Raw genomic sequence first — 279,202 nt, 5'->3', positions numbered from 1 at the left:
CCATCATGGAATCTCCCCAACACGGAATTTAAGTGGTACAGCCAGCCCCCACTGCCTGAGAAGACATTTCCGTTTGGAAACTATATTGCCTCCCAGGATACTTTGGCCTCCCATTGAAACATGGCGCTGAACGGGCAAAAGTGGAACAGCTATATTCAAGTCCAGTTGCTCCCTTGAGTCCAGCAAGATTTTGAGTGTGTGTGCATTCAAAAGTCAACACTCCCTTCATCAGACAGCAGGGTCAAAGTCAGGGGCGTAACGAGGCAAACTGGAGCCCTGGGCAAAACCTGAGTTGGATGCCCCCCACCAGGTCATTAGTGCCTGAAGGGGGTGCATTTTTAGACATATCACCACCAGAATTTCAGCGTATCATCAGGAGACTGTCCTTATGCTATCCCCCAAGTTTGGTGCAGTTTGGTTCAGAGGGGACAAAGTTATGGACCCTCAAAAGGGTAGCCCCCATCTCCTTAGCTCCCATTGGAAAGAATGGGGGATAGGGCACCCCCTTTGAGGGTCCATAACCTTGGCCCCCCTGAACCAAACTGCACCAAACTTGGGGGTGCCATCAGGACAGTCTCCAGATGATACCCTGAAAGTTTGGTGCCGATACGTCCAAAAATGCGCCCCCTGCAGGAACATCCCAGAAATTTGTCCAAGAATCTTTGTTCTGCATTGAGTTTTCTGCATTGCTGTCAATGGGGGTTGCAGGCTGCGGGCACAGTCTCAAAACTTTCAGGGTCTCATCAGGAGACTGCCCTAATGATACTCCCCAGGTTTGGTGAAGTTTGGTTCAGGGAGGCCAAAGTTATGGACCCTCAAAGGTGTAGCCCCCATCTCTTATTAGCTCCCATTGGAAACAATGGGGGATGGGGGCACCCCTTTTGGGAGTCCATAACTTTGGACTCCCTGAATCAAACTGCATCAAACTTGGGGGGTGGCATAAGGACAGTCTCCTGCTGATACGCTAAAATTTTGGTGCCACTAGCCTAAGAACTGCGCCCCCTGCAGGCCAAAAACAGAAAACCACTAAAAATACCCCAAAACAAACCCTCATTTTTGGTGCCCTCCACAAGGTGATGCCCTGGGCAGCTGCCCACCTTGCCCAATTGGCATTACGCCCCTGGTCAAAGTCCTTAGCTGTGGGCATTTCCATTCAGCCTGTATCTCGTTGAAACTGGGCTGCCACCAGTGCAATGCCAGCTGTGCATCTCTGGTTGAAATACCAGCCCCGTGTCCATTCATGGGACCCGTAGACATGCCACATAAGTAAGTCCTTTTGTCTCACCAGCATCATGATTTCAATCAGGCCCGAAGTGGCAAGGGGCAACGATCTCAGCCAAAGCTCAAGATGGAGATACGGGTTGTTTTAAAATGGGATGTGGGCCAGACCCAGCTGGGGTTCACGTTCCCTTCATACCCTGAAGGTCCCCAAGGCTGCTCCCGTCTTCCATCATGGGAGCAAAGAAGAAAATGTGATCTTCCATAAAGTTTATTTTGCCATAAGGTGAGTGTCTGAGTGACTTTATAGCTTGTGGCGGCGAAAAGAAGAAGAGTCTGGATTTATACCCCACCTTTCTCTCCTGTAAGGAGACTCAAGGTGGCCTACAAGTTCCTTTCCCCTCCTCTCCCCTCAACCCCGACACCTTGTGAGGTAGTTGGGCCTGAGAGAGTTCCAAAGAACTGTGACTAGCCCAAGGTCACCCAGCAGGAATGTAGGAGTGCGGAAACACATCTGGTTCACCAGATCAGCCTCTGCCACTCAGGTGGAGGAGGGGAATCAAACCCGGTCCTCCAGATTAGAATCCACCTGCTCTTAACCACTACACCACGCTGTAAGATAGGAGTCTGCAATCTGCGGATCTCCAGTTCGTGAACATCTGGAGAGCCGCAGGTTGCAGACCCCTCCTGTAGGAGAAGACAAGAGGGTCTCTACTTATGAGGGACATGACAGTCAACGGGATGGAAATTTCTGTGGGTTTTCCCTTTGCAAGGGCTAATTTGGCCAATTAGCTACCAGTGGCGAGCAGCCCCTGGAGTCTTCAACCCGAAGGCTCTTATATTGCCAAAAGCAACCAATCAGGCATTTAATCCAACCAACCAGAATGAAGGGGCGGGCTCTCAGTAGTCCCATGGAAGCAACCCTTGTGCTTATCAGAGTTGGTTCAGCTCTCTACAGCCTGAAGGAGAAAGTCCCAAAAATGGTTAATTGTGGAACTATTTTTTTATTTACAAATGAAGGCTACATTACCAAAAAAAAAAAATATCAGAATACTGTTAAAATAACAAATTAGCTAAAGAGAAGGGTGAAATGCTATATATACCCCATTCTACCCCCATCCTGTGGTGTCCCTTAACAGTTCCACCATCTCAAGCATTCGAGATGATAGGCATCCATTCGAACATGTCTAACTTGTACAAGTGGGGGCATCTGCCACGGTGGCCCCTTCCGCACATGCAGAACAAGGCATTTTCAACGCACTTTTCAGCTGGATTTTACTGTGCGGAATAGCCAAATCCACTTGCAAACCGTTGTGAAAGTGGATTGAAAGTGCATTATTCCGCCTGTGTGGAAGAGGCCAGTGTGGATACTGGTTATCAGAGATGGAGGATGGAAACCTGTCAAGCAATTGTTCACTGCAGCTTGGAACTGAGCAGAGGTAGGCCACACAAATGACCAAGAACCAGATATGAGTACCTGGCCCCATCAGAGTGTCTCCGAAAGCATCGCTCCGCGCACAGCCGGCACGAGCAAAGACTTCCCCCTCTATTGTCCAGTTCACAGTCTGATGTCTGGGGAATGTGGGTGGTTCTCCACTCCTGCTGTAGAACAACAGGCAGACACCTTTGGTTGCATTGCGGCCGACTGTATGCCCTGGAGGTTCCTTCACGCACAAGGAGCTGCGAGAGGGTGTGTGCATGGAGGCAAAGGGCTATGACAGAACAAAAACACGATGGAAAGCTTTTTTTGTTTTGCGAGAAATCCCAACAACCTTCCTACGTACAACAGTAATTACAAAAGGAAAAAAAGAGAGAGGAAGAATTGGGGAGGCAAAAACTAATCTTGGCGCGAGGAACGTTTAAAGAAGGGTGTAAGGAAGACGGCCAAATTTGGGTCGGGGCACTAACAGCATTTTTTTACAGGTGCGGGTCAAGTCAGGCTAAGGTCGAGACGTCATGCGTTGTTGTGGTGTTTAGGGAAGATGCTCACAATGTACTTGCCCCAGATTGGGATACATTTGCAAGACTTTGGGTAAACCTTTAAAGCACAACACAGATATCGGGGTTTGGGGGGCAGAGGCACAGTGAACAGGCTCTGGTCCCTATTTGCCCATTCAAAAGCAAGGCTCGCCGCTGTGTTTTACTACCTCTCAATGGAATATCGCCTAGTTAAAATCTAGTTTTAAAATCAGATTCATCTCAATACCAAAACAAACGTAAGGAAGGTTACAGGCTCCAGCTTGACAGAGACGGGGAATAGTCATAGTAGGTTATTGGTCAAAAGACTACGGGAGTCAATAGACAACGCTGATCTGACTGACCCCAAACATTTTAAAATACTCGTACATTTATATTGCTTTGAGACATTCCACTCAGTTGCTTCCCAGTTTAAGTCGGGTAAACCATCAGGTACCAGCAGCTAAAACAGACAAGTTTTCTCCACGCTGAAACTGGCTCCGCCTCAGGAGAACGTTCAAATGGGAAACAGCATTGACTTCGGAAACGGTACGTTATGGAGGGGAAAGGGTTTTGCTGGTGAATCCGGCGGCGTCTTATGTTGCTGTATGAAGAGATTGGGAGACGCTCCGTTTCTCCTTGGGGCCGGCAGTCCTCAAAGGTTTAAGTTTCGTTGACCAAGATGAGGTTAGAATTGAAACTCACTTTGTACCAGGATGGAAATATGACCAGGCAGGGAAACCCATTCGAGGGGCCTCGCAGCCCCGCGTTAAGCCCCTGTGACAAAATGTTTGAATTTGAAGAAGAGACTTCTGAGGCAGCCCTCAAAAGATGAGGGATCCAGGAAGCGGAGAGGCGTCTCCTAGGAATAGCGGGCAAGCTTGTCGTAGTTGGGCCCGATGGTCTTACACAGAAACATCGATAGCGTCATCAGGAAGAGCTGTGGACAGAGAGAGAAAAAGCGCACAGAGAGAGAAAACGTGTTAAGGGGTTTCGGTGCCGTCTCTGCATCTCTTCTGATATCAGCAATAACAATGTAATTGATGTCATCCAATAGGGAATTCACCAGTGGAATAGTAGATGATTTATCTCGCCATTTTGCAAATGGCGGTGGCTTTTTTAAGTCACAGAAGAGGGGTGGGGAGTCTCTTTCCCTTTTCCCGTCACCTCCTTTCACTGTTTTTTTTGGGGGGGGGGGAAGAAGAATCTGGATTTAAACTACCCCCATCATCTCCTATAAGGAGACTCAAAGGGTCTTACAAACTCCTTTCCCTTCCTCTTCCCAAAACAGACATTTTGTGAGGTAAGGTGGGGTTGGGAGAGTTCTAAGAGAACTGGGACTAGCCCAAAGTCACCCAGCGGGAATATAGGAGTGAGTAAACAAATCCACCACACATGGGCAGGAGTGGGGAATCAAACCCGGTTCTCCAAATTAGAGTCCACCTGCTCTTTACTGCTACACCACACTGGACACATCCAATGCTGTGTAAATCCAAGGCAAAACAGAGAAGATATCCATGTGCGGAAGGTGGTCAAAACCTCTCATTTTTCATACAGCATCCCCGATGAAGCAAGCTGCCTAATACCACCACTACCTTCTTTTTCCAGATGAAGAAACAGGCTGAGAGAAAGCGTGTGGTGCAGGAGGTTCATGGAAGTATCACGCCTTGAATCCAGATCTCCTGGATAAAAGGCTGCCCAGCTGATTACCTGAGAGCCCCATTTGGCCCGGGCTTGACAGCCAGCGTGGCGTAGTGACTAAGAGCAGGTGGATTCTAATCTGGAGAACTGGGTTTGATTCTCTGCTTTGCCGCTTGAGCTGTTGAGGCTCATCTGGTGAACCAGATGTGTTTCCGCACTCCTACATCCCTGCTGGGTGACCTTGGGCTAGTCCAGTGATGGCGAACCTTTTTGAGACCAAGTGCCCAAATTGCAACCCAAAACCCACTTATTTATCGCAAAGTGCCAACATGGCAATTTAACCTGAATACTGAGGTTTTAGTTTAGAAAAAACGGTTGGCTCCGAGGTGTGCGTTACTCGGAAGTAAGCTTGGTGGTAGTCATTGGCTTTGCTTTGAAGCAACCGTGCAACTCTTCGAACGGGTGAATCACGACCCTAGGAGGGTTTACTCAGAAGCAAGCCACATTGCCAGCAACTGAGCTCACTCCCAGGTAAAGGATCGCACTTTAGTTCTTTGCATGAAAATCAGTGGGGTTTAACAGCGCTTAACAGGGTTACCTACACTGCTTCCCCAAAACTAGGTCTTGGGTTTAATGCAAATAATCGAGCCCAGCAGTCCAGGCCAGCCTAGATGTGTGTGTGGGGGGGGGGGGGAATCGCACATGATGAACTCTGTCTGTGCGTGCCCACAGAGAGGGCTCTGAGTGCCACCTCTGGCACCCGTGCCATAGGTTCGCCATCACTGGGCTAGTCACAGTTCTCTATGAAATCTCTCAGCCCCTCCTACCTCACAAGGCGTCTGTTGAGGGGAGAGGAAGGGAAAGGAGCTTGTAAGCCACTTTGAGTCTCCTTACAGGAGAGAAGTATAAATCCAAACTCTTCTTCTTGAGAGCTCAGTAGGGTTGGCCTGGATCAGTCCTTGGATCAGAGACCGACAAGGAACAGTGGGGTTGCTATGCAGAGGCAGGCAATAGCAAACTGCTTCAGCTTGTCTCTTGGATTGCAAACCCCACAGTCCTGCGGTGCCATGAGTTGGTTGCAACTTGACTGCACACAGTTATTATATTAGCTGACTGTAATATCAGCATGTTTCCCATCCCCCCCCCCAGCTCCATTCCCTCCTTCTATCTTGCACTGAAGCACATCAACACACGTGTCCAGGGAGAGGGGGTTGGTTGGTACAAGCACCTAGTGCCCACAAGTCCACACCACGCAGATTGGCAGCCCACAATATTCTTTGCGCAGGCCTGTCTGGACTTCAGCTGTGGAAGCCGCAGGATCTACATAACCCAGGGTTTACCTGACTTGCATTGTTGCCACAGTGATTCAGAAGGGTGTGACCGTGCACCTGCAGGGGCTGTTTTGGGCATGCCCAGTCCTGGCTGCCGTGTCTCTTTATGTTCCACTCCGTGCACAGTGTGATAAGAAAACATGGCCGCCAGGCCAGGGGCGCTGGTAGCCACCATGAGTGGCTAAGAAAGATGTCAGGTCACTCACTGTGGTGGGGAGGGTGGTATAGTGGTTAAGAGTAGGTGCACTCTGATCTGGAGAACCGGGTTTGATTCCCCGCTCTGCACTGGAAGCTTATCTGGTGAACCAGATTAGCTTGTGCACTCCAACACATGCCAGCTGGGTGACCTCGGGCAAGTCACAGTTCTTCAGAACTTTCTCAGCCCCACCCCCCTCACAGGGTGTTTGTTGGGGGGGGGGGGGGAAGGAGATTGTAAGACCCTTTGAGTCTCCTACAGGAGAGAAAGGGGAGATATAAATCCAAACGACTACCCTGCTTCCCCGAAAATAAGATTCCCTGAAAATATGATGTAGTAGAGGTTTTGCTGAAGTGCTAAATATAAAGCATCCCCCCGAAAGTAAGACGTAGCAAAGTTTTTGTTTGGAATCATGCCTGTCGACCAGAGCATGCAGCTGTGGAGCAGAAAAATAAGACATCCCCTGAAAATAAGACACAGCGTATCTTTGGGAGCAAAAATTAATATAAGACACTGTCTTATTTTCGGAGAAACAGGGTATTACTCCTCCTCAGCGGGCATTTAGAAGGTTGGATTGAGAGACTAAGGCCCCTTCTGCACATGCAGAATACTGCATTTTCAATCCACTTTCACAGTTGCTTGAAAGTGGACTTTGCTTTTCATTTGTTTAAGCCGCCCAGTAAAAACCATCTGCAAAGTGCATTGAAAGTGCATTATTCTGAATGTGCGGAAGGGGCCTGAGAGGGAACCCCAAGGCTTACAAGCCAAGGACAGGGTATCAAAGGATTTTATGGATCCTGCTCCGGCATGCAAAAGATAGTCTGAAAGCTTGGAAACAATACTGGGCGTTAGCTAGCTGTATACCCAGATCCAGACAGTCTAGGCTAGCCCAGTCGCATCCAACCTTGGAAGCTATGCAGTGTCAGTACCAGTCAGCACTTGGATGGAAGACCACCAAGGAAGCCTAGGGTTACTATGCCGAGGCAGGCAATGGCAAAGCCCCTGTGAACTCTCTTGCCTTGAAAACCCTCCATGCTTGCCATAAGCTGGGTGCTACTTGACAGCAGTTTCCTCCAATGGTTAGCTGTACGGAACCACTCCATCTGCTGCCCCAATGTATAAAGGGAAGGGGTTTCAGGATTGGGGGGGGGGCATACTGTTTGTTTGTGTCAAAGCAAAGTCATTGCAGGGTCCCAAAACTCAAGGTCCCAAAGCTCAACATTAATGCCTTAGCAGACCAGGTGCTCAGGAGCAGCAGCAGCAGAAGGCCCTTGCTTTCACATCCTGCATGTGAGCTCCCAAAGGCACTTGGTGGGCCACTGCGAGCTGGACTAGATGGACTCTGGTCTGATCCAGCAGGCTAGTTCAGTGGTGGCGAACCTTTGGCACTCCAAATGTTATGGACTACAATTCCCATCAGCCCCTGCCAGCATGGCCAATTGACCATGCTGGCAGGGGCTGATGGGAATTGTAGTCCATAACATGTGGAGTGCCAAAGGTTCGCCACCACGGGGCTAGTTCTTATGTTCTTAACTTAGACCAGGGATCTGCAACCTGCTCACCAGATGTTCATGGACTACAATTCCCATCAGCCCCTGCCAGCATGGCTACTTCGACCCTTCGACCTACAAGCCCTTCCCAGATGTGAACAGGCAAGCAGGAATTATTAAGCAAGGGCAAGGCAGATGCACTCTAAGTGTGGGCAGAGGTTCTTCGCCTCGGTTTTACTAGCAGCCAGCTGTAAGAGATGGCCCCCCCACTTGTTTAAGCTCTTCAGCAGATAAGGAAGGAGAGGGGAAAACAGGAGACAAGGGGGCTGAATAGGGTTGATGCATCTAAGGGAAGGTGGTTCTCAATCATACGTCCTTAACTAAAAGCCCTCTTCTTTGCTTATTCCTCCAGTGAAATAACCTCGCTGCGAACTCCCTGTCGTCTTTGAGACTTCTCAAAACGCCCTTTATTGCTCTTTGCTCTGTGCGTTCTTTTCTCTTTCTCTCTCCCTCTCGCTAGTCCTCCAAGCCGGTCGATTAGATATCTGCCACACCCTGCTATCCGATCCAAGGCCAGGTCAGATCCTGAGTCCAGGACGCCTGAACACTTCCTTTTCTAGCCCTTCGGGGGTGTCAGAGCTGTCTTCGCCAAGCGCAACAGATGCTAGGTACAGGCCATTCATCTGCAGGGAGGAAACGGGGGTAGCAGAGGGGGGGGTGCAGATTTAGTTCACAGCCACTCACTCCCCCACCAGACCCTGGAGAGAAACCGTTGATCTCGCCTCCAGCTCCCGTAACTGCCTGGAATAGTTACCTTGCCAGAACTCCAAGTAGATGTCCCTGTGCCACAGGAAGCAAGGGGTTAAAACAGACAGGGAGGGGGAGCGTTACTATGCGGAGGGGCCAGGAAGCAGCTCGCGGCAGACATGCATGCACTGGTTCTGAAGCGTATCCCTTTGTTCAGCCGACAACGCCAAACGTAACAGCCATGCACAGTCGGGAGACGTGTCTGAAAGGGAGGGCGGAGGGAGAATCCACCCATCGAGCAAAGCAGACAATGCACAAAGCCCGTGAATGCTCAACAGTTGGCTGTGGCCCAGGGAGCCCGATCAAACTGGAAGTCCCGGTGGGATGATTTACACTCAACCTTTTTTGGGCATGTTCAGCGCAGGAGATAAAGGGGCTCGAACAGACAAGAGAGGAGGCAGCTGAAGTCGCCGGCAGGAGGACAGAGTGGGGAGAGCAGGAAGGATGGGGGAAGGAAGTTCTAGTCCCCCCCCCCTCTCCCCACCCCTCGCTCATGCACCACATAGCCAAGAGACGAAGGAGCATGAACCGTGGAGGCGACAGCCAGGGACCCAGGGCAGAGCTCAGGCTGAAAGTCCTGGGTTTGTGAGCTGGCGTCTCCAGCACGAGGATCTCCAAAGTTGGGACAATCTCTGCTTGGGACCACGGACAGCCCCCCGCCTGTCAGAGGCCCCCTTCCGCACCTGCAGAATAATGCTCTTTCAATCCACTTCCACAATTGTTTGCAAGTGGATTTTGCTCTTCCGCACAGTCAAATCCAGCTGGAAAGTGCATTGGAAGTCCATTATTGTGCATGTGCGGAAGGGGCCAGAGTAAAATAGCCAGCACTAGGCTAGAGGGATCAAACGTCTGACCCAGAAGGCAGTAGTAGAATCTTCGTCTCAACCATCTCCTGTTTGGACTTTGATCCATCAGAAAACATTGCTATTTAGGTCTTCCGGATGACCCTTCTCTCCAATAATTTAATCTTCGCTGAGTTTGGGCTTGCTTCCTCTCTCCCCCCGTCTCTTAATCTGTAGTTGAGGAAACGGTGAGCTCCTCCATTTAGATCCACCTGGGATTAGCGGCCAAGTATTACGGGTTTCAGGCTTAACAGCTCTCCTCGCAGGTGTTGGTTGTTTTCCCAGAAGATCAGGGGAAAGCACAGAGCTTAAGAGCTGTCCTCTAAAACATAGGTGTCAAACTCGCGGCCCTCCAGATGTTATGGACTACAGTTCCCATTATCCCCTGGGAACTGTAGTCCATAACATCTGGAGGGCCGCGAGTTTGACACCTGTGCTCTAAAACAACCTGCCCCAAATCCTGCCTCCCCATAAAACCGACAGAGACAACCTCCACGCGTGGCCCAATTACACCTCCAAAATCAGCAACAGAAAGCACAGACCTTGATAGTAACACACCTTTTAAGCACATCAGTACTGAATAAGGATTTGGGGATTGTTGTTGGTTTCCTAGCCGCCGTGCACCTGACAAAGCCAGCGCTTTCCCATACATGTATGGATCACAAAATGGTCATAGATGCCCCACCCACAGAACATGTATGGGGGGACCCTGCACATACACTCTAGATATAAAGCTAACATCACGGCATGCCAGAAAGCAAAACACATCCATGCATCTAGAATACAGCCACATGCCCGTGTGCCACCTGCTGGGGAAGTAGAGAATCTCCTGGGAGCCACCACTATGTAAGTCCCTGTGCTCCAGCACGCAGGTCAGCGTCCTGCACCAGAGCTGCAGGAACTACAAGAAAGGATTAAAACAGGAGAAGCACCCTGTAGATGCACACACACTAAAGCAGGGGTCCCCAATGCCTCCCCCCATGGGCACCATGGCACCTACCAACACATTTTGTGGTGACTGCAGGGATGTACCGCCCAGGAGGACATATGGAGGCAAATGTCCCCGGGGAGGCACCCATTTAGTCACATGGGGTGAGGATGGGAAAGAGTTTGTAAACCACCATGGGTCTCCTTATAGGAGAGAAAGAAGGGTTTAAATCCAAATTCTTCTTCTTAGCAGGCAGAAAGCATGCAGGTAGATAGGAAGGGAGAGAGTTATAAGTGGAGGGCTGGTGGTAGACAGAGGGAATAGGCACTCTTTCCCCCAAGGCCTCCCAGACCTGGAACTTGCCCTGCCAAGTAGGATTAGTAGGACTGAAGGCCTAGTCCTCTGGTCCTTACTTAGAACCTAGCGCCCCCTACTGGAGGTAGAGGGCCAACCTTCAGGTGGTAGCTGGAGATCTTCCCTTATTACAACTGATCTCCAGGTAACAGAGATCAGTTCACCAGGAGCAAATGGCTACTTTGGAAGGTGAATTCTACGGCATTAAACCTCACTGAAGCCCCAACTCTCCTCAAACCCCGCCTCCTTCTGACTCCTCCCCCAAAATATCCAGATGTTTCCCAACCCAGAGCTGGCGACCCTATCTGGAAGGATGGGAATTACCCAGTGGTGGGATTTAGCCAGTTCGCACCGGTTCGGCTGAACCATTAGCTAATTTTTTCCTTAGTTTGCCGAACTGGCCGAATCCCACCACCCCAGGGGAGGCCGAGCAACGGGGCTTTCTGAGGAAAAGGCCCCGGCTGGGCCAGACACGTTCCTCCGCAGCAGCCAGGTAAGTGGGCAGTAGGGGGGCACGGCCGGGGGGGGGGAGAGGCGGGAGGTGAACCATTAGATAAATTAATAGAATCCCACCACTGGAATTACCAGATTATTATTATTATTATTATTATTATTATTATTATTATTATTATTATTATTATTATTATTATTATTAATTGTATTTATAAACCGCCCTCCCCCAAAGGGCTCAGGGCGGTGAACAAAACAAATAGATAGAGCACAGATAAAATCAGTAAATAATCATTAAATATGGCTCTATATGTTAAAATCAACCCCATTAAAATGCAGCATCCTAATCAAATATACTGATGGCGTCCTACTAGAAATCCCCTAACAAAAAGGGGGGGAGGGGAAGGGGAGAGAGGGAACAGCAGGGTCCACAGATGTTATGAAAAGGACGGGGGCATCAGCGGCCGGACTCCCCAAAAGCCCGGTGGAACAGCTCCGTCTTGCAGGCCCTGCGAAATTCATTAAGATCCCGCAGGGCCCGCGTAGCTGGAGGTAGAGTGTTCCACCAGGCAGGGGCCAGAGCTGTAAAAGCTCTGGCGGTTATATGAGCGCAGAGGCCGATTTGGGAGATGTGGGGCAAGATGGTTTTAACATATTCATAGACACAGGCACAGTATTGTTTCCTCGACCGCAGGTCCCTAGAGCGAATCCACATCTCTTACCTCTATGAGAGCAATTCCAAGACAGAGTCCCACAATGGTGATTATGTTGTTGGCTAGCCAGTTCTGGATGCTGGCCATGCAGCCCTATGGCAGAGACAAGAGTGTGTCAAAAACAAGGGGCTGGGTGGAGGGAGAAAGAGACAGTTACACGTTTCCCCTGAAGTCTTATGCTTACGCAGCTTACCTCTTTGTAGACAGGCCACTCTCCCTGGGAAACACAGAAACCTTTGGTGCGCTCTGGAGACTTGGGGGTCTCTGTGTTGTTAGCAAGTGGCTGGCCAGCCTGCGACGTGTCTCGGCAGGAGCAAGGGTAGAAGGAAGAGCCATTGGCGGCCACAGCCTGGTTCCCTTCCCAGTCTGTATAGGAATTCCAACCACAGCAGCGGAACTGGAAAAAAAGAAATTGGGGAGGAGGGCTCATAAGAAGCAGAAGTCGGGGAAGGTCTGAACTGCAAACCACAAACAAGGTCGCTGCTTCCAGGACATACCAGAGGGCAAACGTAAAAGCTGCCTTTTGCTGAATCAATTTAGTTCAGGCAGTGGTGTAGCAAAGGGGGACACGGGGTGGCTGGAGCCCGGGCACCACTTCCTCGGGGGCGCATTGCAGGGCCATGACCCTGGTGAGCCCCGGGTGCCGTTTTATAAATCTATGCCTCTTGAGTTCAGGGGTCTCCAGCATAGTACTCACCCCATCCTTTTGTGGCCCCTGCCAACTGTTTTTAGAAAATGGACGGGGCTACGCAAGGCTTTCACCCAGCAAAGCTTTTGATTGGCTGTTGGAGGTTTGCTTAGGTCCCTTCTGCACATGCAGAATAATGCACTTTCAATCCACTTTCAATCCACTTTGAAGCTAGATTTTACTGTGTGGAATAGCAAAATCCACTTGAAAAAAATTGTGAAGGTAGACTGAAAGTGCATTATTCTGCATGTGCGGAAGGGGCCTTAGCTGTGCAGACTTTGAAAAACATTCCGTTACCTGCAACCACCACTAAATCCACAGGAGTATTTAGCTCTTTCCCTCACCTGCTACCCAGCATTAATTGCACCAAGGTCTCCTCCCCCAAAAGTGCAGAGAAACCCGAGGTGTGCTCCAGTCCTTGAGTATCTTACCTGCTCCTGAATGACATCCCAGCTCTCCTCCCTATCTGTGAGTGACCCATTCAACTTGTAATTCTGAATTATGTCGCCAGCACAGTCTCTGACAGTCGCCTGGATCTGCAAGGTAGCCAAAAGCACGGGATGAAGGAGAGCATCTCACAGAAGCATCTTTTCCCACCTCCCAGGCAAAATGAACAATGCTCTTACGATCTTTGTGCCAATATCCCAATTCCCAAATGGACTTGACCAAAAATGCGGCTTTGCAGTGTGAACTCTCTTGCATACCAGAGAGTCTAGCAGAAATTTGAGTTCCTCCCTGGGCAGAATTCGTGGATTTCCAGGAATTTCTCAAGACCCTACTTGCCTTCCCCTTGTTGCCACACACTTTTCCCCATCTCTAAAGCTCAAGGATAGGGACACTGTGATGAACAACTCCTGCATGTTTTATTTATTCTCTCACTCAATAATTCCCTGAGCTGTAAACGAGACTAGAAATACAAAAATGTAGGGAAAGAAGAAGAGTTTGGATTTATATTCCCCTTTCTCTCCTGTAAGGAGACTCAAAGGGGCTTACAATCTCCTTTCCCTCCCCACACCCCCACAACAAGCACCCTGTGAGGTGGGTGGGGCTGAGAGAGCTGCGAAAAACTGTGACTAGCCCAAGGTCACCCAGCTGGCGTACGCTGGAATGCACAAGCTAAGTTGGTTCCCCAGATAAGCCTCCACAGCTCAAGTGGCAGAGCGGGGAATCAAACCCGGTTCTCCAGATTAGAGTGCATCTGCTCTTTACCACTACACCCCATCATTTTTTGGTGCATGTAGATTGGCTTCAAAAAGAGTGTTTCCCTTTGTGTGGAAACCAGGCTCCCTCATTTCATTTTTTTAACTGATCAGGGCAAAATCCTTTAGAAAGCCATGAAGCGTAGTGGTTAAGACTGTCAGGCTAGGATGTGGACTCAAATCCCCACTCTGCCACGAACGTGGCCCAGTCATTCTCTCTCAGCCTGACCCAGCCTCGCAGAGTTGTCGTGAAGATGAAACTGCATAGGGGAAAACAATGTACACTGCTGCCCTGAGCTTCCCATGGAGAAGAGCGGGCTGAAAATGCACTAAATAAATAAATAAGGATGTCCTTCCTATAGGACATAAGCTCACGCAATTGGCAAGTTTCATCAGAGTATGACTCACCGTTTCGCGCTGTGTGTATACCACTATTACGATGGTGACTTGGGCAACGAAGAGGAGAAACAGGAAGGCAAAGTACTGTTGGCAGAGAAAGGCAGGTCAGCGAACATCACACACTTTGGGAGGAAAGAGGGGACGGCGCTTGTTTTCTTTTATTTTAACTACCGCGGGTTGTTGTTTTTTTAAAGGAGTCACAAGAGCAACAGTTTTTAAAGGCGGAAAGTCATAATTTAAGATGCTGCAACGCATGCTTCAAAATACAGACCTTACACAGAAATTGCTTCAACAAAACCCTAAATGTGCCAATCCGTGCAAGGAAATGAACTACGGGAAGAATTCCTGAGACTGTGCAAATGCAGTAAGGGGGTAGCTTGCAAATTCTCTCCCCTTATGAAAACCTCTGGGAAAGAGTTCTGATGTAAACTGCCTGTTTTCTACAAACAGTGATTATCTCCTTCTTCAGGACAGCATCTTCGGGCTGAAATAAGACAGTGCCAAAGAACTCTGTGTCACATGATTTTCTGCTCGTGTGGACCGGCTTGATGAACATTTTCAGTACAGCAGGGCAATTATGAGGCACTTCCCTGACCCACTCCCACCAGCATGGCATAATGGTGACAAGGAGCTGGGGGACCCAGGTTTGAATCCTGACACAACTGCCATGGAAGTTGGCTGACTGATTTTGGGCTCTCTTGAGCCTCATATCCTCCACAGACTGTTCTGACGACAAAATGGAGAAGAGGAGAATGACGAAAGCCCATTTGGGTTCCCAAATGTGGGGCAGAGGTGAAGTAAACAAATACATAAAAGCAGTCATCCTGTTGCAATTGTTAGGCCTTGAATTTCTAATTTCCAAGCCAAAACTTCCGCACATGCAGAATAATGCACTATCAATCTACTTTCAATGCACTTTGCAGCTGGATTTTACTGTGCGAAACAGCAGCATCCACTACTGGCAAACAATGGTGAAAGTGGATTGAAAGTGCATTATTCTGCATGTGCAGGAGCCTGATTAGGCCCCTTCCGCACATGCAGAATAGTGCACTTTCAATCCACTTTCCTCATTGTTTGCAAGTGGATTTGGCTATTCTGCACAGCTGCAAAGAGCATTGAAAGTGGATTGAAAGTGCATTATTCTGCATGTGCAGGAGCCTGATTAGGCCCCTTCCGCACGTGCAGAATAATGCACTTTCAATCCCCTTTCACCATTGTTTGCCAGTGGATTTGGCTATTCCGCACAGCTGCAAAGTGCATTGAAAGTGGACTGAAAGTGCATTATTCTGCATGTGCGGAAGGGGCCCTACTCTAGTTCAGAAGGGCTCCTAGTCCCTGCTTCTAGGATAAACTTAACTTCCACAGTGCTCTTCTTTGAGCCACTAGACCTCATTGGCTGTTCCTAGAGAATGTCACGAGTCCCGACTCCCTATATACTTACAAATCCCAGCATACACTTGATTTCTTTGAGGGAGCCCAGGCACCCCAGGAATCCCAGGAGCATTGTGAGGATGCCAACTCCGGCGAAAATATAGGACCAGATCTTCAAGGCAAAAACTGATGACCCTGGGGAAAGGGGGAACAGACATGTCAATCCAAGCTGGCTTCGTAGGGGACTCGAGAGGGCAGAGAAAATTTCAGAAAGTTCACTGGTGGGAATATTTCCCTCTCCTTGCAGAGGGACTCTGAGAAATAATTCTGGATTATCATGTCATTTCCAATTGAATCCACTATAAGCTTCCCCTACAGTAGACAACTGGGAACAATAGGTATTAGCTAGAGTGGAGACTAGTGGCGTAGCTTCCAGGGGACGGGGTGGGGACCGGCGCCCCGGGAGGACACCAATGGGGTCACGTGGGGGGGCGGAAAATTGCCCCCACACCCCTCCTCCTTCCCCTCTTGCCCAGCCCGGCCGAGGTCGCTGCCTGGCGGAAGACGCTGTGCGTGCTTCTGCCCAGCCCTGCCCCAACCAGGTTCTGCCTCCAGCTAAGGTGAGGCGGGGGGCGGCACAGGGGCCCATGGGGCAGGTGGAAAACTTGGAGTCTGCCCCGGGCTCCATTTTCCCTAGCGATGTCCCGGATGGAGACCCCTGGGCTGGTTCCCACCGAGTCTCAAAGCGGCCAGTAAGATTCACAGTCCCTGAGAACTCACCTAGGGTGGATGCAAAACTACTCCGGTCAAAAAGTATCCACAGACCAAAGCCGAAGAGGAGGCTTCCAAGAATCTGGAGTTAGGAGAGAACGGGGGGGGGGGGGGGGAAAGGGCGACACTTCAACACTGCTGCTGGCTCAAGATCTACCCCAGTCCTCCTCCCTGACCCATCAAAGGGAGCCTGGGAATTAGGGTTGCCAACTCCCATTTGGGAAATTCCTGGAGATTTTGCGGATGGAGCCTGGGAAGAAGAAGAGTTTGGATTTATATCCCCCCTTTCCCTCCTGTAAGGAGACTCAAAGGGACTTGCAATCTCCTTTCCTTCCCCACCCCCACAACAAACACCCTGTGAGGTGGGTGGGGCTGAGAGAGCTCCAAAGAACTGTGACTAGTCCAAGGTCACCCAGCTGGCATGTGTTGGTGCACAAGCTAATCTGGTTCCCTAGATAAGCCTCCATAGCTCAAGTGGCAGAGCGTGGAATCAAACCCGGTTCTCCAGATTAGAGCGCACCCGCTCTTAACCACTACACCATGCCAGCTCTGAGAAGGGCAGAGTTTGAGTGGGGGGGGGGGGACTTCAGTGATGTAGAGTGTCATGGGGTCCATTCTCGAAACTGATTTGAGTTGTGAGGAGATCTTCCGTTATCGCCTGGAGGTGGCAACCCTGCTGGGAACGGAACCCGTATAGGCCTATCGAACCTGGCCTGAGGCCTGCTCTCCCTAACCGATTACTCACAAAGAAGAAGAGGTTGAAGAGGAACAGGAAGTACTTAGTGACGCTGAGACATCCTTTGTGGGCCATGGTGCTTTCCTGTGGGGAGGGCTGGAGAAAAAAGAAGCATCAAAGAGAGTGAGAGAAACACACACCCAAAGTGTCTGGCTTGGGGGGGGGGGGCATTTCCCCTTCCCACCTCATTCCACAGCCACGCAAACTACCACCACCCCCATCCTGTGAAGAAAGTCTTTGTTAAAAAAAACCTTCCGGGCAGATGAGGCCCAAACCTTTTCTGTCACTCAGAAACCTGTTGATTGAGGTCACTCAGAAACCTGTTGATTGAGGTCACTCAGAAACCTGTTGATTGAGGTCACAGTAGTGGCCAGGGGGGGTTGCTGGGGAAACACAGGCCCTCATCTTGAGGGGTACCTGCCCCATTCGTGGCCTTGATGATTTGGGGAGGGGTGTGCGAGAAGAAGCAGTGGCGGGCCCCATCGAGGGGCTCCGATCCGGGATTTTTAGCATCTGTTTGAGACTGGCAACTGCTTCCAGCTGATAGCACGACTCCACCCGGTTCTCCAGCCCTGTCAAGTCCCACGCCCTGCCCAGTGGGAGGCCAACGTTTCAACAAGTCCAGCCCGCTCTCGGGCCTCCACCAACACCTTGAAACACTGACAGTATCGTACAATTGTTTCCGCTCTCCAAAAAGAAGCAGAAGAAGAAGAGTTTGGATTTATATCCCCCCTTTCTCTCCTGCAGGAGACTCAAAGGGGCTGACAATCTCCTTGCCCTTCCCCCCTCACAACAAACACCCTGTGAGGTGGGTGGGGCTGAGAGAGCTCCGAGAAGCTGTGACTAGCCCAAGGTCACCCAGCTGGCATGTGTGGGAATGCACAGGCTAATCTGAATTCCCCAGATAAGCCTCCACAGCTCAGGCGGCAGAGCTGGGAATCAAACCCGGTTCCTCCAGATTAGATACATGAGCTCTTAACCTCCTACGCCACTGCTGCTTCCCGGGCTGATTTCTGCTCATTCAAATGGCGCTTAAAAGTTCCCCTCCGAACTCATTCTTCCCCGGCTGACTGGCAAATCTATTCAGCCACAGACCTCCTCTCCAATACGCAGCATTCTGGAGTGCGCCGTTGACTCTGAGCCCCAGAGTCCAGATGCCAAGGCTGGGGACTCAATTCAAACCTCAGAGAAACAACATACAATTCCATGAACAAACGAGGTGGAATGTTGTAGGGTTTCCGGGCTGTATGGCTGTGTTCCAGCAGCATTTTCTCCTGACGTTTGGCCTGTTATCTGTGGCATCAGAGGATGAAGATGCCAGCCACAGATGCAGGCGAAACGTCAGGAGAAAATGCTGCTGGAACACACGGCCATACAGCCCAGAAACCCCACAACACTCCGGTGATTCCAGCCATGAAAACCTTCAACAGTTCTAAGGAGTATCTATAAAGCTGGTGTTCCAGGAACTTGCGATACGACACTCTTGGGCACACAGAAGCACTTAATTTCCAAATTAAGACGTTCCGGGGATAAAAGAGAATCTGGTCAGATGCAGGAGCGCCCTAAAACTTAACATCAAGTATCCACAGTTGCTCTGCGGCAAAGAATACACACTTCGCCCATGCTCAGGAGCTGCCACGCCACATTTCACAAGCTCCAGGCCAAAAGTTGTTTCGGCTGATGTCAACAGGAGAGGAACTGGTGGGTTTCGAAGAGGACGTGCATCACAGGTTCTCAGAAAGACCGGCGCACTTCCTCGGTTCTCCGTGAGGCTGATTCATATTGGATTTCACAAATGACATGACAACTTTCAGCAGTGGGCCTAACTAAGGGCCAAATCCTCCAGCTAAGCTATCACAACCCCACATTTATCCAATCGCCCAGGTCATACAGGCTGAGCACGCTCGCTTATACCATTGCGGGGTTGTTTTCCACTGCCCGTTGACTTCCCTACAAAGAAGCAGATACTCTCAGTTCTGCGTAGACTTGCTAGAGTGCCAGAGTGGGAGCTGGGAGGTCCGGGTTCGAATCCACACTTGGCCATGGGAGCTTGCTCAGAGACATTGAGTCACCCACACCTTCTCAGACTAACCTACCCCGCAGGGTTGTGGTTAGGAGAAAATGGAGAAAAGGAGAGCGATGTAAGGTCCTTTGGGCCTCCATTGGGGAGAAAGGTGCTGCACAAATGGAGGAAATAAATGGCAAACACTTTGCCTGGCGAGTTCTTTGGTGTACGTTTAAGCAAGCTCTGCCCAGTGTAAAATACAGCCATATCGCCCTGCCTCTTTTTGTGGCTTCTCACATGCGCCCTAGTTGAGGAAAGACGACTCAAGGCTCATCGCAATGAACACAGAAGGACGCACGATCCATGGGAATTTATATAACCACTGTATGGCCCACACGATCAGGCTTTCTGAAAACATTTTCAGGTTGCACAAGAGTTTCTCAGGGCCTATGCACAACCGTGCATGCACTCGCTCGCTCGGTCTCTCTCTCGCACACACACAGAGAGCAACCCTTATACTGGACTCGCCGACACATTTATCTTCACAGGGTACTTTTAATTAGTAAGTGCACAAGCCACACTTACATCAACGCTACCCATTTTGACCCTAGTAAAACCACAAATTTACACAGTTAGGGTGCTGGTTCCCCCCATCCTTTTGTCCCCACAGATTGTTAACCGGAGACACGCGCATCATTTCACACAACCAGCCCAGCTCCCATTCCCCACCCCAAACTATCCCCTCTAACCAAAACTCACCACACATCGTCCTTCAGGTCGTCCAACCCCCAAGATGCTCTCTTATATTAGTTTTCACGCCCAATATGCCCGCAGCACCCCAGAGACGCAAACCTCTCACCAGTTAGCACTGGAAACCCACCACATCAAGACCCCCCAACCAGTTACTATCTCCCACATTTCGCACTGCCAAGCCGACAATCCCGTGTCAGCTTTCGACCCACACAGGTCTCCCCTCCACCCTACTTTCAGACCCAACCCAGCCTTTGTGTGCCCTGTAGGATCTGACCCAAGCAGACCGCTGGGCATCAGGACCAACCCCCTTTTGTGGCCACAGCCAAACCCAGTAGACCCTACCCCAAGATCCACACACAAATAAGAAATGACATGGATCCCCATTTTCTCCAACTGCCTCCTAACTTTAGCTGAAATTCATGCCCTGCTTTTTTTCTACCTTTCAGGAGTCTCAAAGCGGATCGCAATCACACACACACACACACACACACACACACACACACACACACACACACATACACACCTTGGGAGGCAGGTGGGGCTGAGAGAGTCCGGAAAGAGAACGGAGTCGCCCAGCAGGCTTCAAGTGAAGGAGTGGGGAATCGAACCTGCTTCTCCAGATCAGAGCCCACTGCTCTCAACCACTACAGCAAGCTGGATTCTCTAGTTCGCCTTGAAATCGACTCCCTGCGTGACTTACCGTGGCGTCTACCGCCTGGCTTCTCAAGTCTGGACTTTCTCACGCTGCAATCCGACGCAACCCCCTCCCCCCTTTTTTTCCTCCCAAAGAGCAAAGTTTCCGACTAACTTCACCCAGTCACCCAAAGGGGCCCTTCCTCCTCCTCCTCCTCCTCCATTCGCTCCGCTTATTTTTTTTTCCATTGGCTGCCACAAAGAGGGGGGGAGGGTCGGTGAAAAGAGGAGGCGTGGCTTCCATATTAAAAAATTAATAGATTCCAGTCCCGCCCCCAGCTTGTAGTTTCCAGCCAGCGCTCCCTTCCCCCACGCTGAAACGAAGGGCTCGGTTATTTTTAAGGTGGAACTTTGGAGTTTCCGCACCGTCGGCGCGGGGAAAGTTCCAGCCCGGTTTGGTTTGCTGCGGTTCCGAGGCCACGAAACGGAGCAAAAAGGATTCATGGACTCCTCAGCTCACGGTTCAAAACCTTTTCCACTTTATTACACCTATCTGCCGGTTGAAGCTCATTTTCGTGCATCTGAGAAGATGAGTTCTTCTAGCTAAGAGTGCCGTTGCCAACCTCCAGGCGGGTCCTGGAGATCCCCGGAATTACAGCTGATCTCCAGACTATAAAAATCAGTTCCTCTAGACAGAAAAGGTGGATGCTTTAGAGGGTGGACTCACTAGCTCTTTATGGAGACAAACCATCAGAAGAAGAGAGAGGCATGGACAGTTTCCAGTGTCATTTTGTTGTTGTTGTTATTTTGAAAACTGTCATTCACAACACCGGCATTACCCTAGTACAGTTATCACTTCCAAATCGCAACTTTCCACATAGCAGTTTTGATTCAATCAGCATACGAAATTAAATGGGAATGGGGGGGGGGGGGGGTTTTGCGGAAGCCGGAGATAACGCACGAAAGGTAGCAGAAGACCCAGAAAAAGTTTAGAAACTCGGAAATGCATAAAATATATGTCTAGTATTCTATCGTATCAACATAATCCATCTTTTAATCCCATAAATATACACAATTTCTTTTTTTAAAGTTAAAAGAAAAGCAAAAAACTCAGATTGATTATCTGGTACGAAGGGAGCGCCAGTATTTTTTACGTGGATTTCCAGATGATGGGGGGCATCGTGCCCCTAGCCCCAGCAATATGGAAGGGATAACTGTACAGTGTATTGTCGAAGGCTTTAACGGCCAGAATCACTGGGGTGCTGTGTGGTTTCCGGGCTGTATGGCCGTGTTCTAGCAGCATTCTCTCCTGACGTTTCACCTTCACCTGTGGCTGGCATCCTCTGAAGATGCCAGCCACAGATGCAGGCGAAACGTCAGGAGAGAATGCTGCTAGAACACGGCCATACAGCCCGGAAACCACACAGCACCCTGATAACTGTACAATTTTAACAATAATGTGCTAAGTTTAAAAGAACCATTTTTTAATTTCAAGTGAGTGCGAAAAAATGCACATTAAACGCAAGCTTAAAGTATTCAACTATGGCCTGTGGTTTTGAAGACATCCGATTGCTGAACAATTTTCTCGTTTTTCACTCTTCCTGTGAACTGTTAATATTATTTTCCTTTCTGTTACCAACGTGGAAATGTTGCATGTCCAGTGAATCAATGAACAGGTCATTTCTCCGGCATGTTGACTTCAAAATGCGTCATGCTGTGATGAGGTAATGCTGGACTGACTTGCAAAGGGGTGGTAAAAGCCACTATTAAGCAACAAGGGTTTTACCTAAGGTTGCCATCCTCCAGCTAGTGGCTGGAGATCTCCTGGAATCATAGCTCAGCTCCAGAGGACAGAGATCGAGTCCCCTGGAGAAAAATGGCTGTTTTGTGGGGTGGAATCTGTCCCCACTGAGATCCCTGTCCCATCCAAACCTGGCCCGCCCTTGGCTCCGCCACCAAATCTCGAGGAATTCCCCGATCCAAAAACTGGCAGCTGTACTTTTAATGTGCATGACTCACACATCCTTTACAGAACGAAAGAAAATAAAAAAAATTTCACCCAGGCTCTTGGACTTTAATACATTTTGGCTGAAAAACGATGAACCGAGCAGGAAATATTTGGGAGAGAACTCACAACCCGGTGCTCTTCTGAGTCATTCCTGGAGTAAGTCCCTTGAACACTGTAGGAATTCCTTCTGAGTAAGCATGCACAGGACTGGGCTGCGGGTTCAGAACTTGGGTCATTTGCATCATTGTTGTCACAAACAGGCTAGCAAACAGTTTGATTCGTGACCTCGGTTGCGATCTCGGTTTACACCCGCTTTCGCTGAATCATTTCAGCCTCGGGAGTTTCGGTTCTTTTCCGTTGCGACCAATACGGTGAACTGGTGTTGTTAACCCGAGGAACAAACCCATATACTAGTGATGGCGAACCTATGGCACGGGTGCCAGAGGTGGCACTCAGAGCCCTCTCTGTGGGCACGCACAAACAGAGTCGCCTCCACACACACACACAGAGACAGACACATATCTAGGCTGGCCTGGGCCACTGGGCTCAATTATTAGCATTAAACTTAAGACCTAATTTTGGGGAAGTAGTGTAGGTAACCCTGTTAAGCACTGTTAAACCCCACTGATTTTCATGCAAAGAAGAAAAGTGTGATCCTTTACCTGGGAGTAAGCTCGGTTGCTGGCAATGCGGCTTGCTTCTGAGTAAACCCTCCTACGATCGTGATTCACCCATTGGAAGAGTTGCACGATTGCTTCAAAGCAAAGCCACCGACTACCACCAAGCTTACTTCCAAGTAGCGCATGCCTCGGAGCCAACCATTTTTTGTTAACTAAACCCTCAGTATTCAGGTTAAATTGCCATGTTGGCACTTTGCAATAAATAAATGGGTTTTGGGTTGCAATTTGGGCACTCGGTTTTGAAAAGGTTCGCCATCACTGCCATATACTGAAAGGAGACCGGCGGTCCCTGCTGAAATGAAAATCAAACTGCGGGACGGTGTTTCGCATGCCCACAAGTTCATAAACCAGCCACGGCTCAACAACCCGATAGGAGTGCAACCTTCCTAGATACTTTTTAAATCCGAAGTTGCCTAGAAGGATAGAGAATCTCTTTGCTTTTCTTCCAAAACCGGGGCTTTTATTCTCAGGAGCAGCAGTGGCGTAGGAGGTTAGGAGCTCGTGTATCTAATCTGGAGGAACCGGGTTTGATTCCCAATCTCTGCCGCCTGAGCTGTGGAGGCTTATCTGGGGAATTCAGATTAGCCTGGGCACTCCCACACACGCCAGCTGGGTGACCTTGGGCTAGTCACAGCTTCTCGGAGCTCTCTCAGCCCCACCTACCTCCCAGGGTGTTTGTTGTGAGGGGGGAAGGGCAAGGAGATTGTCAGCCCCTTTGAGTCTCCTATAGGAGAGAAAGGGGGGATATAAATCCAAACTCTTCTTCTTCTTATCTGAGTGAGACCTCCGGCCTATCAAGATCAGTGCTATCAGCTGCTATCCTTCGACTTTGAATTGGAGTTGTCAAGGTTTGAACCTGGAATCTTTTACATTCCAAGCAGATACTCACCCGTTGAGCCATGGACCCTCCCCTCTTGTCATGGAGATTGATTAAAAGAGGCCACGAGGGGGGAAATGACCAGGCTTTTAGTCCCAACCCTTTCATTTCAATCTCGGCCATGCCTCTTCTGCTTTGCCTTACAAAGATCCCTTTGAAGTAAGAACATAAGAACATAAGAACTAGCCTGCTGGATCAGACCAGAGTCTATCTAGTCCAGCACTCTGCTACTCGCAGTGGCCCACCAGGTGCCTTTGGGAGCTCACATGCAGGAGGTGAAAGCAATGGCCTTCTGCTGCTGCTGCTCCTGAGCACCTGGTCTGAGTAAAAAGTACCTGGGTAAAAAGTACCTTGAAAAGAGCCTGGGTAAAAAGTACCTTGAAACAGCACCTTGAATCCAGCAGGCAGCCCAAGCCATATTTCTGACACCAGGATGCTGCTAGGCAGTTTTCTATGCTCCTCTGATGAGGGGGGGGGGGGGGAACAGAAATACAACACATGGAGAGCATAGCATATTCTGCTTCTGGTTCCTACATTGCAGGGGGTTGGACTTGATGACCTTTGGGCTCTCTTCCAATATGATTCTATGATTGTACAATTCTATGGTGACCCCTGTCTTCTGAGTTTAGGGGGTGGATGAACCTGTCTTTTCGGTTGTGGCACCAAAACTTCAGAACTCTTTCCCTAGGGCAGTGGTGGCGAACCTTTGGCACTCCAGATGTTATGGACTACAATTCCCATCAGCCCCTGTCAGCATGCCCAATTGGCCATGATGGGGCTGATGGGAATAGTAGTCCATAACATCTGGAGTGCCAAAGGTTCGCCACCACGGCCCTAGGGAGATTGATCAGACTCTTTTGTTGCTATCTTCCAGCTGTAGTGGAGATGTAATTATTTTGTTCCCTCTGTGATTCTGCTTTACTGCCTAATGTTTTGATTTTTTGTTTTAATGTGTGTATTTTAATGCTGGTTTAAATTATTTTAAGGGTGTGTTGTTGTTCTGGTCTGAATTGATGATTTAATACATGATTGTATTATATGGACAAATATGTTAATTCCCTTGGTGGCCCTTCCAAAGGTGGAAGAGATCAGATGTAAACAGTATAAAATAAATAATTAACCCTAGAGATAGGGGCTCAAGTCCCTGCCTGCAGCCAAATTCCCTTTTGACAGGCGCACGCACAAGGGAGGAAACAACCGCTTCACCCACAGCATTTTCATGCTTATGTAGATCGCTGCACAGAGGCAACTCTGCAATACTCTGTCTCAGAAAAAAGATGTCAGCATGGTCAATTGATGTGCAGCAATTGAGAAAATTGTACGCTTCCGCATTAGAATACCGTCCCAAACAAATATGAGAATTGTCATTCATTCTTACGCACTGCCTTTGTCCAAACCATTATTTTGTGCCTTATTGAATGTGGTACTTTGATACAAGCGCATTTATAGCTCATTGAACAACTATCACTAAAACTATATGCCAAAATGTATTTTTACGTTCAAGTGGGGGGTGGGGAGAGCAGCAGGGCTCGGTAGGTACTAGGACCCTGGCGGAGCATTCTACAACAAAGGAGGTCCGGCATGTTGAATTCTGTAGCAGAGGAATATACAACTTACTAACATCTTTTTCCGAGACAAACGAGAATGCTCAAGACCTCTCCCACACAAGGGGACGAGTCTCTGATAGAGTGAGGCTGTGGAAGGCACCAACCTTTTGACAAGGAGGGGAGTGCAGACACTGGGACAGCAATAAGGTAACTAATAACTACATCATCATAAAAGGCATTCTAGACAACACCCCCTACCCCCGTGGTGGCAAACCTTTGGCACTCCAGATGTTATGGACTACAATTCCCATCAGCCCCTGCCAGCATGACCAATTGGCCACCCTGGCAGGGGATGATGGGAATTGTAGTCCATAATATCTGGAGTGCCAAAGGTTCGCCACCACTGCCCTACTCCCATAGCTCTTCTGGCTAGCTGGAAGCAGGCATTTCCTTCCCAACAGAATGGGAATGAGTAGACCCTGTCCTCACCCTCCTTATTCCTCCACTGATGCTTTCAGAGTCCCCCCCCCCAGAAATTTGTCAGGTGATGCTAAATAACAGGGCCTTCTCTACAGCCGCACCACGACTGTGAGCTCCTGACCTATGGAGCTCCATCTTCACACATCTTTAATCCTGTGTTCTTTTATAACAGGGCAATTTAATCCTGCAGCCTTAATCCTGCTTTTTTAAATAACAGGGCCTTTGACATAAGAAGCTGCACGTCTGTTTTTATTTCATCTGCGGACTGATCTAAAGGCTTTGGGTTTTCACTTTGTTTTTGTTTGTTTGTTAGATTGCCCGACATCCCGGCGTATCTTAAAATCTGCTATAAGCCGCTCTGCAGATCCACCTGGATGAAAGGTGCGGTGTAAATGTCTTAATGAATAATAGATAATTGAGGCGTAATTAATGGCAGCGCCAGAGCAGAGGGTGGGGGAGACGCTCCAACTTGGATTGCATTGGGTCATGTTTTCATATGTGATATTTAAATTGCTTTTAGCTGGCTGCCGTCCTGCATTTATCTAGCCTGGCGTCTGCTATCCAATTAAGTTTTTTTTGAAAGAGTTTTTCTCCCTTCTATGGTCTGGAGGAGTCAAAAGTTTTCGCAAGGGCTCTGACTGCATAATGATCCTGTATGGTAATCTTTGTGTTTTTCAGTCTTCAATGAAGATTCATCGCTTAGCCGAGTCCGTCGATGATGATTTTGCCATTTTAATCAGCCTCCCTTGCAAAGATGAGCGTCACACCTTTATATTCAAAGGCACCCGCGGCAGAATATTCCTCCCTGTATCACTGTAAAGTTAATAACCCATGTCATTAAGACTGTATTCCCCGGGGGCAACTGGTAATTAGATTTACTTGTTTTCCCAGACGACTTTCTGCCATTTTGTTTTACACTGTCTTACACTGTTGCTGTTTCGGTTTCGGTTCTTCTCTGCCTCCCTGTTTCAAAACCTCTTACGGAGTTTGATACTGCCATCTGCTGCTGAACTTAATTGACTTTGAAAAAGGATTTTTACTGCCGCTGATTAATGCTATTTTTATAAGCGGCTGTTTGTTTGTTTGTTTGTTGATTATGTTTATATGCCCCCCTTCCTCTTCCGGGCTCAGGGCGGCTTCCATCATGTAAAATACAATAAACGCAACTCATATGAAAAGTTTACAATATTAACATTAAAGCCTTAACAAAGATAGCAATTAAATTTATTCAGTATGGCAGTGGTGATAATGATAGGGGAGGGAAATAGGAAAGGAATTGTTTATTGACACCACCTCAAATATCTTTGGCTGAGAGATCATGTACACATAGTACAAATGAATGTTGTTGGGCCAAGCAAATAAATCATGTTCACCCCTTTCTGTCGGAATAGTACCAGAACAGGGGCACATAGCCGAAAATCTTGAACTATTCACTGAACCCCAACAGAGATGGATCATTACAAGGGCCAGATGCAATACTTTTCCATCGGCCATTACAAAGGGTCGCTACCTATCTATCCCTCTCCAGGATCGAGTCTGTCCACGCTGTAAAAATCAAGTGGAGACTCTTGCTCACATTATACTTGACTGTCCGAGATATGTGGGTATTAGGAATTTCTCTCCTGGGCGGGTCTTAGACAAATCTGAAAGAGACTCTGACAACTCTGTTGTGGAGCTTTTGTTAAATAACACAGAGGCCGTGCTCTTGGAAAAAGTAGCAAAATTTCTTTTACAAGTGACAGAATTTTCTAAGTAACGTCCAATGCTAGCTACAGTTTATCTGTCTGTGTTTTGAATGTACTTTTGATTTGTACTTCAGAAATGTCTGTAATGCTCTGGAGCCTATTTTAATATGCCTAATAAAGGTTGTTGTATTATTGTACAAATGAATGAATGAATGAATGAATGAATGAATGAATGAATGAATGAATGAATGAATGAATGAATGAATGAATTTGTGAGTTGACTCCTGAATTCTACCTCACATATACACCCACAGAAAAGTTGCTTTATGTCCCCTTATCTTTTTACAAGCAGTGCAGTGGCGTACGTAGGGGGAGATAGAGGAGGCTAACGCCCCAGGCGGCCCTTGCCCGTGTTACGTGGGGGGCATTCGGCTACCTGGTCTCCCATTGAGACCTACTTTGCCCTTTGATCTTGTTGTCCAGTATCTGGAGCATCAAGGCCACAGGAAGCTTGCATTCCTTCTTCAAAGGTGGTTATCTGCCATGACGTATTGGCATCAGACATCTAAGGTAAAATCTGGCAAAGCCAGATTCTCTAAGGGCCAAACTACACTTTACACTGGCCATAAGTTTCACCTGTGGCCACTGACACCACTTTAAAGAAGAATTGTATTTTTTTAAAATGCCTCAACAAGATGACTGGGTCCACGAAGTGAGGGGGACCAAGCAGTCTTGCCCCACGTACCTTTTCAAGTGCCAACAGCTAGGCCAATCAGCACACACACACACCCTATTTTGGGCCCTATCGGGATTGGGTTTTATAGATCTTGCTCCTTTGCCTTCAAGGGGAAGGGGGATGTAGTGATTCTGGAGCCTTGTGCAAAGTAAAGGATGCCCCCCCTCCAATTATTCCTACCCAACCCACTCTGAAGAAGTAAAAAAAGCACCCAGTTTTCACAGTGTATGTCCCTTAAAAATAAATTGCAATTTACACTTTGACTTCAGTCTATTTTCTGCAAGTGTATATTACCCACACCAGCCACGGGGGGTCCTCTGTAGTGGTGGGCCCTGGGCAGTGGTGGGATCCAAAAATTTTAGTAACAGGTTTCCATGGTGGTGGGATTCAAACAGTGGCGTAGCGCCAATGGGGAGGGACGGGGCACAACGGGGGTGTGGCCGGGCATTCTGGAGGCGGGGCATTAATAATTTCTCTGTTACTGTAAAAAACTCGTACTGTAAAAAAAAGTTCCTAATTTCCAGCTGGTATCTTTCTGTCCATAATTTAAACTCATTATAACAAGTCCTATCGTCTACTGCCAACAGAAACAACTACTTCTTTATCATTTTTGGACCTAATGGAATTTCTAACGGAAAAGCAGACCCACTTAGTAACCCCCTCTCAGCACACACAAATAATTAGTAACCCACTCTCGGGAACTGGTGAGAACCTGCTGGATCCCACCTCTGGCCCTGGGCACTTCCCCAATGGGCAAGACTGCTCTTGTCTGCTCTATCTGGGAAGCCACAGAGGTACTGATTGACCTGTCTCCCTCTGACTTTTGCAGATAATCTGTCTTCCGCTCCATCTCTGTTTTCTTCTTTGCGACAGGCTTTTAATTTGGCTTTAAGTTCAATTACAATATTGACAGCCAAAGTCGTTCTCTCTTCCACTCCAATACGTTCTGCCATATTATCTAGCATTATTTAAATAAGGGATAATTTTAGGGTGATCTTTGTCTGTCACCCTGTCTGATGACTTTAATTCAGGCCACAGTTTCGGCAGCTTTTGCATTTAAGCAAACCAGGCTGTTTGCGACTCTTTGAGGACTTGAAGGCAGTTACTTCTATTGGGTGTTTTAAATAACACTTTGTTCAGAATGGTCTTTCTTTGTGCAAGATCATGCGAGTCATTGCTAGGAACAATAGGAGATAAGGAACAAGAAGGAGGAAGGGTCTGACGCAGCATTTACCCAAATTCTCCCCCCTTAAAACGGCAGGTTGGATCCAGTGATTCACTTCTGCTAAGACTTCCCTTGACAGAGAGACTCCCTCCAGCGGAGAAAATGCAAAAGTGATTTCTTTGAAAATGTCATACTGTTTACATCCAGGTTGCCTCATTCAGCAGCCATTGGTGGAAATTCCAGAGATACTTTTAGAACTGTGATCATCAACACAGCATCCATGGGCATCATGACACTCACTGATGTATTTCCTAATGTCCACTCATTCTTCTCCAAAGCCTCTGTCCCTCAAAGCAAAGGGTCTATATCAGTGATGGTGAACCTTTTTGAGACCGAGTGCCCAAACTGCAACCCCAAACCCACCTATTTATCGCAAAGTGCCAACACGGCAATTTAACCTGAATACTGAGGTTTTAGTTTAGAAAAAACAGTTGGCTCTGAGGCACGGGTTACTCGGGAATAAGCTCGGTAGTAGTTGTTGGCTTTGCTTTGAAGCAACCATGCAACTCTTCGAACGGGTGAATCACAACCCTAGGAGGGTTTACTCAGAAGCAAGCCACATTGCCAGCAACCGAGCTTACTCCCAGGTAAAGGATCGCGCTTTAGTTCTTTGCATGAAAATCAGTGGGGTTTAACAGCGCTTAACAGGGTTACCTACACTGCTTCCCCAAAACAAGGTCTTAGGTTTAATGCTAATAATCGAGCCCAGTGGCCCAGGCCAACCTAGATGTCTGTGGAGGGGGGGGGCACTCTGTTTGCACGTGCCCACAGAGAGGGCTCTGAGTGCTACCTCTGGCACCCGTGCCATATGTTCACCATCACTGGTCTATATTGTACCTCTCTGGAGCCAGAGGTCCTGCAGATCAGCCCAGGAGGCATAGCCTTTGTGTCTCCAAGAAGCACCCATTCAGAAACAGATGCCTTCAGCACAGAAGAACGCTTGGAATTTCCCCATGTTTTGTGACTGACTTCAGCTCATATAGCAGCCATTTTGTTGTGGCAGCCATTTTTTGCGATAATGCCCCAGTACTTCAGCTCATATAGCAGCCATTTTGTTGTGGCAGCCATTTTTTGCGATAATGCCCCAGTACTTCAGCTCATATAGCAGCCATTTTGTTGTGGCAGCCATTTTTTGATAATGCCCCCCCCCAGTATCTTCAGCTCATATATGCTGTTTACCATTTTATTGTGGCAGCCATTTTTTTATAATGCCCCTAGCAGTACTTCAGTCATTCATATAGCAGCCACTTTGTTGTGGCAGCCATTTTTATGAGCAATGCCCCAGTACTCCCAGTCATAGCAGCCATTTTGTTGTGGCAGCCATTTTTTGCGATAATGCCCCAGTACTTCAGCTCATATAGCAGCCATTTTGTTGTGGCAGCCATTTTTTGCGATAATGCCCCAGTACTTCAGCTCATATAGCAGCCATTTTGTTGTGGCAGCCATTTTTTTGCGATAATGCCCCAGTTCTTGCTTTCAAGAATCCAAAAATGCCCAGAAGCATAACAAGGTTGGGCACCCCTGATCTGAAAGAAGGGAGTCACTGGATTTAAACCAGACACAGCCTTAGTCATGAGTCTGTTTGCTTAACTTTACAGCCAAATGCTTTTGAGCCTCAGCGCTGGAAGGGGGAACATAATTATTTGCTCTGGAAAAAGAAATTAATTTGCAAGAGGAGCGCAAAGAAACGGCGTTACTGTTGCTGTGGAAAAGAGACAGTATTGTATGTGAATAAAGTCCATGATAAAAATACTCCACCAAAACAGACTAGCGATATTTGCAGAGAAGGTATGTGGGTTCAGCGCTAAGCTGCTTCTCTGTTTAACTGCTTGCCCAGTACGAGCCAATGATTAAGAACGCCAAAGGTGACACTGAATGGCAGAAATGTCCCAAAGGATACGCAACCACACATATCTGCGGTAGAATGTAAAATTACACAATGAAGAAGAAGATGATTTTGGATTTATATCCTCCCTTTCTCTCCTGTAGGAGACTCAAAGGGGCTGACAATCTCCTTGCCCTTCCCCCCTCACAACAAACACCCTGTGAGGTAGGTGGGGCTGAGAGAGCTCCGAGAAGCTGTGACTAGCCCAAGGTCACCCAGCTGGCGTGTGTGGGAGTGTACAGGCTAATCTGAATTCCCCAGATAAGCCTCCACAGCTCAGGAGGCAGAGCGGGGAATCAAACCAAGTTCCTCCAGATTAGATACACGAGCTCTTAACCTCCTACGCCACTGCAATCAGACCAACACTACACCATGCTGTCTCTCACTATCCCATGCAATCCTCCTTACAGTTTGAGGGAGAGGGCAGAAGTCCCTTCACCTTGTGCACCATGGTTCATATCCAAATTAGGGCCCCTTCCGCACACGCAGAATAATACACTTTCAATCCACTTTCACAATTGTTTGCAAGTGGATTTTGCTATTCCACACGGTAAAATCCAGCTGCAAAGTGCATTGAAAGTGGATTGAAAGTGCATTATTCTGCATGTGCGGAAGGGGCCTAGGCCCCGTGCACCTGGAAAGGACTTCTTAGCACAGAATTCCCGAGCACAAGTGAAATGTGCGGTCCCCAGGAAAAAGAGGCCCTTTATAAGATAGGATAAATTGATGATTAGCTTGCCAAAAGAGCTGAACCTTTCTAAAAAACAAACACTCAGATTGGATTCAGCAAGCTTTTTTCGTTGGACAACTTGCAAGCTGACCCTACCCGCTGTCTGTTCCCTGGTAATTTATTGCAGGCAGCCACTGAAGAAACTTAAGTGAATAGAAAACTGATAAGTACAAAGGCCAAGTCCAGAAACTGGATTTCAAAGTGCCAGAAGGGGCGAATCCATAAAATCTGACGGTTCGCTAACCAGCAACCCCTGGCCTCTGCCTATTTCTGCAGCTTCCTTCTTAAGCAGACCTTTGAGGCTGTTTTGATGGGGCGGCAGCTCTTGCGGTGGGCTGGAGGCATGTTGTAAGGTAAGGCTGAGCTGCGGTGTTGGAAATCTGGCTTGGGAATCTGCAAGAGCGAGGATGAGGCAAAAGCGTGGTGTGCTTGTGGCCACCCCAGATATGGGCTTTTTCAAGGCTACTGAGAAGCAGAGGCTATCTGCCACTGTCTTCCTTTGCACAGTCTTTCTTGGTGGTCTCCCTTTCAAACACTGATTCTGCTTAGCTTCCAAGATAGGGCTGTACCATGTTGACTTCCCTCCTGATTGCAAGAGGTAACTGTTGCATCCAAGGACAACTGTATGTATGTTGAAGAGGTTGACCCGTCAGAGACAGTCAATCATCAAAGTCCGTAAATGTCATAACTCGCATTGCAACATCACATTCCATGTTTAACTACAGCCGAGCCAGATTTAGAATAGGTTGTATGTTGCAATGTAAGTTGCAGTGTAACGCATAAGGGTATTTCAGACTGATGGGAACCCATGCATTGCAGTCCTGAGGTGTGTATCTGTAAGTGTATGAATATATTTGAAATTCTGTTTGTTTTTTCTATATAACTTTTTATCACATTGTAACTTTTATTATTTAGAAAGGAATCTTTCACAAGAAATATAGTGGAAAAAGTCTACTTTAGAGATAGTTTGATCAAAACAGGCTTTTTCTGGTGGCTTGTTAAGGAAAAATAAAACAACATTCAAGATAATAATGCCGATTATAAAGACACTGAAGGAAAATATAACAGCACATAAGATAAGATTGTCAGTTAAAAAGGCATTTGAAAATAAGATCTTTGGATTTGGGTTCCAAGAAGAACTGAATAGCTGAGTTTGGCTAGATTTATTTTGGACGCTAAAAGCGTTTTTTTTAACGAGTGGATTAATATTGTATTGTCGAAGGCTTTTCACGGCCGGAATCACTGGGGTGCTGTGTGGTTTCCGGGCTGTATGGCCGTGTTCTAGCAGCATTCTCTCCTGACGTTTCGCCTGCATCTGTGGCTGACATCTTCAGGGGACCTGATAGTAGGAAAGCAAGTGGAGTATATATACCTGTTGGAGTATCCAGGGTGGGGGAAAGAACCACTGTCTGTTAACAAGTAAAGGGTGCAATTAGCAAGCTAGATTTACATGAGTGGGATCCACCCATTAGCATGTGAGTAACAATGAAGATAGCAAGGTCAATAGGTGAGGTCATCTGAATAGAAGTAGCCTGGCCTTTGTTCCCTTTGATTGTTTATTGTCTATAGTCATCCTGTGTTTCTGTGGAGCTGATTAGTCACTGTCTTGACTCTAGAGTTTTTCAACAGTTTTTAATCAATTTTCAACACTGGTAGCCAAGTTTTGTTCATTTTCATGGTTTCTTCCTTTCTGTTGAAATTGCCCATGTGCTTGTGATTAATATTGGATTGATATTGTTGTATTTGTGTTGAAAATAAGAACAAGATTCAGTTGTAATGAATATATTTTCATTACAACAGTTTGGATTAAAGACTATACATTCATAAACAGTGATTTATATTTGGAGGGGGAATCGACTCTGCCCTTGTACGCACCCACGACTGAGCATGGAGTGAACATGTAAAAACGGCACCTGGATCTCTAGGCAAGATAAGTGACATATCGTGATATGCATATTTAGAGAGTAAATGATATATTTGTTGGTGTGCAAAAAAAGTGTGTGAGTTTGCTTGTGTGATAGCATTTTTAACTGTCCACAAGAATATACACTAGTATGGGCAGTTGTGGAAAACATTAGCAGGCATACCTTGTGTTTTTAATCAATAAAGTCTTCAATTTAAAAAAAATATATTGGCAGGCATACCTGAATCATGCACACTAACAAGTGTATTACTGTCTGAATGTGCAAAGGTGATAGGACCTAGCTGCATTAATGTGTGTGAGTGTTTCCCATCTTCTCCGCAGATGGAAACATCTGAAGCAGACCCAGACTCTGCAGCAAACCACCAGGGTGAACTGAATGTGGAATTGCTTCCGGATAAATCCACTGGCCGGCCAGCCTGGGGATCCAAGGTCCAGTATATCCTAGCGCAAGTTGGTTTTTCTGTGGGGCTTGGCAATGTTTGGCGGTTCCCCTACCTCTGCCATCAAAATGGGGGAGGTGAGTAAAACAGAGTGTTTGTTGTGGTGGGGGGTGGGGTGGGGAGGGAAAGGGGATTTGAGTCTCCTTACATGAGAGAAAGGGAGGATATAAATCCAAACTACTCTTCTTCTTCTTCTTCTTCTTCTTCTTCTTCTTCTTCTTCTTCTTCTTCTCCTCCTCCTCCTCCTCCTCCTCCTCCTCCTTCTCCTTCTCCTCCTCCTCCTCCTCCTCCTCCTCCTTCTCCTCTTCCTCCTCCTCCTCCTCCTCCTCCTTCTTCTTCTCCTTTTTCTCCTCTTCTTCCTCCTCCTCCTTCTCCTCCTCCTCCTCCTCCTCCTTCTTCTTCTCCTTCTTCTTCTTCTCCTCTTCTTCCTCCTCCTCCTCCTTCTCCTCCTCCTTCTTCTCCTCCTCCTCCTCCTCCTCCTCCTCCTCCTCCTCCCCCCCCTCCTCCTCCTTCTCCCCCTCCCCCTCCTCCTCCTCCTCCTCCTCCTCCTCCTCTTCTCCTCCTCCTTCTCCTCCTCCTCCTCCTCCTTCTCCTCTCCTCCTCCTCCTCCTCCTCCTCCTCTTCTCTTTTCTTTCCTCCCTCCCCTCCCCCTCCTCCCCTCCTCCTCCTCCTCCTCCTCCTCCTCCTCCTCCTCCTCCTCCTCCTCCTCCTTCTCCTCCTCCTCCTCCTCCTCCTCTTCTTCTTCTCCTTCTCCTTCTCCTTCTCCTTCTTCTCCTTCTCCTTCTTCAGGAGCAGCAAGTACAGAAAAAAAAAGCGAGCAGTTGTATACCCCCAGGCATATAAAATATAGATATGTTTTGACATAGCTTAGGAAGCTGAGGAACTGAAAACCCCTTCATTGATGTTCTTCTGAAGATTCTCAGCGCATAAATTATTTCATTTTACTCATTCAGGGAAATGGTCAAGTCAGGCCATTGGTCAAGTCAGGGAGGTTTCATGTTTATATGTGGCAGGTGAAAAGCCAGCAGGGGAGTGAGAGAAACTTCATATGACTATATACCAGTGATGGCGAACCTATGACACGGGTGCCAGAGGTGGTACTCGGAGCCCTCTCTGTGGGCACGCACACACAGAGTTCATCATGTGGGGGGTAGAAAATCACCCTCCCCTTTCACACACACATCTAGGCTGGCCTGGGCCACTAAGTACGACGTGCACGCACCGGGGTGTGAAGGAAGAACTCGGCTGGCGGACCTGGTGCCTGTGCTCTGGGTGGCTGCTGCCCGAGGGGGGGGGGCAGAGGAGGCAGAGATGCTAGAGAGGCACAGAGCGGTGCGCGCGGGACTTGCTGGAGGCTAGAGCAGGCTGGCCCCTGCTCGAGCAGGTGGGGCAGAGGAAGAGGGAGCCAACCGGTTTTTTCTAAACTAAAACCTCAACATTCAGGTTAAATTGCCGGGTTGGCACTGCTATAAATAAGTGGGGTTTGGGTTGCAATTTTGGGCACTCGGTTTCAAAAAGGTTCGCCACCACTGCTATATACAATAGTTTGTCACAACAAGGTAGCTGTTTTGTTTTGCCAGCAGGTGTTTGTAACTATTGAGAGAGGTCACTTGGCTGCCATATAAACAAGTGTCAGCTTATTTGACACAACATTTCTAAAGTCTGTGTTGACAGGTACATACATGCAGGTTCCAATTTTCCTTCTATGACACTTGACAGGGATCATCCCCAAATGATCTAGGACGGGGTAGTCAGGGCACCTGCCCATCTCCCTTCCTGCCAAGAGCTTTGCTCCACCTCAGATGGGTTCAGTTTTAAACCACAGGCTTCACCTTGGAGGTCCACATGGACTTTGGAGGCAGACCCTGCAGTGTAATGCTGGACCCGGCCAGACTAAGGCCCTTTCTGCACATGCAGAATAATGTACTTTCATAATAGTTTCCAAGTGGATTTTCCTCTTCCGCTCAGCTGCAAAAGTGCATTGAAAGTGGCTTGAAAGTGCATTATTCTGCACGTGCGGAAGGGACCTAAGCGCAGCATCCAATTGCAGGCTCGGCCTGGCCAGGGTAGTCTTTATACTGCTGTCTCCACCTCTGAAATCACATGAACTTCAGAGGCAGAGGCAGAGCTGTAAAGCTGGAACCAGGCAGGCTGAGGAGGACGTTGGAGTCTGTCATGAGGGGAATGCTTGTGCCAGAATATCACCTTCTGTTCCTGCACAGGGGCTTTCCTGCTGTTGTACTTCCTGCTCCTCGTTGTCATCGGGATTCCGCTTTTGTTCCTGGAACTGGCAGCTGGACAGAGTATCCGCCAGGGCAGCATCGGGGTCTGGAAGCACATCAGCCCCCGCCTAGTGGGTTTTGGCTTTGCGAGCTGTGTGGTGAGTGTCCAGTGGCTGCAGGGGCATAATGCCCAGGGGGACATATAGGGTCAAATGTCCCTGGGCTGCAGCCATTTAGTCACCCTTCCTCCTTCCCCCCAGATCCATACACTGACTTCAAGACCTGGTGCAAAAAACATTGTTTGGTCATGGTAGGGGAGAGCAGCTGCCCTTGGGTGGGGGCGGAAAACTCAGATTTTGCACCGGGATACATTTTCTTTAGATACGCCCAGTGGTGGGATCCAAAAAATTTAGTAACAGGTTCCCATGGTGGTGGGATTCAAACTGTATGAAATTAATGGTAAGGTGCATGGGCACGACGGGGGCTGGGTTGGGCATTCCGTAAGTGGGGCATTCCTGGGCGGTTGCTGTGGTAAGGACGAAGCAGGCCAGTCCTTGGGCGGGAAACGAATGCATGCAGGCGCAGGCTGCCACGCACGCCGGTGCACCTCCTGCTAGACTGCTTCAAGTTCTGCGCGCTACTGCTGAGAGGAGGGGCGTAACTAAGGCAAAAATCACCAATTAGTAACCCCCTCTCGGCACACACAAATAATTAGTAACCTACTCTCGGGAACCTGTGAGAACCTGCTGGATCCCACCTCTGGATACGCCCCTGAGTGGCCGTGTTTGAAGATATAAAGCCGTGGTCAGCAGCTGGCAGCCTGCAGCACATAATCTGTCCATGGCAAATAATATTATTTGACAATACAAAATAATATTAGTTTCAATGGCAAAAGGGAATGTCTTTTTTCTTGTTCTCCATCTCCTTTTAGGTATGTGCTTTTGTCTCTCTGTATTATAACGTCATTATTGCATGGAGTCTTTACTACCTGGGCAATTCCTTCCAGCTTCCCCTCCCCTGGGAAAATTGTCCAGAAGTAGCAAATCAAACAGAAGAAGGTTAGTAAAGACGAATGTGTGTGCGTGGTCTCTTCTGCCTGTGCTTTAGACTGCAGATTTCACTGGATGAAAAATCCATTTTCCATGGATCATCGCTAAGACCCCTGCCTTGCTGACTCTGGCTCATTCCGCACATGCAGAATAATGCGCTTTCAAACTGCTTTCAGTGCTCTTTGAAGCTGTGCGGAATGGCAAAATCCACTTGCAAACAGTTGTGAAAGTGGTTTGAAAACGCATTATTTTGCGTGTGCGGAAGGGGCCTCTGTTATTCATTTACTCACTGCTTTGGTAACCTGCCTTTTTCAGTGAGGCTCAAGGTGGGTTATACAGTTAAAAACAACAACATAAGAGCAGTATAATAAATACCACAGCAGAGCAACAATAGTTGCAAAATTAGATAAACAGAGCAACTGTATAATACAGTGATGGCGAACCTATGGCACGGGTGCCAGAGGTGGCACTTGGAGCCCTCTCTGTGGGCAGGTGCACACAGAGTTCATCATGTGGGGGGTGGAAAATCACCTCCTCACACATGTACACATCTAGGCTAGCCTGGGCCACTGAGCACGGTGTGCGCACATCGCAGTGAGCAGGGATGACTCGGTTGGTGGGCCTGGTGCCTGTGCTCTGGGTGACTGCTGCCTGGGGGGGGGGGGGTTGCAGAGGAGGCAGAGATGCTAGAGAGGCACAGAGCGGTGCGCGCGGGACTTGCTGGAGGCTAGAGCAGGCTGGCCCCTGCTCGAACGGGTGGGGCGGAGGAAGAGGAAGCCAACCGGTTTTGTCTAAACTAAAACCTCAGCATTCAGGTTAAATTGCTGGGTTGGCACTTTGCGATAAATAAGTGGAGTTTGGGTTGCAATTTGGGCACTCAGTCTCAAAAAGGTTCGCCATCACTGGTATAATATGTACAATCAACAAAGTCATCAAAATCACCCAGAATTTAACAGATGTTCACTGTGTTACCCTATTGTTAGGTCCTGAACTTTTAGTCAACAAACGGACTCTGGATTTGTGATCAGTAATGTTTATTGAAATGTAACAAAACACCTAGATTGAGAAAGTCAATTCTGCCAAAACACCTAGATTGAGAAAGTCAATTCTGCCAGACCTGGCTTTTGCTAATCCCTTTATCCCCAAAGAGTTCCCCTCTCCTGTTTTCCCAAAGAAAGTGTGAAAAGAGTTAGTTTGGAGTCGAGGCACTCCAAGATCGGCAATAGGGAGAGATACAGCCACCTGGCATGTCTACCCCAGCAGGGCAACAAACACTTCCCGTTTTGCCCTGGGAGTAAACCGCCAGGGGTCAGCCTACTTATCCACAAATGTGTGAAGCCATAAAGATCAAGGGAAAGGAAAAAGGAAAGGTCCTTTACATATAGCAGGCTGGTTACATATATCTTGTGACCATTACACTGAAGTGAAAGTACATCTTCATCACCTAGGCCCCTTCCGCACATGCAAAATAATGCGTTTTCAAACCACTTTCACAACTGTTTGCAAGTGGATTTTGCCATTCCGCACAGCTTCAAAGAGCACTGAAAGCAGTTTGAAAGTGCATTATTCTGCACGTGTGGAATGAGCCCTCGATACTATCCTTGTCAGTATAAATTGTCACACGAGCACTAAGCTAGGAATGCCCCTCAGTCACCAGGCACAGTTCCTGACGCCTGTTCCATTTATAAAAAGGGCCTCCTGAATAGTTCCTCTGACTCAGTGTTTCCCAACCTTTTCGAGGTCAGGGTACCCTTGACCTCACTCTTCATATCTCACGGTACCCCTGCTGCCACCCTCCACCTTCCCCTCCATTGCCCCTGCTTGCCACACCCCCACCTTCCCCTCCCAGGGTGAAGGGAAGCACTGGGAGGAGGGGTGGCTGCTGACCTTGTGGCAGGCCCTGCCCCATGAGCCAGCTCCATGTCCTTGCTGGCGCCAGTGGGAGACACCACAAAAATGAGGGGGGTGGTAGTGTTGCCGCAGTACCCCTGGGACATGCTCACGGCACCCCAAGGTACCTCGGTACCCTGGTTGAGAATGGCTGCTCTGACTCTTTCTTCTCTTCTTAGATATGGAGTGTATCCAGAGTTCTCCCACCACCTACTTCTGGTACCGTAACACCTTGGATGTGACCGGGTCCATTGAGGAGAGCGGGGGCTTCAACCCAACTCTTGTGGGCTGCCTCTTTGCCGCGTGGGCCATGGTGTGCCTTGCCATTATCAAAGGCATCAAATCCTCTGGCAAGGTTTGTGACCAAGTTTATTTTCTTCTTTCTTATGCACCGGTACTCCCTGGTTGACCAGTAATAATCCTGACCTTCAGCTAGTGACATAATCCCTTTACTGAACTAATTAATTCGTAAACTGAAAATCAACGTGTGGGGTTGACAGAATCCCGAAATCGGTGCATTCAAGGAATGGGAGTTTTTTAAAATTTAAAGGGACCGGAGTTTTTAATGTTTAATACTAAAAGGCAAACCAAATAAAAAGCAAGGGTGTAAGACACAGTATGCTGAATACAGTACTGCTATTAACATCGTGTGCTAACACACGAACTCAACTATTCATCCTACCTAGACAGAAAAATGTTAACTTTTTCAGAATTTTCAGATGTTTGACAATGTAGTAGACAGGTGAGTTTGCCCAGATGAATGCACTCTGCTAGTTTCTCCAACCACTCCTCGTTCTTTGGGATTATATTCTTCCCATTTGGGGCAAGTATTAATCTTGAAACTCTTTAAGAATTAAATCTGCACAATTCTAGAAAACCTTCGGGAATAACACACAGTTCAAAACAAGCTGAAATGACAACCCGTTCTCTTAAATCTCAGCCCTACACATTAAACTGAACCCTTTGTGGTTTCATTGGCTGGACCCTTAGCAAGGCCGTGGTTTCTAAGCTAGTGGCTCCAGTTAATTACTGAGTCGGCTTTGGTTCAGCATCGTGGGATTGAGAAGCATTTAAATGAGAGGTTGGGATGGCTGTACATAAGGGATTCTTTTCTGTCCCACCTCCCTCCAAAGAGCAGAAAAAGGTCTATGACCAGTGGTGGGATTCAGCACCACTTCGGCAGAACCAGTTGTTAAAATGGTGCTTGTAAACAACCAGTTGTTAAATTATTCGAATCCCACCATCTGAACTGGTTGCTAAATTCTCTGAATCCCACAACTGTCTACGACCATTTCCACATCAGAGTTGTGATCTGAGTCACACTTGGGATTTGAGGAAAGAAATGCACCGTTTGGGAAGTCTAACACCCCTTCCACACATGCAGAATAATGCACTTTCAATCCACTTTCACAATTTTTGCAAGTGGATTTCGCTATTCCACAGAGTAAAATCCAGCTGCAAAGTGCATTGAAAGTAGATTGAAAGTGCATTATTCTGCATGTGCGGAAGGGGCCTAAAGTGACCATTTAGCACCGATGATCCTCATGAAATAAAATTGTCAGTTGTAAAGGCATTCCCTGGTGCTGGTCCATAATCTTGATCCCATCACAGGTCCTGTATTTCAGCGCAGTGTCACTTTGTAATACGTGGTTCTCTTCTGCTTCCTCGTGCGGGCATTGCTGCTGGAAGGAGCGATGGACGGAATCTGGATCATGTTCACACCCAAGGTGAGAGAGCAGAGGATGCCCTTGTGCAGAAATTTATATCCCACCAGGCCCTGGCCCCTGCCTGGTGGAACATGCTTCCCTCAGACGTGCGGGTCCTGCAGGACCTTGGTGAATTCCACAGCGCCTGTAAAACCGTACTGTTCCACCGGGCCTTTGGGGAGGCTGGCTGCGGATTCCCTCCCCCAGATGCCCCCATGCTGCGTGCCATGATGTTCTTGGCACACTCGACATAACATCTCCTCAGCACTGCTTGTCCCCTCCCAGCCTTGGGACTGAGTGCCACCATTTTGTACCGAATATGGAATGCTGCTATGTTTTTATAGAGTTTAGGTTATGAGTTTTAATTTATCATGTATCATTGTATTTTGTGTTCTGTTGTATACTGCCCAGAGCCCTTCGGGGGTGGGCGGTTCCTAAATCTAATAATAATAATAATAATAATGATGATGATGATGATGATGATATGATGATGATGATGATGATGATGATGATGATGATGATGATGATAAACAACGAGCTTCAGCATCTATGGCACAAACCAGCTGAGGTCGTCCCAGTGGTAATCGGCACGCTGGGCGCCATCCCAAAAACACTAGGGAAGCACTTGAAACATCTTCGAATTGACAAAATTAACATCTGTCAAATTCAGAAGGCAGCCCTGCTGGGATCCGCACAAATACTACGCCGACACATTACAACTTCCTAGGCCTCTGGGTGAGGCTCGAATTGTAATGAAGGCCAACAACCAACTAAAGATCTGGCAGCTTTGAAATCTACAATAATGGTGATGGTGATGGTGATGAAGGCCAACAACCAGATTATTATTATTATTATTATTGTTGTTGTTGTTGTTGTTGTTGTTGTTGTTGTTATGGCCAACAACCAGCTAAAGATCTGGCAGCTGTGAAATCTACTACTACAACAACAACAACAACAACAACCATCATCATCATCATCATCATCATCATCATCATCATCATCATCATCATCATCATCATCATCATCATCATCATCTCCAAACAGAGCCACTGGCCCCCCATAAGATCTGCTTCCTGAGATCTTATAGTTGGAGGTGTTTTGAGGTCCAGGACAGGACCATTGCTATATTCCCTCCCCCCATCCAAATACAAACACACACACCACTCTTATACTGTACTGAACCATAGATATGTCTAGCCCAGAGATACTCCAAGGCAAGCATTCTTCATAGCCACTTTTTAAAACCTGAATTGCCAGAGACTGAATCTGGGACTGCTTGAAGAAGAAGAAGAAGAAGAAGAAGAAGAAGAAGAAGAAGAAGAAGAAGAAGAAGAAGAAGAAGAAGAAGAAGAAGAAGAAGAAGAAGAAGAAGAAGAAGAAGAAGAAGAAGAGGAGGGAGGAGAGGAGGGAGGAGGAGATAGGAGGAGGAGGAGGAGGGGAGGAGTTTGATTTATATCCCCCTTCTCCTGCAGGAGACCTCCAAAGGCTTACAATCTCCTTGCCCTACTACCATCACAACAAACACCCTGCAAGATAGGTGGGGCTAATAGAGAGCTCCAAGAAGCTGTGACTAGCCCAAGGTCACCCAGCTGGCATGTGGGAGTGCACAGGCTAATCTGAATTCCCCAGATAAGCCTCCACAGCTCAGGCGGCAGAGCTGGGAATCAAACCCGGTTCCTCCAGGTTAGATACATGAGCTCTTAACCTCCTACGCCACTGCTGCTCTCCTTGAGATAAGCCCAGCTGAACGTAAGGCAACCTGCGTGGCCTTTCAGTGTAATTGTGCTTTGTTTGCAATGGTCTAAGAAAAACAAAAGGGTGGTTCTATTGCAAAGTTTTTAAATTGTTGTAGTGAATGATGATACAATGTACTGATAAGAACTTTTACTGTATAATGAGGCAACAGATCCATTTTTTAAAAGAGTTGGGTGGGAAGAAGAAGAAGAGTTTGGATTTATACCCCACCTTTCTCTCCTGTAAGGAGGCTCAAGGTGGCTTACAAGCTCCTTCTTCTCACAACAGACCCCTTGTGAGGTAGGTGGGGCTGAGAGAGTTCTGAAGAACCATGACTAGCTCAACGTCACCCAGCAGGAGTGTAGGAGTGCGGAAACACAACCGGTTCACCAGATAAGCTTCTGCCACTCACGTGGAGGAGTTGGGAATCAAACCCAATTCTCCAGATTAGAATCCACCTGGTTTTAACCACTACACGATGCAGGTGTTGTTCCCATTTTCCAAGTTGCCTGTTAACCTCCCTCTGTGGAGAATTCTCTATGTAACCATCTTTTCTCCACTCCACCCCCCAGCTGTCCATGTTGAGCGACGTGCAGGTTTGGGTCCAAGCAGCCACCCAGGTGTTCTTCGCGCTAGGCCTGGGCTTCGGCACCATTATCGCTTACTCCAGCTACAACCCGCGACACAACAACTGTCACATCGATGGGCTGCTGGTCTCCATGGTCAACTTCTTCACCTCAGTGCTGGCAACGCTGGTTGTGTTTGCTGTACTGGGCATCCGTGCCAACGCCATCACCCAGGCATGTGTGGAAAGGTTAGTGCCAGCCAATTCCCACCCCTGTTTTGTCTGTTCTGGTGGGTGATAATGACTTGCCTCTACGTGAATGGGTCTTCAAAAAGTGCCATGCGATCCGGCTTCCTCTTGCCTTCTCAACCATGGTAAAGATCGTTGCTTATTTCCACTGTTGTTCTATTAGAACCAATAACCTCTGCGTTGAATCATAGAATCATAGAGTTGGAAGAGACCCCCCAAGGGCCATCAAGTCCAATCACTCCTGGCAGATGGCCATCCAGCCTCTGTTGAAAAACCTCCAGAGGAGACTCCTTGAGTTTGTTTGGAGGTTCTAGCAGGGGAGCGCAGCTATCGTATACCCTTGACCAAAGAACGGTACACTCCTTCTATCTGGGATGGTCGTCCTCTTCCACCGAGCACGCAGCTTCGGGAGGGACGCACATGGAGCGGTGAGGGAGGTAGGGGACACCCGCCTAGCCAGCCAGATCAGCCGAATCAACCCTGGCGATCAATGGGGTGACAGATGTCGCAGCCAGATCGCACTTTCAGAGGAGACTCCACCACACTCCGAGGTAGTGCATTCCACTGCCGAACAGCCCTTACTGTCAGGAAGTTCTTCCTGATGTTTAGGTGAGATCTCTTTTCCGTCACCTTAAACCCATTACTCCTGGTCCTAGTCTCTGGAGCCGCAGAAAACAAGCTTGCTCCCTCACCAACATAACATCCCTTCAAATATCTAAACAAGGCTATCATGTCACCTCTTAACCTTACCTTCACCAAACTAAACATCCCCAGATCCCTAAGCCTCTCCTCATAAGGCATGGATTCCAGACCTTTTATCATTTTGGTTGTCCTCCACAGTCTCCACTTAAGCAACGTTTCCAAATTCTGGATTCCTTGCTCCCCAGTTTGGAATCCCAATTCGTGGGACAAATTCTGTTCAGGATTGTACTGTAAAGCCACTTTCACACATAATGGATTCACACACACACACATAATGGATTTCACACATGACACACTTGTCATGATATATAAAAAAGAGTAAAAGTTCACAAGAAGGTCATCTTCTGAGTTAGCAGAAGGTTTGCGAACCCAAAGGACGGAGACAGTCAGTCTAGGGGCAAAAAGTAGCAAAGATTGACCTTTATCATGATTGGTGAATTCAACTCTGATTCTAAACCAGTAGTGGCGAACCAATGGCATGGGTGGCAGAGGTGGCACTCAGAGCCCTCTCTGTGGGCATGCGCAAACAGAGTGCCCCTCCACACTCACATCTAGGCAGGCCTGGGCCGCTGGGCTTGATTATTAGCATTAAACCTAAGACCTAGTTTTGGGGAAGCAGTGTAGGTAATCCTGTTAAGCGCTGTTAAACCCTACTGATTTTCATGTGAAGAACGAAAGCACGATCCTTTACCTGGGAGTAAGCTCAGTTGCTGGCAATGGGGCTTGCTTCTGAACCCTCCTAGGGTCGTGATTCACCTGTTGGAAGAGTTGCACTGTTGCTTCAAAACAAAGCCACCGACGACCACCAAGCTTACTCCTGAGTAACACACGCTTCGGACCCAACCGTTTTTTCTAAACCAAAACTTCAGTATTCAGGTTAAATTGCCGAGTTGGTACTTTGCGATAAATAAGTGGGTTGCAATTTGGGCACTCGGTCTCAAAAAGGTTCGCTATCGCTGTTTTAGACCAATGAGAGGCTGTTGTGTGGGCGGGGAAAAGTATCCCTCATGTATGCATTTGTATATGCTGAGTTGAGTTGAGTTGAGATAGAGACTGAGTTGAGTTCTGTATGTGTTGAACTTTATTCTTGCTGAAGTGATCTGCATGGTCTGATAGTCTTGTATAGAATAGACTTGTGTAACCTTGCAACTGCTAAAGTAAAAGCCTTCCTATGGAAATAACATCTTGCGTGGAGAGTATTCTTTTCCAAGTGCGGTAGAAGGTGCAAGAAGACTATAGACTTCTCATCTTACCAGAGTGACTCCGCTTTAAACTCTGCTGATAGTACGATCAACGCACCTTGCCAATCATTTAGAGGTGGGTTTTCTTGCGTGAAATCCACGTGCGAATGGTCACTCAAGGGGGCTGAAAATACATCCAACCTGCTGTTGTCTGCATTCAGGCCTCATGGTCATTGATTTGTGGCAAGAGCAAACCTAGGAATCTTTCGGCATGGAAGAAAGATCGGTGCATTCAGTAGCAGGGCTGTGGAGGAGTACAGCTTTGGTGTGAAAAGCAAATGTGTTGAAGACTGAGGGTTCAAAAGCCTGCCTACTGTTAGCAGAACAAATCCAGAGCATCCAATCCCAAGGCTTGAGGGTATGCAAAATCCCTCCCACTTTTTTCCTGCCATGTAAGACATCTTCCAATATTTGTTCTCGTTGTCCTAGCAACCTAGACCACCTGCATCGTCTGCAGCTCAGTGGCTTCCTCCTTCATGAGCCACCCCCTGCCAGGAACGTCTCGACCGCTCAGTACAGTGCCTGGTATCAGGGGCTCTCGAATGAAACAGAGGGGCAGTTGCTGGCGTTGGGAATTGGGGACTGTCGCGTTGAGGACGAGATGAACAAGGTGATTGGGCGGGGGCAGGGCGGGGGGCGGGGCGGGGCCGGGGAGAGCCATGGAGGCATGAGAGAGAAGCCATTGGCCAGTGCCTAGGTTGGGTCGCTCACAATCCACCAATCCAAATACAGTTTATCGGTCAGGTGTGGTGGCCTGTCAGAGCCTTGGTGGACTTCCTGATGTTGCCACCTGCCTAGGACTAGTGGTCGTGCTTGGGGTGCCAGCCTCCAGGTGGGACCTGGGGATCCCCCAGAATTACAGCTCGTCTCCAGTATACAGAGATCAGAAATGAAGAAAATGGATGCTTTAGAGGGTGGACTCTATGGCATTGAACCCCACTGGGGCCCCTAGCCTCCCCAGGATCAAACCCCCCCCCCAAATCTCTAGGTGTTTCCCAACTTGCATCTGACAACCCATACAATTTTAGCTAGTGTGCAGTGGATGAGAACTGGATGTTCTTTGTTTATGCCAAACACCGGGAGCGTCCTCTGGAGGAGCAAACCAACTAGCTGTATTCATCCCATTGTAAGTCACCGTCATCTAATAGCGAGAAAGTAACTATTTCCCAAGGTAGGAGTTTTGTTTCTTGCTTTTATGGCAGTTGAGAGAGTGTAGGATTTTTGTTTTGTTTTTCTCTTTGCTTTATGGCCCTCTACGATCCACGTGACTGGCCTGCGCAGTCTCCAGTGGCGTACCTAAGCAAATTGGTGCCCTGGGAAAAACCTGGGTTTGATGCCCCCCTCCCCCATGGGCGGAGCAGCCCGGTCGCAGCACTCACCCTTCCCTTACGGCCCACAGCTCCCCGTCCTCCTGCTCTACCTCTGGTGGTTTGTGGGCCATCATGCAGAATGGGCGGGGCTTAGCCAGAGTGGGCAAGGCTTAGAAATCAGGCCGCCCCCACGTGACTTTAAATTTCTGCGCCTTGGGCAACTGCCCACTTTGCCCAATGGGTGGTACGCCACTGGCAGTCTCCTTGCATGGCTGCACAGAAGACACTCAATGACTAACACTTCCAAGTAAGCGCAACCTTGTTTTTTCTGTCTCTTTCTCGCTACAGGGCGTGGAAGGCACAGGCCTAGCTTTCATCACTTTCACCGAGGCCATAACCTTGCTCCCCGTGGCCCCCTTGTGGTCAGTGGTGTTCTTTTTCATGCTGCTGAACTTGGGGCTAAGCTCCATGCTCGGAGATATGCAAGGGATCATCACTCCTTTGCTGGACAATTTCCAGAGCCTCCACCAGCGGCAGACCCTCTTCACAGGTACGGCAGAGCCCAGAAAGGGCTGGGTGTGGTTGCAGGGAGCCGTGCCCCGGGTGGGACTCAGCGCCTGAGCTACACCTGCAGCAGAGCCAAGCAAAGAACTCAGTGCCTAGATGCCATTCCACGGGGTCTGTGAGACGGAGCTTTCCAACAGGCCTGTGGTTCAGACAGAGGCGTATTGGGAGAAAATGGTGCCCAGGGCAATACCTGGTCAACCGCCCCACCCACCCCCATCCTGTGTTTACAGCAGGCTCCTTCACATCCTGCACGTGAGCTCCCAAAGGCACCTGGTGGGCCACTGCGAGTAGCAGAGTGCTGGACTAGATGGACTCTGGTCTGATCCAGCAGGCTAGTTCTTATGTTCCTATGTTCCTTCAGCCGGCGGAGAAGGAAGGCAGTGGTCCCAGATGGCAGAGGTGGGATCACCAGGAGGAGGTGCCTCTCTGCAGGAGGGGTGTGGGGGGCAATTTTGCACCCCCATGTGATCTAATGGGTGGTGTCCAGGGTCAAACAACCCCCCATGTTCCTCTGGCAGATACGCCCCTGGGTTGAGGCAGCAATAGTTTACTATCAGATGACCACCTATCCCCGTGGTGGCGAACCTTTGGCACTCCAGAGGTTATGGACTACAATTCCCATCAGCCAATTGGCCATGCTGGCAGGGGCTGATGGGAATTGTAGTCCATAACCTCTGGAGTGCCAAAGATTCGCCGCCACTGAAATCCCATCCTGCCTTTCCTTCCTCTCTTCAAAGAGTGCAAGAACTTATGAGATCTTTTAGTTGTCTTCTGGTTTTTAGAGTGAGGGCGGTTTTTGTTGATTTTAATCCACAATTTAACTGCATTTATTATATGTCGGGAGCCTCCCTGAGCCCAGACAATGAATCGAAATAAAACAAAATAGACCCGATGATGCCATTTTAAGACTAGTGGGAGGAAACTGTACTTTCAAACCCTGGAGGCAGAAAAGTCACACAGCAAGGTGCAGCGAACTGGAATCTTTCTCTCTGCTGGGGAGTTAATTTTCAGATACAGGAAGGGTGTTTTTTTTTAATGTGTGGGTAGTTTGAAAAAGGAGCTCCCCTCCCCTATGGTCTTAGGTGGCACAACCCTCTATGCCACCTCCACATTCTACTGCCTTGTTCTAATCTGCGTGGCTCAGCACCCCCTCATGCTGATAAAGGCAACAGAATTCCAGGTTGTGCTACCTGAAGCCACAGGTGTGTGTTTGACTGCTCTGCCGTGTTTCCAACCCAAAACAACTTTTGCCCTGTTGTAAATTACCATATCAGGGAACTGGTCTGTTTCTTTGGGGGAACTCGGCAGGAAAAGTGATCTATGCCTCCTCTGTTTCCCTCCCCTAAGTCTGAAATGGTCTAGTCCAAAATCTGAATCCCTTCCCCTTTGGAGTAAGGTATGTATCTGTTTTTCAGGCTCAGCCATGGACGGATAAGCGTGCCTCTGGGCAGGTACAGAGGGCTTCTTTACCATTGTGTAACAACAACCAGTCTTTGCTTAGGAATGGATTTGGGATAAGGACTTCAGGGCAGGATATGATTCCCAAGCAGGCTGGAGTCCCTGTGTTTACTTCCCACATTTCTTGTGTTTCTGGTTCTGTCTGACCCGCTGATATGAGGTCTTATCTCCCTTCCTCTCCATGCAGTGTTCTGTTGTGTGGTTGGATTCCTGTTTGGCCTGCTCTTCGTCCAGCGCTCTGGCAGCTACTTCGTAGCTATGTTTGATGGCTACTCTGCCACTTTGCCCCTCCTGATTGTCGTGGCTGGGGAAGCTTTTGCCGTGGCCTGGATCTATGGGGCCGACAAGTATGTTTCTACCCTGCTTTCCAACTGTGTCTAAACATCTGCCAGTTTGACCTTGAGCTTTCAGTTTTGGTAGGCAGGATGTCTGCATGATTGTCTTGGAGTATGTCAGACATCTTTGTCTTTCTATTAGTGTTAGGTCCCGGAACCTCAAGACAATAAACGGACTCTAAAGTATTGATCAGTAGTGTTTATTGAAGAGGTAGCGAAGCACCATACTGAGCAAAGCCAAGTTCTGACAAAGCTGACATTCACAGTCTTCTTTAACCCACGTTGAAAGCCCGCCTCCCATTTTCCCAAGAGGTTGTGAAAAACAGTCTTTGGAACTAGACATGCCCCACAGTGGGCTTGCAGGATAGCGTAAGTAGAGAGCCGTAATTCCATTTATTGGGTCCCCACCGAGATAACAGATGTAATATAGTCCTCATGGGTCAGAGGCACCAGGGGAAGCCTAGTTGTCTACAAAGTGTGTGACGCCATAAAGCAAAGATCAAGGAAAGAATGCAGTGGCAGTGGGTACATATAGCAGGCTGGTTACATATATCTTCTCTGTTTCATGTGTGTTGCTCCATCCTTCTAATTCCAGGTTCTTGGATGACATAGAAGCCATGCTGGGCTGGCGGCCTTGGCGCATCTACAGCTACATGTGGCGCTTCGTTAGCCTGGCATCAATGGTGTGCCTGCTGCTAGCAAGCCTGGTACGCTTGTGTTTGAGTCGCCCGACCTATCAGGCCTGGAACAAGCAAGAGGTAAGCCCCGCCCCCCAGTCCTGTCCCTCCATGGCTCCAACCAATAACAGTAAGAGAAAGGGCAGTTTACTGATTTAGAAGACACATATCCTACCTTCCAGATATTAAAAGGATGGGAGCTTTCTTTTAAACAAAAAGCAGAAAATCTTGGCATTCCTGGACTGTATGAAAACGAAAGATGCTGAACCAGTCAGAATTGCTACCGAAACAAATTACTTGAATCAGGAAGGAAGCAGTGAACGCCTACTTGGCAAGCGCTACGGAGACGCAATTGGGAAATTGCTGTGCATAGATAGCAGCAGCTGTAGGGCGTCGTGCAGAAAGGCTGAGTCACCAAATACAACAGACTGGAATCAGGCAAGAGAGTTGCCAGATAGATACCCTGTTTCCCCGAATATAAGACATCCCCTGAAAATAAGACATAGTAGAGGTTTTGCTGAAGTGCGAAATATAAGGCATCCCCCGAAAGTAAGACGTAGCAAAGGTTTTGTTTGGAAGCATGCCCGACGAACAGAACACAGAAAAATAAGACATCCCCTGAAAATAAGACATAGCGCATCTTTGGGAGCAAAAATTAATATAAGACACTGTCTTATTTTCGGGGAAACACGGTATCTACACAGCACTAATCATCTGAAACTGAAGTTGCCAAGACGAATCAATCCAAGGCTGGTGGGATACATGGACATAGACTGGGCAGGAGACACAAGAGGTAGAATGTCAACTAGTGCACGCCAGTTCTTTTACGGAGATGGACCAATCAGTTAGACCCCTTCCGCACATGCAGAATACTGCACTTTCAATCCACTTTGAAGCTGGATTTTACTGTGCGGAAGAGCAAAATCCATTTGCAAACAATTGTGAAAGTGGATTGAAAGTGCGTTATTCTGCATGTGCGGAAGAGGCCTAGGACTCTGCCAACAGTTGCAGGCTGCTTAATACACAGGATAGCTCAGGGGCGGTTCGGGGTTTGCAAAGTAGGTGCTTTTCTTGGTCCTGCAGATTTAGAAACAATTAATGAAACATTTCATAAAACAATTGTCTGTTACAACCAGGGCTGGACCACCCATGTATATTTCACCTCTCACAAGATGGCCTGTTAATTTTCATTGTTGGTGTCTCTTCGCAGGCAGATAAGCAGCAACTGGAATACCCACCCTGGGCTTTGGGCCTTCTCATAAGTCTCATTGTCGTGGCTGCACTTCCCATCCCAATCATGTTTGTCCGGCAGTTATTGATAGAGCGATCAGCCTGGCAAGACGGCAGGTCTTCTCTGGCACTAGGCCCTGTGCCTCCTGAGGAAGAAGACAAGGAGGAGGAGGAAAGAGAGAGCCCAGCTGATCCTGATCACCAAAGTAATGGGTACCTGCTTGTTCAGACCGAAGACAGGCAGGACTTCTAGCTGGGATGTACCCTGGGATGTACCCAGCTCCAAAATCATCCTCATCTTGCAGAGATCCATCACTGTATTTTTCCCTCAGGCTTAACGGTATCAGGAGTGGTGTTTATTGAGACCCTCCTGGTGCTGTTTGTTCGGTGGATGGATGCCAAAGACGGGACAGGTCAACAAACCAGAAAAACAAATTGGTTTCCTCAGCGGATCTCTCCAAACCTACTGAAGACCATCTGCTGCTTAGGATGAGAGGACCCTGAAGGCAACGAAAGAGGACTCCAGGGACCTCAAAACAATCAAAAGTGATGTACAGGTGACCTGAGGTGAACTGGGAGATTTGAAAACCTCAGTGAATCACCTTGCAGCCAAGAAGTCTACGTTTGCTTCCTAGAAAATGCCTCTGCAGTGTTTTAATACCAGTATGAATACCACCCAGTCTTTTTTTGTTGTTATTAAGAATTTTCATTAGTTCTACAAAACAGTCCAAACTGAAGAACGGAGCCACCTTAGTTTTGCAAATCATTTTTCTATAAAGCCATCAAACATTCAACAGATTTGACAACTTTTTAACATGCATAAATTCTAATGAAGAGAGAATCGGTTGATAAATAATAATATGTATTGACTGTTATTAATTTCTAAAATCCTGCTGTTAAATTATCATATTCTTTTCCCTTTCCCCTTTTTCGCCCTTTTCAACACAGTTCACTTGTACTAAAACATAAATAAGTTATTAATCTATTTATCACACTTCAACCCTTTTTTCATTATTATTCCTGCATTTAAAAATAATATGAGATGAAATCGTGACACACATCGTGTGGCAGAGGCCAGTCTTGGCCATTCTTGGCTCTTTAGGGACCTGAAGACAGTCTCTTTGTTTGGAATTGTCAAGCTCTGGATCTGCAACCAATAACGAGTGATTTCAATCAGCAGCCTTTATTGACTGACGACAGCATGGCCAAAAAGAAAGCCAGTTCTGAGAACTGACTTTCAACAACCCCTTTTTATGCCCACCACTCTTCCCACTCACCCCCCTCTTCCCTCCGTCCCAAGATATCAAAGTAGAGCAATACGGAACAGGAATGTGAGAGAGCTGTTGCTTCTCAAGGCCGTGTGATGAGATAGCAGGGCGCTTGGGCACATTCTAAATCACTTCATGTTACAAAGCACAAAGTCAGGGGGAAACAGAAACTGAAGTGGGACCCATTAACATTATAGAGAACAGCAACCCCTTTTGATGTCAGGAGGCCTTCCTGACAGAAATGCGCTTTCTCTGGGCAACAACCTACAGAGTTGGTTGTTGTGGCTTTCCGGGCTGTGTGGTCATGGTCTGGTAGATCTGGTACACCAGTGTGTAACACACTTCTCTCTGTGATACACCTCTGAAGATGCCAGCCACAGATGCAGGTGAAATGTTAGGAACAAGATCTGCCAGACCACGGCCACACAGCCCAAATTGAAAGTTCATGAAATAGGGCTTGAAGGCTTGAGTCTGGCCGTGAAAGCCTTCAATAATACAACCTACAGAGTCATTTCTAGGCACAGTAGAGGATATGGAACTAGATGGAAGAAGAGTCTGAGGCAGCATAAAGCAGCTTCATATACCCAGATTCTCCCATCTCAAAACAGATTGTTGTTTCCACAGATTCTGCTGACTTCCTTTGCCAGAGAGACTCCCTCCAGTGGAGGAAATGCAAAACTGCTTTCTTGGAAGATGCCATGTTCTTCACATCCAGATTGCCTCATTGGGCAACCATTGGAGGAAATCCCCCCCCCCCCCAAATGGAGTAAAGAGTAAAGCTGTGATCCCCTAACACACCACCCACAGCACTCAGGTGTATTCCCCAACGCCAGTTCCTTCTTCTCCAAAGCCTCAGTGGTGGGATCCAAAAATTTTAGTAACAGGTTCCCATGGTGGTGGGATTCAAACTGTGGCATAGCGCCAATGGGGCTGGGTGGGGCACGACGGGGGTGTGGCCGGGCATTCTGGGGAGCGGGGAATTTCTGGGCAGGGCTGTGGCAAGGACGCAGTCACTGTGCCGGTCCTTGGGTGGGAAACGAATGCATGCAGGTGCAGGCTGCCACACACGCCGGTGCACCTCCTGCTAGACTGCTTCAAGTTCTGCGCGCTACTGCTGAGAGGAGGGGCAAGCAAGAATTCAAGTGCAAAAAAATCACGTGGCAAAAAATCACCCATTAGGGTAACCTCCTCTCTCGGCAATACTAATAATCATTAGTAACCTACTCTCGGGAACCTGTGAGAACCTGCTGGATCCCACCACTGCCTCTATCCCTCAAAGCAAAGGGTCTATCCTGGCCGAAGAGCCCAGGAGGCATAGCCTTTGTGACTCCAAGAAGCACCCATTCAGAAACAGCTGCCTTCAACACAAAATAATACTTAGAACCTTCCAATGTTTTGTGACTGACTTCAGCCCACATGGCAGCCATTTTGGGGTTGGCTGTGTCCTCATGGCAGCCATTTTGGTGAAGGCCGTAGTTCCCCCTGGCGGCTTATAAGCTTTCATTTTGGGTTGGTTGTGTCCTCATGGCAGCCATTTTGGTTGGTCACGTCCCTCTGCTGCGGTGCCATTTTGGGTTGGCTGTGTCCTCATGGCACAGTTGTCATGGCAGCCATTTTGGGGTGGGCATTGTGGTCCCCATGGCAGCTATTTTGGGGTTGGCTATTGCTGTTGGTCCCTCATGGCGGTAGAAAAGCCATTTTGGGGTTGGCTGTGTCCTCATGGCAGCCATTTTGGGGTTGGCCGTGCCCCCTCATGGCAGCCAATTTTTGTCATAGTTTCTCACTATCTGCTCTCATGAATTCAAAAATGCCCAGAAGCCTAACAAGGTTGGGGACTCCTGATTTAGAGGAGTCACAGAATTTAAACCAGACACAGTCTTAGCCATAGGACTATTTACTTAACTTCTACAGCCAAAAGTTTTTCAACCTCAGTGCCGGGAGGGAGAACAGAACTATTTGCTCTGGAGAAAGGTAATTTGTCAGAGGAGCACAAAGAAACAGTGTCACCACCAGTGCGGTGGAAAAGAGACAGTATTGTATGTGGATAAAGTCAATGACAAACATTCTCTGCCAAAAGTCTGGCAATATTTTCAGAGGACATTGTGAGGGTCTGAGCTAAGCTGCTTCTCTGTTCTAACAACTCTCCCAGGACGAGCCTGCAAACACTTAAGTCATTGACTAGGAATGCCAAAATTAGGACTGCATACATTTCCCAAAGAATACCCAACCACAAATATGCGAGGCCAGAATGTAAAATTATTTAGGCCATCCCAGAACCAGAAACAAACAAACAACCACCCACCCAAAACTTCTAAAATGGCTGGCGTATCGCAGAGAGACATTTTTCGCACAGGTTATCTGCCCCGAGTTCAGTTCTTTTGAAAAGTGGTCTTTCTTCCCTGCTTCTCCTTGGCATCACGATGTGTTCACGCAGCCTTGCGGTTTCCCCTGACTTTTGTTTCATCTTTACCAAATTTGCTTTGCTCTGGAGTTTCAGGGACGTTTACAGTAAAGGGCTTGGGCGGCTGCTGTGTGGGAAAGAAAACTGAAATAGCAGCAATTTTCCCTGACCCTCCTCCCATGACAATCATTTCCATCCCCTGCAACCTCGAGGCTTATTATTATTATCATTATTATTATTTAAATCTGGACTAGAATGTCCTTATACTGATGTACCACTGTAACAATTCGGTTTGCTTTTTTGTGCCAGTTACGTCTGCACCTGCTACACTACATCTTAAAACTTTTACCATCTGTAGACAGAGATTTCCTTCCTTCCTTCCTTCCTTCCTTCCTTCCTTCCTTCCTTCCTTCCTTCCTTCCTTCCTTCCTTCCTTCCATTTGAAATTTAAATCTGGACTAGAAATTTAAATCTGGACTAGAATGCCCTAATACTGATGTACCACTGTAACAATTCGGTTTGCTTTTTTGTGCCAGTTACATCTGCACCTGCTACACTACATCTTAAAACTTCTACCATCTGTAGACAGAGATTTCCTTCCTTCCTTCCTTCCTTCCTTCCTTCCTTCCTTCCTTCCTTCCTTCCTTCCTTCCTTCCTTCCTTCCTTCCTTCCTTCCTTCCTTCCTTCCTTCCTTCCCTCCTTCCCTCCTTCCCTCCCTCCCTTCCAAAATTTTGCTTTTGGGCTGAACATCTAGCCTAATGAAATGCAGTTTGCAGAGAACTCAGAAACTTGCTGTGTCTAATTGGTCCTAATAAAGGGCTTTTTGAGGGTGCGGGGGATCTGTACTAGTGAGAGCCAGTCTGTTGTAATGGCTAGAGTGATGGACTAGGACAATGATGGCAAACCTTTTAGAGACCGAGTGCCAGGGGCGGAGCAAAGGAAAACTGCATCCGGGGCACGTGTGCGCCCCGCGCCCCTGCCACGCCCCTGTCAGCCCCCGCCCTGCCCTGGAAAGCCCCGAAACACCCCCGTCATACTCCTGGAACGCTCTTGCCATGACCCCGTAGGGGCACGTGCCCAGTACATTGCGCACCCCTCGTCCCCTTGACACTATGCCACTGCCGAGGGCGATGGTGTGCGTGCCCACAAAGAGGGCTCTGAGTGCCACCTCTGGCACCCGTGCCATAGGTTCGCCACCACTGGACTACGATCTGTGTGACCCAGGTTCGATTCCCAGCTCTGCCATGGAGGCTTAAGGGGTGACCTTGGCCCAATCACACCCCTTCAGCCTAACCTACTTCACAATGTTGTGAAGAAAAATGGAGTAAAGAGTAATAAAGGCTGCTCGTGGTCCTCCTTGGGAAGCAAAGCAGGGTGCAATGAAGTAAAATCTATTAGTACGTACATAAAATACTAAAAAAAGAACCTTTCATTTTTGGGGCGGAGAAACAAAGCCATTCAAATGAGAGAAAAGATGGTGCTGGTGTATAAAGTTAGTTACCGGAAGGCTCAGGGAGCAGTGATGCGGATGCCTTACATTCAACGCCCCCTTCAGAAATCTGACCTATTGTGCAGTAGTGTATGGCCACGTTGCAATTCCAGAAAGAAAGAAAGAAAGAAAGAAAGAAAGAAAGAAAGAAAGAAAGAAAGAAAGAAAGAAAGAAAGAAAGAAAGAAAGAAAGAAAGAAAGAAAGAAAGAAAGAATAAAGGAAGAAAGAAAGAAAGAAAGAAAGAAAGAAAGAAAGAAAGAAAGAAAGAAAGAAAGAAAGAAAGAAAGAAAGAAAGAAAGAAAGAAAGAAAGAAAGAAAGGAGGGAAGGAAGGAAGGAGGGAAGGAAGGAAGAAGGAAGGAAGGAGGGAAGGAAGGAAGGAAGGAGGGAGGGAAGGAGGGAAAGAAGGGTGGGAGGGAGGGAGGGAAGGAAGGAAAGAAAGAAAGAAAGAAAGGAGGGAGGGAAAGAGGGAGGGAAGGAAGGAAAGAAAGGAGGGAGGGAAGGAGGGAAGGAAGGAAGGAAGGAAGGAAAGAAAGAGAGAAAGAAAGAAAGAAAGAAAGAAAGAAAGGAGGGAAGGAAAGAAAAAAAGAAAGAAAGAAAGAAAGAAAGAAAGGAGGGAAGGAAGGAAGGAAGGAAGGAGGGAGGGAGGGAAGGAAGGAGGGAAGGAAGGAGGGAGGGAGGGAAGGAGGGAAGGAGGGAAAGAAGGGTGGGAGGGAGGGAGGGAAGGAAGGAAGGAAAGAAAGAAAGAAAGAAAGGAGGGAGGGAAAGAGGGAGGGAAGGAAGGAAAGAAAGGAGGGAGGGAAGGAGGGAAGGAAGGAAGGAAGGAAAGAAAGAGAGAGAGAGAGAGAGAGAGAGAAAGAAAGAAAGGAGGGAAGGAAAGAAAGAAAGAAAGAAAGAAAGAAAGAAAGAAAGAAAGAAAGAAAGAAAGAAAGAAAGAAAGAAAGAAAGAAAGAAAGGAGGGAGGGAGGGAGGGAAGGAGGGAAGGAAGGAAAGAAAGAAAGAAAGAAAGAAAGAAAGAAAGAAAGACAAAAGAAAGAAAGAAAGAAAGAAAGAAAGAAAGAAAGAAAGAAAGAAAGAAAGAAAGAAAGAAAGAAAGAAAGGAGGGAGGGAGGGAGGGAGGGAGGGAAGGAAGGAAGGAAGGAAGGGAAGAAAGAAAGAAAGGAGGGAGGGAGGGAAGGAAGGAAGGAAGGAAGGAAGGAAAGGAGGGAGGGAGGGAAAGAGGGAGGGAAGGAAAGAAAGAAAGGAGGGAAGGAAGGAAGGAAGGAAGGAAGGAAGGAAGGAAGGAAGGAAGGGAGGGAGGGAGGGAGGGAGGAAAAAAAGAAGAGTGGGAGGAAGGAAGGGAAAGAAAGAAAAATAAATAAGGAAGAAAGAGAACAAAAGAAGGAAGGAAAGAAAGCGCAATTTATATGTGTAGCCAAGTACCAAAGCCCAACAAATGCTGAGTCTCAAACTGTTATGAGCTCGTCATCTTCCTTCCCCTTTGGAAGCGGGAAACCAGAAAAGGGAAGCTCCACCGGCGCCCACCCGACACCCCCTTGGCTCGGAGCTCCGGCCCAGAACCCCGCGACGGTGGGTGGAGACGCAGGCTGGGCTCGAACCGCCTCCCGGCCCGCCTCTCCATCTCCCATGGCTGATGCAACGTGGACGGAGCGCAAAGCAGCAGCCACGCGGCGGGCGCGAGCAGGTGGGCGCCTCGGGGGGCAGCGATCGGGGGGCAAGGAGTCGAAAAGCGGCGGGCGGGCGGGGGGCCGGGGCGGTCCCGAGCCGGAGGCCGCGGGCATTTGCTCGCTTTCCTTACCCAGAGGGTCTGCGCGCGTCTCCATGCCCGGGCACACGCCTCGCCTGCCCGCTGCGCTGCAGTCGCCTCCCCCAATAGGAAAGAGGTCGGATCCGCGCCATAAACGACAAGAAGCGGGACCCCCGCCAGGGAAAAGCCTCCCGGGTGGGTGGGGGGAGCGGAGAGCCGTGGGGGGAGCCCAACAGATGGTCACCCGGCCTGGCAGTCCGGGCAGCGCCTTCCAGCGAAGGTCGAAGCCACCCCTGGGCTCTGTGTGCTCCATAGGGTTTTTATGACCAGATTACATGAGGCACGATGGGGGTCAGGCAGAGGGGAAGGGCTTGGGTTGGACATATCCGTGCCCAGAGTTTCTGGGGACGCATCAGAGTCCCAAATGTGCAGCTGGATAGAAACCAGAGTGAATTGGACCCCTTTGGACAGCAGGGGAGGCATGCTGGGGGAAGGGGCTGTCAGCTCGCCACCCACTTACGGTGCCCCACAGGTTGTCAGCTTGCCGCAGGTGTCAGCTTGCATAAAATTGTCGGCTTGCAGCTGGGTGACCCACAAGCTGTCAGTTTGCAGCCAACTTAGGGTGACCCACAAGTTGTCAGTTTGCAGCTGATGTCATAAGTTGCATAAGTTGTCGGCTTGCAGCTGGTGACCCATAAGGAGCAGAGGTGGTTTGCCATTGCCTGCGTTCGCGTATCGCGTGCCAAACCCTAGGCTCCCTTAAGGGTCTTCCATCTGACTGCTAACCAGAGCTGACCCTGCTTAACTATCAAGATCTGGGCTATCCAGGTGAAGGCAGGTGAGCGATACTGGGGTTTTTTTTAATGCTTTCCCCTATGTGCAAAAAAATATCGCAGCAAACAGAGAATGGGTTCCACTAGGAGAGAGCTTCTAAGCCAGCCTGCTTTCTCCCTGGAAGCCTGCTTTTTCCCTAGGGCGCTAGTTTAATACTAGGAGTGAATTCAAAAAATTTGCCTGCCAGCTAAATTGGTGTCGTCCGAGTCTGCTTTTGACTGCTAACCAGAGCTGACCCTGCTTAACTATCAAGATCTGGGCTATCCAGGTGAAGGCAGGTGAGCGATACTGGGGTTTTTTTTAATGCTTTCCCCTATGTGCAAAAAAATATCGCAGCAAACAGAGAATGGGTTCCACTAGGAGAGAGCTTCTAAGCCAGCCTGCTTTCTCCCTGGAAGCCTGCTTTTTCCCTAGGGCGCTAGTTTAATACTAGGAGTGAATTCAAAAAATTTGCCTGCCAGCTAAATTGGTGTCGTCCGAGTCTGCTTTATGCTTTTAGGGTTTTGTTTGCGTTGCAGGCCAAATGGCAGATATACCCAGTACTTGAGAGAAAACCGCAAGTCCATGCAGCCTATGGTGTCCTGGCACGTTTTGCTAACTAGTTAGAGAGAACTAAACATGTCACTCGTTCTAAAAGCAAAAAACTATTTTTTTCAGTATTTTCCCAAATGTCTAGTTTTTCCACTGGAAAAACAGGGAGAAAGCCTTGGGGGAAAACCTGGGGGAAATGTGTCCCCCCCCCTCCCCAAATCTTCACATCTGCACCCCCTTGTGTTCCACAGTCTGATTGGGCATTTTTTACTTTCATTTCAGTTTCTTCTTTAGCATTACGGGTGCATCTGCCCGTTGTTGGATGTTGGGCCGTCGTTGTGAGAGAGCAGTCATAGGATCTCTTGTCTGCACAGGTAAAATCCAATTGTGAATAACCATGATAATGCGACAATTTCCTGAGATTTGTGGGTGTCTGAACTGCCCCATTAACTTTTCTTACGAATCAGGTTTCCACATGCGTTTCAATCCTCGTTTGGAATCCTCGTTAGAGAAAATCCTCATTTGGAATCCTCGTTAGAGAAAATGCAAACCGTCGTTTGGCGGTTCAGATGTATTGCCAAATTGTGGTTTGCCGCAGAGGCAAACTCATGCATCGGGCGTGAGTTAAGTGGCGGGGAAAGAGCTCCCTGTTCGGCTTTATGCAATCCAATTAAAATTGTGTACAGCACCTATGTATGCCTTTAGCCATTTATGTATGTATGTATGTATGTATGTATGTATGTATGTATGTATGTATGTATGTATGTATGTATGTATTGGGCTTGATAGACCGCCCAACCCCCAAAGGGCTCTGGGCGGTGTGCAATGAGACATAAAACAAATAAAATCTCATAAATACAATATCGCAATAAAACATTAAAACTCATTAAAATACATTATAGCAGCAATTACAGATAAAATTACAGATAATACATACACAAAGGCATGCCCAGATGGCGCCCAACCCAAAGGCCAGGAGGGCCAGCATTGCCCCAAAATAGGTGGAATCAGCAATCAGGCAATACTGAAGATGGCAAAACTGTTGTGGGGGCTCCGGGGCAGGGAGTCTGGGCGGCTGGCATCCCCAAAGGCCTGGTGGAATAACTCGGTCTTACAGGCCCTGCGGAACTTGCCAAGGTCCCGCAGGGCCCAGACAGCAGATGGTAAAGTATTCCACCAGGACGTCAGGGCTGGGGCGCTCTGGCCTGGGTAGACAGCTTTGTGGATGATGAGGGCAGCTACCAGCAAATCTGTGGGTCTTGGGCATGCAAACCAAGTCCACACAGCTGCTGGCCCAGGTGGCAGCGTGGCTTAAACAGGAAGCCGAGCTTGTGCGAAGTTACACAGGGGAGGTTGTTCTTTGCCAGCCCTGTATTTAATTTGGGCCAAAAGTGTTTGTGTACAAGGAGAAGAGCATGTGACCTTGAAGATCCTCCGCACTAATTTCATGTAACAGTAGACCAAACTATGCCTGTATTTGTTGATTACGTGGAAGCAGGGAGAGATTGTGGGTAAGAGCAAATGCCGCGTTCCCACACTGCACCAGTATGTAAACACCAGTGTTATTGTGGTGTGGTTTAGGGCGGGGTGGTGCCAGTTTTAGGGAGTAGCAGAGGGTGGAAATTGAAGATAGGAAGAATACATGCGCAATGCACAAGAGGACGTGCCCAGAGGGCCCCTGAGTTGGTGCGGTGGTAACGGCTGCCATGTTTCCCATACACTGTTTTCCCACACAGGTGCGCTGCAGTGAATCAGGAATTTCTTGCTGTTGACGGCCATTTAGTCCTAGTAACTCTTGGTATTCCAAAGCACATTTTTAGCATGGGTAGTGTAGCTGTATCCACAAAATATACTCTCTGAAGCAGTCCTAAGAACGTAGCTGATTTTCGTACACTAAAATCTGTGCAAATTTTACATCGTGCCTCTATTTGGGGGCCTGCGTTTGCTACTGATGTTCTGCCAGCTACATTTCAGTCCCGTTGTTTATCTGGCCTTGTAAGTTAACTTGTTGGAAACCTTCTGTTTTAGTTTTGTTCACGCCTTTGTGCAATTGCTTTGTCGGTGGCCATGTGGTGTATTGTAAAATGAATGGGTGCATAATGTGTACCTTGAGGGGAAAGGGAGTGTGGTTTACCCTGATCTCCAGAAGTCTTGGAAGCTAAGCAAGGTTGATACTTGAAAGGAACCCCCCGGAGAAGGAGGAAGAAGAGGAGGAGTTTGGATTTATACCCCACCTTTCTCTCCTGTAAGGAGACTCGATGCGGCTTACAAGTTCTGAGTGGCAGAGGCTTATCTGGTGAACCAGATGTGTTTCCACACTCCCACATTCCTGCTGGCTGTCCTTGGGCTAGTAGTTACAGTTCTTCGGCACTCTCCCAGCCCCACCTACCTCACAAGGGGAATGGAAGGGAAAAAAGCTTGTAAGCCACCTTGAGTCTCCTTACAGGAGAGAAAGCTGGGGTATAAATCCAAATTCCTCTTCTTCTTCTCCCTCTCAAATACTGATTCTGCTTAGCTTCTAAGATAGGGCTATATCAGTGATGGCGAACCTATGGCACGGGTGCCAGAGGTGGCACTCGGAGCCCTCTCTGTGGGCACGCGCAGACAGAGTTCGTTATGTGGGGGCGGAAAATCACACACACCCCTCACACACACACATATCTAGGCTGGCCTGGGCAACTGAGCATGACATGTATGCACTGCAGTGAGCAGGGAAGACTTGGCTGGCGGGCCTGGTGCCTATGCTCCGGGTGGTTGCTGCCTGAGGGGGGCGGGTGGTGCAGAGGTGGCAGAGATGCTAGAGAGGCACAGAGCAGTGCGCGCGGGACTTGCTGGAGGCTAGAGCAGGCTGGCCCCTGCTTGAGCGGGTGGGGTGGAGGAAGAGGGAGCCAACTGGTTTTTTCTAAACTAAAACCTCAGCATTCAGGTTAAATTGTTGGGTTGGCATTTCGCAATAAATAAGTGGGGTTTGGCTTGCAATTTGGGCACTCGGTCTCAAAAAGGTTCGCCAACACTGGGCTATACCGTGTGGCCTTCTCTCTTGATTAGAAGTTATGACTGTCGCATAAAGGACAACTTTGTGTATGTCGAATGGGTTGTCGTTTGGAGCTTGTCCACCTGCATAGGTCATAAACCAAGCAATACAAGAGCAGTCTTGCTCCCCACGTTTCTGAATATTCTCATCTAACGAGTCAGCTTCTCCATGTCTAGGTGGTCTCATATTCCTCTGTACCGTATCTAACATATCCAAGTTCAAACATTTGTGTTCTGCCTTTGAGTAGAAGATGAGATACCAGATCTACCCGTAGCACTTCTGTTTGTTCTTAACTCAGATTTCTTTATGCTTTCTTGTGTTTAGGGAGATCTGCTTTCAGTGAAATTCTACTCCTTTCTTGGGTGGATTCGGACAGACCCACAAGAAGTCCCTGTGGCAGATAAGTATGTGTTAAACCTTCATTTGCGGGTGTGAATTGGATGTAATTTGTAATTTGATATAATAAAGGGGGAGGCTTGGGTTGGGGGGGAGTGGAATGGGGAAGTTTGGGGTCGAGGGGAGGGTTGGAAGGTAAGTATTGGGTGGGGAGGGGGCAGCAGGAATGCTTGGGTTCGGGGGGGGGAGGAGGAGGGCTTCTGCCGGTCTGCGGAGAAGCGAGTGCTAATAAGGTTTGTCGTCACGACGTTCTGTCCCTTGACCATTTCTTGGTTAGGAGGAGAAGATCTGCCAGCAGTGCCCCTTTCTGAATTCTCCCTTCCCCCTGCTCTCGCACCCTCCCTGTCCTTTTATCTCTGACCTTGGCTTTCCTCGATGTCACTGGCAGGTTGGCATTGAGTCAAGTCCTAGGCACTAATGAGAGTTGGGCAGTGCCAGCACAACAAAGAAAAGGCAGCAAGCAAAGACTCACCACTAAACACAAAGCTAGACAGAGCAATTGGCCCTGGAAATTGGCCACTGGCGTAATGCCCATTGGGCAAGGTGGGCAGCTGCCCAGGGCATCACCTTGTGGGGGGCATCAAAATGCTGGGGGGGGGGCACATTTCTGAAGGCACAGTCTCAAAACTTTCAGCCCCCATCTATTAGCTCCCATTGGAAACAATGGGGGATGGGGCACCCCCTTTGGGAGTCCATAACTTTGGACTCCTTGAACCAAACCTCACCAAACCTGGGGAGTAGCTTAAGGACAGTCTCCTGATGATATGCTGAAATTGTGGTGCTTATATGTCTAAAAATGCACCCCCTGCAGGCACCAATGTCCTGGTGCAAAAAGAAATTTGGTCGTGGTGGAGTGGCCGCCCATGGGGGGGAGGGCATCCAACTCAGGCTTTGCCCAGGGCTACAGTTTGCCCAGGGCTGCCTCGTTACGCCCCAGAAATTGGCGTTGCCCTTTCTGTCTCTCTCTGGTCTTTTACACGTGTTTTACACCTGACTCTTTGGATGGGCACAAAGACAGGAAGTTAATGATTCTCCAGGTGGGTGGTTTTGCAGGTGGCGTTTGGATGGAGCGTGGCGTGATGAACAGCCAGCACTAGTAACCAGGCAGTGTTGAATTCAAGAGAGAATTGGGGAAACTGGAAGCACTTGTGCGGGGATTTGAGAGAGAGGATCTTGGCTGGTGTTGGTGGTCGGGAAAGCAATACTTGTTGTCAAAAAGGCTGTATGCTTGAGCTTGCTTTCAAATCGGAGTTAAAATAGGACTGGCAACAGATGCCATTTAAAGCAGATAGAGAATTAGGATCCGGGCAGGCAACAAGTGCAGTGAATAGTAGATCATTTCAATTTCCAGTTTTTCGGGCCTTGATCGAAAGCCTGGCGGGACAGCTGTGCCTTGAGTAAGAAAACCATTTAGTTGTTTGGGAAAGACTTTTCTCTGTTGGAGAACCGCCGTCGTGGAGTTGTGAAACTGACTTTTGCTGAGTTGGGCCCCTTCCGCACACGCAAAATAATGCATTTTCAAACCACTTTCACAACTGTTTGCAGGTGGATTTTGCCATTCCGCACAGCTTCAAAGAGCACTGAAAGCAGTTTGAAAGTGCATTATTCTGCATGTGCGGAATGAGCCTTGGATCATCTACTGCAGTGGTTCTCAACCTGTGGGTCGGGACCCCTTTGGGGGTTGAACAGGGGTCGCCTAAGACTCTCGGATCAGTGTTCTCCATTTGTAAAATGGATAAATGTTAGGGTTGGGGGTCACCACAACATGAGGAACTGTATTAAAGGGTCGCGGCATTAGGAAGGTTGAGAACCGCTGATCTACTGTGAATGACCACAGCTCTCTGGGGTCCTTCACCTCACCTGTTGCCCGGGTGTTGTTTTTTAATGAAAACTGCAGGGACACCCACTGAGACATTCAGCATACAGAGAGCAAATGCGCTACCTGTGAGCCACGGCCCCTTATCAGTGGTCCGAGTCAATATCACGCAACTACCTATATTTCACGCACATGCTTTGCTCAGTCTATTATTTCCTGTCTTTCAATTTCCCCCGCTGGGGAGAGAGATCAGCAAGTGTGGCTGTGTGCGTTGCATTGTTTTGAGCTTTCATTCATCATATTGGAAGCCTGCGCTTGACACATACGTGGCTGTTTTTATCTAAGCGTTGATATCAAAAATTTGCCCAACTGGCTGTGAATGAATGTAAGCATATTGCAGGGCATGAAATGTGAGTATGGGCTGTCGGCACATAAATGAGAACCTTTGTTTGCGTCAGTGACTCATCAGCGTGCACCCGTGACAACCATCTTTGCTTATAGTGTCACAATCCGTACATGCTTAGTTCTTGTCTAAGTGCATCATAATCTCAGAATCAACTCTGGATGCGTGCGCCCTTACAACCGAGTGTGGAGACCGTGTACACATGGGACTTGACTCTCTATGCAGAACAGGCAACACGTACTAAGGCGCACATTTGGAGAGTGAATTACACATCCGCTCGTGTGCAAAAAAGTTTGGGAGCTTGCTTGTGTGCACAGCATTTTCAGCCGTTCACAGGAATATTTGCTAGCATTAGTGCATTGGTGTCTGGATGTGCAAGGGTGATAGGACCTAGCTTCATTCAGTTTCTGTGTGTGTGTTGCTCATCTTCTCCATAGATGGAAAAATCCAAAGCGGACCTAGAATCTGCAGCAAACCACCAAGGGGAATTCAATGAGGAACCGCTTCTGGATGAACCCGATGTCCGGCCCGCCTGGGGATCCAAGGTCCAATATATCCTAGCCCAAGTTGGTTTTTCTGTGGGACTTGGCAACGTTTGGCGGTTTCCCTATCTTTGCCATCAAAATGGGGGAGGTGAGTATAAAGGCGTAATTGCACCGTGTTCAGGACTTGGGGGGCGGGAGTCTTTGCTGGAAAGATGCCTGTACCTTTAACAGATCTGTGGTCACTTGGAGAGAATATTTGTTCGCCACAGGTGAATAAAGAAGCAGCTCATTCAATGGTGTATTGGCGGGGAGAGATGGGGACAGGGGAGGGACATTTGACCCAGTCATGTGTGGGTGTATATAGACGTGTTCTGACCTAGCCTAGGAAACTGAGGAGCTGAAAAACACTTTGTGGATATATGTCTGAAGACGGCACACAAGAGGCTGATATGAATTCTCAACACATGAACTGTTTTATTTTATTCTTACGGGGAAATGGTCAAGTCAGACAGCCGGGGAGGTTTCCGGTTTCAACTTGGCAGGTAAAAAGCCAGCAAGAATGAGGGAAACCTCATATAACTGCATGCAGCCTATAGTTTGTCACATGAAGGTGGCTGTTTTGTTTTGCCCACAGCCGTTTGTAGCTGTTGGGAGAGATTACTAGGCTGGCATTCCTTAAATATACAGGCACTCCTTAGAGAAAGCGGCATAAAGCTTATCTGACACACAATTTCTCAAGTCCGTGGAGGCAGAAATATACACACAGGTTCCGGTTTTCCTTGTTTGACACTCGATAGGGATCACCTTTTTTTCCCCCTTGGAGCTGTTTACCTCAGGGAAGGACTACTTGCTTCACTTTCTTATCTCAGGATTTGCCTAGAGGCAATGGTGGGATCCAAAAATTTTAGTAACAGGTTCCCATGGTGGTGGGATTCAAACTGGGGCTGGGCGGGGCACGATGGGGGCGTGGCCAGGCATTCTGGGGGCTGGGCATTAATAATTTCTCTGTTACTGTAAAAGACTCTTACTGTAAAAATAAGTTCCTAATTTCCAGCTGGTATCTTTCTGTCCATAATTTAAACTCATTATAGCAAGTCCTATCGTCTACTGCCAACAGAAACAACTACTTCTCCTCGAATTGACTGCCTGTCAAATACTTAATACTTTCAAATACTTAATTTTGTTTCTAGAAATCAAAAGGAGGATACTTTCCTTAAACAAGGAACTTTACTGTATTTCTAAAACATGTTTTTAAAACAGCCCAACAGGGAGAATTACCCCGTTTTCTACCTTCGCTAACCAGCCACATAGGAAACAACAGGACTTTATGATTTTTGGACCTAATGGAATTTCTAACGGAAAAGCAGACCCAATTAGTCACCCCCTCTCGGCACACACAAATAATTAGTAACCCCCTCTCGGGAACTGGTGAGAACCTGCTGGATCCCACCTCTGCCTAGAGGCCAACCTCTAACTGCTACTCTCAACTGCCGCTCTTTTTCGAACCCTCTGTCAATCAGTGCTCTCCGGCCAGCATAAGGCACGGGCAGCTAGCTGTCCATCACCGCAGTCTTCAGTGCTGCAGGTTAGAGAGGCGGTAAAACCTGCCTCCCCTTACTGTTAAATTATTGCTGATTCAAAGGGACAGGTGATTTGAGGGAGGTTGGAGTCTGTCGTGAGGGGAATGCTTGTGCCAGAATATCACCTTCTGTTCCTGCACAGGGGCTTTCCTGCTGTTGTACTTCCTGCTCCTCATTGTCATCGGGATTCCGCTTTTCTTCCTGGAACTGGCAGCCGGACAGGTTATCCGCCAGGGCAGCATCGGGGTCTGGAAGCACATCAGCCCCCGCCTAGTGGGCGTCGGCTTTGCAAGCTGTGTGGTGAGTTTGGACGTAACAAGTTTGGTGTGTTTGGACGTATAAAGCCGGGGTCAGCCGCTGGCAGCCTGCAGTACATAACCTGTCCATGGAAAATAATATAATTTCAGTTGCAAAATGGAATGCCTTTTCCTTTTTCTCTGCTTCCTTTTAGTCTGTACTTTCCCCATATTTAAGTATCCTGGTAACTATTAAATAATAAGGAGGACTTAGCTGTAGTGCTCTTGCTTGACACCCAGAAAGCTAGATCTGAGATTGCACATGCCTTAACAGACCAGGTGATCGGGAGCAACAGCCGCAGAAGGCCATTGCTTTCACATCCTGCATGTGAGCTCCCAAAGGCACCTGGTGGGCCACTGCGATTAGCAGAGTGCTGGACTAGATGGACTCTGGTCTGATCCAGCTGGCTTGTTCTTATGTTCTTAAGGCCCTGGGTTCAATTCCCGGCATCTCAAGTTAAAGGACCACGGTGGTAGGGGATGTAAAAGACATTCGACTTTAACTCTGGAAGCAGCTGCCAGTCAGAGCAGACAAGACTGAGCATGGTCTGACTCAGCAGAAGGCAGCTTCATATGAATTGGAGGAACTTGGTCTCTTAACCCTGCGGTTAAAGTAATGTGACCCTCCAGAGAGCCAGTGTGGTGTAGTGGTTAAGAGCAGGGGGATTCTAATCTAGAGGACCGGGTTTGATTCCCCACTCTTCCACCTGAGTGGCAGAGGCGTATCTGGTGAACCAGATTTGTTTCGGCACTCCTACATTCCTGCTGGGTGACCTTGGGCTAGTCACAGTTCTCTCAGAACTGTCTCAGCCCCACCCACCTCACAAGGTGTCAGTTGTGGGGAGAGGAAGGGAAAGGAGCTTGTGAGCCACCTTGAGTCTCCTTACAGGAGAGAAAGGTGGGGTATAAATCCAAACTCTTCTTCTTCATTGTGGACTTCTGCGGCACGTGGATGCAGCTAATTTCCCATCCATTATCTTTGGCACACACATGTTAAACATTTTGGCACCTTGCCTTCACCCCCACCTACTCCTGCTTGGGACTCTGATTAGGATCCTTTCCAAATAACACTCCCTCCCCAGGGGCATCTGCCTCAGTGCTCAGCGTGGTTATGGAGGTACTGATATTTCTTTCTCCTTCCCCGTAGGTATGTTCCTTTGTTGCCCTGTATTATAATGTCATCATTGCATGGAGTCTTTACTACCTGGGCAATTCCTTCCAGCTTCCCCTGCCCTGGGAAAGTTGCCCAGAAGCATCCAACCAAACAGAAGGTTAGTAAAGATGGACGGATGGGGTGTGTGGCCTCTTCTGTCTGTGCTGTGGATTGCAGAGTTCCCTAGATAAAAAATCCATTTCCTGTGGATCCTTGCTAAGAACCTTTAGTGAAGAGAAGGTTAAGAGGTGACATGATAGCCATGTTTAAATATTTGAAGGGATGCCACGTTGGTGAGGGAGCAAGCTTGTTTTGTGCTGCTCCGGAGACTAGGACCAGGAGTCGTGGGTTCAAGGTAAAGGACAAGAAATTCCACCTAAAATCAGAAAAAACTTCCTGATGGTAAAGGCTGTTCAACAGTGGAATGCACTGGAGTCTCCTTCTTTGGAGGTTTTTAAACAGAGGCTGGATGACCATCTGTCAGGAGTGCTTTGATTGTGTGTTCCTTCATTGCTAGGGGTTGGATTCGATGGCCCTTGGGGTCTCTTTCAACTCTATGATTCTATGATCTCTTATTCATGTACTAACTACTTTTATAGACTGCCTTTCTCAACGAGGCTCAAGGTGGATTATGCAGTTAAAAACAATGTAACGATAAGAGCAGTATAATAAATACCACCGCAGTGCAACAAAGATGAATTACAAAATTAGACAATCAGAGCAATGGTATAATACAGGGGCGGGCAATTATTTTTTTCCATGGGGCCGCATAAGAAACAGAAAATATGGTGGAGGGCCGGGCCCTCCTCCCGTTCAGAGGGGGCGTGCTCAGGTCAGCCTTTCCCGCTCCTTGCCCTCAGTTCGCATAGCAACAGTCACTCGCTCTCGCCACCCTCACCACCTTTTCTTCTCACGGCGCTTGCGCAATGTGGTGGGGCTCCGAGGATGGGGAGAGAACTACAGCTTTTTAAAAACTCTCTCGCAATCCTCCCTGTCTGTTCCTGACACCGCGCCTGCGTAAGAAGGCGGGGCTCCCAAGAGGGGGAAGTGCGCACGCGCGCGTGAATGACCGAGAGAGGCTTTTAAAAAAAATAATCCCAATCTCGCGCCGCTTCTCCTGGCCGCCATTTTGACGACGGGTTCTTCTAAAGCAGGGGCCAGTCAGGGTCATCCGGTGGGCCGGATGTGGCCCGCGGGCCGTATAATCCCCAGGTCTGGTATAATATATATGATGAACAAAGCAACCGAAACCATCCCAAATTCAATAGGTCTTCACTGTGTCACCCTGTTCCATTTATAAAAAGGGCCTCCTGAACAGTTCCTCTGACTCTTTCTTCTCTTCGTAGATATGGAGTGTTCCCAGAGTTCTCCCACCACCTACTTCTGGTACCGTGATGCCTTGAATGTGACCGACTCCATTGAGGAGAGCGGGGGCTTCAACCCAGCTCTTGTGGGGTGCCTCTTCGCTGCGTGGGCCATGGTGTGTCTCGCCATGATCAAAGGCATCAAATCCTCTGGCAAGGTCTAAACCTCTGCGATCGAGTTTGTTTTCTTTGCTTTTATGTAGAGAGGGACCTTCTGGTTGCACACGAATAATTATGTTTCAGCTGGGGACAGAATTCCTTGCTGCTTAATTAGTACATTGAAAATCAATGTGTGGTATTGCCCAAATGGCTAAATGGGTGTGTTCTTTTGTGGCACTGAAAGAAACCCAAGAAATGGGAGTTCATTGACCAAGCTGATTTAAAAGGATCCTTGTTAAGGGATCCTTTTAACAGCAGCACAGTAGCACATTATGTCTAGAATATCCCTAGAAAAAATGTAAATAACTGTTCTCTTAAATCTCAGCCCTTTGGGGTTTCATCTAGACTTTTAGCAACATGGTGATTTCTAAGCTAATGACTCCAGTTAGTAACTGAATTGGCTTAGGGACAGCATTGTAGAAGAAGAGGAGTTTGGATTTATACCCCCCCCCCCTTTCTCTCCTTTAAGGAGACTTGAGGTGGCTTACAAGCTCCTTTCCCTTCCGCCCACCCTCACAACAAACACCCTGTGAGGTGGGCGGGGCTGAGAGTGCTCTGAAGAACTGTGACTATCCCAAGGTCATCCAGCTGGCATGTGCTGGAGTGCACAAGCTGATTTGGTTCACCAGATAAGCCTCCCCAGCTCAAGTGGCAGAGCAGGGAATCAAACCCGGTTCTCCAGATTAGAGTGCACCTGTTCTTAACAACTACACCACGCTGCAGGGTTGAGAAGCAGTTGAACGAGGGATAGACTGTGGATGAGGAATTCTCTTTCTTCCCACCTGCCCCTCAAAAGTGGGAATAAACCCCATGGTATAAAAAATTATATTCCAGTGGACTGTCAGTGACCATTTTCATATCACTGTCGTGATCTGGGATTTGAGAAAGGAAACGCAAAGTTTGGGAAGTCTAAAAAGCAACCGTTTTGCCCTGGTGATTCTCATGAAAGCTAACACATATTCTCCATCCCACCACAGGTCCTGTATTTCAGTTCACTGTTCCCTTACGTGGTTCTCTTCTGCTTCCTCGTGCGGGCATTGCTGCTGGAAGGAGCAATGGATGGAATTACGATCATGTTCACACCCAAGGTGAGAGAGCATTGCCCCATGCAGAAAGTGTGTTCCGCTTCATGCGTTCTCTCTCTCTCTCACAACCACATTTTCCTCTCCTTTCCCATTTTGGCACAGTAGTTACCCCCACACATTCGTCAATGCAGAACGTGGTTAGCTTGAATGAGACCTTACAACACCGGGTTGGCGTACTGATTTGAAGTTGCAAAGGGTTTGAAATGCCTCTCTTGGGGTTAGATCTAACCAGTTTTTCTTGTGGATGAAAAAGAGAAGAAAACATCCACTTTGACCATTAAAACAGCTGCACTGGAGATCATGGGACCCACCTGGACAAAAGCTAAAGGGGATGGAGGCTGACATGTGGAAAGGAACTGGGGAGGACTGAAGGAGCTGGCTGGATCCAACCCATGTTACATAACAGTGGGAAAATACATCTACCATGTCATCTGGCCTCCCGTGGGCACAAGGGGGGGAGGGGGGTAGCCAGACGCCATCCACATTTTAAAATGGGTTCTGTTTTTATATAATTAATATTTAAATTATGTTTTAATGTTTGTTTTAACCTGTTGTGAACCGCCCTGAGCCCTCAGGGGGAGGGCGGTATATAAAACAAACAAACAAACAAATAAATAAATAAATAAATCTGAACAGCCAGAGACGTAATGCGCGTGGATGGCTGCCTAAAGGAACATTTAAAGCTTTTTTTACACCCAGTCGAAAGTGGGTCCATCTGCAGCATCTTATGGCTCCAGGCAAAGGTCCCCCCCACCCCCCGCAGTATCTGCTTTCTTGGGATCCTTTAGTTCCATGGTGGCGAACCTTTGGCAATTGGCCATGCTGGCAGGGGCTGATGGGAATTGTAGTCCATAACATCTGGAGTGCCAAAGGTTCGCCACCACTGCTTTAGTTGAAGGTGCTTTGAAGCCCAACCAGTGGTGGGATTCAGCCGGTTCGCACCACTTCGGCAGAACTGGTTGTTAAAATGGGGCTTGTAAACAACCACTTGTCAAATTATTTGAATCCCACCATCGGAACCGGTTGTTAAATTATTCGAATCCCACTGCTGCTCCTTTTAAAAACTGGGGTTGCCCGAAATTGAACCTGGGATGCTTTAAAAAGGACTTGCTAAGTTTGAGGCCATGTGCGTGGTCTAAAAGAAAAACAGGAGGGTCATTCTATTGTATATTTATTTTTAAAACTGATGTAATACATGACGATACAATGTACTGATGTATTGTCGAAGGCTTTCACGGCCGGAATCACTTGGGTGCTGTGTGGTTTCCGGGCTGTATGGCCGTGTTCTAGCAGCATTCTCTCCTGACGTTTCGCCTGCATCTGTGGCTGGCATCTTCAGAGGATCCTCTGAAGATGCCAGCCACAGATGCAGGCGAAACGTCAGGAGAGAATGCTGCTAGAACACGGCCATACAGCCCGGAAACCACTCAGCACCCAAATGTACTGATGGTTTTTAAGTTCTTGGTTTTTAAGTTCTAACTTTCCATCTATGGCCCTTTCTGCACATGGAGAAATAATGCACTTTCAATCCATTTTCAATCCACTTTGCAGCTGGATTTGTCTGTGTGGAAGAGCAGCATCCACTTGCAAACAGTTGTGAAAGTGGATTGAAAGTGCATTACTCTGCGTGTGCGGAAGGGGTCTATGTAATAAGGCAACAGAGTTTTATGTTTGTAAAATAGATCCTGACCCACCCACCCCTTTCCTCCCAGGACTTTCTGTAAATATTGCAATTTAAATTTAAATTTACTAAAGAAGAAGATGAGTTTGGATTTATATCCCCCCTTTCTCTCCTGTAAGGAGACTCAAAGGGGCTTACAATCTCCTTTCCCTACCCCCACAACAAACACCCTGTGAGATGGGTGTGGCTGAGAGAGCTCCAAAAAGCTGTGACTAGCCAAAGGTCTCCCAGCTGGCATGTGCTGGAGTGCACAAGCTAATCTGGTTCACCAGATAAGCCTCCACAGCTCAAGTGGTAGAGCGGGGAATCAAACCCGGTTCTCCAGATTAGAGTGCACCTGCTCTTGACCACCACGCCACTGAGTGGAAAGCACAAATTGTTCACCTTTTCTGAGTTGCTCATTAGCCCCTGTGGGGGATTCTCTGTCTAACCATCTGCTCCCCACTTTTTCCCTCTCCCTCCTTCCCAGCTGTCCATCTGGGGCGACATGCAGGTGTGGCGCCAAGCGGCCACCCAGGTGTTCTTCGCGCTGGGCCTGGGCTTCGGCACCATCATCGCTTACTCCAGCTACAACCAGCGCGACAACAACTGTCACATCGACGGGCTGCTGGTCTCCATGGTCAACTTCTTCACCTCGGTGCTGGCATCGCTGGTTGTCTTTGCGGTGCTGGGCTTCCGGGCTAACATGATCGCACAGGCTTGTGTGGAAAGGTGATGATCCCTTGCATGTTCCCAGCCGATTCCCACCCGTTTTGTTTTTCCCAGGGGATGGTGTCTTGCCTCTACATGAACAGGCTTCCACATGAACGGAAGCCTTGTGCAATCCCGTTTCCTCTTGCCTCCTGTATCGTTCAACGAGGCTGTTGCTCATTTCTACTTTTATTCCATATGAACCAGTAACTGGTGCTTAGTTGACACGCAAACAAAATTTCCCAATTCTGTATCCGCCCCTCTTCATTTGAAATCTGTATTGGCAGGATGAACTTAAAACCCAGTTTGCTGGTTCAGATGTGTGAAAGCAGCTGACTTTATAAGCTGCGTTCAGACCTCATGGCCTTTGGTCTGTGGCCTGAACGAGGCTGGGAATCCTTGGACTTGGAAGAAAGTAGCAGTGCTGGAGAGGAGAACAGCGTTGGTACAAAAAACAAAGTGCGTTAAAGACAGAGGGATCGGAGCCTCTTGCAGCAGGCGAAAGCATTACCGCTCCGCACATGCAGAATATTGCACTTTCAGTCCACTTTCACAATTGTTTGCATGTGGATTTTGCTACTTCGCACAGCAAAACGCAGCTGCAAAGTGCACTGAAAGTGGATTGAAAGCGCATTATTCTGCATGTGCGGAAGGGGCCTCTGGAAGACAGATCCAGAGGATCCAATCCCAAGGTTTTATGTGCGTGTAAAGTGCTGTTGAGCCACAGCCAATTTATGGAACACAGGTGGAAGTTTCAAGGCAAGTGACTAACAGGTGGTTTGCCATCCCCTTCCTCTGCGTAATGACCTTGGTATTCCACAGTGGTCTGCTATCCATCAGCCAATGCTGCTTAGCTTGTGAGATCTGGTAAGGTCAAAGCCATCCCAGTCAGCCCCCCACCCCCGCCCCGAGATTTTAGGGCATGCAAAATCACACACTTTCCCCCCTGCAATGTCAGACTTCTTCCAATGTTTTGTTGTCGTTTTCCTAGCAACCTAGACCACCTGCATCGTCTGCAGCTCGGTGACTTCCTCCTTCATGAGCCACCCCCTGCCAGGAATGTCTCGACCGCTCAGTACAGCGCCTGGTATCAGGGGCTCTCGAATGAAACAGAGAAGCGGTTGCTGGAGTTGGGGATTGGGGACTGTCGCGTCGAGGACGAGATGAACAAGGTGATTGGGCGGGGGGCATGAGAGTGAGACCATTGGCTGGTGCCTAGCCTGCATCACTCATGATCCACCAAATAGGGTTCACCAGCCAGGTACAGAGGCCTGTAAGGGACTCGGTGAACTTCCTAATGTTGCCACTTGCCTAGGACTAGGCAGGGGTCTGCAACCTGTGGCTCTCCAGATGTTCACGAACTACAATTCCCATCAGCCTCTGCCAGCATGGCCAATTAGCCATGTTGGTGGGGGCTGATGTAGTCCATGAACATCTGGAGAGCCACAGGTTGCAGACCCCTGGACTAGGGGTTCCTGCATCTGGCAAGCCAAAATATATGGCTGATGGGTTTTGTTGGCTGAGGGGGCAAAATCTGGGCTGTTCTTGCATGGTTGGTTGCCCTCTGAGCTGGATTCTTGAATATTGAACTGAGATGGAAGAAAAATACAGACGTAACCAGGGCTAGGTTCTCTATCCCAAACATAAACCAGGGAGGGTGAGACTTTGCAGTCTGGATTAAATTGTCATCATGACTGGCAGAGGGGCCAACCAATCCGGACTTTTCACAGCTGAGTGTAGGAGGTAGTAGTCTTTGCGGTTGCCACTAAGATCAGCCAGTGAGCACTCTGCAAAATGAGAGGAACCAGTTTCTTCAGTTCAGTCTGGAAGTGTGCGCCCCTGTCCAAGAAAGAGGCGCTTGAAACCCATAGCTAGCTTGGCCTTCAAGTTCTGTCTGTGTTCGACCTAATGCATGCTGCCGGACATGTTGGTGTCTCCATCACCTCGTTGCTCAGCTGATTTTGCCTGCAGTTGACTGAGCCCAGCAAGGGTACCAGCACAGGACTAAAGGGAAGGCTTCATGTTGTACCAATACGAGGTCTGTGGGTTTTCCAGCTGTTGCCCCGGAGCGGCAGAACCAGAGGGGGGATCCAACCAGTTCTCATCACTTCTCTAGAAGTGGTTACTAATTTTTTCTGAGTTCCGAGAGGGGGTGACTAAAGCAACCTCCCTGCCCAATAGGGACTGGAGGTGCGTGTGTGCGGCGGCGCCCCTGTTTGAATCCCGCCACCATCGGAACCTGTTATTAAAATGTTTGGATCCCACCACTGGGCAGAACCCCCCAATAAACCTGTGACACAAGGCACCTATTCATAAAGCATTTCCTCTATTTGTTTTCAGCTTATTGCATGCCAGATTGAGTGACTAACGCCTTTCTCTTTCTTGCCACAGGGTGTGGAAGGGACCGGTCTGGCTTTCATCACTTTCACCGAGGCCATGACGCTTTTCCCGCTGGCCCCGTTCTGGTCCGTGCTGTTCTTTTTCATGCTGCTCAACCTGGGGCTGAGCACCATGCTCGGGAACATGCAAGGGATCATCACGCCTTTGATGGACAACTTCCAGACCCTCAACCGGCGGCGGACCCTCTTCACAGGTATGGTGGAGCCCAGGAAGGGCCGGGCGTGGTTGCAGGGAGCAGTGCCCCAGGTGGGACACGGCGCCTGAGCTACACCTGCAGCAGAGCCAAGCCAAATGAGTTCCTGAGTGGCTAGAACAGATTAAGTTACGGCGCGAAGGTGGGGATCCGAAAAAATTTTAGTATTGAGGGTCTTTCGCCACGCCCCCTCAGCAAAGGGGGCAGAGGCGTACCTAGGCAGACCTGAGCCCTGGGCAAAACCTGAGTTGGATGCCCCCCCCCCATGGGCAGCCACCCCGCCACGACCCCCCAAATTCTTTTTGCACCAGGTCATTTCTATTTATTTTTAGTTTATTTATTTATTTATTTATTAAATTTATAGACCGCCTCATCCCCGAAGGGCTCGAGGCGGCTCACAACATGACTGTTTCCAGAACATCATCACATTATAGAAAATGCCCCAACTCACAAATCTGAACAACACACAGGTTCTTTGATAGAGACTGGTGAGATAAAAGGTACGAAAGGCTGAGAATCCATGAATTGCAGTACCTGAAAGGGATTAACCCGGTTCAGGGAGTTACATTATTCGTCGCAATTGCTATATGGAACCTTCACGTTCAAAGGCAGTGTGCCTCTCGGGGAGGCGAGGGCGAGGAGATGGAAAAGCGGACCCGATTAGTAACCCCCTCTCGGCACACACAAATAATTAGTAACCCACTCTCGGGAACTGGTGAGAACCTGCTGGATCCCACTTCTGCATTTAAGACTAGTGGGAGGGAACTTTCAAGGCCAAAAGCTCCTTGCCAGTAGAAAAGTCGCACAGCAAGGTGCAGTGAACTGGAATCTTTCTCCCTGCTGTGGTGTTAATTTCCAGATACAGGAACAGGTGGGATTTTTTTTTACATTTGGGGAGCTTAAAAAGTGAGCTCCCCTCACCTGCAGCTCCCCTCTTAGGTGGCACAACCCTCTATGCCATCCCACATTCTACTGCCTCGTTCTAATCTGTGTGGTTCATCATGCTGAAAGAGGCAACAAAATTCCAGGTTGTGGTACCTGAAGCTGCAAGGGTGTGTTTGACTGCTCTGCCATGTTTCTGATCCAAAACAACTCCCGCCCTGTTGTGAATTGCCCAATCAGGGAACAGGTCTGTTTCTGCGGGGAACTAGGCAGGAAAAGTGATCTATGCCTCCTGTGTTCCCCCCTTCCCAAGTCTGAAATGGTCCAGTCCAGAATCTGAATCCCTTCCCCTTTGGTGTAAGGTGTGTACCTGTTTTTCAGACTCAGTCATGGACTAATAAGAGTGCCTCTGGGCAGGTACAGAGGGCCCTCTCTTCACAACTGTGTAACAACAACCAGTCTTTGCTTAGAAATGGATTTGGGATAAGGACTTCAGGGCAGGATGTGACTCCCAAGCAGGCTGGAGCCCCAGCGTTTACTTCCCACGTTCCTCGTGTTTCTGGTTGCTGTCTGGCCCACTGATGTGAGGTCTCGTCTCCCTTCCTCTCCCCGCAGTGCTCTGTTGCGTGGTTGGATTCCTGTTGGGCCTGCTCTTCGTCCAGCGCTCTGGCAGCTACTTCGTGGCCATGTTTGATGACTACTCTGCCACCTTGCCCCTCCTGATTGTCGTGGCTGGGGAAGCTTTTGCCGTGGCCTGGATCTATGGGGCTGACAAGTATGTTTCTGCCCTGCCTCCCAACAGTATCTAAGCATCTGCCAATTTGACCTTTCAGTTTGATAGACATCTTTGTCTTCCTGTTAGATGCCCTGTTGAGTATTGCTTTAGTTGTTACTTTAGTTCAGAGAACTTGCCTTGTGTGGGGAAGTCCCCAGCATCCTGACCCTGATTTTGACCCTAGAGAGAAGCTGTTGATCAGAGCAGACAGTACCAAGCTAGGTGGATTGGTGGTCTACCTCTGTATATGGCAGCCTCATATAGCTTTGAGGGTGGGTGGTGGCTTAGCTGTCAAGCATCTACTGTGGAGAAAGTCCCAGGTTTGGTCTATGCAACTCCATTAAAGAACTGAAGATAGGAAGTGCCTGGAAAGGAGGACCACTGCTAGTTAAGGGTAGCTAGTACTGAGCTCGATGGACCAATGGTCTGACTCTGTATAAGTGTCCAGAGGTAGCTTGCTGGGTTATCACTAGGCTGCCTGCATCAGCTTCTCCTCCAATCAGCTGGAGGACAGGCAGGCCCTGGCCACCATGACTGGATGACAGCAAGGCCCTAAGCCCTAAGTTGCCATTGGTCAATTGCTTCATGGCCCTGCACGGTCATCAAGTGTCTGTCCAATCCCTGGAAGTGGGACAAAACCAACTGGAACATTGGAGTGGTCACCATGGCAACAAGGGTAGCCTCACAAGGCCTGGAACAGGGTAGGCCTGATGTAGGCCCATGGCCGGTCAATTCTGGTGGTGCCTAAAGAAAGGAAACTGAGGCAGCCTTGAGAGAAGAAGGGACACAAGGTGAAGCCCAAGAAATACACCTTGCTTCCTAGGTAACTCTGCAAGGTGAGGCAGGAAAAGTAGACCTGCCCTCTAAGGCTGTTTCATGTGTTGTGCTCCATCCTTCTAACTCCAGGTTCTTGGATGACATAGAAGCCATGCTGGGCTGGCGGCCTTGGCGCATCTACAGCTACATGTGGCGCTTCGTTAGCCTGGCATCAATGGTGTGCCTGCTGCTAGCAAGCCTGGTGCGCATGAGTTTGAGTCGCCCGACCTATCAGGCCTGGAACAAGCAAGAGGTAAGCCCCGCCCACCCTCCCTAGTCCTGCCCCTAAATGATTCCAGCCAATAACAATAAGCAATACGTTTACTTCTATAGAAGAACATTAATGTTTTTGGACCATTGTAATAAAATTATCTTAAGAACATAAGAACAAGCCAGCTGGATCAGACCAGAGTCCCTCTAGCCCAGCTCTCTGCTCCTTGCAGTGGCCCACCAGGTGCCTTTGGGAGCTCACATGCAGGATGTGAAAGCAATGGCCTTCTGCGGCTGTTGCTCCCGAGCACCTGGTCTGTTAAGGCATTTGCAATCTCAAATCAAAGAGAATCAAGACTGGTAGCCATAAATCGACTTCTCCTCCATAAATCTGTCCAAGCCCCTTTTAGAGCTATCCAGGTGAGTGGCCATCACCACCTCCTGTGGCAGCATATTCCAAACACCAATCACACGTTGCGTGAAGAAGTGTTTCCTTTGATTAGTCCTAATTCTTCCCCCCAGCATTTTCAATGGATGCCCCCTTTTCAATGTATGCCTTACAAGGGGTTTCTTCTTTTAAAATTTGTTTTGATCCTTGCGTGAACTTTGTCTCGGCCTGACCGAGTCTCTACCCTGCTCTTCCCTTCAGAGGGACGACAAGCCTGATGTGTAGCCCACCTTTGCTGCATTGTTGCTGGCCCCGTCGGATCCTGTACTCTTGGCTTGCTTCTCCTTATCTTGCTGTGAGGGGTGGGAGGAAAAGGTTACTACACAGGGCATCATGTGTGCCATGCGGGAATGAAACATGGTATTCTGGATCCACTGTGGTGTCCTTGATCTTTGGCCTGCTTCAGTTTTTTCACAGTTCTTGCAAGCATTCTGTTGATCCAAACAGAGCTTAGGAAGTTTTAGGCTACATGGGACAGTTCAGGCTACATGGGACAGTTCAGGCTACATGGGACAGTTCAGGGACAGCTGCGGTTTGCAAAGTAGGTGCTTTTCTGGGTCCTGCAGATTTAGAAACAATTAATGAAGCATTTCATAAAACAATTGTCAGTTAGAACCAGGGCTGGACCACCCATGTATATTTCACCTCTCACAAGATGGCCTGTTAATTTTCATTGTTGGTGTCTCTTCGCAGGCAGATAAGCAGCAACTGGAATACCCGCCCTGGGCTCTGGGCCTTCTCATAGGCCTCATTGTCTTGGCCGCCCTTCCCATCCCGATCATGTTTGTCCGGCAGTTACTGATAGAGCGATTGGCCCGGCGAGGCGGCCGGTCTTCTCTGGCAGTAGCCCCCGTGCCTCCTGAGGAAGAAGACGAGGAGGAAAGAGAGAGCCCAGCTGATCCTGATCACCAAAGTAATGGGTACCTGCTTGTTCAGACCGAAGACAGGCAGGACTTCTAGCTGGGATGTACCCCATACAGACCACAACCCATTCAAACTCTTGGAGAGATCCACCACTGTATTATTTTCCCCTCCGGCTCTGGCTTAATGGTATCAGAAGTGGAGTTTCTTTAGATCCTTTCTGGTGCAGTTTGTTTGGTGGCTGGCTGCCAAAGGCGGGGCAAGCCAATAAAGCAGGGAATCAAAATGGTTTCCACAGGTGACCTCTCCAAACCTACTGGGAACCAATTGCAGCTTGGCAAGCAAAGACCCTGAAGACAATGGAAGAGGACTTGAGGTACCTCAGAACATGTAAACTTGATGTACAGGTGACCTGAGGTAAACTGGAAGATCTGAAAACCTTGCAGCCAAAGACGGCTTGCGTTTGCTTTCCAGTGGATGCCTCTGCAGTGTTTTAATACTTTCCTGATAACTGAGGAGCAACGGTTACAAGATTTCGAGAGCTAACTTTGGAACCTTCACTCGGTGTGCTCGGAAGAGCAGCGTAAGACTCGTTGGGATCCAAGAACGGAAATGATCATCGCAGACCCATTGGGGGCTTGTCTTTTTTCCAGCTCCCATTAGAATTACTGCCCATATTCACTCCTCTCTGCCTTCACTGCTGGTTCTGTCCCCCTCACGGTATGTATTAAATGGTAAATTCCTTAGGTACAAGGAGTTTTCTGTTTATTGCCAGTCTGGCGACACCGGATATTCTGATGGTACTCTGTAATTATTAGCACTACGCAGAAATCAAGCAATAGGCTGCTGGCAGAAAGGACAGAATCCGTCAGGCGACAAGATTTCCTCATCGGCTTCCTCTGGTACACGGCTAACTGTATTCTGGCCACAACACCCTGGAAATAAAACTGAGTTTGGGGTTCGCAGCAGGTGAAATCCAGTAACCTCCAGTATCTGGCAAAGAATGTTGTTAAATTCAAGGCATCACATAGTGACTAAGAGCGAACTATGGATGAAATGTCCTTGCCCTGTTGATCTCAGCTTTGCCTCAAATTTACTAGATGGCTTTTGGGACAGCAGTGATTTAAGAACATACAAGTAGACTTGTTGGATCAGGCTAATATTCAGTGTGGTCCGGAGTTCTTCTTTCCAGTGGTGGAGAGTCAGGTAGCAACGGGAAGCCCGCAAGCTGTTGACTGCTCTCCAGCATCTCATAGTGAGAGGTGTCCTGCCTCTAAACCTAGAGGCACTATTTGACTGTTGTGGCTAATAGTCAACAATAAACCTGTCCAGACCCTCTAGGAATGTATCCATCACTGTGGGGCAGTGAGTTCCATAAGACAACTTCTCTTTTTGTGAAGAAGTTCTTCATTTTGTCTGTCTTGAACCTACGTGGCAGGGGGTTGGACTTGATGGCCCTTGTGGTCCCTTCCAAGTCTACGATTCTACTATCCATCAGTTTCACGCTTCGATCCTGACTGTTAGTGTTATGAGAGAAAAGTTAATAACTCTTCTTTCTCTACGCCAGCGCCGTGGCGCCACCCAACACCTTTCCTAGGGCCCACCAAGTATTTTTTAGGAAGTGGGTGGGCCCGCAAGGCTTCTGGTTGCCTCTTGGAGATTTGATTGGCTGTGTCGATGCTTTGGCAGCAGCAGTCGCTACAACACAAAGATCTACACTGCGTGACAGAAGTTAAACTGCAACTGCCGTTTGGTGGCTGCTTCGGCCTTCTGCCATTTTGCAGCAGCTGTTTGGTTGCTGCGCCCACCATGCCGCGTCAGAATTCCAAAGGCTCCCACGGGCTCAAAAGAGTGGGAGACGCACACCACGCATAATTCTGTGCACCCTGTTGCCAAAATCCCTCAGTTGTTTCTTTTCCTAAACTAACTCCCCTTCCTGAAACTTTTTTGCCTTGCTTTATAAGACTGGCCTTCCAACTACGTGATCTTTTTGGATGTCCCTTTTTCTGCACTTTTTTTCTCGGTTCCGCAGCATCCTTGTTGAGAGGCAGCAACCGGAAACGTTACTGAATTCCATATGCAGCCACACCACGGACTTGTAAACAGATACTACAAGATTGGCGGTTTTAATTCAGTTCCATGTGTCAATTTACCCTAGGCCATGTGCAATTGCGAGATAACAGCATTGGCTTGCCCTCTGAGATTGTCAAACGGGGCATGGGCATAATGTATATGGAGTGTTTTGAATGTTCAGAAGGTAGCGAAACAATATTGTTGGGATTCCTTTGATGGGCTAATAATCCAAGATGTCCGACGGATGTGTCAGTGGAGGTTATAATGGTTAAAAGGAGGAGAGGACGTCTCCTGATACTTCGGAATTTCTTCCAGAGATTCGAGACCATGACGCTATGCTCCTCAAGCGAATAGGGTGCTGTTCGGAGGTTTAGTCGCATGAGACTCAGAAAGAGACTGGCTAAAGGCGAAGCCAGCCAGGTTGCAGACTTCTTCTGCAGGGATCTGAGGCAAGATAGCAGATCTGCTGTCTTGTGCGACTCTGCTGCTTGCATACTTTGTATGAGAAAATGCTGTGAATCTCCATTGCTCTCCCTTCTGAAAGAAAGGACAGTCAGAAAATTCTGGTTGATGGGAAAACAGGGAGCATGTAGCAGTATTTATTATGAGATGCACTAATAAGAATAGGCTGGGGTCCCGTCCAAAATGACGACTGGTAGGATTTCTATCAGTGGGCTGTGACTTCCTCGCCTTCCCCAGGGGTTGCCAACAACTTGGGCCCCTTCCGCACACGCAAAATAATGCGTTTTCAAACCACTTTCACAACTTGGGTGCTGTGTGGTTCCCGGGCTGTCTGGCCGTGTTCTAGCAGCATTCTCTCCTGACGTTTCGCCTGCGTCTGTGGCTGGCATCTTCAGAGGATCATGTGATCCCAAGTGATTCCGGCCGTGGGATCATGTGATCCCAAGTGATTCCGGCCGTGAAAGCCTTCGACAATACACTTTCACAACTGTTTGCAAGTGGATTTTGCCATTCCACACAGCTTCAAAGAGCACTGAAAGCAGTTTGAAAGTGCATTATTCTGCATGTGCGGAATGAGCCGTGGAGAAAAATCTCCAGATTCTTTTGGTAGAAGCTTAATGTGTGGAAATGCACAGCTGAAGTTTTTCATGGCATGGAGGTAAACAACACCCGACTAAACCTCTCTTAAAGAGACAGAATATTTTTCTTCGGGGCAGTTGGGAACCCTAGTTTCCCCTTCTCAGTTGTTGGCCAAAAGGCTCCTTGAAATTCTGCTCCTGGGAGACTCCGTAGGAACAGAGTAGGGGAGGGTGGGGCAACGGGGAGGCAGCCAATGGCAAACTAGCTGAATGAATGTCTCTTGCCTTGTAGCCCCTATGGGGTCACCGTCAGTCAGCTGTGACTTGATGGCAGAAAAAGTGTTTTGCACAGCAAGACATGGTCAAAAAAGGGGGGGGAATTTCCTGATACTTTGGTACAGTAAAAAAGAGGCCTAATAGTAGGAGAGGTCATATCTTAATGTATAATTTCTACCGGGAGGGGGGGAGGGACAGATGTTTTTAGTTACATTGACTAAGAGATCTGCACAAACACCTTTGTCAACCTGTAAAACATGAATTTCCATGTGTTAGAAATTTTCACTCGTGATCATTTGAGGGACGTGTGTCTATTTTTCTATCTGTGTTTTCCGAGCTGTGGCTTCTCTTTAAGGCCCCTTCCGCACATGCAGAATAATGCATTTTCAATCCACTTTCACAATTGTTTGCAAGTGGGTTTTGCTATTCTGCACAGTAAATAATAATAATACAACAACCTTTATTAGGCATATTAAAATAGGCTCCAGAGCATTGCAGACATTTCTGAAATACAAATCAAGAGTACATTCAAAACACAGACAGATAAACTGTATCTAGCATTGGACGTTACTTAGAAAATTCTGTCACTTGTAAAAGAAATTTTGCTACTTTTTCCAAGTAGCAAACTTGGAAACTTTTCCAAGTTCTTTTTTCCCCTCTGTGTTATTTAACAAAAACTCCACAACAGAATTGTCAGAAGTCTGTTTCAGATTTGTCTAAGACCCGCCCAGGAGAGAAATTCCTAATGCTCACATATCTCGGACAGTCAAGTATAATGTGAGCAAGAGTCTCCACTTGGTTTTTACAGTGTGGACAGACCCGATCCTGGAGAGGGATAGATATGTAGCGACCCTTTGTAATGGCCGATGGACACAGTAAAGTCCAGCTGCAAAGTGCATTGAAAGTGGATTGAAAGTGCATTATTCTGCATGTGCGGAAGGGGCCTTTTTCTTTCACTTGGATCCAGCGGTTGCCTTTTGTGGAATGGGAGGCATAGGCATAAACTGGAAATGTATCTCAGTGCAAACACCCGCCTTCCACACTACGGCACTTTCAGTGGTAAATCTCTTGCGATGCATACTGCCACTCACACGGTGATGCACTTACCCAGCCTAAACTGTCATGCCTAAAGGAAGTTTGGGTCACTGTCTTTTTGGAAGTATATTAATCTGACTTGGCCCTGTTATTCTCTGCCTGTGCCTAACACGGTGTTTTGAGTGCTGTTTGTACTTTTGTTTTTAAACGAAAAACATAATAAAAGCTTTGTTTTATTTTGGGAGGGGGAGGGGGCTCAAAGGCTTTATAAAGAAAACGAAAATAATTCAACCGAACGCGGTTCACTGAATGGTGGCCGTGGGAGACACAGCTTTCAAAATCTGTGTGCAGCTATTTCGTCTCCCATGAGCAAAATGGAATGAATCAGGACCTACCTCGCATGATTGTTGTGAAAAAAAACAATGAAAGGTGTCTTTTACTTATTCCTATCGGTTTTTGTAGCTGCAGAAGCAAAATATATTCACATACAAGCCAACTGTTTTTATTGGGATGGGGGGATGGGAGTATTTTTTTTAAGCATTGTGTTGAGAGTTCAGCTAGTGAACTATACAATTTAAAAAGTCTGGGATCTTCTCTGTAAATGCTTTAACACCAACTAAAGATGAAAGGCTTCTGTCTAGATTTTTAGAAAGGTTAGAAGCTGCTTCCCCTGGATCCAGTTTCAGCCATATTAGATCAGAGTGTGATACCAGTATGGCCTAACTGGAGAAATTATTTTTCTCTGTTTTACTAATAAAAAAACCTGAAATATTTATTCCTCTTGTGTTTTGGCGGGGGGTGGGGGGTGGTGTCACTTGAGGATCTCTTTTGCACTGTGGATTATCTTTTATCGCTCAAACATGCATATTTTGCACCCTGCTTCATGTATCTGATTAAGTGAACTCTCCTTTGTGAACCTGGGCGCAGAGTGGTAAGCTGCAGGTAGCCAGCTCAAGGTTTACTCAGCCTTCCATCCTTCCGACATCAGTAAAATGAGTACTTAGCTTTCTTGGAATGAAGTGTAGATGACCGGGAAAGGTGATGGCAAGCCAGCCTGTAAACAGGCCCCTATCGCCCATGCAGAATAATGCACTTTCAATCCACTTTCAATGCACTTTGCAGCTGGATTTGACTGTGCGGAAGAGCAAAATCCACTTGCAAACAATTGTGAAAGACGATACAGGTCTATAAAAACTTGGACAAAGAGGCTTAGAGACAGCTTCTACTCTAGAGCTGTGGCTATACTGAACTTCGTGGCTTCGTGTTGATGTGTTTGGGGCTGTGTAGGGATGGGTGGAGGAAGGGGAAAGTGAGGATGGGGTATGAGTCTGAAATTGTGTGCATCGAGGAATGCTGCTGTAAATTTCGTTGTGCGTGCACAATGACAATAAAATGCTTATGCTTATGAAAGTGGATTGAAAGTGCATTATTCTGCATGTGAGGAAGGGGCCTTCGTCTGCCAAGTCAAAATCATGAGGTGACATCATCCATAGGTCAGTAATAATCCAGTGCTTGCACAGAGAACTTCCTTCACCTTTTTACCTCTTGAAAGTTTCTATTCCAGTAAGTCTGTCGTCCCCTGTGCTGCACATTTAGCTGGGAGTAAATATAAATGAACACATGGGAGACTACAGTCACATAATTTTGGTCTTGCTGTCAAAGTCAAATTCTTTATTGCAGTCAAAGACCAGCACATAATAATACAAACTGAGAAGTGCACTTATACACAGTCGGTGACTGTTTACTAAAAGGTCAACTCGCGAAAAAGCAAGTAGTAGGTCAAATACCTTTGATTGTGACAAAAGATTAAAAAGTTAATATAGCTACACTTGTAAAGTGCCTGTGCAGTCTTGCTAAAACCTATAGTAACGTTACTAGAAAACTCCGGCCTCCGACCATATCTTCTAAGGATCACAATTTATTCAGTCTTTCCCTCCATTGGTCTTGCTGTAATAATATCAGAGGGCTGCCTTGGTTGTCTTTCCTCTTCCAAACCATCCCAGGCAGAATGGGCGAAGAGGGGGTGTAGTTCTGGGGCACAGCCTGTAGAAAGTCCCGGGCTCAATCCCTGAAAAGTAAGTGGGATCAAATTGTAACTTACGTCATGTGAGGAACGCCACCCTCAAGGGGGCATCTGCCGTAAGATCTTTCTCCCACTGCCGTGTAAGGAAGGGTTTCACTGTAGGGAAAAAAGCGCCGAATGGTGCCACCTCGTGCCCATAGATCATAATGACAAATACAAACAGAGAAGCGCCTTCCTTGTCTTTGTGACCTTCTGGGACAGAATGCTGCATTTATTCCCGTAGACTTTGCGATGAGGGGTTCGTTTGTCAAACTGGAAGGTCCCATCTACAGTTTATAGCTAATTCTAGTGAGGGCAGCTCAGCACCTTGACTTTTTGCCATAACAACAAAACAAAAGAGACCTGTGGGGACGGCTTCAAGATTTCCCAAAAGGCTTGTAACAAAAGTTTTCATGGGTCTGAGAAACACATATATTGACTAAGGACTCATGTTGTTGTATCCAGCAAAATGCAATCGAACCCATCAAAGCCAGTGTGGTGTAGTGGTTAAGAGGAGGTAGATTCTAATCTGGGAGGCTGGGTTTGATTCCCCACTTGTCCACCTGAGTGGCAGAGGCTTATCTGGTGAACCAGATGTGTTTCCGCACTCCTACATTCCTGCTGGGGAACCTTGGGCTAGTCACAGTCCTTCGGAACTCTCTCAGCCCCACCTACCTCACAAGGTTGTCTGTTATGGGGAGAGGAAGGGAAAGGAGCTTGTATGCCACCTTGAGTCTCCTTACAGGACAGAAAGGTGGGGTGTAAATCCAAGCGCTTCTTCTGTTCCAAAAGCCATCCCTGAAACGTGTCTGGGAATAAACAAAGCTTACATAAGAACATAAGAACAAGCCAGCTGGATCAGACCAAAGTCCATCTAGTCCAGCTCTCTGCTACTCGCAGTGGCCCACCAGGTGCCTTTGGGAGCTCACATGTAGGATGTGAACGCAATGGCCTTCTGCGGCTGTTGCTCCCGATCACCTGGTCTGTTAAGGCATTTGCAATCTCAGAACAAGGAGGATCAAGATTGGTAGCCATAAATCAACTTCTCCTCCATAAATCTGTCCAAGGCCCTTTTAAAGCTATCCAGGTTAGTGGCCATCACCACCTCCTGTGGCAGCATATTCCAAACACCAATCACACGTTGCGTGAAAAAGTGTTTCCTTTTATTAGTCCTAATTCTTCCCCCCAGCATTTTCAATGAATGTCCCCTGGTTCTAGTATTGTGAGAAAGAGAGAAAAATGTCTGTCAACATTTTCTACCCCATGCATAATTTTGTAGACTTCAATCATATCCCCCCTCAGCCGCCTCCTCTCCAAACTAAAGAGTCCCAAACGCTGCAGCCTCTCCTCATAGGGAAGGTGCTCCAGTCCCTCAATCATCCTTGTTGCCCTTCTCTGTACTTTTTTCTATCTCCCTCAATATCCTTTTTGAGATGCGGCGACCAGAACTGGACACAGTACTCCAAGTGCGGTCAGCATTCACTGCTTTATATAAGGGCATGACAATCTTTGCAGTTTTATTATCAATTCCTTTTCTAATGATCCCCAAAGCATAGAGTTTGCCTTTTTTCACAGCTGTGCCTATGCATTGAGTTGACATTCCCATGGAACTATCAACTAAAGACGCCTACATCGCTTGCCTGGCCTGTGAGTGATAGCACTGCCCCCTGTAGCGTCTATGTGACGTTTGTATTTTTTGCCCCTATGTGCATCACTTTACATTTTGCTACATTGAACTGCATTTGCCATTTCTGAGCCCACTCACCTAATTTATCAAGGTCCACTTGGAGCTCTTCGCAATCCTTTGTGGTTCTCACCAACCTACATAATTTGGTATCATCTGCAAACTTGGCCACCACGCTACCCACCCCTACTTCCAGGTCATTTATGAATAGGTTAAAGAGCACTGGTCCCAAAACGGATCCTTGGGTGACACCACTCCCTACATCTCTCCATTGTGAGAACTTCCCATTTACACTCCACTCTTTGTTTCCTGTTTCTCAACCAGTTTTTAATCCATAGGAGGACTTCCCCTCTTATTCCCTTCATTGCTGGAGTTTTTCTCAACAGTCTCTGGTGAGGAACTTTGTCAAAAGCCTTTTGGAAATCCAAGTAGACAATGTCCACCGGTTCACCCCTGTCCACATGCCTGTTTACACCCTCAAAGAACTCTAGTAAGTTTGTAAGACAGGATTTGCCTCTGCAAAAGCCATGCTGACTCTTTCTCAGCAGGTCTTGCTTTTCTACATGTTTTATAATTTTATCTTTAATGATAGATTCTACTAATTTACCAGGAACAGATGTCAAACTGACTGGCCTGTAATTTCCCGGGTCCCCCCTAGATCCTTTCTTAAAGATTGGTGTGACATTGGCCATCTTCCAGTCTTCAGAGATGGAGCCTGATTTCAGGGATAAGTTGCATATTAAAGTGAGAACATCAGCAATTTCATGCTTGAGCTCTTTAAGAACTCTTGGGTGAATGCAATCTGGGCCAGGGGATTTGGTAAAATTTAGTTTATCAATGGCTGCCAGAACTTCTTCCTTGTCTACCACTATCTTCGCTAGTTCCTCGGATTTGCCTCCTAAGAAGCTTGGTTCAGGTGCAGGAATGTTCCTCACCTCCTCTTGGGTGAAGACAGATGCAAAGAATTCATTCAGCTTCTCTGCAATCTCCCTGCCATCTTTTAGCACACCCTTTGTTCCTTTGTCATCTAATGGGCCTTACAAGTAGTAGTAGGTTCAATGCGGCTTTCTCCTAGGTAGTTATGCGTAGGATTGCAACCTAATGATACAATATTATGTAGTGAGTTATGACCCCCCCCCCTTAAATCCCTGGGAATTAGATTGGAGTGGCTCTTTATGATGCCACAGACAGGATTCTTTGTTTCTACTGTTTCTACTGTGGCATGCCTGTGTCAGTCCCTCTAGTGCAGGGGCAGGGAACCTTTAACACTCAAAGAGCCATTTGGACCCATTTTCCATGGGAAAAGAAAACACTTGGAGCCGCAAATAATTTTTGACATTTAAAATAAAGATAACACTGTATATATTGGGTTTTTTTACCTTTTACTCCGCTCATTCTGAGAAGCGCATGGATGTGTTCGCCTGGCTGCCTGCAGGGCGGGCAAGGATGGGGCCAGCAGCTTGGCCTCGCCGGCCGCCAGGAAAGCATCTGCCCCGCTCCAACGGGGCAGGCGAGAGGGGAAGCCCGCGGCGCGGCGCGGCTGGCCGCAGGCAGTTGGTGCGCCCACCCTGCTGCCTGCAGGGAGGGCAAGGATGGGGCCAGCGGCTTGGCTCGTGGAGCCACAGTGCAAGGGCAGAAGAGCCGCATGCGGCTCTCAAGCTGCAGGTTCCCTACCCCTGCTCTAGTGCAATTGCCAATCTCCAGGTGAGCAGAAAAACAACAAATAAAAAAGTTTAATCAATACTATATCAAACTCAGTATTACAATTATCTGCAATTGCAAAGACGCCATTAAGAAAAAATTGTGCTTTTCAGCTTACAGAGCTTGTAAGTGAATATATTTACAGCGTGAAAACACATTTTTAGTTTAGGAGTGTAACAATATGTAACCATTGAATATTTATATATTGCTTCAGCATTCTTTGGGCCAAGAAGATGGAGAGATCAGATCTGAAACTAGTGGCTAATTAGCCTGAAGGAGTGTTGATCTAACATTTTGCCTGAATATTGGTATAATATTATTTTGTATAGGAGGTTGCGAAGACACTTATGAGTACCTAGGAAATATTAAGTTTGATGTAGTATTGATTAAACTGGTTTTGAAAGTTAGTGTTCAGGAGAAACTGGTTTCGTGTCATTCAATGTTAAGGTACTGCTATGGATAGCTTTAAAAGGGGCTTGGACAGATTTATGGAGGAGAAGTCGATTTATGGCTACCAATCTTGATCCTCTTTGATCTGAGATTGCAAATGCCTTAGCAGACCAGGTGCTCGGGAGCAACAGCCGCATAAGGCTATTGCTTTCACATCCTGCATGTGAGCTCCCAGTGGTACCTGGTGGGCCACTGCGAGTAGCAGAGAGCTGGACTAGATGGACTCTGGTCTGAGCCAGCTGGCTTGTTCTTATGCTAGCTGATTTTGGGCAAAGTGGGTGTTTTTCTGCTCTTTTGTTGCACTCTCCCTATATATTTGTTATGGCGGACCTGCAGATGAGGTCAAGAGATCTCCCAGGATTACAACTGATCTCTAGGCCATTGCTTTCACATCCTGCATGTGAGCTCCCAATGGCACCTGGTGGGCCACTGCGAGTAGCAGAGTGCTGGACTAGATGGACTCTGGTCTGATCCAGCTGGCTTATTCTTATGTAGATTACAGAGATCATTTGCGCTGGAGAAAATGGCTGCCTTGGAGGTCTCTCCCCTTCCAAACTCCATCTTCCATGTAGCCACCGTCTCCAAAATCTCCCAAGTATTTTCCAACCAAGAGCCAGCAACCCTTTGCGACTGCAAGTCCCAGAGCACTCAAAATTTTGGAGCTGCTTGGTGAGGCGCAGTTCTGCGGATATCTTGGTCAGCCATAATGAAAGGTATTACTCAACAGTTGGTTTTGAGGTTTGTTTGCAAATCACCACTACTACTTGTAAGCTTTGTTGACTCCCAGGAAAGATTTGTAGTTGCCAGTAAGCTACGCTTCAAGGAAGTTTATAAACTTTTACTCCTGGTTTCATATACGCATGTGTTAGATAATAAACACACAACAGCGTTTACTGTATTTTTATACTTTTATTATTGCAAGTCGCTTTGTGAACCCGGAATGCAGTACAAAAGTTAAATAAACAAGTGCCCATCCCTTCCTGTTTTCTCATTCATTGAGAGGCAGAGTGGTATAAAAGCTGGTGTTGCATAAGGGAGACTTTGGGTTCAAATCTCTCCTTGCTATAAAAACTGACTGTGTGACCTTGAACCAATCATTCTCTTTCAACCTACCTCACAAAACTGTTACAAGGATTTTTTAAAAACCGGGGCAATTTTGTAAGATAGTATCACCTAACAAGCTCCTGTTTCCTGCAAACCCATAAAACCTGCATACTTAATTTTATGGGTTCAAATTCCCACTCTGGGTTTTTATGGGTTCAAATTCCCACTCTGACACATGGAAGCTCATAAGCTCACAGTTTTTCAGCTTAACCTATTTACCGCATTTATACCGCGCCTTTCTCCCAATGGAGAAAAGCACTTTACATCATTCTCCTCTATTTTATTCTCACAACAACCCAGTGAAATAGATTAGGTGGAGAGCGCTTAGCTGGCACAAGATCCCCAGGGTCAGCTGTCACCCAGAGCGGTGAATCAAACTTGAAGGCCCCTGCACCTAACCACGAAATCACATCACAACCTACCTCGCAAGAGGGTTGTGAGGACACAATGGGGACAGAATCATGCACACTTTCCTGAAGAGAAGAGGGATAAAACCATGCATGCTTTTCTGGAGAGGCGGGGGGATAAAATCATGCATGCTTTCCTGGAGAAAGAGAGGAGGGATAAAGCCATGCATGCTTTCCTGAAGAGAGGAGGGATAAAACCATGCATGCATTCCTGGAGAGGGGGGATAAAATCATGCATGCTTTCCTGGAGAGGGGGGATAAAATCATGCATGCTCTCAGGAGGGATAAAACCATACGTGCTTTCCAGAAGAACAAGAATAATAATTTGGATTTATATCCCCCCCTTTCTCTCCAGTAGGAGACTCAAAGGGGTTTACAATCTCCTTGCCCTTCCCCCCTCAGAACAAACACCCTGTCAGGTGGGTGGGGCTGAGAGAGCTCCAAAGAACTGTGACTAGCCCAAGGTCACCCAGCTGGCGTTTGTTGGAGTGCACGGGCTAATCTGAATTCCCCAGATAAGCCTCCACAGCTCAGACGGCAGAGCGGGGAGTCAAATCCGGTTCCTCCAGATTAGAATGCACCTGCTCTTAACCACGGCGCCACTGCGGCTAAATAAATAAGCTTCCAGATAAGCTTCCAAGGGACTTCTGGAATCCCTATTTGAAAGAAAGGGGGCGTGGCGAGAGCGCGGGATGTCCTGGTCACGTGGCTCTCGTTAGCCCCTCCCCCTTTCCCGCGAGTATTCTTTTTTAACATCCGGTCGCCTTCTCTCCCCTTTGCGGGCTGCCTGGCCACGTGACTCGCGAAGGGGCGGGGCGGAAGCCGAGGACAGCGGAGTTTTCTTGCCGGCCTCTAGCTCGGGTGGAGCGGCGAGGCGATGGCGGCGGCTGGGCGAGAGCGCGAGCCGGAGCCCTCGCCGTCCCAAGCGGGTAAGAAGAAGAGGCCGGCCAGGCTGTGGCGGCAACCGTGCAGGGAGGAGAGGGTGCGGGATGCAGCGGGGGCGCCCCGGTTGCAAACCCGGCGGGCGCGTGGTGGTTCGTCTTGGGTGCATTAAACGCCCCTGCTTTTTAAAATTCATTTTCAAAGCAGCCTCTCTTTTAAATCTTTTTTCCCCCCCAGAAGTAATCATTACCAATACCAGTCCCAGATCTGTCTCTTCTTTTCCTGTCCTAAACTTGCAAGATCTATCCGTGTTGTTTGCAATGGATGTATGAAAGATTCCTGCCTTTAAAAATCATTTTAAAGCAGTCTTTGTGTTAGATCTTTTTTCTCAGAAACAAGCTTAACAATACTATTCCCACATGTTACTTTACCTTATCTTTTCCTAACCTGAACGTCCCTTATCTTTTCCTATCCTGAACATAACATACTTTATCTTTTGCTATCCTGAACTTCCCTTATCTTTTCCTATCCTGAGCATAACATACCTTATCTTTTCTGAACATACCTTATCTTTTCCTATACCGAACTTACTTTATCTTTTCCTATCCTGAATACCTGTCCTTCTCTTAACACTACCTTATCCTTTAATATTTAAAGCTTATATTCTAATAACTTTCTAATAACCTGTTTCTATAGTGACGCATAGTCTCCGCAAGTCGTGGGACTCCCCACCCCCCCCCCCCTCCCCAAAGGCCCTGCGAAGTCTTTCAGTCTGGAGCACTTTTTAGATGTCGGTCCTCATTGGGAACAATGGTTGTTGCAGTTGCCAGTTTGAATCTGGTCTCCTGGCTCAACCCTCTAACCACTACACAGCATGGCTGTAGGTACAATGCAGAGAAAATGTTGTAAACAGGAGTTTGTCATACACCTGGCAAAGTGCTCATTTGTGTACGAAAGTTTTAAGTCCGCAAAGTGCCACAAAACTTCTTATTCTTGCCTGCCTGTGATCTATTTTGCCCTCATCTTTAACTAATAATAATATGGTTCATTTGTTGCTGACTGTAGTTCCATAAAATAATGATTAAAAGCTGAACACGATGTAAAGGGTTTTTCCCACAAAAAGAACAGTTGTAGAACGTTATGAAATTCATGGCAATGGTGGACCCTCTAGCCCAGTGGTTCTCAACCTTCCTAATGCCACGACCCTTTAATACAGTTCCTCATGTTGTGGTGACCCCCAACCCTAACATTTATCCATTTTACAGATGGAGAACACTGATGCAGAGAGTCTTAGGCGACCCCTGTGAAAGGGTAGTTCGACCCCCAAAGGGGTCCCGACCCCCAGGTTGAGAACCACTGCTCTAGCCAAATGTCTTGTGTGTAGGTTGGCCAACTCTCTTGTTCCTCTTACACGTAAATAAAATCTGTTAGCCTTTAAGGTGCTATAGGACTGTTTTGTGATTTGGCCATCCCTGTGGCATCTCGGTCGTTCTTGTACCTCTTCAGCGGTTCTTATTGGGTAAAGCTTTTCACGTCACGGAGGAGAGGCATTTATCATCCAATCGAATCGTGGTCGATAACAAAAATGGCGGCCAGTTTTTTTAAAAAGCTGGCCATGCCACCGTCCTAGAGAAAAGGTACAGCGAATTTAGGACAGTGGATTATATTAATTAAAATGGGAGAAGCTGTAGCAAGATGGGGGGGAGCGGAGCTTCATTTTGCACTCTAAATTTAGATCAAGGTGGGGAAGGAAGAGATAACATGAATGTGTGCTGATGTAGTTACCCAAACGTGGGCCCTGTGCTATGAGGTTAAACCTTGGGTGGGGCTTGGTTAGTTCAGCGTTTCAAAAAAATGGGATGACTTCATTTGTTTGGCCTTTCTCCGCTGCAGGGACCCAAAAGCAGTTTACATCATTCTCTTCTGATTTCATCGTCTGTATGGGGTAGGTTAGGGTGAGCTTTTAAGGTCACCCAGCAATTCCTCTACAACAGTGTTCACAGAATCATAGAGTTGGAAGAGATCCCAAGGGCCAACAAGTCCAACTTCCTGCAATGCAGGAACACACAATCAAAGCGACCTGGGATATGTGTATGCCAGAGCGTTTGAGGGTATGTGGGGAAAAATATACAATGGGTTTGCTAATATGGGGGTACAATTTTAGGGAATTGGGTTGCCAAGGGGTATGCAAGTGAAAAGGGGATAGGAACCAATGTTCTAGGTCAGTGGTGGCGAACCTTTGGCACTCCAGATGTTATGAACTACAGTTCCCATCAGCCACTGCTGGGGCTGGTGGGAATTGTAGTCCATAACATCTGGAGTGCCAAAGGTTCGCCACCACAGTTCTAGGTCAAAAGAAGTATTTCTTTCATCTTTTGGTGCCCTTTGTCCTGCAGGGCTGGCAGTGTTGTGGCACATAGTTCTTTCAAACTCAGTTTTTGATTAATAAGTCTGGCGTAGATAGTGTCAGACTAGGGCCTGGGAGAACGGGATATGAATCCCGACACTGCTGTGGAAGCTTGCTGGGTGACCTTGGGCCCATCACACGCTCCCAACCTAGCCTACCTCACAGGGTGGCTGTTGTGAAGATGAAGTAGGGGGTTCAAAGTGGGGAATACATTTTGTGTAAACGCTGTGGAGGAAGGTGGATAGAAAAGGGATCTGGCAGAGGTGGGAGAATGTGAGGGAGGGTATAAACACGGAAGAATGCGCAGCTGTGATTTCAGCTTTATATCTAGTTTCGTCATGTCAACCGCATTTTGCTCCAGAGACGTGGCTCCATGGCTTCAGCTTTATAGGGAGTTGAATCAGGTAGATCTGGTGCTGGTCCAGAGATGTGACTTTGTCCTTGACCACTGACTCAGCGCTGGTCTAGACATTACACTTAAATTGTGGAGCCAGTTCAAAGCCGTAGTCTCCTGAGATCTCTGTGAGTGATCTGGAGGCAGTGGGGCGCGGCACCCAGTGGTGTGGAAGAAGGCGCCACAGGAATGCTGTTCTCAATTGGGACTGGGGAGACCTGGGTTCAAATCTCTGCTCAAGACTGTGCAGCTCAGTGGAATCTTGGCCCAGTCATGTATATGTATGCTGTTGCGTGTTCTCGTTCTCTCTCTCTCTCTCTCTCTCTATATCTATCTATCTATCTATCTATCTATCTATCTATCTATCTATCTATCTATCTATCTATCTATCTATCTATCTATCTATCTATCCTGCCTTAGAGAGTAGTTATAAAGCTAAAAATGGGGATGGGATAAGTCTCTCTCTCTCTCTCTCTCTCTCTCTCTATCTATCTATCTATCTATCTATCTATCAATCTATCCTGCCTTAGAGAGTAGTTATAAAGCTAAAAATGGGGATGGGATAAGTCTCTCTCTCTCTCTCTCTCTCTCTCTATCTATCTATCTATCTATCAATCTATCCTGCCTTAGAGAGTAGTTATAAAGCTAAAAATGGGGATGGGATAAGTCTGTCTGTCTGTCTGTCTGTCTGTCTCTCTCTCTCTCTCTCTATCTATCTATCTATCTATCTATCTATCTATCTATCTATCTATCCTGCCTTAGAGAGTAGTTATAAAGCTAAAAATGGGGATGGGATAAACCAAGGGAAAGCCACCCTATGGACTACAATTGTGGACTACAATTCCCAATTGGCTGTGTGAGCCGGGGCTGATGGGAATTGTAGTCCATGAACATCTGGAGCACTGTAGGCAGGCCACCCCTGGGATAAACCCACCTGTGCACATCACCTTGGATTCCAAGCAGGGGTGTGGTATAAATACAAGGAATGCTTAGTGCTGGTCTATGTGATGAGCCAGAAAGTGCAAGCCAGCCTTCACTGGGTGTGTTAACGTGTTTGGCAATCCAGAGTCCATTTTGCCCGGTGAGTCAGCCATTCGGAGAGGTGTCTGCGAACCGTACGCGTGCTTGACAAATGGTTAGTCATCACAGGATCGTATCAGCGGGGGAAAGGGAGATGACTTGGAGGGAAAAGAAAGTGAAACCGGGGGGGGCTGACTTGGCAAGGAGGAGCAGAAAGACTTCTTATCTGGGTTTTCTTCGCCCCCGCTTTGTTTCCTGCTGCATCTCACAAAAGGGTGGGGAAAGAGTGCCCAGTCTGAAAAAAGCAGACTGGAAAGGGGGTGGGTGGGGGTGGCGGGACAGGCTTTGAGGTTTTCCTGAGACTCTGGTGAGTTTTCTGTGCTTGAGCAGCAGGGATCCTCTTTGCTGATTTTCATATACGATGTTCTCCTCTCCAGGCACCACTTCTGACCAGATCCTTAAAACCGGAACCCTCCTTCTCAAGGGGTGAGTGTCTTGATGGACCAAAGGAAACGGGGGAACCTGTTTTAGGGTGTGAGGCCCTGGCAAAGCAAGGGGGCTTCCACGGGAGCCAAATTAGTTCTGGTGCTTCACGCCGGTGGTCTTCCTTCTCCCACCCTTTCTTGCCCCTGCAACAGCTTTATCAGGGATCGAGTCCAGCGCTGCGGAGATTCTGGTTATGACGAAGTGTTGACGGAGCTGGGAAGTCCGGAGTCCCAGCCTTGTGACCCCAGCACGAAGAGGTTGACAGAGTGCCTGCGCCGGATCGGGGATGAGCTCGATGGCAACATGGAGCTGCAGAGGTGAGTTTGGGCCAAATGTAACGCGAGTCTGAATCTGCCACCGGCTTCTGACGGACCTCGGCCATTGAGAATCCCGTTCCAATCCTGATCCCGTTCCACCTCTTCTCCCTTTCCCATCTTAATAGTTCCAGTCTGCATTGATCATTCTAGAGTTTGGCCCAATGGCTTCTATGTAGAAGAGGCAGTTGGATGTATACCCCACCTTTCTCTCCTGTAAGGAGACTCAAAGGGGCTAACAATCTCCTTTCCCTTCCCCCGCAGCACACACCTGTGAGGTGGGTGGGGCTGAGAGAGCTCCAAAGAACTGTGACTAGCCCAAGGTCACCCAGCTGGCACGTGTTGGAGTGCACAAGCTAATCTAGTTCACCAGATAAGCCTCCGCAGCTCAAGTGGCAGAGCGGGGAATCAAACTCGGTTCTCGAGATTAGAGTGTCCCTGCTCTTAACTACTACACCACGCTGGCTCTCTGTAAAGAGTGAGATCCAGCTGTCTGATATCACTTTTATTGGGCTGGCTCATCATCTTACTCTGTAGAGCACAGGTGTCAAACTCGTGGCCCTCCAGATGTTATGGACTACAGTCCCCATCATCCCCTGCCAGCATGATGCTGGCAGAGGGTGATGGGAACTGTAGTCCATAACATCTGGAGGGCCGTGAGTTTGACACCTGTGCAGTAGAGAGAGACTGAGAAAACTGAAACCCAGCAGAAGAATGAAGAAGAGCCTTGTCCGTTTCCCTCCTTCCTGCAGGGTATCAGTCGGTGCTTTAGCTGCAGAAAACAGAATCTGGATATCTGCTTCAATAAACTTTCTTTTGGAGCCACTTCTAGATGGCAGTCTGCAAATGACTGCTTGCCCCGTGTATTTTTCTCTCCCATTTGAATGGGGCCACTTGGCATACTACCTGCATTGCTTAGTAAACCCTGTTCAAAGGAGAGCCATAATGCTTGCTAGGTTTAATGTTATGCCTTCTGCCTTGTTACATGGCAGATTTAATAAGCAAGAAAAGGCTAAAAGATTGTGCCCATGTAACGATGGCTCAGTTGAATCTCTGGCCCACCAATTACTTCACTGTCTCAGATTCAAGGAAATCAGATCCAAGTATGTGACTCTCACTCCTTTACATTTACCCAATCTCCTCGATTTAATTAGATTACACTACTTGTTGGACAACCCTGATCCTTCAGACTTTCTCCTGGAAATTACTAAATGCCAGTAGATTTCCTTCGTCCTAACATGTATATCCTGTATTGTATATGCTTTTTAATCTGTTTTTATTATTGTTGTACTACTGTCTATGCCAATAAAGGCTTGCTTCTCTAACTTAAATGACTGCTTGGCAGGGATGGTTTGATTTGTTCATTCCTAAATTCTGGGCCGTCTTGCTCCAAAAGGGAGCCTGTGAATTGGCATGCCTTTGCTCAGCCTTTCCAGCCGACTCTTGCAAAACACATTAGATGACACTTGTTTTCCGGAAACAGAAGCTGTGCTAACTTCCTCCTGTTGTTTACCCTTGTGGCGGTGAGGTTTGCTTCAAAAACTGTGATGTTGCCACTGGGTTCCCTGGATGGGTGCATGTCTAATCTGGGCTGCTCTGATACTGCCCCTGCAGGATGATAGAGCAAGTGCAGGCATATCCTCCGAAGGACGTCTTCTTACGGGTGGCTGCGGACATGTTCGCGGACGGGACCTTCAACTGGGGCCGCGTGGTGGCTTTGTTCTACTTCGCGTGCAAGTTGGTTCTGAAGGTCAGTGCCCCTCTGCTGTTGCGCTACCAGTCCCCCCTGCGTCCCCAGTTCTGATTTCTGCTAATAACTGGCTCTTCTTTCCTTGTTTCCTTTGCCGCTCCACGGGCAGGCAATTTGCACTAAAGTACCGGACCTCATAAGGACCATAATTAGCTGGACGATGGAATATATCCAAGAGCACGTCGTGGCCTGGATCCAAGCCCAGGGTGGATGGGTGAGTACGTGTGAACTCTCCCAAGATTCTAGAATTTAGTTACCTTATATACTCGTGTATAAGTCTACTTTTTCAGCACATTTTTTGTGGCGGTGAGGTTTGCTTCAAAAACTGTGATGTTGCCACTGGGTTCCCTGGATGGGAACCCTCAACTTATACGCGAGTGAGGGTCCCACTTAATTCTTGTGTGGCGTTCCCCCTCTCCCGTCTTCGCTCTCTCCTGCCTTCTTCTCTGCCTCCCCACTTTCAGCCGCTTTCTCTGCCTGTGTCTTTTTCTCGGCGCTGGCCGGCCCATGGCTCTTGGCAGGTGACAGCCAGTCAACCCGGGTGAGCTGGACAAGCTGTAGTATGGAGAAGTCGGTGGCAGAGACCTTGGGATTGGTGAGATGGGAGGTCAGTGGCAGAGACCCCCAAATAGCGCCCGACTGTTATCTATTTTTATTTTTGAAATTTACCAGTAGCTGCTGCATTTCCCACCCTAGACTTATACTCGAGTCAATAAGCTTTCCCAGTTTTTTTGAGGTAAAATTAGGTGCCTCGACTTATATTCGGGTCGAGTTATACACGAGTATATACGGTACTTCATTTAAAACCTCACTTTTGGGGAGCCAAAATGATTAACATCCTTCCCTCCCCCTCCATGTTCCCCACACAACAATCCTGTGAGGTAGGTTAGGCTGAAAGTGTTAGGCTGGCCCGGGGTCACCTAGTAAGCTTCTGTGGTGGAGTGGGGAATTGAACCTGGCGTCTCTCAGATCCTAGTCCAACGCTGTAATTGCTACTTAATGCTGGCCCTCAGCTGTCAAGCCTGAGAGTCTCCGGCCAGTGCCTTAAAGGTTGCTGTTGTTTACAGCTGTCCGCTTACAAACCTGCATCCCACATATGCTCCACAGCCAGTGCTGTGATTAGGTCAGAGTTGATACGAAAGCCCCCTTGCCTGGGACTCCACGCAGTCACTGCCAGTCAACATAGAGAAGAGTGGTCCTGAAATAGCAGCAGTCTTTCTCAGTAGAAGGCAGCCTCGTGCATTCATGGTGCCCATTTAGAGTGGCACACTTAGCCACCACTCGTTCTTTGGTTACCCTCCGACCATGGAATGGACAAAAGATCCCTCCGTTACTTGCCTCCTTGAGGTCCGTAAATTGTTTCACAAGGTATTTATGTGGCTGTAATTTTCCCTACCTCCGTTTTATCTTTATCTGTGACAGAATCATATCTAGGGAAAATGTATCCCGGTGCAAAATCTGAGTCATGTCCCGTCCCCGCCATGGGCGACCATCCTCCCCCACCACGACCAAGTGTATGGACCCAGGGGAAAGGAGGAGGGGTGTAGGGAGGCAATCCCCCCCCCCGGTGACTATATGGCTGCAGCCTGGGGACATTTGATCCTGTATGTGCAGGAGCAGCAGTGGCATAGGAGGTTAAGAGCTCGTGTATCTAATCTGGAGGAACCGGGTTTGATTCCCCGCTCTGCCGCCTGAGCTGTGGAGGCTTATCTGGGGAATTCAGATTAGCCTGTACACTCCCACACATGCCAGCTGGGTGACCTTGGGCTAGTCACAGCTTCTCGGAGCTCTCTCAGCCCCACCTACCTCACAGGGTGTTTGTTGTGAGGGTGGAAGGGCAAGGAGATTGTAAGCCCCTTTGAGTCTCCTGCAGGAGAGAAAGGGGGGATATAAATCCAAACTCCTCTTCTTCTTCTCTTCTATGTCCCTCTGGGTGGTACGCCCCTGATCTGTGAAATAGACTAGGCTGAGAGAATGGCTGGTTTAAGATCTCCCAGTGGACTTCCATGGCAGGTTGGGATTGGAACTTGGGTATCAGGTCTCACTCCAGCACTCTGAAGTGCTACGCCACATTGGCTCCATGCAATGATTTAAAAAAATCCTCTGGGGAGGAATTTGGCAAACAGGGCTGTCGCAGTCGCGTCATGTTCGCGCTTCGCCGTTCGCGCCACCTGAATTCTTCCCCATCTTGTTTTCCAGGAAGGCCTCCTGTCTTACTTCGGCACCCCCACTTGGCAAACCATCGCTGTGTTTGCCGCCGGGGTCCTCACGGCGTCGCTGACCTTCTGGAAAATGTCTTAATCGTCAGGACCCCCCCAGTAGAGAGGGAGGGGCACACATTTTTCATTCTGGGAACAATGAGGGCGGGTCCCCTCGATTTCCTAATCAAGAGGAAAAAAAATGGGCTGTGATTTTTTTTGTCCCCTGAGATGGGACTGATGAGCTTTTTGGTGCCTTTTTTTCAAAAGCGCACACCTCCATGGGACATGTACTTCTTGCTTTTTCTTTTGCCTGTCTGTGCCTCCTGGAGGTTAGAGGTCATAGGCCGCTGAGGTTGCGAACTTCAGTTTTTGAAGGATGTAGGGGAGGGCGAAATGAAGGATTGCGGTGAGCTCACCACACTGCAGAATCTGTATGTGGTTTTCTGCAGCCGGACAACAAGATATTTTGTCTTGACTACTTCAAACTAGGCGGATTCGAGTGCATCTGTGCAAGCCAACCTTGGATAGGCAGATTCAACATGCATTAGTCGAAACACCCAATCCTGCCCCTGCAGAACGTGAAATTTGGCCCTTGGGTTCTAAATTGCAAACGCAGAGTTACCTAGGCACAGTTCGGGAGATGAATTTAGACAGACGCCCTGCAGCGGCTGATGTAAAACGGGGGATTTTGAAGCAGTGCTTTTCTTAAGAGAGGCTTGGTACGGGTGATGGGGCATCTGTCCGACGACGGATCTGTTGGAAGACCGAGAAACGAGCGAGTGGCACCACGCGAAGCAACTGCTCTCCGGTTGGAACCCAAGAGATTGTGCGCCTGGCGAGAGGGCACAGCTTGAGGGACCCTTTGGCGCAGGAGGGATTTGTCGGCTTAGTTCCTCCCCGTTGGAAAAGATGCTTCCGACTGCCGGAGGGTCTTGGCGGCTTAGGGAAGGAGCGGCAGTGAAGGAGGACCCGGCAGACTCCCATCCATTCTGTAAAGGTTCTTGATTTCACTGTTAGACTCTTCCAGACCGCCACTGGATTAACTGTGTTGCTTAGGCCTGTCAGTTCAGCTAGCAAAAAAAAAAATAAGGCATCCGACACTCAATCTGTCTTTCACTTACCGTGCCCTAGTATGGGATATCCAGTTGTGGCTGGGGTAGAGAAAGGTGAGCATTCGATATTCCCTTGTGTGGCTTCTCTTCAGTTGTGTGCAAGGAAAAGATTCTTCTGCACATCTGGCTGGATGCTGCTCTCAACATCTGGAAGGATGCCCTCTCCCACTGTGTTGCCATGCAGATACTACTTTTGTACAGGTCTGGATTATGCGGAATTGACTTTCACAGCAACTGGTGCTTCAAAACTATTTTTTACATAAGGAAGTGGGGCTCGTGCCATTGCCGAAGCCTCCGCATTCTGTCTCTCGGCTGAAACGTTTGCCCTTTTATTTATGCTGGAAACTGTTTAGGGGTGAAAAAAATTAACTGATCTATATTTTTGGGTGGTTCAGAGCGGGGGGGGGGGGGTGGATAGGAGGATGGAGCATGTAATATATTAGAGGGCCTTCCGGCAGTGGAGTTTGCCTCCTGCAGACGGAGCTGGAGAATTAGAACTGTGCTGAGGGTACATCACGCAAGCGGAGGATAGCAAAACCAACTTCCTGTAACCAGCAAAGCCAGCTTCCTGTAACCTTTCTTGTTGAGAAGAGGGCCTTTTAGGCCTGCTAAGCTCTCTTGCCTCTGTCTTCGCTGTGGTTGTCCGTGTATTATTTTTTTCTCCTCTGGAAGGGGGAGAGATGGGCCCAAGTGTAGCCATACAGTCTGGTTCAGTCAGACCGAAGAATGTGGTGGCAGAAAGCGGAGGTGGACTGTACTACTTCAGAATGGACTGTACCACTTCAGACTGCTGGTGGTGGATTCCAACTTTGAACGTGCCTTCTCCTTCAAAAGAAAAAGCAGTGTGAACAGAAGAGTAGCACAGTAGGAAAGCAGGTGTTACCCTCTTTCTTTGCTGTGTTGATGTTCTGTTTGCAGTAGTTTTTCTTTTTTAAAAACAGGAGATCATCTTTTTGAGCCGGTTGGAATAGTCCATTCTGTTGTTTCGTTCCTCGTTCTCTCACGTGTGTGAACCAGACCTCAAAGAAAACACCGTCGCTGGGATTTGGGTAGCAGCAACCATGAGAACACAGTGGCAACCATGAGAAACGGTTCAACCTGCCCCAAAGGGTGCAGTTCAGAAATACCAGAGCTGGCAACATTTGTCTTCCTCACAATATATGTTGCTTTTGGTTGGCTAAGCAGAGTAACTTCCCCCACCTCCATCTAAGTCAATACTGTGGATTGTTTTGGAAACCATCTTGGATGAGGGGAACCAGATATTTTTAGCTGCAGCAGTTGCTGGGGGATGGAAGGGAAGATAAGCGACAGGCAGGGGAAGAGGATGCTTATTACAGAACTATCAACATTGTCTTCCTTTCCCCATTCTTACGGACTTCCACTGCCCACAGCTTTCCCGATCATGAGTTGTACAGGTGCAAACCACCGTTTCCTAAAGCATCTTTTTAAAAAATCCAATCAGGTCATGATTCATCATTTGAAACCCCCACCCTCCCCTTCCTTCTGTGTGGCTGCCACCACTATTTGTAAAAGCCAGCTGTTGTGAATGTACAGGTGAGGTTTGAAGGTAGACGGAAGCGAAGGTCCTGGGGTAGAAAATCCAGTGAGTGGCACAGGCTGCGGAGAATCAGTTATACTTGAATAATTATATTGGGGGAGGGTTTTGCGTTACCTCAGGAAAAGTGTGTTTTCATTAGTGAGGGGGGGGGGGGTTGGAGAAATTGGAATTTCCGAAATTTTGAACCAGGGTGCGTGTGAGAAACTGGGCTGTACCTGCTGACATTGTAGGATTTGAGAGTAGAAGATTTTTGAGGGAGAGGTCGGGGCTCGTGATGTCATTGTTTGGAAGGGGTTTTGTTATGCTGTGTGTTTTCATGATGTCGTTACTTGGGAGTTACAAACTCGAGAGTTCAGGTTTGAGAATTTGCTAACTGGGTGGGAGAAGGGGTGCCAACGTTCCGGGTTTTCCGCCGTTTGATATTCGTTCTAGGCTTGACAATGTGTGGGTAATCTCAATGTAATCTCAAACTTGAGGTGGGATGAATTCTTGGACCGTTGGCATCTCTCTGTGGTGGGCTTGGGAAGTCTGACAGGTATAATAATGCTTGCTGTGTGTCTTTGATTGCTGTTATGCCATGATTCGTATAGGAGTCCCCCCCACTCTGTTGGGTAGGAGCTATTCTGTTCTTGGTCTTTGCCATTTTACATCAAGTTTCTCTCCTGTTTTCGGTAAAGGACGTTTGTCTCTGCCAATACCTTCAGCCATTCCCCAAAGAATTTTACGGTTTATCACACCTGTCTGGGCAAGTGCCAAAAAAGTATTTCAGCAGACAGTTATGGGATACGTTGTCCCTTGATGGCCAGAGCGACAAACATATTGCACAAAATGGAACGTGCAAGCAGCCATACTTCATGGGTCTCTTCAGTGGGCGAAGGACCAGTGGGGCTATTTGTGGTGTCTCTGCTGAATTGCATTTTCCTCCCCCCCACTTCTCTTTCCCCACAACACCAGCGATAATCTCCACTTCACAAAGTAGAAATCATAACGAGAGATCCCTGCAGCTTCCACGTCAGCCTTCTGGGAGTAATACCTTAATGAGAGTTGCTTCCTACTTCTTCTCAAAGCCTTCAACTATAGTCACTGGGGAAGAAGCAATCCTTTGGCAAGGTGGTAGAAAATATCCATCAGGGTTTTCACTCAGCCTTCCAACTGAGTACCATGTCTTCGGAGGGCACCATTCAAACATATTAGTTTTAGGGTGGGAAGGGGATTGCTAATCCTATTTCTGCAGGATCCCCTAATCCTGGCACTGAACAGCTGACCCTGAGCCTTACATCAATGCCTGTGACAAAAAAACACTCTTCTACTATACATGCTTGGGGCTGCCATTGGCCACTGTTTTACATAGTCATGGTCATTTTTTTCTATGCAATCGATTCCCCCGCCCATGGAATGGTTTCTAGACCTTTTTTTAAACAAGAAAAACAAATCTACCTTCCCTTTTTATAATTTTTTTTAAAAAGAAATGTTTTGATACATCTTTTCTGACTTGTTAACTGTGAAGCTCATTTGTTTTCTGACTTGTGGAAATAAAAAAAAAACATCGAACTTGGTGTCGTTTGTAGAGTGAAACTGTCGCAAACCTATTCTCACAGGTCCGCTGCCTTGTAGACAGATGGCAGATTTGCTTCTCCCAAGGGATGATCATGTGTTTATGAACCGGGATCAGGTCCCCTAAAACTCAGGTCACATAAGAGATGAGATGTGTAAAAGAATAAAAAGGATTTATTAAGCTGCTGCAAAATGGTAGGTCCTCTGACCAAGATAGAAGCAAAGTATACAACTGAGCCACTTTAGTGCTTTATACGTAAGTCAATATGAGAGCCAGTGTGAGCGTAGTGGTTAAGAGCAGGTGCATTCTAATCTGGAGGAACCAGGTTTGATTCCCCACTCTGCCACTTGAGCTGTGGAGGCTTATCTGGGAAATTCAGATTAGCCTGTGCACTCCAACACATGCTAGCTTGGGCTAGTCACAGCTGAGCACTCCGTCTCATCTACCTCACAAGGTGTTGAGGGGGGAAGAGCAAGGAGATTGTAAGCCCCTTTGAGTCTCCTACAGGAGAGAAAAGCGGGGATATAAACACAAATTCTTCTTCGTCTACGTCATCAATACATCACTAGTTGGTATGGTATGATTAATTTATATACCTACCTCCCCCAAAGGGTGATGCACAACAGGGTAATATCAGTAATCAAAACATCATACTACAAACATTAAAACCATAATAACAATAAACAAGGGTCAGAAAACAGCAATAACATAGACAACATCATAAATATCACTATGAATAATAAGCATAGAATCATAAAACAACATTAAGAACAAGATAAACCTAGCATGGTAAACAACAGGCATCAGCTATAATATCAAACTGAAGCAACAATAATCACAGCAACACATATAATCAACATAACTAGGTAATCTCCTAGGAACTAACCCCTAACAGACTATAGCAGTGCAAAAGCCTAGTTAACATTTCGATCCGTCCCTTTACATACCTGAACAGGTTAGGCCCATTTCATACAAGAACACAGGTCGCATGTTCTAAAACAGGGGTCTGCAACCTGCGGCTCTCCAGATATTCATGGACTATCATGGACTAAAAATCCCATGAGCCGCTGCCAGCATGTCCAATTGGCCATGCTGGCAGGGGCTGATGGGAATTGTAGTCCATGAACATCTGGAGAGCCGCAGGTTGCAAACCCCTGTTCTAAAAGAAATGGGCTTTTCACACCCCTGGGTGGAGAGTCTATTATGGTAATGAGCAACCCCAGGTATCCTGGGTCAACCCATCACCCAAAAAGAATGACAGCCAAGTATTGAAGGCCAGGCTGGTGCCATAAAATAATAAAACAATTCACACTTTTCTACTCTTATCGCAGGGAGGAGTGAGGACACGCTATCCATAGTGAGGGCTGGAGACCCAGAGTCTGGGATATATCCTTGAAACTAGAAACCTGAGGTATTATAAAATCTAGTGCCTCCAGGTGAACTTTGGGAGGATATAACTCATACCTCTATTGGCAGGCAATAAAGTCCTTTTTCTTCCTATCTGGGTGCTTCAGAGAAGGAAGAAGAAGAAGAGTTTGGATTTATATCCCCCCTTTCTCTCCTGCAGGAGACTCAAAGGGGCTTACAATCTCCTTGCCCTTCCCCCCTCAAAACAAACACCCTGTGAGGTAGGTGGGGCTGAGAGAGCTCCGAGAAGTTGTGACTAGCCCAAGGTCACCCAGCTGGCGTGTGTGGGAGTGTACAGGCTAATCTGAATTCCCCAGATAAGCCTCCACAGCTCAGGTGGCAGAACTGGGAATCAAACCCGGTTCCTCCAGATTAGATACACGAGCTCTTAACCTTCAGAAAATTACACAAGACTAACAAATATCCTAAGCGAACTGCTTTCTACAGATAACCATTTCAAAGCCTGTACTTCCAATTGCATTTTAACATCATCTATTCTTGGCTACCGACAAGACCTCAGGTAAGTTCCCACCACAACGTCAATGGAGGAAAATGATGGGGAGGGGAGGGGGTGTATAAAATGATTTATGGAGGGGCAGGGAGAAAGTGGTTCTCAAGATAGCTTGGCCCCAGACCAAGTGGGGATTTCAGGGGCAAAACCAGAACTTTACATTCAGAAACCGACGAGGTGGACAGAAATCAGAATATTATGTCCATCTTGGTGGGAAGTCAGACCCTGTGGCTGTCTGGATGGGAAAGCTTAAAGCCAGGGATTGCATAGACCAAGACTAGGCCTATATTTCTCAGGTGCCCTTAATATCCATTAACTCTGTCAAATTTGTTCCTGTAATGATGGTTGTTGATTGTGTTGAGCTGTACTCAAGGACACACACAGGCTGAGGCGGAGTGACAGAGTGGTTTTCTAGCTGGTTTCCAACAGGGGGCGGTCTCACCATACTATCCACACAACCACCCAACTCCACAAACCTTTTAGACGCTTCCGATCATCCGCCCTTTCTGTTTGGTTTATTGAATAGATTTATATCCCACAAAAACCTATCCAAATGGCTTCTATGGCAGCCTCCAATTCTCAGAGACAATATATCAATTGTACATGTAATTTTAGCATAAAATGATGAAGGCCCCTTGCTTGGTCTGTAATTGTGTTATATTCCCCACTCTTTAACAAAGACTTGAACGGAGAGATTCATAGCTCTGTGGTGTTCAGGCACAGTATACTAGAAGCTATGTTATGGTTAGTTTATAAATTGTCCTTTTGATACCATCTTGTTTTCTTTTGTAGGTATGAATAAAACACTGTTGAGAGAGCAGCAGTGGCGTAGGAGGTTAAGAGCTCGTGTATCTAATCTGGAGGAACCGGGTTTGATTCCCAGCTCTGCCGCCTGAGCTGTGGAGGCTTATCTGGAGAATTCAGATTAGCCTGTACACTCCCACACACGCCAGCTGGGTGACCTTGGGCTAGTCACAGCTTCTCGGAGCTCTCTCAGCCCCACCTACCTCACAGGGTGTTTTTTGTGAGGGGGGAAGGGCAAGGAGATTGTAAGCCCCTTTGAGTCTCCTGCAGGAGAGAAAGGGGGGATATAAATCCAAACTCATCTTCTTCTTCTTTCCAAAGTGGAAAGTCTTAAGAGGAAGATGCTCGACAGAGCATTTTTCTTTCTCCAGCCGTAGGGAGAAAGACCAACCTTTTCTTCTTCCATTCTGAACCTTCTGATTCGGGAGTCTCCAGTCTCCTACAGGTAGCTTTAGAACCGACTTTCAAAAACTGAAATGTTTTGAATACACGTGTGTATGTTTGCCCTGGCAGGAATAGTGTATTTGAATCTGAATGCCCTTTCCTGGGTTTGTGGTCTTACAGATTGCTATGCTGGGATACACCATTTCTACAAGGGGTAGAGAGAAACCAGTGAATCCCTTCAGCTCTACAGACTGATGTGCTGGCTCTCCTGTCGTGACATGGGACAAAAAATATTTTGACACACTGTAAATATGCACTCTGTGTGATGACAGCATTATAGATGCAAATCCTTGTGTTCTTTCTTGAGAGCATACTGGGTGTACAGGCCAACATTTCTCACTTAGGCCAGCGAGAGGGGGTTCAAATCCTTTTTTGAGCCATGAAGCTTGCTGGGCGACTTCAGATTAGTACAGTTAACAAAAGTGTTGTCCCTTCTGTAAGTTTCAACTGAATACAACTCAACCTGATCTTCTTCACAAGACAGTTGTGATGCTCAAAGGCCATAACCCCTGTATCTCTCATTGTGTACTGTAAAGGATGGAATGTAAATATTTTTTTTCAGGGGATGCATTGTTTCAATAAAAACCCTCTCCCTAAAAAAAACTGGGGTCCCATTTGTTGAGGGAATATTGTACAGCACCACCCCTTTCGCTTGCTTCCAGTTAACCCTGGTTTGTTTTTCTCTGTGGTCTTGTGGTTTTTCTGTCTCCATGGGTCTGGTGACAGCTAAAGTTGCCAACCGGTCGGGGCAAAGAAATCCTGTCCCTTTAATATTTAAAAATGAGCAGGTGTAGATTTTCATGGTTGGGAGCTTTTAAAAAAATCTGATAATTGCTATGATTCGACGAGATAATAAGGCAGTGAGGGGGTTCAGCTTAAAAACTGGCAAAGCTATGCTGGCAACTCTGAGAATGCCACTTATTTAAGAGGGCATGTTGGTTTGCAGGAATGAAGAATGCTGTCAGCTGTTTGGGTCCTTGTTGGGGAAAAAGATTGGGTATAAATGGACACAAGATGTCCAGGGTGTAAGCCTTTGAGGGTAAAAGCTGTGAGAAAGGTGTCTTCGGCCTCCCAAAGTTTATTACTCAAATCTACCAGCATGAAAAGGGCAAGCAAGCACCCTGTTATTGTCCTCTTGTTCTAAGTTGAGTATTTGAAGGGTATTTGACAGAGGTGGGATCCAACCAGTTCTCACCACTTCTCTAGAAGTGGTTACTAATTTTTTCTGAGTGCCGAGAAGGGGTTACTAAAGCAACCTCCCTGACCAATAGGGACTGGAGGTGCGTGTTTGTGGCAGCGTATGTGGCGGTGCCACTGTTTGAATCCCACCACCAACCTGTTATTAAAAATTTTGGATTCCACCACTGGTATTTGATTAGAAGAGACATATAAGCAGATATGTGGAAGCAGCATCCAGCGGGAAAGAAGAGAACCAGAGATACTTTGAGTCGCTTTATATAAAAGTTTACTAATTTAAAAGAGTAGTTACATGAAATAAAATGAATAAATGCTATACTGCTCTATTACATGTTTACAGTACTACTAACTATACACTTAAGACTACATTTCGCTCTTCCTTCCTGCTTCTCTCTGTCCATGTGGTCTTCTCCTTTGAAACAAAGAAAACAAGTTAACTTCATACCTTCTGGTGTACGTGCTCACTAAACATGTAAGCGATGGCTATCCAACTGACCAATAGCTAATCAATAAACCAGCTCATGAAACAGTGACTTCAGCAACTTGTTTGCATACGAACAGCTAACCCTTTTATGACCGAGTTGTGACAGACACTTGCAAATACCAACAGGATTGCTAGCTGGAAGCTGCAGATGAGCTGAAGCGGGAAGGCCTCTTCCTCCACTCCGTGCTCAGCAAATCTACCAGCTGCTGACTAAAACCTCAGACGGCCTCCCGAGAAGTCGAGAGAGATCTACCGCGAGTTTCGACAGCCCAGTTTTCCGCTGCTGTTAGCAAAACGCCAGTTCCAGGAGACAAACCGGGGCAAGAGATTAAAGGTTGTCGTAACCTGGACGATGTCATCGGCTAATGAGTCCGATTACGGCGATTGCCCTGATCGCAGCCATAGCTCAGCAAGCCGCAAGCGCTGTTAGTGGCTTTTAATTAGCAATTAATAACTTCTACCCTCCAGGACCAGGATTTGCTGATGGATCAGTTTACAAAAGGAGGCAATAATAGCAGGGAAAACAGCCCCACAAGGCAGATTATACTTTTACATCAGTTACTCACTTCCAGAAGTCCAAAGAAAATGTTATGTTGGACAAGACTGTCAGTCAGTCATTTATTTGCTGTTGTATATTGTAGTATCCGGAAAGGATGTGTTGCAGAGGTGGGATCCAGCAGGTTCTCACCTGTTCCCGAGAGTGGGCTACTAATTTTTTGTGTGTGCCGAGAGTGGGTTACTAATTGGGTCTGCTTTTCCGTTAGAAATTCCATTAGTTCCAAAAATCATAAAGTCCTGTTGTTTCCTATGTGGCTGGTTAGCGAAGGTAGAAAACGGGATAATTCTCTCTACTGGGCTGTTTTAAAAACATGTTTTAGAAATATGGTCAAGTTCCTTGTTTAAGGAAAGTATCCTTTTGATTTCTAGAAACAAAATTAAGTATTTGAAAGTATTAAGTATTTGACAGGCAGTCAATTGGAGGAGAAGTAGTTGTTTCTGTTGGCAGTAGACGATAGGACTTGCTATAATTAGTTTAAATTATGGACAGAAAGATACCAGCTGGAAATTAGGAACTTTTTTTACAGTAAGAGTTTTTTACAGTAACAGAGAAATTATTAATGCCCCACCCAGGAATGCCTGGCCACGCCCCCGTCGTGCCCCGCCCAGCCCCATTGGAGCTACGCCACTGTTTGAATCCCACCACCATGGGAACCTGTTACTAAAATTTTTGGATCCCACCACTGATATGTTGTAGCATCAGTTTTCTTGGGTGAGAGAAGTCTACTTCATGAACTAACAAGTGAAGCTTTGGCACGAAGATACTTATTAATTGTAATTTTATTGCATTTATACCCAGTCTATTCCCAATAAGATAGCTACACGTACACAGAGAAAGTTATGAACAGTGGAGTCAAAGGGCTGTGAAATGCCACAGGCAGGATCTCTGACATTTCTGCGCATTTGTCCAAGGAATGAGGCTTCATTTGATGCATCTGATGGAAATAGTGACTTGCCCACATAATCTTTAAAATGTCCTTACCACAGCCAGTGTGGTATAGAGGTTAAGAGCAGGTGGATTCCAATCTGGAGGACCAGGTTTGATTCCCCACTCCTCCACCTGAGTGGCAGAGGCTTATCTGGTGAACCAGATGTGTTTCCGCACTCCTACATTTCTGTTGGGTGACCTTGGGCTAGTCACAGTTCTCTCTGAACTCTCTCAGCCCCACCTACCTCACACGGTGTCTGTTGTGTGGAGAGGAAGGGAAAGGAGCTTGTAAGCCACCTTGAGTCTCCTTACAGGAGAGAAAGGTGGGGTATAAATCCAAACTCTTCTTCTTTTCTGTGTTTAGCTACCCACAGAGTTTTACAGGTAATTTTAGAAGCTAAACAGGGCTGGCCCTGGTAAGTACTTGGATGGGAGACCATCAAAGAAGTCCAGGGCTGCTACGCAGAGGTAGATAGTGGCAAACTACCTCTGAAAATCGCATGCCTATGGGGCGCCATGAGTTCACTATGATGACAGCATTTTTTACACACACACACAGTCATGAAGATTGGGACACGGGTGGGTTTCCAACAAGATGACGCTGGCAAATCCAGTTGGAGCCAGTTTCCCGTTGAAAAGGAAACATCGTGACCCCTGTGTGCGTCTCATGAGTTTGTTTGCTAAAACTTCCCCCTCCCTTGATCTTCCCCGTACCACAGGGCCCTGCATTCTGCTGACTCACGGTGGCGAAACCTGCTGAGTCAAGTCTCTGAGACCAAGGAAGGGAGGAGGGGAAACGTTAACTCTGTTGTCTCCTTCATCTCTGCCGTACTTCACAATTGTGCCGACTCACGCTGGTGCAATAGCTGAGTCAACATGGGCAGTGTGGAGCTAGGGGCGCAGCTGCAGACGTTTTTCCAAGGCAGGACACCTCCCACAAGTTGAGAGGGATGGGATTTGTGTTCTAAAATCAAGGCTGCAGTGTTCTTGAGAAAGGGGGATGTGGGGATAAACTGTAAAGAGTACTCCTGGATTCTCCGGGTCATTATTTGAACCTATTTTCCTCCCACTGGCTCTAGCATTACCTCCTATGGCAGTGATGGCGAACCTTTTCGAGTCCGAGTGCCCAAACTGCAACCCAAAGCCCACTTATTGATCGCAAAGCGCCAACACGGCAATTTAACCTGAATACTGAGGTTTTCGTTTAGAAAAACCGGTTGGCTCCGAGGCGTGCGTTACTCGGGAGCAAGCTTGGTGGTAGTCGGTGGCTTTGCTTTGAAGCAGCTGTGCAACTCTTCCAACGGATGAATCACGGCCCTAGGAGGGTTTACTCAGAAGCAATCCCCATTGCCAGCAATCAAGCTTACTCCCAGGCAAAGGATCATGCTTTATTTATTTATTTATTTACTTACTTACTTATTTATTATATTTATATACCGCCCTTCCCCGGAGGGCTCAGGGCGGTGAACAACAAGATAAACAAGATACACAAGTAGAGCACAAATAAAAACAATAAATATCAAAATTAATTAATAGTAATCATAGCTCTATATTCATTAAAACCAACCCCATTAAAATGCAGCTTCTAAATACCAAGCGCTTCTAAATACCAAGCGGCCTTTAGTACTTTACATGAAAATCAGTGGGGTTTAACAGCGCTTAACAGGGTTACCTACACTGCTTCCCCCAAACTAGGTCTTAGGTTTAATGCTAATAATCGAGCCCAGCGGCTCAGGCGGCCTAGATATTGGGGGGGGAGGGGGGCTCTGTTTGCGCGTGCCCAAAAGAGAGGGCTCTGAGTGCCACCTCTGGCACTCGTGCCACAGGTTCACCACCACTGTCCTATGGATTTTAAAGCCGTCTAACCTGGTGGCTTTCTTGCAGCAGAGGATTCTTTGTTCATTATTCATTGTGTGAAAACTTCTTCATTGGGCTCACCAAGGGCTAGTAGAGTCAGGGAGTGTCAGGCTTGGATCTGGAAGAACCAGGTTCAAATCCCCACTCCAGCAGGGAAGCATTCTGGGTCTCCTGAGGCCAGTCACATGAGCCTAACCTACCTCATAGGGTTGTGAGAATAGAGGACAGGAGAACCACGGCGGCCATTTTAGGTCCCTGCTGGGGAGAAAGATGAGGTGTAAATGCAGGAAATAGTATCGTGGGAGGGAGGAAAAGTTCGCCCACAAACATATATCACAGTCCCCCTCAGTTGTCTCCAGGATCAGAGGAGCATACCTATTATATTGCGTGCTGTGGAACACAAGGATAATATTGCTGCTGTTGTCAGGTGGGGCTGAGAGAGTTCAGAAGGAACTGTGACTAGCCCAAGGTTACCCAGCAGGAATATAGGAGTGCGGAAACACATCTGGTTCCCCAGAGAAGCCTCTGCCACTCAGGTGGAGGAGTGGGGAATCAAATCCGGTATCAGGGAAGGTTTTGGCCTCTATGTCCTGTTTGTTGGCCCTATGGAGCAACTGTTTGGCCACTGTGTGAAACAGTATGCTGGACTCGATGGGCCCCTGGTCTGATCTAGCAGGCTCTTCTTATGCACCATGAATTTGTCTAATTCCTTTTAGAGGTTCACTCTATGGCCCCTTCTGCACACGCAAAATAATGCATTTTTAAACCACTTTCACAACTGTTTGCAAGTGGATTTTGCCATTCCGCACAGCTTTAAAGAGCACTGAAAGCAGATTGAAAGTGCATTATTCTGCATGTGCAGAATGAGCCTATGTTTTAATTACTTTAAGCATTCACAAGACACGTTTCTTCCATTTGCTAGTTAAGTTGCTGTAGGCTGTGATCCAGTGCATTGATCAATCACCTTATTTTCCCAGGAGTCTTCAAGTAACTTAATTTGGTTTGCAGCTTTGCAGTAGGAATCCTGACAGCGGTTAGGAAACAGCAGGCTCTGGCAAGAGTCTAAAATGCCCTGAGGGAATAAAAATAACAGTTTGTTACAAAGTCATTATATGGATCCTTGCCCGATACAATTACATGATACAGCCTATATTCCAGCTCTGTGCATGTCTGAGCCCATTCAGCAGACCCAAGCGCCTTTCCGTTTGCTCCAGAGAATACTCCCACACCTTTAAGATGTGTCAAGAAGGGAGAATGTTAGCAGATGCATCTTTTCCTCATGAAGGTGGTGTGGCAAAGGGAAAGACCTCAGCTTTAAATATTACGTCTACTTTCTGTGTCACTCTTATGTCCTGAAGCTGGTGAAAAAGCAGCTATGTTCTGAAGCTGTGTTTAAAGGGAAAACCTCCTGAAGAAGAATAGTGAAATAAGTAGATAAGCAGAGCTCTGTTGGATCAGCCCAGTGGTTCATTTAGTTCAGCATCCAGTCTCACACAGTGACCAACCAGTTCCTCCGGAGGGCCAACAACAAAACATAGAGGCCAAAACCTTTCCCTGTTGTTTCCTCCTGGCATTGGAATTCACAGGTCTATTGCCTTACAATCCTTTAGGGCCCACAATTAAAAGCCACTGAAAGACCCATTGTCCATGAATTGAGAATTAGTGCGGTGTAGTGTTTAACAGCAGTAGACTCTAATCTGGAACACTGGGTTTGATTCCCAACTCCTCCACATGAGCAGCCGACTCTTACCTGGTGAGCCAGATTTGTTTCCTACACATGAACCTGCTGGGTGACTTTGGGCCAGTTCTCTCAGAACTCTCTCAGCCTCACCTACCTCACAAGGAATCTGTTGCGGGCAGAGGAAGGGAAAAGAGTTTGTAGGCCGCCTTGAGTCTCCTTACAGGAGAGAAAAGTGGGGTATGAATCCAAATTCCTCCTCCTCCTCCTCCCCCTCCTCCTCCTCCTCCTTTTAACAGAGAATGGTCTTTACTTCCATGCCATGAAAAGCTTCCATTTCCTCCATCTAAATCTCTTTTTAATTAATTTTTATTTGTATTATTTGAATTTTACAGTTTATAGTAATTTTCTTCTTCATACATTTTCAAACAATACTTTCCTCCCCTTTTCTCCCTCCCCTATTGCTTCTTCTTCATAGTTTTGTCACACAAACAGCAGTAAGTTCATTCTCTGTAGCCTCTTCTCCCATATTTCTTCGTTGACTCGAGCTTCTTCCATCCAGTCCACGTATATTATCCATATCTTCAAAATTTCATTCTGTTTATCTTGCCACGTCTTATTTTTGGTTAGTATATCGAAAATATCAAGTGTCCCTTGTTCCCAGATATATTCTAACCATCTCTGAAGTGTCCATTTTTTCTTTTCTTTCCACCCCAAGGCTATTGTTGCATGGGCTGCTTTGATCATTATTTTATACATATAACTATATTGTTTGTCCACCCTTCTGTCTTCCATTACACCCATGAACATTAAGACATTATTTAAATCAATAATTATCTTCACCAGTTTCTCAATATTCCTATATCTAAATCTCTACTAAAATGACAAGAGATTTTTTACCAACCATCTGCGTCTCTCAGATTCTGGTCCGACCCACTAATTCTTACCCCATATGTGAACATATCTTTTTTTTTTACTGTAAGAAATTGAATCATATCAGGAGGAATCTTATAAGCCCTGTACTGCCTTGTTTCCCAGGAAGGGATACGAAAAACACCACGCTGATTATGTTATCTGGAAGGAATTTTGAGATCGCTGTCAAAGTAGCAACATTTGCCTGGCTTGTGAGCAAAACCAAGAACGTCACAGACAATGCATTTAGTGCACAGGTGTCAAACTTGCGGCCCTCCAGATGTTATGGACTACAGTTCCCATCATCCCCTGCCAGCATGATGCCGGCAGGGGATGATGGGAACTGTAGTCCATAACATCCGGAGGGCCACAAGTTTGACACCTGTGATTTAGTGCATCAGTCACTTGCGACTGGCATTGCTGACAACCATTTGATTCTGTTTTTAAAGTTTCTACTGAGAAATATGGTTTTTAATCAGCCAAAAAAATTGGTATTTAAAATGTCTGGCCAGCTGTTTACAGTGCAGGCTCTGCAGGGTGGCATCTGTGCGCACGTGCCATACCTCAGCAAGCCGGGGCACGAATTCTCTTCATTGTGAGAGCCACTTTGCAGATATTTACATGGAAGGTCCGAACATAAATATCTTAAATAAACAGAAGGATACAGTTGATCTGTAAAAGGAAAGGCAAATGTTTAAAACAAAGTCCCCAAACCCAGACTGCTTTACAGTACTGAAAGACTGCCATTCCTCCTTCAAGAAAATGAGTTGCAGCTTCAGGGAATCCATTGGAAAGCCAGCTAGAATTGCAACCACCAGTGAATGTACATCTGCTAATATATGAAGCCGGCTCATGTTTGTACAGCTCAGAATTGCCCACTTTGACTGGCACGATTTCTCCATCTGAAATCCTTTCAACTGGAGGTGCCGAGACTCGAACCGGCCGCCTTCCGCACTCCAAGCCGGCTGGCGCGGAGCCGGGCGGCGCTTGGCCTCTGCGCACGTCCCTCTCGCTCGCCGGGCGGCGCTATAAAAGGGGCTCGCCTGCCTTTGTCCTGCAGAGCCCGGTTCTTGCTCCAACAGTGTTTGGACGGAGCCTGCTTCCACCGCCTTTCCGCTCCCTTCTCTGCACGGAGGATCTGTTGCTTGGATCCAGAGGAGACGCCGACCGGTCGCCAGCCAACAGATCCCCCCGCAATTTTTAGTTCCACCAGCCGGACCAGACGCCTTTTGACCCGACCCTCCCAGCTCGCCGGAGCCAGCCATGGATTCCCAGATCCGCCAGAACTACCACCGGGACTGCGAAGCTGCGATCAACCGCATGGTCAACATGGAGCTGTATGCTAGCTACGTCTATCTCTCCATGGTAAGGGGAGAATCGCTGTGTAAACGCTCTGGTTTCAGGGGGGGGGGGCTTCACCCTGCTCTCTGACCCACTGGATCTCCCTTTGTCCCCCCAGAGGGGATCTGGAGGATCCCATTCCATCCAGCACAGATTCCCCCTGTCAGGAATCCTATCCCCTATCCAGCCCTTGCAAAGAAAAGCGCCGTCCCTTTCTCTTCCCCATTCAAAGGTAAAGAGAGGTGGATTGTGGCGGTCCCTTCTTTCTTCCCGCGTTCAATGGCTGCGCCTTTCTCCTGCTTGGCCCCAAACCTATCAGTAAAAGGACCCAGAATCAATAAGGTTTCCATCTGCCCATCATCCTGGTCTTTTTATTCCCCCCCTCCCCCACAAACCGTGGGGATACAGGAGGAGAATTGCATTCCACCCTCTCTTTGCTTTTCTGCTTTGCTTCTCTCTTCTCATTGTCCTGTGAAATTCCCCCAGAAGCCAGTGGATCAACAAGTCTGGGAAACTGAGATAAACCAGGGCGGAGATAACTTCCAGCCGATGCTTGCTCTCTCTCCCCCACCCCCAGTAGCTCTGCCTGCCTCATTCCTCTGGCTCTAATCTCCATTTGCCCCATTTTCAAGTTGGTTAGTTCCCCCGCTTTAATCAGGATTTTTGCATCTCAAGCGGGAAAGGTGTACATTTAGTATTCCCCCCTGCTCTTCTCCACTCACGTAATTCTACTCTCTGCTTGTTCTATACTCCCCAGTTGGGGAGAAAGTGTGGATTCTGTACTCTCCGCCAGTCTGTGGACATAATTTTAGAGCCTCTAGCTGCTTTCTGCTCTGTGGAGTTTTACATGATAACAGGAAATTACAAAAACCACCGTACTATGGGTGTGTGTGGGGGGTGTGTGTGTGTGTGTGTGTGTGTGTTAATCTGTTTCTCACACCCGGCCATCTTTCTGTAACAGGAGAAAATACTCTGAATGACCGGGGACTGCTTTGAAGAAATGAAAAGTAGCATATAATTTATTTAAAAATCAAAGCAGTGGATGGAGGCAGATGTCCCCTGGGGTGCATTTCTGTACCCAGTGCCGTCCAATTTGGCACAGGAGGTTAACGGAAGTGGGTGTCACTGGATAAACTAGTTTGTTTTGCCTGCTAACTCAAACGGCAGAAACCGTTGCTGTGTGTGAGGGCTCTCCTGGCCTATGGCGCCCTGGGAGCCATCTTGTAGCTGCTTTCTACTCCTGGTCTGGCACGGAGCCAAGAGTTATGCACGAGATCTTAACTTGCCAGAACTCAGTTTCTTTTTCGAACCAAGTTTTGAGTAAGAATGTGAACTTGCCGAGTTATAACTTGCGCTTGGAAGATCTCTCTCGGGTCAGCCCACATATTTTAGGCACGTGAAGAAAGGTTATAAATCCCTTCTGAAGCCAGTTTGGGCGTCTCTCCTACCTGAACGTTAAACTAATCGGTGTTTGTCTTGTCCTGCTCTCCCCTGCAGTCTTCCTACTTCGACCGAGATGACGTTGCCCTGCAACACGTCGCCGAGTTCTTCCGGTCGCAGTCACACGAAGAGCGGGAACACGCGGACAAGCTGCTTCAGTTCCAGAGTCAGCGTGGTGGCCGTGTCCTCCTACAAGATATCAAAGTAGGCCTCTAGGGTGGCAAGATGTCCACATCTTCGGAGGTGGTTATGAGATGTAACTAGGAAGCTGGGCAGTTATTGCTGGATTTTAGGCGGGCTTTATTGGCTGAAGATCACTACAGCCAAATGTCAAGATTTGGCAGACCACGTTACCATCCTAGTACCATTACCATCTTGTATGCTCACCTATACTTGAGATAAGAAGAAGAGTTTGGATTTATAACCCCCCCCCTTTCTTGCCTGTAAGGAGACTCAAAGGGACTTACAATCCCTTCCCCCCCCCCATAAACACCCTGTGAGGTGGGTGGGGCTGAGAAAGCTCCAAAGAACTGTGGCTAGCCCAAGGTCACCTGGCTGGCATGTGTTGGAGTGCACAAGCTAATCTGGTTCACCAGATAAGCCTCCACAGCTCAAGTGGCAGAGTGGGGAATCAAACCCGGTTCTCCAGATTAGACTGCACCTGCTCTTAACCACTACAGCACGCTGGCTGCATTGGCTGAAGATCCCTAAGGCCAGCTGTCAAGATTCGGCAGACCACATAGGGTCCTCTGTGCCCACCTGAGAGGAATGTGTGAGTGCCACATTGTGCTAATGTGGTGCCCGGTGGGAGAGGGTGTATTTGGATTCTGCCTCTGCCACAGGCTTGTTGCCTGGCCTTGGTTGTATCGTCCTCCCAGAAATCACTTCACAACTTTGAATGAAACCCATCCTATTGGTTTTCTCTTTACAGAAACCAGAACGGGATGCCTGGGGCACAACTCTTGAGGCAATGGATGCTGCCCTTCAACTGGAAAAAAGCGTGAATCAGGCCCTTTTGGAATTGCACCGCCTGGCAAGCGACAAGGGAGACCCCCATGTGAGTATCACCTTTGATCTGAAAAGAGCAAGATGCTTTTGCCTCTGATAATAATAATAATAAGAGTTGGATTTATATCCCCCCTTTCTCTCCTATAAGGAGACTCAGAGGGGCTTACAAACTCCTTTCCCTTCCCGCCCCCACAACAAACACCCTGTGAGGTGGGTGGGGCTGAGAGAGCTCCAAAGAACTGTGACTAGCCTAAGGTCACCCAGCCGGCATGTGTTGGTGTGCACAAGCTAATCTGGTTTACCAGATAAGCCTCCACAGCTCAAGTGGCAGAGTGGGGACTCAAACCCAGATTAGAGTGCACCTGCTCTTAACCACTACACCACATTGGCTCTCAACATGAATGGCAACTGGGCTGTAGAAGAAGAAGAAGAGTTTGGATTTATATCCCCCCTTTCTCTCCTGCAGAAGACTCAAAGGGGCTTACAATCTCCTTGCCCTTCCCCCCTCACAACAAACACCCTGTGAGGTAGGTGGGGCTGAGAGAGCTCTGAGAAGCTGTGACTAGCCCAAGATCACCCAGCTGGCGTGTGTGGGAGTGGACAGGCTAATCTGAATTCCCCAGATAAGCCTCCACAGCTCAGGCGGCAGAGCTGGGAATCAAACCCGGTTCCTCCAGATTAGATACACGAGCTCTTAACCTCCTACGCCACTGCTGCTCCCACTGCTGTAGACAGTTACATGTAACTAGACCCGTGGTGGTGAACCTATGTCACTCCAGATGTTCATGGACTACAATTCCCATCAGCCCTAGTTAGTATCTGATGGGAGACCACCAAGGAAGTTGGCAGAGGCAGACCATGGCAGACTGTTGGGTCTCTTGCCTGGAAAACCCGTGGACAAAAACCTCCCACTCTCAAGAATGTTCAGGGCAGAGTTATTGGGTGGAGTGCCCTTTTTAAACAAAAAAAGCAGGACATAGGTTGATATGCAAGGGATTATGGGAGGTCAAAGGAAAGTTTAAAACATATCCATGAAATTAAGGACAATATTGTCTTGAGCAAACTGCTGTCAATTACAGTTGTAACTTGTGCTTGTAACGGCTGTCAATTACAGTCATAACTGCTGTCAATTACTGTTGTAATTTACCACCAGCTACCACTGGTCCAACATAACCCCATGTAGCAGAAGAAATATCTCAAGCTGTCAGGGTGAACCTATTTTTGTTCTTCCAACTGGGGTGGCTTGGCTGATGTTCTCCAAACTCTGATGTGAACCATTCTCTTGGAGCTCTTGAGGCCGGTCGATGGAGTTGCCGGCTGCCATTATCTAACTTTGTTCACTTTCTCCTTTCCCAGCTCTGTGACTTCCTGGAGACTCACTACCTGGACGAACAAGTCAAAGCTATCAAGGTCCTGGGTGACTACATCACCAACCTCCGGCGGCTGGGTGCATCCCAGGGGGGGCTTGGAGAGTATCTCTTTGACAAGCACAGCCTGGGAAAGAGCAGCAGCTGAGTGTGGTGGGGCCCCCCCTCCGTATTCCTGGGAGCACCACCTCCGTGAACCCACAACATACCCACCACCGTCACAATCGCCGTGCCCCAGTCAAGGGGGTTGCACCTGCCAACTCTCGATTGGCATGCTTCCAATAAACAAGGGTTCACCAGTTTACACTTGTCTTGAGTTCCGTTTCTTTCTCGGAAGGTTGCGGGTACATCAGCTTCATGCAAACAAAGGGTGCTGGGAGAACGTGCGGAAGGCAATGTCACTTTTTACGTTCAAGGCTTCATGTGCTTCCACATGGGAGGAATTAGCAAAACAATTCCAATGTGTTGAGGGGGGTGAAGGAAACTGATAATTGAGGTTCACACTGACTTGTTTATTTTCACTTCTGAGATTTCATAGAATCATAAACTTGGAAGAGACCCCAAGGGCCATCCAGTCCAACCCCCTGCAATGCAGGAACACACCATCAAAGCACTCCTGACAGATGGCCATCCAGCCTCTCTTTAAAATCCTCCAAAGAAGGAGACTCCACCACACTCTGAGGTCATGCATTCCACTGCTCAACAGCCCTGACAGTCAGGAAGTTGTTCCTGATGTTTACGTGGAATCTCTTTTCCTTCCCCTTAAACCCATGACTCCTGGTCCTAGTCTCTGGAGCAGCAGAAAACAAGCTTGCTCCCTCACCAACATGACAACCCTTTAAATATCTAAACATGGCTATCATGTCACCTGTTAACCTTCTCTTCACCAAACTAAACAGATCCAGCTCCCTAAGTCTCTCCTCGTGGGGCATGGACCTTTTACCATTTTGGTTGCCCAAAGACCCTTAGCTTTGGTTCCCATGCAAAATGGCCATATCCAGGCCTGGGCATCTCGTCTTAAAGGGACACAGGTACTGAGAAAGGCCTTTCTCGGTCTGCAACCTCAGGTAATCCACTACCGGTCAGACGCCAATAATGAACTCAACGGCCCTGAAAATACGCTGCTCATTTAATCAACACGGACCTTTGGATGAATAATGATCTGATTTGCTATCAGGTTGCTCTGTACTCTAGTTGAAAAGTCTCTTCCGACCCAGCCTGTTTGCTTTCAGTCTGCAGTTAAACTGGCCCAGCTCTCTGAATGGAGGCTAACGGCGGGCACAAATCGCTTGCTGCACAGAGGCAGGGGGTTGGAGAGAAGAAGAGTTTGGATTTATACCCCACCTTTCTCTCCTATAAGGACTCCAGGTGGCTTACAAGTTCCTTTCCCTTCCTCTCCCCACAACAGACACCTTGTGAGCAGTGGTGGGATCCAAAAATTTTAGTAACAGGTTCCCATGGTGGTGGGATTCAAACTGTGGTGTAGTGCCAGTGGGGCTGGGTACACGGGGCCGAGGCTCGGCATTACTGGGGGTGGGAGCATTCCTGGGCCGGGCTGTGGCAGGGCAGCAGGCGCTGCGCCGGTCCTTGGGCAGAGGGGGAAACAAATGCCACGCCGAGGCGCCTAGGCTGCCACGCATGCGCTTGGTGCACCTCCTGTTACACTGCTTCAAGTTCTGCGCGCTACTGCTGAGAGAAGGGGCGTAACTAAGGCAAAAATCACCAATTAGTAACCCCCTCTCGGCACACACAAATTCTTAGTAACCTACTCTTGGGAACCTGTGAGAACCTGCTGGATCCCGCCTCTGCTTGTGAGGCGGGTGGGACTGAGAGAGTTCAGAGAGAACTGTGACTAGGCCAAGGTCACCCAGTGGGAATGTAGGAATGCGAAAACACATCTGGTTCACCAGATAAGCCTCTGCCATTCAGGTGGAGGAGTGGGGAATCAAACCCAGTTCTCCAGAGTAAAATCCACCTTCTCTTAACCACTACACCGTGCTGGAAGAGGGGTGTGGTGCCTTCTACCTCTGTTCCCAAGGTTTAGCTGTGTTCATCTTTTATAGCAGTAACAACTAAATTTAAAGGTTTAATGTAAAGTTTCCCTGTTGTCAAGCCCTCTTCATCAGAGACAAGAAATATGTCTTCAGTTAGCACATGCGCATATGCACTAGTGTGAATTTAGAGGAGGAAACTGAAGGCTTATCTGAATCAGCACTGGATATTTATATTTTCGACAGCTGAGCTGCAAATGGCTCCAGCCCAGTAGCTTCAGTACAACCTGAACATTCTATTGTATTGAGCAGGGCTTAACCTAATAACACTAACTGCGTTGGGCTGGTTTGCAACAGAGCTGACTTTTCTACCATTCCTTTATAATAATAACAATTTCTTCTTTGTCCTCCTAATTCAAGATTAACTGAACAAGAACTGGGAAGCTGAAACTTTGTCTAGTACAGTTTCAATTTTCACTTGGTATAAATAAAAGTATTGCATCAGGGCCGCCTTAGGGGTTTTTTTCTCCCCTTATTGAGTCAACATAACTGGGAATTCTCTGTAAAGTACTGGGTCAGTTCCTCATTTGCTAGTCTTTTTCTTCCTCTCCTGGCCATCTAATGGGGGTTGATTTCCATTCTAAAGGAGTTGGGTAATGTTACTGTAACCCCCATCCTCAGAATGGGTTGACCCAGAAAGGGGTGGAGACTCAAAGCTGCAGAGCTTGTGTACTTTGGAGGAGACAAGGCTACCAGACTCGACCTTGATTTCTATAAGCCAGTGGTGGCGAACCTATGGCACGGGTGCCAGAGGTGGCACTCAGAGTCCTCTCTGTGGGCACGCGTAAAACAAATTGCCCCCATCTAAATTAGCCCTGGGCTGCTGGGCTCGATTATTAGCATTAAACCTAAGACGTAGTTTGGGGGAAGCAGTGTAGGTAACCCTGTTAAGCGCTGTTAAACCCCACTGATTTTCATGGGAAGAGCTGAAGCGCGATCCTTTACCTGGGAGTAAGCTCAGTTGCTGGCATTGGGACTTGCTTCTGAGTAAACCCTCCTGGGGTTGTGATTCACCCATTGGAAGAGTTGCGGTTGCTTCCAAAACAAAACCACCGACCACCAAGCTTACTCCTGAGTAATGCATACCTCAGAGCCAACCGTTTAAAAAACACATTAAAACCTCAGTATTCAGGCTAAATTGCCGTGTTGGCACTTTGCGATAAATTAGTGGGTTTGGGGTTGCAATTTGGGCACTCGGTCTCGAAAAGGTTCGCCATCACTGCTATAAGCCCTTAACACCTTGTTAAGGGTTTTTTATGTTTGTAATGGGTGAGAGTTCTCCTGGAAACCTTCATCATGTTGAATCCTGTTCATCAAGCCCTTGGAGTCTTCAGGAGCCAACCCACTTGCAAAGAAGAATTGGACTTGGCAGTATCAGAAGACTGTAAATATAAGGACTTGAAAATGCAACCTGAACAGGACCTTGAAGTGTGATGTTAAATGTTGATGTTTGATGTTATATATTAAGAAAATAAACCATTTTGTTTTTAAAATTTGTTGTTGCAAACTCATTCCAAGTTCTGCCCCACAGAACCCACAAGCTGAGGTTACATTATCTCTTGCTGATGTTCAACATCTGCTCAAAAAACTTGAGTTGTTGCTGCAGGACATACGGAGTTTTCCATCCTCCCCCAGGCTGAGTGTGTTTGAGTCATAGTTTGTTGAACCCACCCTAAGAGAAACGGCGACTGGATATAGAAGAACAGATAACCTCTTCCATACTTGCTCTGCTATCACCACGGTGTGTAAATTTAGGCTTCTACCAGAGAAAGAAGGGAGACCAGCTTCCAAAGATTTACAAAGCTTCCACCTTTGGCTGTGTAAAAGAGATAAAAGTTAGGAGGTGGGCCACAAACACAGAGACTTTAAACCAGGGGTCCCTGTTCTGGCAGCAAATATTAATTGAGAAGGAATTAGCAGTGGCGGTAGGAATGAAGTCCAAAAATGGGACCTTCTGCAAGAGACGACCTCCTTCTTGTGCCTTAACAGAACGAGGGGTGCCAACTGGCCCAGAGGAAACATACCGTCCCCTTTAATAAAAGCCCAGTTTGCAGAAACGGGCAGCTGAGGTTTTTCATGGCATGGAGGCAGTGGTGGGATCCAAAAATTTTAGTAACAGGTTCCCATGGTGGTGGGATTCAAACTGGGGCTGGGCGGGGCACGACGGGGGCGTGGCCAGGCATTCTGGGGCGGCATTACACTTCCTTTCCTTGGTTAGCCAAAGACTCTTACCGTAAAGCCCTACACCCCGTATCCGTCCGGCAATTTAAACTCATTATAGCAAGTCCTATCGAGTGATGGCGTAACTCTATGGGCATCGGTGCCAGAGGTAGGCACTCAGAGCCCTCTGTAAGTAATGCGTACAGAGTCCTCGGCCATGTGATAATAGTTAGTAGTAATGGAGGCAGGAGATTGGGGTGGGATCCAAAAACCTGAGTAACAGGTTCGGGGAAACCATGGTGGTGGGATTCAAACCAAGTTAAACTTTTGGGGATGGGCGAAGTGGGGCACTGACGGGAGATCCTTTACCCGTGAGCCAAGGGCTTATTCTGGGGGCAATGGGCTTTGCTTCATAAACCCTCCTAGGGTCGCGGATTCCGCTTGAAGTGCTGTACAGCTGCTTCAAAGCAAGCTTCACCGCATCACTCACCTTCAAGCTTACTTCCCGAAAGTAACACGCGTCTTGGAGCCAACCATCTTCATACTAATTTCTCTGTATACTGTAAAAGTGCACTCTTGGCACTGTAAAAAAAAAGTTCCTTTATGCTGCAATTTGGCAGCTCGGGTATCAAAAGGTTCTGTCCATAATTGTCCTAAAACTCATTATAGCAAGTCCTACTCGCGGTGATGGTGAACCTGTAAGCACCGGGTGCCAGAGGTGGCACTCAGAGCCCTCTCTGTGGGCAGCGTGCACAGAGTCCGTCATGTGATAATGGTGTAATTATTTCAGAAGGAGAGATTATTAGAATTAAACCACAGAGACCCAGTTTTGAAACAATGTAGGTAACTCTGTTAGCTGGTTAAACCCTACTGATTTTCATGGGAAGAAAGTGTGATCCTTTACCTGTGAGTAAGCAGTTTTGCTGTAGTAGGGTTTGCTTCTGAGTAAACCACTCCTAGAGATTAAGTGATTCACTTTCGTTTGAAGTGTTGCACAGTTGCTTCAAAGCAAAACCACCCGACTACCACCAAGCTTACTCCCGAGTAGCTGCGATGCCTTGGGAGCCAACCATTTTCTCTATACTAAAACCTCAGTATTCAGGTTAAAGTGCAGTGTTGGCACTTTGCGATAAATAAGTGGGTTTTGCGTTGCAATTTGGGCACTCGGTCTCAAAAAGGTTCGCCATCACTGTCCTATCGTCTACTGCCAACAGAAACAACCACTTCTCCTCTAATTGACTGCCTGTCAAATACTTAATATTTTCAAATACTTAATTTTGTTTCTAGAAATCAAAAGGCAAGGATACTTTTCTTAAACAAAGGAACCTTTTACCTATATTTCTAAAACATGTTTTTAAAACAGCCCAACCAGGGGAAAAATTATCCCCGCTTTCAATTCTGCCTTCGCTTTCTAACCAGCCACATAGGAAACAACAGGACTTTATGATTTTTGGACCTAATGGAATTTCTAACGGAAAAGCAGACCCAATTAGTAACCCGCTCTCGGCACACACAAATAATTAGTAACCCACTCTCGGGAACTGGTGAGAACCTGCTGGATCCCACCTCTGCATAGAGGTGAATAATATCACCTGGCAACATCCTATTAAGCCTTTATTAAAGGAACAAAATGTTTTTTCTGTCTGGCTCACTGGACACCCCTAAATGTTCCAGATAAATATGTCCTATCCTATTGACAAATGCTTGATATATGGAACGGGCCGGTGTAGCTTTTCATGGCATGGTACTAAATGCTATCACTTGGTAAATAGTACCCCATTAACCCTGCATTAAAGGAGCAGGATATGTTTCCTCCAGGTTTGCTAGCTACCCTGAGCAGCTCAATGCAAGCTATATCAATCAACATTATCAATGTATGCTTAGGTTTATTACGAGTTTCCTGCTTGTGGCCTGATGCAGATAGCTCAAACTAGTCTGAGGGAGGTCAGCAGGGTCAACCCAGGTTAGCACTTGGATCAAGGAAGTCCAGGAAGGGAAGGCAGAGCAACGGCAAACTACCTGGTAGTCTCTTGCCCTGAAAACCCAGGTTAAGAGCTCGTGTATCTAATCTGAAGGAACCGGGTTTGATTCTCTGCTCTGCCACCTGAGCTGTGGAGGCTTATCTGGGGAATTCAGATTAGCCTGTACACTCCCACACATGCCAGCTGGGTGACCTTGGGCTAGTCACAGCTTCTCGGAGCTCTCTCAGCCCCACCTACCTCACAGGGTGTTTGTTGTGAGGGGGGAAGGGCAAGGAGATTGTAAGCCCCTTTGAGTCTCCTACAGGAGAGAAATGGGGGATATAAATACAAACTCTTCTTCTTCTACTTGGTCACCGTAAGTCAGCTGTGATTTGGTGGAACTTTCCCTCTACCTGTACCTGCTTTTGCTAGATTTTATGTTTCCTCTGTATCTTCTGACTCTCTGGAGTTGGTTGCGATGAAATCAAACACAGATCTCCTCTGAATTCATTTTTCTCATCAGAGGCCTTGGGAGTCTCGGCTTCTAGCCTTCCTTTTTTTATCAGCTGACTAGATCTATGTGTTAATTTTGCCATCTCCCAATGTCATGTGCTGCCCCCCCTCCCCAACAACATGATTCTCCTGACCTGTGTGCGAGAAAATCAGCTACTTGACTCAAGCAGGCCTTAGGACAAACACAGGCCCGGTGGGAAGGGCAAGAGAGAGATGAAGCAAAGTGTGTTGGTATTTACTTAAGTAGCGCCAGCCTGCCACTGAAATCCAGTAATGAAGGAGTTAATTGAGTGCATGCTAATTAGTTAGTGAGGTCAGAAGTCAGTGACCAAGTAATTGCCCCTCATTGGTCAGTTAGGTCTCCATGCAAGTCTGCAGGTTAATAGCTGTATCTCCTTTGTTACTCTCTGCACATGCTCTCTAGTACTTTACACAGCCTGCTATAAGCTGGCTGGAAGGAGCCAGCTTGTTGAAAGATATTTCTCTGTTTTTCTATCCAGGCTACCCTCCCCTTTATAGATAGTAAACCTCATTTTTCTATACAAGCAACTGTCTCTTGCCTCTTTATTGAGCAACTCCTGCTCTTATGAAGCACTCTGGTGGGATGTTTAAGGTCACAACCAAAGGAATACCAAGCAATGGAGACTCCTGGCTCTCCTATTTTCTGACGTGATTCAGCTTTGTCCTGCTGAGAGGGCCAATCCTGTTTGCAAGCTCCTGTCTGCCTTCCCCATCAAGAAGAAGAGTTTGGATTTACACCTCACCTTTCTCTCCTGTAAGGAGACTCAAGGTGGCTTACAAGCTCCTTTCCCTTCCTCTCCCCACAACAGGCACCTTGTGATGTAGGTGGGGCTGAGAGAGTTCTGAATGAACAGTGACTAGACCAAGGTCACCCAGCAGGAATGAAGGAGTGCAGAAACACATCTGGTTCACCAGATAAACCTCCACCACTCAAGTGGAGAAGTGGGGAATCAAAACTGGTTCTCCAGATTTGAATCCACCTGCTCTTAACCACTACTACACCATGCTGGCTCTCAACATCTAGAAGAACTGGGCAAGCATGATTGACACTAGACTCCAAAACTTTTTTCTAATTCAGATAACCCTAAGTCATTTCTACTACTCAGAAACAAACCCCATTATATTCCACAGGGCTTACAGTGATGTTAGGCTTACATGTGAAAGTCAAGCAGCAAGCTGGCTGAAGGAGCCAGCTAGTTAGAAAGATATTTCTTGTTTTTCTATCCAGGTTACCCTCCCCTTTCTTTATAGATAGTAAACCCTATTTTTCTACAAGCAACTGTCTCTGCCTCTTTATTGAGCAAATTCTGTATATAAAGGACATTGGCCATATCACAACCAAAGGAACAACAACAAGCAATGGAGACTCCTATTTTCTGACATTGATTCAACTTTGTCCCTGCTGGGAGGAGACTGAAATCCTGTTTACCAAGCTCCTGTCTGCCTTCCCCATCAAGAAGAAGAGTTTGGATTTACCTCACCTTTCTCTCCCTGTAAAGGGGCTCAGGTAACACAAGCTCCCCTTCCCTTCCTCTCCCCACAACAGGCACCTTGTGATGTAGGTGGGGCTGAGAGAGTTCTGAATGAACAGTGACTAGACCAAGGTCACCCAGCAGGAATGAAGGAGTGCAGAAACACATCTGGTTCACCAGATAAACCTCCACCACTCAAGTGGAGAAGTGGGGAATCAAAACTGGTTCTCCAGATTTGAATCCACCTGCTCTTAACCACTACTACACCATGCTGGCTCTCAACATCTAGAAGAACTGGGCAAGCATGATTGACACTAGACTCCAAAACTTTTTTCTAATTCAGATAACCCTAAGTCATTTCTACTACTCAGAAACAAACCCCATTATATTCCACAGGGCTTACAGTGATGTTAGGCTTACAATTAAAGTTACACAGAGGGTCAGATCTTGGAGGAAGCTGCTAGAACTAAATGTGCAAGGCAGCTATGAAAACAGGAAGTGAAAATTCTTGCCCTCTGAGGTCAGATTAGAGAAACTGGGGGGGGCAGGGGAACCATTTCAGTGTTTGAGAAGAAAAGAAGGGGACAAGCGAAAGTTTGTTTGGTTTCTGCCAATCCCCATGGTGTCTGAATGTATGCTTCAGAGAACCCCCTTGTGATTTCAGTGTGAATTCTAGGTGCCTTCTCAACCCACAAAAGACAGTCTTTTAATTGCGCCTTGTTTACCTGCATTATTGGGCTGGTTCTAATAAGCAAACCTAAATGGTGCCAGATTTGCTTACCATGCTTTGGTTCCCAGCTAGGTGCCAACCATTTGATACTAACACTTCGGAATTGAACCAAAGAAATAATAAAATAAGCCTAATGCCAAAATATATGAAAGGGGTGCTGAACTAACAAAGTTGGACAACTTGCTCATTCCTGCACTGAATTTGTGCACTATATCACCACCATGAGGTGTGCAAAGTTAAAAGTCAGGCTCTCACCACAGAGGACAGCACGTGCCAACTACAAACCAAAGAAGCACAAAGACAGAGAACTTTCCTTGAACCCAGTGGGGCACGATCATGCAACCCTTGAGTTAAGCAAGAAAAGGCTTTTGGATACAATCTTGTCCATGCTTATTGAAAAACGTGTTCTGCTTAAACCTGTAACATTTACCGCTGAAAAACAGAAAAACAGCATTGTGTAGCAGTTATTATCAGCCGGGAGGGGGTCCAAGAAACAGGAATCAATTCCTTATACAGTAGAGTGTTGTGGGTTTTCCGGGTTGTATGGCCGTGTTCCAGTAGCATTTTCTCCTGACGTTTCGCCTGCATCTGTGGCTGACCATACAACCCAGAAAACCCACAACACCCTAGTGATTCCGGCCGTGAAAGCACTCGACAATCCTTATACACTCTCAAAACTCCCTGGGTGAATTGGGCCTAGCAGCCCTAGAGTGCAGTGAAGAATGGAGAACAAGGCAAAACTGTCCCTGAACTTCCTAGAAGAACTGTGGGATTTTTAAAAAATGTAATACAGATAAGCATCAGGGGAAAAAGATATTTAGTATCTGGCTGTCCATAACGTTTCTGCTCTTGTTTTTCAAACTGATAACAGTGTTTGGGAGAGGCATCATCAGAGAGCCTGCCTTCCATTAAAAAGATACCTGGTGTAAGGCTTTGTGAAACTGGCAAGGCATCTTTCTCTATGCTGGTATTGAAACAGCATCTGCAGATAGGACGGTTTTCCAAACATGTTTGGGAAGTCCATTATCCATAGCACCCAGTGCCTGTCGTCTCCCCCCTTGATTTTTAAGGACGGTAAGTTATCTGACTCCCTACTGTCTGGCTGTGTCTATTTCCCACGCTTGGCTGTGCAACTTTTCTCTCCCAGTCATTGGCAGAGTTTTACATCAACAAAATATTGAAAAACACAGAGGCCCACCCTTCTAGCTTATTTTCTGACTAGTAGCAACAGGTCTGAGAAGCGATGGGGTGGGGGGGAGGTTTCCCCAAATCGCACAAGATGTTTCCCTTTCCCCCTCCCCTGGATTGCTGAAAATTGCAGCTCCCACGTAGAAGGGGGGGGGGATCAGTGGATGGAACAGCCTCAAGGCCTTTTACTCTAGAACAATAACAAAGGGGGGGGGGGGAGAGGAGGGGCCGAAGGGAAAGCAAGAGACGCTGAATCGACCCCCCCTCCCTTTTTTTGCTGAATCATCCTGAGATTCCTTTTGTGGGTCGTTTTTGCTGAGTCACTTGATGCAGGGACGAGACGGAGAAAGGGGAAATTGCTACTTTTCGCCCCATGCAATCCTCTGTAATTGCTATTCTGCACTCCTGCACCCCTGAGCAATTTTGCCCAGCCCTTTTTCTCCGTCCCCAGGTTGCCAACTGCCTGGAGACAGGGGAAAAAAAGGCCCTGCTCCTTTAACAAAAGCTTGACCGGATGATGTCCTTTTTTCTCCACGCCACGAAAAGATTCTGCTGCCCATTTCCACGTAGCCATCCTCTCTTAAAGGGGCAGGGTCTTTTTCTCCAGGCCGGTCGGCACCCCTGTAATCTCGACCCCACTAGTTCTGGCTCTTAACAACAAGCAGGTAGCCAACAGGTCCAGCTCTCCCCCATGGGTGCGGTGAACGGAAACGGGCTGAATGGCTGCCTGCTGTGCAGCTGCTAAAAGGCACGTCGAGAGGGAAGAAAGGGTTACTCCCATGTCCACACTTCTCCGGTTTCTGGGTGGGGGAAGCCTCCCCCGGCCCAGAGTGTCCCCCACTGTGGCCCAAGAGCCTCATCTATCCCGGTTCCTCTCCACTTCGGTTCCCTTCTAGTTTCAGCCCATGCAAAAACCGAAGGCAACTGAAGCCCCTTGAAATGGGAGCAACACCCCATTCCTTTCCAGGGAACGTGAGAATGCCGGGTCACGTATCCAGCACGCTAGTTAAAAAAACAATAATAATAGCAACGATCATTTCCTATGGCTGCTCATGTCTGGCCCCCCAAATGCACTTTCTTGCTGAATGCAATGCCCCACTTTGACTTGGGAGGGCAGCGACCCCCATTTCAATCCGGGGCTTTTGTGGGGGGGGGGGTCTACGAGCAAGGCAATAGCCTCCTGCAGGCTGCAGCCCCCTCCTCGGGAGCCAGCGGCCTCGACCCCCGCCCCTTGCAAAGCCGAGGAGGGGGTCCGCCTCCTTCCCCTGCGCTTGCGCCCAGCGCGGCGGGAGGCTCCGGGAAGAGCCTCCGGGCTGGCTATAAGAGCCCCTGCCGAGCCCTTCCCTGGCCAGACCCACCCGCCGCCGGCTGCCGCTTTGGTGCTGCTCTTGCTTCAACAGTGCTTGAACGGAGCAGGGTCTTTGCCGCCGCCGCCCCCCCAACTCTCTCCCTCGGCCAGAGCCCACCTCCGCCTGCGCCATGAGCTCCGTGCGCCAGAACTACCACGCCGAGAGCGAAGCCGGCGTCAACCGCCTGGTCAACCAGCTGCTCCACGCCGGCTACACCTACTTGTCCCTGGTGAGGCTCCTCTCCACGCTGGGGCTGCGGGAGGGGCGCAATAGCGGGGAGGCTTCTCACCTGCCAGGTGGGGGAAGGGATGCTCCCCTGGGGATGCTCCCCTGGGGAGGCCTGGGCTGTCTTCCTTGAGCGTGCAGAATGATGCACTTTCAATTCACTTCCATAATTGTTTGCAAGTGGGTTTTGCTATCCTGCACGATACAACCCAGCTGCAAAGTGCATTGTTCTGCAGAGCAGGTACCGCTCGGGTGTGGTTGTAGCTAACAAGGTCCAGTTTGATCAGGTCCTTACCTGGAGGTCCTTACCTGGATAAACCATTGAGCAAAACAAGCACATGCGCAGGGGCTCAAGTAAAGAGGGCACCATAGAGGTTCTAGGTCCTTACCTGGACAAACAATTAAGCAAAACAAGTACACGCTTAAGGTTTTAAGTAAAGAGGGGCCCATAGAGCCCCCCCCTCCTTCCTCATCTCTACTAGGTGTTCATGCAGATTAGTTAAATCTGAGGATATGATCAAAGACTTGGCAATTAAAAAATGCAGGAGGAAACTTTTTTTTTAGTGTCAAGTTATAAATAAGCAACAGTAAACATTTTGCATGTAAGTTACAATGCTGCAATTGATCTACAAGGCAAGGAAGCTAGGGAATAGTGGGTGTTTTGTTTCCTAACAAATATTTATTCATTAGAATGGGCCTGTGTTCAATGTTTTACTGTGGTTTTTATTTTGAATGGCATACAGTACGTGGGGGTACTGTAATCTCTTCAGTGCTTAGAGTCTCAAAAGTTCTTGATCAAGAGGAGTCCAGCCAGAGCCAGATTTAGATGAAGAGAGGCCCGAGGCCCATTGTGGCGAACCTGTGGCACTCCAGATGTTCATGGACCACAATTCCCATCAGCCCCTGCCAGCATGGCCTAGGCCAGTGATGGCGAATCTTTTTGAGACCGAGTGCCCAAATTGCAACCCAGAACCCACTTATTTATCACAAAGTGCCAACATGGCAATTTAACCAGAATACTGAGGTTTTAGTTTAGAAAAAACAGTTGGCTCCGAGGCACATGTAACTTGGGAGTAAGCTTGGTGAAGCAACCGTGCAACGCTTCGAATGGATGAATCTCGACCTTAGGAGGGTTTACTCAGAAGCAAGCCCCATGCCAGCAACCAAGCTTACTCCCAGGTAAAGGATCATGCCCAGGCCAGCCTAGGGGTGTGTGTGTGTGTGGGGGGGTGATTTTCCGTCCCCCCACATGATGAAAGGGCTCTGAGTGCCACCTCTGGCACCAGTGCCATAGGTTCGCCACCACTGGCCTAGGCTATTTCCCTCCCAATCCCCCACCCTCACGACTAGTGTAAGATGGAAGAGTGGTTTAAACAAAACTGAGTAAAGCTGAAGATGACGGCAGGGTGTTTAAAATTCCACAATTCACAAATCCTCCTCTAAAGGACATAAGATGTTATTGTTAAATACCATAGTGATTGGGGGAAAAATGCATTAAATGTTAAAATTAACACTGTGAAAAACTTTTTGCCGTAACCGAACTTAGTAAATAAGCAGGAATTTGTCAGAAATATTGTACTGTACATCTTCGCCGAGGCCCCATAGATTTTAAGGCTTTAGGCTCCAGCCTGCTAAGCCTATAGGTCAATCCAGTACTGAGTCCAGCTTCCTTCTTATATCCTATAGCTGTGGTGGCGAACCTTTGGCACTCCAGATGTTATGGACTACAATTCCCATCAGTCCCTGCCAGCATGCCAATTGGCCACACTGGCAGGGACTGATGGGAATTGTAGTCCATAACATCTGGAGTGCCAAAGATTTGCCACCACTGTCCTATAAGAATGGTGCTCTTGAAGAACCTAGCAGTTCTGTATCCCTATAAGGTTTTTTTACTTTCTGAAATCTTCTTGACAGTAAGTGCTGTTTAAACCTACCTTCTTGCTACCTATTCTGTATTTGCCTAGTATGTTGGGAGGGGGGAGGACCACGGAGCCATTCACAGCCCCACCCAGGTGGGTGTTGCTGGTTCCCCCGCACAAAGAGGCCTTTATTTAGAAGTTGCTCTCTTAACTGCCTTCTTGTGTTTATCTTCTTGAGAAAGTATTTACAACTGTACTGTGAGAGTAGGCAATCTGGTAAACTCAGTAACTTGGTCTTTTTTTAAGGGGAATGGGGATTAAATTTTAGCCAGAGCTCAAAGTCTGCTGATTACACTGCAGTAGTGTTAAAATTTGTTGCACGCAGTACACAGTGTGGCCCATTATGGGTGTGTGAGCTGGGCCTTCCTCCCAAAAGGCTTGTGAGTGGTGTGGATTTTCTTACCCCTTGGCGCCTTCCTGCCTCAGTTTCATGCCCTCCCAGCGATTGTGAGTTCTGGCATCTTCACTCCCCTCCTGTGTTTTGCAAACTGCAGGTTTACATTTGTTGTAGTGTCTGCCATCCCCCCCTCACATCTCATAACTTTGTTTACCAGTGGCAAAGTTCACCTGTGGCAGAGTTCTATGTAAGCTCATGCTAAGATAGGGGGTTAATAATTAGAATGTAAGCTTTATCTAGATCTTCTTTCTGGCAGTCACATGGTTTAAGGTTAGGAGGCTATCTGGAAGGGACATGGAAGAGAGGCTGGGCAGAATTTCATTGTGGGGGGATCAAAGCCAGTCAGCGCTAGGGTGGCAGCCCATTGTCTTAGCTACCTCCCCACCCCATATACTACCTAGCTTTTTTCTTAGTGTTCCTGGTCACCATCTTCATCTAGCATTCGGGGCAGTAGTTGTTAATCTCTAAATAGGGTTCAATCCAGGGTTTTTTTTAAATTGGTTTCTTGATGAAGCAAGTTGGTACCTGTTTAAAGTGCAGTTTGTACGCTACTACTGTTGTTTCTGGATGATGCATGGTCTTTAGCCGTTGCTGAGACCATCTTGATCAGTTTGAGAAATGCTGCTATATTTGTACTAGGCCAAAAACAAAGTGTTTAGTATTCACCAGGTGTGAAAGTAAGTGGGTGCAGGTCAGTATGGAGCCAAAGTGTGGCACCTTCAATCTTCTGCCTTAGCAGATCCTAGTAAGAAAGAAGAAGAGTTTGGATTTATGTCCCCCCTTTTCTCTCCTATAGGGAGACTCAAAGGGGCTTACAATCTCCTTTCCCTTTTCCCCTCACGACAAACAAACAAACACCCTGTGAGGTGGGTAGGGCTGAGAGAGCTCGGAAGAACTGTGACTAGCCCAAGGCCACCCAGCTGGCATGTGTTGGAGTGCACCAGTTCATCTGGTTCACCAGATAAGCCTCCACAGCTCAAGTGGCAGTGCAGGGAATCAAACCCAGTTCTCCAGATTAGAGTGCACCCGCTCTTAACCACTACACCATGCTGAAAAGTTACTTCCACCCCTTGGTATTCACACAGGTAATGAGTTTGTAGTAGCATACCTACATTAAACAATAGAGTGCTATACTCTTAACTCCAGGCAAGATGCTCTGGTATGATTATTAGCTTAAAAGTGCATCATTTTGCTGCCAAGGAAGATTGGCTCGGAATTGCAGGCTTAGCTTCACAAATGAGAACCTACAATTCATTATTCTGTGGTTGTTCTTTTTTAATGAGGTTTAATGACTCTGTCTCCTCAGATCCGTTAAAACAGAGAGGGAGGAATCCTAAGCTTCTTGGCCCACAGTATTGTTTAAGGAAACTCTCAAAATCAACCACAAATCTCTCCCTTTTCTTTTTCTGTCAGGGTTATTATTTCACCCGGGATGATTTGGCTCTATCCAAATTTGCCTCCTTCTTCCGGCACGTGTCTGAGGAGAAACACGAACAAGTTGAAAAACTCCTGACCTTCCAAAACCGTCGCGGAGGGAGAGCTGTTCTTCTGGATGTCAAAGTGAGCATAAGGGATCTAAAGGGCGGGGGTCTCAGTGGCTCTGAGAAAAGGGGGAGGGTTGATTGGCTGGTTGCAGAAGAGGGCTTGGAGCAGGAGCTTCTGGGAAAAGCGGAAGAACCTAGAAAATCACTAAAGGGCTTCTGGGAAGTGGAAACTACCTGACAGTGGGTCTTCCACACCTGGAGATAGGTGTAGCGCTACCCCCACATGCCGATGTCCCAGGATGAGTGTGGTTTTTAGGTACATGATACATAGAATCATAGAGTTGGAAGAGACCCCCAAGGGCCATCGAGACCAACCCCCTGCAATGCAGGAACACACAATCAAAAGCACTCCTGACAGATGGCCATCCAAACCTCCAAAGAAAAACCTCCAAAGAAGGAGACTCCGCCACCCTCCGAGGTAGTGCATTCCACTGTCGAACAGCCCTTACTGTCAGGAAGTTTAGTTCAAGTTTTTCCTGACCTTGAACCCATGACTCCTGGTTCTAATCTCTGGAGCAGCAGAAAACAAGCTCGCTCCCTCACCAACATGACATCCCTTCAAATATCTAAGCATGGCTATCATGTCACCTCTTAACCTTCTCTTCACCAAACTAAACATACCTAGCTTCCCAAGTCTCTCCTCGTGGGGCATGGATTCCGGACCTTTTACCATTTTGGTTGCCCTCTGGACCCATTCCAGCTTGTCAATATCCTTCTTGAATTGCGGTGCCCAGAACTGTACACAATACTGCAGACCTCATCTCCTGGGCATCCGGTGTGAGCTATTGAGTTTCTTGAGGCAGAAAATATAAACTCTCTTTAGAGAGAGGGACTGTCTGCTTAGTTTATGTGTGGCTCCATCTCTTGCTGGCTGCCCTTTTTGAGAACGCCCCAGCTGACCTGTTGTCTTACTTGTGTCTTTTGCTGTTGCTCACCGCCAGAAACCAGAGCAGGATGAATGGGGGAACGGAGCCTCTGCCATGCTCTTCGCCCTGCAGCTGGAGAAGAGCGTGAACCAAGCCCTGCTGGATCTGCATCAGATTGCTACCCGCCACGTGGATCCTCACGTAAGCAGTGAAGCTGTTGGTCTAGGTCCGTGGTGGCGAACCTTTGGCACTCCAGATGTTATGGACTACAATTCCCATCAGCCCCTTCCAGCATGGCCAATTGGCTATGCTGGCAGGGGCTGATTGGAATTGTAGTCCATAACATCTGGAGTGCCAAAGGTTCGCCACCACTGGTCTAGGTTTAGGTTGTGGGGCTCCTTCCTGTGACCCCTCCCTGCCCTATAACCAGAGGTGGGATCCAGCAGGTTCTCACAGGTTCCCGAGAGTAGGTTCCTAATTATTTGTGTGTGCTGAGAGGGGGTTACTAATTGGTGATTTTGCCATGTGATTTTTGCCTTAGTTACGCCCCTCCTCTCAGCAGTAGCGCACAGAACTTGAAGCAGTCTAGCAGGAAGTGCACCGGCGTGCGTGGCAGCCTGCGCCTGCGTGCATTCATTTCCTGCGTCCTTGCCACAGCCCCGCCCCCGGAATGCCCAGCCATGCCCCCATCGTGCCCCGCCCAGCCCCATTGGCGCTACGCCACAGTTTGAATCCCACCACCATGGGAACCTGTGACTAAAATGTTTGGATCCCACCACTGCCTATAACTCTGAATGTCCGTGGTTAAAAGAAAAACCAAGCTTAATTCTGAATCCTGTAAAGCTAGCATGTGTATGTGCATTATCCATGCATGGAATCTGAAGGGTTAGGAACTTGCCTCCAAAAAGTAGTAAGGTTGGCTGAATGCTAAGGAAATGTTGATCCCTGTCCTACTAAGCTCCATGAAAAAGATATTCTTGAACTGGTGTTTTAAATAATGGTCAAAACACCAATAATTGCCACTGGCAAAGTGGATAAGCTCAAGATCCGGGAAGTTACTGGGGAACCCGTCTCTCTTGAGAGCCAGTGTAGTGGTTAAGAGCAGGTGGATTCTAATCTGGAGAACCGGGTTTGATTCCCCACTCTTCCACCTGAGTGGCAGAGGCTTATCTGGTGAACTAGACATGTTTCCGCACTCCTACATTCCTGCTGGGTGACCTTGGGCTAGTCACAGATCTCTTGGAACTCTCTCAGCCCCACCTACCTCACAAGGTGTCTGTTGTGAGGAGAGGAAGGGAAAGGAGCTTGTAAGCCACCTTGAGTCTCCTTACAGGAGAGAAAGGTGGGGTTTAAATCCAAACTCTTCTTCTTCTCACGTTTTCCTCTGCCTGCACCCTTCCAGATGTGTGACTTCCTGGAGACTCACTTCCTCGACGAGGAGGTGAAGCTGATCAAGAAGCTGGGGGATCATGTGACCAACCTGAATCGTGTGCGTGCCAAAGAAGACGGCCTGGGCGAGTACCTCTTCGACCGCCTCACCTTGGGCGAGTCCAGCGACTGAGCAGCAGAGGGTGCCGACTCCCTCTAGAGCCCTCCGGCCAACCTGTCCAGCCGTGTTGCTCTGATTTGTGTGTTTGTGTTTTTTTAAAAAAAAGCACCTTTGTATCCTGCACAACTTAAGAGGGAGAGTATGTAACTGGCATTAAATAAAACTTGGCATTAAGCACTACACTGGTATGTGTTTGTGTGCACGTATGTGAACTGTTACTAGGATAATTTTGCATGGTGTCTTGCATTGAGTAGTCTGGTTTCCATTGATTTTGTTAGCTGGTGCTGTCTCTAAAATTTAATCAGCTGTACTAATGGTGGCGGAAGGTGCTATGCAATCCTTCCCAGCGTACGGAATCCCGTAGGGCACAGGTGTCAAACTCGCGGCCCTCCAGATGTTTTGGACTACAGTTCCCAGCATCTCCTGCCAGCGTGATGCTGGCAGGGGATGCTGGGAACTGTAGTCCGAAACATCTGGAGGGCCGCGAGTTTGACACCATCGCTGTAGGGTTTTCAAGGGCAGGGACAAAAAGAGGTGGTTTGCCATTGCCTGCCTCTTCCCAGCATTCCTGGACTTCCTTGATCGCCTCCCATCCAAGAACTAACCAGGGCTGACCCTACTGAACTTCAAAGATCTAATGAAGTTGGGTTAACCTGAGATATCAAGAGCAGGCCTCTGCTAATGGGAGCTACCACATTTTCCCTTCTGTTCTGTGATTTCTAAGGCTTCATGATGTTCTGTTCATCAAATATTTGATCATCTACCAATATATACATATTTTCAGTGTGAGCCTGGCCTGCTTCCCAGAAAACCAAAGCTACAACGTCTGATACCAGTTCCTCAGGACTTAACTCAAATCTGCCCATTGTTCTACCCTGGAAGACAGAGCAAGACTCCTTGAAGTCAAGGCCTAGAAAGTCATTCTCCGCTTGGTTTTTTTTTTTTTTAAATCAGCCTGGGAAAGACTTCTGGAAATGAAAGCTTGTGTGAATGGCATGTCTTAGGCCCCCTCTACACACAAGCAGAATAATGTACTTTCAAGCTGTGCGGAATAGCAAAATCCACTTTCAAACAATTGTGAAAGTGGATTGAATGTACATTATTCTACATATGCAGAAAGGGCCAGAGCTGGTCATGGAAGTGTTACTTGATGTTTATTCCTTTAGAACAGTGATGGCGAACCTTTTCAAGACCGAGTGCCCAAACTGCAACCCAAAACCCACTTATTTATTGCAAAGTGCCAATGCAGCAATTTAACCTGAATAACCCCCTTGAGCAGGGGCCAGCCTGCTATAGCCTCCAGCAAGTCCCACATGCGCCGCTCTGTTATCTTCTCCTGCCTTCATTCCTCTTTGCAGAAAAGACACCATCTCCAAAGTTTATAGAATTATTGCTCTTGACGCTCAGTTTTCCAAAGCAAAATTTATTCTTAAATAATTTTGAGATTTGTCTCACAAACAGCTTTTGTTCATTTGATTTGTTTTTCCACACAGTTTTCGGTAGGGAGGGGCGGGAAGACACAAACCTCAAGCGCTTTTTAAAAACAAGTCGTGGGGAAAGGAGAGGAACAAAACAAAATGGAGGCAAAGAACTGGGGGGGGGGGGGGGGAGAACAGGAAACAAAATGGAGGGAGTGACGGCCACATAACCTGACAGCAAAGAGATCCCTTAACAAAAAGAGGAGGTAAAAGTGGTATGTGGTTCATAATCCAAGGTCAGGCGCTTAGCAATTCCAGACAGCAAGTAACATAATCAGCAGATAGCCTTGGCTACAGGAGGGAAATGGAGTTTCCTTCGTTCTCTTGGTACCAAACTTGGGGGCAAGGCATGAGGGCACCATGTAAGACCCAGCTGCCTCTTATGCCAGACAGGAGACATTATAAAACCTCACAGCCTCTTTACTCGACCTGGCACCCTGCCCTCTAAACCCTACAGCCATCTTTCTCCCCTCCAGTGGGCAATAAAGTCTGGAACATTATGCTCTGGCGGATGTTCCGAGATAGCTCTAGTCCTAGCCTTTCTCCCATTTTTTAAATTTACATAGCACAGTCATAAAACGCCACACACCCCTAAAAGCACTTGGTCTAAAGCATTAGATGCCAGGAAATCAGCTCTACACCTATGTTTGCGTATTTTTAAGGGCCGCTATTGCACAGTGGTGTGGCTATTTTTCTGGGAAACTATGGCCAAACAGGAATCCCTGCCCTACAAGATGAGTCAAGGACTGCCCTTTATGTTCTAGAGCCGCTAACTGCACATTTCTGTTTTTTACAGTAACTCAAGAAGACTCACTTGACTCAGACACAATCACAGGTCTTCATTTGGGTCCATTGCACCGCAAACTGAGTTACTCTAGCAGCTGCTTGAGTGGCTAGTAGGCCCAGTTTGTTGGCATGGCTCCATAAAGTTTGAAGAGGACTTTGGTTGTTTCTCCTATCTGCTTTCCAGTCTACACATGCACAGAGTACTTTATACTGCCAAACGAGCCCTGGGAGTTCTCAATTTCTTCCTTTTCAGAACGACACAAGACGACTTTCTTTAGACCCAAGACCACCCCTTAAGCTTGTAGTACCGTTCCGGAAGGTTCTAACCTAACCGTTGCTGTTGAGAAAACACCTGTTATGTTTCCAAGTCATGGAAGTTCCGATCCAAATAGAATTGTTCCTCCTTTTATGCTGACCCTGTTAGCTACATCCATGAGACAATCACACCTGTAAAATTCTTGCCACTTCAGTTCCCAGTGACGTCTCGAATACCTTTAAAAACATCCATACAGTCAAGGAGCAAGACTCCCGAACCTGCCTGAGACAAAATTGGACAGGGCAAACATACCCTGCTCTCCTCCTCATGCACACCATTCTAGACGGCTTCGAGAAGTGTGACCCCAACCCAGAGTTTTTCTAGGATGTTGAAGCATCCTAGAACTCTGTTGCAGCAGGGGCAGCAATTTAGCACTCTACACGGGTAGATTAGGATTTGTATTCCTTCATGATATAAGAAAAAACCCCTGTTACTAAGAATTCCTAAAAAGCCTGTCTCTTCCCTAAATCAGTGGTATTTGGGACATTACAAAACATTCCAGACCTATCCCATCATAAGCACAAACCACCTTGAATATCACTCCTGGGATGGGCTTCTTGATCAGTTTCCCCTCCACCTTTCTACACCTCAGGGTTCTAAATGGCTTATTCCAAGTAAGGTAAACAACACTGGGGACTCCATTATGTGCCCCCCGCTTATTTTAGTTCAAGTTTCTCCAAGCAATCAAAGGGCAACTTCCTTTCCAATGCCGCAGCACGGGTGCATCCTTTACAGAGCAACACTGGAACACGGAAACCCCTAGCCCTGCCTTGGCTCTGGAACACACTAGAACCTACATTCTAGAACCGTTTCAGAATCCAGCACCAGAGAGCAGTTGACCTATCAAGGGTGGGGTGACACATGGCAAGAGGAGCAAATGCGGGAGGTGGCGTCGGCACGGCTAGCAAGGGGTTAATTCTTCTCCTCGATGAGGGAGTTGGTGGGGCTGCTGAGGTCACTGGGGCTGCTGGGAAGGGTCGGGGTGCTGGCGTTGGAAGAGGTGCTGGCTTCGCTGGAGCCCTTTTTCGGGCGCTTCCGCCACTCGGGGACGGCGCCCATCAGCGCCGTGGTCTTGATGTTCTGTTTGTCCTTCTCTGCTTCTTCATCCTCGTCGTACCGTTCGTCGTCGTCTTCGGTCTCGCTGTGGTGGGGGCTGGAGTGACGGGAGATGGAGGGCGAGGGCGGCACCGAAGCTGGGCGCGGATAGCGGAAGCCCTGGGCCTGCAACGCACGAGGTGGGAGGGGGAGGGAAAAACATGACCACATGGAAAGATAAACGAAAAAGGAGGATATGCAGCAACTGAACTGTTGCTCTGTTTCACATAAAGATGTTAGTAGACTGTATATTCTTCCACCACAGCACTCAACATGCCGGAACTTCTTTGTTGTAGAGTGCTCCGCCTGGGTCCTCGTGTCCACTAGGCCTGTTCCCCCCCCCATGCATTTGAAAGTGAAAATACCTTTTGGCATAAATACTCTTGTATCAAAGTACCATGTTCAGTAATGCACAGAATAACGGCTTTGACAAAGGCAGGTGACAAAAAAAAAATAATTCTCATATTTGTTTGGGACTATATTCTAATGCGGAAGCATACAATTTTCTCAATGGCTGCACCTCAACAGCCTGAAGTAATAACTTTATGTGAAACAGAGGCCCCTTCTGAACATGCAGAATAATGCACTTTCAATCCACTTTCACAATTGATTGAAAGTGGATTTTGCTACTCCGCACAGTAAAATCCAGCTGCAAAGTGCATTGAAAGTGGATTATCCTGCATGTGCAGAAGGGGCCAGAGTATAACCATCTGATTCCTTCCTGAATGGAATCAAGGGCAACATAAATGGATCCCTCTGTTTTACCCTCACAACAGCCCCGTGAGGTAGAATAGGTTGAGATAGTGTGTAAAACACAATCTCTGTCATTGAGCTATGGCCTCCTGGGTCAACTCTGGCCTGGGAGACTGCATATAAAAGGCCTCCCTCCAGAGGTGGGATCCAGCAGGTTCTCACAGGTTCCCGAGAGTAGGTTACTCATTATTTGTGTGTGCCGAGAGGGGGTTACTAATTGGTGATTTTGCCACGTGATTTTTGCCTTAGTTACGCCCCTCCTCTCAGCAGTAGCGTGCAGAACTTGAAGCAGTCTAGCAGGAGGTGCACCGGTGCGCGTGGCAGCCTGCGCTCTCGCGCGGCATTCGCTTCCATCGCCCGCGACCTACCGCGAAGCGGCTGTGTCCTTGCCATAGCCCGCCCAGGAATGCCCCGTCCAGGAATGCCCGACCACACCCCCGTCGTGCCCCGCCCAGCCCCATTGGCGCTACGCCACAGTTTGAATCCCACCACCATGGGAACCTGTTACTAAAATTTTTGGATCCCACCACTGCCTCCCTCCCCTCCCTTCTTCCCTCCAATGGTAATACACTTACCGCAGTTGGTTCATGTGGTTCGTAGGTGAAGTTGTCAGGGAATGCCTTTGCTAGTGCCATATGCCGGGCATACATGTAATACTGCAAAAGGAAACAAAAACGAGAAGGGCACAGACGTTGAAGCGTTTTGTCTTATTATATCCAAAGGCCATTTACCTTCCCATGGGAGCCAAGATATCATTTCATACAGCCTCTTCCCACACGCTTCGCCCTTGAAACCCCCTCAAATGTCACCCTACAAACTGAGTAAATGTCTGTGCCTCTTCTCCATAGACCTGCTTGTGGCAACTCACAACTAAAACACAACAAAACTGAACAAGAGAGGACATAAAAACAGCAGAAAACACACTCCGAGCAACCTATAATGATGTTGTTTTAATAGACTTATAGCTAGAACCATGGTGGCGAACCTTTGGCACTCCAGATGTTATGGACTACAATTCCCATCAGCCCCTGCCAATTGGCCATGCCGGCAGGGGCTGATGGGAATTGTAGTCCATGACATCTGGAGTGCCAAAGGTTCGCCACCACTGAGCTAGAAGCACATCGGAGAAACGTTTAAACAGTATGAAGTGGGGGAACACAGATGTAAGTTTACCTCCTTGGGGATAAACAGGTTATAGAAGAATCGATAAAGAAAATGCAGATATTCTCATTATTGTATGCCAATAAAGGCTTTGCATTGCAATATTCTCATTAGCTCAATGTCTGTGGTAAAAGGTTCCAAGTGTGTCCATCCCATGACTCGTGTTTTTCAGTGCTAGTTATGTGTGATCCGTGGAAAGAGGAAAGGTACTTTGTACATGCTTAGAGGTTCTCCTTGTGACAGCCTGATCAAGGCAGACTCTTGTTGCTTCCAGGGCCATGTATGAAGTACGTACTCCAATCCTTCCCTTACTTTCTCTCCACTTCCATCAAGAGCAGAAGAGAAATTAAAAACAAGGTATGCTGAAAAGGTGCCATTTTGGGGGAGGCAGGAACTAACATGGTAAAAGGTCTGGAATCTATGCCCTACGAGGAGAGACTTAGGAAGCTGGGGATGTTTAGTTTGGTGAAGAGAAAGTTAAGAGGTGACACGATAGCCATGTTTAGATATTTGAAGGGTTGTCATGTTGGTGAGGGAGCAAGCTTGTTTTCTGCTGCTCCAGAGACTAGGACCAGGAGTCATGGGTTCAAGATGAGGGAAAAGAGATTCCACCTAAACGTCGGGAAAAAAACTTCCTGACAGTAAGGGCTGTTCGACAGTGGAATACACTCCCTCAGAGTGTGGTGGAGTCTCCTTCTTTGGAGGTTTTTAAACAGAGGCCATCTGACAGGAGTGCTTTAATTAGAGATTCCTGCATTGCAGAGGGTTGGACTTGATGGCCCTTCGGGTCTCTTCCAACTCTATGATTCTATGAAATTTCAGACTGGAAACCCTCTGGTGGCAAATAAGTAGACTGCGGAAAGTGGAGGGCCCAAGGCCTACACAAAGCTATGGCAGAGTTATGACTAGGATTGCTACCTGGGGAGAGGAAGCGAGGAGTACATCTTCCTGCACAGGAAACTTACCCTGCCCAGATACTTCCAGTCTAGGAGGTCGGAGAGCCGCTCAGTGCGGTTGCGTTGGATGATGCGCTGCCGCCGGGTCTGCTGGCAGAAGCTGTAGAGGAACGAAGTCAGCTGGGTGCACGACTCGTCCAAGGCCCGGAAGCGTCGGTCCATGATGTAGATACCTGGGACAACAAGGGAGGTTTAAAGGAGGGGCTGCAGCTCAGAAGCAGAGCCCGTGCTTTGCATGTGGAAAGTCCTGGAGTTGAGCCAGGGCATATCTATGCATAGAGGCAGCGTGTTGATATTGACAAGCGGGAACGGGTCCAGAGGAGGGCAACCAACATGGCAAAAGGTCTGGAGTCCATGCCCTACGAGGAGAGGCTTAGGGAGCTGGGGATGTTTAGTCTGAAGAAGCGAAGGTTAAGGGGGGGACATGTTTAGATATTTGAAGGAATGTCATGTCGAAGAGGGAGCAAGTTGTCTTCTGCTGCCTCAGAGACTAGGACACGGAGTAATGGATTCAAGGTGCAGGAAAAGAGATTCCACCTGAACATTAGGAAACACTTCCTGACAGTCAGGGCTGTTCGACGGTGGAATTCGCTGCCTCTGAGGATGGTGGAGTCTCCTTCTTTGGAGGTTTTTAAACAGAGGCTGGATGAACATCTGTCGGGAGTGCTTTGATTATGTGCTCCTGTATGGCAAGGGTTGGACTTGATGGCCCTTGTGGTCTCTTCCTACTCTATGATTCTATGCGTACCCCAATACCAGTTGCTGGGTTACATGTGGGACACCCCCCCCCAAAGTACCACTTATTGCCCCCCAGTACCTACCGTAAGCTGAGGGGTCTGCTATATGTTCCTCCATGAAGCAACCGAAGCCAGAGAGGTTGGTGGAGATGCTCGGGATGCCCATAACGGTACATTCAGCTGAAAAGAGGCACATGGATCAAATGAAGATGCGCAAGTTACACCCTTGTGGCTCAGCACCACGAATCATAATTCTAATATTTGTTTGGAACCATATTCTAATGTGAAAGCATACAATTTTCTCCACAGCTGCACTTCAACCAACCATAAGAACATAAGAACTAGCCTGCTGGATCAGACCAGAGTCCATCTAGTCCAGCATTCTGCTACTCGCAGTGGCCCACCAGGTGCCTTTGGGAGCTCACATGCAGGATGTGAAAGCAATGGCCTTCTGCTGCTGCTGCTGCTCCTGAGCACCTGGTCTGCTAAGGCATTTGCAATCTGAGATCAAGGAGGATCAAGATTGGTAGCCATAGATCGACTTCTCCTCCATAAATCTGTCCAAGCCCTTTTTAAAGCTATCCAGGTGAGTGGCCATCACCACCTCCTGTGGCAGCATATTCCAAACACCAATCACACGTTGTGTGAAGAAGTGTTTCCTTTTATTAGTCCTAATTCTTCCCCCCAGCATTTTCAATGAATGCCCCCTGGTTCTACTATTGTGAGAAAGAGAGAAAAATTTCTCTCTGTCAACATTTTCTACCCCATGCATAATTTTATAGACTTCAATCATACCCCCCCTCAGCCGTCTCCTCTCCAAACTAAAGAGTCCCAAACGCTGCAGCCCCTCCTCATAAGGAAGGTGCTCCAATCCTTCAATCATCCTCGTTGCCCTTCTCTGCACTTTTTTTATCTCTTCGATATCCTTTTTGAGATGTGGCGACCAGAACTGAACACAGTATTCCAAGTGCGGTCGCACCACGGCTTTATATAAGGGCATGACAATCCTTGCAGTTTTATTATCAACTCCTTTCCTAATTATCCCCAGCATAGAGTTTGCCTTTTTCACAGCTGCCATGCATTGAGTTGACATTCCCATGGAACTATCAACTAAGACGCCCAAATCCCTTTCCTGGTCTGTGACTGATAGCACTGACCCCTGTAGTGTGTATGATCATCTTTATGTGAAACAGAGTATAGTCCTCAGGATTTTCATTTATCCTGTTCCCTCTTTCAAGCTCAGTACAGGTTAACAAACCAGTAAAGCGCTCACGCCTAACCCTAAAATACACAAAATACACCCAAGATCTTATAACTAGTACCACCATAATTTTTCTTTAAAACGGTGTCTATCATATATAAAAGCACTTATATATACATTGCACAAGTGAAGAAAAGGATGTCAGGTAGGGATTTCAGAATCCAGAGAATCTCAGAATCGTGGCACAAATAGAATTTAGAGTGACTTACAACCCCCGCCCTCCACAGCAAACCTACCTGGCGTGTAGCCCCATGGCTCATAATAAGAAGGAAACACTCCCAAGTGGCAGCCTCTGACAAACTCCTCGTAGTCCACAGGAAGGAGCGGGCTGGTGGACGACAAGAATTCAGGGTGGAAGATGACCTGAGAGGAGACAAGAGCAAAAGAAGATGAAGAGCTGGTTTTTATACTCCACTATAATTATATTTTTCCCCTTTGGGTATTTTCCCCTGTGGGCATTCATGACGGTGGGCTTTAGTCTGGTCACCCCATTCCTCATTCCATAGGCTAATAGCCTTGAAGCTACGCTGGAACAGCCTGGAGATTCAAAAGGGGTCTTGAGGGCATTTCGTTCCTAATAGTAAGTTGGGAACTGGGTCAAAAGACAAAATGTTCCTCCATGCTAGAGGAAAAAAGAATACAGTTCCCTACATGTAGAAAACAAGCTTGTTCGAGAGAATAATTTGACCTCTATTGGCATTTTTCAACATTCCTGCTCAACATTTAAATTCGGCTTTTTAATATTCGGCTTTCCTGCTCAACATTTATATTCGGCTTTCCTGCTCAACATTTATATTCGGCTTTTTTATATTCGGCTTTCCTGCTCAACATTTATATTCGGCTTTCCTTCTCAACATTTATATTCGGCTTTTTTTATATTCGGCTTTCCTGCTCAACATTTATATTCAGCTTTCCTTCTCAACATTTATATTCGGCTTTTTTTATATTCGGCTTTCCTGCTCAACATTTATATTCAGCTTTCCTTCTCAATGGCAGTTTAGGACATTGTTCTACCCTCCTCAATTTTCCCTCCCAGCTAAGCCAATTATTCCAGATCTATGAGACCCCAACCCTGGCTCCTTTGCATAAGAGGCCAGCCTAGGTATCCCGCTGCTATCTCGCAGTGGCAAATGTCCCCCTCCACCAGTCACTCACCTTAACCCGGTCAGAGCTGCTGTTAAAGAGGCCAATGCGCCGGATGGTGTTGAGGATGGGGTCGGTGGAATCATCCAACATGTTGTGAGTGCAGACTGGGGGGAACGAGTGGCGCTAATTGGGAAGAAACAGCAACAAGCACAGATAGTTGTCATCGTGGCACAAGAAATAGAAGACAGCAAGTTTATAGCCCTCATGATTGCCAAGGAAAAGTGTGGGACATGGACCATGTTTTCCTCCATCCCTCTTTCTACCACAGCTTTATTTGCAAAGAGACCGTGGATATTTATTTAATCTTCACTGAAGGCTCCTATTTCATATCATTCAATTCCTGAAACATCCCGAATTCATCTCCCAGAATCCTCTGCTCCAACTTACTTGGCCATTTTTTTCTTCCACGAATCTTATCCTGCCTTCCCCCAATAACTGCCTTATGTTCCATTCTCCCCCCCTTGATACCTGTGTGGCAAAAATGGCTCTCTTCATCATGGTGAAATCTTCCTTGTCCAGCATTTTGTTCATATCCGGAAGATTCCCTCTGAGGTAAAAGAGGAAGAAGAGGGTAATGGTGACTGTAAGGTGGTACGGTAAGGCTCTCCCTCACCTCCCACATTTACAGCATATGTAAGAATCAAGAAAGGTACCCAAACTGTGCAAGTTGGACTGAAAGGACCCCATTCACCAAACCCATGGCAATCCAGCTCATGCCCCATGTGCCCGGCAACTTCCCCATAGGGGACCCACTTACACAAGGAGCGATTCGTAGAGTTTCTTGCCAAACTTCTCCTTTACTGCATTGGCTGTATCCCTAGAGGGGAAATAGAGGAGGCGAAGAGGTGGATTAGATCAGGGGTCTGCAACCTGTGGGTCTCCAGATATTCATGGACTACAATTCCCATCAGCCCCTGTCAGCATGGCCAATTGATGAAAGAAACTACTAGAACTCTATCACCAAACCCAAATATCTACGTATTAGTTAATGTCTCTGAATTACTATCAACATACAAACCTAAATCAAAGCAGTCACTTTACGTTCAGAAGCTCTGAGTGAACCCCATTCTTAAATACATTTCCCTAAATTGCCCATAATTCTTCTCTCCCTTCTCTTTAAGACTGTGCTCTGTTTCATAGTCCTAGTGGTTGAAAGGGAAAATCCTCCCAGGGCTGGTCTGTGTGAATCCAGACTCTTGGGCCCACTTGAAGAAGAAGAGTTTGGATTTATATCCCCCTTTCTCTCCTGTAAAGAGACTCAAAGGGCTTACAATCTCCTTCTCCCCTCACAACACCCTGTGAAGTAGGTGGGGCTGAGAGAGCTCCAAAGAACTGTGGCTAGTCCAAAATCAACAAGCTGGCGTGTGTTGGAGTGCACAAGCTAATCTGGTTCACCAGATAAGCCTCCACAGCTCAAGTGGCAGAGCGGGGAATCAAACCCGGTTCTCCAGATTAGAGTGCACCTGTTCTTAACCACTGCGCCACACTGGCTACATCACAATGAACTCACCAGAGCTGCTTGCGAACCGCTTGGCCTTTCAAGGTCTCAACGTTGAAGTTATTGGTCCGGGCGGGCATGATGAAAAAGGCTACCACTGTGGTCTGGCTGCCATTTACCTACAAGGAGCCCGGAAAAAAACAGAACAATAAAACGAGCAAATCACTAATGGCCTGTTTTTCCCATTCTAGATATTTGCTCCCCACTCCTCTTCATGACCACGTTGCAGCAGTGGTCTTTAAAAATCTGAACCCCAAAATCAATGAAGTTACAACACCAACCTAAAAAAAAAATCAATTAACCATAAAAACTTCATGAGAAGCAACGTTTCAAAGTACCATCCTTCTAATGCTTGTTAAAAACATAAAACGACGGCAAACATCTCCCATAAAGCAGCAGCAAAAGAAATACTACAACAACAACAAGCCGTCGGAAATGAAAGGTATACGAGATGCTTCTTCTGAAAGCTTTTTTTCTTGCAACACTGTCGACAATAACAAAAGAAATGCCAGACAATTTCCTTGTCAAAGTTTCTCTCCAAATCACCTCTGGCCACCCCCTCTGTATACAGAAGAAGAGAGAAGAGTTTTTAATTTAGACCCCACATTTCTCTCCTGTAAGGAGACTCAAGGTGGTTTACAAGCTCCTTTGCCTTCCTCTCCCCACCTTGTGAGGTAGATGGGGCTGAGACAGTTCAGAGAGAACTGTGTCTACCCCATGGTCACCCAGCAGGAATGCAGGAATGCGGAAAGACATCTGGTTCACCAGATAAGCCTCTGCCACTCAGGAGGAAGAGGAGTGGGGAATCTAACCTGGTTCTCCAGATTAGAATCCACCTGCTCTTAACCACTACATACGAACACAAGTGTACGCTTGGTAACTATTCCTGCCTTCATGCATCTCTTCTGCCTTCATGCGCCACACCATTCTGGGCTCTAAAGTTCCCTGCAAATGTTCTGACATTCATTTCGGATGGAACAGGATGGCTGAGGTTTGTGACCCTCTTCTGCACATCCTATTAGGAATGCGTAAAGGCCAAAGACTGCCATTAGCAGCCGGACCTCACAACTCTACCCGCCACTTAGAACTATACCCCAGTGGCCACTCTGCTCTATTTACCCTGAGCAAGTAGTTCAGCCGGGCCAGAGCTTCCAAGAAAACGTCAGCCCCTTTATTGGAATATTCGTAGCGTCCAGCGATGAAGAAGAAGATGGTCTTGTCAAGGTTGAAGTCCAAGTGCCTGGGAGAATAGGATGGCAAGAAGAGGTTGAATCAGGGAATTGGCAACCTGCCCCCCCGCTCCGGGAGAAGCCAAAAGAGTCACTCCTCTTCCCACCCCCCCGCCCCACGATCAGTTTATCTAACAAATCCATTATGTTATGATTAAATATTAACACTACATTTATCAGATTATTGGTCGTGTTTAATAATGTATCACTGGAGGCACATTATTATTATTCAGGACTAAAGGGAAAGGAGTTGCTGTTAGCGCTGCTCAAATTACAAACCTTCCTTTTGAAAATGAAATAAAGGAAGAGCTATAATTGTTAACTGAACAACACCAGATTGCCTGGGGAAAAGCAGATGAGGGCCAGGACAGAGACGGTGCCTTTTCAACTCCTGGGACAAACAGAGTAGTAGCTTCCCCCAGATCTTGCACTGCATAGATATCCATTTTAATGGTTACACTCTTTTTTTAAAAAAGGCCACTAATGGAATGGCCAATTCAGGAATGACTGGAGGGTGATGCATATTTTGTACATGGCAGATCTCTTGTTTAGTTTCTGGTGTCTCCAGTTATTTACTTTCATTATAATCTGCCTTTCCTCCCAATGGGGATCGAAAGCAGCTTATATCATTCTTGCCTTACCCTTTTCCTAGAAACTCACATTCCTGGGGCAGCCATCTTGACTGGCAGGGCGTTAAGAAGGCAAGACGAGGCTGGATAGGAGGCTCACAAGGACTTACCCATAGAAGTGTCCCCGGACGAACTCTTGGATCCGGGCCTTGCTCTGGGCATGGAGGTTCTGGAACTCGTGCATGGCTGAGAACTTCTTGACATTCAGACCATTGGGAGTCACAATATCTGGATGTTTAAGGGAAAGAGGCAGGGACAGGAGAGCACAGAAGCTTTAATTTAAGGAATGCATTTTCAGTCTGCCCAACCCAAAGAGAGTGAACCCGTAAGTACTCAGTAGGAGTTCTGCAACAAAATCCACCCCACTCCCCAGCAAGGTGGGCCCAGATTGCTCTCATATTCTGAACATCAGTGACAGATATATTAATAAGCAAATGGAGTTAAGATGTGGACAACTGTCCTTCCCCCCCATTTGCTTTTCATTTTCATTTTATATTTATTTATTTGTACAATCTGCTTGTTTTGGGGAGTTTTACAGAACTACACTGGCTGTCCCCCTACTAGTGTTTTGGATCTCAAAATGTTTAATAAGGATGATGCTTCAAAAAGTTTGAATCGCAGTGCGGGGGCAGGGGGAGAACTCAGAAATGGCGCATGGAAATGGCCTCTGTCGCAGGAGCAGGGTGACCCACACTCCAGGTAGCTGGCAAAGAAAACAGGAACATTCAAGAAGAGAAGAAGAGTTTGGATTTATATCCCCCCCTTTCTCTCCTGCAGGAGACTCAAAGGGGCTTACAATCTCCTTGCCCTTCTCCCCCCTCAACAAACACCCTGTGAGGTAGGCAGGGCTGAGAGAGCTCCAAAGAACTGTGACTAGCCCAAGGTCACCCAGCTGGCGTGTGTGGGAGCGTACAACTCAAGCGGCAGAGCGGGGAATCAAACCCGGTTCCTCCAGATTAGATACACAAGCTCTTAACCTCCTACACCACTGCTGCTCCATTCAAGATTCCATTTTGTACCAGAAGCAAGGTTCCATTACACTTTCTCCTAAGGGCTCAGGGGCTGAAGAACTCTACAGTCATTTAGGCAAAATCTGTACCTCCAGACTGGGCGGGAGAATGGTGTAGTGGTTAAGAGCAGAATTCTAATCTAGGGAACCAGGTTTGATTCCCCACTCCTCCACCTGAGTGGCAGAGGCTTATTCGGTGAACCAGATATGTTTCCGCACTCCTACATCCCTGTTAGGTGACCTTGGGCTAGTCACAGTTCTTTGGAACTCTCCCAGCCCCACCTACCTCACAAGGTGTCTGTTGTGGGGAGAGGAAGGGAAAGGAGCTTGTAAGCCACCTTGAGTCTCCTTACAGGAGAGAAAGGTGGGTATAAATCCAAAGTCTTATTCTTATTCTCCTCCTCCTCATGCCACAGCTTTCTCCCTGACGCGAATATAACGCAACGTACCGGGCTTCCGTTTCAGCAAGTGTTCAGCCTCCACGGCTGTGATCTGGGAGACGGTTGTGAAAGCGTGGGCACAATGGACGGCAGATCGCTCCATACAATAACGGTGGTAAATCTGTCGGTCCCCAGCTTCCTTGTCTAAATTAAACTACAACGAGAAAAAAAAAGTAGGCACAGCTCAGAATTCTGAGAAACAGATGAGGGCAGGACGATACGGGGTTAGAAAATATCAGTGTAAGAGCAAACTGATGCCTTGCAGTCATAGAACAGGACTTCACTGGGCCAATCCGCAGTCAGTGGTGTAGCTACAGGGGGCACGGGGGGTGTTAGAGCCCCGGATACTACTTCCCACATTCACATGGGGGGCACACTGCAGGGCCAGTGCCTCTTGCAACTGTGCTTTGCCCCCAAACTCCCCATGGAGTTCAGGGGTGGGGTGGGTGCAGTTGAACGCTGGCCAGTGGGGCTTGTCCTGCCCCCAAACTCCACAAGGAGCTTGGGAGTGGAGCAAGCCGGGCTCGGCCCGCCCCAGAACTCCATGTGGAGATTGGGAGCAGCACAGCCCTGTTTAATACTGACCACAGTTCGCCTGGGTCCAGCTTTAAACTGAAGGCAGGAAGCCTGCAGTTTATAGCTCAACCTAAACTTTGCTGAGGCCAGGATCAAATTGAGCTGCTGGGCTGATTAATTCCAGTGTTAAACTATTGACTTTGCCCTCCCCCAAGCTCCACCTGACCGGAATATTCTAGAAAACACCCCAAACTGGTATTTTTTGCATTGAGAGGTCCTCCCCAAATCTCTCACCATATGACATTCAGTCCCCTTAGAAAAGGATAAGTATTGGTCTCCTTAAGACTCACATTCTGTAGGTTGTTGTAGAAGTCCACACTGCCTGCACAGAGGTAGCGGCCTAGCAAGGTGGCATGGGTGGTAAAGACGGTAGCCACTGGAAGCTTCCGGGTCCGGCAGAGGACGAGACCAATCCCAGCCAGCCACTCATGGAAGTGACCGATGATGAAGGGTTTTTCTTCACATTGTGCAGAAAACTGTAGGAAAAGGCACAATCCAAGATTCAATACGGACATTACAAAAAACGTTATGACAAAAAAAAAAGTTCTTCTCTGATGAGAGTTCTTTTTTTACAAGTCGAACAGCCAACTTTTGTGCAATAGTGTATAACATTTATCCCATCTTAAGCCGTAATGTTAATTAATCAAACTTAAGGCGAATTGTTTTATGTAAAAGTGTTTTTTTTAAATATTCCCTGCTCGTTTTCTTTTGTTGCATTTTTTTATTGTTTTGTTCATCGCTGTTTGTAAACTATTTCCTTTTCTAAAACGGTTTTATGAATGTGTTTAATTTTATCCAATATGCTCATTTATATTGGCTTAAAGCTGCAATGACGTTAATCAGTCAGGAAATTGTAACCCCCATGCTCAGAATGGGTTGACCCAGAAAGGGGTGGAGACTCAAAGCAGCAGAAGGCTGCAGAGCTCATGTAGTTTGGAGGAGACAAGGCTACCAGACTCGGACCTTGATTTGTATAAGCCTTTAACACCTTGTTAAGGGTTTTTTATGTTTGTAATGGGTGAGAGTTCTCCTGGAAACCTTCATCATGTTGAATCCTGTTCATCAAGCCCTTGGAGTCTTCAGGAGCCAACCCACTTGCAAAGAAGAATTGGACTTGGCAGTATCAGTAGACTGTAAATATCAGGACTTGAAAATGCAACCTGAACAGGACCTTGAAGTGTGATATTAAATGTTGATGTTGTATGTTAAGAAAGTAAACCATTTTGTTTTTAAAATTTGTTGTTGCAAACTCATTCCAAGTTCTGCCCCACAGAACCCACAGATAAAGGTTACACAATCACTTTAACAGACATGGCTTTCCCAATGAATAGGGTTGCCAGCTCTGGATGGAGAACTATCTGGAGATTTGGGGGGCGTAGCTTGAAAAGGGTGGAGTCTGGGGAACGGCGTGACCTCAGCAGGGTCATTGCCCAGAGATTGGTCGTAATTGTGGGAGATCTCCAGGTGCCACCTGGAGGTTGGCAGCCCTACCAATGAGCAGTGTTCTAGTCCAGTACTGGGAAAGAGAGGTCCACCGTTTTTGAAACCAGGAAGTCCTCAATTACAGTCCAGGGTAGGGTGAGGTGTGAAGGGGATTTGAGGATTGTTCATCTCACAAGCTGGATTGTTCACTATGGGCGATTTCGCACTTGAGAATTGACATAGGGTCGACTCATCAGGCTGAAAGAGTCGACCTATGTCAATCCCCTCGTAACTTCCCACATCAGCTAAGGTTGTCCAGCCGGAGCTGAGTTCAGAGGGCGGGATCACCTCGGCACGTCATTCACTCGTCGTGCCTGATTGGCTGCTGCGTTTGGGCGGGAATGCGAATGTGCATCTCTTTTTTTCCCAATTTTTTTTACGTTACAGCTACATAGCGCCAGTGTTATACAAAAGTGGGGGGCGGGGGAAAGGCACGCTTTTTGCCGGCGCGAGTCTTCCGTTCTGCACATGCCCAAAACATTCGTCTGTGATTGGCTGAACGGGTGAATCAACCCGACAAAGATTCCCCACTCCCATCAGCTTTGCTTGAGTTCAACCTAGCTTCGCTGGTTTACCTCACCTTGGAGGTGGAGTCGAAAATTTAATGGCAGAATGGAGCAGAGCAGGACGAACCCACGTCGGATTCACCGGATGCGGGGAGCACTTGGGTTGAACATAGGTCGAACTTGAGTTCACATGGTGAGTGCGAAATCGCCCTATGTCTGAGCCGAGTTCAAGCCTTTCTCAACAGGAAAGACAATAGAGGAGACCTGGCAGGAACACATTTCCTTACCTCTCCTAGAAACCATGCTGTGAGGAAGCCAAAGAGTACCGCATCGTTGGCTTCTCGGTCATACCAAGGAATCCCAATGGAGCAGCTGTCCCACAGCTCGGTCTTCCAGCGATCGAGACTCCATGCCGTTGCCGCAATATCTATGAGGATCACATACGGGCCTCCCTCGATCAGCCAGCGACCGAAGTAAACCTAGAAGGTGGCAGGCAGAAGATTATCCAATAGTTGGGAATTGGTTCCTATAGTAGAACATTCTTCCTTACTAGACAAGAGTTCAGAATCCCACAGTAAAATCCATACAACAGAGGCTTATTAAGAACATAAGAACAAGCCAGCTGGATCAGACCAGAGTCCATCTAATCCAGCTCTCTGCTACTCGCAGTGACCCACCAGGTGCCTTTGGGAGCTCACATGCAGGATGTGAAAGCAATGGCCTTCTGCGGCTGTTGCTCCCGAGCACCTGGACTGTTAAGGCATTTGCAATCCCAGATCAAAGAGGATCAAGATTGGTAGCCATAGATCGACTTCTTCTCCATAAACCTGTCCAAGCCCCTTTTAAAGCTATCCAGGTGAGTGGCCATCACCACCTCCTGTGGCAGCATATTCCAAACACCAATCACACGTTGCGTGAAAAAATGTTTCCTTTTATTAGTCCTAATTCTTCCCCCCAGCATTTTCAATTTATGACTCCTGGTTCTAGTATTGTGAGAAAGAGAGAAAAAATTCTCTCTGTCAACATTTTCTACCCCATGCATAATTTTATAGACTTCAATCTTATTGGGGGGGGGGGGGAGTGGTGCCCGGGGACAGCACCTCCTTTGGAGGGACGTTAAAACAAAAGATGTGGGTGGAACTTTGAGACCAAAAACAACCAGACTACAGCCCAACAGCCTGGAAAACCCTCAGCGGCCTGGAAAACCCTCAGCAGCCAGTCATAAGCTTCATTTAGAACTCATTGCTTTCCCGATTCTGAGCATTTACACGCAGCTGATTACGACAGCTTGCAACAAATAGATATTTTGCAATACGCTTCACAGTCTGCCGACCCTGAAGAGGCCCTGCCTCAGACTGGGGGCTGCAGGCTTCTCCTTGCAAACTGCCAAACTGTGTTCATTTCTGAAGGAACCAGAAAGGAGTTCTGGCTGCCAGACCTTCCCATTTTCATCCAGGTCCCGGGGGCCCCTCCCTCTCTCTCCCAGAAATCTCTCCTCCCCCCTTCTTAACTCAGTCCTGCATGACCGTTCACCCTCTCTCAACAGGTTTCATGAGATGGGGCGGGCGCAGGCCTAATTTTAGCCTCTGGCTCATGTTACCCCTATCTCCATGTCGTGAAAGGTCGCCTCGTGTTGTCCTGCACTGAGTCGCCTGAAATAACTGCCCGATCAGAAATCTCTACCAGCTTTCCTGGGTGAGAGATTTGCTAAACAAGAAAACTAACAAACGGGTGAAAACAGCAGGCGGGCACACGGCCCCAGCTGCACGTATTTAAGAGGGGAGATCAATTTACGTATCAGCTGCTTCTCTGTCCGGCGGGGATCCAAAGCGGCTCAGAGTATTGATCTCCCTTCTCCATTGCACTCAAAACCATCCTGTGAGGTAGGCAAGTCAGCAAGGGACTAGTCCTAGGTTATTCAGTACACTTCCACAGCAGAATAGAGACTCAGGTCTCCCAGATGCGTTGCCAAATCTTGCTTGGGAAATTCCTGATCATTTTGGAGGCGGATTCTGGTGAGATAAGGGACCTGCATTGGGGCATGATGCCCATCTTCCAAAGCAGCCATTTTCTCCGGGGGAACTAGAGTTGCCAGGTCCCCCTCTGGTCACCAGAATGGGATAGAGCAGTGGTGGCGAACCTATGGCACAGGTGCCAGAGGTGGCACTCAGAGCCCTCTCTGTGGGTACACGCAAACAGAGTTCCCCCTCCCACACATCTAGGCTGGCCTGGGCTGCTGGGCTTGATTATTAGCATTAAACCTAAGACCTAGTTTTGGGGAAGCAGTGCTGGTAACCCTGTTAAGCGCTGTTAAACCCCGCTGATTTTCATGCGAAGGACTAAAGCGCGATCCTTTACCTGGGGGTAAGCTCGGTTGCTGGCAATGGGGCTTGCTTCTGAGTAAACCCACCTAGGGTCGTGATTCACCCATTGGAAGAGTTGCATGGTTGCTTCAACGCAAAGCCACCGACTACCACCAAGCTTACTCCCGAGTAACACGTGCCTCTGAGCCAAGCATTTTTCCTAAACTAAAACCTCAGTATTCAGGTTAAATTGCCGTGTTGGCACTTTGCAATAAATAAGTGGGTTTTAGGTTGCAATTTGGGCACTCGGTCTCAAAAAGGTTCACCATCACTGGGATAGAGGGTAGTTAGGGTTGCTAGATCTAGGTTGGGGAATCCCTGGAGGTTTGGGGATGAAACCTGAATAGAACAGGGACCTCAATGGGGTACAATTCCATAGCGTACTTCCTCCAAAGCATAGGTGTCAAACTCGTGGCCCTCCAGGTGTTATGGACTGCAATTCTCATCATCCCCTGCCAGCATGATGCTGGCAGGGGATGATGGGAACTGTAGTCCATAACATCTGGAGGGCCACGAGTTTGACACCTGTGCTCCAAATCATCCCATTTCTCCAGGAGAACTGATCTCTGTAGTCTGGAGATGAACTGTCCTTCTGGGAGGTCCCCAGGTCCCACCTGGAGGCTGGGATCCCTAAAGGGAACTGATCCCTTTCTTCTGGAGATCAGCTGTCATTCCAGCAGATTTCAAAATGCCACCTGGAGCGGTTGACAACTTCTGACACTCTTAATTACTGTACCACTGGAAATCGCCGGCCAACTACACCTATTTTTGGTGATACAACATTGTGTTCACGTACATGCATTGTGTACAATCAGTACACACAGGAACAGCAAGACATGTGGTCGCCTCCGCACGTGCAGAATAACGCACTTTCGATCCACTTTCACAATTGTTTGTAAGTGGATTTTGCTATTCCGCCCAGCTTCAAAGTGCACTGAAGGTGGACTGAAAATGCATTATTCTACATGTGAGGAAGGGGCCTAAGTACAGTGAGCCCAGTTGTGGCCAATCAGGGCCCACCCACTGCTTCAGACCATAGGTGTCGAGTTCACAGCCCTCCAGATGTTATGGACTACAGTCCCCATCATCCCCTGCCAGCATCATGGAGCTGCAGAGGTGAGTTTGGGCCAAATGTAATGCGAGTCTGAATCTGCCACCGGCTTCTGATGGACCTCAGCCATTGAGAATCCTGTTCCAATCCTGATCCCGTTCCACCTCTTCTCCCTTTCCCATCTTAATAGTTCCAGTTTGTATTGATCATTCTAGAGTTTGGCCCAATGGCTTCTATGTAGAAGAGGAGGAGGTTGGATATATACCCCACCTTTCTCTCCTGTAAGGAGACTCAAAAGGGCTAACAATCTCCTTTCCCTTCCCCTGCAGCACACACCCTGTGAGGTGGGTGGGGCTGAGAGAGCTCCAAAGAACTGTGACTAGCCCAAGGTCACCCAGCTGGCATGTGTGGGAGTGCACAAGCTATTCTGGTTCCCCAGATAAGGCTCCACAGCTCAAGTGGCAGAGCGGGGAATCAAACTCAGTTCTCCAGATTAGAGTGCCCCTGCTCTTAACCACTACACCACGCTGGCTCTCTGTAAAGAGTGAGATCCAGCTGTCTGATATCATGTTTATTGGGCTGGCTCATCATCTTACTCTGTAGAGCACAGGTGTCAAACTTATGGCCCTCCAGATGTTATGGACTACAGTTCCCATCATCCCCTGCCAGCATCATGCTGGCAGGGGATGATGGGAACTGTAGTCCATAACATCTGGAGGGCCGCGAGCTTGACACCTGTGCTTTAGACAATGAGATCAACTGTCAGCTAACTCAATGACTTAAGCCCAGGAAAAGGCGAGTGAGGAAAGGAGTTAAGCAGGGAACAAAAGCAAAGTTGAACCGCATTCGCTGAGTAAGCCCTGAGCTTTGCCGATGCGGAAAGACAGACTCAAGGCACATCCCAGCCTGGCATCGGTGCTTACGCTCCCAGAAATTCAGAGAGCCAGCCGAGAGCTGGGAAATCTCTGTCCCGGAGCGAGGAACGCTTAGAGCTCTTCTCCACCCGGGTGCTGACGCAGCAGTAATCTTGCCAAGGCCTGTGAGCTAAAGTTCAAGCCGAAGTCGTTGAAAGCAGAACGTAAACAAACCCATAAACCTGGATGAAAGGATCTCTGCTTCTCATCTCCTACTTCCAGGCTGCAATTGAAACAAACACCTGGAATGCAGGTACCACCCCCTGAATACGGTTGCCAATCTCCAGGTCAGGGCTGGAGATCTCCTGGAATCAGAGATCAGTTCTCCAGGATAAAAATGGCTGCTTTGGAGGGTGGACTCTACAGCATTATACTCTGCTGAGGGTCCTTCCCAGGGTTTGCCTGCAAAATCTCCAAGTATTTCACAACCCAGAGTTGGCAACCCGATCCCAGAAGCAGGGGAGGCCATAGCACTCCCTGGCCTTCTTTGTATCAGTGTGGTGCAGTGGTTAAGAGCAGGTGCACTCTAATCTGGAGAACCAGGTTTTATTCCACACTCTGCCACTTGAGCTGTGGAAGCTTATCTGGTGAACCAGATTAGCTTGCGCACTCCAACACATGCCAGCTGGGTGACCTCGGGTTAGTCACAGTTCTTTGGAGCTCTCCCAGCCCCACCCACCTCACAGGGTGTTTGTTGTGGGGCGGGAGGGAAAGGAGATTGTAAGCCCCTTTGAATCTCCTTACAGGAGAGAAAAGGGGGGATATAAATCCAAACTCCCCTCCTCCTTCTTCATTATCTCTCTCTCCCAGAGCCATGCTGGATCACAGTATCATCCTATTGTCAAGCAGATGCCTCTGGGATGCCGATAAGGAGAGTAGGATGGAAATGACCATTAATCCTCAAGAGCCAATTCTTAAAGGTACACTGCCTCTGAACGTGGAAGCTTCATTTAGCTGTCGTGGTCAATCTCCATCAAGAGGATCATGCTCCATAAATGCTTCTAATTCCCTTTAAAAGCCTTTTAAGCCACGGCCCATCAGCCCGTCTTGCAGCAGCAAATCCTGTAAGTCAATTATGCACTGCACTGCACAACACACACACACACCCACACACACTTTTTCCTCTCTCGAATCTACTGCCACCCGGTACTTTCTGATGGCAACCGGTGTTGGCATGAAGCCTGTCCCTGCCATTTATGCTGATACCAATCGGGATACTGACACAAATATTGCCCCACACGTTCCCACCCCTTCCCTGGAGCTACCAGTGTGTGGAACCATTCCTGTGGGGCTACAAAGAAGTTGGCGGAACTGGACTAACAATACAAAGGCAGCATAAACCAAGGACTTCTTTTAACAAGACCCACACCCCCTGAACCCTGAACTATTTGCCCACATTAGAGCAGAAAGATCTAGCAGCAGTTCGGAGCAGCCCAAGAGAATCGGCATTAAAACATCACTGAGGACGAATGGGGAATTCCACCTGCTTCCACCTGACCGGCAGCAGTTGAATAGACAGCCCTTGTTCAAGAGTTTTCTCTGTCCTTTGCATTCAGTTCAAGAGTAAGGAGAGTTTGGATTTATATCCCCACTTTGGATTTATATCCCCACTGTGGCAAGAGAAGAAAAGTTTGGATTTATATCCCCACTTTCTCTCTCATAAGGAGACCCAAAGGCGCTTACAATCTCCTTTCCCTTCTCCCCCCTCAACAAACACCCTGTGAGGTAGGCAGGGCTGAGAGAGCTCCAAAGAACTGTGACTAGCCCAAGGTCACCCCACTGGCATGTGTTGGAGTGCACAAGCTGATCTAGAAGAGTTTGAAGAGAAGAGTTTGGGTTTATATCCCCCCTTTCTCTCCTGCAGGAGACTCAAAGGGGCTTACAATCTCCTTGCCCTTCCCCCCTCACAACAAACACCCTGTGAGGTAGGTGGGGCTGAGAGAGCTTCAAGAAGCTGTGACTAGCCCAAGGTCACCCACCTGGCGTGTGTGGGAGTGTACAGGCTAATCTGAATTCCCCAGATAAGCCTCCACAGCTCAGGCAGCAGAGCTGGGAATCAAACCCGGTTCCTCCAGATTAGATACACGAGCTCTTAACCTCCTACGCCACTGCTGCTCCAGATAAGTTCACCAGATAAGCCTCCACTGATCAAGAGGCAGAGTGGGGAATCAAACCCGGTTCCCCAGATTAGAGCGCACCTGCTCTTAACCGCTACACCACGCTGGAGAGGAAGATCTGCAAAATTCTGCAGAATCAAACCAAGTGTCTTTATATCCAGCGTCCGTTTCCGACAGGGGTCCGCAAAGGGACCTTCTGCTAGCACATCCCTTGCCTCAAACAATCCAAGAATAGGGGAAGGTCTTGGGGAAGAAAACAGAATCACTGACCTACGAAGTTAGCAGAATAATAGGAAGGGGAGGACAAAATGATTAAAGTGCTTTTTGTATCTCCAGGAAACTTACAAAAACACCTCAGAATATAAAAAAGTCTTCATTCAAGTCATCACCAACAGCAAATAAGGCGGAAAACCATTTTCTGGGCCAGATATTCCTAAACCTTTTGAGTCACGGAACACTTTTCACAAGATAAATTTGTCACGGAGCACCATCGTCGCCCTTGTGCCAAAGGAATGTCTTGGCTGTTTTTATCGAACTGCATTTTTCAAGTTGCACAAATTCTTTTTTGAACTCTAAATAGCTTAAATTTTGATCTAAATTTTTTCCCCACTGAAAGTCATTTAAAAGTTGAACTCCTTTTATCTGTTCGGTACATACGTGTCATTGGCAAAAGGGCAACGACGTTTTCACCTAGCATGTACACTGGTTCTAGGAAGGGCCCCGAATGACAACAGTATTTACTTTGGATGGTATTTTTAAGCATTAGGCCAAATTAAGCATCAAGTTTGATCTGTTTATAATACTTGCTATTTGCGCTGCTTCACAACACGCTGCGACAGCTCAATAATCCCTACCCAGTACTTATACACAGTCCATGACTGCACAAATCCACAATTTTGAGATCCTGTCAGATTTGCGCCAACCTCTTTGCAGAGCTCTTGGAGATGCTTCACAGAGGACCAAGTGCTCCACAGAGCACTGTTTGGGAGCTGCTGTTCTAGGCCATCCCGTTTTGAGCAAGTGCGCCTTAAATTGAATGCAGCCCCATGACAGAAGTCATTCAACCAGACATGCTTGGCTACAAACTTCTCCAGGACAAGCACAGGTATGTCCCGATGTTCTGCCACCAGGTTTATCATCACAACAGCCGTCTGTGAGAACCAGGTCTCTCCCTCCCTCCAGCTTCCTTCCCCACATTCTTACTTTGCATCCTTTGGCATTCATAGAGTCAATGGTACGGCGGATGGCTGGGTTGGGTGGATCTATTAACTCCACTTGAGTGCGGACGTTCTGTTCCAGGTAAGGCCCGATCAAGAAGTAGTTCTCGCCCCACTCGTCCAGGGTGATCTTGGCTTTGGTCTGGATAACTGTGTAGATCCCGCCAACTATAAGGAAGGAAAGAGAGGGAGGGTAGGTTAGGTTAGGTCCCTACAGAGAAGAAACTTCGCTCCATCTCCCATGGAATCATGAAGCTGCCTCAAACCAAGAGCTATCCAAATCAATACTGCCTCTTCTAACTGACAGTGGCTCTCCAAAGTCTCGGCTGGGCGGGCTTCCATGTCATCTTTTTCATTGGTTCTCCTTGATCCTTTCTTCTGGGGATTGCTTGGTTCCACAGATGCCCACACCCTCCATCTCAAGCCAACTAAGACCAGCTTCTTTCTTCCCAGAAAGCACTATATTCAACTTCCAGCCAAAATCCTTAGGTCCTCCCTCCATAATTCCTCTGGGATTAATTCCAGGAAGAAGCAGCAGTGGCGTAGTGGTTAAGAGCAGGTGCATTCTAATCTGGAGGAACCGGGTTTGATTCCCCGCTCTGTCGCCTGAGCTGTGGAGACTTATCTGGGGAATTCAGATTAGCCTGTGCACTCCCACACACACCAGCTGGGTGACCTTGGGCTAGTCACAGTTCTCTGGAGATCTCTCAGCCCCACCTACCTAACAGGGTGTTTGTTGTGAGGGGGGAAGGGCAAGGAGATTGTCAGCCCCTTTGAGTCTCCTACAGGAGAGAAAGGGGGGATATAAATCCAAACTCTTCTTCATATGTTAAATTCTCACCTCACTCTGAACATCTGTCATCTTGGCTATGAGCTTTACTTTCTTGGACAGACAATGAACAAGGGGGAAAAGCCTATGAATAATGTAGGGGAAGAAAGAACTTGGCCAGGAAAGAGAACTGCAAAATAAAAGAAGCGGAGATGTTTGTGTTTAATGGAGATGCATGGGGGCTGCATAAAATGTTGCTGGTCGGGAGTTCAAGGGGAAAGAGTCCACAGAATTGGACCACGGAGTGATGGGGACGTGTTCATCCATGCGGTCTTGTGGAAACTGATTGCCTCTCTGCATGCAGTCTTCCTTCCATTGCATCAATATGTATAGTGTTGGCAGGGCAGGGAAATGCACATGCTTTGTTCCAGAGGATTTGTAAATTCAACTTGTTCTTCAGAATGGAGAAGAGAAACTGACCTGTCATACCAATCACACACACAGAGAAGAAGAAGAGTTTGGATTTATATCCCACCTTTCTCTCCTGGAAGGAGACTCAAGGTGGCTTACAAGCTCCTTTCCCTTCCTCTCCCCACAACAGACACCTTGTGAGGCAGGTGGGGCTGAGAGAGTTCCAAAGAACTGTGACTGGCCCAAGGTCACCCAGCAGGAATATAGGAGTGCAGAAACACATCTGGTTCACCAGATAAGCCTCTGCCACTCAGGTGGAGGAGTGGGGAATCAAACCCGGCTCTCCAGATTAGAATCCACCTGCTCTTAACCACTATACCATGCTGACTCTCACACTTATTTATTTATTCAAATCTATGAAATTGACCCAGGCACTGCTATAGTGTGATGAGACAGCTTTGCGGACATTCTAGCCCATTCTTCAAATAGCAGATTACACGCACATAAAAGCTTGAATGTGTAGGGAACTTCAGGCATCAGTTTAACAACAGAGAGCTCCTTAGCATGTCTGTACTCCAGCCCCTGCCATCTCCACTTGTGGGAGTGTCAGCATGGTAGAGTGGTTAAGAGCAGGTGGATTCTAATCTGGAGAACAGGGTTTGATTCCCTACTCCTCCACCTGAGTGGCAGAGGTTTATCTGGTGAACCAGATGGGTTTCCACACTCCTACATTCCTGCTGGGAGACCTTGGGCTAGTCCAGTGATGGCGAACCTTTTCGAGACCGAGTGCCCAAATTGCAACCCAAAACCCACTTATTTATTGCAAAGTGCCAACACAGCAATTTAACCTGAATACTGAGGTTTTAGTTTAGAAAAAATGGTTGGCTCTGAGGCGTGCGTTACTCGGGAGTAAGCTTGGTGGTAGTTGTTGGCTTTGCTTTGAAGCAACTGTGCAACTCTTCCAATGGGTGAATCACGACCCTAGGAGGGTTTACTCAGAAGCAAGCCCCATTGCCAGCAACGGAGCTTAATCCCAGGTAAAGGATCGCGCTTTAGTTCTTTGCATAAAAACCAGTGGGGTTTAACAGCGCTTAACAAGCTTACCTACACTGCTTCCCCAAAACTAGATCTTAGGTTTAATATTAATAATCGAGCCCAGCGGCCCAGGCCAGCCTAGGTGTGTGTGTGTGTGTGTGTGTGTGTGTGTGTGTGTGATTCCCCCCCCTCACATGATGAACTCTGTGTGTGCCCACAGAGAGGGCTCTGAGTGCCACCTCTGGCACCCGTGTCATAGGTTTGCCATCACTGGGCTAGTCGCAGTTCTTCGGAACTCTCTCAGCCCCACCTGCCTCACAAGGTGTCTTGTTGTGGGGAGAGGAAGGGAAAGGAGCTTGTAAGCCACCTTGAGTCTCCTTAGAGGAGACAAAGGTGGAGTCTAAATCTAAACTCTTCTTCTTCAAGATTCTCCAAGTAAAGAATCAGCTCAATTTCCTTGTGGGCCGTCCTGGAGTATATTTTCTTGTCCAGACGTAAAGCGGTGCGGCCTTCAAGGCCCAGAAGGGTCAGGAAAGCTCTTCTGGACTGTGCGCTGAATGAGTCAGGAGCAACATGTTCTATAAAGGGGGCCATGCCATTCAGAGCAGGATAAATGCGGCCGCCTCACATGAACAGCACAAAACCGTAGGGGCAGTGCTGCCCCAGTTGACGTCTGGCACAACCTCAATTGGGGAGGCGACCATGCAATGCTCACAGAAAGGACCACGTTGTGGATTCTTCAGGGGCCATGTGTCACAAGTCCCAGGGCACATGCCATGCCCGATTCTTCCCTGTGGCACTGGTGCCAAGCCACCATAAACCACATAATCCTGCTCCACGTTCATCAATTTAGAGGAATACCACCCCTGCTCTGACTTAATAGAGGAAGCATTTGTTATTAATATAGCTGTTGTCAGGAGCTGATTCACTACAGCAGCCTCTTGGCAAGCGAGCTCTTCATAATCCAGTCTCCAAGAGAGACCTTTAGGGCACCAGATAATGCTTATTTACTCGTGACTGTATCCAAGAGTAGGACAGGTGGCTTGTGCTAAACGTGAAACGGCAAAACTAGACAACCCACAGACAAAGTAGGAGTTTGAGCCACTCGAGTTTGTGGAAAGATCTCTCTTGTCTGTTCGTGGCTCCAGTCTCTGGATCTGGCCAGCTTGATTTTTAGAATATACAAACGGGGACCTGGCAGGTTTCAGAATCTGCCCCCACAGCCAGGCGGAGCTCCCAGCATCCTTTGCCACCAGCTGTGAAGGAAAAGGCAAGTTCATTGTCTGCTCATGTACAGACAATGCTTTTATTTATGGGGGAGTTTAAACCCCTCCCATGTATTATTTAGGATTTCATTTTTTTCCCTGCAAACCTAGGGGGTCCCCAAAGTTTGTGGGGATATCTGTTTTGCGTTGACGCAGCCTCGATCCGCAGCTTCAGATATCTGCAGATGGAAGCCACACTTAAGAAATAGATACATAAATGGTATGTTGATGATTATTTGATCTAAATGTGTAAAGCAGGGGTCTTCAAACTATGGCCCTCCAGATGGTCATAGACTACAATTCCCATGAACCCTACCACTTGGCCATGCTGGCAGGGGCTGATGGGAACTGTAGTCCATGAACATCTGGAAGGCCATAGTTTGAAGACCCCTGGTGTAAAGCCTGCCCAATTAGAAAGGAATAGTCCATTTTAGATACTGCTGACTAGGCCTCTCTGTGTGTTTCTCTTCTGCCTGGCTCCAGTGCATAAACAGTACCGCTTCCAGTTGGTCACAACGGGACAAATGGGAGATTCGGGTCTCCAAGATAAACAGCCGAGCCCAAACTGTCTAATGGATCCGACCAGCACCTTGATCCAGGTCCAGAAGACAATACGGAGCCAGGGAGGATGCTGGAGCACTTTTGTAATGTGTTCTTGGCGACCCAGACGCATCAGGAGTCGAGCCGCCACGCTGTGTATTCAACCGAAGCTTCTAAGACAGCCATCCAAGGCAGCCCCGCACCGAGGACACCGTTCTCATTTCCAGAGTCCTGAACAGAGACAGAAAGTCTTCTGCTGGGTGGAACGAACTGAGGTGGCAAATGGGAAGAGGCTAAAATCGGGCTACTGATGTTCAGTGCTCTGCACTGGTTGATACAGATTAAAAAGACAAGAACATCAGAAAGAGCCTGCGGGATCAGACCAGAGTCCCTCTAGTCCAGCACTCTGCTACTCGCAGTGGCCCACCAGATGCCTTTGGTCTGTGGCGTACCTGGGCAAAACCTGAGTTTGATGCCCCCCCCCATGGGCAGAGCAGCCCGGCCGTGGCACTCACCCATCCCAGACGGCCCCAGCAGCCCAAGTTCACCGGAGGTGGAGCTCCCCATCCTCCTGCTCTGCCTCTTGTGGCTTGTGGGCCACCGTACAGAGTGGGCAGGGCTTAGAAATCAGGCGCCCCACATGACTACAAATTTCTGCGCCTTGGGCAACTGCCCACTTTGCCCAATGAGTGGTACGCCACTGCCTTTGGGAGCTCACATGCAGGATGTGAAAGCAATGGCTGTCTGCTGCTGCTGCTCCCGAGCACCTGGTCTGCTAAGGCATTTGCAATCTCAGATCAAGGAGGATAACGATTGGTAGCCATAGATCGACTTCCCCTCCATAAATCTGTCCAAGCCCCTTTTAAAGCGATCCAGGTCAGTAGCCATCACCACCTCCTGTGGCTTAGTTAATTAGGTAGGGGAGCATAAGGGAGGCCCCCCCCCCCCACAGATGCTCAGCTCTTTGGTCAGCCGAGGCCACGTTACAAACATAATTGTTCTTCCAGCAAACATTGCTTTGTTCCTTTTTCAGCTGTTTGCTAAGCCCAAGAGGGCTAGAAGCTTGACTCAGGATTTTAAGCAAATGATGAGGCTGGCAAGATATTACACTTATTTTCGTGCTAGGCAGAGAGATGCCACACAACAGGACAAAGCCATGACAGTGGAAGAGAAAACTTGTCATTCAAGAAGGGTTCAAGGTGAAGGAAAAGAGATTCCACCTAAACATCAGGAACAACTTCCTGACAGACAGGGCTGTTCGCTAGTCGAATGCACTACCTTGGAGTGTGGTGAAGTCTCCTTCCTTAAAGAGAGGCTGGACGGCCATAATCAAAACACTTTGATTATGTGTTCTTGCATTGCAGGGGGTTGGACTTGATGGCCCTTGGGGTCTCTTCCAACTCTATGATTATACGATTCTAAGGCTTCTGCCGGCCCTGGTGTTTCAGAAGCGGCTGAGCTCTGCTAAAGGCAACTCTTTATCAAGGTGTGCGGCCACTTCAAGGATCAGTCCGCGTTTTAAAGAGTTTGTTACGGAACCAGAGGGGCTTGGCAGTGGGACAGTGGGAGCAGAGCATGATTTCTTGCATGGGGAACACAGCCGTGACATGCACAGCACGTGCCCCGAGGAACTTCGACCTCAAAAGCGGTCAGAGCCTGAACGGTACACACAGCAACTGGCGCGCTCACACTGTGACAAAGCTGGCAAAGTTCCAGCAAGGGCCCGTTAGCACTAGCCAAGCTGCATGCTGCCCTGTGCACCATCCCTAACAACATAACTGCAGCAGAAAGCAGCCCAAACCTTTGACATGAGGTACCTTAGGTGAGACACACACCAGGGAGGTACGAAAGCTCCAGCTATCACAGAGCAGTCTGGGTGAACACGTTAACAGTCTGGCAACCGGCCCCAGTTGGAAACACTCAGCCTAATAGGGCTCTGAAGCCACACACGACCTGCCCAGATAGTTATCGATGCCAAGGAGATTTTATGTTTGAGAGGAACACGGAACACTCACACCGAGCGGGGAGGGGAAACGCTTCCCAGCATTGCTTGGAAAGGCTACAGAGTGGCCGCGGAAACCGGATTCCCAGTATCCACTGCTCTCGATCGCTACACTCATTTCCAGAGAACCCTTGAATCCCAGCCCGCAGAGCTCACTGCTGCTGCTACATTTAATACAGGCGTCTCAGCGTGAGCCCGTGTCTCCTGGTCCCAATAATTCCCATTCCAGTCACACAGCTTAGAGGATGACCTTGGACAGGTCGTGCACTCTTGGCCAAAGCTACCTCACAGGATTGCTTGAGGAAGGAGCAATGGGAGCATCCTGAAATAAGAATGGGACTAGAAGGAGCCCCAAATAATACAGTAAATTCATGTTTGACTATACTTAGGGGTGCTACACAAAGTGTGAGTGCAAAGCCTCCATCTTAGATCTGGGAGATCCAGGTCCTGCCTTATGCCACGGAAGTTCGCTGGGAGACCTTGGGCCCATCACCCTGGCAACCTAACCTACCTCGCAGGGTTGTTGCGACCATAAAATGAGCAAAGGGAGAATGACGCCTTGAGCTGCTTTGGGCCCTCTTTGGAGAGAACAGCAGGGTATAAATGAACAAAATCCTTTACTGTTGCTGCTCCATTCCTGTGTTCCTGAGAAATCCTGGAAGTGAATTGGTGGCTGCTCCCTCTCAGGAACAAATCCTCACAGATAACAGTCCCCAGAAGGTGCCATTTCTAGATGGCAAAGCTGGTTGTGTTGCCTCTCACGCTTGATATGGCTTAGCTCAGGGGTCTGCAACCTGTGGCTCTCCAGATGCTCATGGACTACAATTCCCATCAGCCCCTGCCAGCATGGTCAATTGGGGGCAGGGGCTGATGGGAATTGTAGTCCATGAACATCTGGAGAGCCACAGGTTGCAGACCCCTGGCTTAGCCGATGCAGCAGCTTCAGTCCCCAGATTCAGCTATCCCCCTTAGGACCCCAACAAAGGAATCATGGCTCTCTGGTTCCCAGCCACCGATTGGCCCTATAAACATCACAACTGCATCGAAGCAGCAGCAACAACAAAACACAGACCTTTATTGGCCACTTCCCAGGCCACCTCAAAGAGGATGGAGTTCTCCAGGTCAAGTTCATCATCCCAGTCCTCTAGCCCGGTCAGGGAAGTCACCGAAAGGCTGCGGGCCAAAGGCATGGTACCCGACGGGAGGCGAGGGATGGAGAGCTACAGGATCGGGGTCGTCTGAGAGGCTAGGAGAAGAGACAGAGGGAAGAGCTTTGTGATTCGGTGTCCCCCCCAAATCCTCATCTGAGCCACAACACACCCTTGGAGTTGCAGAGACACCCGTCCCCCCCCCCATTCTCCTTCACTCCAAGTGAAACCACATTCTCCCCAGAAGATGTCCGGCACCTTCTCTGCCTCCAGTGCCAGAGACCCCCTCCATTCCAGAGTTCTTGGCTTCCAGGATCACCAAGTTCTGGCTTCTGGCCCATCCTCTCTCAAGCATTACAATCTATTCTGTACCCTCCTCCCAAATATGCTTGAAAAATCATGTCCTGACCCATCTTTCTTCCATAAAACCCAAGCTTCCTGTCTTCTTTCCCCTCCACAGTATCTTAATTCCTACTTCCAGCCCACCCTCACTGTCACAGGGAAGGCAGCACCCAGTCTTGAGTAACAGCGACAGCTGAGGCAGGGAGAAAAGGGTAAGATGTAAGCAGGGAGGGCAGTTGGGTGTAAGAAAATAACAAGCCCAGAAAACGAAACATGCCTAGAAGCTTCCCAGCCGCCTACGATATAGAAGAAGGATGGCTTGTGGGTTTTTTAATAAGGTTGGAGAGGCAACGAGGATCAGGTGTCAGCAGGGAGAAAACAGGTTAGTAGCATGGGGGAGAACAGCCCCGGAGTACCGAGGGGGGCTCCACCCCAATCTTTTGCAGCAAACTCTGAGGAGTTCAGGATCCCAGGCGAGTGGGTGAGTGGGGCAAAGGAACAGAAAGAATGGGATCCTTTAGGGACCTCGCTGGGAATGGGGTGTATAGGAAAGAGCAGGAAGGCTCAGATTTGGGGGGACGGCAGTGCTGGGGAGTTTGGAGGAGAAAGGATCTGCACCCCCGCAAAGAAGCTGGCATAATAACGCGCAAGGGAAAGGGGGAAATCTCACAAGATCAGGAGGGTGGGACTGAGAGAACGCGCAGGGGGAGTGCAGGAGAAGAGCTGGAAAGGTAACGATTCTTCCTTTTTTAAAGGCCAGGGCCCCTTTAAGGATCGGTGTAGCAAAAGCAGGAAAAGCAGAGGAAACAAGAGAGCAGCTTTGCAACACTTACCTGCGCGCAACTCAGGATGAACTCCGGGCTCCCACTTCCTCCCCATAAATCCAGACCCGCTGCCCAGAGACCCCACCCACTTGGGGGCGTGGCTACGAAGCCACTCCTCTCACGATCCCCCCCCCCCTTGGGGGGATTCTTCCCTGTTAAACTGCAGGGATCCTCTTCTGATCCTTTCTTCTCTCTCTGCCCCCCCCCTTTCCTTTGCATTTCTGGTTCTCTGATTGGCCGAGAGAAACCTCCCATCAGGCTGATGAGTTCCAAAGAAAGGAAGAGAGAGGAAGAGGTTGTTGCAAGGTCTTAAAGGGGAAAGGGTGGCGCAAACCGTGCCAGTAATCCCCCCACCTTCGGGGTCATTGTGTTAGTTGCCCTGTTGCAGACGGGTTGGGGGCTTGCTTCTATGTAACTTGGTCACATTTGAAATGGGAATGGTTAACTTTGGCAACGTGTTCCTTTGAATTACCAAAATTCTTCCTAGCCATGAAATGTTTAGCTCTTAGCCTTCTAACAAATCCCCTTTGGATTGCAAAATTCCCACTTCGTAACCTTCTAGCAAATCCCCTCTGGATTGCAAAATTTCCCCCTTGTACATCAAGAGTGGCCCTGTTGCACTTTCAGAGTATCTGACCGCCTTCTTGTGAATGTGATCGTACTGTGGCCCGATTAGTATGCCAGGAAAATTCCCTGTACCCTAATTGACCAATCTAGGAGTTTCAATCATGGTTTTGGTCCTCCTTGGCTTTAATTTCTGGTTGCTGAATTATTATTATTTTTGGCCGTCAAGTTGCAGTTGATTTATGGCAATCTTGTAGGTTTTGAAGGCAAGCGACGTTCAGAGGTGCTGTTTACCTGCCTCTGAGGCACTAGTTGTGCAGTAGGGTGAGAAAATGCCGCACTCCCCTGGTGCTCCTGGGTGGTCTCCCATCTAGATACTGACCAGGACCGACCCTGCTTAGCTTCCAGGCTATGCAGGTCAAGGTTGCTGATCCTGTCTTTTAACATCTACTGGCATTTTGTGATGACTTTTACAGTGCAGCCCTAAACGAAGTTATGCCCTTCGAAGGCAACTGATTCCAATGCCCGCAGAAGAGTTTGACTCTTCATGATTCTGCTGTCTGTTTTTTAAAATATATTTTCATGCGATCTCCAGTTTTAAGTCTCCAAAGTGGATTGCCAACTGCTGTTTTAATTGCATCCAATTTGGGATTTTTAATGTATTTTTTTAATGTTGGAAAGCACCTTAGGTACTACGGAAAGTAACAATATATGCACATAATAAATAAATGAGTGTAGAGAATATGTGATGCTCATATATCAGGATGGAGAAAAACACTGAACAGTGGGATCAAAAAGCTGTGAAATGCAAAAGAAATAGGGATGGATCCAACCAGTTTTTCCCATGTATCTCAGTCAGTTCTTTCCTTACCTCAACCTCTGTGTCTGTTCCTTACCTCAACCTTTTCCCCACATGCAGGTCCTCTCTGATCATCAGTATAGTCTTTTTAACTACCCCCTCCTCCTTTTTTCACCAACAGAAAAACTGGTGGGACAGATCTGACCCATAGATGGTTTCTATGCAAAGCTCAGCAGTACAAAGGTAAGGAGTACAATCCCTGGTTGATTAGGAAGAACTTTCTGACAGGGCTGTTCGACAGTGGAATTCACTGCCTCAGAGAGTGGTGGAGTCTCCTTCTTTGGAGGTTTTTAAACAGAGGCTGGGTGAATATATGTTGGGAGTGCTTTGACTGTGTGTTCCTGCATGGCAGGGGGTTCAACTTGATGGCCCTTGTAGTCTCTATGATTCTATTATTTTTTTTTTTTAAAGAACATTGGTAGAAATCAGATCCATTCTTGAGAGTAAATCAATGGAAGTAACTGGTGTTGCCTGTTCTAGCTTGGGGAATTCCTGGAGATTTGGGAGCATTGCCTTGGGTGAGTGTTTTGGGAAGGAGGTCAAGCAGGGAAATCACAGATCATAGAGTTAGCCTTCCAGAGCTACTGTTTTGTCCTTGGAAATTGATCTATCTAGTTTGTCAGTGGCGAAGTTGAGGGGTGCTGGTGGGGATAGAGCCCCGGGCACCACTCTGTATGGTCACACGAGGGCACATTGCAGGGCCACCTTCTCCAACTGCACCCCACTCAAACTCCTTGTGGATTTTGGGACACAGTTGAGTTCTGACCAGCAGGGCTGACACTGCCCCATGCCTGGTGGAGCTTGAGGGTGAAGCGAACAGTATAAAGCATGAACCGGCTAGCTCATTAGGACTGTAAACCAAACCAGGAATAAGCTTTAACAAAACAACCCCAAACTGCGGTTGGCATCACATGGAAGGTTGGGCCCTTAAATAAATTAGGTCTGCTAGCTATTGGTAGAGGTGGGAACATGTATTATGAGTGACAACAAATGTACCCAATTAGGTTTAAGCACTTTTTTTTATAGCCAATAAAATCAATCAGTGAAAGGTTCTACAAGCCTAAAGGGCTGTGACCAGCCCTGAGTGACATATTGTCCTTCCCAATAGAATTTGACCTTGGCATTGCCTTAACTCACACAATCGATTTACTATGAAGAGCATAATTTTCACTGAGATGCTTCTCTGCCAATAAATGCTAGAAATCGTTTTCTAATCCGCCCATTTTGTAATTGACACAGCAGCCAGCCAATAAGAGAGCAGACGACACTTTCGCAAGCTTCTAATTTGATGGTGACCACCAAAGTGACCAATGGAGATTAGGAAATTATTCTGTAGGCGGTTCCATGCTCTTGGATGACAGCTTTCTCTCTATTCGGCATTAGTCGCAGCGACGTGTTTTTAATATTATATTCACACGGAATAGCCCTAAATGTGAGGTATTCAGTCTCCGTTCTGCGCAACTGAAATTTCGCATTCAAAACGAGCAGTAAATTCTTCGTCTTCTTTGTCACATTTCCCTCACAGTAAATGAGGCAGGGTAACGGGTTTGAATACGAACGCTCTTCTTTGATTGTCACTTCAAGCAACCAATCGCTGTTAAACTCGGAGACGTAGGCATGGAAAAGAAGACAGAACGACCAACGTCATTAGAGAAGACGGAGACCTTTATTTTGACCGACGTTTAGGTGGGCCAACGGGTATTCGCTGCTGACGCAAGTCCCGCCTCCTCTGCCTCGACTGGCCAACGGTTTTCTACCTTCACCAACGGCATTCTAAAACTAATGGCCGAGGGGGCGGTCGCCTAACTCTGATTGACGTCTCCTCCCTTCCCATTGGATTTCCCAACTGCAGAAAAGTCGTCGGCGCGTGCCGCGAGGGAAACCCCCCCGCCTGCCTTTCCATTGACGTTAGGCCAATAGCCATTGACCGTCATTGATGATCGACAGATAGAGCTCACCAATGAAAACACGAAGGCGAGGTTTCTTCGGCCCGCCCCGCCTCCTTATGTCTAGAGCGACGTCTGCGCCGCCCAATCGACTCTCGTGTCCCGCCCTCCGCTGAACGAGGCTGGGGGAGTCGGGCGAGCGGCTCGCTCTTTCTGTGTCTCATTCGCAAGATGGCGGAGGCTGCAAATTGCATCATGGAGGTGAGGGGTTGTGGAGGGGGGTGGTGGCGGCGGCGGCGGCCTCCTCCGTTGAGGGGGAGAGCTGGGAGCCGACTCTCGTACCCCACAGATACCCCCATAGAATCCCCACCCACCTTCAAGCCATGGGCTTATGGGGGGGGGGGGGCTAATTTGCCTGAGACCCCCTTCCTGGCCCCCCTAGAATGGGGTGGCCCCAGTTCCCTCCCGTCTTCCTCCCAAGCAGTTGGCTTTCCTTATTGAATCCCTCTTCCTCCAACATGGAGTCGCTGCCCCATTGAAACCCCCCCCCTCCCGCATTTCCTCCCCCCCTCCCCAAAACCCTCTGCCTCCATCCCATAATGAGCCGCTCCTTCCCACTCTACCCGGCGTCTTTCCCCCGCTCCCCATTGTTATTCTCATGAGAAGGCTTAGTGACTCCAAGGGTAGGAGGTACCTTTCCTCAAATTCACGCTTAATGGGAGAGGAGAGATTCGTGTAGCAATGAAATAATTTGATTTTTAGACATTTAATTTTTTGCCTCTTGAAAGCCTTTAGCAATAAGGAGAGTTAAAGGGGGTGGTTGTTTCCTACAGCTTCGGGGGCTCCCTCCGCCATACAGAGCAGCCTTCGCCCGGTGCCTTCTTAGTGGACCCCAATAAGCTCCCCGCGCCCGGGGCTGTTCTTTATCTCCCCCCACCCCATTGAATTTCCTTTCTCCTCATGGCAGCCGCATGGCACGCCTTGCCCCATGGGGCCCCGCCCCCTCCGTCCCCCGAAGCCCCGCCCCCTCCAGCCTCGCCATAATGTGCCGGCCCCATAGAATCCTTTCCTCCATAGGATCCCTGTTTTACGACTCTCCTTTTCTGACCCTGTTCAGTTTCCTCCCATAGGATCCCTGCTTTACAACTACCCCCTTCTGACTCGGTTCAGTTTCCTCCCATAGGATCCCTGCTTTACAACTGTCCTTTTCTGACCCGGTTCATTTTCCTCCCATAGGATCCCTGCTTTACAACTACCCCCTTCTGACTCGGTTCAGCTTCCTCCCGTAGGATCCCTGCTTTACAACTCTCCTTTTCTGACCCTGTTGGGTTTCCTCCCATAGGATCCCTGCTTTACAACTACCCCCTTCTGACCCCCTCCAATTTCCTCCCAAGGGATCCCTGCTTTACAACTCCCCCCTTCTGACTCAGTTCAGTTTCCTCCCATAGGATCCCTGCTTTACAACTCCCCCCTTCTTGACCCTGTTCAATTTCCTCCCCACTCGAGTCTCATCCTGCGAGGGGTTTCATGATCACCTGAAACTGCAGTGTATTATCAAGGCTTTCACGGCTGGTGTCAGCGGGCTGTTGCGGGTTTTCCTGGCTGCTTGGCCACGGTTTGGTCATTTTTCTCCCAACGTTTTGCTTGCATGTGTGGCTGGCGTTTTTTAGCGGCATGTCACAGTAAGATTTGTTTCTCGCCGTGCCATGCTGTGCCACGGAGAGAAATACAACCTACTGTGACGTGCCTCTGAAGATGCCACAGATGCGGGGGAAACATTAGGAGCAAAAACTACCAGACCGCGACAGCGCACCCTGGGAAGCCTGCAGCAGCCATCTAAAACTGGCTTGTTGGTTTGTCTGGTTCAGTATTGTTTGCTGGGAACAGTAGTGAGGAACCCTTTTTCACCACCTCCCATCTGAGATCCTTTCCCTGGAACTCAGACTGGGATGCTGTCTGCATGGAATGTGTATGATAATTTGGTTACCTACAGAATTCCTAGTCCCCACCCTACAACTGTAGATTTCCATTCCCCGTCTTAAATGATCCCCCTATGATAGAAGGAACTGGCTATTTTTCACTCCCTCAAATTCTTTCCCTTGCAACAGAACCTTTAATTACACACACTGCCAAAAGAAGTTAATTCCACACAAACCCTTTCTACTCGCTCAAATTCTCTCCCCTGTCTCTTTGCACCCTCAAGAACAGGGGTACTGAACCGATTTGTTACAAGGACCGGATGTGACATTAATGTGACTTGGTCGGGCTGGGTCTTGCAAGGGGACGGCAGCAGTGGGCTCAGCAGCCCAGATTGGGAGTGGGGGAAGCAGCTGGCAAACCCACAGTTGGCTGGACAACTCAGTATGGCACTGGGGGAGGTGGTCGGCACTGGGAGGGGTGGCTGCCTCAGCTGGCAAGCGTGACTCAGGCTTGCCCACTCAGATAGGCATGGGGGGCCTCAGCTGGCTTGCAGGCCTGATAAACTGCATCTGATAAAAGGCCAACTATTAGATGCTCTCCCCTCAAAAGCATGAAGGTCATCCCACTCTCCTGAGCCCGGGGGTGGGGTGGGGATGCACTCACTTTACCTACAGCCCCTGGATTATTTTTCTGATCACATATACTTCTTGAGTGCCCAACCCTAAGCGCAGACTCCAAGAAGTCCTTTCAAATGCTATGTCTTACCTTTGCAAACCTGGAGCGATGTCAGAAGGGGAGGTGGGAATTCTACCACGAGGGAAGTTTATCTGTGAGAAAAATGGTTGCCCATAGGATTGTAATGTAAGCAGGTAGAGTGAGATTTGATTTTTTGAGATGGAAGGCATTGCTCTGCTAGGGGCAGGCGCTTGTGGGGAGGGGAGATTTTTTTGTGGGTTGGAAGGATGATGAACAGCTCTCAAATGGGTACTGCTGTGATGAGGGGGGTCATTGGAAGGACAAAGATGGGGCAAGAATGGGGTGAGGCCATCTTGAGAGGGTTCAACTTGTCATATTTGGAAGAAAGGCTTAGTTGCACTGTGGTTCATATTTGTTATCTAGCACATCAGCAAAGCTGCTCCTTTGGACCTGAAGTTGTAGGTGGCCTTGGGGACTGGGAAGCTACTTGCCCTTTACCCCATAACCATCCCATAACTGTATCCCAAAAAACCTCTTCCCCTGGCTTGGGATGGTCTAGATGTAGAGGAGCTGGCTCTTGTCCCTATGAGAAGGGAAGGGTGATCTACTGGTGGGTTATTTCCACCAGGTTGGCTAAGGGGGATCCTCAGATATCCTGTGGAATCCACTAGGTGTGATGCAGGACTCTGTCTTTCTGTAGGTTGGAAAAGATGAAAGCCCAATGGGAAAATAAACATACACATTTCAAAGCACCATTGAAAATAGTTGAATGGTAAAAGTTGTGACCAGGATAAGTAGTACATGGATAATAAATGGAATTGCCAATGCCTTCTCCCACTTGGGGGCTATCCCCCCCATATCTTCTACCTATTTTTGTCATTCTAGTACTCTTATTTGTTTTTAGCATGGCCTTGAGGCCTTGCTTGCTAGTCCTCAATGAAAACAGCTATGCCAGAGCATCTCTTGACCCTCCTTTTAACTCTTCATCCAGAGTAGTGGAAAGAGAGAGAGAGAGCTGCCACTCTGGGGGCGAGCAGCTTGGCAGGGATCTGTGTAGCCTGGCGTGGCATGGCAGCTGACTTTTCTATTCCTAGCATGGGATTGCGATTAATCCCATAAGAAGCCTTTTTTGGGACCAGAGGCGACCTTGTTTCATGTGTGCCGAACTTGTCCTGTTGGTGATATGACCGTTATAGCGGGTGCAAAGTTTATTTGGCGGGGGGGGGGCATGTTTGCAAATGAGGGAGCTGCCGACAAAGCCCCCCCACTCCTTTTCATCCACACGGGTTGCCATGGTGCCCTCTGGCACCAAGCTCTGGACAGGTCATCCGTGGCCAGCATGGTAAAAAGCTGCCTTTGACACCCGCACCCTGCCTCACAGTCTTGCCCCTGTGACCTTGGGCACCTGCTGACTCTTTTCTCCCTTCCCCCATTGACAACACCCAGTCTCCGGCTCAGTGCCCGTTGAGCTCTGAATTGACTTTATTTCCCTTGTTACTCTCTCTCTCCTAGAATTTTGTAACCACGCTGGCTAATGGGATGAGCCTGCAGACTCCGCTAGAAGATGTAAATATCCTTTGAGTTCATGCGGGCTAGACTAGTGCCCAGCCCAGGGTGTGGGTGAGGCACTCTAGCCCTGGGCCAAATCTGTGCTTGTTTCCTCAGTAGCTTGACTCCATAACCCCCCCTCCCCCTTCTACTCTTTGCATTTGTCCCTTGCTAAAAATGCTTATGTAATTAATTGCTCCCCTGCGCTTATAGCGTGATTAGGAGTGTCACCCCTCTCCAAAGCCGCTAGGGTTCTTCTCTCATCTACATTAGTGTAGACCCTGCATTAGTCTGTATTCGTGACTGTTCCATTTTGTTTTATGAACATTTTCTGGGCCGCCTAAGTGTAGTGAGAAATAGTTTCCTCACTCTTTGCATGATGTCCCCTCCATCTGGTTGGCCAAACAATGCAGGATATTGGGGATGGATTAAACCAGTGGTGGCGAACTTATGGCACGCGTGCCAGAGGTGGCATCGCGCACAGTTCGTCAATTGGGGGGGATGGAAAATCACCCCCCCCATACACACACATATAGGCTGGCCTGGGCCACTGGACACGGCCTGTTCAAAGGGTTGCATGGTTGCTTCACCAAACTTACTCCCGAGTAATGTGCACCTTGGAGCCAACCATTTTTTCTAAACTAAAACCTCAGTATTCAGGTTAAATTGTCATGTTGGCACTTTGCGATAAATAAGTGGGTTTTGGGTTACAATTTGGGCACTCAGTCTCGAAAAGGTTCGCCATCACTGGATTAAACTGTGTTTAATTGAGGAATTGAGATTTCTAATCTGTCCAAACTCAGTGCAGAAACAGATCATGGTGGGTTATTTCGCACCATTCAATCCGGCGTTGTTATGATCTCTGTGGTCCCCTTCTCAGGATATGTGGGGCTCTGTAGAACTTCAATTCAAAACCCTGTGATCGGCTTTAGATGGTGCAGTGGTGGGAGATCTCATATTTCTTGCACTAATTATGAGTGGGGGGGCAGTTTTGGTGAATGTCTCTTGATGATCAAGTGAGAAAGAAGAGGGACCCCTTGGAAGATATTGGTAGAAGCTGGCGGGATGGAGTTGCTGCTGGGGTTGCCAATGGACCTGGAGAAAAAATACCCTGTCCCTTAGTAGAATCATAGAGTTGGAAGAGACCCCGAGGACCATCAAGTCCACCCCCCTGCAATGCAGGAACACACAATCAAAGCACTCCAGTCAGACGGCCATCCAGCCTCTTTAAAAACCTCCAAAGAAGGAGACTCCACCACACTCCGAAGTAGTGCATTCCACTATCGAACAGCTCTGACTGTTAGGAAGTTTTTCCTGATGTTTAGGTGGAATCTCTTTTCCTTCCCCTTGAACCCATTGCTCCTGGTCCTAGTCTCTGGAGCAGCAGAAAACAAGCTTGTTGGTGAGGGACACCAACATGACATCCCTTCAAATACGTAAACATGGCTATCATGTCACTGCTTAACCTTCTCTTCACCAAGCTAAACATCCCCACCTCCCTAAGTCTCTCCTTGCAGGGCACAGAATCCAGACTTTTTATCATTTTGGTCGCCCTCCTCTGGACCTGTTCCAGCTTGTCAATATTCTTCTTGAATTGTGCCCGGAACTGTACACAGTATTCCAGTAGAGCCTTATTATATGAGAATAAGCACCTGGAATTTCTCAAGGCATGGAACTAAACAAACATGCTGTTAAGGGACTTTTTCCCCTTCAGACCTGTTGGTAACCCTTGTGCTACAGACAGCCCAGGAGTTTATTTCTGCCCACAACTTCCATTTCTAGTGTGCTGTATTGTTGACTCTCTAGTGCACAGGTGTCAAACTCGCAGCCCTCCAGATGCTCATGAACTACAGTTCCCATCAGCCCTTGCCAGTATAGCCAATGCTCATGTCGGGAGGGACTGATGGGAATTGTAGTTGACCCCTCCTTCTCTAGTTCTTCACAAGCCATTTCCACTCCAGAATGTTTCCAAATTTTAGCATGCAGTTCTCCAAACTGCGCAATCAGAATCAAGAGTACAAAAGTAAAGAGTGGGTTTTCTGTGACTTAAAGATACTGCCGTTTTCTGCCTGAAAAGTCTGACGAAACGGGTTCCACCAAAATCCAGACGTTTCCCCACCTATCACATATTCAGAAATACTTTTAACTGCAGAGAGGATTGGGTTCATGTGTGTTCGTGAGAAACAAGTGTACAGCGGGGCAGATGAGGTGGCTGGATTAGGTTGGTGGCATGGGGTGGCAATTGGCTGATTCTTTCCTTAACTTTCCTTCAGCTCCCCACTCCTGGGGACAGGAAGGGGGTAGAGCAGCGCAGGAGGTAGGCCTACTCCCGCAAAGCCTGCCCCCTTTCCCTGGTGGTGGGGGTGAGAGAAATAGGATTGCAAAGCCAGTTTTTATTAGCTGGATTCACTGACCTGAGAGATGTATATGCAGAGGAATAACTTGATCTCTGGCCATTTACGGTGTCGGATTTGAACTCCATCCTTGCATGGGGGTGGTGGGTGGGTAGGGAATCAAGTGCCTAGTACAGGGGTCTGCAACCTGCGGCTCTCCAGATGTTCATGGACTACAAATTCCATCAGCCCCTGCCAGCATGGCCAATTGCCATGCTGGCAGGGGCTAATGGGATTTGTAGTCCATGAACATCTGGAGAGCCGCAGGTTATAATTCAGGGACATACAGATTTGACGATAAAGGACCTTGTCTGCACATGGAGCAGAATGGAGTGGCAGAATGGACTTTTACTGCTCTGTATCAGATGTTCAGCGCATCCTCATATAACACATCCTGCAAATTGGGGGGTGGGAATAGACTTGCTACACTGGGGAAGAAGCCAAACTCTTTAGCAGCTGTGCCAGTTTCCCATTTAACACAGGACTGTGAGGACCTTAAACAGCGTGATCTCTTGCCTGAAGGGGGTATATATTCCTGACTGCCACCTCACTGTGCTGCATGTGTAGACTAAGGCTTGTGCGCTTGGGACTCCAGCAGGCCTCCAGGCTACTTGTCAGGCAGAGAGCAATGGGTCTAGACACCTGTCCCAGTTAGGAGAGAAAAAGAAGAATTTGGATTTATATCCCCGCCTTTCTCTCCTGTAAGGAGACTCAAAGGGGCTTACAATCTCTTCCCCGCCCTGCAACAAACACCTTGTGAGGTGGGTGAGGCTGAGAGAGCTCTGAAGAACTATGACTAGCCCAAGGTCACCCAGCTGGCATGTGTCAGAGTGCACACGCTAATCTGGTTCATTAGATAAACCTCCACAGCTCAAGTGGCAGAGCGGGGAATCAACCCCTGTTCTCCTGATTTAAATGCACCTGCTCTTAACCACTACGCCACGCTGGTACAGAGATGAGAGCAAAAACTGCCCTCATCCCAAAGCCCCAGTACACTGTTGTATTTAAAGGCTGTGGTATGGAAAGTGGTCTGAAACAGTCCGTGAATCCTTGCTGTGATGATGTATCCCAGATGATAAGAGGCGCTCTGAATTGGAAAAAAAAAAGTGTTGCAAGTTTTAACTGTTCAGGTGCCGACAATTTTTATATTAAAAAAAAATAGTTCTTCCCTTTTTGGTTTCGGCACCTAACAAAAGATGCGAAAGTGGATTTATGGGAGAAGGAAGCCCTGATAGTTAATAAGACTATTAGCAAATGTGGTGTGGCTAGGAAGCCCGGGAGCGTTGGTTTGATCTTGGGAGTTCACGGTCACAGCAGCGGCTTCCTTCTGATCTTTTCCCTTTGCAGCAGCACTAGTCCGCTAAAAGTCAGAGCCAGATGAAAGACCCGCTAGCCTTCAAAGTGCCGCAAGGCCCACTGTGTGTTAATACAGGCACACGAGTGCCATGTACTCAGGGTCTCAGCATGAATTTTTCAAGCTCGCACTGAGGCAGCCTCCCATAGATACCAGCTTTGAGCTTCTGAAACGACATCTGATTGAAAGGTCGGAGTCTGCCAGCGGGTTGCAGCCGTTTCATTGTTCAGCTTGAGATGCTGGTCACCTTTCAAGAAAAGCCTGCCAGAAAGCAGAACAGACCTTTCCTTGTGATCTTCAAGCTTGTCTTGGCCAAGGAAACCTTTTGAGCAGGGCCTGCAGCTGACCAGCAGGGCAGAGCCCATGCCCGGCTGGCTGAAGTCGCTCGGCTCAGCCCCGGTCATCTCCGGTTTAAAAAGATTACAGGCCACACGGCTGCAGTGACCTTGGAGCATCGTTGCCATCCAGAGTGGGCGTCACCGGGCGAGAAGAGCCCGTGAGACAAGCATATCTATTTGCTCTGCCATCTGTGGAGCAGCCTTTGGATTCAACTTGTTCAGGGATGTTTGAGGGCTGATATTCATCCTCACGCTAAAAACCAACCAGCAGCACTAGGAAGCCTGAATGCAGGAGTTTGTGCTCCAGCGAGAGAACCGTTATTGGGTTTTCTCGGAGCTCACGGCTTTCCATTGGGGTATCAGCGGCTAGAGAACGAAGGAGCCGATTTCAACCAGGGTAGAGGGAAAGGATAAGCTTGTGTGGTTGTGTTTTGGTTAGTTTTACGGCCGTGAGTCCCCGCTCGACAGCTAGTTGTGTCAGAAGCTGTGTCACGCTGTTAGGGTTACAGAAACCTCGGTCCACACGGTATTTTACAAGTGCACACCTAGAAGAGATCAGATGTGCTTGAAAACTGTAGCGGTTAAGAGTACTGGACTGGAATCTGGGGAGACCCAAGTTCATATGGAAGATATGAGAGTGATCTAAGGTGTTTCAGGTCCTCATGGGGAAGAAAGGTGTAGTGTAAGTTAAATAAATTTTAAAAATTAAATATAGCATAGATCTAGGACAGTGGTGGCAAACCTTTGGCACTCCAGATGTTATGGACTGCAATTCCCATCAGTCCCTGCCAGCATGTCCAATTGGCCATACTGGCAGGAGCTGATGGGAATTGTAGTCCATAACATCTGGAGTGCCAAAGGTTCGCCACCACGGATCTAGGGAGAAGATGAAAAAGCAAGGGAAAAACCCCAAAAGTGAGCAACTATAACTTTTTTTAAAAATCCATCCTTCCTCCAAGGAGCTAACTTGGGTCTCTCTCCCTTCCCTCTCAGTCTTGTATCCGCCCTCAGAGCATGGCTGGGCCAAGCTCAGCCAGTGAACTTTTAAGGGGGAGTAGGGATTCGACCTGGATCTCCCAGAACCTAGTTCACCACCACTGCATCACTTTCTCTGATGAATGTGCAATTGCAGATGAATTTCAGTTATGGTTGAGGGTGTCGGTTCGGTGTTAGGAACAGAGCTGACACCTTGCAGAACCCCTCCCTTCTAACTGCAGAAGATCCAATCAATGAAATTGCCGCATCCGGGGTCCTGGGGGGCCAGATTTGGCCCAAGAACATATAGCTGCTGACCCCGCAATTCACAATACAAGCTGTAAGTCATCTCTCGCCTGTTTATCTGGGCAGGGGCTGAAGCCAAGCAGCATAGAGCAAGTGCTTCATCCGGTCTGTCTTGATCAAACACTCAGACGCTCTTCCCTTCAGGGGAGAAGCTATTGATCAGTGCCCTGGCATGTCCAATAGAAATGTCTAATATATCCAGTCTTACGGAAGGCTTTCCTTTGCTTGAGGTTCCGGAGAGCCTCTGCCAGTGGTAGCCAGTACTGAAACAGATGAACCCAGAGACTGTTTCAGATGTCCTTGAGCTGAACGTTTTCACCAAGGGAGCTTACGAAGCGTGATTTCTTTTCTGCGGAACTTTTGCGGCCTCTTCCCCCCCCCCCCCCCGACTTGTGACCATAGATGCATTGAAGCTGTTTCAGAAAATGCGGGCAGGGAGCAATTTGCAGGATATCGTGGCTTCCTTCATCTCTCTGCACCCAGATAAAACGTCATTGAACTGAGGTGGAACTAGTCCCTTAAAAAACGGAATGGATTTCATGAGCTCAGCGGGACTTTTGGATGAGATGTGGGTGGATGAGAGATTTTTTAAAAGCCTTCTTTAAGTATTAACCAAGCTACATAAGTGCTGAATACTATCATGGCAAATAGATGAAGGACTACTTGGGATCTTCGGAAAGATATGCGTGAAGGAAGTTTGGGACCGCTGCTGTCATGCCCGCTTCCGTCTCTCCGCAGGTCTCGTGCCCCCAGCCAGAAAGCAGCGGCAAGCCGACAGCAGAGGAGATGACCTCCTGATTACTGGCCTACTCTACGCTCACTTCGGCATTCATGAGGTGAGGGGGCCGGCCTGGGTGGGGTTTGGGTCTCCTCGCTGCTGGCCCAGTGCTGTCTAAGGGAGGGGTGGCTGTAGGCTTTGCTCACCGGCCTTCCTGGCCCTTGCCGCTCAACAGGAGATGCTGAAAGACGAGGTGCGCACGCTGACCTACAGAAATTCCATGTTCCACAACCGGCATCTCTTCAAAGACAAGGTGGTCCTGGATGTTGGCAGCGGGACCGGGATCCTCTGCATGTTCGCGGCCAAGGCTGGTGCCAAGAGGGTCATCGGGGTGAGTGGGGAAGCCTCCTCTATATGAGTGTGCGTGTGCAATGAATGTGTGCCTTTTGGCCTCTATTTGCTGATGGGTGGCATACTCATATGAAGATGTTAGTTCAGCCAGTTGAGGCGCAGCGGTTGAGAAAAATGTATACTTCCACATTAGAACATAGTCCCGAATGAATATGAGCATTGTCATTCATTTTTGCGTGCTGCCTTTGTCAGAACCAATATTTTGTGCATTGCTGGACATGGTACTTTGATATGAAAGCAGCTTATGCCAAAATGTATTTTTACTTTCAGGCATTAAAATGGATTGGGGGTGGAAGAGCAGGGGTAGGCACTGGGACCCAACAAAGAAGGTCTGGCATGTTCTGTGGCAGAGGAATATACAGTCTGCTAACATCTTTTTGTGAAACGGAGTATAGGCTGATGGATTCTGTGAAAACCCTTTGTAGATTGAGGAGAGTGTGAAGGTCTGACTAAAGTAACTCAGTTGTGCAATTGAAAACATAATTTTTCCCTGGGGACAATAGCGGGTACAGTAATGCATGTTGAGCAGAAGAATTAGGCTGTGTACCTTGCTCCGTTCCCGCCCCTCCAATCAGAATATGGACATTAACCAAATCAGACTGTTGGATCTCCTAGCTCAGGGGTAGGGAACCTGCGGCTCTCCAGATGTTCAGGAACTACAATTCCCATCAGCCTCTGTCAGCATGGCCAATTGGCCATGCTGGTAGGGGCTGATGGGAATTGTAGTTCCTGAACATCTGGAGAGCCGCAGGTTCCCTACCCCTATCCTAGCTGTTCTCCAAGGCCTTGAACATGCTGGCTCTTCCAGCATCTGCTCCCTGACCTCCTTGGAGATGCCAGGGCTTGATCGCAGGACCACTGGCTGAACCCAGTGAACGATAGCTCCCCCCTTAAAGATAGAAGCAAACAAAGCTACCGTATCGCCACACTGGACCACTCTAGTTCATCTAGCTCAGCACTGACTACTGCAGTAAAGGTACTTCCTTACCTGAACGAAACAGTATTTGGCGAAGGAGGGACTTGTGAGTAGGCTTCTTGGTGGCTGGGTAAGCAAAGGCAGGAAGGAAAGCTTTATTCTTGCATGGTGCACCAAACAGCCTGGGCTACGTAAGGGGAGCCAGCAGGAAACGTCTTTCTCTTTCTCTCAACAGATCGAGTGCTCCAGTATATCTGACTATGCCGTCAAAATAGTCAAAGCCAATAAACTCGACCATGGTGAGCATCTGCTTAATTGAACTCGCACTCCCTTCTGCGTCGTTCAACCGTAGACGAGCCAGTGTCCCCCACCCTGTCCGCATAAGTGGAACGTGGCTGTCGTTCTGTGGCAGCAGCCTTAAGTCCAGTTTTCCCCCTTCTCGTTTGTGGTGTCCAAGAGAGAAGCGAGCAGCGGCTCGGAGCAAATGCAGGTGCTCTCTCACACGCCATACGATGCTCCCCTTGATATCATAGATGAGTGCTCGTATATGTAAATATTTACTCTCAAGCATTCACGAAATGTGTACAGGTGAGTAGATATACACCAATACCATGCAATCCACAGGGTAAAATTCATCAGAAATAATGACGAGACCCTGGTTGTCTTGCCTGTTGCACGTATAATTTCCCGCTCCTGTTGAACCTGCTGGTAGTTTTGTTCTGGGGAATCGGCTGAAGCCACCCTTACCTGATTCTGTTGGCTCTCAGAACAGAGGAAAGTTTATTGTCGAAGGCTTTCACGTCGAATCAGCAACAGATGCAGGCGAAACGTCAGGAGAGAATGCTGCTAGAACACGGCCATACAGCCCGGAAACCACACAGCACCCAGAGGAAAGTTTCTGCACAATCTTTTATGTGACATACAAAGGAAGACTCAGATGTTGTCTTGTACTGCTGGCAATTGCTCTGCCCTAGCTAGAGGGCCTCCAGGTTTTTTCCGTTGACGAATGGCCCACACGTCTGTTTCCTGCTCTTGAATGTTTGTTCTGTTCCGTCCCTCGCAGTGGTGTCTATCATCAAAGGCAAGGTGGAGGAGGTGGAGCTACCTGTAGAAAAGGTGGACATCATCATCAGCGAGTGGATGGGCTATTGCCTCTTCTATGAGTCCATGCTGAACACGGTTATTTATGCCCGGGACAAGTGGCTGGTGAGTTCACATTCCTGTGCTCTCTCCTCCCCCCCTCCCCCCCCCGACCAAATAAGGGGTCTCTACTTGAGTGACTTCAGGTGTGCAGAAATATCATGCAAGGTCTTCACAAGGAGAAAAATCCTAAAAGCAGCCTGGGTATGCTTTTGTTTCCTCCTTGTGTCCCAGGCTCCCGATGGACTCATTTTCCCGGACCGTGCGACTCTGTACATCACAGCAATTGAAGACAGACAGTACAAAGACTACAAGATCCACTGTAAGTGGCGAGGGGTTTTGCAGTGGTTTGCAAGTAGGAAGGCCAGACTCAGGAATCCATGGGAATTCTCACTGTGAAGCTCTCCTTTACCAAAGAGGACCATGACCTGCGACACACTTGCAGGGGAAATAGGCGGTAGTGTGGATTGCATGACTTCAGATGCAGAGTTGGAGATAATCCTAGACAGGTGTACATAGCAGTTCCTTGGTAAACTGATTGATATGAAAAATCAGAAAGCTAGGAAGCCAGTTGTGTTAGAGCAGAAAAGTTGTTGGCTAGTTTTCCTGCTCCTCTCCCTCCCCCGAGTTTATGTTCTACAGTGAGAGGTGGGGATAGCTGGTTGCCCTGACTGGGTAGAAAAACAGGATATAAACGTTGATAACAATTGGCCTCTAAATTGCTCCCCAAATCTGTGCTGCTTACTGCAGGGTGGGAGAACGTGTACGGCTTTGACATGTCCTGCATCAAAGACGTGGCGATCAAGGAGCCTTTGGTGGACGTTGTTGATCCGAAGCAGTTGGTCACCAACGCCTGCCTCATCAAGGTACGATCGGTAGTGACTTCTTCTCTGCCTGCCAGGTGCTGTCCTCAGACGCTGCTGCTAGACACGGGTCATGTGAAAAGTAGTTTCTGTGTTAGTTGCATCCCCTCCTTCCAGTGTAAGGTGCTTCCAGCGTGGTGTAGCAGTGGTGGATTCTAATGTGGAGAACCGGGTTTGATTCCCCAATCCTCCACCTAAGTGGCAGAGGCTTATCTGGTGAACCAGATTTGTTTCCACACTCCTACATTCCTGCTGGGTGACCTTGAGCCAGTCACAGTTTTCAGAACTCTCTCAGCTCCACCTACCTCACAAGGTGTCTGTTGTGGGAAGGGGAAGGGAAAGGAGCTTGTAAGCCACCTTGAGTCTCCTTACAGGAGAGAAAGGTGGGGTATAAATCCAAACTCTTCTTCTTCGCTCTGGAACGTGCATGATTCAGTAGGCTGATGTGACCAGGAGGCTTCAGCATTTTCTCGATAAGCCACTGAAAGCAAGGGAGAGGATAACTTGCACTGTTCACAGTTTCCCTTGCAACTCTGCTGCTACCGCCTTCACTGCTGAGGCCATTCAAGGCATGCAACGTTCAGAGGTTTTCATTACCCCAAGCTGACTGGGCCTTTTATTGTTCGCATTGGGCCTGGCACAGTATAGAACTTAGAAGGAACATGGTGCTGGATAGGAGTTACAAACCACACCTAGATGAACAGGGAGGAAGCCCAGTTTTTCTTAAAATTTTCCTGACCCTGTAATGGGTGGCTTGGATTCTTGATTGCATTATTTGCTTGGCAGCTGTGCACATACATGTGTCTCCCGTCCATATCTGGACTACCTGTGGTGATCTTCCGAGGGGGTGGGTGTTTGCAGGTAGACGATGCAGACCAAGGAACGCCTGCAGCTTGCTCTTGGAGCGGTGTAATGCCAGAAGAGAGGGATGATAATGAAAGTTCTAATTTTGCAGTCCTGGGATAGTAGGAAGTCTTCATTGACCAGCCTCGCTGTCTTCTGTGGCTCACCCCTTTCTCTCTTCCGGCTTGCAGGAGGTGGACATCTACACGGTGAAGGTGGAGGACCTCACCTTTACGTCGCCCTTTTGTCTCCAGGTGAAGCGTAATGACTACATCCATGCCTTGGTAGCCTACTTCAACATAGAGTTCACTCGCTGCCACAAGCGCACTGGATTCTCCACCAGTAAGAGACAGATCCTTGGTTTGGGAGATTGACAGGGTGGTGGGTCTCAAGCCTTGGAGTGTTATGCGGGGAGGCCCAATTCAATTGGCTGTGTCTTGGCGGGCAGCAGAAACAAAAGTTTATAAGGGGGTTGCCTTAAATTACCTTGTTGATTCTCTGATATCAGCTGCTGCTTCTGAGAAGAGAGTGCTGTTAATGACAAGGTACAGCTCCATTGCAAAACAGCATCTGGCAACCAAGAGTTGGTTTAATCAGTGGTTATTATTATTAGAAAAAAAGTTTGTACCGCCCTTTCTCTCCTGTAAGGAGACTCAAGGGGGCTTACAACCTCCTTTGCCTTCCCTTCCCTCCAACAAACACCCTGTGAGGTAGGTGGGGCTCAGAGAGCTCTGAAGAGCTGTGACTCGCCCAAGGTCATCCAGCTGGCGTGTGTTGGCGCGCACAGGCTAATCTAGTTCCCCAGATCAGCCTACACAGCTCAAGTGGCAGAGCGGGGAATCAAACCCAGTTCTCCAGATTAGAGTGCACCTGCTCTTAACCACTACGCCACTGCTGCTTTCTAGGCTGGGCTTCCTCTCACACTGGGAATACTTTGCGTTTTCGGCAAGAGGGCAGTTTCAGGCGAGTAAGCGGTAAAATAAAATTAAAGTCCCGTAATACACTAAAGGCCAACAGAATTTCCCAGATTTCAGGTTTTCATGAGTCGCTTTGCCAGACATCATCGTAAAAACACACCGATAAAGGAGGAGCAGTTGTCATCGGGGACAGATCTGACTGTGTTCAGGACACAGCCACGATTCCGATTCTACTTTTTACCAAACTGCTGCCTTCACACTCTGCTCAGGAATAGCAGCAAGACTGAAATGGGATTATACTGGAATTATCTGCACAGCGGGAAAGAAAGAAGAAGAAGAGGAGGAGTTTGGATTTATATCCCCCCTTTCTCTCCTGTAGGAGACTCAAGGGGGCTTACAATCTCCTTGCCCTTCCCCCCTCACAACAAACACCCTGTGAGGTGGGTGGGGCTGAGAGCTCCGAGAAGCTGTGACTAGCCCAAGGTCACCCAGCTGGCGTGTGTGGGAGTGTACAGGCTAATCTGAATTCCCCAGATAAGCCTCCACAGGCGGCAGAGCGGGGAATCAAACCCGGTTCCTCCAGATTAGATACACGAGCTCTTAACCTGCTACGCCACTGCTGCTCCTTTATCATACTTGAAAGAAAGGCAGACTCTACAGCTGTTTTGTGAAGGGGCACCTGAGGTTGGAACAGACTAAAGCTCAGCGTGCTCAAGGGGTGCACTGTGTGTATTTGCAGGTGTGTTGCTTTCTGCGGCTGTGCATCCCCCCCGTGACTTTGCCTCGCTCTTTTCCCCACAGGCCCCGAATCTCCCTACACCCATTGGAAGCAGACAGTTTTTTACATGGAGGACTACTTAACAGTGAAGACCGGAGAGGAGATATTTGGCACCATTGGCATGAAACCAAATGCCAAGAACAATGTGAGTAAGGAATCTGGATCTTGGCCTTGTGGCCACTTTTGGAAGTTCAGACGCATGTCAAGTTCAGAGAATCCAGGTGTGTCACAGTAAGATGTGTTTCTCTCCATGGTACAAAGAGACACTGCCATGGAGAGAAACACATCTTACCAAGACATGCCTCTGAAGGTGCCAGCCATAGATGCGGGCAAAACATTAGGAGCAAACACGACCAGACCATGGCCACACAGCCCAGAAAACCCCCAACATCCACCCAGGAAGACTCTGCAGAGGCAAACCACCTTTGAATGTTTCTTGTCTTAAAGCCCCAATGGGGTTGCTTTAAGTCAGCTACGACTTGACAGCCCTTTCCACTACTGAGTAACACAGTTTTAAAAAGCCACTTTGCCCTGTTTGCACAATGTGGTTATACAGTCTAAACACAGACATGTAACTCTATTGTGCTTCGAAAATCAGGCCTTCCAGCAGGAAGAAATTACAGGGCCTGACCACCCTTCCAATACCTGAAAATGGTTCTTGGGGAATACAAAGGGCCTCTTGGGAAAGTGCCAAACAGCCCGTGATGCTGTGGGGTCAGTGCGTTTGTAGGGAGATGATTCTGAATTCCCAGAAAGAAGCCTGGTCTTGTGTTCTGTTGCCTCATTGGCGCAAAAGTTTACATGTCACTTGTATGGTGAACAGCACCCAATAATGTGGCAAGAGACTTAACGCTCAGCAGAAGAGATTCTGTGGCCCTTTCTGCACATGCAGAATAATACACGTTCAGTCCACTTTCAAGGCACTTTGCAGCTGGATTTTACTGTGCGGAATGGCAAAATCCACTTGCAAACAATTGTGAAAGTGGATCGAAAGTGCATTATTCTGCATGTGCGGAAGGGGCCTGTGTTGAATATATAAAGTCCCAGGTTCAGGCTGTAGCATGCCCAGTTAAAAGGAGCCAGGCATTAAGTGATGTGAGAGAGATCCTAGAAGGCCACTGCCAGCCTGAGTAGACAATACTAATCTTGATAGAACAATGGTCTGATTCAGTGTGAGGAAACTTCATTGAGATGGGTTCAAGACAGAGGGCTGTGGGTTTGAAGAGGTCCATATAGAACAGGGGTCTGCAACCTGCAGCTCTCCAGATGTTCATGGACTACAGCTCTCCAGATGTTCATGGACTACAAATCCCAATTGGCCATGCTGGCAGGCATGCCCCCCCTCACCCCTCTACCTGCTCTTAACTACTACATCACGCTGGCTCTCTGAAGATGCCCCAACCTGGCATGAACATCTGGAGAGCCACAGGTTGCAGACCCCTGATATAGAAGAAGAGGAAGAGTTTGGATTTATACCCAACCTTTCAATCCTGTAAGGAGACTCAAGGTGGCTTACAAACTCCTTCCCCTTCCTCTCCCCACAACAGGCACCTTGTGAGATAGGTGGGGCTGAGAGAGTTCTGAGAGAACTGTGACTAGCCCAAGGTCACAAAGCAGGAATTCAGGAGTGCACATCTGGTTCACCAGATGAGCCTCTGCCACTCAGGTGGAGGAGTGGGGAATCAAACCTGATTCTCCAGATTAGAATCCACCTGCTCTTAACTACTACATCACGCTGGCTCTCTGAAGATGCCCCAACCTGAATGGCCCAGGATAGCCTAATCTCATCCGGTCTTGGAAGCTCAGCAGGGTTTGGCACAGGTTAATATTTGGACTGAAGATCGCCACAGGAATCCAGGTTTGCTAGGCAGAGCAAGGCCAGGCCAAACCAACTCTGATCATCTCTGGCCTTGAAAACTACCGGGTCTCCTTTAAGTCAGCAGTGACTTGATGGCAAAAAGCAAAAGAAACAATGTAGAAAACTGTCGGGCGTGCATGATTTTTGGAGCAGGGCCTGAAGGTGCTTGGGTGTCGATCATCCACAAGGTGGGGCTTGCTGCTTGTAAATGCGGGAATGACGGGAAACGGGGACCAATCTTTTTAACAAGATTCCCTCCCCTTTGCAGCGAGACCTGGACTTCACCATCGACCTGGACTTCAAGGGCCAGCTGTGCGAGCTGTCGTGTTCAACAGATTATCGGATGCGTTAACCCGGTCCGCCCCCCTGCCAGTTCCTTTTTTCTCCACCTCTCCTCCCCTTGCAGCCAGAGCGTAACCCTCCCCATTTCCCTATTCTGTTGGCGTTTTCACTAATTCATTTCATTGTGTAGATCCCCCTTTTTTGCTGCTGTTAGCTGCAACTCTGGGCCAGCAAGGAAGAGGAGGGGCCAGTATTAGATGCTGGGAAGGGAGGGGGGATAGCCAAGACTCCCCCGTCCAAACCAGATGACCCCTTGTTTTTTCAATACCTCCCTCTCCCCCCCTGCCCCGCCCCCCGAACTGAGTCGGTTAGCACAGCTGAAGATGCACACGTGTTCTGCCTCTCCATTTGTCCCGAGCAGCAGCACTTCCATCATGAAATTTTATCTCACTTGTTAAAATCATTGTCGGTCTCCCTTGCCAAACCGCGACGCCCAGAATCTTCCCGCCTCCCCCCACCACCACCACCACGTGTGCGGAGCAAACTCTGTCCCTCGCCTCCTCCTCTGGAGCAAAGCGTTGCTCGGGGTTTTCCGGGGAGGGGAGAGGAAAGAGAGCACACAGGTCTGTTTTAACGTCCGCGAGGAGGTGGGGGGTTCCCAGCGGGGGTCTTGTCAAGGGGCGTGTGGAGGGCATATATATGTGTGTGTGGAAAAGGCATCTTTCTTTTGTGGGGTTTTTTTTCCCTCCACTGGACGGTTTTTTGTACTTTTCCTCCCCTCTCCCGAAACGCCCCGTTTGGATTTGTGGGTATTTTGTGGGGTTTGGGGGGCTTTTTTTTTTTTTTTAACGAAACAAACAAAATTCCCTCGGAAAGCTGACATTGTGTGACTGTTTCATAACTTATGGTTTTTATATGGTTACATTCATGAGGAAAAAATAAATAAATAAAAGAGGTTGGAAACCCCCCCCCCCCCTTTCCTTGTCACGGTGATCAAACAGTAACGGTGTGACGTTCTGAGACCGTCGCCAGAGGCTGATCAAATTGAGCCAGAAGTAGGGGCCAGGATTTTTTTGGACTGAATTTTTGGAATTGGATACTGCTGGTCCTCCTGCCAGTGTAAAAGAGAGGAGGGAGGTCATAGTGCAGTGATGGCGAACCTATGGCACGGGTGCCCGAGGTGGCACTTGGAGCCCTCTCTGTCGGCACGCACACACAGAGTTCGTCATGTGGGGGGCAGAAAATCACACACACATCTAGGCTGGCCTGGGTCACTGAACACAACGGGCGTGGTGCTTGTGCTTAGGGTGGCTGCTGCCCGAGGGGGCGCGCGCAGAGGAGGCAGAGATGCTAGAGAGGCACAGAGCGGTGCACGCGTGGGACTTGCTGGAGGCTAGAGGGAAGAGGGAGCCAACCGGTTTTTCTAAACTAAAACCTCAGCATTCAGGTTAAATTGCTGGGTTGGCACTTTGAGATAAATAAGTGGGGTTTGGGTTGCAATTTGGGCACTTGGTCTCAAAAAGGTTCGCCATCACTGTCCTAGTGGGTCACTAAAAAAGGCCATGCTGGGACTCAAAGATCTAGCAGAGAGGTCTGCGGTTCTCCAGATGTTCATGGACTACAATTCCCATTTGGCCATGCTGGCAGGGGCTGATGGGATTTGTAGTCCATGAACATTTGGAGAGCTGCAGGTTTCAGACCCCTAATCTAGCATGAAGAAGAGTTGGATTTATATCCCCCTTTCTCTCCTGTAAGGAGATTCAAGGTGGCTTACGATCTTATCCCCACCCCCCACCCCCTGTGAGTTAGGTGGGCCTGAGAGAACTCTGAAGAACTGTGACTAGCCCAAGGTCAGCTGGCATGTGTTTGGAGTGCACAAGCTGATCTGGTTCCCCAGATAAGCCTCCACAGCGCAAGTGGCAGGGCGGGGAAATCAAGCCCAGTTCTCCAGATTAGAGTGCACCTGCTCTTAACCACTACACCACGCTGAACACAACCCATGAAAAAAGGAATGGGCTTTAATAAAGAGAGGAATCCAATTCTTGGATTTCTAGGGAGGGAGAAGCTGGCAAGATCCAACCCTTCATTTTGCAACTGCCGAATTAGAAAACCTGCTAAACCCCCTTGCCGCGCACCCAACACGAACGCCGGGGCTGTTTTGCGGTCACAGCAGCAGCCCCTTCGTGGCAGGCTTCCCAGAAAATCCAATTGTAGCGATCATGCAAATAAAGCGACGCGAAACAGCCCACTTGGCAGGCTGGGGCGTCCTTGGCAGTTCTTTGCGGAACGTAGCAGATCCCAGGCTTCGAGCACGCTTTGCCGAGGAGCTGGTTTGCTGCAGATGCAAACTCCAGATGTGGGACTACAGCGATATCGTCGCCTTAGCAGACTTCTGTAGTGGCGCAGAGCATCTTCCAACTCCCTTTCCCAAGCAGAAAGGCCTCCCAGGAGCCCACAGTATAATGCAGATATGCTTGGCACAATTACTGGGACCTCTCTCATTGGTGCATATTGTTTGGCTCTTCCACTCAGCCTGGAAAGTCTCCACCTCCCTTTGCTTAGAAGCTTATCTCTACATGCCGGGGATCCCCATGGGGGACGACAGGCAGGATGTAAATGAAGTTTATTTAATCTCCCTTTAGAAAGGAGGGGGAGCATCTTGCAATAAAAAGGCGCCGCACAGCACTAGCTATAGGAAAAAGAATGGGGGGCAAAATTTCATACCTCTACAACAGCCACTCTCAACCAGGGTTCCGTGGTACCCTGGGGTGCCGCGGCAACACTACCGCCCCGCCCCCATTTTTGTGGTGTCTCCCACCGGCGCCAGCAAGGACATGGAGCTGGCCCATGGGGCAGGGCCTGCCATAAGGTCAGCAGCCACCACCACCCCCAGTGCTTCCCTTCACCCTGGGAGGGGAAGATGGGGGTGTGGCAAGCAGGGGCAATGTGAGGGGAGGGTGGCGGCAGGGGTACCGTGAGATATGAAGAGTGAGGTCAAGGGTACCCTGACCTCGAAAAGGTTGGGAAACACTGCTCTACAAGAAACACATACTTTACTTTGAGGGCAAAGAACTCGCTAACTTACTGAATCCTGGGTAGAGGTGGTGCTCTATCGTAGCTGACATAGTTCGTAAAAGGATACGTCAAATAAATGACATGTGTTCAAACTCCTGAGTTTATCGCAAGGGGCTCAGGTGCCTGAAAAGTACTCTGCTCCTAATGAATGAGTCATATTTTGAACGGATGTCCCATGCTCCATTGTTTGATCGTTTGGCCCAGTAACATGACTACTCAATGTATTAGAAGCTATGGTTGCCTCAGATGGACAGAACTCCTCTGAAAACAGATCCAGGAGGCTCTAGACTGGTTACTGGATTCAGGGTGATCCTGGGTTATGAAATGCCAACAATGAAGAAGAGTTTGGATTTATACCCCACTTTTCTCAACTGTAAGGAGTCTCAAAGTGGCTTACAAACTCCTCCCCTTCCTCTCCCCATGACACCTTGTGAGGTAGGTGGAGCTGAGAGAGTTCTGAGAGAACTGTGACTGGTCCAACAACACCCAGCAGGCTTTGTGTGCATGAGTGGGGAACAAATCCAGTTCACCAGATAAGAGTCTGGGGAATCAAACCTGGTTTTCCAGAGTCCACTGCTCTCAACTACTACACCAGGCTGGTTCTCTAACCCCTTGTGCAAAGAATCTCTGCCCCAAATTAGACAGTTTGGTAGAAGAGTTCTCGTTTTGGAGGCCAAATGTGGCAAAACACACCAAAAATAACATTCATGCTGTGGTTATTATCCCCGTTTAGTTCCATTGCTCTTAACAAATACAATAAATGGAATTTCATATTCATTTGAAATTAAGTGGCTGTTTCTAGTTGGAAAAAGAATGCATAAATGCTTTGCATGTGATCTAACTAGAACTTCTTATGAATGCCTCAACAACACGGTCATCCTAAACAGAACTACATCCTTCTAAATCAGTGGGCTCAGAATTGATTTACTGACTTCAGTTCATATGCTGTCTTTTCCCCTCATCAGGGATCCCAATGGCTTACCTAACTCCCCTCCATTTCATCCTCACAACAACCCTGTAAAGTAGGTTAGACTGAGAATGTATGACTGGACAAGTTCACCTAGCAAACTTGCACGGCACAGAGGGGATTCAAACCTGCATCTCCTAGATCCTAATCTGACAGTCTTAACCACACTGGCAATTCTGTTTCGGGTTGCACTCCAATTAGCATATGACCTCTATAAATGGTGGCTACCAGCCACTGCCTAGAGCTGTGATATCAGGCGAACCGTTGCAAGCGAACTGGAAGAATGAGGCACAAGATTCATGCAAAAAAAGCTCTATTGCACAATGTTGAACGGGAAGGAATTCTCTTGCGGGACAGCGTCACCTAGAGGCACAGCGATAGTTCTGGCATAAACGGATTTGATTCAAATCTACAAGGTTAGGCATCAAACTGCAGAGGTTTCGTTGAGGCCCGAACGCTACTTCTCCAAGGGTGCATAATTCAGCAGCTTCTCGATCAAATCGACATGCGACAGGAGCATCCGCCGACAGCAATAGCGCTTCAAGCCTAGCGCATCCAACGCATCCCTGCAAGAGTAAGTGTGTATAACATAAATAGGGGTTTGCTATTGATAGTATGCATCTCTTCCCCCACCCCACACCCCATAAACACCCGAGGCTGCCAAATTTTCAGTTCCAAACCGCCCCTCTTCCTCTGTTTTCCGGCAAACAGGTTAGTAATATCCCACAATCCTCAGGCTCGTAGAAGAGCTTTATCAATGGGCTCAATGGGGAATTGGAAAGTTGGATCCAGCAACGTGTGAGTAGAAAAGGGAAACAAAACAGTTGGGCTTGCATGAGCGGTAGCACGACGACTACAATAACGTACAGCACTTTGACATGCTATTTAATGAAATAATACTGTGCATGCAGAGGGAACATAGTGTGCCACAGATGGCTTCGCCAATTTTATCTAAGTTTTGGTTCTGAAATAATATACGAGGAAATGAGCTCGTGCTATAAGCTGCACATGTAGAAAAGATAGTGGGGACACAGTTACTTTCCCTAGTACGCACAGACAGGAGTGTTTGGATTTATCCCCCCCCCCCCTTTCTCTCCTGTCAGGAGACTCAAAGGGGCTTACAACCTCCTTTCTTTTCCTCTCCCTGGAACAGACACTTTGTGAGGTAGGTGGGGCTGAGAGAGTTCTGAGAGAACTGTGACTAGCCCAAGGTCACCCGACAGGCTTTGTGGGAGCGGGGAAACAAATTCAGTTCACCAGACAGGAGTCCGCTGCTCATGTGGAGGAGTGGGGAATTGAACCCGGTTCGCCAGATTAGAGTCCGCTGCTCTTAACCATGACACCATTCTGGAAGTAACTTGAGGACATCTGCTAGCGCTAGGACTGTTCAGATTACTTTAGCCACGGCAATCTTCTATGGCCGTGGTGGCGAACCTATGGCACTCCATGGCCAATTGGCCATGCTGGCAGGGGCTGATGGGAATTGTAGTCCATGAACATCTGGAGTGCCACAGGTTTGCCACCCCTGTTCTATGGGATCCAACCCAAGGTGACCTCTTTCGGCTAGCAGGGCAAGAAATCTTTCACACGTGGTTGCCAACTGACCAGAAAACAGCTCAGCCGTGGCTGTTCTTGCGCTTCACAACAGCAGCTCAGCTGCTGAAATCAGCAGCTGAGATTTTTCAAGGCTCTGAGTTAAGCTATCTGCTATTCTCACCAAATCAAGCTGCGGCCAAAGAGAGCGTCACAAAATAGCAACCCTCATTTTCACACCAGGACATTTTTCACCGACATTTCTGCACGCCAAAGGCACCATTGCCAGGAGAAATGCAATCACAGACCATTTGGAAGAGGAGATTTTGATATCCCATCCCCCAAATTTCGGGAGCAGCGTGGGAAATGGGGAAGCTTGCCACTTCTACAACGGTCTGGTTTCTTTCATACTTACCCTTCTGTGTATTCTGCCTGCAAGAGGCCCAGATAGGCCTCCCATTTGTTACCCACAACTTTCCCGCAGGTGAAGCAGCGGACCGGAATAATCATGGTGAGGCAGCCGAGAGAGAAATACCTAAGGGAGGGAGGAAGAGAAATGTCACTCAAGCTACTGCCGGGGTCCTCTCCAGCTTCCTCCCTTACATTTCCTTTCCAAAGCCTGATTTAAACAGGCCCCTTCCGCACATGCAGAATAATGCACTTTCAACCCCTATGGAAAGATGTAATGTGTAGACATTGGGGCCTACAAATTTCATCTTTAGAGGGGGCGGGTGAAGAGGTTGTTCTGGTTACAGTATCGGGCAGATTCACACTAGCCTGACAAGGACCCTTGATCTCCGGATAGGAAGCCAAAAGGCTTTGAATAAATAAAGGGAATTCTGATCCAGGCTGGGCAGGAGAAAGCAACTCCTGAACCCAGGTCTGAAACAAAACCAGCCTGGAATGATGCTAGAGCTGAGAAACCTATGTATTAGAACATTTCTTATTTTCTGTTTTTTTTCCAATAAAATCTTTGGAAAACTCAGCAGTTTTCGAGTATCTGGAAAAAAGAACCCAGGATTTATAAGACAGGTGTGGATCCGCCCATTCCTGGTCTTGTGACAGCTTTGCAGCTGGATTTGACTGTGCGGAATAGCAAAATCCACTTGCTAACAATGGCGAAAGTGGATTGAAAGTGCATTATTCTGCATGTGCGGAAGGGGCCTCAGGTAACACTTCCTTGCATGATTTTGCCTGGACCCAGTTCACATGAGTTGACACCTGGACACACCAGCTACATTTAACTGAGCCCCTGGGCCGGCATCCAATTGGACAGCTAAGCGTTGTCATTCCCCACTGGCGGCCTGTTTAAACCAGGCCTCAGCCAAGATCAGCGAGAAGAGATCCAGCACAGTAGTCAGGCCGGTGAGTGGCGGGTTCAAATCTTGCCTCCCCAACACAATTTCAGGCCAGATGTTTCCAGCTCAGGTTCAGCCCCCTTTCCCCCATAAATAAATATATAGGGCAGCCATTCTCAACCAGGGTTCCATGATACCCTGGGGTGCCGTGAGCATGTCCCAGGGGTACCACGGCAACACTACCGCCCCCCCTCATTTTTGTGGTGTCTCCCACTGGTGCCAGCAAGGACATGGAGCTGGCCCATGGGGCAGGGCCTGCCGCAAGGTCAGCAGCCGCCACCCCCCCCCCCCAGTGCTTCCCTTCACCCTGGGAGGGGAAGGTGGGGGGTGTGGCAAGCAGGGGCAATGGGAGGGGAAGGTGGGGGTGGCGGCAGGGGTACCGTGAGATATGAAGAGTGAGGTCAAGGGTACCCTGACCTCGAAAAGGTTGGGAAACACTGATATAGGGACTGACCATGAAAGCCCTCGTACTAGATGAATAATAAATAATAAGTGATAAATAATAAATAATAAGTTGCCCATAACGCAGGAAAGTCTCTTCTTCAAGTCGTTCCAGGCTGCATGTTATTATTATTATTTATTCAATTTAATAGGCCGGCCCTCCCCTTCCGGGCCTGGGGCGCCTTACAACACAATTCAAACACAATAAATAATTATCTGCACCCATCAAAACAGTCGACATGAAAATATCATTATTTAAACGTCCCACAGATTCGCAAGTCCAGTGGATTGAAGCGGAAATGTTGACATCTTTGGGTGTCGTTAACAATGCAGTCCTAAAGACAGTTAGTTACTCCTGTCTGAGCCCATTCGTTTCAATTGGCTTAGACTGGAGTAACTCTCCACAGGACTGCATTGTAAGAGTTGTTGGAATATCATGAGCTAATGGGGACGACGCGGCTGCTAAACTGGTTGTGTACCGCCTGGAACTGGGCAAAAACAGGGGATAAATTATTGAACATATGCCAAGGGGAATGACTCAGCTTTTCTCGTTTTTATTCCTCCAGCCCTGAGTTATTCCTCACGCAATAACCAACCCACCTTCTTTGGGGCTCCGTCCTCCTTATCCAGCCCCAGATCCAAGACAGCAGCCTTATGTAAGGAGAAGCCAAAGCGGGGAGGCGGAGTTGGGTGGACACCGTAATGCCTTGTTACCTGTAAAGGTGTCAACTCCGTGTATGGCCTGTATTCGGTTCCAGAGTTTGCAACCCGCGATTTGTCACAGCCACGTGGGGCAGCTTTAAACGTAAAGGTCTTTGCAAGATGCGCGCCGCAGGCTGAACCCCAACAGATGCAGCTTCCTTCCGCGACCCCCATTTGGGCGCTTCACCTGTTGGATTTCTGCATCTCGCTCGCAAAGCCGGAAACCGCACCCCAATTTTTCTCCCCGAGCGGATCCAACTTTTGCTTTCAGGTCTCAACAGTTCTCTCCCCAGCCCTTCCTTGCTCTTCGCCCCCTAGTCCTCCTTAACTCGGCCCCCTTTCCTCCCCAGATCGACGCTTCTCCCCTTCCAGGCTGCAACCCTCCCCTTGACCAGGCAGATCTCGCCCACCTTTGCCCGGCAGACCTTCTTTTGGGGACCCTCTTCCGGCTCGGCTCGCTCCCTCTTGCAAAGCTGGCGCAGCAGCGTGGCCCGGGACTTGTTTGTGCCGCGTCTCGCTCTGCTCGCTAGAGGGAGCTAAAGAGCAAAAGACCAGCCGAAGGAGGCGGAGTCGCCGCCGAGTCGCCCCGCCCCTCCCGAAGGGAGTCCAAAACCCCGCCCCTTCGCTAAAAATAACATCAATCTTCCATTTTTGGCAGGCAATCTCCGAGCCTGCGTCCAAGTTTTTTTATTTTCTTGTCTTCTTCCCCTGTTTGCTTTTCTGTCTCGAATTGTACAGTTTTCTCACGCTCGCTCTGGCTTGTTCGCAAGGTGGGGGGGAATGACAATCGGAACGCTGGCCGTCCTTACAGGGTTGTTGTAAAGAGGATAAGGGCGGGCGTGTCCCTCCTCTCCTCTCGACCTGCAGCGGCTTATCCGAGCCGTGAAAAACACACCCCACTCCCTTCTCCATCCCGCAAGCAGCCCAGATCCCACAAGGGCTGATACAATTTCCTTTTTTTTGAAAAAAAAGGAGGAGAAATGCTGGGAAAGTCATCGGATTTCCTTGCGTCGCGCCCAGTTCCCGAGAAATGCGGGAATGCCAGCGAATGTCTAGCAACAAGCATCCCCGCTTCCGAGTCCCGCAGAACGCGGCTAACACAATGACGTCACACACCTGGGCTGATGTTCACCCGGTGATGCTGAGTTGGGGAGGGGGGGGGGGCTTTGCAGAGAAGCGTTTAAAAGCCAGGCAAAAGGGGGCCAACCCCGCCTAGAAGCCCCCCCCCCGTCCCTGCCCTCCCAACCCCGCTCCCCTTGCAGAGCCCCTTGGGCTCCTCCCCGGCTCCTCCAACACGCCCCCCCCCATCCTGCCCCGCTTTCTTCCCACCCATTTCCTTCCCCCTGTCCCGTGCCTGGAATTTGCTTCCCCTCCCTTCCATCCTACATCCCAGCAGAGAAGGCTCCGCGGTCTGCGCTCCAGGTGGCCGCGGGGAGGGGTCTTCCAGCCCCCCAATCCGAGCCTCCTCCCCAAACCTTCCTGCCCCAAGGCTAAGGTGAGAGAAGCAACAGGGAAACTGGGGGTTGGGGGTGGGATAAGGGGTGGGGGGGTGGGCAGAGGCAGATCCGCAGGACCAGCAGATCATGGGCAGAGAAAGAAACAGGAGACCTCCACTCATGGGGAGGGGTCTTCTGATTTATGGCTCTGGGGAATGTTGGGGAGGGGGGGCTATGGATTCCCCCCTCCTCCCAAGCCTTAGATGTGCATGCTTGACAAGTTTACGTCTCTCGCTTTCCTTCTTTTCCTTTGTTAGAAGAGAAACAAAAGAAACAGATTTAGGGCTGCATGTAGTAAAAAATATGGGACCCTCCCAGAACAACTGAGATGCGGAAAATGCCCCCCCCCGCCCCCAATGAATTCCTCTAAAACCGGGGCAGGGATATAGATGGAATCTGGATTGTGTTTTCTTTCTCCCTGTGGCCAAGGGATGGTGATGCCCTCTTCGCCTCCACATCTGGAATGGGGGGGGCAAGATGTCAAGAATGGGGGGGCTGCCAATTCGGTGCTCGGAATGGGGAGGGACGCCGTGAAACTTGGCCCTCGCCTTTCACATAGTCCCAAATGCTGGGGCTTTTCAAAGGTGTGAGGACAGGCATTTTTTTCAGTTCCCTCCCCACGTATGGGGGGGAAATATGGGTCACCCAAGAATCATCTTTCTCAGCCCAGTGCAGAGAAGTGATGCCCCGACATCCCACCCATTCTCTTGAGTCACGAAAGAAAAATGTGCATTTTCTTTCTGAAGAGACATAAATAGACCACAGCTTGGTAATGGGTTTGCAGTCTGGGCTCCCCCCCCCCCAGTTAAAATGTTAAGAGTAAGTGATCTTACCTATATATAGAGCCACTGTGGTGCATATATTTTTTTCCTTTCAGAGGCTAGCACCATCTAGAGGGGAGGAGTGTTTTCTGTCAGAAAAGTGATAGAGAAGGGGCTCAATTTCCTTCCCAAAATTAGGAATAGTTTTTAAACATTCAATCTGGTCGTGGATCATCCTACACAACATATCCTTTAGCCCTAAAACAGCCCCATTCGTGGAGAAGAAGAGTTTCGATTTATACCCCCGCTTCTCTCCTGTAAAGAGACTCAAACCAATTTACAAACTCCTTCCCTTCCTGTCCCCACAACAGACACTTTGTGAGGTAGGTGGGGCTGGGAGAATTCCGAGAGAACTGTGATTGGCCCAAGGTCGCCCAGCAGGCTTCACGTGCAGGAGCAGGGAAACAAATCCAGTTCACCAGATAAAGAGTCTGCCACTCATGTGGAGGAGGGGGGAATCGAACCCGTTTCTCCAGATTAGAAGGAGCATCTTTTCACACAGGTGGGAGAGAATGATAATAATAGACCGCTCCCAATTTGACAGCAGGGAAATTAAAAGAGGCAGCCCCCCAACTTGGCAGGGAACTGCAGAGTATAACTTTTCTCTGTTGTGTGTGGGTGGAATAGCACCTTTTTTTTGCCCGTCAAGTCGTATTTGATTTATGACGTCCCCTGGTGGGGTTTTCAAGGCACGAGACTTCAGAGATGGTTTGCCATTACCTGCCTCCCATCACAATCCTGATATTACTTGGAGGTCACACATCCAAATGGGAGCTCTTTCTTTGGATTCTGCAGCTCCTAATAAAACATTCCCTTGGGCTTGAACAGACATTTAGGGCCAGTCTGAAGTGAGCCATAAATATCCAATTCCTACAGTGGTCCTCCAAGAAGTTTTTGTCCATTTCTTTTTTGTTTGGATTTATATTCCCCCTTTCTCTCCTGTAGGAGACTCAAAGGGGTTTACAATCTCCTTGCCCTTCCCTCCTCACAACAAACACCCTGTGAGGTGGGTGGGGCTGAGAGAGCTCCGAGAAGCTGTGACTAGCCCAAGGTCACCCAGCTGGCGTGTGTGGGAGTGCACAGGCTAATCTGAATTCCCCAGATAAGCCTCCACAGCTCAGGCGGCAGAGCTGGGAATCAAACCCGGTTCCTCCAGATTAGATACACGAGCTCTGAACCTCCTACGCCACTGCTACACTGTTGATTAAATTGGTGAAAATTTGCACATAAATTATATATATACACAAACGTACTTTGTTTCTAGATCCTCCATCAAAGATTGAGGCCCGGCTTAAATGGCCGTGGGGTTGCTAGATCCAAATCCAGGTTGCTGGATCCAGGTTGGGAAACTCCTGGATATCTGGTGATGAAAGGGATATTGACATGTTGGAATGGGTCCAGAGGAGGGCAACCAAAATGGTAAAACGTCTGGAATCCGTACCCTACGAGGAGAGACTTAGAGAGCTGGGGTTGTTTAGCTTGGTTAAGAGGTGACATGATAGCCATGTTTAGATATTTGAAGGGTTGTCATGTTGGTGAGGGAGCAAGCTTGTTTTCTGCAGCTCTAGAGACTAGGACCAGGAGTAATGGGTTCAAGGCAGAGGTGGGATCCAGCAGGTTCTCACAGGTTCCCGAGAGTAGGTTACTAATTATTTGTGTGTGCCGAGAGGGGGTTACTAATGGGTGATTTTGCCACGGGATTTTTGCCTTAGTGACGCCCCTCCTCTCAGCAGTAGCGCGCAGAACTTGAGGCAGTCTAGCAGGAGGTGCACCGGCGTGCGTGGCAGCCTGCGCCTGCGTGCATTTGTTTCCCTCGCCTGCGACGGTATGCTAGCGGCTGCGTCCTTGCCACAGCCCTGGCCAGGAATGCCCCGCCCCCAGAATGCCCAGCCACACCCCCATCGTGCCCCACCATGCCCCATTGGCGCTACGCCACAGTTTGAATCCCACCACCATGGGAACCTGTTACTAAAATTTTTGAATCCCACCACTGGTTCAAAGTGAAGGAAAAGAGATTCCACTTAAACATCAGGAAAAACTTCCTGACAGACAGGGCTGTTGGACAGTGGGATGCACGACCTTGGAGTGTGGTGGAGTCTCCTTCTTTGGAGATTTTTAAAGAGAGGCTGGATGGCCATCTGTCAGGAGTGCTTAGAACAGTGGTGGCGAACCTATGGCATGGGTGCCAGAGGTGTCACTCAGAGCCTTCTCTGTGGGCACGCGCGCACAAAGTTCATCATGTGGGGGGCAGAAAATTGCCCCCCCCCAGACACACACATCTAGGCTGGCCTGGGCCGCTGGGCACGACGTGTAGGTGACCCTGTTAAGTGCTGTTAAACCCCACTGATTTTCATGGGAAGAACTAACGCGCAATCCTTTACCTGGGAGTAAGCCAGGGAGTAAGCCCCATTGCTGGCAATGGGGCTTGCTTTTAAACCCTCCTAGGGTTGTCATTCACCCATTCAAAGCATTGCACAGTTGCTTCAAAGCAAATCCACCAACGACCACCAAGCTTACTCCCGAGTAACGGGCACCTTGGAGCCAACCGTTTTTTCTAAACTAAAACCTCAGTATTCAGGTTAAATTGCCGTGTTGGCACTTTGCGATAAATAAGTGGGTTTTGGGTTGCAATTTGGGCACTCGGCCTCGAAAAGGTTCGCCATCACTGGCTTAGACTGTGTGTTCCTGCATTGCAGGGGGTTGGACTTGATGACCCTTGGGATCTCTTCCAACTTTATGATTCTACCTTTCAAACCAGGGGCACTGATCTCTGTAGATTGGAGATGAGCTGTAATGGCAGAGGATCCCCAGGTGCTACCTGGAGGCTGGCATTCCTACCTGCCACGCATGTCTTTTTGTTAATGCAAGTCCCATGATTCCCAGCATAGCCTTTTGGCCAGTCAAAAGGAACCCCCGCTCTTTCCTCCCCCACCCCACTGTCTGGATCCGACCCAATCACAAACAGACTAAAGGTTTCAGTTTTTTGAAAGCTCTGGTTTGCACATCAGGTGGTAAAGGGTGGTGAAGTGATGGAACGGACTGTACCACTTCAGACCTTGGCGGGGAGTACGTTTTGAAATGCTCCCTCCATTAAAGCTCCCTGCAAATAGGAAAATCTCCATCACAAGCCAAGAGAGGGGAAGACCCTTTCTCCTGGCTGTGCTGGCTTCCAACTGCGGAAGATTATTTTGTAATGGTAACAAACATTCAAAGGTGGAATCCCCCTCCTGCAGACAGATGTGGTTCATTCCACTGTATTAGCTCAGGGCTTAGCTTCTTGGTGGTGATTTCATTCTGCTGTGTGTGAAAACCAGACCTCAGACCTTTAAAGCATACACTTAAAAATATGACGCTTGAACAGTGGGCAGGGGGTGGAATCAGACTTGCAAATATATGCAAATTAGTCCTTCCAAGGTCAGGACTGGCTGTCCCATTATAAAGTAACAGATCAAAGTTTGCTCTAGAATATGTGGGGAAAAAAATCCAGAACCAATGTAGAATTCTTTCCTTTTTTTCCTAGATTCATCCAAGATGGGGGTCAGTCGCGGCTGTTTGCTGTGCGTTAAGGTGAAGATGTTCGTCTTCAACCTTATCTTCTGGGTGAGTTCCCGTGAGGCTTTCTCCCTAGAAGGGTATGAAACCTAGAAAGACACTCAAAATTGCTAAGAGTTGGATCCAGACAGGTGTTCCGGAGATGAAAACAGGAGAAAGGGTCCCTTCTGACCAGCCACAAAGACTGTGATGGGTATGACAGGACCTCAAATAACAAAAACCCGCGTGTGTTGTGGTGTGTAGTGAGGAGGAAAATGGAGTAAGATTTACCACAAACAATGTTTGGATCAAACCTTATGCCCAGGCAACCAAAACTCTGAGACCCCTTCCGCACATGCAGAATAATGCACTTTCAATCCATTTTCACAATTGTTTGCAAGTGGATTTTGCTATTCCGCACAGCTGCAAAGTGCCTTGAAAGTGGATTGAAAGTGCATTATTCTGCATGTGCGGAAGGGGTCTGAGTTTGACAGTTTAAAGAAGGTAAGGTGTGTATTCACACATTAAAACACAACTACCCTGTTTCCCCGAATATAAGACATCCCCAGAAAATAAGACGTAGTAGAGGTTTTGCTGAAGTGCGAAATATAAGGCATCCCCCAAAAGTAAGACGTAGCAAAGTTTTTGTTTGGAAGCATGCCCGACGAACAGAACACAGAAAAATAAGACATCCCCTGAAAATAAGACATAGCGCATCTTTGGGAGCAAAAATTAATATAAGACACTGTCTTATATTTGGGGAAACTCGGTATTGGTGTGTAAGGTCTGAAATCATTGGTGTAATGAGGTCTTGCCTGTGACATCACTCGCTCCTTCCTATTGGCCGAACTGCTGTCATCTCAGGGGATGTTCATGGACATTCATTCATTCATTCATTCATTCATTCATTCATTCATTCATTCATTCATTCATTCATTCATTCATTCATTCCACTTATATACCGCCCTCCCCTGAGGGGCTCATTGTAACTGCATTAGTGGGGGTGGGGGGAGGTATCAGCCATAGAATGTTGTCAAGCATTCTGTGAGGCAAGTGAGAGGTCAGTTTGGCGTTGAGGAGAAAAATTCACAAGTCCCTTTTGCATTACCATTGGCATGAAAGGGAGGTCCAGAAACGGATGCTGAAGAATTTGCCTTGTTTTCTGTTCTCCCCCAGCTAGGTGGTTGTGGGGTGCTCGGCGTGGGAGTCTGGCTGGCCGTCACTCAGGGCCGATTTGCCACCCTGTCTTTCTCCTTCCCGTCGCTGTCGGCAGCAGGGCTGTTCATGGCCACCGGAGCGATCATCATGGTGGTGGGCTTCCTTGGATGCTTGGGGGCTGTCACGGAAAACCGCTGCCTGCTTCTAACGGTAGGAAGAGTCTCTCCCCTGGACCTCAGAGAGATAGAGAGGAATTCCGATGGGCTACAGAACAATGGCAGAGGATCTGATGGGGTCTTTATTTTATTTATGTATCTATTAATATTTTGATCCTGCCTCTCGTAGAAGCTAGCATGAATCACCCAGCTCAATACAAAATGTTCCTTGGGAAGACAGGCTCTTCGCTGAACTGGATCCAGGCCCAGTGTGTGTGTGTGTGGGGGGGGGTCATGGCAGCCTTACTTCCCCCTCCCCCAGCTGGAATGTGAAAGGGGGTCTGTCACCAGGAACTGGATCCAAACATGCCAGAGGGGTCCCTGGATGCTCCGAGCAAAATCTGAAGCCGTTGCAAAAAGCATAGCGATAAAAAGAGTGTTTCTAAGCATGGACGGAGGGCAAAATAAGCACAGCCATTAGTATGGTTCCCAGAAGCAACTGTCTGAGAACATGGGTGGAATGAAGATGTGTGTTTTGTGTTAATGTGACATTTGAAAGAGGCAGAGAATTAAATGCTCCTTTGGAACACCTATGTTTTTAAATTACTTGCCTGGTGCGTTGTGGCTTGGTTTGCTTGTTAGAGTGACCTACCGTTTGCAGTACTGATGCCTCTCTGCCACCCACCTCCTCTCTGGGGTTCACGGTGCTGTGGGTTGTATAGGTTGAGCCTCAGAAAGGGAAATTGTCCTATTTGGCACAGGACACCGGGACAGTCAAGATAAAAAGAAGAGTTTGGATTTGTATCCCACCTTTCTCTCCTGTAAGGAGACTCACGGTGGCCTACAAGCTCCTTTCCCTTCCTCTTCCCACAACAGACACTGGAGCACCTTCCCTATGAGGAGAGGCTGCAGCGTTTGGGACTCTTTAGTTTGGAGAGGAGACGGCTGAGGGGGGATATGATTGAAGTCTATACAATTATGCATGGAGTAGAAAATGTTGACAGAGAGAAATTTTTCTCTCTTTCTCACAATACTAGAACCAGGGGGCACACATTGAAAATGCTGGGGGGAAGAATTAGGACTAATAGGAAACACTTCTTCAGCATAGCGTGTGATTGGTGTTTGGAATATGCTGCCACAGGAGGTGGTGATGGCCACTAACCTGGACAGCTTTAAAAGGGGCTTGGACAGATTTATGGAGGAGAAGTCGATTTATATGGCTACCAATCTTGATCCTCTTTGATTTGAGATTGCAAATGCCTTAACAGACCAGGTGCTCGGGAGCAACAGCCGCAGAAGGCCATTGCTTTCACATCCTGCATGTGAGCTCCAAAAGGCACCTGGTGGGCCACTGTGACTAGCAGAGAGCTGGACTAGATAGACTCTGGTCTGATCCAGCTGGCTTGTTCTTATGTTCTTATGTTCTTATGACACCTTGTGAGGTAGGTGGGGCTGAGAGAGTCCTGAGAGAACTGTGAATCCAAGGTCACCCAGTAGGAATGTAGGAGTGCAGAAACACATCTGGTTCACCAGATGAGCCTCTGCACTCAGGTGGAGGACTGGGGAATCAAACCCGGTTCTCCACGCTGGCTCTCTCAGACTTAAGTTCTGTCTTCCTCCATGACGATGTTTGTGAATTTTCAGATACAATGAAGCATGGAGCAGGTGTGCAGAAAAAGGAACATTTGGTTGAGAAATGCAACATCTGTCTATGCCAACCCTTCTTTATGACCCTCTATCCTGCTGTCTGGGTTTCTGATCCATCTATCTTTCTCCAGTTCTTCCTGGTTCTCTCCACCCTCTTCCTCCTGGAACTGGTCGGGTTGTTGGTGTTTGTCACCTGCCGGGACAAGGTAAGCACCCTCTTCTTCTCCCCAAATAGCTCTCTGGTCCAGAACGGTTGCAGGCCATCCGCATTAAACCAACAAACATGCTCCGTGCTCATCTTCCTTTGGCATAGCAACCTCCAAAGGAGGGTTGACGCTTATGGAAATAGAGGATGAGGGAGAGGAGAAATTTTTAAACCAAAAAGTGAACTAGGGGGCTTTCCCCACTGACAGAGTTGAACTGGTTTCTACCTAGGTTCGCCTCAGTGAATCCCCACTGCCACCGAGCTCAACACTGACTGTTTTGTCCTTCAGTTCTCCCAGAACTTCGCGACATCGCTTTGTCGCACTGATTATGAACTATGCTTTTCTGCTGGAACAAGGTCAATACCACTTCAAAGCTTCGAAGTGGGGAAGCATCGAAGCTTGACACCTCATCCGTTCAACCAATCTACACGGAAGCCAGCTTTTGTGGCGTATGCGCAGAACGGGAGAGTGCGTGGCGGAGCAGAAAGCGCATGTAAACTGTAAAATCTGTAAAAAAAAAAAAGAGAACACTCCCGTTTCCCGCTGTAACACAAGCACCAATCCCGATCGAGGAGCGAAACAGGCACCAAGATGATCCCGCCCACTTAGCTCGGTTCCAGGGGGCCAACTCAGTTGCTGTGGGGACAGCCTGGAATCGCCCTCCACTGAAGGGAACCGAGTCGACCTTAGCTCCCTTCTGTAGTGGGGAAAGCCCCCTAGGTCAGAACTGAGTTGGAAGGACCTTCTTTTTTACCATTCTTTGGACACAGAGCAAGCGTTCACTGTGGGTGTTGGGGAGGGATAGTTTCGAATTTCCTGCATTGTGCAAGCAGTTTGAGGTTGGCAGACCTGTACAACTCTGTGTTTCTATGATTCCTCCCTGTTCCCACCTGCTTCACCACCAGTCTTACCCAGGATTTTTTTGGCTTCCAAATCTTTTTTACAAAAAACCCTGCTGGGTTGCCTTTTCTATCCCAATTTTAACTGCTTCCATTAGACCTGCTTCCATTAGACTTGTTCCTCTCTGCTGTCACTCATACTCCCGTTATGGGTCAGTTCAATATTTTTGAAGTCTTCATAGAAATGTTACAAACTATGCCTTGTCTTTCGTGGCTTTGCAAACCCCTCTGTTCACAATTTGTTTTCCTTGTCTTCTCTGTGTGCATATTATCTATATATACCTTCCCGACTGACCCAGTTCACTTCATTCATCTGGACAGTAAGTGGGCCTAGTCCTTCTCCGAACGCTTCGGACTGCACAGTCTGTCGGCTATATGGTTCCGGATCCTGCTTGCTCCCTTTCTACTGGATGGCCGGTGCCTTCTTGTAGCTAAAACACCTTTCTTCTTCCGCCAGGAAGCCCTCTTTTTGTAATCAGGAGGAAGGTTTTTGGCGTATCAACAAAACTGGCACTATGGCCCCTTCCGCACATGCAGAATAATGCACTTTCAAGCCACTTTCAAAGCACTCTGCTGCTGGATTTTACTGTGCGGAAAAGCAAAATCCACTTGCAAACAATTGTGAAAGTGGATTGTATGTGCATTATTCTGCATGTGTGAAAAGGACCTATGGTAGTGGTAGGATTCAGCCGGTTCGCTCCACTTCAGCAGAACCGGTTGTTAAAATGGTGCTTGTAAACAGTTGTTAAATTATTTGAATCCCACCACCGGAACCAGTTGTTAAATCATTTGAATCCCACCGCTGGCTTTGTGACTCAAGGAGACGCCTCTTTGGAGGTGACCCCTAAATACTAGTTGTCAGGCAGGGGCCATAACAGGAGGAGAACTCAGCCTCCATGCCCATCTTATAGGCCAGTGATGGCGAACCTATGGCACGGGTGCCACTCAGAGCCCTCTCTGTGGGCATGCGCAAACAGAGTTCATCATGTGGGGGTGGGAATCACCCTGTGGCCCATTAGCACACACATGGGGCTAGGCTGGCCGATGGGTCAGCTGGGCTTGCATTATTAGGGCATTAAACCTGAATAACTGGGGAAGCAAGTATGCGGCGGCTAGACCCTGTTAAGCACTGTTAAACCCCACTGATTTTCATGCAAAGAACTAAAGCACGATCCTTTACCTGGGAACTGCTTAGCTTTCGCGGCTACTGCTGGCAATGGGGCTTGCTTCTGAGTAAACCCTTCTAGGGTCGTGATTCACCCGTTCGAAGAGTTGCATGGTTGCTTCATAGCAAAGCCAACAACTACCACCAAGCTTGCTCCTGAGTAACGCATGCCTCTGAGCCAACCATTTTTTCTAAACTAAAACCTCAGCATTCAGGTTAAATTGCCGGGTTGGCCCTTTGCGATAAATAAGTGGGTTTTGGGTTGCAGTTTGGGCACTCGGTCTCAAAAAGGTTCGCCATCACTGTTATAGGCCTTCTGGGGGCAATTGGGAAAACAGGCTGCTGGTTCCAAGAGGCCGCTGGTCCGATCCTGCAGGCCTGCCCTTAGTCTGATCTGTGTCTTTGCTTCAGTTTGACAGCTATGCGCAGGCTAACCTGAAGGAAGGGCTGAAGCTGTACAAGACAGATGGCAACCTGGGCCTAACCAACGCGTGGGACCTCGTGCAGACCGAGGTGAGTGTTTCAAAGGCCCCTTCCGCACGGGCAGAATAATGCACTTTCAATCCACTTTCACAATTGTTTGCAAGTGGATTTTGCTCTTCCGCACCGTAAAACCCAGCCTGCAAAGTGCCTTGAAAGCGGATTGAAAGTGTGTTATCCTGCCTGTGCGGAAGGGGCCAAACACACCACCATAGTGGAGAGCTGAAGAAGAGCAGTCAGAAAAAGGGATCAGGGTTTGGCTGCTGAGGGCTTTCCGGGTGTCGTGGCCAGACCACAGCCACACAACCTGGAAAACCCAAAACGGCCTGCTGATTCTGGCCCTGAAAGCATTTGACAACGGACCGAGGTTTCTTCTGGCTGTGTTGTCTAGCCTGGTTTGTGATATTGCCTCCTCTTTCCTTCGCTTCCCAGTTTCGTTGTTGTGGGGTGCAGAACTACACGGACTGGTTCGAGGTGCACAACAGAACGTGGGTGCCCGAGTCGTGTTGCTTGCCGCCCAGTAACTGCCAGGCGGACGGCGCTGAGCCGCAGCGTTGGTGGCCAGAGGTGAGATGTTGGAAGCGGGTGGTGCTTTTGCAAAACTCTCGGACTTGGGGGACGGATTTTGAATGATATTCTTTGGAGGACCTTGATGGCAAGATCTGTTCTGGTCCTTTCCTGGCCCTACATGGGGACAGAACAGCAGGGTCCACACACTCAAACACCCTTGGTCAAAACTGCTTGCAGGTTGGGGGTCATAGTCTTTATGCAGTGCATTTTAATCCTGCCGTTCCTCCAAAGGAGTCGCTGGTAGGTTCCGTTCCCCTCCGATTTCTCCTCACGACAACCCTGCACTGTGAGTCTGAGAGTGACTAGCCCATGGTCACACAGTAAGGTGCGTGGCAAACGAGGGATTCGAACCTGTGTCTCCCCAACTGCAGCCTAACACTCAGTGGTGGGATCCAAAAATTTTAGTAACAGGTTCCCATGGTGGTGGGATTCAAACTGTGGCGTAGCGCCAATGGGGCTGGGTGGGGCACGACGAGGGCGTGGCCGGGCATTCCGGGGGCGGGACGCAGCCGCTGTGCCGGTCCTTGGGCGGGAAACAAATGCACGCAGGCGCAGGCTGTCACGCACGCCGGTGCACCTCCTGCTAGACTGCCTCAAGTTCTGCGCGCTACTGCTGAGAGGAGGGGCGTCACGAAGGCCAAAATCACGTGGCAAAATCACCCATTAGTAACCCGCTCTCGGCACACACACATAATTAGTAACCTACTCTCGGGAATCTGTGAGAACCTGCTGGATCCCACCTCTGCTAACACTGTAACCACCATACCACAGTAGCTTATGACTGGAATTCTCAAGATGCAGATTGTGTGTGCTTATTTACTGCGATACCCTCAACTTTCTCCCCAATGGAGATCTTGGCCTGCAATCAGCTCAGCTGGTGAGCATTGGGGGGGGGGCGGGGGCGGGTGCTGGCCAGGTCCCCGTGCCTGGCCGGCACCCGACCACATGATGAAATGGTGTGCCCCGATTGTTCCTAACCACTACACCTCACTGGCTCTCTTGCAAACTGAATGGTCCTTCAGTCTCATGCAACAAAACTCTTCTGATACCCTTATGTGTTTCCACTCCCTGCAGCCCTGTTACGGGAAAGTTAAACATTGGCTGGGGCAGAACATCTCGGCGATGGGCATCTTTGCTGCCTGCATTATCGTGGTTCAGGTGAGAGGCAAAAGTGGAGAAATCCGATCGGCTGGGTGACCCGAAGCAAGTCCCTGTTACAACACATCCCCTGCCCACCCTTAACATGGGAGCAGGGAACATGTGCTTCCTACAAAAAGACAGCTCTAGACGGGGCTGTGTGCAGTGAAAAAAAGCTGCTGTTGCATTTTTAATCGCTTTGTGCAAACTCAGCGGCGTTTGCGTAGGCCGGCTTATCTTGGCGGAATCCATTCTGTTTCTAGTCGAAGGCGGTAAAGCTCCGTGGGATTAGTTATAAAACAGAAAGGTGCTCTAGAAACGTGAACTTGTAGTTAGAAAGGAGGGCCACGGCACCCTGCCTTTGAGGGCCGGGTTGCCTACTCGGCTGATTTCCACGATTTTGCCCTGTGCCTCGGTCCACCCAGTCTCCGTGGCCTTCAGGACAGGCAACTCGCTTTATTTTGGAAAACGGAAGCTCCGGTTCTCAAAGATTCTGAATTCTGTACCCAGGATGGAACTCTGCGTTGTACAATGTGATTAAGGGTTGTGGCATATAAACAAGGCCTAGTTAAGAAAGGAGCCATGTGGCGTAGTGGTTAAGTGCTTGCACTGCCACTCACACAGTCAGGAGTTCAAGCCTCCTGTGGGTCAGATATCCTGGCAGCTGGCTCATGGTCAACTCAGCCATCCATCCATTTCTTGGTCGGTAAATGAGTACCTAGCTCATAGCTAGGGGGTAAAGAATAGCCAGGGAAAGCAATGGCAAACTACCCCACAAAGAGGCTTGCCTATAAAATCACTGCTCGCAGTGGTACCCCAGGGTCGAACACAACTGAAAGGGGAAACTTTACTTTAGTGGGGTGCTCTGTGGTTTCCAGGCTGTATGGCCGTGTTCTAGCAGCATTATCTCCTGGCGTTTCGCCTGCATCTGTGGCTGGCATCTTCAGAGGATCATGCCACAGATGCAGCCAGCCACAGATGCAGGCAAAACGTCAGGAGAGAATGCTGCTAGAACACAGCCATACAGCCCAGAAACCACACAGCACCCCAGTGATTCCGGCCGTGAAAGCTTTCGACAATACATTAAACTTTACTTTAGTTAAGAAACCCAGAATCTGCCGCAGTTGGTTTATCGTCGGGGCAGGGTGCGTGGGACAGCGCTGTGGTCAGGGAAGGGCTGGGTGAGGATTAGAACCCTGTCCCCCAATCATCCCTTTTTCTGATCCCACCTGCTCTCTCCTCCCCAGGTCTTGGGCATCGTGTTCTCCATGCTGATGTACTGCCAGGTCCGGCGGGCAGAGAAATATTACGACTGAGTTGGCCTGAGCACCGTCTCCGTCCCTTGGCCCTCGAAAGGGGCGTGCGGCTCGGAAGATGAGGGCACTTCAGGATCCCCCGGAGGCCCCTCCCGTTCGTCACCCTGCCCCTTCTTTTCCCGCCACCCTTTCGCCAAACCTCGGGGCTTCTGCTAAGGCCAAATCCCCATCAAGTATTCAGATATTTTAACCTGGGGGCGGGGAGGCGAAACCCTTCCTTCCTTTTGCCGCCCAGCCCCCTTCCCCCCCCATATCACTCAACTGGGGCACCGTTTCCTTCTGTCTCAGTCTGCGTGTTCTTCCCATTTTGTATTATATGTCCTCTCCTTCTCCTGCAAACCTTGTTACTTTTGTATATAACAGAACTATACTGAGTACCAATAAAACAATACAATAGTGTTCCGCTGGCTCCAGGACTTCTAAGTTTTCCCCTAATTAGCCTTTCCCTTCCTTGAAGATTTGTGGACCAAGGACCTTTCCCTTTGCACCCACGTGGACAATTTGGAACGAAAGGACTAACGTTTTCAACCACTCTGGTTTGACCCCTCTCCAGTTTGTAGGAGACAGCGACAGGAAAGCGGTTTTGTTGTTGGCTTACACAACCTATTGCCAGGAATGGCAACGCGGGCTGCGTCCAACCAGCCTTCAAAGCCACAGTTTTCAAATGCTGCTTCTGGAAATAATCCACAATTTTAAAATCCACTTCTAGAAATATGCGAGCTGAAGACCACTTTTATAACCTGCAGGGTGATTAGCCGCTGGTTTAACGCTGTATCTCAAGAAGAGGAGTTTGGATTTACACTCCCCTTTCTCTCCTGTAAGGAGACTCAAGGTGGTTTACAAACTCCTTTCCCTTCCTCTCCCACAACAGACACCTTGAGAGGTAGGTGGGGCTGAGAGCGTTCCAAAGAACTATGACTAGCCCAAGGTCACCCAGCAGGAATGTAGGAGTGCGGAAGCACATCTGGTTCACCAGATAAGCCTCCGCCACTCCGGTGGAGGAATGAGGAATCAACCCCAGTTCTCCAGATTAGAGTCCACCTGCTCTTAACCACTACAACCACGCTGGCTCTCACTCCACTAACTCTGGTTAGATCGCTCCCCTAACTTTGGTTAGTAGAAGGACCACAACGAAGGATCCTTAACCAGGATTCTACAGCTGGGTGGTTTGTAGAAATCTAGTTTAGTCCATCCATGGAAATGTGGAAGTCTCACTTTAACCCTGACTTGTTTGGTTCCACCATCCCAGCATTCAGAGCAACTAAGAATAAAAAAAACAATTGCTTCTTCTGTGAGTTGGCAGAACTTCCCTGGAGTCTCTGTTAAGTTCCAACATTCTGCTACACTAACCATGAAGGTTTCACTGCCTGCCATTAATCTTGTGGTCCGACCACAAGCCTCCAAGTGTACAGCCCCCTCCTGCTTAAACATCTTGCCAGTTTCTTTTCCTGCCAATCAGATCACATGGAAGCAAGGCTGGTAAAAGTCAGTATGTTCTTTATTGGCTGGTAGGCTGGTGGGAAGGAGACAAAGACATCCTCCCCCTTCCAATTCACCAATCATCTTTGGACAAAAATATAGAGGGCCGGGGCCTCCGAGGGCCCCCCGAGAATCTGATACAAAAGTACGCCGGGAAAGCAGAGGGGGAGGAAAAACAGAGGGTCGCGTGCGACTCTTAGAGCCACTTGTACATCCCATCTGCTCGGGGTGACCCCCCACGTTTGCACCGCCCTCCCCAATAGAAAAACAACCCTGAAATACCACTTCTGAAAACCGGGAGAGATTGACGCGTGGGAAGGGGGAGCCACGTAACCAGGACCCCCTGCCACGCTCTTCGCTCTCCCCGACAAGAGAGACTCGGCTCAAAACTAAAAACTCTATAGACAAACCCAGCTTATGTGCAAAGGATCTTAAGACACTCGTCACAGGGAAGGGAAGGGAAGAGAGAAACTTCTGACTTTAAGTGACCCGTCAGCAGCCAGGGCTGGACTGGGCCGGGGCAGAATTGTAGTGTGTGTCTGTAGTGTCGCTTTCTCTTGACCAGGGCAGGGTTCGCCGCTGGCGAAGAGGTGCTGGATCGTTGAAATTCCAGGAAAGAAAGAAGTGGGACAGGGTTTATTTTTCAGGGAGGGGGGGAAAGGGAACCAGAAGTCCTCCCCTCCCTCATCCCAACTTATAGTGTGCAATCAAAGTTATCACTTTAATTTAAAGCTTGTAAGCGCTCAGAAATACGGCTGTATGGCTTAAGGGGAACATCCAACCCTGTCCACCGACCGGGGGGGGGGGGGGCACCGAGGGAGGGGGCGGAAGGGAGGGAAGAGACTGCCGGATCCGCTAGTATTTCCTCTGTAGCTTCTGGAAGTCGCTCGTGTTGAGCCGCGGCCGAGGCAGGTCGCCGAACATCTCCGTGCCGTCCGACACCCGCAGCACCAAAGCCCGCATGCTGGCGGCAATCTTCTCGAGGTCGGGGGACGAATGCTGCGGAGAGGAACAAAACAAGGGGGTCAGTGACCCCTCTCTTCCCCCGTTATCCCTTGCGGATATCCCACTTGCTTCTCCCCTTTCTTGTGCCCACTGGTTGCGAGCAGGGCCGTTTCCCAAGGAAAGATTTCTTAAGTCTGTCAAAGAATCATCGGACTACAACAGGTGTACAGGAAAGTGCCCTGTCTTTAGAGGATTCTGCTTATAACACACACACAAGAACATAAGAACAAGCCAGCTGGATCAGACCAGAGTCCATCTAGTCCAGCTCTCTGCTACTCGCAGTGGCCCACCAGGTGCCTTTGGGAGCTCACCTGCAGGAGGTGAAAGCAATGGCCTTCTGCGGCTGTTGCTCCCCGAGCACCCTGGACTGTTAAGGCATTTGCAATCTCAGATCAAAGAGGATCAAGATTGGTAGCCATAAATCGACTTCTCCTCCATAAATCTGTCCAAGGCCCTTTTAAAGCTATCCAGGTGAGTGGCCATCACCACCTCCTGTGGCAGCATATTCCAAACACCAATCACACGTTGCGTGAAGAAGTGTTTCCTTTTATTAGTCCTAATTCTTCCCCCCAGCATTTTCAATGAATGCCCCCTGGTTCTAGTATTGTGAGAAAGAGAGAAAAATTTCTCTCTGTCAACATTTTCTACCCCATGCATAATTTTATAGACTTCAATCATATCCCCCCTCAGACATCTCCTCTCTAAACTAAAGAGTCCCAAACGCTGCAGCCTCTCCTCATAAGGAAGGTGCTCCAGTCCCTCAATCATCCTCGTTGCCCTTCTCTGCACTTTTTCTATCTCTTCAATATCCTTTTTGAGATGTGGCGACCAGAACTGGACACAGTACTCCAAGTGCGGTCACACCACTGCTTTATATAAGGGCATGACAATCCTTGCAGTTTTATTCTCAATTCCTTTCCTAATTATCCCCAGCATAGAGTTTGCCTTTCACACATAGAGGATCTTCGAAGAGGCATTCCACCCTTGGCGTGAGCACAGGGGAATGTGGCAAGGGCGTTGTTGTGCATCTTGTATGAAACATGCCTATCAAACAGTTTCCCAGAATTTCTTCTGCTACGGAAAGGGAACTGATGCTACGTGAGGATCTGTGGTCCTCACCACCTGGAACAAAATATTTTGCCCAACCCGCACTCCTGTTTCTCTCTCAGCGGCGTTCACACATGTTCAAGCTTCTCTTGTGAGGAGCAGAAAATTTCAAAAGCAAGGCTTCTTCGACTACTGAATGGACGATCCTCATGCAAAAAGGATCTGGGAGTCTGAGTAGACCACAAACTGAACATGAGTCAGCAGTGTGATATGGCAGCCACGAAAGCCAATGCAATTCTGGAATGCATCAATAACAGTATAGTGCAGTGGTGGCGAACCTATGGCACGGGTGCCAGAAGTGGCACTCAGAGCCCTCTCTGTGGGCACGCATGCTCAGAGTTCGTCATGTGTGTGGGGGAAATCGCCCCCCCACACACACACACATCTAGGCTGGCCTGGATCGCTGGACTTGATGTGTGTGCACCTTAGCGAGCAGGGAGGACTTGGCTGGTGGGCTTGGTGCCTGTGCTCGAGGTGGCTGCTGTCTGGGGGGAGGGGGGGCGCAGAGGCGGCAGAGATGCTAGAGAGGCACAGAGCAGCACATGTGGGACTTGCTGGAGGCTACAGCAGGGGGTTATTCAAGTTAAATTGCCGTGTTGGCACTTTGCGATAAATAAGTGGGTTTTGGGTTGCAATTTGGGCACTCTGTCTCGAAAAGGTTCGCCATCACTGGTATAGTGTCTAGATCAAGGGAAGTAATTGTATCACTCTACTCTGCCTTAGTCAGACCTCACCTGGAGTACTGTGTTCAGTTCTGGGCACTGCAATTTAAGAAGGATATTGACAAGCTGGAACGTGTCCAGAGGAGGGCAACCAAAATGGTAAAAGGTCTGGAATCCATGTCCTACGAAAAGAGGCTTAAGGAACTGGGGATGTTTAGTCTAGAGAAGCGAAGGTTAAGGGAGAACAGGGGCAATGACAGCTATGTTGAAATATTTGAAGGGATGCCATTCGAAGAGGGAGCAAGCACGTTTTCTGCTGCCTCAGAGACCAGGACACGGACTAATGGATTCAAGGTGAAGGGAAAGAGATTCCACCTAAACATCAGGAAGAACTTTCTGACTGTCAGAGCTGTTCGACAGTGGGATTCCCTGCCTCGGAGAGTGGTGGAGTCTCCTTCTTTGGAGGTTTTTAAACTGAGGCTGGGTGAACATATGTTGGGAGTGCTTTGATTGTGTGTTCCTGCATGGCAGGGAGTTGGACTGAATGGCCCCGGTGGTCTCTTCCAACTCTATCATTCTATGATACACACAATATTCATTTCTCCACTTGCAAGTCACGTCATGTACACAGGATCTATTTTCCTAAGGATGTGCTTGCAAGCATTTGTACAGAGACACCGCCACTAGCCACCTGCTCAAAGGAAGCTCTGGTCTTCTGGAGATGCCTCCACTTTCCCTAAGGGCATTCCACCAAACCCACCTCCTCAGCTGCAACCCACCTTGCTGTTCTCCTCGTCAGAGGAGCGCATCTCTTGCCGTTGCTCTTTAAACCCCCAGACTGGCACGGAGACAGGCAAGGACTTGGCATATTGGTGGCTGAGGGGTGGAGGGGCTGTCTGCCCAGGGGCCTCCTCACTCAGACTCCCATCTGGAGAAGAACAGAAAGGCACAAAACAGGTTAGAATGACAAGGAGCAATCAAAACTTAAAACAAGCCACAATAAAGCAATGAGAGAAAGCTTTCATGGCCGGACAGTCAACTGGTTGTGGTGGGCTTTCCGGGCTGTGTGGCCGTGGTCTGGTAGATCTTGTTGCTAATGTTTCGCCTGCATCTGTGGCTGGCATCTTCAGAGATGGATCACAGAGGGAAGTCCGACCTAGACACAGTGTGTAACAGACTTCTCTCTGCGATACACCTCTGAAGATGCCAGCCATAGATGCAGGCGAAACGTTAGGAACAAGATCTGCCAGACCACGGCCACACAGCCCGGAAACCCCACACCAACCAATGAGAGAAAGGTACACGGCATGTGCATAGGATTATATACTAGTGTGGAGGCATGCAACTTTCTTGATTGCTGCACCTCAACTGACTGTACTAACATCTTTTTGTGAGACAGCGTACAGAGTCCTTGAACTCTTCTACCAAGGCATTCTCAGACTGCATCACACTCACTTTAAATATGGGGAACCAACCCCCTGAAAAAGCCCAACGTGTGCAGGGATGCCTGTCATTCTCTTCTGCTCCCACTCACCATCAGTGCTCTCTGGGTCAGAGTCGAAGAAAGGTTCATACTCTTGGCTTGGGGAGTCCTCGTCCATCACAAACAGACCTAGAAGGAGCATTTGAAAAGAAACAATGAAATGACGATCGTTGGTGCAGGGGGGCCTCGTACAGGTGTAAGAAGCGAGCGGTCCGCCCTGAGCTACATGGACATGCGTTAAGCTTCCGTGTGTTTTCCTTTCTGGTCTCTCCCACGTTCTGCAAACTCCGCAATCTCGCGTGGAACGACGTTTCTGCTCACAAGAGAAGTGGGTGGAAGAGAATGTCCTGCCTGTTGAGGGGGACAGGAGAAAATAACACACACACCCTCCCCCGCCGCTACGCATTTGAGGTCAGCAACTATTTTTTGTCGAAGGCTACTTTGGAAATTGAGAATGTGCCCACCAACAGTGTTTGCTGTTATAACCTGACATTGCTTTTGTCTCTTGGCTGAAGCCAGACTGATAGCTGCCAATTCTCATGGGGCAAATTTGACCAAGGAGCCTGCAAGTGTTAACCACTAATTCAAGGAATTATCATTCTATTTTAATAGGGGGAAGGAGGAGGAGAAGGAGCAGGAGGAGAAGAAGAAGAAGGGAAGGAGGAGGAGAAGAAGAATTTGGATTTAGACTGCCCTTTCTCTCCTGTAAGGAGACTCAAAGGGGCTTTCAATCTCCTTTCCCTTCCCAACCCCCACAACAAACACCCTGTGAGGTGGATGTCACTGAGAGAGCTCCAAAAGAGCTGTGACTCGTCCAAGGTCACCCAGCTGACATGTGTTGGAGTGCGCAAGCTGATTTGGTTCACCAGATAAGCCTCCACAGCTCAAGTGGCAGAGCAGGGAATCAAACCCAGTTCCTCCAGATTAGAGTGCACCTGCTCTTAACCACTACACCACTGCTGCTCCTGTGAGCTGTGACCAAGCCAGGGCAAGGGAGGTGGGGCTGCATGCATTTTCAGCTTCAGACTGGCTTGGTCTGATAATGAGCTGATGGTCTGAGCTGATGGTCTGATAAAAGAGGCCTGCTGTTGGGCTGATGAGAACAGACTGGAGGGAGCTGTCGACCAGCCAGAGAAGCAGACAAACATTGAAGATAGTTGGAGGGGAGAAGCCACAGCAGTAGCTGAGAGGGCCAGAGGTAGAACCTCCGAGGGGCTTAGAATCATAGAGTTGGAAGAGACCTGAAGGGCCATCAGGAACACACAATCCAAACACTCCTGACGGATGCCAATCCAGCCTCTCTTTAAAAACCTCCAAAGAAGGAGACTCCACCACTCTCCGAGGCAGTGAATCCCACTGCCGAACAGCCTTGAAAGTCAGAAAGTTGTTCCTAATGTTTAAGTGGAATCTCTTTTCCTTCCCCTTAAACCCATGACTCCCGGACCTAGTCTCTGGAGCAGCAGAAAACAAGCTTGATCCCCCACCAACATGACATCCTTTCAAATATCTAAACAGGGCGATCATGTCACCTCTTCACCTTCTCTTGATCTGGTCCACGGGCTACCAGGGTCAGGGCGCTGATTATCAGTGTGAAACAAACAGGACCGTATCCTCTGAGCATGCATCACTGGGTGAAAATAGGGAGTTTCAGGGGAGATCTCTGCTGATGTCAGAGGAGGCGACTTGTTTTTAAAGTTAAAAAGGCAGACTAGTGCTTTGCCTTCAAAGTGCCCAGGGCCACATCCAGCTGTTTCCCAAACAGCCTCCCATCCTAGATCTGCTCAGCTTCAGAGATGGAACTGATAGCACAGCCCTTCAGAGCACCACGTTGGATAAAGAGGGGACGCTGCCTTGTGGGGTGGGAGAAGTGGTTTCGGATCACAAGTACCAGGCTGAGTGACATGCCACTGACCTGGGCTCCTCGACCCTGGCAGCTAAATATACCTCTGCTTTTCTTAGCCCTGGTTTGGGCTCAGCTGGAGTATCATGTTGGCTAGATGGACGAGGGCCCATTCACAGGACAGCAACAGATCGAAAGGTTCAGAAAACAAGGCTGAGCTGGGGCAGAGCCAAGAAGAAGAGTCTGGATGTATACCCCATCTTTCTCTCCTGTAAGGAGACTCAAGGTGGCGTACAAGCTCCTTTCCCTTCCTCTCCCCACAGCAGACACCTTGTGAAGTAGGTGGGGCTGAGAGAGTTCCGAAGGACTGTGACTAGCCCAAGGTCACCCAGCAGGAATGTAGGAGCGTGGAAACGCATCTAGTTCACCAGATAAGCCTCTGCTGCTCAGGTGGAGGAGTGGGGAATCAAACCTGATTCTCCAGATTAGAATCCACTTGCTCTTAACCACCACACCACGCCGGCTCTCGAGGATGAGAGCCGGTGCCCAAAAGTTGCCAGGTGATTTACATCCCACTTTTCTCTACCTTTAAAGAGTCTCAAAGCAGCTTACATTCCCTTCCTCTTCCCACAACTGATACCCTGTGAAGATGGGCCTGAGAGAGTTCTGAGAGAACTGTGACTAACCCAAGGTCCCTCAGGAGGCTTCACGCAGAGGAGTGGGGAATCAAACCCCCACTCTCTACATAAACAAAACAATGAAACAGACAAAGGCTAGCAAAATATTTTCTCTTTAAATATAAACATCACATTATGTAGTCCTCAAATACCACAGTTCAAAAAACAAATAAGAAATTCAGCCATTGGACCAGCTAGTGTATATTTAACCTCAACTGACCATACTAACATCCTTACCTGAGACAGAGTATACCTCACAAGGTGTCTGTGGAGTGGAGAGGAAGGGAAAGTGTTTGTAAGCCACTTTGAGACTCATTACAGTCGAGAAAAGCAGGGTATAAATCCAAACACCCCTTCTTCTACATTTCTACAACCTTCATGTCAGTAGACTTACCAGTGGTGTCACTGGGATGGTCTCTCGAACCTGGTTGCTCTCCTTCTGTCAGTGTGTTCCTATCTCCTTCATCATCCTCATCTTCAGGCTCGTGGCCTCCCAAAGCCTCTGGCGAAGGCCCCTGTGGGGGAGGCGTCCTGTGCGGGGCGGGCTCACCTGGGGCACCAGTGGCAGGACAGCTTCGAGAGTAGGAGCCATGGTTGGGGGACAGGCGAGGGGCCACAGGAGGACGGGCAGCGTAAGTGAAGGCCGTGGTCTTGTGGACCACTGCAATGTCTTCGAGGTAGCGTTGAACGGCATCAGCCAGGGCCCCACTTCCATGCTGCGCGTAGCCAAAGCCGCCAGGGGGAGGGGCCCTGAAGGCCGTGAGCAGCACCACTTCGTTGCCCGTCTGACGCCGGTATCCATCCGCTGCCGCTACTAGGGCGGCCCAGCTCTCCTTGTGGTTATCAGCCATGGTCGTCATCCTACAAGAGAACAAGAGGAAAAGGGATATGTGGGTTACTACCAGATTCCTGCTTCTTCCAGGGAAAGCTGGGGATCAGGGAAGGGTTCCAGGGGAGCCTTCAGTCAAGTAGGTGGAGCAATCAGGACCAGAAATCAGAACTCCTGGGTTCTGTCAAAGGGAAGCAAGAGTTCCTGGCTTGGAGGAGGGAAGAAGTCGGGACATTCTGGTTCTTTTCCCCTGAGTACCAAGAACTCACGGGTCTGCAGTAAGGAACTAGCGGGCTTGAAAAGTACTAGAGGCTCTAGGTCTGCACAGAGGGGCAAAGCAAGAACACAGGAATTAGGTCTCCTCCGTTGGGGAGGCATTACAAGCCCAGGGTCTGCTCAGAGGAGCTAGGAAAGGAGCCAAGGACTCCTCAGGCTGCTCAAAGGGGCCAGTGGACTTGGAAGGGGCTAGAGGTCCAAGGTCTACTCAGAGGAGCTAGTGGGCTTGGTAGTTCCCAGGACTCCCTGGGAGGGGCATGCAATTTAGCAGGCTGCAGCAGAGAAACCCAAACCATTAAAACTCCAGGATTCCTTGCAGAAGAAGCAAGAGTAAGAATAGGAGACCGAGGCTGTTGGATTATCTGGCAAGGAAGCAAAATGTTACAGGCATGCCACGAAAGGGGGGAGACATCACTGAACCAACAACATTAAAGGGAGGGGAGAGTAAGCATGGAAAAGGGTACGGGGCTGGCCCCTCCCGAGCCCTTAGGAGATAGTAAGGATGGAATGGGGGGGGGGGCATTACCTTCTGAGCTCCCTCCCCAAGCTCACCCTTCCCACATACAGGCTCACCCCTCCGAATCCTGACCTCTCACCTTTAACCCCTCCTGGGACACTTAAGCCCCCCTCCACCTCCAAACAACAAGCCTTCTTCTCCTCCCCCTTCCCAAAGATCCGCCTCCTCCGGCTGCCCTCACAAGACATGAGGACGTCGTCCACGCTGCGCCCTTTACAAAGATGGCGCAGAGAGGGGGGAGGGGAAGTGCCCAAGGAAAAGATGGAGGCAGAAGGCCATTGTTCCCTAAACAAAGATGGCGGTCGCAAAAAACTGCCACTAACGTGGGACGCAGGAGAAAGTGACCCGTAACAAAGATGGCGAAAGAAGCCTCAAGGCTCCCGGCACAGAGATATATGAATCGGGGGGAGAACCTGGTAAGGGCCACCCATTCGACTAAATAGGAAGGAAAGAGCGACCGGATTTCCGGCTTACTCTTGTCGCCATGGTTTTTTAACTCCTTAACGGTGCGAAAGAGACAGCTGTTCCTAGGACAGTGGTGGCGAACCTATGGCTCTCCGGATGTTCATGGACTACAATTGGCCATGCTGGCAGGGGCTGATGGGAATTGTAGTCCATGAACATCTGGAGTGCCGTAGGTTCGCCACCACTGTCCTAGGATGTAAGGGAGACATCCCGGTTACAATCCTAGCTGCAGTTGAACTCTCAGATCTTCTTGTGTGGAGACAAATATGAATTTTAAAGTGTATGCCAAGCTGTCATGTCGAAGGTCCTTGAAATAGATAGTGGAGGAGATAGGTCGGAACTGTGTGACAGTATCGCATCTGTAGTGTAGCTGGAGGGAGGAGAAGAGAGTGACTGTGAGGTGTGGTGACCATGCTGCAGATCTTTTTTTTAAAAAAACCCTCCAATGCTGTTTACTCCCCCATAGTGCAGATTAAGGGGGCGAGGTAACGGAGGTGTAAAACTGTCGTTGCAACAACCATGCAGTGTAGTCCAGTGCTCTGGCTAAATGGGAAGGATGCGAAAGGTTGATGCGCTCTTTTCCTTCTCTCTGGCAGCTTTGCAAAGGAGATGGATGAAGGCAATATGCGTTAACAAGTAGGAGGTACTGCCGTCTCCACATTTCCCCTGAAGTTGGCAAATGCTTTTGGTTCCCCCTTCCGTTTATTTCTCTACTCCTTCAGTGCTTTGTTGTATTATTATACTGGGGCTTTATACCTTATTTATTGTTTATTTTTATTTATTGTTTAAATTTCTATACCGCCCAATCCCCTAGGGGATTAATTAACTTTCTATGTAGTCTTATCGTTTGTGTGTGTGTGTGTGTGTGTGTGTGTGTATATATATATATATATATACACACACACACACACACACGTATACGTATATGTACGTATGTACGTATATATATATACGTATACGTACATGCATATGTGTGTATGTATGTATACACACATTTTAAAGCCAACAAACATCGCCCTCTTTAAACAGGGCAGAGCAAGCTTCTCGCTCGCATCCCTCCTCCCGCAGTAAAAATGGGTTGAGGGTTGCGTCCTTCATGCCCAAAACAATGATGGCGGCAAGGGACACGCCAGCTGATGAGAGGGAGGAACAGTGTGGGAAGGACAGGAAGTGACGTTTTGTTTTTCAGGAAGTCGCTGTCAGGAAGAATGGAGTTAGGGGCCTGCAGGGTAAGGCGGGCTGGTGCAACTCAGGCGTGTAGTTCACCAGCCTTTTTGTAAAGGGCGGGGATGCGATGCATGCAAAGGAAGGACAGCTTCACCCCTCCTCCAAAATAGCAGGAGGACAGAATCTTTCTCCAAAGGAAGAGGGAGGAAAGGATCATTCTTAATAGCGGAGTGGAAGGAGGACTGATTGGGAAATCCTCTTTTCCTGAGCTAGGTATTTAGGGAGAGAAATAGCAGCATCTGACATGTTCCTGTTGCTTCTACAGTCTCCCTTTCACTATTCTAGTTATAGGTTTGCCCTTTCCAAATGTTCTAGTATTGCTGTGAGACCTAATGTCCCTTTCAGCTGCATTGATATGAGTATGAATTTTGGGTTTTGGTCTCGCATGTATGGGGCAAGGAGAAAGACAATCTGGGGTCAGAGTGAACCCTTTTTCAGTGCTGACCTTACCATCTCCTAAGGGCTCGGGAGGGGCCAGCCCCGTACCCTTTCCCATGCTGTCTTCTATTCCTCTTCAGGTCGCTTTTGAAAAGGATGGTGTCTATCTACATACCAGTGCAAAGCGTCACCCCGATCAGGACTCTATCATACCAGGGGTTATCCGCATAATTGAGAAGGTGGGTTAAGCTGGGCTACCGGTTGGAATCAAGAAGGCATTTTAGCAGAGCTGGTGGAATGTGAGGGTTGTACTTTTAGAATGGGCAATTGACCGGATTGTGTGCATTTTGCGTGATGGTAGAACTTGATTTCTGGCATGGAACTCAGCTTGCTGAGTGTTTCATCTTTTTTTAAAGTAAGGTTGCAAAAAAAACAACACAGGCTGGTGAAATCTCAGAACTCAGAGTGGCCCAGAAAAGGATTGTACAATGGTATGCTGTGGGGGAGGTTTGCAAAGAACGGGAAAAAGGAAAATTGTTGGATAGTCCAAATAGCTTTTTTGTGCTCTTTGTGGCAAAAGGCATAAAGCGCATAGGTCTGTGTTTGAGATGAATAACTTTAACTCTATCTGTCATTGTGGGAAAAGGGAAAATAACCTGGTTCTTAACACTAACAAGACAAAGGAGCTCATAGTGGACTATAGAAGGAATAGCTCAGAAATTCAGCCCTTGACTATAAATGGAGATCAAGTGGAGCGGGTGGCTAGTTTTAAATTCCTGGGCGTTATGATTAAAGAGGATTTGACCTGGGGAGTACAGACTACCGCGGTGGTTAAGAAAGCCCAGCAAAGACTGTACTTTCTGAGACTTTTAAGGAAGCAACAACTAGATGGAAAACTTCTGGTGTCCTTTTACCGCTGTGCTATAGAGAGTGTCCTAACCTACTGCATCTGTGTATGGTTCTCCAGTTGCACAGTGGCGAATAGGAAGGCGCTCCAAAGGGTGATCAATACTGCACAAAGGATTATCGGCTGCCCTCTCCCCTCCTTGGAAGAACTCTATAATGCCCGAAGTCTAAATAAAGCCCAAAATATTCTAAGGGACCCGTCTCATCCAGCACACTCTCTTTTTAAACTGCTACCATCTGGCAGACGATACAGGGCCCTCAGAACTAGGACAAAGAGGCTTAGAGACAGCTTCTACTCTAGAGCTGTGGCTATGCTAAACTCCGCTGCTTCATATTGATGTATTTGGGGCTGTGTAGGGATGGGTGGAGGATGATGATGTATGAGTCTGAAATTGCATGAGTCTGAAATTGTATGAGTCTGAAATTGTGTGCGTCGAGGAATGCTGCTGTAAATTTCGTTGTGCGTGCACAATGACAATAAAAATGCTTATGCTTATGCTGTGTATGCTGCTCTGAATATTTTAACGTTCTGGGCCTCTTACAAGCTTACCTTTGTTCAATTCAGGGTTCTGACCCTTTGCTGCAGTGGACGCCTGTAGAGGAGTCTTCAGACGCTGCTCAGATAACGTTCACCAAGAAGGTGAGGTTCCCAACCCAGCGTTCAGAGTCTAAACCCTTCCTGTCTCAAAGACTAAGTAGGTCTTTACGTTCCTGTGGGGTAGGAATTCTGACAATCGTATTGTACAGCTGACCGCTGTCGAAATCTTCTTATGACACTGAAATTGTTGTGTTGGATGTAGTGATGCACTGCCGACCCAGCAGCGCCGTGGTAGAACGTTGGGACGCCAACGGACCTACGGCCTTGCTGGTCGCACCGCACCCCCACTCCTCATCCCCCTATGAGTCACGGGTCATGAACTGTCTGGCTCAGTCACCGGGCGCAGGGACAATGGCCTTGCCCCCAGGTGAGGATTAGGCTCAGACGCTTACGCTCCTCTCCGCACGTAGCCAGGTGAGATCATGCATCACATGATGATCTCCAGGTCTCCCGGTCTCCCGCCCATCTCCCTACCCACCTCCTTTACACGCCCACAATGAAACCCTAATAAAAGGTGCGAGAGACCAGCACAGGGGAGAGTTGTCAAGATCACGAAAACCCGCGCTTCCTGTTGCTGACGCTCTCCGCCAGATGAAACCTCCTCCGCGTCTCGCCTATTCCTTAGCGACGACCCTGCGGGGTTGACAACAGTTGTCTGAGCATAAATTTAGATAGCTTGGTGTAAGACGAAGAAATGGACTGTGAGCAGCAGTGGCGTAGGAGGTTAAGAGCTCGTGCATCTAATCTGGAGGAACCGGGTTTGATTCCCAGCTCTGCCGCCTGAGCTGTGGAGGCTTCTCTGGGGAATTCAGATTAGCCTGTGCGCTCCCACACACGCCAGCTGGGTGACCTTGGGCTAGTCGCAGCTTCTCGGAGATCTCTCAACCCCACCTACCTCACAGGGTGTCTGTTGTGAGGGGGGAAGGGCAAGGAGATTGTCAGCCCCTTTGAGTCTCCTGCAGGAGAGAAAGGGGGGATATAAATCCAAACTCTTCTTCTTCTTCTTCTTCTTTCTCCCTCCTAATTCTGCTCTCTGCCTGTCAGGACACGGTGGGCTGCCAAGCTGATGAAGAAATCTTTGACCCGGGATATGAGCCGGACTGGGCTGTCATCAGTACAGTGGGGACTCAATCTCGGGTCCAGGAGGAAACAAATGGTAATCAAAATTAGACCTGGACTGTGGGTAAATCTGAAATAAGGAGGGCAGGAATGGGGAAGGAGAAAGAGCCGGTAGCAGGGGATTGTGGGATATTCTCTTAGGAAAGAAAAGGTTGTCTAACACTGCATTTCCCCTCCCTTCCAACCAGCTGCCGGGCCAAAGTCGCCAATCCCACGGGGCCAGTGGGCTTTCTCTCTCCCCTTGTCCGAGCTGAAATCCATCCGTAAAAGCAAGCCAGGTCTGGGCTGGTCATACCTCATCTTCATCACCAAAGATGGGATCTCCATTCAGGCCCTGCACTTCCACCGTGGGGGCACCAAAGCACTCCTCAAAGCTCTTTGCAAATATGTCATCTTAGCCACGTGAGTGAAACTGGTACTCAGCTTCTTCACCTGTTCCCCTTAAATGGGGGGCGGGCCATCGCACCTGCTTGCAGGAAGTTCCTGCTTCAGTCCCTTGCATCTCCAGATGAAAAGATCTTGAGTAACAGTGCTGGGGAATGATCTCTTCCAGAGCTCTTGGAGAGCCGCCAAAGCTAGAGGCTACAGTTCAAAGCACATGTGCCACAGTCCTTGGCTTCCAGGTTCCATCCTTGGTGTTTGTAGTTTAAAGATCCTAGGTAGTAAGAAACACCTTCCTCTGCTTGAAAGTCTGGAGAGTTGTTATCACTCAGTATAGGCCAGTGATGGCAAACCTTTTCGAGACCGAGTGCCCAAATTGCAACCCAAACCCCACTTATTCATTGCAAAGTGCCAACCCGGCAATTTAACTTGAATGCTGAGGTTTTAGTTTAGAAAAAAACGGTTGGCTCCCTCTTCCTCCGCCTCATTTGCTCAAGCAGGGGCCAGCCTGCTCTGGCCTCCAGCAAGTCCCGTGCGCACCGCTCTGTGCCTCTCTAGCATCTCTGCCTCCTCTGCGCACCCCCCTTGGGCAGCAGCCACCCAGAGCACAAGCACCAGGCCCACCATCCGAGTCCCTCTGCTCACCGCGGCGTGCGCACGTCATGCTCAGTGGCCCAGGCCAGCCTAGATGTGTGTGTGTGTGGGGGGTGATTTTCCACCCCCCACATGATGAACTCTGTGTGCGCGTGCCCACAGAGAGGGCTCCGAGTGCCACTTCTGGCACCCGTGCCATAGGTTCGCCATCACTGGTATAGGCGGTGTAGAGTTGGATGGATTTTGCACTTCTGGTGGAATGTCCTTTTAAGCTGGTTGAGCCAGACTGCACAACTTTGCTGGCTGTGGAGCAAGTTTTTCTTTGTTCTCATATCATTTGGGGACCTTACATTTGACCGGTAGGCTAGAAGGGTCTGGATTTTAGGCCTCCTAGTTCTGAGAAGATCCAGAATCAGCAATGTGAGTGAGCCATTAAGCTCTTGGAAACAGTCTCCCCTCTCCGTTTTGTTTTTCTCTTTGAGAGCCAGCGTGGTACGGTGGTTAAGAGCTGGTGGATTCTAATCTGGAGAACCGGGTTTCATTCCACACTCCTCCACCTGAGTGGCAGAGGCTTCTCTGGTGAACCAGATGTGTTTCCACACTCCTACATTCCTGCTGGGGGACCTTGGGTGATTAAAAAATGGAACATGTGTCTTTTAAAGACCACTGAACATTGAGAAAGAATATCTGAGCAACAGTGCTGTGGTAGAACCCTTTGTTATTGTGTGCTAGGTTTTTTCACCTGGGGAGGACCATTAAAACAAATAACACACATGCACCCTGGATGTCTGAATGGTACAGTCCAGGCAGGGATGCTACCACATTAACGTGCTGAATATGTAACCTGGTTTGAAATATGTTGAGGGGGAAGCTCACTCCTTGTTTCTCTTCTCTGTTAAAAGCTCCCCTAAAGATTCCCGGCTCTATTTGGTTTATACGCACGACTCCTATGCCCTCTCCCACTCTTTCGATGAACTTCAGCTCTTTGACGACAGTTCTTCCAACCTCGTTTCGGTGAGATTTTTTCCGGTCTCTGTATGGCACGTCAGAGGAGATATTTGGAGAATCAGAATGTGAATTGGGACTCGGAGTCAGTTATCTGGGGTAGCTGAATATCCTTGACTGTGCAGAGTTTGGAAGCTATGCTCTGTTTCACATAAAGATGTTGGTAGATTATATATTCCCCCACCACAGAACAAGCATGCTGGGCCTTCTTTGTTGTCGTATGCTCCGCTTGGGTCCTAGTACTTATTTAGCCTTATTTCCCCTATCTGTTTGAAGGTAAAAAATACATTTTGGCATAAATGCTATTGTAACAAAGTGCCGTGTTCAGTAATGCACAAGATAATGATTTTGACAAAGGCAGTGCATAAAAATGAATGATAATTCTCACGTTCATTTGGGACTGTATTCTAATGCAGAAGCATAGAGTTTTCTCAACTGCTGCACCTCAACAGACCAAACTAATACCTTTATGCAAAACAGAGTACTGTACAAGCAGGGTCAGCTCTTATTAGTACTTAGATGGGAGATCACCAAGAAATCCAGGGATGCTGTTCAGAGGCAGGTAATGGCACACAGCTTCTGCTCATCACTTCCCTTGAAAACCCAAGAAGGGTCACTATAAGCTAGACCAGGGGTCTTCAAACTATGGCCCCCCAGATGTTCATGAACTACAATTCCCATCAGCCCTGCCACTTGGCCATGCTTTCAGGGGTTGATGGGAATTGTAGTCCATGAACATCTGGAGGGCCATAGTTTGAAGACCCATGAGCTAGACCATAGGTGTCAAACTCGCAGCCCTCCGGATGTTATGGACTACAGATGATAGGAACTGTAGTCATAACATCTGGAGGGCTGCGAGTTTGACACCTGTGAGCTAGACCATAATAGTCGCGTCCTCTGTTTTTATATGCACAATAACATCCCTTTGAGGTAGGTTAGGTTGAAATGGTTCTGATTAGGTCAAAATCACCTGCTGAGCTTTTATGGCAGAGGAGGGATTCAAACCTGGGTCTCACAGATCTTAGTCTAACCCCGTGGTGGCGAACCTTTGGCACTCCAGATGTTAAGGACTACAATCCCCATCAGCCCCTGCCAGCATGACCAATTGGCCATGCTGGCAGGGGCTGATGGGAATTGTAGTCCTTAACATCTGGAGTGCCAAAGGTTCGCCACCACTGGTAACCCATACCCTATGCCAGCTATTCCAGTAAGAGGGGAAGAAGAGTTTGGATTTATATCCCCCCCTTTCTCTCCTGCAAGGAGATTCAAAGGGGCTTACACTCTCCTTTCCCTTCCCTTCCCACCCCCACCCTCCCACAACAAACACCCTGTGAGGTGGGTGGGGCTGAGAGAGCTCTGAAGAACTGTGACTAGCCCACGGTCACCCAGCTGGCATGTGTCGGAGTGCACGAGCTAATCTGGTTCACCAGATAAGCCTCCACAGCTCAAGTGGCAGAGCGGGGAATCAAACCCGATTCTCCAGATTAGAGTGCACCCGAAGGGGGTGATGGAAGGGAAGAGCAGAAGCTATGAACCAGGATGCCAGGGGAGGGGGTTCATTGGCTAGAGCAGAGGAACCTGGTTTTCTAGGTTGTCTTTTGGAGGAGTTAGAATAGAGCTGAGCAGTATTTGTAATAAATTCTGGGCAAACTGTAAGGTTAAGAGTTCTACTGAGGGTGGCATTCATGGGTTGTCTGGTAGATGAATGCAGTTTGAGACACCCTTCGCAACCTGAACCCACCATCACGATGCTCCGTGACTCAGTTCCATTCTCCTTTGTCCCCCCCCCCCCCCCAGCGATTCTTGCAGGATCCTTACGCTGCCACCTTTGGAGGCTTTTCCAAAGTCACCAATTTCTTCCGCGGGGCTCTGCACCATGAGGACGGGACCCCCCAGCACGCCCTTGGTGACCCTGGCGCCAGCAATGTCGAGGAGGAGACGGGCTTTGAAATGATCACCTGTGTAAGTGTCAGAACCAGCAAACCTGGCAAGGGAGTTTGGGCCAAGTGGTAGCTGTTCCTGCACCCCTGGGGGCAAGCAAAGATTTTGGACCACTGTTACCCTAAGTAGGCAGCAGAGGCGTAGCTGGGCTAGAGTGCGCCTGGTGCGCACTCTGTGTTTTCCGCCACACACCCCGCTTCGTGGCGCCCTGCCTCCCCGCCTGCCCCCCCTTACCTTAGTTCAGTCTGGAAAAGCAGCCTGTTCCCTTCAGGCTGAAAACGGCCTGGTGGGAACTACACTTCCCATAAGACCCTGGGGCTTGCAATGTCTTCTGGGAAATATAGTTCCCACCAGGCTGTTTTCAGCCTGAAGGGAATGGGCCGCTTCTCCAGCCTGCACTGTTTCATTAAGGTAAGTGTGTGTGGTGTATTTTCTGCCCCCCCGGCCTCTGGTAGGCAGTTTCCACTTCAGCTGAGGGAATCAGTTGGAGGCGGAGAGCGAGAGGTGGGAAAAGGGATCAATAACCTGTGTATACTGGGATAGCTCTGGGTGAAAACCCTCCAATGAGCTGGACAGATTGGAGTGCTGGCCCAAAACAAGCCAGCTTCCTTAGAGCTCTTTCCGCTTTATTCCGGCAGCAGGCACGGTTGGGGGAACGGCCGTGCATCCAGCGGGAAACCCCGGTCACGGAGCAGGAGTGGGAACAGCATCTGGATCCTGACGGGCGTGTGGTGGACCCCAGCGGGCTCCGCAGGAGGATCTTTTCTGGGGTAAGTTTGACTGACACGCAGGGAAACAATTGATGCCCATTGCAGCCCAAATAATAGCAGGCAAAGAAAAGGAGGGGGTGTGGATGACTGTGTGTGAAGACAGGTGTGTTTATCTTCCCAGAGGGATGCGAGGGTAGAATCACAGAAACCACAGAGACATAGAGTTAGAAGGGACCCGCAGGGTCATCTAATCCCACCCCCTGCACAACGCAGGGAATTCACAACAACCTCCTTCCCCTGCCCCCGTACACCCCGCAATGCCCCCCCCCCCCGCTTCATGCCCAGAACATTCTCCAGAATCCCTAGCCAATTTGAGGCTGTTCTGTCACTTGAAGTCGAACGAATGCCCACCCGTCCTTTTCTGGAATGTTCTTTCCCCCTTCCAGGGACTCCACATGTCGTTGCGCAAAGAGGCCTGGAAATATCTGCTGGGCTATTACTCCTGGGAGAACAGCAGCGAGGAGAATAAAGCGCAAGTGAGGCGGAAAACGTAAGGCTGGGGCAGAGTTGTGAAGGCATCGGGGGAGGGGGGGATGCGGATTTTGGGAAGGCTCAGTTGCTGCAGGTTGACTTTCAGGGTGTGAGCTTCCTAGCACTCTCCTGCTTTTGACAGGGATGAGTATTTCCGCATGAAGCTACAGTGGAAGTCGGTCAGTGAGGAACAGGAACGACGGAACTCCTTACTGCGTGGCTACCGCAGTCTGATTGGTCAGTGTGAAATCCGCCTCCTGTGCTTGATTTGTCAATGGCAGTATTCCTCTCCTGGCCCCAGCATGCATTTTTGGGTCTTTCGTTTGTTAGTTTTTGGTCCCTTTTGTTTGTTAGTTTTTGGAAGCAGCAGTGGCGTTGTGGTTAAGAGCAGGTGCACTCTAATCTGGAGAACCGGGTTTGATTCCCTGCTCTGCCACTTGAGCTGTGGAGGCCTATCTGGTGAACTAGATTAGCTTGTGCACTCCAACACTTTAGGTGACTTTGGGCTAGTCACAGCTTTTCAGAGCTCTCTCAGCCCCACCCACCTCACAGGGTGTTTGTTGGAGGGGGAGGAAGGGAAAGGAGATTGTAAGCCCCTTTGAGTCTCCTTACAGGAGACAAGGTTGGGGGGCATGAATCCAAACTCCTCTTCTTCTTTATGGCTTTATAGCTAAATAGGCTTGTTCACATATAGCTGGATGCTTGGTGACTGTAAAACCCCCCCAATGTTAATAGAATCAATTTATACAAAGCTGTTGATTTTTGCCAAAAGCTTTTTGGAAGTATATCCCGTCTCTATTGGATTGCCCAAATTTTTGGAAAGCGCTCGTGCCGTATTTCAAGCCCTGCTTTTTGACAGGCAGTCAATAATCCAACCGGCCTGGCTCAGCACGCCTGCCTCTCTTTTCAGACAGGGACGTGAGCCGCACGGATCGGAACAACAAGTTCTACGAAGGCAGCGACAACCCGGGCCTCGTGCTCCTGAATGACGTGCTGATGACCTATTGCATGTACAACTTTGACCTTGGTGAGGATTTGGCTGAGGGCGCGGGGAGGGGGTAGAGGACTGGGGGGCTCTTGGGCAGCTTGGCCTAGCAGGACCCTCCAATTGTCTGGGGGAAGCAGCATGGAGTCCTGTGTCCAGTTCTGGTCGCCACATCTCAAAAAGGATATTGAGGAGATAGAAAAAGTGCAGAGAAGGGCAACGAGGATGATTGAGGGACTGGAGCACCTTCCCTATGAGGAGAGGCTGCAGCGTTTGGGACTCTTTAATTTGGAGAGGAGGCGGATGAGTGGGGGATATGATTGAAGTCTACAAAATTATGCCTGGGGTAGAAAATGTTGACAGAGAGAAATTTTTCTCTCTTTCTCACAATACTAGAACCAGGGGGCATTCATTTTGAAAATGCTGGGGGGAAGAATTAGAACTAATAAAAGGAAACACTTCTTCACGCAACGTGTGATTGGTGTTTGGAATATGCTGCCACTGGAGGTGGTGATGGCCACTCACCTGGATAGCTTTAAAAGGGGCTTGGACAGATTTATGGAGGAGAAGTCGATTTATGGCTACCAATCTTGATCCTCCTTGATCTGAGATTGCAAATGCCTTAACAGACCAGGTGCTCGGGAGCAACAGCCGCAGAAGGCCATTGCTTTCACATCCTGCACGTGAGCTCCCAAAGGCACCTGGTGGGCCACTGCGAGTAGCAGAGGGCTGGACTAGATGGACTTTGGTCTGATCCAGCTGGCTTGTTCTTATGTTCTTATGTTCATGGCAAGGGAGGGGTGCAGGAGAAATGCAGCCGTTGTCACAAGGGGCTGAGACAGGGTTGAAAGCTCGAAAACTTCCCCAGTTCCGTGCATCCCCTGTTTTATTGGCACCTGATGTGGGATTATGCAAGGAGATTATGCACAGGGGCACACCTTTACCTTTTAGCAGAATCTGAGCACGAACCACCGCAGTGAACAGGAGCAGCAGTGCACTGTATAGCCTAAATAGTTGAACGGGGCCTTCTCAGCTCTGGCCCCAGCCTGGTGGAACACTCTGTCGGCAAAAAACCCGGGCCTTGCGGGATTCAACTAAGTTCTGCAGGGCCTGTAAGACAAAGCTGGTCCACTGGGCCTTTGACTGAGGACAGCATTAAACTAGCTGGCTTCATTTTCCCCTTCCCTGTCCTGTGTTGTGCTTTCCTGCCCCTTTTTCTGTTGTCCGCCCTATAAGAATTTACTTGACTCCATGAATTATAGAGGTGATTTGTTTGTTTGTTATTGTTGTTTAATTGTTGGTCTGTTGTTGGAAGCTGCCCTGAGTCTGGATGAGAAAGGGTGGCCTAGAAATCGATTAATTAATCGATCGATTGATTGATTAAGAAAGAAAGAAAAAAAGAAAGAGAGAAAGAAAGAGAGAAAGAAAGAAAGAAAGAGAAAGAAAGAAAGAAAAAGAAAGAAAGAAAGAAAGAAAGAAAGAAAGAAAGAAAGAAAGAAAGAAAGAAAGAAAGAAAGAAAGAAAGAAAGAAAGACGGATGTTGAAACAAGTTGATGACCAGTATTGCTCTGGCTGATCCCTGCCAGCGGGGGGCACTGTGTACCTTTTTTCAGGCTTTGGACTGAGAGGAAAGGCAGTTTCCTTCACCCTGGTTCTCCACCCCTCTCTTGACCCTCGTCCTTTGTGGTGCACGCCCTGGTTACTTTGGGGTTAGATTACTGCAGTGTGCTCTGCATGGGGCTGCCTTTGAAGAGTGTTCAGAAACTTCAGTTGGTGCAGAATGCTGCACCTGTAGGGGCCGCATCGTTGCAAACTTGACCGATCTATGCTGGGTCCCAGTTTGTTTCTGGGGACGTTTTGAGATGGTAATGTTGTTCTTCAAGGCTCTGTATAGCTTGGGACTATCGGGACTGCTGTCCACTCCCCATGAACCAACTGTGCAGTCACCTTCTGAGGGCCTGCTTTGGGTGTCTCTACCTTCAGAGATTAGGCAGGTGGCAGCCAGGAGAGACCTCCGAATCTCCGGAACTCCCTCCCCGGAAAGTCCCACCTTTCTCCTCCCGTTGCCATCTTTCCCCAGCAGATGAAGATCTTTTATCTGGCATTCCCTCGGTGATCTCTCCTTTCCTGCGCTGTCTTTTGTAAGTGCCGTTTCGATCTGTGCGTATTTTATTGTGTCGCACGTGTGTTTAACTTCCCAGGATACGTTCAAGGCATGAGCGACCTCCTCTCTCCCATCCTGTACATTACCCAAAACGAAGTGGACGCCTTCTGGTGCTTCTGTGGATTCATGGAGTTAGTGGTGAGTCGGGGCAGCTGTGGAAGAAGAGCCTGCCCCTGTCTTTAAGAGAGCCGGTGTGGTGTAGTGGTTAGGAGCAGGCGCACTCTAATCTGGAGACCCGGGTTTGATTCCCCGCTCTGCCGCTTGAGCTGTGGAGGCTTATCTGGGGAACCAGATTAGCCTGTGCACTCCAACACATGCCAGCTGGGTGACCTTGGGCTAGTCACAGTTCTTCGGAGCTCTCTCAGCCCCACCTACCTCACAGGGTATTTGTTGGGAGGTGGGGGAAGGGAAAGGAGTTTGTAAGCTCCTTTGAGTTTAGTTACAGGAGAGAAAGGGGGGATAGAAATCCAACTGTTCTTCTTCTTCTAAAGCTCCAGGGACAACGGGTGGGAGCTTGCATTGGGTGTGCAAAGGGTCCCGGGGCGGAAGGTTTGCGGGGGAGCGAGTAGGGCGTGCATTCAAGATGTCTGCCCATCAGCTGGTTCCCTCTTGCTTTTCCCTCTGCAGCACTGCAACTTTGAGGAAAGCCAAGAGTCCATGAAGCGCCAGCTAGCCCAGCTCACCCTTCTCCTCCGGGTTCTCGACCCCCCACTCTGTGACTTCCTGGGTATGTGGCAGCACAATTGTCAGTAAGGTTTAGATTGATTTTGCCAGATCTCAGAATTTAAGCAAGATCAGTCCTGGTTAGTACTTGCGTGGGAGACCACTGTGGAAGTCCTGGGCTGCTATGCAGAGGCACGCTGTGGCAAACCACCCCGGTGTCTCTCTTGCCGGCGTGGTTTGGTGGTTAAGAGCAGGTGGATTCTAATCTGGAGAACCGGGTTTGATCCCCCACTCCTCCCCCCCACCAGAGGCTTATCTGGTGAACCAGATGTGTTTTACATTCCTGCTGGGTGATCTTGGACTAGTCACAGTCCTCTCAGAACTTTCTCCTGCAGGAGAGAAAGGGGGGATGTAAATCCAAACTCTTCTTCTTCTTCTTCTTCTTCTTCTTCTTCTTCTTCTTCTTCTTAAGAGCAGGTGGATTCTAATCTAGAGAACCAGGTTTGATTCCCTACTCCGCCATCTGAGTGGCAGAGGCTTATCTGGTGAACCAGATGCGTTTCTGCACTCCTACATTCCTGCTGGGTGACCTTGGACTAGTCACAGTCCTCTCAGAACTCTCTCAGCCCCACCTACCTCGCAAGGTGTCTGTTGTGGGGAGAGGAAAGGAAAGGAGCTTGGAAGCCACCTTGAGTCTCCTCACAGGAGAGAAAGGTGGGGTATAAATCCAAACTCCTCCTCCTCCTCCCTCTTCTCCCCCCCCCTCCCCCCCATGGGGGTCACCGCAGGTCAGTTGTGACTCGACAGCAAGGAAAAGACGATAGGGAGGACTGTATCTTTTTAAACACATTTTAGATTTTTCACCACAAGCTAGAAGAGTTCTGAGTCCCTAAATATCCAGGGGCTCTTCTCTTAAGAACATAAGAACATAAGAACTAGCCTGCTGGATCAGACCAGAGTCCATCTAGTCCAGCATTCTGCAACTCGCAGTGGCCCACCAGGTGCCTTTGGGAGCTCACATGCAGGAGGTGAAAGCAATGGCTCCCTAAAAGCCCAGCAATGGCTCCCTAAAAGCCCAGCTCTTGGCTGCAATTTCCCTTTGGCCCCCTGACAGCTCCTTGGGAGCTTGACCAGAGCTCCATTTGGGTGTCTTTTAAGCTGACGAAATGACCGGCTGGGTCCAGCAGTCCCTCACTGGCCTCTGATTTGTTCCGTTCTTCTCTTCAGACTCCAAGGAGTCCGGCACCTTGTGCTTCTGCTTCCGATGGATCCTGATCTGGTTCAAGAGAGAATTTGCCTTCTCCGAAATTCTTCAGCTGTGGGAGGTGAGACGGGGTCTGCAGACAGCTTCGTTGGGGTTTTCTTGGCGCTTCTTGAATTACTGGGCGAGGGGAAGAAACTCCCCAAGGGCTTGCGGTGTTAGCTCCAGGCAGATGTGCAGAGTCCACAGGGTTGCGGGAGACCCAAAGCAAGCAGCTGTTTTTGCTGGGATCAGAAAATATGGTTCCGTCTCAGCCCCTTCTTGGCAGAGAAGCGCAGCCTGGTCTTCTGTGCACGTGGCAGCTCCATGCGTCCAATAAAGCGACTCCCAGCGTGGCATAGTGGTTAAGAGCAGGTGCACGCTAATCTGGAGAACCGGGTTTGATTTCCCCGCTCTGCCACTTGAGCTGTGGAAGCTTATCTGGGGAACTAGATGAGCCTGTGCACCAGAGGTGGGATCCAGCAGGTTCTCACAGGTTCCCGAGAGTAGGTTACTAATTATTTGTGTGTGCCGAGAGGGGGTTACTAATTGGTGATTTTGCCACGTGATTTTTGCCTTAGTTACGCCCCTCCTCTCAGCAGTAGCGCGCAGAACTTGAAGCAGTCCAGCAGGAGGTGCACCCGCATGTGTGGCAGCCTGCGCCTGTGTGCATTCGTTTCCCACCCAAGGACCGGCGTAGCGGCTGCGTCCTTGACACAGCCCCGCCCAGGAATGCCCCGCCCCCGGAATGCCCGGCCACCCCCGGTTGTGCCCTGCCCAGCCCCATTGGCTCTACGCCACAGTTTGAATCCCACCACCATGGGAACCTGTTACTAACATTTTTGGGTCCCACCACTGCTGTGCACTCCAGTGCATGCCAGCTGGGTGACCCTGGGCTAGTCACAGTTCTTTGGAGCTCTCTCAGCTTCACCCACCTCACAGGGTGTTTGTTGGGGCGGGGGAAGGGAAAGGAGATTATAAGCCCCTTTGAGTCTCCTTACAGGGAGAGAAAGGGGGGGGGGAGATAAATCCAAAGTCTTCTCCTTCTTCCCCTTCCTCCTCTTTTAAAGCTGTTTGTGCGGGTGGCCATCGCTATATCTTGGGATAGCGAATTCCACATTTCAGTCCCTTGTTGTGGAAAGAAGTGTTTCCTTTTGTCGGGTCTGAAATCTGCTGCCCGTCAGCTTCATCAGATGCCTGGGGTCAGAGGCACTGTGACCCCCCAACACGGAACAGAATCAAAGGGGCCAAGCACCGCTGACCAGTGGAATCTCTCCTCGTGGCGGGGTGCGTGTGTGTGTGTGCCGGGAGTGTGGCTAACAAGAGCCTGGCCCAATAGGAATGGAATCGCCATGGCTAAGCAGGCACAGACTGTCCATCACTTGACTCAGTCTAGTACAGTGATGGCAAACTTATGGCACGGGTGCCAAAGGTGGCAATCAGAGCCCTCTCTGTGGGCACGCACACACAGAGTTCGTCATGTGGGGGTGGAAAATCACCCCCCCACACACACACCCATCTAGGCTGGCCTGGGCCACTGAGCACGACGTGTGTGCACCGTGGTGAGCAGGGAGGACTCGGCTGGCGGGCCTGGTGCCTGTGCTCTGGGTGGCTGCTGCTCGGAGGGGGAGGGGGCGGCAGAGGTGCTAGAGAGGCACAGAGCGGTGCACGTGGGACTTGCTGGATCCTACAGCAGGCTGGCCCCAGATCGAGAGAGTAGGGTGGAGGAAGAGAGAGCCAACCGGTTTTTTCTAAACTAAAACCTCAGCATTCAGGCTAAATTGCCGGGTTGGCACTTTGCAATAAATAAGTGGGGTTTGGGTTGCAATTTGGGCACTCGGTCTCGAAAAGGTTCGCCATCACTGGTCTAGTATCTCCTTATCTTCGCACTCAGGTCTCCTCCTTCTGCACAAACCTGATCCATGCCCTCTTTTCCTTCAGGCACTGTGGACAGGGCTACCTTGCCCCAGCTTCCACCTCCTGGTGGCCTGCGGGATTCTGGATGCGGAGAGACAGGCGCTCATGAACTCCGGCTTTGGCTTCAACGAGATCCTCAAGGTGAGCCCAGAGCCTTTGCTGCATGGGGCCAGGGGGCCATCTCCTCTGGGGTCCTCTTTCCCACAGTCGCCAGGCAGGTTACGCGTGAAGTAGGAAGGCTAAAGCCTGACACTGCTGCTGCACTCCAGCGAATAGCACACTGCCTCCAAACATCAGGGTCCCTTGGCTAATGGCTGTTGGTGGACCCACCTCCTTTTCTTTGCTCACAGGTAAGTCTCTTGCCCACTCGGAACGATTTACGCACCATTAAGAATTTAAGAAAAAGTGAGAGACCACGAGATGCAGTCAGGCTTGGGGCTGTCATATGTTTGCCCCACCCCATCGTAAGGCCAACATCTGCTTCTTCGGCCAAGAAATCCCCTCGGCCGTTCCTGGTTTCCTCCTTTCCGCTGGCTAGCACAGTGGTGGCGAACCTATGGCACAGGTGCCAGAGGTGGCACTCAGAGCCCTCTCTGTGGGCACGCGCGCACAGAGTTTGTCATGTAGGGGGGCTTGCTTCTGAGTAAACCCTCCTAGGGTCGTGATTCACCTGTTCAAAGCGTTGCACGGTTGCTTCAAAGCAGGGGTCTTCAAACTATGGCCCTCCAGATGTTCATAGACTACAATTCCCATGAGCCCTACCACTTGGCCATGCTGGCAGGGGCTGATGGGAATTGTAGTCCATGAACATCTGGAGGGCCATAGTTTGAAGACCCCTGCTTCAAAGCAAAGCCACTGACTATCACCAAGCTTTCTCCCGAGTAACGCGTGCCTCGGAGCCAACCATTTTTCCTAAACTAAAACCTCAGTATTCAGGTTAAATTGCCGTATTGGCACTTTGTGATAAATAAGTGGGTTTTGGGTTGCAGTTTGGGCACTCGGTCTCGAAAAGGTTCGCCATCACGGGGCTAGCAGGTCCCATGTCTCTGCACCAACCGGCCTTTGTGCTGTACCGCCCTCTGCTGGTGCCTGAGGTTTCCGCAGAGCTCTTGGAAACCAGATGGCGCCTCCATCTGTTTCGACGGACGTCGCTTTGGTCGAGGGCCAGGGCCTTTCCCCGCTGCACAAGACCCAATCCTCCTCCTTGGGCCTCTGACCTTGGCTCTTTGTCCTCTGCGCATGCCTCGTCGTCTGCCGAGAGTGTCTCAACATGCTCCAGCACCTGAACCCTCCCACCGCCCCCGCTTTGCGGCTGAATTTCCTCTCCAGCTTAAAGGGGCCAGCAGGACGCATCCATTTGGCCGAGGCTGACACAATTCATTCTTTCTTCCGCACCGCTAGCGGTGGACCTCTCTCCGTCCTCTCCTGCCTTTTGTTGCCCAGTGCTGAGCCTGGTCTGGCTGGGGACCCCTGGGAGGAAAGGTGGAGACGAGGGGACAGTGTTGGTTCCAGATTCCCAGGCACTGCCTGTAAACGCAGAGCCTGAGCAGTTGGTAGTTCCTGCAGGACCAGGTCCGGGAGCTCAGGCAGAGCATTCAGGCTGGGATCCACAGCCAGGTCCAAGCTCTGAGATCCCCCAGCCAGGGACTAGCTCTGAGACTCTTCAGCCTCTGGATACTAAGCCACCCTGTCACCTCACCATCTCCAGAGCCCCAGCAGCAACACAGGAGGAGACTGCGTTCTAGGTTACAGCAAAGGAGATGCAGCAGCAGGCTATGGGGTGAGCTGGATTAGATGCAGAGTCTTTGCAGGAGCCAGATGAGAGTAACCCAGCTGCAAGAGGTTATTGCACAAGGGAATGGGAGGCTGGCCATAAAAGAGAAGTTGCAGCTGAGCTAGCTTGTGGCAGCAACGTTGTAGTTCCGTGGGGGCGAACATTTGGCACTCCAGATGTTATGGACTACAATTCCTATCAGCCCCTGCCAGCATGGCCAATTGGCAGGGGCTGATGGGAATTGTAGTCCATAACATCTGGAGTGTCAAAGGTTTGCCACCACTGTTGTAGTTCAATCTGCAGCGCTGCTAGCCTTTCCTTGGTTCCACACTCTGTGTATCCATTAAGTGGCTGAAGCTGCTAAGAACTGTGTCGGGACTATCTGTTGGTTCCTGAGGGCCTGTCTAGGACACTCAGTTCCAGGAGAGGCAGCTGTCGGGAGTCCACTGCAGAAAGAAAATATGTACGGCTCCTCTCAAGCCAGACCCTTTGTCTGCCAAAGCCAATACTTTCCACTCTGACCAGCAGTGCCTCTGCTGTATTTTTCACGTTGCCTCCCAACCAGTCCCCTTAACTGGAGACGCCAGGGACCGAACCCTGGGACCTTCGGCATGCCGTGCAGCTGCCGTGCCGCTGAGCCACGGCCTTTCCCCAGACGCTCCTTGCTTTTGTCTGTTTTGAAATCCCCTGTTGAGTTTCTCCCCTTTTGAGCCCCTCCTTCCTCTCCGCAGCACATCAACGAGCTCACCATGAAGATGAGCGTAGAAGACATCTTGTGCCGGGCCGAGGCGATCTACCGACAGCTGGCCGCGTCTCCGGTAGGGAACGGCAGAGGTTGCCCGATTCCGGGTCGTACGGTTGGGCCCGCTTTCCTTGGGTTGGGCGTCTCCGACTGGCAGAGGCTCTGGGATTCCAGGGAAGGGAAAGGTTTTTCCTGACTCACGTAGAAGAGAAGAAGAAGAAGAAGAGTTTGGATTTATATCCCTCCTTTTTCTCCTGCAGGAGACTCAAAGCATAAGCATTTTTATTGTCATTGTGCATGCACAACAAAATTTACAGGGGCTTACAATCTCCTTGCCCTTCCCCCCTCACAACAAACACCCTGTGAGGTAGGTGGGGCTGAGAGAGCTCCGAGAAGCTGTGACTAGCCCAAGGTCACCCAGCTGTTGTGTGTTGGGAGTACACAGGCTAATCTGAATTCCCCAGATAAGCCTCCACAGCTCAGGCGGCAGAGCTGGGAATCAAACCCGGTTCCTCCAGATTAGACACACGAGCTCTTAACCTCCTACGCCACTGCTGCGTAGACAAAGTCCTTCAACTGGAGTGATAGGGGTTGAACCTGAACTTCTCTGCACGCAGTAATGGGTTCAAGGTGAAGCAAAAGAGATTCCACCTAAACATTAGGAAGAACCTCCTGACCGTCAGGGGTGTTCGACAGCGGAATTCACTGCCTCCTTCTTTGGAGGTTTTTAAACAGGCTGGATGAACATATGTCAGGAGGGCTTTGATTGTGTGTTCCTGCATTGCAGGGGGCTGGACTTGATGGCCTTTGGGGGGTCTTCCAGCTCTATGATTCTGTGCCAACAGAGTCCCCGTTTCCGCCGCTGCACCTCCAGCCCTTCTGAGTTGTATCTTCTGGGGAAACGGTGGAACCTCGCTGCTTGCTGGCGCCGAGAGGCCTGAGCAAGCAAGCGTCCCTCCGTCTCCTCTCTTGACCAGCCCCGGGAAGGTGATACGTAAGAGGATCTGTATCCGGCAGATCGTTTTCCGGTGGGAGAAAAGAATCTGAGCTTCTCTCTCGCTCAAAGCCCCTTACTGGGCAAAACGTGACAGAAGGTGACTCTCTTTCCCCTCTCAGTAGCTTCAAAATATAGCATTGCTGAGGGCAGGTTTAAATGGGGAGCCGGCGGGTAGGGACTCATGCAGATGCCGTCTTGAGTGTGAAGCGCTGTTAATTTTAATTCTGTGCTGTTTCACACATTTATTTGACTTAAGAACATAAGAAAGAGCCTGCTGGATCAGACCAGAGTCCGTCTAGTCCAGCACTCTGCTACTCACAGTGGTCCACCAGGTGCCTTTGGGAGCTCACATGCAGGATGTGAAAGCAATGGGCTGCTGCTGCTGCTGCTCCCGAGCACCTGGTCTGCTAAGGCATTTGCAATCTCAGATCAAGGAGGATCAGGATTGGTAGCCACAGACCGACTTCTCCATAAATCTGTCCAAGACCCTTTTAAAGCAATCCAGGTTAGTGGCCATCACCATCTCCTGTGGCAGCATATTCCAAACACCAGTCACACGTTACATGAAGAAATGTTTCCTTCATTTATACACCCACTTTCTCCTCACTAGAGACCCAGCGCGGCTCAACGCCATTCTCTTCTCTTTCATTTTATCCTCACAACAACCCTCTGAGGTCGGTTAGGCTGAGAGGCTGTGTGACTGGCCTGGGGTCACCTAAGGAGCTTTCCGGACAGAGCGGGGGCTCAAACTTGGGTCTCCCGGATTCTAGTTCAACTCTGTAGCCACTACACCATGCTGACTCTTGTGTGTTTTAAAGTGCCGACTCCATAAGGATGAGGAGCCAGTGCAGTGTGGTGGTTAAGAGCAGCGGACTCTAATCTGGTGAACTGGGTTTGTTTCCCCACTCCTCCACATGAAGCCTGCTGGGTGACCTTCAGCTACTCACAGTTTGTTCAGAACTCTGCTAACCAAAGTTAGGTCCTTCTGCTAACCAACGTTAGGGGAGCGATCTAACCAGAGTTAGTGGAGTGAGAGCCAGCATGGTTGAAGAGAGCTGGGTTTGATTCCCCACACCTCCATCTGAGTGGCGGAGGCTTATCTGGTGAACCAGATGTGCTTCCACACTCCTACATTCCTGCTGGGTGACCTTGGGCTAGTCACAGTTCTTCCAAACTCTCACAGCCCCACCTGCCTCACAAGGGGTCTGTTGTGAGGAGAGGAAGGGATGGAGTTTGTAAGCCGCTCTGAGACTCTTTTTCAGTACAGAGAGGCAGGATATAAACTGGTAGGGGCCCTCTCCTGGCCCCTACCTGGCGGAATATGCTCCCCCGCATGAGATCAGGGCCCTGCAGAATTTGAGTACTTTCCGCAGGGCCTGTATGACGGAGCTATTCCGCCGGGCTTTTCCTGGAGACCGGGCCAGGCAAACATCATTTTTGATTGGCCTCCCGGGGGTTAATGAGGTTTTAAAGTTGCCATTTTGTGTGTTTTTAAGCCATTTCTGTCTTGTATCGGTGTTTTTACTACTTGGGATTTTATTGTTTTTAATCGGGGTTTTTGTATTTCTGTATTGCCACCCAGAGCCCTTCGGGGATGGGCGGGGGTATCACATTCAAGTAACTAAATAACCAGCTCTTCTTCAACTTGGCTCGGGCTTGGAGACAGAAGAAACAGGTGGGGAAAAGAGGCTAAGTTGGCCCAGTCAGCTCTGGTACGAGAGGCTTCCTGTGCCCTGGCTGAGGTTCCCGGATGGACGAAAGACAGAACTTGAGCCAAACGTGTCATTCCATCGCTGAACTTTCCCTGCCTTGTCTCTTCTCTCTCCCTCCCGTCTAGGACCTGCCCCGCAACGTCCAGGAACTGCTGGGCCTCTCCGAGGGCAAATCTCCTTCCCCCAGCACTGACACGGCGAGCTCTCCGCAGCCTCTGTCGCCCAGCCAGGCCCAGGAGATGGAGCTGACGGACAGTGTTTCCCCGAGCCAGCCGGACAGCAGCATCGAAATCCTGCCGGCCGAGGAGGCGACCACCTCTCAGTCTCTCTCTCCTTGAAGGCAGACGTTGTGCCGCCTCCGCCGCCGCCATCCTCCTTAACACGAGCACTTTAACCAGAGCAGGGTGAGGGCTGAGATTGGGATCATGGCGGGAGAGCGGATATTCATGGCACGGAATTCTCCCCGGCAGGTCACTTGGCGGTAGGAACGTCAGCTCTCCCAAGGCACTCTGGGCCACGGGAGCCGACGCGTCCTCCTAGAGTTTCCTGACAGAGGGTGGTGGATCTCAAAAGAGGCCAGGGCTTGGAGAATGTTGTGCGCCTTTCCCATAATGCACAGGGAATCGTGGCCTCCAAAGGCGTTGAGGCTCAGCGGAGAGTTCATGTTCCTGGAGACAGAAGAGAGGAAGTTAATGCCGTCAGGTTCTTCTCAGACTTCCACGGGAGACTTGCTCAAATCCTCTTGTTCTCTTCGCCTTTATTCCCCACGCTACTTGTGTGTGAAGCAGAATTCCTCCTGATCTCCTAGGACAGGGGTCTTCAAACTATGCCCCTCCAGATGTTCCCGGACTACAGTTCCCATCAGCACTGCAACCTGGCCATGCTGGCAGGGGCTGATGGGAATTGTAGTCCACGAGCACCTGGGAGGGCCATAGTTTGAAGACCCCTGTCCTAGGAGAAAGGTATTTAAACTTCAGTTGGCACACATAGTGAAGTCTTGATCTTCTGTCGCCGTCTCTCCTCTGTTTCGTGTTCTTCCACGTTCAGCTTCCGATCGCTAGTCTGACGGCAACGTGTTCTCTCTCGCTCTCTTATTAACTTCACGTTGCTCATGAAGTTTCCTGCAATCACCTACCCAAGCTGTGGAACCCACGATCTTGGGTTAAAGGAAAAGAACCACTAGTAGGTCGAAGTGACAGAACTGGAAATGGGGCCTCATTTTAACAGGAGACTGGTTGGCTGAAAGAGAAGAGATCCCCCGACCGGGAGAAAGAAAGGATGCTAGGGAATCACAGTGGCAGAAAACCTCAGTGCTTCAGTTTCTGCGGGCGTTGCTCGCCAGGCCGCCCGCTCTCTCCCAGAGGAACGTTTTAGTCGGTGGTTTCGACCCGGGGTGGGGTTTCGAACTGACGTGTGGCCTCGTTCTCATGTGCCGACACCGTGTGCCTGCCCGTGTGCTCTTCTTGCCCTGGCCTGCTCTGTTGACCGGCATCCTTCTCAGCCCTCACCTTTGGTTTCTTTGTTTCCTTTGTAATCGTGCATTAAAAATGTAGCGTCATTTTGTTTGGCTTGTGTGTATGTGGGGTGTGGAGGGAAAGGCAGTTCCTTGGCCCCTTGGCAGCAAACCTTTGGCACTCCAGATGTTATGGACTACAATTCCCATCAGTCCCTGCCAGCATGGACAATTGGCCATGCTGGCAGGGGCTGATGGGAATTGTAGTCCATAACATCTGGAGCGCCAAAGGTTCGCCACCACTGCCTGTAGTCAACCCCGCAGGGTCGTCGCTAAGGAATTGGCGAGACGCGGAGGAGGTTTCATCTGGCGGAGAGCGTCAGCAACAGGAAGCGCGGGATTTCGTGATCCTGACAACTCTGCCCTGTGCTGGTCTCTGGCACCTTTTATTAGGGTTTCATTGTGGGCGTGTCAAGGAGGTGGGTAGGGAGATGAGCGGGAGACCGGGAGACCTGGAGATCATCATGTGATGCATGATCTCACCTGGCTACGTGCGGAGAGGAGCGTAAGCGTCTGAGCCTAATCCTCACCTGGGGGCAAGACCATTGTCCCTGCGCCCGGTGACTGAGCCAGACAGTTCATGACCCGTGACTCATAGGGGGATGAGGAGTGGGGGTGCGGTGCGACCAGCAAGGCCGTAGGTCCGTTGGCGTCCCAACGTTCTACCACGGTGCTGCTGGGTCGGCAGTGCATTACTACAACTGCCTTGGCCCAACTGGTCGCTTCAACCTAGCCATGCTTTGACTCTCAAAAGCTCTTACCCTGGAAACCTTGTTGGCCTTCAAGATGCTACCGGACTTCAGTCTTGCTCTCTTACTGCAGTCCAGCATGGACCAGCAATTAACCTGAAATTGACTTCCTTGTATGGCCAGAGCTCACAGCTGAAATGTTTTCTCGCTTCCCATGGTGCTCTGGTGTAGGGTGCAACTCATAGAGTACATGTGGGGTTCCTGCTTGTGAACCAGGTCTGCATCACACATGTGAGCTGGTCAGGTCCAGAGATTTCTCCTGAGGACCTGGGCATCATATTTCATTCCACCCCCATAATCCTCAACACTACAACAGGGGGGCTTGTGATAGAGCCAGCATGGTGTAGTGGTTAAGAGCAGGTGGATTCTAATCTGGAGAACTGGGTTTGATTCCGCACTCCTCCACCTGAGTGGCAGAGGCTTATCTGGTGAACCAGATGTGTTTCCGCACTCCTACATTCCTGCTGGGTGACCTTGGGCTAGTCGCAGTTCGTTCAGAACTCTCTCAGTCCCACCTGCCTTGCAGGGTGTCTGTGGACGAGTGGGGAAACAAACCCACTTCACCAGATAAGAGTCTAGTGCTCGTGTGCTGCAGTGGGGAATCAAACCCAGTTCTCCAGATTAGAGCCCGCTGCTCTTAACTGCTGCACCACGTTGGCTGTACGTGGCGAGGGCTTGAGTTTCAAAAAGAGCATGGCTATTTTGCATCCCTCAACGGTGGGAGTGAAAATGAGGAGCCAGGACTCCGGCATTCGGATGGGGCAAGAGAACTGTCCGTCCACCTCTCCAAACTGAACAGCAGCCCCACTGAGTTGCGCTGTATGACCTGAAGCCATAAGATGAAGGTGAGCCAAGAGCTGTGACCTCACCAGCATCAAGGCCAGGACCAGACTGCGGATTCAGAGAGTCCCAGAAGGAGGAATTGTTCTGGAGTGAGGGATGAGTGTCTAGCTTGAGGGAAGCAATTGCACCACTGCATTGGCCAGACCTCACCTAGAGTACTGCGTTCAGTTCTGGGCACCGCAATTTAAGGAGGATATTGACAAGCTGGAACGTGTCCAGAGGAGGGCAACCAAAATGGTAAAAGGTCTGGAATCCATGCCCTATGAGGAGAGACTATGGGAGCTGGAGATGTTTAGTCTGGAGAAGCGAAGGTTAAAGAGGGTGTGGTTATGATAGCCATGTTTAAATATTTGAAGGGATGCCATGTTGAAGAGGGAGCAAGCTTGTTTTCTGCTGGTCCAGAGTCTAGAACACGGAACAATGGCTTCAAGGTGCAGGGAAAGAGATTCCACCTAAACATTAGGAAGAACTTTCTGACTGACAGGGCTGTTCGACAGTGGATTTCACTGCCTCGGAGAGTGACGGAGTCTCCTTTGGAAGTTTTTTAAACAGGCTGGATGAACACATGTCGGGATTGCTTTGATTGTGTGTTCCTGCACTGCAGGGGGTTGGACTTGGTGGCCTTTGGGGTCTCTTCCAACTCTTTGATTCTATGAGCCGGGGTGGACACAGGAAGGCTCAGCCCCTGCTATAGTGTGACCATACCAAGGCTGCCAAAACATGCACAAGGAGAGGCATGCTTTCCTCTGGTCATTTACAGTAGTTTGGGGGTCCTCCAAAAAGGCAGGAAGGAAGCGATTCTATCGGGACTTAATGGCTCAGGCTCTGCACCCCAGGTGAGGGTCCCACCCAACCTATGCACCTGAAAACGGCTGGCGCTTGAAACCAGCATCCCTGCATTCTTGTCAAGCAGGGGTCTTCAAACTATGGCTCTCCAGATGTTCATGGACTACAATTCCCATCAGCCCCTGCCAGCATGGCCAAGCGGCAGGTCTGATGGGAATTGTAGTCATGAACATCTGGAGGGCCATAGTTTGAAGACCCCTGTTGTAAAGGAAGCAGCCTTGGCAACGGGAGCCAGGGCTGAGCCCACCTTTTCATGCTAGATTTGCGGTCGCGTCGAAGAGCAGACGGTAACCCCTCCAGGGGCCAGTGCGGCCCAGAGGTCTCCAGTGGCTGGGGAGGGGGGTGTCCAGCAGTTCTTTGAGAGGGTGGGGGTGGGGGGTCTTGCTGCACATGTGTTTTTGTTCTGTTGTGCGGAACGCCAAGCGTCTGCAAAACAAAAAAACCCAAAGCCGTGCTGCCGTGACTGAAGGCGAGCGAGCGCAAGACTTCACTTTTTCCAGCCTCTGCAGCAGAGCCTAGGCGCCCACTGCAGTGGCTGCAGCATCTCTTGCTCCCCACCTCAGTGGCGCTGCAGGAGAGTAACGCAGGGAGAGGGCGATGTACTGCTGGCTGGCAATTCCCAGCTCTGGGCCGGCTGGGCTGGGGGGCCGGCCTTCTGCTTCGGTGCCTTTTTCCTGGGTCTGGCAGTGGAATCGTTGGGGGGCCAGGAGGTCCTTCCCAGTCCTCTTGCAAGCCGTGGGCCTCTGCACCCCTCTGCAGGAGGGCCGCGTCTTCTTCCGCTTGTCCTCTTGCGCTCCCGCCGCCTGCAGCTGCATTCATAAAACTGCCACCCGCAGCAAACCTGAGCTCATTCATAAAAGGAAGGGAAAATAAATTTCCACTGCAGTGTCAAAGGAGTTTGGAGGAGGGGGCGGGGAGGGGAGGGGGGAACGTTTTTTCAGATCCCCTGCCTAGGGGGCAGTCAACAGCCGGCTTTCAGACTCCCAGACCCTTTAGTGCATCCCCTCCCCCCAAGAGGCCTGTGGATTCTGTTGGGCACCCCACACTGCTGGAGTGGTTTGCCCCAAATGCAGGCTTTGGACTGGATGCCCCCCTTTTTCCAATTTGCAGGGCACAGACTCCAGAATCTGGGTGTTTCCTCATTTCACTCCCTTTCTTCTCAAAAAGGGGACCGCAAAGCAGCTGACGTCTTCTCCCCTCCCCCATGGGCATCTGCACCGCCTTGCAAAGGGGGGCTGTATCTTCAGCGTCTCCCTTTTATCCTCACAACAGCCCTGTGAGGTAGGTTAGGCTGAGAGGGTGACTAGCTCAAGGTAACCCAGCACCTTTTCATGGCAAAGCAGGGCCTGAAACCCAGGTCTCCTGGACCTGAGACCAACCCTTGAACCTCTTCACGGCACTGCGCTGTGCTGCAGATCTACTCTCGAGAAAACTTAGAGCTGTTTAAACATCATTTGTGGATGGATTGAAGAATAAAGAACCAGGAACTGCAAGCTGGGAATGAACTCCAGCTTCCTTTCTGCGGCTGTTCACAACCACCACCAACCCCAGTTAAACTTCTGGGACACTCTCTGATGCTTTCAGACAGAGCTAGAGACCCAGGCCCCTTTTTAATTCAGAAGAAGAAGAAGAGTTGGATTTATATCCCCCCTTTCTCTCCTGTAAGGAGACTCAAGGGGGCTTACAAACTCCTTTCCCTTCCCCCCCTCACAACAAACACTCTGTGAGGTAGGTGGGGCTGAGAGAGCTCTGAAGAACTGTGACTAGCCCAAGGGTCACCCAGCTGGCGTGTGTTGGAGTGCACAGGCTAATCTGGTTCACCAGGAAAGCCTCCACAGCTCGAGTGGCAGAGTGGGGAATCAAACCCGGTTCCTCCAGATTAGAGTACGCCTGCTCTTAACCACTGCGCCACGGCTGCTGCCTCAATTTAAGGGTCGAGGTAGCTGTTTTGACCCCAACCAACAATAAATACCCTAAGGCCTGTCCTTGTGGATCAAACTGAAGCTTCCATAGGTCGGGCAGGGCATATGCCTTACCTGAAGAAGAAGAAGAAGAAGAAGAGGAAGAGGAAGAAGAGGAGGAGGAGGAGTTTGGATTTATATCCCCCCTTTCTCTCCTGCAGGAGACTCAAAGGGGCTGACAATCTCCTTGCCCTTCCCCCCTCACAACAAACACCCTGTGAGGTAGGTGGGGCTGAGAGAGCCCCGAGAAGCTGTGACTAGCCCAAGGTCACCCAGCTGGCGTGTGTGGGAGTGTACAGGCTAATCTGAATTCCCCAGATAAGCCTCCACAGCTCAGGCGGCAGAGCGGGGAATCAAACCCGGTTCCTCCAGATTAGATACACGAGCTCTTAACGAGTTGGGATTTATAACCTGCCTTTCTCTCCTCTAAGGAGACTCAATGCAGCTTACAAAATCCTGTCCTTTACTCTCCCCACAACAGACGCCTTGTGAGGCAGATGGGGCTGAGAGAGTTCTGAGAGAACTGCGACTAGCCCAAAGTCACCCAGCAGGCTTCATGTGTAGGAGCAGGGAAACAAGTCCAATTCGCCCGATAAGAGTCCACTGCTCATGACGACTTCACCATGCTGACTATGGAGAATACCTGCTATAGCATCGTGCCGTCTCTACCTCCAACAGGAATTTTCCAACCTAGAACTGGCAACTGTGATTTGCACTTTTTAAAAAAGTAAATTGTTCTAAGGGGGGGGGGGGGGATTTAGATAACAGTTGCATGCTCCGTAATAAGTATCCTGCAACATCGACTTGTCTAACCTTTTAAAATTAGATTTGAGAGCGTACCTCAGGTTGGTCTGCCAGCCCATGCTTTTTTTTTAAAAAAAGTACCTGTATTAAAAATAATCTCTGCAAAAAAACTGCCGTCTGGCGAATCAAAGGCACCTTGTTAAACCAAACAAAAGGTTTCAAACGAACGGTTGTCGGCCTTTGTTTCAAACCCTCGCTCAGCCCTGGCCTGGCATGAGTCACTCCGCATGCCTCAGTATCCCCCTCTGTAAATTGCAATTGGTGGGGGGGGGGGGGGCTATTTTTAGCAGACAGTCGTGAGGTGGCGAGGCCCACAAAGAGCCTCCTGCCCTGAGGGTGCTGCTAAAATGGTCCGCAAAAGCAGGTGCCAGAGATGAAGGACTCGTGGGTGCCGGGGCACCTTTGAGATCTGGCAGCGTTCATATTTGTGGCTGGCACAGAAGCCTCTTTTTTTTTTTTAAGTGCATTAATGCCCTTCCAGGCTTCTGCTAGGGGAAATCTAGGTCACTCCAGCAAAACTGCATCAGAAGATTTCCCATCTCCTCTCTCACCGCTACCCCAATACAGAGGGGAAGGGGCTATTTCTGGAACCGCGGCCCCCGTTATGCAACTGGCCGCGTCCCCGGAGAGCAAACCTATTTTTATCCAGGCTGGGAGCATCCACGCTGCAAGAAAAAAAAAAGGGGGACCCTACTCAAATAGTATCCCCTGGCAAGAGCTGCCTTTCCACGCCTGGCGTCCAATCACCTCTCAGCGTCCGACGGTGAACAGTCTTCTAGTCCTGCCCCCGAGATCTTGCTGCTGTTTCTTGCTGTTTCATAAACTCTTCTTCTTCTTCTTCTTCTTCTTCTTCTTCTTCTTCTTCTTCTTCTTCTTCTTCTTCTTCTTCTTCTTCTTCTTCTTCTTCTTCTTCTTCTTCTTCTTCTTCTTCTTCTTCTTCTTCTTCTTCTTCTTCTTCTTCTTCTTCTTCTCCTTCTCCTTCTTCTCCTTCTTCTTCTTAGGTTGCTTGACCACAGATGCAATTCTCTCCCAGCAAAACTCAGAAGGCATAAAAGAATAAACATCTGCTTATCTCTCCCTTTATTTCGGCGCCGCCAGCATGCTCCTGAATCCCGGTAGGGAATTGGAGCCAGATTTGGTTGAAACTGAAAACATTCTGTTTCTACCAAATCCGGGACGCAGAAGAAGAGTTTGGATTTACATCCCCCTTTTCTCTCCTGTAGGAGACTCAAAAGGGCTTACTATCTCCTTTCCTTTCGTCTCCACACAACAGACACCCTGTGAGACAGGTCGGGCTGAGAGAGCTCCGAAGAACTGTGACTAGCTCAAGGTCATCCAGCTGGCGTGTGTTGGAGTGCACAGGCTAATCTGAATTTCCCAGATAAGCCTCTGCAGCTCAGGCAGCAGAGCGGGGAATCAAACCCGGTTCCTCCAGATTAGAATGCACCTGCTCTTAACCACTACGCCACTGCTGCTCCTGGTGGCATAAAGCTCCCACAATGCAATAGCAGAAGGGGTGTGAGACACACTAAGGAGGAGGGCTGAGAGGTATTTTAAGTGCCACGTGAGAATCTGGACTCTGTACAGAAATGACTGCATGTAGGGCCGTTGAGTCATAGGGTCAGCATGCGTCAGAAGCAACTCGATGCCAGTTAAACACACATTGGGTCAAAGGAGTGAAACGATTGGATCTATTGGATCTCCAACCACAGAGGGGGATGGAGTTAAATCTGAACCCACAGACTGGAAGGGGATATTTGACCCTTCCCCAAGCTCCACGTTCCTAATCTAAATCACCTCCTGCAGCTGCTGTTTCCCTTGACAGGGAAATCCTATAATAACTAATAAATATTAACCTTGCCTGGCACCACAGAGAGGAATTGCATTTGAGGACTTAAGGGGAGGGGACGGCACGCAGCGAAGAAAATCTGACCAAGATTCCTCCCGGGAGCCAGCAAGCTCCGTTCTCATTAACTCGGTCCCTCTGGGCGAAGACATTTAATTAGCTACGAAGGAGCAGAACCGAAGCTGGAAACAAGAAGAGTGCAAAACGTTGGCCTGTTCGCTGCATCCTTCGGAAGGAGGGAACGTTGTGATCCTTGGACCAAAGACTCTTGATTTCTCCATCCTGTCTTCCCTGCATACTTTAGCAACACGTTTAACACACAGGTCATCACCCGGCTGAGGGGGTCAGCCTGGGTTGTGCTCAAGAATGAATGAACAGGCATAAAACTGGCATAAAACTGGCACAGGCATAAAACTGGCGAGCGGGGGATGAATTCACGATTTGTAGTTTTGAAGAGTAGAAGATCAAGGGGAAGCATATGAGAGAGAAAGGCGTGGGCAAACAGGAAAAACTAAACAAGCTAGCAGCGAGGGCCACAGAGGGGATTTTTGTCGGCTGCGCGGCCAAATCCAAAGGCCACAGAATTTTGGATCCTGACGCCAACAAGATAACTCAATCCTCAAAAAACGGAGAGACGAAACCTACTAGTATACCAAACAACACAAAACGCTCTCCAATGGCCAATTGATCTCAAATGCTAATACATATCATGTGATATAAAGTGCAACCATGTGATACAAATATACAAACTCATCCACAGACAGACATGTGTGTTACAACATACGTGGAGTATCACCTATCCAGTGATGGCGAACCTTTGGCACTCCAGATGTTATGGACTACAATTCCCATCAGCCCCTGCCAATTGGCCATGCTGGCAGGGGCTGATGGGAATTGTAGTCCATACCATCTGGAGTGCCAAAGGTTCGCCACCACGGACCTATGCCTTTAAATAGCAATAAATATGATGTACTGGAGTGACTTTCCCTATTGAAAAAACAGAGGCATTTTTAATAGTGCCCTATTGGTATTTATTGTCCATGGGGAGCAGCAGTGGCGTAGTGGCTAAGAGCAGGTGCATTCTGATCTGGAGGAACCGGGTTTGATTCCCAGCTCTGCCGCTTGAGTTGTAGAGGCTTATCTGGGGAATTCAGGTTAGCCTGTGCACTCCCACACATGCCAGCTGGGTGACCTTGGGCTAGTCACAGCTTTTCGGAGCTCTCTCAGCCCCACCCACCTCACAGGGTGTTTGTTGTGAGGGGGGAAGGGCAAGGAGATTGTAAGCCCCTTTGAGTCTTCTGCAGGAGAGAAAGGGGGGATATAAATCCAAACTCTTCTTCTTCTTCTCTTCTTAGGTGATACTCCATGCATGCGGGGCCGGAGCAAGGGGGCACTGCGCCCAGGGCACGCCCCGCCCTCCCCCGCCATGCCCTGGAACACCCCTGTCACGTTGGTGCTACGCCATTGCATATATGCTATAATATGTTGTGTGATATCAATTGGCCATTGGAGAGTGTTTTGGGTTGTTTGGTATGCCAACAAGACATCTGTCAGCAGATCTGTCTACTTTGAAGGAAGTGAGAGAGCTGTGTCTTCAAGGGGAGGCCTACGCTGAAGGCAGCAACCTGACTGAGACCCCGATGACTGGCTCACATACCCTGATGTCGGCAGCATTAAGGAGGAAGAAACTGCAGATCCGGACCCAACCCTGCATGACACAGAGACCTCCAGCGCTGCACCAGATGCGCCTGACACAGTGGAAGAGACTACAGAGAGGACAACCAACAATACTACAATACCAATCGGGCGACTGAAAGAGTGGAGCGCTGCCACACCTCCTAGCTGCCACGCCGCACACCGTTTCCCAAGGTTCTTTGGCAGCCGTGGCAGGTATGTCAGCTGGAAGCTGGTTGATATTCCTCCTTTCGGCTTGTCCTCCGGCCCCCGTCTTAATGGAGAAATGGCTAGCCCAGGAGGAGGTATCTGCGCGCATCAACTCTCTCATATCCGGAGGGCACCAACACTTGACAGCCCCTCGTTCCGCTGCTGTTCCTCCGCAATCTGTCCAGGTTTTTCTCTGCCAAAATCCCCATTCGTGGCTGGGCTCAAGGAGTTCCTGGCGCAGACCGAGGGGCTGGCGAGGGGCCAGTTCTGCTCAGGCAGCCAAAGCCATTTCCCGTCGGTGGCTGAGAGGCCCGAAAGCCTCTTTGCTAACCACAGGAGTTTCGCAACTCCTTTGGGGCCCCTTGGAAACACACGGAATCCATTTAACGGGGGCATCGATTCATTAAGGGATAAAACCAGCTGGCTTTGAAACAAGGGGCAGAGCTGATGAATTAGTCTTCCGTAAATTGGGGTTCCTGTTCAGGAGTGTCCTTTGGGGAGGGTCAGAGCGCTGTTAGGTCTCGAACCTTGAAACAATAAACAGACTCTGCGTTGCTGATCAGCAGCGTTTATCGACAGGCACCAAAGCACCCAGCAGCAGTGGCGTAGCGGCTAAGAGCAGGTGCACTCTGACCTGGAGGAACCGGGTTTGAGTTGCGGAGGCTTATCTGGGGAATTCAGATTAGCCTGTGCGCTCCCACGCACGCCAGCTGGGTGACCTTGGGCTAGTCACAGCTTTTTGGAGCTCTCTCAGCCCCACCCACCTCACAGGGGGTTTGTTGTGAGCGGGGAAGGGCAAGGAGATTGTAAGCCCCTTTGAGTCTCCTACAGGAGAGAAAGGGGGGATATAAATCCAAACTCTCTCTTGACAAAGCCATTCTGGCGAACCTGGCTTTTGCTAACCCCTTTATTCCAATGTTAGTCCCCCCCTCCCATTTTCCCAAGAAATGTGAGAAGTAGTGAGTTCGGAACTGAGGCATCACAAGGTCGGTGACAGATAGAGATGGAGAGCCACCTGACATCCTGCCCCGAGATAACGGAATCAATCCCGGCTCTCATGAGACCAAAGTGTTGGGGGAAAGCCTAGTTATCTACTCAGTGTGTGAAGCCATAAAGTAAAGATCAAGGTAAGAATGCCCCAGAATGGCAATGGTAACATATAGCCAGCTGGTTACCTACAATCCCCCTGACAAGAGCCCCTCAAGGCATGCCTGCCATACTCCCTTCAGGAGTACCTATGTCTTCAGCCAATTCCCTCACGCCGCCTGCTGACTTCTTATAAACAAACAGGCTTGTGTGTAAGCTATTCACAAATACCTTGGTTTTTTAAAAAAAAATCTATGTCAATAACATTGATGGAGCATCAGCAGCTGAGGAAAGGCGCCCACGCTAGTCAGCATGGTGTAGTGGTTAAGAGAAGGTGGATTCTAATCTGGAGAACTGGGTTTGATTCCGCACTCCTGCACCTGAGTGGCACAGCCTTATCTGGCTCACCAGATGTGTTTCCGCACTCCCACACTCCTGCTGGGTGACCTTGGGCTAGTCACAGTTCTTTGGAACTCTCTCAGTCCCACCTGCCTCACATTGTGGAGAGAGGAAGGGGAAGGAGCTTGTTAGCCACCTTGAGTCTCCTTACAGGAGAGAAACATGGGCTATTAATCCAAAACTCTTCTTCTTGATGCTTCCATTAGACAGACAGTGCAGTGTGGTGATTGGAGTGTTGTTCTAGACCTGGGGGTTGGGTGGAACATGCCATCAAGCCAAGGAGACTTACGGTGGCCCCGTAGGGTTTCCAAGGCAAGGGATGAATGGGGCGTGGTTTGCCATTGCCTGCCTCTGCCCTGGACTTCCTTGGTGGGTTCCCATCAAAGTACTAACCAAGGCCAACCGTGCTTAGTTTCCAAGATCTGCTGAGATGCGGCTAGCCTGGCAGACCTGGAGAGGTCCAGGTTCAAATTTCCATTCCCCCTTGAGGTGACTTTGGGCTGCTCATCCTATCCTATCCAGTGGTGGGATCCAAAAATTTTAGTAACAGGTTCCCATGGTGGTGGGATTCAAACTGTGGCGTAGCGCCAATGGGGCTGGGCGGGGCACGACGGGGGCGTGGCCAGGCATTCTGGGGGCGGGGCATTCCTGGGCAGGGCTGTGGCAAGGACGCAGCCTTTGCGGTGGTCCTTGGGCGGGAAATGAATGCATGCAGGCGCAGGCTGCCACGCACGCCGGTGCACCTCCTGCTAGACGGCTTCAAGTTCTGCGCGCTACTGCTGAGAGGAGGGGCGTAACTAAGGCAAAAATCACGTGGCAAAATCACCAATTAGTAACCCCCTCTTGGCACACAAAAATATTTAGTAACCTACTCTCGGGAACCTGTGAGAACCTGCTGGATCCCACCTCTGATCCTACCCCATAGATCAGTTGGTGAAACCAGTTGGTAAAACCAACCTGAGCTCCTTAGATGAAGGGCAGGATAATAAAAAATAATAATATACTTTTTTCCAATTGCTGTCCTAAAGTTATGGAAGTCACTCTCCAAGAAGATGAGGTTAGCACCAATCCTTTGAGCCTTCTGGAGCGACTGAAAATATTTTCTGGAACGTTTTTGAATGAGAGTGAATAAATTGGACTGGGCTTTATGTCCCCTGACTTGGCTTATGGATTTGTCTGAGGGTGAAGCACAGATCCAACAGAGCAGAAGGAGAGTTTGGGGAAGTCTGGGAAGGTTTTCCAGCTTTGTCATGTGGTGCACCCTGGTAAAAAATACTGGCCAGAGAGCCGTCCTGCCTCCATTGATGAAAGAATGTAGCCCAGGGCCAGACTTGTATATAGAGAAGCTCTAGGGTAGGCTGACCAGACGTCCCAGTTTTGGCGGGACAGTCCCGCCTTCAAACAATTTGTCCTGCGTCCCGCGGGTTATTTCAATTGTCCTGATTTTTGGGAGGCTGCCACATTGCCTTCTGGGGTGCAAGGCAGTGCGGCAGCCTCCTGCACGTGTGGCCGTAGGAGCACGGTCTTCTGGGGTGCTGCCGTTTCCTGCCCTGTGACAGGGCAGGAAATGGCAGCACCCCAGAAGACCGTGCACTCCTGTGGCTGTGCACGCATGTGCGTGTCCCGGTTCACAAAGGTGACCATCTGGTCACCTTACTCTAGGGCCTAGCTATTCCACTCGCAAGGTCCCTTCCAACTCCCCACCCTCATGACTAGAGGTCCACGAAATGGGGTCCCCTTCAGTGAAGTCCTGGAAGGACAAAATCAAGGCAGAAATCAATGCTAGGAGGGTTGCGTTATCGGCTTAAGACAGTATTGTTCTGAAATGGAGTGCAACCCAAATTACTGAAGGGTTGTTTAGCGTGTGTTATGACAGAGTGTGTAAGAAAGGGTCAAAATTATTATACACCTTGACCCTAGATTTTGAAGCCCTAGGCTTCGGCCTGCCCAACCTATAGGTAAATTTGGCACGGTTGCTGCTTTAATGAGCAGGTTGTAATGTCAGTGTTTGTATACATGTCGATGTTGCTCTTATATGGAATCTCCAGTCCAGATTACTGAGTTGCTGAGTGCCTGCTCTGCAGAGTTTGAAGTCTCTGTTTTCACTGGAGCCATCTCTGCAGGGGTGGTTTGCAGCTGTGTGCCCTTCGATCTGCATGTTCTTCGATCTACATGTTGTGCTGCCCCTCCTGGAAGTCTCAGACGATCCTAGTTTCTCTGCGTTTAACTTCTACATCTGAGTCGCTAGGGAAATACAATTCTCCTTGCAATGAACTGTTGCAGCAATGAGAGCCAGTGTGCTTTTGGGACTGGACTGGGGAGACCCGTGCTCAAATACCCATGCAACTGTGCATCTTGGGCCAGTCACTCACGTCCAACCTAACGGATCTTGCAGAATTGTTGTTGGTATAAAATGGGATTTTAAAAGGCGTAGTGTAGTGGTTGAGGTGTCAAACTAGGATCTGGCTGACCCGGCTTCAAATTCCTACTCTGCCATGGAAACTTGCCGGGTGATATTGGGACATGGGTGCTGTGTGGTTTCCGGGCTGTATGGCCGTGTTCTAGCAGCATTCTCTCCTGACGTTTCGCCTGCATCTGTGGCTGGCATCTTCAGAGGATCTGATGTTGGGAAAGCAAGTGGAGTATATATATCTGTTGGAGTGTCCAGGGTGGGTGAAGAAACATTGTCTGTGAGTAACAAAGAAGGCAACCAGGTCAATAGTTGAGGGCATCTGAACAGAAGTATGAGTAACAATGAAGTCTATAGCATGGGAGTAACAATGGAGATAGCAAAGTCACTGGTGGCAGCATCTGAATAGAAGTATCCTGGCCTTTTGTTTCCTTTGTCTATGGTCATCCTGTGTTTGTGTGGAGCTGGTGTGGAGCCTGGACACTCCAACAGATATATATACTCCACTTGCTTTCCCAACATCAGATCCTCTGAAGATGCCAGCCACAGATACAGGCGAAACGTCAGGAGAGAATGCTGCTAGAACACGGCCATACAGCCCGGAAACCACACAGCACCCAAGTGATTCCGGCCGTGAAAAGCCTTCGACGATATTGGGACAGTCACACACTTTAACCTAAGGAGCAGCAGTGGCATAGTGGTTAAGAGCAGGTGTTCTCTAATCTGAACCGGGTTTGATTCCCTGCTCTGCCTCCTGAGCTGTGGAGGCTTATCTGGGGAATTCAGATTAGCTTGAACGCTCCAACATATGCCAGCTGAGTGATCTTGGGCTAGTCACAATTCTTTGGAGCTCTCTCAGCCCCATCCACCTCTCAGGGTGTTTGTTGTGACGGGGAAAGGGCAAGGAGTTTGTAAGCCCCTGTGAGTCTCCTTGCAGGAGAGAAAGGGGGATATAAATCCAACTCTTCTTCTTATATCATGAGGATAAAAGGGAGAATAGAAGAAGGTTGTAAGCTACTTTTGGCCACTATGGAGGAAAGTGGCTATAAATGAAACAAAGAAAGAAATGTACACCCTCCTGAGCTCCACTGAGGAGGGATGCGACACCCAACCAATCAATACATGTTTTGTGGATTGTAGTTGCACATCTGCTTTAAGCCACTATTGAACCGTACCCATCAAAACTCTTCTCCCCGTAACCGTACTATCGTGGGGAGTTCAGAATGTCCCATCTTCTTTTGTCTTCTTGCCTTTCATTCAAAGGCCATAAACTCTTGCTTTCTAGCATGGGAATTCAGCAGCAAAGTTATGCAACTGCTTTCCATGACCAAGGAAGGAGCATAATTAGGACCATTATATCCCAGTTTCCCAAACGTGGGCAGTCGACTATATATTTTCTACAAATGCTAGCATAACTTCCCACATTCGGTTGCACTCCAGTTGATTTGTGTCTGTTCTCCGCAGCCACCACGAAGGTCAGAGGAAGCAACTTTTTAACCTGGCCCCTTTGGCCCGTGGCAGGATGTTACTCTTGCTCCTGCTCACCTGGTGGGCCACTGCGAGTAGCAGAGTGCTGGATTAGATGGACTCTGGTCTGATCCAGCAGGCTAGTTCTTATGTTCTTATGTTCAAGACAGCCACGAAGTTTGTCCAGGAGAGATGTTACAAGTTTATTGATCAGGGCTGTGCTTTAGTTATGATTGGCTAGAATAATGGGAACTCAGCAACTCCTTTAAGAAGGACATTGACAAGTTGGAATGTGTCCAGAGGAGGGCAACCAAAATGGTAAAAGGCCTGGAATCCATGCCCTACGAAGAGAGACTTAGGGAGCTGGGGATGTTTAGTCTGGAGAAGCAAAGGTTAAGGGGAGACATGATAGCTATGTTTAAATATTTGAAGGGGTGCCATGTCGAATAGGGAGCAAGCTTGTTTTCTGCTGCCTCGGAGACTAGGACACAGAGTTATGGATTCAAGGTGCAGGAAAAGAGATTCCACCTAAACATTAGGAAGAACTTCCTGATTTTCAGGGCTGTTCGACAGTGGATTTCACTGCCTTGGAGAGTAACGGAGTTTCCTGTTTTGGAAGTTTTTTTGAACAGAGGCTGGATGAACATATGTCTTTGATTGTATGTTCCTGCATGGCAGGGGGTTGAACTTGATGGCCCTTGGGATCTCTTCCAACTCTATGATTCTAAGTGAGAGAGGGCTTGTTTCTCACTGAACAATTGGGCAGGGTAATACCTGCCCATGACATTTCATACCTTTGCAGTGATGGTCTTGCTTTAAAAAAAAAAGGAAGGAAGGAAAGTTTGGATCTGAGTCAGTGAGTGGCCGAAATGGGCACCAAAATGTGGCATACCCAGAATCCAGGCCTGATCCAAACAACCGCCCCACACTGCGACTCTGGAGATAGTGCCTGGCATGACTGCAGCACATAACTACAAAGATTTCTTTTCTCATCCGGAAAGGTGTTACAACTTCAGAATGAGGGGAAAGGGGTATCTACTTCAACCTGCTGAAAGGATTTCAGGGGTCACCCTGAGGGGTGCCTTCTTCTTTGAGGACTTTGGCAGATTGCGTGGCTTGTCTGATCCACTCACAAAGCACTCGGGTTTCTCTCAGCGTGGCCCCGGCTCCGTCGCTGCCCGAGGTCACTGTTACCCTTTCCCAATCACCACATGCTTTTGTCATGATCTCCTTGTTCTGTGGTGGCGAACCTATGACACTCCAGATGTTCATGGACTACAATTCCCATCAGCCCCTGCCAGCATGGCCAATTAGCCATGCTGGCAGGGGCTGATGGGAATTGTAGTTCATGCACATCTGGAGTGCCATAGGTTCACCACCACTGTCCCAGTTCATTCTCTTTGTTAGACTAGGGAAGAGTATCCAAGATGGTGCTGGCACCCTAGAGCGACTCACGTCATCGTCTTCACGACAGTGCCATCATGTCTCTCATTCCCAACAGAGGAGAAAAGGGGCAAGGCAGGTGGGGGTGGGGGTGGGGCACCAGAGGGAGGAAAGGAATTGATTTTTCAGCTCTCCTCACCAGCATGGCATATTGGTTAAGAGTAGTGGACTCTAATCTGGGGAACTGGATTTGTTTCCCACTCCTACATTCCTGCTGGGTGACCTTGGGCCAGTCACAGTTCTCTCAGAACTCTCTCAGCCCCACCTACCTCACAAGGTGTCTGTTGTGGGGAGAGGAAGGGAAAAGAGTTTGTTGTGAGGTGAGAAAGGGAAAAGAGTTTGTAATCCACCTTGAGTCTCCTCCTCTCCCAAACTTCTGCCTCAGGCTGGAGCGCCATCGTATCCAGAGGCTGGTTTTGTGGCCCCCTCCCTCCGGTCCTCCCTCGACCCACGAATTAAACACTCAGAAGGCAGTTGTTTTGAAAGTTTTAAATGAAAAGGAAATAATTTTATTACATGCTGTAACCTCGGCATGTCAGCTCATGCAGACAGTCTAATGTCCCAGAGACCAAAGACCAGGGGGACGCTGAGGGTGAAACGGGGAAAGAGAGGATGGAGTTCAGGTGAGGAAGCAGATTGGATGAAATATTATCGTTTCAAAAAAATGAGAGAAAGAAAAAGGTATGAAATGCAACCCCCTTCCTATCACCGTCAAGGGGAAATAGGAAGGGGCAGAGGACAGGGCCAAGTCTTACAGAGTTTTCATGGGGACGCAGGCCCAGATCCTCATCTGGGAGTCCCTTGTAGCACCAGAGTTGAACGGTTGTGATGGGATACAAGGATGACAGGGATGGGTGGTAGTGAACAGCCAAAACCAGTCTGACCCCATTGCTTCTTCTAGGTTTGATAGGGCTAGATCTTTCTGGTTAACCACCACCACCCTTCCAAAGCAACCTGTAATACAAGACGAATGAGGCATTCTATGTGAGTACGTGAAGAAGGATCAGGGGCGAAGGACCTGGATAGACTGGGCCTATGACCTGTTATGGCAATGTAAGGGTGATTCTCAAGCAAGGGAAATGTGGGTGTATTAATGGTGGTCCACTGAGGCCATGGACAGATGGAATCGTAGGTGAGTGGAAAGTTATGTGCCCGAGACCACTGGTACCATCGGACAGATGGAAGGTTGTACATTGGAGCCATTGATGTATGTGTGTTCACTGGGACCAGAAAGGCCACAGAGAGCTATCTTTAGGCTATGAGATGGGTAGATAGATGGAGCAGCCTTGAAGGATGCGGGTATTGCTTCAAAGATGGATGGATGGATGGATGGATGGATGGATGGATGGATGGATGGATGGATGGATGGATGGATGGATGGATGAAAAGGGTAGGATGGAGTGAAGGTAAAGAGCCCACATAGCATGAAGACTAGAATGTGGGAGGTTTCCAAATCCTGATGGACTTATCTCAGATCTCTGGGGATACTTCCATCCCTTCTCATTGCTGACAAAGTGCTTTCTAACTGGATATCGGATGCTAGAGATCGATTGACTAGAGCTGGCCAATGAATGTCACGGAGGAAGCTAAATAGAGGTTGGGTGTGGGACAAGGACTGAGTGGTTGGTTGGAACGGTGGATGGAGAAGCGTGATTTGGAACAGATAAGTGGAAGAAGCAGGGAGGCCAAATGACTGTGACCTGGAATTAATGGCTGGGAGGATGAAGAGCAGGTAATGAAAGAGGGAAGGAAGAGCATCCTTGGACAATGACAAAAGGACGTTTGTAAAACCGGTTGGCTTTGGGGAAAGGGTGACACAATCAGTACCCCAGGCTGTTCTGTCACTGCAAGGCAGTGTGAGTGCATTGCTGGATTCCAGGGGCCTCTTCCTTACTGGGAGAGGCCTGCAGTTGGGGCAGAGTTATTGCTTTCTGTACAAAATTGGCCTGGGGTAGCTGTTCACTCAGGAGAGCCTGCGTGTAAAGGGAAGGTGGGTCAGGAGGGCAGCCATGTTGTGCCTATGAAAAACAGGCAACATTACCTCCCTGAAAATGCCATACAAAATGGCCGCCTTCCCGCCGCCACAGTCTAGCAATCAAAGGTGCCAACGGGTTACAACAGACAGTGGCAAGGTTGGGAATTAAAAGGGCAATGCCTGCACATGTAACTCTGCACTTTGGATGTGTGAGGGGCATGCTGCTCTCTGGTTGTGGGTGTGCATAGGTGCATGCCTCTTTTATGCATGCACAAAACATGGGGTATATCTATACCAGTGATGGCGAACCTATGGCACGGGTGCCAGAGGTGGGACTCAGAGCCCTTTCTGTGGGCACGCGTGCACAGAGTTCATCATGTGGGGGGGGGGGAAATCACCCCCCCACACACACCTACCTAACCTGACCTGGGCATGATCCTTTACCCAGGAGTAAGCTCGGTTGCTGGCAATGGGGCTTCCTTCTGAGTAAACCCTCCTAGGGTCATGATTCACCCATTCGAAGCATTGCACGGTTGCTTCACCAAGCTTACTCCCGAGTAACATGCGCCTCGGAGTCAACCGTTTTTTCTAAACTAAAACCTCAGTATTCAGGTTAAATTGCCATGTTGGCACTTTGCAATAAATAAGTGGGTTTTGGGTTGCAATTTGGGCGCTCGGCCTCGAAAAGGTTCACCATCACTGATCTATACTATAGATGTAGTTACTTCTTTTCCCCTCTGAAACCACGTGAGTTTTGGTTCTGTAAGGGATTTAGAGACCTCTAATGAAGAAATCTCAACATTTCCCTTCAGTGAACAACAGCTTCCTGGATTCTTTGAAGGTAGCCACAACAGTCTGTGTAAAACCAACATAGGTTTATAGTGAGGATATGCCAGGAGCGTAGGTCAAAGTTGTGTGGGCAAGTATGAAAAGTTATCTGCCCATGTTTTGCATAGATGTATTTATTTGTGCATAAATGCATGTGCTACACCGCTGGGTGTGAGCACTACGTGTGAAAGTGTGTATTACCCAGGCATGAATGCACACTATCTTTCTTCAAGTATATCCCCGGTGACATGTCTACACTATAAGCCTAAACCAGTTTAAACACGATGGGCTTCTCTCAAGGAGCTCTGGGAACTGCAGTTTTGGGAGTGTGCTGAGAGTTTGCTATAGAGAGTTTGCTGTAGCCTCACTTTCCTACGCCTGAACTACAATTCCCAGGGTTCTTTCACAGTAGTGAGAGGGAAACCCATTTCTACATGTCAACGGAAATGTCCTAGGGATGCATTTATGGCGCAAATGGATTTTTCTTCTCAAGGGATGCTCATGGTCATAGATCTCCAAAGTAACTAGGAAGTGAAATTGCCCTTCCTCCCCATGGTCTTCTGCAGCTGTCCCTTGAACAGTGGCTCGGTCTGGTGGAAAACTGCGGCTCCTCTCAGCACGGAGAGAAAAGGTAATCTATTCACCGCTGCAGAGTGACTTGTGTTAAAGGCACAGCTATGGAAACCAGGTGAAAAATGAGCAACCCTACACGGAAGGTCACAGTGTAAACACTCGCTGTCTCGCAAAAATACCAGTCCCAAGGTTTCTTGGGTGAAGCTCCAACAGCTCCATATATAGTCTGATTTGTAGCTCAGACAGATCCTAAGCTCCACATGATGGGGTGGAGCCTGCCATGAGATAGCGGAAGAGGAGCCTGACATAAGGAAGGTCTGTTTGCACCATGCCTCCACTAAGGATGGAGCAGGTGGAAGAAGATCATTAATGAGAGGGGGCATATTGTTGAGATGTGCTTCTATCTTGCACAAGGGGGCATGCAAGAGAGGTACAGGACATTAAAGCCGGGGCTGCTCCCGATAACTTTCTCACTTGCATTCGTGCAAGAGTGGGCAGAAGCGTGCTATGAGACCCAACCGATTATGTGTGTGTTTCCCTGTGCCTCCAGATGCTGTGTGCATATCACTTCTGTGATGTGTGGGTGGGTGGATGGGGAGAAGCATGCAGTCCAGGGGTTCCCAACCCGGGGTACATGTACTCCCAGGAGTATGCGCCAGAGAGTTTGGTGGTACGTGAAAACATTTACGCAATGGGTTTGCTAATACGGGGGTGCCATTTTAGGAAAGTGGATTGCCAAGGGGTACGCGAGTGAAAAAAGATTGGGAACCGTTGATGTAATCCACGTACGTATGCTTGCTGCCTGGTGTTTATGTGGCCTGACTCATATATATATACGGGGCTTTCTCCACCATGGGTCTCTAAAACTGTTTGTATGTCTATGGTAAAGATTAACCGTGCAAGTGTGCAATTGTATCCCCTTTTGTTGTATGTGCCCATAGGTGGGTATACGTCGGCAGAATCATGCGCCTGTATGGGCGTATACCCGACTTGTGTGCGCACACAGAATGGCAATTGTCTCGCTGCGTTTTCGCCACACCTTGCTCCGATACAAAGGAGGGGTAGATGAAACAGCTGGGAATGCGTGCACACGGGCCTTAAAAAAACCCTAAAAGTAAAATCCTTCCAGTCAGTTGTTGGGTGCGGAGAAGGAATGAGGGCGAGGGGTGGAAAATGAATCCAGCCTTTCATTTTCCTTCCTCAACACCAATGGCTGGGATATTAGATTCTTAAGGTTTTGCCCATGCAGTTGTGGTTGCTAGATTGCTGGGGCAAGGGGCTGGAACTGAGCCCCTCCCCAATTCTACTCCCTCTGCACTGAATAATCTTAGTTGAATTGGGAGACCTTTATGCTATGAATACCTCTACTTTCTCCACTCGTTTTCCTAAAAAGCCCCACATTTTTGGGTGTTCTTTTTTTGTTCATCCTGAAGATCTCAGGAGTAGGGGAGAAAATATTTTGTATACTCCTTCAGGACACACCGGTATAGTCCGAGTGCGGCTGGGATGAAAGATGAGCTAAATCTAAATCTTTAGAATTAGCTTCCTGTCAAGAGGGTGGCTGTGCCCGGAAGAGGAAGGTAAGAAGAGAGAAAAGATAGACTCTTGTGGTACCTTCAAGATAACAACGTTTATTGTGGCATGAGCTTTTGTAAACAAAAGCATTCCTCATCAGAAAAAAAAATCCCTGCTTCTGTAAATGCCCTGGGCCATATCCACACCCTGAACGCAAACTGGTTTGATAACCTTTCTCTTTCCCCACGGAACTGCGAGGGCAATCTCTGCTCCGTCAGCAAACTACAATTCCCAAGATTCTCCGTCAGGAAGCCGTGACAGCTATCTGCTTATAAAACCAATATAGTGTAGGTATGTCCTGTGTTTTTAAGGTGCCACGAGACTCTTGTTTTTGGTGGAACAGACTAACATGGCCATTCTTTTAGGATGAATGAAGAGGGAAAGGGAGGAAAGGGGACAAACTGAGATTAAAGAGATGGAATGGTGGTCCAAAACATTAATACAGACTTTTATGTTGCCCCCCAATACCCTCCGTCCCCCCCTCCCACCGATGCCTCCAACACATAACAGATCAATATTTGAGAATTCAAAACATTTTGGCACATGAATTCTATGTGAAGGAAGGAAATACCACGGAGTATCAGGTAGAACAAAGATGCGTGTGTAAGCGTATGAACGTGTGGGGGGAGATAGTTGATCGCTACCCCCACTTGAACATTCCCTCTTGACATTTTCCTGTCTTTTTTTTTTTGAATGGTCAACGAAGAGATTTTTAATGATCGGTTTTACCCAAAGCTTCTCTTTTTTAAAAAAAAAAAACTTTGAAATTCCTGAAAAATGAAAGCTCGGGGATTGATACATCCATCTATCTATATTCATTTGTGTTATTTTGGTCACATACACTGAACTAGGAAGTAAAAAATAATTTCAAGTTTCAAGGCATTAAAATATAACATTCCGTATTAAAGCTTCTGTTCTGGGGTTGTGTGTCGCTACAGATTTTTCAAAATCAAATTGCAAACGTTTAGGGAGTGAAATTTTTAACAATTTCACTTGTTTTGGTGAACTGAAAATGGGATAGAAGTCTTTCCCCGCTTCCTCTGAGCAGTCAATGCTGATTAATCTTTTTGCTCAGCATGAACAGGAGAAATCACTTCAGTTGGGGAGGGGAGAAACACTTTGAAAAGCACAACGGATTCTTTCTTTTAAATAATTTTCTGTGTTTTTTGGCAACGTATTCACCCCCTGCATTTTCAACATTCCTTCCTCCTGTGTTGGCCCCCCCACCCGTGGGAAATCCTTATACCTTCATTACAGGACTCTTTAAAACGTTGCTCCGGCAACTGGAAGGGGAGAAGGATCCATGAAAAAATAGCATCAACTTTCTAAATTTTATTATAATTATTTTACATCTGCTTGAAAAAATAGCTCTGTGTCCCTCCCCCACCTCCCTTGAACCCACCCTTTTCACACCCCCACCTTTTGGCACCATTCTCTGCCAAACTTATACAATGTCCCCCCCCCTAAACCTAACCCCCCCCATGACAAGAGAGGGGGCAAAAACCAAACTCTTACCCTCCCACCCACACCCAAACTTTCCTGAGTCTAAAAACACCCGTCTTGGCTCCACTTCCCTCTCTTGCTCCCAATTTCATGCAGCATCGGGGAGGAGCACTTATATAACACAATGGCTGGATGCCTGAAGCTGACCCCTTGGTTACGGGGTCTCTCTCAAGCACTTACGGTTTGTTCTCATCCTCCCTTTCCAAGGCCTCAAATCACCCCTGCAAATCTGCAAGAGAATGGGGCACCCTGTCCCCTGTACCTCCAGAATAAATCAGGGTCATTTGCCCACTCCACCCACCCACCCACCCACCTTGGGGAGAGACCTAGATGCAGGTATCGTGCGTGACACAAATAAGAAGGGTCTGTGTAGTAGCTGACGAAGTCATACAGTCACACCAAAGCATGCAAACCTGGGGTGGGTAAAAATAACTCGAGCGATATTTTTGCAGACCGGATTCTGTCGGCGCAACACTAAGCTCTACGGGACAGGCAGATTGGAACGAGCGGTCCAGCCGGCTAGAAACTGGGCTTTACGAAAATTCGCTTCTTAGGGCTGAGCCGAATTTTTGGCGGATGACTTTCCCTTTCGCTTGGAGAGCGGATTTTCCCTTTGCTTGCTATGAGACGCCATTTCCCTCCTCCCTTTTCTGCACCACACAACACTCTTATGCCCATTCTGGTTTCCTTGGGGTTGCCAGCCTCCAGGTGGTGGCTGGAGACCTCCTGGGATTACAACGGGTCTCCAGAAAACAGAAATCAGTTGCCCTGGAGAAAAAGGCCACTGTGGAAGGTGAACTCTCTTGCGTTGCATCCCACTGAAGTCCCGCCCCCTCCTCAAACCCCTCCCTCTCCAGAGTCGACCCCCCCAAATCTCCAGGAATTTTCCAACCTGGAGCTGGCAACCATAGGCTTCCCACACCACAAGAGGCTATGACTTTGAATAGTTATGTGTAGTGCCGCAATGTTGCCAAATCAGAGAAAGGGCGATTTTTCCTCATCTGCTTCTGGGAAAAATGGGGGAGGGGTTCAGAAGCAACCAGAGACCCAGTGTGGTGTAGTGGTTAAGAGCAGGACAGTGGACTCTAATCTGGAGAACCGGGTTTGATTCCCCACTCCTATACATGAGCACTGGAGTCTTATCCGGTGAACCAGATTTGTTTCCCCTACATTCCTGCTGGTTGACTTTGGGCTAGTCACAGTTCTCTCGGATCTCTCTCAGTCCCATCTATTTCACAAGGTGTCTGTTGTGGGGAGAGGGGGGAAAAGGCGTTTGTAAGCCCCTTGGAGTCTCCTTACAGTAGAGAAAGGAATGGGGGATACAAATCCAAAATCTCCCTCTTTTTCTTCACCAGGAATGCTATCTTTGTCACTGAGTTGGGCTTTGCAGACCCTACCCCAAAATCACCAAAATGGACGGTCCCCTCTGTTGCAGCTTGCCAAAAGGATATCAAAACTGAACCCCGTAAACACTAAGAATTATCAGGGCACTCCATGATCACATAAACAACATAAAATCAAACCTAGAACATTTGGGTTGAAAATCATGGTAGACTTCACACCTACCATTAGGCAGGGTAAGGTCATCTAAAATCTGGGGTCGTATGGGAGACCACTGGAGGACAGCAGAATTGCCAGCTGTCTTACTGTTATAATTTTACAGCGATGGTGTCATTTTTATCTTCTGCCTCAGACACCAAAATATCTGCCTACCGCGTTACAATGGGTATAAAACACAATGGTGCTGCAGAGAATGGGTAGAAACTGCACAGTACGTATGAGGGAGCATCTAATCATAAAATAAAGTGTAACATGTGGATAAACCTTGACAAATAAGTTTGGAAAGATGAGTTATGTACCCTGACAAATCAGTTTGTACAGATTAGAGTTACACCTAGCGCAGTTCACCAAACTCTTCTGCCCCCGCACATTCTTGGGCCGGTAAACACAACAAACTCACAAACGCCCCAAACTGACAGGCTCACAACTTCATCCTTACTCAGCAACTGACGTGAATATGAGGCTCAGAGAACAATGGACACACACAGAAACCGAGAAACACACCATTGTTTTACTCAAGTCTTTTTACATCCGTACTGGCACCATGGAGGCACTAGCAGCCGACCTTTAGGCTTGAAATCTATACCTCTCCCATACTCCTCTGGGAGTTATCTTTTGTTTTTCTCTACCAGTAGCTGGCAGGAGTAAACAGTGCCTCTGAACATATGCAGGATGCTTTCCCCTGCCCAATGAAGCACCCCAAGCGGCCGATTTCGAACCAGAGGCTTCTGAATTAAGGCTACCAACTGGTCAGGCAAAAATAAAAATGCCCCAACCACTTGAATAATAGGATGCAGAAATGGGCAGGTGAAGCATTTCACGGCATGCAGCGAAACAGCATCACCGAATAACTGCTTGTAGATCAAATGGATATTAAAGGGGCCAGTTTTAAAGTTGGCAACTCTGTTCTCAACAAAGGGCATGCAGAGAGATGTTGTCCAGAGAGGTTTAGCGTTTCCGTTTTACTAAGCTCAGGGGCGTATCTATGAGGAACGGGGGAGTGTCATTTGAACCAGGTGCCTGGGTCACATGAGGAGTGCGCTTTGTTGGCCCCATCCAGGGCCCAGGAGACACTCCACCCCCCCCCCCCACAGCTTCTGGACACCGAGGCAGAAGCCTGCCTCTTCATCGCCGACTACAACCGCACCAAAAAGGTGGGGGGGAGGTTGTGGTTGGGAGGTTTTAAGGTTTTGTTTTTTTAAGGTTGCAGTAGCGAGGGGGCGGCAGGGAGGTGCAACGGGGTGGCAGGGCGCAGCTTTGTGGTGATATGCCCCAAGTGCCACTTTGTGACAGCATACCACTGACGAAGCTGCCCAGACAACGAATAAAATTTTTGTCCTTTCCCTTGCATGAATTGCAGTTGATGATAAATTAATAGGCTATCTGTGCAAATATCTGCCTATGAGTAAAAATGCCAGTTCAGAGTAATAAGTATTTTAGGTGATGCACATTTTTTTTAGATGAGAAAATCCTTTTGATACCTAAGAATAAGGGGACTTCTTTTTTAAGACGGTTCTTGGCATCTCTAGTTTTTATAAGTATTTGTATTTAATATAGAACATGTATTTAGGAATCTCCTGTAGGGGAAACGGGGGGGGGGGGGGGCACATTTTAGCTGATCTAAAAGTGTTCAGTCGATTAAAATAACCAACTGTATTGTCTTAGGAAAACAGCACAGCATCGAACACCTCTGTGCTCAAAATGTAATTCAATTGTTAACAAAAGAAATTTCCAACAAGCAATAATTAAGAATGTAGGAAGGAAAATGCACACATTTTTTACAGATGCACAAAACATCTGACCTACACGTAATCCTAAAATAAAAGGTTCAAGTCTGATTGGCAGCTCTGATTCAGAAAGTTGCAGGGGGGGGGATCACAGATGTTTGGGGATGGGCTGTTGTAAGAAATGGGGAAGGATAAGTACTCTGTCCATGCCCAGAAATATACTATTACATTTGAGACCTCTACTATGGCCCTGAAAGCAGGTTGGCCCTAATTCCAAAATAAGTCCTGCAGGGAACCATTTGTAAAGATGACTCAGCCGAAAACATAAAAACACACTGGATCCAACCCAGGGAAGGGGAGGGTGCCCTTTGACCCCCTCTCCACAATGCTATGCTGGGGATCATGGGGCATAAGGCAGGTAGCAGGTAGAGGGTGCTCTGGAAAGGAATTGGGCTGCTTGTATCTGACACACTGAGTTACATTCAACCTACTGCCAGTACAACAGGAAGAGCGTTTTCTCTTCCATGTTCCCCTACCACCAGCCTCTTCCCCAGACCCATGTGGCTTGATTTCAGTGGTGGGATCCAAAAATTTTAGTTATAGGTTCCCATGGTGGTGGGATTCAAACAGTGGCGTAGCGCCACTGGGGCTGGACGGGGCATGACGGGGGCGTGGCTGGGCATTCAGGGGGGGCATTAATAATTTCTCTGTTACTGTAAAAAACTCTTACTGTAAAAAAAAAAGTTCCTAATTTCCAGCTCGTATCTTTCTGCCCATAATTTAAACTCATTATAGCAAGTCCTATCGTCTACTGCCAACAGAAACAACTACTTCTCCTCTAATTGACTGCCTGTCAAATACTTAATACTTTCAAATACTTAATTTTGTTTCTAGAAATCAAAAGAAGGATACTTTCCTTAAACAAGGAACTTTACCATATTTCTAAAACGTGTTTTTAAAACAGCCCAAGAGGGAGAATTATCCCGTTTTCTACCTTCGCTAACCAGCCAAATAGGAAACAGCAGGACTTTATGATTTTTGGACCTAATGGAATTTCTAACGGAAAAGCAGACCCAATTAGTAGCCCCCTCTCGGCACACACAAATAATTAGTAACCCACTCTCGGGAACTGGTGAGAACCTGCTGGATCCCACCTCTGCTTGATTTCCATATGGGACCTACTACTTCAGGGTCATCCTTCTGGGTTTCAAAGTGTATGGTGGAGGCCATAGGAATGTGGGAAAAATTAGTGCTTTTGATTGGATACCACACACACACACAGGTAAACTAAGGCTGCCAAGCTAGGTAGTATCTGGACATCTCCTATTATTATAACAGAACTCCAGATAACCGTGCACAATTTCCCTGGAGAAAATGGCAGCTTTGGAGGGTGGAGTCTATTGCATTATACTCTGCTAAGATCCCTCCCTCCCCCAAACCCCTCCCTCCCTAGGCTCCACCCACAAAATCTCCAGGTATTTCCCAACCCACAGGTGGCAATCCTACAGTTATACACCAGGGTGGACAGAAATACGCCACTTCCCCATACGTTTTGTTGAGCTGGACATTTTATGATAGAGTTTATTAAACCATATTCCTTCTACTGTATGCCTGATTTGTCCCTTACAAAGTTCACCCCACTGAGTTAGTCTTTATTAACACTGTTTGAGTTCCTGGGACTTTCTATATGATTTCTCTGCCTTGGATCAAAACAAAAACACATCAGAATACTTTAAAAAAAATAATGGAAGCTTGTTCAAAATCTCTGATATTGTTCACTTCTTTTTAAAATCCAGTCCGCCAGATTTTTTAAATACTTCTGTCTGTAATTTAAAAAAAAAGTTGATCCCTCATGAAAACTGCAAAATTAACATGGAAAGCTCCAAATCTTTTTTCATGTAATCATTTTCTGAAAATTTCCTTTAAAAAGGCTTTGACCACGCATTGAGAGGTTTTAAAACATTTTGCTTGAGTCTGAATTCAAGCATATATTGTCATTTGAACAGGGATGCGAGAACTCAAAACAATTGAAACATCACATGAAAGTTTGGGGTTTTAAAGCAAAATTAAGAAGCGAAAATAGTGGTTATATTGGGGGGGGAAAACAGTGATATTCAGCAATATTCCAATTTTGCTTGTTTTATAAAAAAGAGGGTTACATTTTAATTTTATTCATTTTGCCCTGAGCCCTAGAATAGGGGTGTTTTGTTTTGTTTTGTTTTTAGCATACATTCTTTGCTTCACATTTGGCAACTGATATGCATGGAAACCACTCATTTGCTAAAAATGCAATCATTTTCCATTTTTTTGGCAACTCAACTGACCTGTGCAAAATGAGTTCAGCAACACAAGTTTTTCACAGTTAAAAAACCCAACACAAAAACCCTGAAACGTTCTGAAAATACAAAAAAACATTTCTACTGCCATGTAAATTTCAAACCATTTTCTTTGGAAAGACCGACCGACCGACCGACCGACTGACCAACAAGCTACACTTTGTCTTGCATGTGAAAGCAATGGTTATTTGCACTCATAATTTTTCACAGAATTCTTGTTCCATCTGGGCAGAAAGGAGAAGAATTTTTAAAAAGAGCAAAAGGAAGAAACGCAAAGTGACAATTTTTTCTAAAACGTATTACGATACAGTTTGGTATAGAGACACTGTTAGTGACCAGTATTTCAGTCTCTTTATTCAGAATCAAGCCAAATATTTGGGATTGTGCCACTTCAGAATGTTTAAATGGACCCCCAAATAAAAGAAGTCCTGCCTCTAGAGTTAGTATATCAAAGGAAAAATGGTAGTCCTTGATCCTAGATATACTAGTTTTCCACACGTAGGACAAAGGAAATATTCTAATACCCAGCCCTCAAAAATTAGCATTCCATGAAAAAACACTTGTCTGTTTCCTGCCAGAGTTTCAATTAATGAAAGAGGGAAGGGAGGGTGTCTTTTTGAATTAAAGTCACACAAGATGGCGACTACAGA

General features: G+C 48.6%; 12 protein-coding genes across 22 annotated transcripts; 8 read left to right on the top strand and 4 right to left on the bottom strand.

Moving 5' to 3' along the window:
* Positions 1-2,202: 2,202 nt before the first annotated feature.
* CD37 (CD37 molecule) lies at positions 2,203-20,719 on the bottom strand. Its single transcript, XM_048517906.1, has 9 exons — positions 20,549-20,719; positions 17,100-17,186; positions 16,364-16,436; positions 15,654-15,778; positions 14,222-14,296; positions 13,046-13,150; positions 12,120-12,323; positions 11,936-12,019; positions 2,203-4,114 (listed from the first exon to the last, which is right to left on the bottom strand). The coding sequence occupies exons 2-9, from the start codon at positions 17,163-17,165 to the stop codon at positions 4,037-4,039; spliced, it is 810 nt and encodes a 269-aa protein (XP_048373863.1). The 5' UTR covers positions 17,166-17,186; positions 20,549-20,719; the 3' UTR covers positions 2,203-4,036.
* An 11,916-nt stretch (positions 20,720-32,635) lies between these two features.
* LOC125444973 (sodium-dependent neutral amino acid transporter B(0)AT2-like) lies at positions 32,636-52,427 on the top strand. The gene is given in 13 exon segments (XM_048517768.1): positions 32,636-32,687; positions 34,580-34,775; positions 36,921-37,078; positions 37,852-37,978; positions 40,039-40,214; positions 41,471-41,494; positions 41,497-41,586; positions 43,872-44,113; positions 46,486-46,666; positions 47,715-47,916; positions 49,579-49,738; positions 50,322-50,484; positions 51,614-52,427. Coding segments are annotated over 12 exon segments (1,992 nt in total). The 5' UTR covers positions 32,636-32,687; the 3' UTR covers positions 51,887-52,427.
* A 5,934-nt stretch (positions 52,428-58,361) lies between these two features.
* Positions 58,362-82,892, top strand: LOC125444971 (sodium-dependent neutral amino acid transporter B(0)AT2-like). 2 transcript variants are annotated; one of them, XM_048517766.1, is made up of 14 exons: positions 58,362-58,475; positions 60,186-60,277; positions 63,262-63,341; positions 65,990-66,185; positions 67,760-67,917; positions 69,061-69,184; positions 70,413-70,588; positions 71,567-71,677; positions 73,825-74,066; positions 75,037-75,217; positions 76,437-76,638; positions 78,136-78,295; positions 79,202-79,364; positions 80,463-82,892. In XM_048517766.1, exons 4-14 carry the CDS (start codon positions 65,990-65,992, stop codon positions 80,727-80,729), a joined length of 1,980 nt encoding a protein of 659 aa, XP_048373723.1. In that variant the 5' UTR covers positions 58,362-58,475; positions 60,186-60,277; positions 63,262-63,341; the 3' UTR covers positions 80,730-82,892. The 2 variants fall into 2 exon arrangements, with proteins under 2 accessions (XP_048373723.1, XP_048373724.1); XM_048517767.1 differs by lacking the exon at positions 58,362-58,475 and adding an exon at positions 58,542-58,674.
* Positions 82,893-93,255: 10,363 nt separating this feature from the next.
* BAX (BCL2 associated X, apoptosis regulator) lies at positions 93,256-106,137 on the top strand. The gene is made up of 6 exons (XM_048518008.1): positions 93,256-93,391; positions 97,603-97,651; positions 97,804-97,968; positions 99,580-99,715; positions 99,825-99,929; positions 101,915-106,137. Exons 1-6 carry the CDS (start codon positions 93,340-93,342, stop codon positions 102,014-102,016), a joined length of 609 nt encoding a protein of 202 aa, XP_048373965.1. The 5' UTR covers positions 93,256-93,339; the 3' UTR covers positions 102,017-106,137.
* An 11,821-nt stretch (positions 106,138-117,958) lies between these two features.
* Positions 117,959-122,381, top strand: LOC125445067 (ferritin, higher subunit-like). Its single transcript, XM_048517898.1, has 4 exons — positions 117,959-118,286; positions 119,760-119,906; positions 120,634-120,759; positions 122,067-122,381. The coding sequence occupies exons 1-4, from the start codon at positions 118,185-118,187 to the stop codon at positions 122,223-122,225; spliced, it is 534 nt and encodes a 177-aa protein (XP_048373855.1). The 5' UTR covers positions 117,959-118,184; the 3' UTR covers positions 122,226-122,381.
* An 11,091-nt stretch (positions 122,382-133,472) lies between these two features.
* Positions 133,473-140,202, top strand: LOC125445228 (ferritin light chain, oocyte isoform-like). 2 transcript variants are annotated; one of them, XM_048518177.1, is made up of 4 exons: positions 133,473-133,751; positions 137,477-137,623; positions 138,549-138,699; positions 138,854-138,966. In XM_048518177.1, the coding sequence occupies exons 1-4, from the start codon at positions 133,653-133,655 to the stop codon at positions 138,949-138,951; spliced, it is 495 nt and encodes a 164-aa protein (XP_048374134.1). In that variant the 5' UTR covers positions 133,473-133,652; the 3' UTR covers positions 138,952-138,966. The 2 variants fall into 2 exon arrangements, with proteins under 2 accessions (XP_048374134.1, XP_048374133.1); XM_048518176.1 differs by lacking the exon at positions 138,854-138,966 and adding an exon at positions 139,876-140,202 and having other exon boundaries at positions 133,491-133,751; positions 138,549-138,674.
* Positions 140,203-141,429: 1,227 nt separating this feature from the next.
* Positions 141,430-173,207, bottom strand: GYS1 (glycogen synthase 1). Of its 3 annotated transcripts, none has more exons than XM_048517798.1 (17): positions 173,088-173,207; positions 171,837-172,010; positions 164,729-164,910; positions 157,368-157,559; positions 155,383-155,568; positions 154,526-154,670; positions 153,178-153,295; positions 152,329-152,449; positions 151,222-151,328; positions 150,469-150,528; positions 150,180-150,258; positions 149,721-149,834; positions 148,802-148,928; positions 147,389-147,484; positions 146,577-146,740; positions 145,026-145,106; positions 141,430-143,823 (listed from the first exon to the last, which is right to left on the bottom strand). In XM_048517798.1, exons 2-17 carry the CDS (start codon positions 171,952-171,954, stop codon positions 143,515-143,517), a joined length of 2,199 nt encoding a protein of 732 aa, XP_048373755.1. In that variant the 5' UTR covers positions 171,955-172,010; positions 173,088-173,207; the 3' UTR covers positions 141,430-143,514. The 3 variants fall into 3 exon arrangements, with proteins under 3 accessions (XP_048373755.1, XP_048373757.1, XP_048373756.1); XM_048517800.1 differs by lacking the exon at positions 173,088-173,207 and adding an exon at positions 172,322-172,338; XM_048517799.1 differs by lacking the exon at positions 173,088-173,207 and adding an exon at positions 172,232-172,249.
* Positions 173,208-176,506: 3,299 nt separating this feature from the next.
* Positions 176,507-195,606, top strand: PRMT1 (protein arginine methyltransferase 1). Of its 2 annotated transcripts, XM_048517176.1 has the most exons (11): positions 176,552-176,648; positions 180,516-180,569; positions 186,656-186,753; positions 186,871-187,026; positions 188,198-188,261; positions 189,026-189,168; positions 189,337-189,424; positions 189,853-189,968; positions 191,000-191,150; positions 192,527-192,648; positions 194,630-195,606. In XM_048517176.1, the coding sequence occupies exons 4-11, from the start codon at positions 186,874-186,876 to the stop codon at positions 194,711-194,713; spliced, it is 921 nt and encodes a 306-aa protein (XP_048373133.1). In that variant the 5' UTR covers positions 176,552-176,648; positions 180,516-180,569; positions 186,656-186,753; positions 186,871-186,873; the 3' UTR covers positions 194,714-195,606. The 2 variants fall into 2 exon arrangements, with proteins under 2 accessions (XP_048373132.1, XP_048373133.1); XM_048517175.1 differs by lacking the exon at positions 180,516-180,569 and having other exon boundaries at positions 176,507-176,648.
* A 3,375-nt stretch (positions 195,607-198,981) lies between these two features.
* Positions 198,982-203,275, bottom strand: LOC125443936 (DNA-directed RNA polymerases I, II, and III subunit RPABC5-like). Of its 2 annotated transcripts, none has more exons than XM_048516322.1 (3): positions 203,130-203,275; positions 200,634-200,753; positions 198,982-199,251 (listed from the first exon to the last, which is right to left on the bottom strand). In XM_048516322.1, exons 2-3 carry the CDS (start codon positions 200,726-200,728, stop codon positions 199,143-199,145), a joined length of 204 nt encoding a protein of 67 aa, XP_048372279.1. In that variant the 5' UTR covers positions 200,729-200,753; positions 203,130-203,275; the 3' UTR covers positions 198,982-199,142. The 2 variants fall into 2 exon arrangements, with proteins under 2 accessions (XP_048372279.1, XP_048372280.1); XM_048516323.1 differs by having other exon boundaries at positions 203,145-203,273.
* A 742-nt stretch (positions 203,276-204,017) lies between these two features.
* LOC125443929 (tetraspanin-4-like) lies at positions 204,018-217,699 on the top strand. Its single transcript, XM_048516308.1, has 8 exons — positions 204,018-204,214; positions 208,557-208,636; positions 209,744-209,935; positions 211,659-211,733; positions 214,209-214,310; positions 214,710-214,844; positions 215,922-216,005; positions 217,232-217,699. Exons 2-8 carry the CDS (start codon positions 208,568-208,570, stop codon positions 217,298-217,300), a joined length of 726 nt encoding a protein of 241 aa, XP_048372265.1. The 5' UTR covers positions 204,018-204,214; positions 208,557-208,567; the 3' UTR covers positions 217,301-217,699.
* Positions 217,700-218,780: 1,081 nt separating this feature from the next.
* Positions 218,781-227,354, bottom strand: AKT1S1 (AKT1 substrate 1). Of its 4 annotated transcripts, none has more exons than XM_048518384.1 (5): positions 227,255-227,354; positions 225,948-226,414; positions 223,088-223,165; positions 222,333-222,481; positions 218,781-219,778 (listed from the first exon to the last, which is right to left on the bottom strand). In XM_048518384.1, the coding sequence occupies exons 2-5, from the start codon at positions 226,411-226,413 to the stop codon at positions 219,635-219,637; spliced, it is 837 nt and encodes a 278-aa protein (XP_048374341.1). In that variant the 5' UTR covers position 226,414; positions 227,255-227,354; the 3' UTR covers positions 218,781-219,634. The 4 variants fall into 4 exon arrangements, with proteins under 4 accessions (XP_048374341.1, XP_048374343.1, XP_048374340.1 ...); XM_048518386.1 differs by lacking the exon at positions 227,255-227,354 and adding an exon at positions 227,232-227,249; XM_048518383.1 differs by lacking the exon at positions 227,255-227,354 and adding an exon at positions 227,211-227,247.
* A 1,464-nt stretch (positions 227,355-228,818) lies between these two features.
* Positions 228,819-250,782, top strand: TBC1D17 (TBC1 domain family member 17). 2 transcript variants are annotated; one of them, XM_048518001.1, is made up of 17 exons: positions 228,819-228,869; positions 229,386-229,484; positions 230,717-230,791; positions 231,794-231,905; positions 232,057-232,270; positions 233,746-233,857; positions 235,646-235,810; positions 236,431-236,559; positions 236,946-237,049; positions 237,173-237,267; positions 237,941-238,057; positions 240,217-240,317; positions 240,807-240,906; positions 242,070-242,167; positions 244,024-244,140; positions 246,505-246,591; positions 249,350-250,782. In XM_048518001.1, exons 1-17 carry the CDS (start codon positions 228,849-228,851, stop codon positions 249,560-249,562), a joined length of 1,959 nt encoding a protein of 652 aa, XP_048373958.1. In that variant the 5' UTR covers positions 228,819-228,848; the 3' UTR covers positions 249,563-250,782. The 2 variants fall into 2 exon arrangements, with proteins under 2 accessions (XP_048373958.1, XP_048373956.1); XM_048517999.1 differs by having other exon boundaries at positions 236,428-236,559.
* The last annotated feature ends 28,420 nt before the right edge of the window (positions 250,783-279,202 follow it).

This window comes from Sphaerodactylus townsendi, linkage group LG15, assembly GCF_021028975.2.
Source record: "Sphaerodactylus townsendi isolate TG3544 linkage group LG15, MPM_Stown_v2.3, whole genome shotgun sequence".
Lineage (NCBI taxonomy): Eukaryota > Metazoa > Chordata > Lepidosauria > Squamata > Sphaerodactylidae > Sphaerodactylus > Sphaerodactylus townsendi.
This window is presented reverse-complemented; position numbering and strand designations above follow the sequence as displayed.

What these genes read in the sequence shown, in the direction of transcription:
- LOC125443936 (XM_048516322.1), bottom strand. Translation starts at nt 200,728, where the DNA reads ATGATTATTCCGGTCCGCTGCTTCACCTGCGGGAAAGTTGTGGGTAAC. An exon ending in CAGGCAGAATACACAGAAGG is followed by an intron (nt 199,252 to 200,633) that starts GTAAGTATGAAA and finishes TTACTCTTGCAG; the next exon opens with GGATGCGTTGGATGCGCTAG.
- CD37 (XM_048517906.1), bottom strand. Translation starts at nt 17,165, where the DNA reads ATGGCCCACAAAGGATGTCTCAGCGTCACTAAGTACTTCCTGTTCCTC. An exon ending in TCTTCAACCTCTTCTTCTTT is followed by an intron (nt 16,437 to 17,099) that starts GTGAGTAATCGG and finishes TCCTAACTCCAG; the next exon opens with ATTCTTGGAAGCCTCCTCTT. An exon ending in TCAAGTGTATGCTGGGATTT is followed by an intron (nt 14,297 to 15,653) that starts GTAAGTATATAG and finishes CTCTGCCAACAG; the next exon opens with TACTTTGCCTTCCTGTTTCT.
- AKT1S1 (XM_048518383.1), bottom strand. An exon ending in CCATCCCAGTGACACCACTG is followed by an intron (nt 223,166 to 225,947) that starts GTAAGTCTACTG and finishes TGCTCCTTCTAG; the next exon opens with GTCTGTTTGTGATGGACGAG. An exon ending in TGACCCAGAGAGCACTGATG is followed by an intron (nt 222,482 to 223,087) that starts GTGAGTGGGAGC and finishes GTTCTTCTCCAG; the next exon opens with ATGGGAGTCTGAGTGAGGAG.
- GYS1 (XM_048517798.1), bottom strand. Translation starts at nt 171,954, where the DNA reads ATGCCTTTGGCCCGCAGCCTTTCGGTGACTTCCCTGACCGGGCTAGAG. An exon ending in CTTGCTGAAACGGAAGCCCG is followed by an intron (nt 153,296 to 154,525) that starts GTACGTTGCGTT and finishes TTAAACATCCAG; the next exon opens with ATATTGTGACTCCCAATGGT. An exon ending in GTCCGGGGACACTTCTATGG is followed by an intron (nt 152,450 to 153,177) that starts GTAAGTCCTTGT and finishes CTATTCTCCCAG; the next exon opens with GCACTTGGACTTCAACCTTG.
- LOC125443929 (XM_048516308.1), top strand. Translation starts at nt 208,568, where the DNA reads ATGGGGGTCAGTCGCGGCTGTTTGCTGTGCGTTAAGGTGAAGATGTTC. An exon ending in CGCAGCGTTGGTGGCCAGAG is followed by an intron (nt 214,845 to 215,921) that starts GTGAGATGTTGG and finishes CACTCCCTGCAG; the next exon opens with CCCTGTTACGGGAAAGTTAA. An exon ending in CCTGCATTATCGTGGTTCAG is followed by an intron (nt 216,006 to 217,231) that starts GTGAGAGGCAAA and finishes TCTCCTCCCCAG; the next exon opens with GTCTTGGGCATCGTGTTCTC.
- LOC125445228 (XM_048518176.1), top strand. Translation starts at nt 133,653, where the DNA reads ATGAGCTCCGTGCGCCAGAACTACCACGCCGAGAGCGAAGCCGGCGTC. An exon ending in CTGTTCTTCTGGATGTCAAA is followed by an intron (nt 137,624 to 138,548) that starts GTGAGCATAAGG and finishes GCTCACCGCCAG; the next exon opens with AAACCAGAGCAGGATGAATG. An exon ending in CCCGCCACGTGGATCCTCAC is followed by an intron (nt 138,675 to 139,875) that starts GTAAGCAGTGAA and finishes GCACCCTTCCAG; the next exon opens with ATGTGTGACTTCCTGGAGAC.
- LOC125445067 (XM_048517898.1), top strand. Translation starts at nt 118,185, where the DNA reads ATGGATTCCCAGATCCGCCAGAACTACCACCGGGACTGCGAAGCTGCG. An exon ending in TCCTCCTACAAGATATCAAA is followed by an intron (nt 119,907 to 120,633) that starts GTAGGCCTCTAG and finishes TTCTCTTTACAG; the next exon opens with AAACCAGAACGGGATGCCTG. An exon ending in GCGACAAGGGAGACCCCCAT is followed by an intron (nt 120,760 to 122,066) that starts GTGAGTATCACC and finishes CTCCTTTCCCAG; the next exon opens with CTCTGTGACTTCCTGGAGAC.
- TBC1D17 (XM_048517999.1), top strand. Translation starts at nt 228,849, where the DNA reads ATGGAGTTAGGGGCCTGCAGG. An exon ending in AAATATGTCATCTTAGCCAC is followed by an intron (nt 232,271 to 233,745) that starts GTGAGTGAAACT and finishes CTCTGTTAAAAG; the next exon opens with CTCCCCTAAAGATTCCCGGC. An exon ending in GCAGGAGGATCTTTTCTGGG is followed by an intron (nt 236,560 to 236,945) that starts GTAAGTTTGACT and finishes TCCCCCTTCCAG; the next exon opens with GGACTCCACATGTCGTTGCG.
- BAX (XM_048518008.1), top strand. Translation starts at nt 93,340, where the DNA reads ATGGCGGCGGCTGGGCGAGAGCGCGAGCCGGAGCCCTCGCCGTCCCAA. An exon ending in GCCCTCGCCGTCCCAAGCGG is followed by an intron (nt 93,392 to 97,602) that starts GTAAGAAGAAGA and finishes TCTCCTCTCCAG; the next exon opens with GCACCACTTCTGACCAGATC. An exon ending in CGTGCAAGTTGGTTCTGAAG is followed by an intron (nt 99,716 to 99,824) that starts GTCAGTGCCCCT and finishes CTCCACGGGCAG; the next exon opens with GCAATTTGCACTAAAGTACC.
- PRMT1 (XM_048517175.1), top strand. Translation starts at nt 186,874, where the DNA reads ATGCTGAAAGACGAGGTGCGCACGCTGACCTACAGAAATTCCATGTTC. An exon ending in AGCCAATAAACTCGACCATG is followed by an intron (nt 188,262 to 189,025) that starts GTGAGCATCTGC and finishes CGTCCCTCGCAG; the next exon opens with TGGTGTCTATCATCAAAGGC. An exon ending in ATGCCCGGGACAAGTGGCTG is followed by an intron (nt 189,169 to 189,336) that starts GTGAGTTCACAT and finishes CTTGTGTCCCAG; the next exon opens with GCTCCCGATGGACTCATTTT.
- LOC125444971 (XM_048517766.1), top strand. Translation starts at nt 65,990, where the DNA reads ATGGAAAAATCCAAAGCGGACCTAGAATCTGCAGCAAACCACCAAGGG. An exon ending in AGCATCCAACCAAACAGAAG is followed by an intron (nt 69,185 to 70,412) that starts GTTAGTAAAGAT and finishes TTCTCTTCGTAG; the next exon opens with ATATGGAGTGTTCCCAGAGT. An exon ending in GCGGCGGACCCTCTTCACAG is followed by an intron (nt 76,639 to 78,135) that starts GTATGGTGGAGC and finishes CTCTCCCCGCAG; the next exon opens with TGCTCTGTTGCGTGGTTGGA.